Source organism: Spea bombifrons, chromosome 2 (genome assembly GCF_027358695.1).
Source record: "Spea bombifrons isolate aSpeBom1 chromosome 2, aSpeBom1.2.pri, whole genome shotgun sequence".
NCBI lineage: Eukaryota > Metazoa > Chordata > Amphibia > Anura > Pelobatidae > Spea > Spea bombifrons.
The window spans coordinates 102855637-103143994 of NC_071088.1; the positions used below are offsets into that span (position 1 = coordinate 102855637).

Sequence of the window (288358 nt, forward strand, 5' to 3'; positions counted from 1 at the left end):
TGTACCTTATGGAAGCACATTGTTTAAAGGAACAGCCATGTCTTTTTTTGACAGGACGCTTCCTTTAAATGAAACGTATTACCTATTTACCCAGTCTCTTTTCTACAGAGTGTGAGAAATATTCTGGGAAACTGCCTTTTTTAAATAAAACTGCCCGAATTGTCCACTAACCTGTCCTTTCGGGGCCATATTGATGTGTAAGGACTAATAGTGTGACAGTAGGTTAATGTAGTTAGGAATCTGGTGCGTAACTAGAAACCACGGTGTGAAAATTGCCCCCGGAGCGGTCCAGGTCGGATGGGCCCTTTCTAAATAATTTTGATCCGGCACGGGGCGACCTATGTAGTTTGTAGTTACGCCAGTGTTAGGAATGTTTCTGACATGGTTAAAAAATAGTGAATAGAATGGCCATTTTCTTCTGCATTAAACAACAGAATATAAATATTAATCCCAATGTGATCGAAAGAACAATTCCCTGAACTCAGAACGGTTTGGTGTTTTGCATACATTAATTAAATATACACAGACCAAGAGTGAAGGCAGATAAATAAACGAATGACATTGTAGGGTAGTCTCTCTGCATACAAATCATATCTTACATCTGCAAGCAGAATGTCCATAGATCGATTTGCTCTCTCATATCACAAGACAAACAGCGATGCAAGTCAGCAGTTCCTTTGTCAAAGTCACAGAGACAGCCAGTCCTTACAAATGCATCCTTACAGGGCATGGATTCAACCATTTGATGATTAGCATTATTGGCAGCTCTTCAAAGAAGATTCATCAAGTGATTTGCAATAGGACTGGCTACCATTCTTTTTTTATGTTATTCCTTAAAATTGAGCTTAAATGGATTGATATTTGAATTTTGACTTAAAGGACAAAAGCCTGAGAATATTAAAGAAAAGTAATTCTTTAGAAAGGACCTTGCATACTTTTTAAGGGCCACTTAAACTGGATTGATACATTTGACATGGGAATGACCACAAAGTCTATTGGTATTTCCAGGATGCATATGCGGTACATAGTGCAGGACATCGCTTGGCAAATGTTGGTCAACAACACGTAACTTGTATATGTGTTCTGTAAAAAAAAAAAATGGCCTACATGCTAATCTTGTGAAAAGTCCATCTCATACCTTAGTATCCTTTCAAAAGATTAGCGTGCAATTTCCTGTTTTCTACCCATATTTGTATTAAGGTATTCTTCATATGGTTGCAAAATTCTGTCATTTAGGGTACGCTGCTAATTGCACCCCTTTCACACCCTTTATAAGAGTTTTCACATCAGTTGCATTAATTAGTCTGCTCATTGGGTATTCGGCACTACTACATAGATATACCAGAAGCTATATTTTAAATGTGGTTTATCAGTGCTGATTAGAGGAAATACTTAAAGAACACACTGCTGAAGAGCAAGAAGGAACGTAAGTCTAACAAATATGTCAGAGCTGAGTATCAGGGGATGATGGGTCCTATTAGATCTTTTGCTAACATGCATTGTATTAAGGTTTTGGGTCACACGTTCCGTATTTCTATTGGAATATGGAAACTCAATAATAGGATGCTTTTAAAATGGTTTCTACAAAAAAACAACATAAACTAAATACCCTATCAGAAAAAAATGCCTAGCTTGATATAAAAACTAAATATTGGTTAACTGACAATATAAACTTGTAATAATGCATGACTAGTTTCAAAATAACGCAAGTTAATTCAGAGAATGGTATAAATAATGCCCATGAATAACCTAATGTTACTGGAAATAGTTGTTTGTGACTATGTTGTGGACCAAACAAAATTATCACTATTATGCTATCCAATCATCACCGATGGAAGTTGGTCTTAGAGTTTGAATGCATGCCTTAAATTACAAAGAGGCAGCAGGATAAGCCTTGTGCCGCTGCTCAACTCAACTAATAGTTGCTTTTCACTCTCACGGATATTTCACTTTTTTTAAAAAACACTGTTATGGAAAAAACATATTAAGTATTTATTATACTTGGGGTTTTTGACATTCTGTTTTCTTTTTGCATAAACGCTAGGTTCCTAATGCATATTTTCTAGGGTGGAAATACGACTCAAACTTTTGGTGTTTTAACAAGGTAAGCTGGCTGTCGATCAGAACTTTATTAAAGCCACATTAATATATATTGCAAAAAAAACCTTGAGATCCTTCTTTTTGACACTTGATTGACAAGTAAATGGTTATGTCATTTCACTATGTCATGGAATAATATTACAATACTTATACTTAGTTTTGTATTCTTGACTTTATAATTACACATTTCACTAAAGAATTACTTTACAAGGGAATACAATATTCGTTCAGCTGCGATAAAAACTTAAGTAATGCTGCGTCGCTCCTGATCGTGATCTTTTATATTTTCTTTATTATTGTTGTTTTTACAGCTGAATTGTCTGAGCTTTTGACATATCCTGGCCTAGGCCCATAGGCCCAGGGAGGGGGCAGTAGTGCCCTTACTGCAAAAGCAGGGGGCAGATTATCTCTGTGTGCTGCTGCTCAATGGGCCAGTTAAGGGAGGATCTCTGATCACCACAACTGTCCCATTTACACTATTGAAGGCTGTTCTGAGTTGACAAGTTCCTGACGCTACCTAAAACGTGCTGACATTATGGGAAAGTGTAAATGTTATTAAGTAATTGATTCACTTATCTAAATAGAATGCATTATTCTTTTCATTCTCATACCTATCAATTAAAGTGTAGAGATGCTGAGTTTGCCCTAACCAAAGCAAAGCCATTTTATTTACTTTAATACATATGACTGCTGAGTGGTCCCTTTGAATTTCCATGTGGGCACTATTGCAAATGCATGGTGGGAAATATATGTATTTCTCTTTTCCACCTCCTTCCACCAGCTCATAGACTGAACACATCGGGTGAACACATCTCCTGCTGCATGCGCTCAGGTGATATACCCACCATGAGTCAGCCCCAGCACCTGCAGTTCAAACGATAATAATACGATCACTCCCTGACACTGACCGAGTGGGTGCTGCACTGTAGCTCTTATTTTATTATTTGACAAATACAAAATACTAAACGTACTTACAAAGTATTTTGACTGTAATTTACTGTAAGCAGTAATTGAGTGAGAGTGTATGTGAGCGAGATTACATGGGTAGCCGATATAAAGTGGTAGGGTCCCCTTGGTTGAACTTGGCACTAAAGCAAGAGATCCCAAGACCTCTTTTTGTTCATTATATTTACTTAAACTTTAATAATGGATGACGTGCTATGTAATAATGAAATAGGCTTATAGTCAAATGTGAATTATAATCAAATATATAGAAACAAAAAAAGCAGTTTAAAATGTTTGAAGAAGGTGTACAATGTTACAGAACACTTCTTTTAGTTGTATGTATATGAGTGGTTTACTAAGATGACATAGGCCAACATTGCTTGATGTCAAGAGGGACAGTGTTATTTTAAGTTCAGAAGTTACCTACATTCACTCCTTAGAATTAGAGCGCTTCTCAGTTTGTGCTTCTCAGTGATTTGGTTGAAATTTAGATGGACTTTTAAAGTGCCTTGAATTTTCCTAGTTTGGAAGTATACATTTAATGTAATTTGTTTTATCCTTGTATAAAAAATACTCTGGATAGTCTCAGTTTCCTATCTTAATTTCTGTCCTGAGTGATGTCATGACTGCAGTGAAAGATGAGGTACCAAACTAACAATGAGATAAAGGAGTCTATGCACTAAAGCAAGTTGCCATGAAAGTGGCGTTTTTTAACTATTGGCTTCACTATACATTATGAAGGACCAATCCTAGTGAGCTTCTCCTGTAGGAAGAGCTTGGCCCTGTGTAAGGTATAGTTAAATCACTGATATTTCTTCAAATACTCTTTACATATAGAATTATGCATTATGCAGGGCAAGGTCTGCCCTTCATGCTGGAGAAACTTGCTAGTACTGACCCTTCATAAAGAACAGTGAAATTAGAGAATTAAAACTACCTGCAATCTCCATTTGAAGAGGATCTGTACTGAAGTAAACTACAGTCATGGTTGCAGGAATTAAGCGGACGTGGATTCACTTTCCAATTTGTAATGAATAGCAGACACAATTGTATTCTTGTAGATAAAGGAGAGATCTTCCTGCGGCTCATAGCTGCTGCAGGAGCGACTGACATTGACTGCTGGACACAAAATACACAAAAATACTTTGCTTTGCATGGATATCAAACAACTGTAAACACAACACAGGGTTATTCACAAAAAAATGTTAAATATAGTTGTCACCCTTTTAGTCAATACTTTGTGCTACCTCCCTTTGCCAAGATAACAGCTCTGAGTCTTCTCCTATAATGCCTGATGAGGTTGGAGAACACATGGCAAGGGATCTGAGACCATTCCTCCATACAGAATCTCTCCAGATCCTGCAAATTTTGAGGTTGATGCTCCATCCTCTTCATAGTGCATTGAGACACATGTCCTCTTCTAGGTTGATTCATAACATTTCCAGTTGACTGGAACTTGCCCTGATGGTGGAAGTCATGGTTGAACAATTTCCTTTTGCTAGTCACCCAGGTGTACTAAAAAATGGGAAAGATCAAAATGTTAAACAATAAAGACAACTTTTCATAGCCCTCTTTGCTCAATATTTACCAAGGGTGCCAATATTAGCTAGGGCACTGCAGAAGGTTGTAGAGTTTTTATTGGTGGACATCTCAGCTATTCTCAACATAATCTCTGAATTCCTTCTTAAAATATGAATATACGTTATACTACACTTCAGCCTGTTTGGTCAGATAGCAAATAAAGGGTAGACTGCTGTTTAGTCTCACTCTCTATTTTGCTATTGAGGTTCTTGCATGTTTGAATTTTCCATCTTATTGTATTGTTGAGAATACTATCATAACTCTGTATTGATCTCTGTTCAATCATGTTTCTTTTGAATATAAGAGTAAAAAAAAAAAGAAATTTAAGAATATTAGGATATGTTATTTTAATGATATGTTTGAAAGGCATTGGAGGCGTTGTAACATTGCTGATAAAATATATAAACATATGTGAATGCAAAAATATTGTTTTATTATTGATTATTAGATTGCAAAAAAAACAAATAATCTCCGACCAGTTGAATCTAATACAATGCATTGTTTATGTTATCCTCAAGGTGGCGATCTATTGCCACATACTTAATGAAAACACATAAGCAAAGCTGAGTTGAAGGTCATCTTTACTCTGTGTTACTGTTTTCTTAGTTTTCATATCCAATTGGGATTCACAAACAAATTCTATGGTTTACCTTAAGAGCACAATACTATGACTACATTTCCAGTGGACTTTAAAATGATGTAATTTAACTATGACAAATGCAATCTTTTCTACATGGCTTGAACTTAAATAAGTTATGATATTGTATCGATCAGTGAAGGTGGTTCTAATTGTATGCCCATTCCAGTATAAAACCTGACATGATTACTGAAAAGCTTTGAGACTAGCACATCATGTCTATAACATCCTTAGGTCTTTAATAAAAATACATTTTCATTTAGAATCCCCTTCGGAAGACAATACTTGACATAATTATACTGACCATAACCCAGTAGAAGCAGGTAGCATCTAGTTTAAAATTATATCGTTATGCACTTGTTATCATATCAATATCTATTACCTCTTCAAGTCCATTACTGGCTTTAACTAGAACTGCTTAATTGCAATATTAAAGTAAACATTAACTAAAGCTGATAAAATACATCCTCACGCCATATCAGAGTATTCTCAGGATTTGCCACAGACAATAATAATAATTACAACTGACATGTTTTGGTTTTTATAAAAACACTATTACAACCATTTGATTGCAATCTTTAGCAAACCACCATGATTGAATCTTTGTGATGCACTATTAGAGGGTACATTTTTGGTGTTTCACAGGCTGTTTGCGAGTGATTTTCTGTACTGTGACCATGACTATTACCAGATTTCCAAGAAAGCTTGTGCCGAGAGTCACATATTTTTACAGAAGCCACAGGAGACAAAAAAGTAGGTTGAACTTAAAAATAGCTCTGCATGCTATAATCTAAGCTCTGACAATTTTGAAAGTGTATTCTACCTGGTTCCATCCTACTAGTTGTCAGAATTCAGGTCTATTCACCAAAGTGTGAGTGCTTGTGAGTTGGCTAAAAATTGAAATTTTCAGCAGCAAATTGGCAAATTCACTAAAGCCAATGTAATTCTGTTTGTCTGTAATAAGGGCTAGGTAGGGTTATACTTTACATTTTTTTGTAACATAACCTTCTCCATCTCACAGAGCTGGGAGTGATACGGGATGAGGTCCATACCTCCTATAGGGTCTTTTTATTATTGATCCCATCCCCGTAAGCGGAAAAGGGGTATATAGGCTAAAATATCCCTCTTAGGGTTATTTAATTATCCCCCTACCCCACTCTGCATGGGGTGGAAAGAGAGGGGCGATCATTGCCCTTTGGTTAATTGGGAGTCCTGGGGAATCCTGATTTTAAAATGTATACTTGTTTAATGTGGTGAACGGTGTATTTTGCAAGTTTCAAGGAAGGATATGCAATTATCATTTAATTTAACATATTATAATGTTTCATTTTATAATTTTGTTACATAAATTAACTGTAAATATTTAGTTTTTGTTACCATGAGCAAAACAAATGCAACCACACGCTGCAGAAAACATGAGTAGTGATATTTGTTTTTACTTTACGAAAACCTTGAGTTGTTAGTCAAGTAACATACAACCATCCCTAGAGCCCATGTGTAATCCTTAAATATCCCTGCAGCCCAATAATCTGTAAAAGATTGGGTAATGACAGAGTGATCATCCTAGCTAAGTGTGATAGGGAGAAAATGGCGAGAGGAATGTAAGGGAGATGAACTGGACATTCTTAGAGGGTCTCCTCCCTTAATCTCTCAGCAATATAGTTTCCCTGCTTCATTTAATTTTCAGGGCAGATCTTAGCCTTATGCCGGTTTTGTCCTAAATATAGGCAAACTCCAAGGTCTTGTTTAGGTTTATTTTTGGTTTCAGATAACTGACATACCCTACCCATTCTCATGGATTCCATCAATTGTGGCTTTTGGAGAGAAGGCAAGGGAGCAATAGGATAAGATTAGACCTAAATCTCCTAAAACTATTTTGGTCAGTTTATCTTTTTGACAAAACATAGATTGAGTCTTTTGCACGGTTAGATGAAAGACTCAAGGTCATAAGAAATGGTATGGAAAACCAAGGTTTGGAAATCCACAGTAGCCTAAATATTGAATATGAACTCAAATGCTCAAGTTCAGCAGGAGATGGAAATTTTGATATCGTGATAATAGGAAAGTCTGAAGGCATGACTGCCAAGGGTCAAAGAAAGACACAAAAATGCATGCCAATGCATGGAAGAAAACCCTATGATGGAACCCTGGAGTGAAGGAACCAGCAGTCAGCAGTGAGACCCTGATACTACTCGACTGACATGACTCAACTAAAAATTGTATGCACTTGCAAAGCAACCCATATATTAATTGCACATGCAAGCAAGTTTTAATTTTGTGTGGTAAAGTTAACTTCTTATTCCTTGAATACAAAATACAAGAGTGTGAAAAATATATGATTTTAAACCTACACTTGGATGCCATCCAGCATTGTCGCGATATGGCCTTATCTTGAGTGTATAGCCCTATATTTTTATATTGACACAATAATTCTTATGGTTTCTCAGTGTTCAGTGCCCACTTTTATTTGTGCCTACTAAAGCATAAACAATTTTCATGCACCAAATACTTGTACAATATCTTTGCTTACCATGTCACTGTTCCATTTTTTTTTATCTGGACATTTAAATAATCCTGCATATTTTCTGACTCTACCATGCCCTTTGTACACTATCAAAGCATATCATAATTGGCAAGGTTCTCCTACTTTCCATTCAGATAGATTGTGGCAGTGTAACATGAGCGGCATCATGATGTGACATCTCTCTGTGTCTATATTATGCAGCAGTGGAATGTCAAGCTCTACATATACAATGTCTACCGTCCCACCTATTGGAGGCAAAATAGGTACTGCCATGCCCAGTGGCTGAAACATTTTATTTAAAGTAAATTGCCTGTTTCATATGTTTTTACAAAGCTCCAAAAACAAGAGCTATCCCTGATTGCAAAACTGCTGAAATTTCGTTAAATGCATTCATTCATTTGCCTGCTGTAGATGAATGATCTCTCACTCTCACAAATTTTCTGGGACAGTTGTCAGTCATTGTAAGTTGTTGCATTATCTGGGATCAGGCTTAAACAAGCTATGATTAACATTTTGGCAGCATTCCCAGAAAATGTGGTTAAGGTTCAAAGTGGGTACATGTGATAAGCATTCAGAGCCCAATAAATGTAACAGGTGCTGGCTATTAATTATTATCACTTATAATTATTACCATATTATTAAAATTAAACTTTTAATTATATTGTTATGTATATCTCAGACACCAACTTACATTAGAGTTTTGTGATCCTGTGTGGGGCAGGCAAGTGTAGATGCACCAGGTCTGCAGCTTTAGGCTTCTTCCCTGGTGCCATCTACAGGAGCGGGACTGAAAGCAAGCCGGAAAACTAGCAGACCACAGCAGCCCAGGGAACTTGCAGCAGAGTCTGGGGACACTAGCAAAGAAATCTGGGAAAACAGGGTCAGGCAAGCCAAGGTTATACACAAATGGGAACAAGTATACAGTGCCAAAGGATGATCTAAGAGAATAATCTAAGTCCAACTCAAAGGTCAAAATCCAGATAGGTACTCAGGCCAAGGGTCAAAACCAATATTCACAGGTAAAAAACACAGAACTGTAGGTCCAGGAAGTACAATGCTCCAGCAAGGGAGCCTGGGAGCACTCCTGGTTTATAAAAGGATTTTGATTACCTGTTGGACCAGTTAACTAGAAGATGTTACTTTTGTGGGCGTCAGACAGGCCTAAACAAGCTGTGATTGGCATCTTGGCAATGTTCCCAGAAAAATATGGTTACGTGGGTACATGCGTTAAGTATTAATGACTCCAATGAATCTGACAGGTGCTGCTTGTTAAGTTTTAGCAAAGGTAAACTCACCAGGAAACAATCAATGCCAGGATGCAAGAGGTTACATACAGCAAAAGAAAAAAAAACTACAGAGAAACCAGAAACTTTCGGACGACAGGATATCCCCTGCAGGGTCTTTACAGATCTGGTCGCTCTGATGAGGCACAGGCACTGTGATCTCTGTGCAAGTCTGTGGGAAAATGCATAGAGATCACAGTGCAGGGAGGATCGCAGGGAGGAGAGTGAGAAACCATGTTTCTCACCCTCCTCACTTACGGAAACACAAAACGAAAAAAAAAAGGTTAGTGATTTTTAAAAAAAATTACCAAAATAATACAATAAATAATAATAAAAAACCCAATAAAATAAAAAAAAATATATAAAAAAGATAATAATAATAAAAAAATTAAAAACCCTTATATCCCATTGCCCTAACACAACATCTACCCAGCATATCCCTCTTGCCCCCGTTCACCCCGTTAAGCCATAAGCATAAAAATTCTACGAATAATGTACACCTTATAGTATGTTCCATATAAATGCTGAGAAAGTATGGAAAATCTATATAAATTAAGTATTTCTGAAATCAGGACACCTGAATTGATAAACTTGGGGGGAGTTTCCATCACTTTACCTAATTTTGTGAGGACTCAGAGGGAAAATTTATAAAAAAACGGTTTTTTTTTTCGCTAGTTTTTACTAAATTTATCATTCTACATTTTCAGCTAATCATCTAACTATGGTATCAAAAGAACGCTATATCTCTCCTTGAAAAAAACAATATCTAGTGTACATGGGTACACTACTCACAGGAAAAGAGAATAATCGCTGAACCGACATAGCGCAAAAATGGCAAAATTTCTCCGGGACTTGAGGTACCAAAAACCCCTGGGATTTAAGAGGTTAATGAGAAGACTTTCAGTGTTGCTGTTTAGCTGTGATTTTCTTCTTTCTCATTTTGTGCACCCACACATATTATATATTGTTTTTTTCAGGACAAACATATACGGGCTTTGTCGTTATTGCATTGCACTGCAAGCCTGTACATGTACTGATAATAAAGTGGTGCAAAGATTAGGAAATAATCTCATTGTTCTTTGGACATGAAGCTATTTCTGCCCACATTTCCACAACCCACTCAGCAAAGATAATTCTCCTTACATTAAGTAAAACTTTCTTACCTAAAAGTAAAAATCTAAGGGGTTCTGTGGACCTCAAGCTACTAGAATGAACTATTAAATGCAATAGAGAGCTGCAACTCCGCTGTAACATCTCTTAGCTCCTGGATACAGTGGCTCAAGCCATCATACTGACCAAAGAAAACTCACAAAAATCACAGGCTTCAATTATTACCTATACCTATATAAGATGCAGTGAGAAGGACCATTCATAATAATAAAACTCAAAAAACTTAAAAATTCATATTTACTTCATAGCACAGGACAAAAATACAGAAAATCCTCAATAAAATAGTAGTCATTTCTGATGCATTTCATCAAGTTTGTGGGGGCGCTGCTAGGTCCGGGGCTAGAGCAGCAGATTGGATAGCAGTAGAGTCTTCTCTGGGAGAGGTTACTGTGCACACTGTACATATATCCACACAAATATTTATAAATTAACAAAATTCTGGTGTATTCATTTCCAGCAACCACAGTGAAATATGCAACCAAGTCTATCTGCTTTAGACACCAAATTTTAACTCTATAATATGTACATAAGGACTTGCCCCTGCACCCAGATTGTACCCACAGGAATTATCCAGATTACCCCACACTCCCATTGCACCCACAGTGGTCTCCTCTCAGAGTCTCAGGTCTCCTCTTGATCCTGCCCTCTGTCATTATCTCTTCTATTTCTCTTTATCTCACCTCTCCCTTTTGTCTTTAGCTATCCTCTTCTTTTCCTTTATCTCTCAATTTTCTATCTCTCCCATTTCTCCTTATCTTTGTGTGCGAGCAGCTTTTAGCTGTGGGTTCTACGATCTCCCCAATCAGCCCATAGCCCCTAACAGACCCTGGTGCTGAAGTATGTTTTATGCTTTAAAGCACGCAGGGTCTCCACTTGAGGATATGAAGTTGATACTAAAGTTGCTTCAGCCCCAGTAGCCCTCCTAGAGATGCCCCTGATATAATCCTAACGTAACCAACAACAAACAGACAGTAACGTATAATAAGTGTAAACCATTAAGTGCAGCTTTGCCTCATCCTTTAACCTCTGTGGTCAAGTGACGATTCTGTTATATTTTAGGGCACTGAGTGAGGCAACATTAGTTTTCTTTTCAAGTTTATTACTTTTGGGAAATCTCGAGCTACTCCCACAGCAGAAAAAATTAAACTAAAAATTAGACCAAAATTATTTTGGGCCTCGTGCACAAGTCAACTAACCAGTAACATCCCAAGTGCCTCTGCTTTGTTCTGTAATAAAATAGCTATATACAACATAGGCATCTATGATATAGCATGCATCTTTCTAATAAACAGTGTTCACATTGAGTTATGTCACGGTGTCTTCAAGGACAGTATAGGTTTTATCTGGAAATAAAATGGGAATTATTCATATACAAAAGTCAGAAAGACTTGCTCTGATTTTCATTGTGTCAGATGAAAAAAGACAGGTCATTATGAAATTTGATTTATGACATGCTTCAATCTCTAATGGATTAGAGAGTAAAGTATTTTACAGTGATTGTTGCTTGGAGCATGAAGTTAGAGGTTAAATAATGCAAACAACTCAAAGTAGTCAGTGATTGAAAATATCAGGTTTACTCCAACTGTTAGATGCATGTTCAGATCATGAACGTGTCCTGAAGTACATAAGTTGATAATAATTTGCATCATCAGGTATGGATGACAAGTAAATGAAAAATGGAGATTGAAAAGGCATGTTAAAAGCATACTTCTCACTTTAAATGCTAATATTTTACATTTTATATTTGTAAGCATTATGTTGTTTTTTTTTTTTCAAATAAGTTGAACTCATTCCCAACTTTATCTAGTGTCTACAATGGTCACGGGATATATATTGAAGAAACACTAACTTGAAATTGATGACTTAGTTGATCATTAAATTTAGTTATGGTTTAAATCACACTAGTGCTAAATTATTAATGACATGTTTAAAGAGCTGGAGGATAAAGCACATAACAGTATATACATATACCATATTTTTCTGAACATAAGATGTACATTTTAATTGCACAAAATGCAATTTGGTAAGTACCACCAATACATTGTGCCTCCCCCCCTCGAGGAAGCTTCACTGGGGTGACAAAGGGGCTTATAGACCCACCTTATAAATGAATGACCACAGCAAGCATCCATGTATATTAGGCCTCTTCTGTCCACACTGACTGAAACAATGCAACAAATTACAATGAAAAGTATTAAAATGCTTGAACTTCCATTTAAGCACTGCTTCCTGTCATGTCTCTGCTGGTACCGCCTGGGGAATCCCTCATTGTAAAAGAGACCCTGCAGGACCTGTACAGAACTTGTTGGGTCTTTCATGGACCCCTTTCAGCTAATCATTAGAGATCCCTACTTTTCAGATTAGTGTGTGGTAAGCAGGCAGGGAGGTCAGAGTGAGAAACGAGGGAACCAAAGTTCACTCTTTAATAACACAAACCGTGGTAAGAATAATTGAGGTAGAAGAGTAAAAATAAAATAAAATAAAAATAAAATAATAAAAAACAGTGAAAGCATTATCTTGCACCAGGCCCAGCAAAATCTATCTCTGGTCCTAAGAAGAAAATCCTATTTGCCTGCTATGGTATACCCTCTTGATGTTTGTGTGTGACCTGCAAGAAGGGGATTCCTGATGATTTGTGCTGTCATATTCAATATTCAAATACTGTAGCTTTTGAACCGCAGATTGCTATATTTGGATGCATCTATTTTAAATACTGTTTATATTTTTTTGCAATACTATGTAAGAAATACAAAACAAATTTGCAATTATTTTATTCAAGAAGTGTGATGTGTTTTTATTATGTTTAATGAATCTTATATTGTGAAAAACACATTAATGCAAGTTAAAAAAATAATAGTGGGCAATGCAGTAATTCTCTTAATATATTTCCCATGTCCTTTGTTACTGTTTTTTAACAATTATAAGATTGTTACAAAATGATATCATTAGTAATAAAAAAATTCTAATACTATTTCACTGTTTTTGTGTGGTTTTTTTTTGTTGTTGTGTTGTGCCATGCCGCATATAACATACACATGTGTTTATGTCAAATTTATTACAAGAATTAAGCTACTTCCTTGCGTCTTGAAATCATTTCTACTTGAACAACTAAGCCAAGGTCACATTTAACTCACTTCAATTCCAAATGATGCGCAAGCTTATGTCAGTGGGACAGCTTCCATGCCGAGCAGAAGACTAACACTAAGACATATACATTTACACAAGACTGGCTCTTTCATCTTTTCTCAGTTAGTGACATAAGAAAGCATTAAGACTCTTCTTCACCAAAGAGGAGAACTGGCAGATTAGAAAGAATGTTACGCTTCTCGGCTGTCATTGAAAAGGATCTAAAGACCTGTAGAAACATTTTTGCTTCTTGGTCATCTGGGGAGAGCACAAAGTGACTGTGACAAAATTTACTATAACATGTTAGGGTGGATTAAGTGATTTCATGATGGAGATTTTCCATTTACACTTCATTGCAATAAGAAGAAAAAAAAAATCAATATACCCAAGGAGTGAAGTGCATCAAACTGAAAAAGGCAACAAGAGTGTTTTTCTAATGTGCAAAATGTAGCCAATACTTTATATTGAAAAGACAAACATTACATTTTTTATTAAATTTTTAGTTTCAATTTTCGAAATATATATACTAAAAATAACCATATCATGTCAGTTGTAATTTAACTGCTCAGAGTGCCAACTGCATATACAGTACAACCCTAGGGGACCCTCAAAGTATGTGATAGAAGCAACTATTAAACATTTAGTTGGGGCTTTAGCTGCTAAGCTGATCAGCAGCCATCTCTTATTCCAGTGGTGGAAGTCTTGTGTATTTAAATATATGTGTAAGGCTTTTACCTTCTTCAGTACCAAGGGTTTTTAGTATCTTGAATACCATATTTTTCTTTACATTTTTACCATTTGTCTAAACTGACATTCCTTTTGTCAGAACAAATAGGGCTTTCTTTTAAAACAATCGAAACACACAGAAAACATGCAGAAATGTATGGGAAAAAACCATACAAATTTTTTTAAAAAACCCACTTTTTTGCATTTTTAGGATTTGTTCTAAACAGTAGGTGCCACTGCTGAACGATGATCCAAATTATATTTGGCAACATCTCCTTGTTACAGTAATATCCCACATACATAGTTTGTTTAAGGGCCACATTCATCCACTACATATTACCCTATAGTATACTATTTTAATACTACTGACTTAAGGGGTTTAGGGGTATTGAAGGGTTAAGGTATATTTTTCCTCTCTTCCTCCTTAAAAATCTTCTGGCAGGAATTCGCATTGAGACCTAATGGACGGGAAATTCCCTTGTGTGACCTGTTATAATGATGTATCAGCGCTTGCACTGTTACATACAATATGTTAGCAGTGTGATCGCCCATGCAGCAGGAAGGAGTAGTTCCTGCTGCTGGGAAAAACACTGGGCATAGCAGTACATCCATAAGTTAGCAATTTTGCCTCACCTTTTATGAACATACCGGTACGTCCATAGGGTAGCAAAGATGTTAAAGACATATCCCTCACATTTACACTTAAACATGGAGTCTTTGTGGAAAAACTGAGGATGCTGCTGATTGGCAAGTCACTGATCTTCAGCTTCTCTGAAAGTAAAAACAAAATAAAAATAAATATGTTCCCTTTAGGAAGGGATTGGTGCATGGAGCATGTAGCCTAATAGGGCTGTCTGCTACCATGGTAACATTGGATGTTTTGTAAGATCAGCTGGCCAACATACAGAAACATTCTCTGATCAGATTAACCCCCATAAAAACATTTTATGCAATGACATTATATTTCCTAGAAAAACGTATATTATTATAGCACTAATGATAATATTTACGTAATATAAGGTAGAATGAATTTCCTCCATGCAAAAGTTTTTACCAACAAGATTCTTGCAGGCTTTTTCACCAACCAGGAATAATCCATGGAAGGACTGCTATAATACTACTTTATAGATGTCTAATGATTTACATGCATAGCATATCACTTTTACTGTGGTCTTATATTCTGGTTCATACATTTCTAATGTGTGCCATTCAAAGAGAGCTATATGGATATAAAATTAAAAAAAGGCTACCTTCTTTGTTTGAGGATGTGGAAATACAAATTTGTGATGAGTTTCCCAACAAAAGTTTCATAAATGTACTTAATTGAATATTTAGTATATGTTTATTCAGTAGCAAAACAAAATATTGAAGCCCCTGTTGTTTCTTCTTTCAAAAAACACAGTATCTTCCCCTTTTTCCATCCGCTAACATGAATGTAGTTACTGATCTACATTTTGCAATGCTTGATAAATCTACTCGTGTATTGAATATAGTTACATTTGCCTTATAGTGCAGTTGCAGACACTTCTTAGTAAATGTATCATTTTAACAGCTTTGTGTTCTTAATCAATAAAGTTCTGTCTCTTTGAGTCGGCGCTGAAAATCTAATATGGCTAATTAAAATAAAGCTTTACTAGCAAGTACACAAATTAGATCCTGTCACTAAGTTTATTCTAACTATTGGTCTTTTCTAAATGCCATTCTAATCCTCTAATTTTTACATTAAAATGCAAAAGCCTAGCAATCTTAATCACCTTTACATCAAATTCATCACTAAGAATAAGAAGCCAGATGGTAGAATTTTGATTTACCGGACTTCAGTGTGGATTAATATACTGAGTGCCAATAATGAATACATCAAACTTGATAATGCTGAAGCCTCTGAATATGGTATGCAAAATTAATAATATGCCTTAGACAGTGAAGGCATGTAACATATCTCTATATAAAATAAAGCAATGCTGCTTCTTTTATGAGTTGAATAGCATTTATTAACAAATTAATTTTAATCATAAAATAGATTTTTTTAAATTCTACAAAAGTGTCTTTTGCTCCAAATTGTTATAGAAATAAAGAATTTGACAGCAAATAAAAACCCCTGAGCCAGTCAGATCTGCTTATTTTTTCCCTGCTGTAATAAACCTCAAAAGCTATTTGGTTTTTGGCCTTTCCATATATTCAGGATAGCTGTATGCCTCCTTTCTGAAACATACTTCCTTCTATACTGAATCTCTTACATATTTTTTTTTAAAAAAGCAGTATTAGTGTGTTATCCTAAAGAACAAGGTAAAGTAGTAATTTAGATTGAAAAATGTCCCATGTCCACCAAATTCAACCCTGCTGTTAATCCAGAAAATACCCCTTTTGTAAGATATTTTCAATTGTGCCTCAATTCTTCTTGATTTCAAAATGTCTCACCAGAGCTATATATATATGTCCTTAACACACTATCCCTGTATATTTGTATCCAGACCATGATTAAGGGCATCATTTGATTTTTTATAGGGCAACCTTTGTACGTAGTGATTGTATCACCTCATGTTCTTTTTACAGTCATGAGAGAGCTGTTTGTATTGTGCCTGTATATATTTGTACTATAATATCATATTCTCTCTAAGATAGATTTTCACTACATATTCAAGATGAGGACATACTCACATAACACACATACACACTAACACACACTCATTTCCACATACACACTCACTAAAATAATTTTACCCGAACAAAGAAAAGGAATCCCAGCACTCCAAACAGCTTCCAATCTTTAGGATACTTTATTTAGAGAAAGCAAAAAAGGCAACGTTTCGGCCAAAACATTGCTTTTTTTGCTTTCTTTAAATAAAGTATCCTAAAGATTGGAAGTTGGTTGGAGTGCTGGGATTCCTTTTCTTTGTTTGTGTGCTTCAAGAGGGTTTATGCTGTCCCTTTTTCCTGCTAGAGCCCAGCTTCCTGGGAGTTGAGTGCAGAACCATTTTTTCTGTTCCTTTTTTAAAATCATTTTACCATCATACCTATCGCACAATTCAAACACTTCTCTCATGCACCTCTACATAGAGAGATCAGAGGAGACCAGAAAACAGCTGGAGAAGGTGAGAGATGAAGGTGGGAGGCAGATACAAGACAGGGGAGAGGGTAAGGACACAAACAGGAAAAGTAAGGCAGATAAGGCTCTAGGGAATGAATAGAGAGAGATGACTAGTGGGATAGGAGAAGGGGGAACAGAGAAACCTAGAGGGAGTGCAGGGGGCACAGTCAGGACTGTGGGGGGAGCAGAGGGCGCAGGGTGAGAAAGTCTTATTTTTGGACAAAGACTGTTGTTTCTGAATAAAAAAAGACTGAATTTTTCTGAACCTAAAGGGCAGGAAACAAAATTTGTTGTCCAAAAACAAATCACCCAAGGGTCAGGGGTAATTAAATCAACTTGGAGGATGGATAGTATAACCCCTTAACTTGATACCCTGCTGAAGGAGATGGATTATTTAAAATGCATATAAATAATCTATGGGATGGATGTGCCCTGACTCCCACCATTAAATGGGGTAAAATGCTACACCTATACCATGACTTCTTTATTTTTAGGAATACTACCACCTATTCTTTCTCCATCAATGACTGTGATTGTATTGGAACTGCCCACAGATAAGTATCCAGAGTCTCCAGCCTGCTATGTCCTAACATTGGAAGTTGACTGTATGTAATGCAGTCATTCCCTTATGGCAATGTGTTTTTTATGACAATCTTTTGTGTTATTCATTTAAAACAGTTAAGTTAAGAAGTTTTTAGCTTTGAGCATTAATGTATCTTAACTCAAATGAAGGCTGCACAGCCAAATGTCTTAAAAGTAAGAAAATAATTATATTTACAACACATGAAATTTATTGTAATAAAACAAATAGTGCCATTAAACATAACTTAAACTATGATGCATTTCTTTGACTTTTTTACTGAAGCACAGTAAGAAATAACCATGTGTTCTATAGCATTCTCTAGGTTTACAAGTCTAATGGGGAAATAATTATACATAAATTCTGTCATTGTTGTTACCCAAGTATAACATTTCAGTAATAATTGTGAATATTTACAGAAACCAAGACAAATAGTACACATGTGGAAAATGAAACTGTATTGTATAAGTAAACTTTATGAGCAGCAGCACGGTTTGCTATCAATAATATGTAATTTTGTAGTAAATTGCAAATTCCTTGACATGCTTTCATAACACCTCCAATTACCATGCAATGAATGATAGAACTATGTGTTGTCTTCCAAGTTTATGAAATAATCTTTGTTTTTGAATCTTTTTTTGCTGCTTCTCATTAATATAAGAACATCACATATATTTTTACCATTTTGTATATTACAACTATATCATATTTGTTTTCTATGGAGGTTATCTGTATTAATTATTAAATATATATTGTTATTGGTTGGTGTATTCAAATTCCAAAATGTACAGTGGGTGTCATTTAACTCTTTTGTGAAAGGACTTTTTTTGTACCCTTTGTAACAATGGGTAACATTTTTGCAGTGTTTAGCTGTAATTTTCTTCTCTTTCATTTACTGTACCCATACAAATTATTTATTGTTTTTTTTTTTCAGGACAAGGACGGCTTTCTTTTTATACTATATATCATATATAATGTAATTTACTATAACAAATTAGTATAATATGGTGAAAAATTGAGAGGTGGTCTCATTGACGATAATGGCTTTGACTGATGAGTCCAACAACCTGTGGGAGTTTTTCCTTACATTTTTTACTCTGACCAATCAGCATTCAAAAGGGGAAGGGACGAGCATTAGATATATAAGTGTGCTGCCGCCATTATAACCTGTCAGTAGCAGCAGCTACAAACTGATGAAGTTGGAGTGTGATGCATTGACAGTTAACTTAGCAGAGACCGAGATTGATGCTCATTGTTCACCTACCATGCTGCAAGTTAATTAATAAAGTAATTATAGTTTATTTTAGAGCAGAAAATGTACTGGTTTGGGACAGATGGGAGAAGCTGTAGTTTACTACTGCAGTGTATGTACATATTTCATATACCACTTACAGGGACTGCATCAGTCACTTTTTACCAATTTATTTTCGGGGAAAACACAAAATATTTTGTCTCTATCTTAATATATATTACTACATTCTACTGGCCTTGCACATAGCGTGATTGCCATTTAAACCTGTTCCTATGTAGTTTAAGGCAGTTGCCCTTTTATGCTACCAGCCAAACCTAATTTGTGGACAGGTTTTTTTTTTTTTTAATTATCTTTCTATTGTATAATATATTATTTTTTGTTGATGAATAAATACTGTATTGGTGACAAAACCAGGCATTATAGATATGTATAATATTGTGGAAATTCAGTCCTGCTCCAAGGGGCTGCATGAGCCTGCCTGTCCAGGACCAGTTTCTCCTACTACTGCTGCTGCTGCTGCTGCTTCTATTTCACTGCCCTTGCTCTGGGGGGAACTTTTTAAACTTCTATAATATTGGGGAGGTTTAGTCCTACTCCAATGGGCTGTATGTGCCTATAATTTTTATTTTTAATAATTGTGCCAGTGCCTACTTGCTCAAACCCAGTGCCCTACTACTACTACTACTGCTGCTCCTGCTCCTCTCTCACCTTCCTTACTCTAGGAAATTGATTCTTATTTTTGTAATATATTTTTTGTAATTATTTTTTGTAATGTGAAAATTCGGTCGGAATCAATTTTGCTTTCCGTGCCTGAGGCAGAGGTGCAGAAGCCAGATAAGCACTCATTGACAGCTGTTTTGTTCTTAATGGGACTCATCAGTATGAGGTTAGATACTGGACACTGTATGAGTACTGGATGAGTTAACAGGACATAATAAATAGTGTATAACTTAACAATTTGGACTTATAGGAACAAAAGTTAAGGAAAGTACTGCTGAAACAAGCTCACAGAAAATGATAATGGTGCGAGGCAGAGGTGAAAGAAAATATTGGTTTATTCAGTTGTAAATGAACTGGATAATTAAGGGATTTTGTAATAGAACAGGGTTTGGTTACGGCAATGCATACTTACTACCCAAGCTGTTTTTTTTTTTACTAAACATAGGCAAAATAAAAAGTCATTAAAGCCACCTCGCATATTTTTTCCGTCTTAACTGCCACTGCAAAGATTCACAAAAATATATATGAAAGCCCCAAATCATTTAAAATGCACAACAATATGAATTTAATGAAATACGACTTAGTTTTAATATCTGCAAGACACAAAAATAAAACGGATTTATTTGCACATGCCACTTAAATCATCAGATGCATATATTCTTGACTTCTTTTACCAATGTAAAACACCAGAAATAAAAAGCGAAGAAAATGTTTAAACGGTGCTTTTACTCTTCTTGCGTCTATGTGATACATGTGAACTTATTTCCTTTACCTGAAAATATGTTATTATTCACAAACATCTTGTATAGAATCTTACTGTTTTAACGCTTAAAATAATTAAACCCAGCACTGTGCGAAATTGTCCGTTGTCAACATGTTAATGTTAACACAATCTATATGAAAGCAGATTTACGAACAGAGTCTTCAGGAGTTTGCCTTGCAGAGTTAAAGAAAAGAAGGCTTTTTTTTTTTAAGCCTCTTTTTTTTTTTTTTAGAAGTTCAGAAGAGTAGAGAGTAGATATACAATTATCTATGACTTGCTGATGCAAAAGAACAGAGCATTTAGTTTCTTGTCACTGTCTCTGAAATTCCTAAAGGTACAATTAGCATTTCATTTGACATAATGTTGAAAGGTTCATGGATTGATCTTCCCTAAAATGCAGCTAGAATTTTTTGAAATGCAAATTTTGACATTTATTAACTTTTATTCCAGATCTGTTTATAGACTGTAAAACTGTGCATACATTTAACTCAAGGCAGCTAAAAGGACAATGTTTAGGTGGATACTCTGTGTTATAATAAAACTCTATTTTATTGTTTCAACAATGAAATTTTTATTATCGGAGATTTATGACATAGACACAGAAGTTTATACTGCAAGATTCACAGTGTTTTTATAGATCTATTTTCCAACAAAACAAGGAAAGAAATTGTACTTCTCTGTTCTTTCTCTAGGGAGTATATTTCCCTACCGAAATAGTCAGCATTTTTCTACCTTCAAAGCATGGTATTTCAAATCAGTTAACAATTCAAATTGTACCGAAAGAGATGCTCGCTTGGTTCGGCAAATGGGGCAGGAAACATTATTCCCCTTTTTGCATCGAGAAAATAAACTTTTATCTACTAGGTAATATTATATACATAGTTTATTTTCTACAAACATTAACCAGGTAAACTTTGCTGATATTTTTACATTTTTCCCTCAGCAATTGAAAAAAACTAGAAAAAGCCATTTTAGACATTTTTACATGTTCTTATGTTTTTGTAGACATCGCTCACATAAAAATTGTACCAACTATTTTCCTTTTATTGAGAGAAAAAATAATCATTGTGCACAAAAAAAAAAATCTGTGGGGTAAAAAAGACACCAAAACATAAAAATAAATCCTTAGAATAGAATAGACAAATGCTTGTTAAACTTTTGATCTGGATGATTTTGCATCTTCAACAATGACAGTGAAAATTCACATAAACTATCGGTTTATTCTTTTAAAAAGGCTTTGGATAAACATTCCGTTTACAAAAATATATATTGATCAGCATTAATTAATTATGTGCTTCAATGCATACATACAGTTCTGCCCATCTGGTCTGCCCATTTTCCTTCTGTAACGACTCAGATCTTAATTAGTCCTTGGTCTTGTCCTAGATTCTGGATAGCTTTGTGCTTGCCCCATGTTTCAATTTTCTTACTGTATTAGCTTCTATCACTTCTGAGGAGAGGCTGTTCCATTTATATACCACTCTCTCAGTAAAGTAAAACTTCCTTACATTACATTTAAACCCCTGAGCTCAATAACTATTTATTCTAAAAAACATTCTCCGAAATAATCTTCCCTCCTGTACTTTGTTAATATAGTATATTGGTATACCAGGAATTATTTTTAAGTGATAACAATAAAACAATCAATCCAAATATATGCTATGTAGTTAATTTCAACACATATAATTATATACTCACGTTAAACTAGCCACCCCATTTCCTGGTAAAAATGCAAGCCTTTAGTAATACTCATTTCCCTGTATATGTCAATCTACTACTCAAAATACATCTATGTCTCTTTTCCCCTCAAACTATTTTCACACTTTTGTCTTATCTAAAAGATGTATATTGTCATTTTTCAGGTTTACTTCTTAGAAGCTTTACTCTGAAAGATATATCCAATGCCTTTTGAACTTTATAACCTTCTCAGAAACATCAAAAAGCACAAGGATGTTTAGCCTAAGTTACTTCCAGGTCTATCAGCACCTTTTATGCCGTGAATGTGTGTTGTCTTCCATTTTGATTATAGGAAAATCTAAACTACCAAAAAATTTTAAATATTTGTGTGTGGAAGTTGGTCTATTTCTCCATGTACTCAATGTAAGATGATTTTAAATAACGTTGACCAGTAATTTTCAGTTTTCTGGTCCCTGACCATCATTTTGTATTGTGATTGTGTCAAGTACATTGGAACCAAAACAGAGATTGAATAGGAAACCAACTAAGCTTACTGGGAAAAAGTGAAAACTGATATTCCCATTTGTGGGAACAAAGCCCAACACTCATCTAAAGTCAACCATAATAAGTGTTTCCTTTAGTCATTGTATATAGTTAATAAAATATCACTGAATAACAGTTTCCTTTACATAGACTGTTTCTGATTACAAATGAATTGTCTTCCTCTCCTAGTTATCACAATGTGTATGCTGATTAAAGCAATTAAAGCCTCTTTTGTTTGTTCAAAGAAATGCTTTGAGATATTGCTCTTTGTTTACAGATAAGGTAATAATAAACATGAGCATATCTCATTGGGATCTGTCATCAGCTCTGTTTTGCTGATGCAGATCTGGAGATCTGGACTCTCCCATGCATGCATGGTTATCAATCACCCACTTCTGCACACCAGTTAATGAATTTTGATATCAAGTGAAATGTTCTAGTATCAGAAGTTAGACAATTAAAGAAATTATCGATTTTAATAGTGATTTATTTTTTTCTTCAACATAACGTATTCCTAAATATAACTATATACACATCTGCATACATACAGGAAAAATGTAGCCCCATAATGACATATAAACACCTGTATTAAATATGTATATATATATATATATATATATATATTTAAAATGTGGATAAGTCACACAAGGTGGGAATTTCTATAAAAGAGTATATGAAGAGTTAAATGCGTTTGCATTTTACCCTAAAGAGGCTTCTAATAAATGTATACATGGGAATTGTTTTAAAAAACCTAAGTAACTGACCTATATCATTGTTTATATAATACGTATTAAGAGAATGCTTAAGATCCAGAGTAATGTTATCATGTTGACATAAAAATATATCAATATAAAATAAGATTCCTAGAGGTGTCATCAATGCACAAATTCCCTGAAACAATGTCTCACAGAAGAATAAAGGAAATATATTTCACATTTTTATTATCTTTATTCAATTGAATGTCATAAAGACTGTCAGCAGGTTACATTGATGCATAGATATTTTTCATTCTAGCATAAGAAACCCAACTTATATTATTATGATGGTGCTAGATGCAATATGCATCCAGCTAATAGGATAGTTCATGGCAATACAAAAAAATATTAACAAAGATATTAACGGAAATACTTGTTTGTTTTTTATCAAAACCAATGTGACATGTCCTGTATTTCCAAAGACAAAAAATTACTTTAAAATTTGTTTGTTTGTTATACTCAGGCTTTCAGCTTGTGTGACTTAAACATTTTAACGTATGTAATACGGTGGAGGCAAATCAGATCTTTACATGGACATTTTTCAGTTAGAAATGAGGATGTCTTGTGTCTATTGTATAAAACTCCTCACCAGATGTATCTGATGGAACCCTGAGATCAGAGGGATGACCACATCAGACAGAGACAAGAAACAAGTAGTGCTCACTCTACATGAACATTGTGACCACCTTCTGCGCAGACCGCCAGTGAGTAAGAGCGCCCATTCAGATGTGTCTAGAGTTCAGCAGGGAAGTCAGAGACCATGCTCTTCAGCCAGTAGGACCTGATTTCTGACCCACTCATATTTACCATCATGACGGACCTTATAAAGGTCCTTGGGGTCTGGGTTGGAGGAGATGGCGCAGACCTGGAAAGCTGGAAACCTGTGAGACTTGTCAAAGTAAAGTAAATGTTTGGCTTGTGAACCCTCATAGATATTACCATCAAAGGGAAAGTACTGATACTGGTACAAGACCCTTCCCATTCTATAGTATGTGACTCTTAGGCTTGGCCTATAGGCTTGGCCTATAGCGGCTACTATTTTTTTACTTCATCTGGAGCTCCAAAATGGATAGGGTAACATGGACGGTAGGGACACAATATGTATATAGGTTGAACTTGATGGACTTTGGTCTTTTTTCAACCTTATGAACTATGTTACTATGTTACTATGTTACTATGGACAGCAAACGAGTGCCTTATGTCCCTACTATGAACAGAGCCTTCTTTTTATGCATCTTTGTGGACAGTATTTTCATTGTAAAAGGCTGTTTGGGGAAACAAAATTTCTTGCTTTTTTCTACTGCCTCTGTAGAGGCAACTCAAGGTGAAAAGTGGGACAGCTCTACCCCTTGTAATCAGACTATGTCTTGGTTCTTCTTGGACTTGTAAAATTCGTGAGGGGCACCAACTACAAGGAGTTAAACTGGAGCTGTGGACTCCTTATGTGAGCCTCAGGTTCATCGGAGCCAAGAAGATGTTTGAAAGTATTTCAGGTGCTTCCTGTACGGACTAATGTGGCATCAAGCAGGCTGACCAGCTGGCAAAGGAATGTTGCATTGATGGCCATACAGGGAAGCCTCCCTCTAAGGACTTTAATGTATGCTGCAGGATGTGCAGATATAGACACTGCCCCCAGTGCACTGTGGAGGAGAAGACATCCCTTCATTTGTTTTGTCATTGCCCATTTGCACAGGTTTTGTTGGGGGCCCTGGAGCTCATATTGTAGGATAGAGAAAACCACTCTGTACTTTACAGACCTTTTCTAGGAACATGCACAGAAGGTGCAATGTAAAGGATGTTTTATGGTTTGCCAGGAACTGCCTGGTATTGACGAGGGAGCAGGTTTCAGCCCAAGACTGCCACAGTCTCATCCTCAGCCTGCTAAGGAAATGGTATTTTAAGGACTAAAAGGCAGACTATTCCCATTCCATCCTGGCCACTCCATCCTGACCCACTCGTCTCTTCAATCCCCTCATTTACTCCACCTCACCCCAAGCCCACACCCATTAACACCACCTAATTATACCAGGTCTGTTTCTGATATGTGAAACCGCATTTGATGTGCTTTGTCTGGAAATATAATTGTACTGTGCTGTTACTGTAAACTTGACTTTAAAGTAAAGGTTTATACTGAATAATTTATATTAAATTATACGTGAATTGTTTTGTTCTGTGTTGCAGTACTTACTATTGTATATAAGTACTACATTATAATAAAATGTCTTTTTCTGATATTTTTGTTTATTTAACAAAATATTAAATATAAAACATGCATATCCAGAGAAAAAAAAAGTTAAAATATCCTTCCCCATAATATATACAGAAAATGTTTTTTTAACTGGTATATAATTCATATTTTTGAATGTGTTTATATATCTGTCATTGTAGCATATATGTTCAGTTAATATGTTTCTTGATGAGTGCTAGTTTGCATATTCTTTTATTTTCACTCTAAATAGGCTTAAACATTAGAAAAAATGCACACGTAATGTAATATCAATGTAATATTTAAAAAAATGAAACGCAAATATAGTTTTGATTGAATTAACTGACCTAGTCATTGCTGCATTATGTAAACATGCACTTACAAAGGGCACTAAGCCGTAAAAAAAAAGGAAAACTTTATTTTTTTTTCTATTACAATGATTAACACAACATGATTACATATAAATGCAGCATTGCAAAAAGCTGGATTAAAATGCAGAATACTGAAAAGGTCAAAGCAATGTAGTACTTATTTAATTCATGTAGTGTAGGGAACATTAAACGTCTAATTTCCCTTGCTTTGCAATTAAAATAAAGAGTATAATATTTTTATAAAGGAACTTCAACATGTTCCACATCAGCAATTTCACATTTCAATTCACAGTTGTTTTAGGCACATGATTTTAGCAGTATTTGTTAATTAAGGAATGCTACAAGTATACAATGAAGATGTCAGGTTTTGAAAATGAATGCACTGCTTTGCACTCTGACATGTGTGATAAAACTTTTCTTGTACACAAATAGGATGATCTATGAAACTCACAATATTTTAAAAAACCACAATGGTTTTTCATAAGATACCAATTTTGTTAATACCATATAATTAAAACATGTCAGTGCATAGCAAGTTGTAGTCTAAATTAATGACTATGTGAATTATTTTAATTAAATAACCAATTACAGAAAAATCATAAGCATGAGAGCTGACATTTAAATGAATGTCATTTAAATTGCTTCCGAACATTGTCTCATCTGGAACGCTAATGTAGAATGAACTAGCATATCACTATAGATTATCATTGCAAAAATAGGGAAAGGTGATAAAGTGAAAAATAAAACCATAATACACAAGCTAAATAAAAATACAACATTTTCTTATATACAGTGGGGCCAAATAACTACTTTAATAATTTTATTGCAAAAAAATAATTGTTTTGTCAATGTATACATGTTATTGTAGCAGAATTTGAAAACACAAAAAAAGATTAATGCCATATTGGGTATTATTTGGTTCAGGCACAGTCATTAATCAGTACCTCATCTGTGAGAATACAATGTTAGAGTGTAATGCATTATTTTAGCTTAATAAAAGCTATTCACTAATATAAAAATTCAAGTACAGAATCCAGGTATTATGGATTTGTTGTATTTTTCAAGCTTATTTGTTAATCATGTAGTATTATCATTATACAGTTTCCTTTATTTATGGATCACTTCCAATGACTAGGAACTTTTTCAAACTGTGACCTGGAGAAATGGATATATGTTATTATATTGACAGGGACAGGGACTTACTTTCTAATATATTCATACATATTGCACCCAGTGTTGAATTTTGGCCACCCACTCAGATGAATCCAGCCACCCACCCACCCAGTTTCCTGGCCACAAACATTTTTGTGCAGCGCCACCAACAAAACCAGCATGTCTGGAGTTCCCCTGTTCAAGTCATATGGAGGCCTGGAAGGAACAAGCTAAGGCACAGTCAGAGGCAGAGGTAAACAGCAACTCTGAAGTCTTTAGCTGCCAAGCTGTTTGGGACAAAGGTGGAACCCGTTTGGGGAAAATATGGCAAATGCATAGTTTTTAGTTACCATGAAGTTTTTTGGGGACAAAGATGGCAGAGACAAGCAGTTTGAGGGCAAATGTTGCACTGCTAAGCTCTTGGGGGACAAAGTTGGCATTGGAAATCTGTTTGGGGACAACTATGGCACTGATAAACTGTTTGAGTATAAATATGTCACAGATAAGCTATTTGTGGACAAAGATGGCATTGACAAGTGACAGCCTGTTTGGAAGCAAAGCATTTACAGATTACTGGCACCTATGCACAGTGCTATGCCCAAGCTGGATTGAATTTAAACTGTGCATGTACCTGTTACGTGTAATGGGGAGACTGCAGCTAAATCCTTTTGGCTCCACACCTTTTTTTTTAAAGAAAAATGTGGCAACCCTAATGGCTAACTTTGACACTCCAGCAACTGTGGACTATAGTTTCCTTTTTGCTCAGCAAGCCATGTAGTATAAAAGACTGGATGTTTGGATATGAAAGCAGGCACTGTGTTGTATGTATGGTAAATGGAAAACGGTGTGTGAATGTACATTAACGGCGGTTGGAGCCTTGGTGTGGTGTTACTGCTCACATAGACTGATGACGTGCTAATTAAACCAATTTGAGTGTCCGTGATCCTTCTAGTATAGTTGACATGGTTGACCTTGGTGAAAATGGTTGATTTTACACTATTCATTATTTTACTTTACAATAATTACTATTATTGTTTTCTCAGCCAGAATGTAACTTTTTGAAGGTGAATTAGCAATATAGGAGACAGTATCACTTGCTCAATAGTGTCAGAACCGTTCAATATATCTGATTGTCTCATGTGGCTGTCTGTTGTTGAGTGCATCAAATCTAAGGAATGGGTTTGCTTTGTTATTTTCATTGTCGAGGAAACAAAAAATGTATCTGATAAATTTTCTCTTTGATTATGCTGTCTTCAAAGGATTTAACCATATTCAAAGCCTTTGAAATGTTCAGAGCAGAAGAGATGTGATATATTCTTTTCTTGTGGGTGCATTGCAATAACAGATCTCATGGTCTTTCATATTAAGACAGGAAAGAATGAGTACTAATTCCATCACAAACAAAAGGAATCTATTCATTATAAATGAGAAGAGGAATAGGAAATCATATTGTTTACTTCTGTAGTTCTTTAAAATACATCAATAGCTATGACAATGCTTTTAACAAACAAACCAAAATATACAATTGAAAAAATTGCTAACCCATGTTATGTCACTATTTTGACAAGTAAACATGGGAATTGCTATAGTTAGTTCTGTGTAATATCCTTCTTGCACCTAGATCTTTAAGAATATCAATCATAATCTATTCATTGTTGCCATGGTATTTTTATGTATTTTTTAATTTTTTTTCAGAAACCATAATTACATAAATATGAACAGGGTGTTGCATAAATATTTTTAAAAGTTTTTTTATTAATAAAATACTATATAAATACTCACTTTTCACAAAGAGTATAATGGATACATTTTTTGTTTTCATAAAAATGCAATCAACAAATTTAATTTTGTTTCGAAATGTGTTTCTCTCTCTCTCTGCTTCTCAGTCCTGTCTGTGCCCCCTGCCTTATATATGCCCCCCCACCTGCTCACTTTCTTTCTCCAGCCGTTTTCTTAGCTGTTTTCTTATCTCCTCTGATTTCTTGGCAGATGCTGAGCAAGGAGGAGGATGAGTCAGTGTGCAAGACAGTGTCCTGCTGCATAAAAAAACACCACAGGAAAAAGGGGAAGGATGTGTTCTGCACACATAGTGTCTGCAATAGAAGCTTCTATAATGTATAATATAATCCTTGCCTGTCTGTAGAGGTAAATTAATATTTTACTGAGAGTATGGTGGATATGTGGAACAACCTCCCAGCAGAAGAAGCTTTAGGTCCATAGAAACCCTAAGATTTGTGTTTTTATTGAATATACTAGAGTCTTACTTAATGTAAGAAAGATTTACTTTACTGAGGGGGTGGGGGATATGTGAAAAAGCCTCCTAGCAGAATAAGCTTGAGGTCCACAGAACCCCTGAGATCTTTATTTTTCTTTTCTTCCTCTTTGCACCTCTCTCATATATGTTGTTGTTTTGGTTGAGATTTTTAAAGATATTACTAAAGTTTGATTGGAGATTTTTAGCAATACAGATGTGTCTGGCATTGCAATTGTTAACCTTTTTCACTTTGTCTTTGATTGTTTTGTGTGAAGTTTGCATCTGCTAATACTTAATAAATAGCACCTGTTAGATTTATTGGACTCTGAATGCTTAACACATGTACCCACTTTAAACCTTAAACACATTTTCTGAGAATGCTGCCAAAAATGCTAATAGTAGTTTCTTTAAGCCCAGAGACAGCGATATCTTATGAGCACAACATCTTTGTTATGAATACAAAGTCTTAGTAAGGCTGTTACAAATATGTAATATTTGGTAGACTTATGCATTTATTACATTTTTTTTTTTGGTGCATTTGTTTTCGGAAACACATTTTGGTTCCTGCGATTTCGTTTTGGAGGCTGGCAGAAAGACCCATCCAGCCACATGATATGCCGGCACGGGAGATTGTCTACGCGCATCGCGCAGACGTTCGCCGGCTGCAGCGATGCGCGCGTGAACAACCTCCGCTGCCGGCACGGCTCCACGATGTGCTTTAACAATCTCCCTAGCCGGGAATTCCCACGAGGGGAGTCCCGGCAAGGGAGATTGTTAACGCACATCGTGCAGACGGGCCGGCAGCGGAGGCTGTTTACGTGCGCATCGCTGCAGCTGATGAACGTCCGCACGATGCGCTTAGACAATCTCCCGTGCATCGCCGGGTGTCTTGCAGGGCCGGCGGGGGACATCTACGCAATACGCGTATACAACTTCCGGTGCCGGCTGCTCTGGTAAGTCGGGGGGGGGGCAGAGTGGCAGCATATCTCGAGGGGGGAGGACAGAGTGGCAGCATATCTCGGGGGGGACAGAGTGGCAGCATATCTCGGGGGGGGCAGAGCGGCAGCATATCTATTCCAAAACTTTTTCTTTAAAAAGCACCAAACTTTTAGGGTGAGGCCTATATTCGGGTGCGGCCTATATCTGAGCCAATACGGTATATAGTATAGAAACATCGCATATCAACAGTTATGCATAGTTGCAGTAGATTTTACTGTATGTGCCTTTTTACTTTTTGCATTGTGTTTAATTATGTATAAATAGATGTAAAACATTGTAGTATACAGAGTTAAGTTGGAACCCACTCAAGCAAAGTCTAACTCTTTACATGATTTATCTGTGTGATGGGTGTAAGGGAAGCAGAGGGCGTTAGGTGATATACTGTTTCTCACAGTAAAATGATGTAGTGGAAAGAAAAGAAAATGAAATAATCACCTTTTATTCCAGTAATATGATTTTAAAACTACACTTTTTAGGAGATATCTGCTGTCTGGATTGACATTAAACACAAAGTTTACTATGACATTTCTAATGTGGCTTAACATTTTGATGTTATTTTGTAATATAGGAAACAAAAACAAAATTATTTTGGTAAAATTAAAACAATAATTATAGGCACATTTTAGGTGCTCAAACATCAAAAAGTATACCACAAAATTGAGGTCTGCTATCTCAGATACGGGGAAATGAAAGATTTTTCTATAGCAGATAAGAAGGCAGACTGCTTGTGTCTTTGGAGATCATTCTGCGGCTGATATAAAAATAGCTGTAAATTATTTGTAATACCATCTGGGCTTATACAGAGATAGTAACTCAAATAAACACATCGTGCAGTGCCTTGAATAAATCACAGCAATTTTAAAATTAGTTTGGTATTTGAAGGGGAGCCAATCTAGTTCCCTTAACAATTGCATAGATTGCCTAGTCAGCATGGCATGAGTCAAAATCCTGGCAGTTAGCCTCCTGAATGTGTTGGATCCTATGAAGAGTTTTCTCAGGAAGGTAATAAATCCGGGCATCTCCATCATAAAGCTCTAACCAAGTTGTTAAAAACATGACTTACAGTTCAACAGAAGTCGCTGTTACCAGTGGATGAAATTTTGGCAGAGCTCCATAAAATGTTTGAAGAACAAAGCATGACTTCCTGTGACATTGTAAAACTTAACACAATGTAAGATGTAATGGGAATATCCTGATGTGCACACATAAAAGAGGATTCTGCAATTATGTATTCACGGCAAAAATAATCTGCTTTCTCTCTGTTAGCAAAGATGATTGCCATTGCTTGTGTTAAAATGTATCCCAAACATCCCTTGTATCTCTTGAAATCGAGAAGCCGTACAAAGTTTATGAACTGGCAGATATTTCTAAATGCTTAGATCCAAATATACATTTTGTGGAATAATTTAGAATGTGGAGACAAATATGAATTCAGATATGTAGACGCCATGGTTATACAATAAATGTTCCTTTTCAATTTACTGTAAATAAAATGAGCAACATTTTGAGCCAAGAGCAAACAGTGCTAAATAGCTTATCATACATTTAGCCCCACTCAAGAGTGTATAGTATTTTAAATCACTTTTGCCATTACAGAAAAGATATCCATCAGTATATTAGATTAATTTCATCTCTAAGGACAGCCTAGATTTTCTCTCCATATGGGAGCCAATGACCCCATACAAACATTTCAGCCCACATGGGCATTGTCATTGAGGTGGTATCCATTAAGGTACAATAAGCAGGGAATGAAGTACCAGTTAAATCTTAAGAAGAGTTTAAATAAAACACTAAAGTTAGTAACTGATATTTCACTAACTGCCCCGTCAACTCCCATGCTTCTCCTATTGCCTTGCCCCATTTTTTAAATGGGCCACCAGGCCCTAAAGCTTGCAATTGAGGCACTAGGCCCCAATGTAACGAAACATTTTAACTGTCCTCTGGTGGGCATGGCCTCTTAAAGACCCTAGTTTAAGATAAGCTACTATATCAAGTAGCACAGTTGGGGGTAGATGCAACCTATATCTGCAGGAGCAAGTCCTTTCTTGATAATTATATGAACAGGGTGTTGCATTGGCAGATCACAGGGGGCAACTGGGCAATCCCCCCCCCAAGAGATAGACAGAGGCATGCTCTGGGAGTAGGGATAGAGCGGTAAATCCTGACATCTAGACTTATCTCTTTATCTCCCTAACTTCAAGGAGAAGGCATCAAACACTTTGGGGCTTCCTGTGGTAAGTGAGCTGCGTGTATGTTAGTGACTGGGTATGCATGTGTGTCTGGACAGGTGTGTGTCTTTGGGTTTGTTAGTGTGTAAACATGTGACTTTGTCTGGGTATGTTAGTGTGTGTGGGGGGGACTATTTTGGTGTGTGAACCTGTTTTGAGGTATGTTAGTATGTGTATGACTGGTTGTGTTAGTTTGTGCGAGTATCTGGGTGTGTGTTAATGCGAGTTAAAGGCCTTATGTTTGGTCATACAGTATTTCTAGAGACATTAATATCGAGCTTGTTAACTAGCAGGGGGGCAGATTCCAGAAAGGAAATTGCTCTGCACAAATACTTCAGATTTTGTCTTACTTATTTAGTCATGGTGTAAGTGTTGGGTATTTCAGATTTTGTATTTGAGGAGTTGTAAATAAGTATGAAATGAATGCTTTATTTCTTTCTGTAACATGAACACGACTGCACATACACTTTATTACAACAAGCTTTGTGCACTGCCACTACTGGAAATTTATTGCAACTTTATTTGAGATGATAAGCATTGTGTCAAATTAACATAGCACTTCTGAGCTATAAATGAGAACCAGAATTAATATGCTATAATAATTTATTAAATCATTTGCTATAACAGATCAGCCTTTACATACATTTCAGTGGTTTTCACTGCTGTTATAATTCCAGATGATTCAAAAGTGTCCCACAAATCTAACTCCTCTTGTCAAAATCGTGCTTCTGTAGATTTTAGTTTGCCCTTGAATTTACCATCCTGCCAAAGACTTATGGAAAGCTAAGGAAATTAAGTGAATATTAATTAATACTTTAAGTCATCATGTAGATAATATTTTTGAAATCATCTTTAGCTTGCTTAATGGTGTCACTAGATAAGTTAGAAACCTAAAAGTTAATTTTTTTTTTAAAATGTGTAAACCAGTGCAATTAAAAGTTTCCCTGGGCAAGACTTCACATGATTAGCACTTTTTGTTAATATATGTTATTTTGCAATTAAAAATTACCAGCATATCTTTTGTTAGTGTCAATCGGGCACCAGGGGTAAAGTGCCAAAAACAAGGCCATTGCTGTTCGGATAAATCATCAACCACAGAAATAGAACAACCTAGAATGTGGACCACCTGAATAAAGATATTAAATTGTAGACACCAAGTTCCACAATAGTCCTGGCAGGGAAAAGCATGAAATGTGAGTAGTAGCCTTCACTACCACCATATTGTCACAGCAAAACTTGACCTTCATGTTCCTCAATTCCCCCACAATTCAACTGCCACCACGATGAGGAACAATTCCAGAAACACTAGGATTGTCATTTTGTCCCTACCCTTCCAACTGGGAGGCCAGCGATAATGTTGCATTAGTAAACAGCTCCAGCTATCCTCCATCCAAATAGACTGTCCACTTAGGTCGCTAAGCAAAACATCCCACACAGCCTGGTCATCCTTCAGATCCCTGTTTTACCTGACAAAATTACTCAGCGACCACACTCCTGATGTGGTGACTGGGAGCCATCTGCAAAAAAATGCCCCATAGGAATAATGCGGCATAAAAAGTTTAATGCCCTGAGACCATGCACCTTTTCCTTATAAACCTGAAAGGTCATATTGTGGGAATGAATATCTATCCCTTGGAAACTCAACCTCGTAAACTGACCTTCTGTCTTTTTGGATGCCAAGGAGACCCAGACATTGCAAAAACATGCTCCAGTGTGGCCAGTAGCATATGATAAACCGGTTACCCACCAGGACCTACACACAAGAAGTCATGCAGGTAGCGAATGTGGAGACCCAATTTCTTCCTAATCAACCAGTAAGGTAAGCATTTATCTACAAAATAACACCCGTCCTAAAAAGAGTTATCTGGGTACACCAGAAGAAAACGAAAAAGGCCTAACAAGCTTCCCTCTCCCACAATGCCTCACCTTAGGCAAATCAAAAGAGGCATGCAACACCGCATTCATTGTCAATATCATTGTTCACGACTCCCCCTTTGGACAAGACAGGTGATGTGTAAGCCAGACATTTTCCAGTCGTTTCTTTGGGACCACATGCAGCCACAAAACTCTGAGACTGTCCAAAGGGAAGAAGCAAAAGGACACACTATCTGCCCCAAAATAACCTCCTTCATCAGCTTCTTGACAATTTGGAGAAAATCCCTGGCCGACCTTAAATTCTTGATCCCCAATCGTGCTGAACCATACCTGTAAGGTACCCTAAACCCATCCCTCAAACCTTACTCTGAGAAGGCCGCTGTATCTTTGAGCTCATACCTTCTCAGCTAAAGCACCATCTTTTCACACTTCACCAGCGTCATCCCATTTTCCTCCATATCCCAAGGATCCCTTAACCTTTTTGGCATGATTTTAGAGGGGTTAAAAACTTGAGCACTCTGAGCATTCATGCCTCAAATGGCATGGGAAGCTTCACCTACCGACTTAAATTGCCAGCAGAAACCTTTCCTGTTAACAAACACTGACGCTGCCGCATGTGTAATTGCCCAAGACACTCCTGTAACCTTTAACCAGAAGGCAATGTCTTTGTGGTCCCAACATATGGAGGGCTGTACTGCCTTCTGCTGACTGAACTGCTTGCCATATCTTAACCACACCTGTCCTCCTTATACCCTATAGGCCTCGTCTCTGTATCATGCGATATCATCTTTTTTCCCCCGCCCTTCTTTTTCTCGGTCTTGGACACTCTATCCAGGCTAAACCTTTTGAGGGGAAGCATAGAAAAGATCTCTTGCTTCAGGTGGGCGCCCAGCAGCCCCTCAAAGCATACATATAATTCCCTTTTTGTGGAGTCCGATTACTGATCCTGCTCCTTCGCCTGGTCAGTATCCCCAGAGCATTCATCAGGCTTACTCACAGAACATGGAGCAGCTGTTACTTTTGTATTCATCTCCTGTTCTTATCTTTGTGATATCCTTGTATCAGGGGTGCATGTCTTCAGGTGGGCCACCGTGATGCCCAGGAGTGCTGCTCCGATTATCCTCTGCAGCTAGACGAATGAGTGTGGGACCCCTTACATAGTCCAACAACCTGTAGAGAGGTGACTGCCATGTAGCAGGGCCAACACGCTGGGTAGAACCTTTTTCTTTCCTCATTCCGCAATACTTCTGCATCCTGCCACATGAACAAGTGCCATCTTCTTGATAAGAGCTCTGAATCGGATGCCATGCTGCCTCTTTCATCTCTGCAAACTGCTGGATCTTCAACTATCACTCCTGGATGCACCCACCACAGGCATCTTCCATACTCCTCCCTTGCTTCTAGGCTGCCAAACCGCCCAAGCAGGGAGTTAAGGGCTCAAATGTGCCCTCTGCACTTGTGGAATATTTCACTGGACAGGCGAAAACAATTATGCTGCAGCAGTAGTAGTGAGCTCTCCAACTCAATTCCGAAGCCACCAGTTCCCATTCTTTAGAGCAGTGCTCCTCAAGTCCAGGATGTTTTTGCAACACCTTAGACACACCTGTGTAATACCTAAATCCTGGACTGTTAGGTTTGCCTTGAGGGGAGGGTTGAGGAACACTGGTCTAGAGCAGAGGCCCAAAGTTGGGCCAACAAGTTCTCCAAATCAGCAACCGTCAACCACAAAGTTGGAAGCATAGCATTGTCCAAAATGTCTTGGTATGCTGAAGCATTAAGATTTGCCTTCACTGAAAGTAAGGGGTCTAGCCTAAACCCTGATTTCAATACTTTTGTCCATATAGTGGTACACAAAGCATCTCAGTTAGAGACAAAGTACCATTTCTGTAAACCATTCTGTGCCCCTAATGGAATGCAGGTACCAGGGCTGCTGTCGACTTAAAGTCACCCCTGAGTGTGAGCACAGGCAATTGTTAGTCCATGGATTATAGCAAAATAGGCTTCAATACATGTTCAAATGAAAATTAGAGCCATTCTATTAACCCCTTCGCGACCTTTGCCGGTTCAGGACCGTCATGACAAGAAGGTCACTAAATGACCTTTGACGGTCCTGAACCGTCAAAAAGTTAAATAAGCTTAGAAAGTGATCAAGGATCACTTTCTTCGCTTAAACGGCCTTGCTGCAATGCCTCGATGTCGAGGCATTCAGCAAGGCCGAGATCGGCATCGGGGGCCATGTCTGGCCCCTCCCCGGGGCGTCAACAGTCGCCATACATTGTATGGCGGCGGACGCCCGTTTTAAAAGCGTTTAGGAGGCGATCAACGATCGCCTCCTAAACTTAAATGGTGTCGCTGGAATGCCTCGATCAGGAGGCATCCAGCGACACCAAACACTTACCTTTAGGTGGGCTGTGACCGCTCCGGAGAGCGGTCACAGCCGCAGCTGCCGGTGATCTTCGCCATCAAGTAAGATGGCCGCCGCTCTGTAAAAAAAACAAACAAGAAAAAGTTTGCTAGATGGTCTCCAGACCCTCTAGAGAACTGGCTCCACTTGCTGGTTGAATACAGGTACTGCATTCAACCATGCAAGTCAATGGAGCCCAGCTTTCTAATCACTATGTGATTAGTAAAATATTAAAAAAAAAATAATAAAAAAAAAAATGGAAAAAAAAAAAAAAAAAAAATGTGCTAACATTTAAAAATAATTATGCAGTGATGTCACTAGATGAACCATCCAGTACCAGCAAAATGTGTAAAAAAAATATAAAAAAGTATTAAAAAAAACAAATTAAAAAATAAAGTTTATTATTTTGAGCAAGTGCTAAAATTTCTCAAAAATCTCAAAGAGTTAAAATAAAAGCACTTCAAATACCCAAGGGGTGTCTAATATATAAAAAAATGGCTGATGGGGTAAATTGGAGTGGCCTAGCTCACAGATAGGGCATAGGTACAGACTGACCAAAATGGAGAAAAAAAGCGCACTTCCCAAATGTGGCATTTTAAATCTGAAACAACCCGACAAACCCATGCATGTCGGGTATCACTGCACTCAGGAGATGTTCCTGAACACATATTGGGGGGTTGTTTGACAGTGACATATACCAGCACCTGTATATCTATAACTAAAGTACAATTTGTGTGAAAAAAAATTACTATTACAAAGTTTGACAAAGTGTAGTTCTATAATTGGTGCATGGAAAGGGTTAAAATAACAGCATTCGGAATACCCTGGGGTGTCTAGTTTTCCAAAATATATGGTTTGAATGGGTTAAGTTGAGTTAACCGGCTTCAAAGATATTCCAAAGAGGAGATGGAGGCAGAATGACCAAATGACCACCTGAATTACGCATGCCCCAAAAGTAGCCTTTTACCAGCCAAACAATCTGACAAACCCATGCATGTGGGGTATCGCTGTACTCAGGAGATGTTCCTGAACACACATTGGGGTGTTGTTAGACAGTGGCATATACCAGAACCTGTATATCTATAACTAAAGTACAATTTGTGTGGAAAAAAAAATAAAAAAAATTACTATTACAAAGTTTGACAAAGTGTAGTTGTATAATTGGTGCATGGAAAGGGTTAAAATAACAGCATTTGGAATACCCTGGGGTGTCTAGTTTTCAAAAATATATGGTTTGAGGGGGTTTAATTGAGTTAACCGGCTTCAAAGATCTTCCAAAGAGGAGATGTAGGCAGACTGACCAGATTTGTTAAAAAAGATTTGGAAATCATAAAACGCTGCTTGTACTTATTGCCCTATAACTTAAAAAAAACAGCAAAAAAACATAAAAACATTGGGTATCTCTAAACTCAGGACAAGTAGTAGAATCTATTTAGCTAGTTTTTTTACTTGCTTTTTTAGGTGAGTAAAAGATTTTTCAAATAAAAGTCATAAAATGTCTTTTTTTTCAATTTTTCACCATGTTTTTTTTATTTTTTTTATAGTAAATAAGATGATACAATCAAAATAATGGTATCTGAAGAAAGCCCATCTTGTCCTGAAAAAAACAATATATAACTTATGTGGGTACACTAAATGGGTGAGGAGAAAATTACACCTGAACACAAGCACCACAAAAGTGTCAAAACAGCCTCGGTCCCACAGGGTAGAAAACGAAAAATGAGCCCGGTCCTTAAGGGGTTAAATGAAGACAATTGTCCCCAATAATTCCACATTTTAATACAATGGATAATGGATAATGAATTCAATTTTACATTTCAATTACATCTACCAGTTTTTAAAAGCCAACCAAAATAAATGTTCTCAAAATTTGCATTATTAAATTGCTGATTATTGTTGATTGGTTCAGGCAGCCTTGGTTTGGGAAGAGGAAAAGGAAGGAGAGCTTTAGGACAGGAAATTCATTCGACATGGACCTAGTTGCACCACATTTATGTACAAATCTGTTTCCCTTATTTACAGTTTCCAACAAAATATCCCCAATTGCAATTGCACAGATTAACAAAAGAGCCCAAAACACAATCTATAATTACTTTAGTCATGCTAAAATCTTTGATGGTGATATTTTCTATTAAGCGTTTACCTTTTTTAAAACATTTACAGTTCTTTTTACAAGAATACTATAAATTATTGAAAGGTGGTATATCATATAATACAAAATCACTCATTATTTTTTTCCAAGAGAAGTTTCAACATATAGCTGTTGTGTAAGAACATGATGTCAATATTAATAAAGGTTAAATTTCCCCCCAGCTCAGTACTTTAAGATAATATTTTCAATAACCCACTGTTTTCATCAAAGCTCTCACAGGACCGGGAATAGAAAAACATTCATAATAGAACATTGATTTTTTATATCCAATTTCCCATGGGCAACATGAACAGCATTATACAATGTAGCCAGTCATGTTAAACATGCTATTTAACCCCTTAAGGACAATGGGCGGTCCCTAATCCCATTGAAAACAATGCATTTTGAGCCCGTACATGTACGGGCTTTGTCATTAAGGGGTTAATTTACTTAAGACAGCAATGTGAACAAATACAAACGGCCATCTTTATGAAGGCAAAAACTGGAACACTCCTAGTGTAAAATTCCACTTTAGAGGCACTCAACAGAGCATTCCATTGGTCCAATATTGCTCCAAAATGTACTTATCACAGACATAATTAAAATTATGTTATTTACAAATCATCATAATCTCTTTATAAATTCATTTGTAGACTTAACAGTAAAATAAATGATCACTATTCATTAATTTGATAGTACATTAAATTTATTTATATAGTGCTGAGTCAGTTAAATAATTTAAAATCACATACAATAACAAACTGGTACAAAAGGAGAAGAGGGCTCTGCTCATACGAGCTTCAAATCTAATTTAAGGATTGTATGTGTCTAAATAGTGTTTGATGTTGGCCTCTTGTAAAAATATACATTTATAATGCAAAGGCCCATTTCTAAAAATAATTTTGTGGCTTTAAATAGACATAACACACTAATATACTGAATGGATGTATTGAGGACATTGCTTCCCAGAAAGCTTCATTATTGTTATATGTGAAAATCTGGCTATCGTAGTGCAAAGAGAAGTAAAATGATTAGCTGCAATTGAAGAACATTTTTCTCTTTTTGGACCTCCTGCTGTTGAAATATTTTTTATTTATTCAATGGAAAAATTGAAATAGAAAAAAAATCAAATTAAACTGACATTAGTAGAGTAGAAATCACCTGTATGCAGGGCCGGCCCGACAATGGAGCCGAGTGGAGCAACTGCTCCAGGCGGCACTTTTGAAGGGGCGGCACTTTGCCGCCCCAAGCCCTTTTTTTGTTTTTTTAAAGCGGAAGAGAGAGAGGGCGCTGAGTGGTTTTCGCTTACCAAGTTGTCGGTAGCTGCTCGGCGCCCCTCTCTCCTCTGCGAGCCCTCTAGCTCGGTCTCGGTGCTGGCTTGTAATGCTGCGCGCCGGAAGATGATGTCATTTCCGGTGCTCAGCATTACAAGCCGGCACTGAGACCGAGCAGGGAGATTCGCTGCAGGACTGTTGAAAGGTAAGTACAAGGGGGGGTAGATAATGGGGGGGCGGCATTTAAAACTTCGCCCCAGGCGGCATTTTGTCTTGGGCCGACCCTGTCTGCATGCCATAAACACTAATATACATAGTACATTATTAGGCGTATATGCGCAGAGCTTAGCAAATTCATATCATGGCACTCTGAGCTGGTTAATCATAAGCCTTTATAGTGTAAGTGGGCTGGTTACAAGGGAGATTGTTTGATCTCTCAAACTGGTCCACCAGAAACCTTGGTCACTGAATAGGACAAACTGCCCCTGTTAAAAGGAGGACAGGAGTTGCAGTCTCCTCAGACCTGCCAACCAAGGCTAGAACATGCCAGCATCTGAGTGGTTTTATTGAATGGTTTTTGTGTGAATTCAACATTCTTATCTAATGGTATTACATGTTGGTCTTATTATAGATCATGATCTAGATCAAGAGTCTCCTTCCTTTGTCACATTTGACAATGCAAGGAAGGACACCCAAAGTATCAGCATATTTGCTTCTAATTACAAAAAGGTATTATTTTTTTGACTTTGTTTCACCCTGTTTTGCCAATTTTATGTGTGTAATTGGATCCCAGGACTGTGTGATGCACATGCTTGAATATCTAAAAGTATAACTTGTACATAATACAAGTGTACAAATATATCTCAACAGTGCACAGTTGTATGAAAACAAATACGACAATATATAACATCTGAGATTTTTTTGGGCCTCCTTAATTCCTGAAAAGATTTATGTTTTATATAATAATCCATATTGTTATTTTTGGTCCAGAAAACCGTCACATGTAACAATTATCCTACAATATCTCTTATCGTTGCATTTCAGAAATATTTTTATCTGATAATAGTCTGTTGCTTTACACTCAAAGGCATAAACGTATGCCAATTTATTTGCCTTCACACAAGTTTCCTATTATTATTTTATAAATGTTTCACATAAACTTATTCTATACATTTCAATTGTTTTGTTAATTTTTGTGCTCAACTAATTATGCAAACCATTCCCAGCATTTGTATTGTTATTATGTACAGTTTAAATTAATTTATAGTTCGTTGCCAAAACACAAAAACTATCGCTATGATAAGACTTGGGTAACAAGTAAGTGATGCAGTATTTCATCGCATTGGTTTCAAACGAAAGAGCTTAACTTATGGTGAGAGGTGGCATGTGGGAGTTGCTTGGTTGCAGGTGGACAGTCCAGTATCTCTATGCTTTACCACAGAGAGGGTGATAGGAAGGGGGGATAAATGATCATCCCATCAACTGTGTCCACTGTATCGCGGGTTTTGAGGTGGCATGTGGGAGCTGCTTGGTTGCAGGTAGACAATCGCTGCATATCTATGTTTACCACAGAGAGAGTGAGAGGAAGGAGGAATAAATCATCATCCTGTCCACTGTGTCCGCTGTACCGCGGGCTTCATTATTGAGTTTAATTTTATTACAATCATTCAAAACAACATCTGTTGTATGTATACTTCCTGAAAACTCATTTTATATGTTTTGTGGTAGTGCACAGCGTCCTATAAAAAGACTTACATAGTTGTGTAATGTAATTATTACTGTTGGTGCTGATCTTAGCAAAAACAGCACACTAAAAAGAGGAAGACTATAAATGACATTAGAATGTGTGCTCCCATTCCAACAAAAGCTGTCATCATGTATTTGCTCACTCTAAATATCCGGTGAGGGACCCTTATTTAGAATGTATTAATATTATAATAATCATTTTTGACTATCCATTATCTTTCTTGAAATCCTTTAAAACCAATTCTACATTACATTTGTAAAGAATTTGTTTCACACTAGTAAATGAAAACAATAAAAATATTTTATAGAATTAGGTGGCTGTGGATCAATTTATTTATTTTGCCTTACCACATATTCTTTAATATTTGGAGGATATAATGGTGACTCGAAGAATTTATTGATGATCAGGGGTGGGACTCCTCCTAATGATTACTTTTATCATTTGCAGTATGTTACCGACATTTTATGAAGATAGGTTTCCACTAAACTCATACTTTTAATATTTTTGTTAATAAAAGTTAAGATTTACTTTTGACTTATTCTTTTCACTGCTTTGTGTCTGTTCCCAAAGCAATTAGACATTTCTAAATAAAGCTACTTGAAGTTTAGGCTACAGAGACATAACAGGATAAGGACAAAATTAGGTTGAACTTCCGGTTTAGTGATGTCACTTCCCTGATAGAGAAAAAGAGATATCATAGAAAGACAAAAAAGGGGAAAAAGCATAGTGACTTATCTGGCTTACCAAATTTGCTTGGACTACCAAGACCTTAATAAAAGCCACATAGAGATCAAGTGCCCCTCTAATTGTTGTTAGAGTAAACAGACAGACTAAAAAACACTGTTCTCTTCCAAAGACCCAGCAGCTACAGACTCACAGTTAAGAATGCCTGTGGTTTTCCCTTGCTGATGCATGGACAGTCCTAATACAGAAGAGTACTCTTTCTCTTATGGAAATAATCTTGTTCTATTTAATGTTTTATTGATTTTTTAAATATATATATTTTTCATTAATTTATATAGAGTAAGGAACATAGGTCTGGCAGCATTCATGGTGGGTTGTAAGGCAAGATGGGAAAAAGAGAGACCAGCTAAGAGTTTTAGTAGTCATGACAGGAGATGACAAGTGCATGAACAAGAGCTAAAGTTATATCATATGTTAGAAAAGGACAAATGCAAGCATTTTGTAAGATGGTGGTGGCAAAAGTTTGGGATAAACTAAATGTGAGGGGGTGAATACAATGGAGTGAAATGTAACACAGGGGCAGCAAGCTAGTGTAATTGGAATGATGAATGTGTATGAAGGAAGATAAGTAATTCAGTTAAAGAGATTGTCAGTAACTGGGTCCATACAGACGACTGTAATGACCCAGAGTGCCCAATGATCATGGAATGCAGGAATTCAGCATGCAGAAGCGGAGCCACAGGACCAGATGCAGAGTAACCATACTCCCCTGAGTGTTGGACCATCAGGATTGTGCGGTTACATACCAGGACCATGAATAGCAGCGGAAGATATCTTGTACAGACACCCCTCTACCGGGGATTCAGGACAGGACACCCCTCTACCGGGGATTCAGGACAGGACACCCCTCTAACGGGGATTCAGGACAAGACACCTCTCTACCGGGGGATACAGGGCAGGACACCCCTCTACCGGGGATACAGGGCAGGACACCCCTCTACCGGGGATACAGGGCAGGACACCACTCTACCGGGGATACAGGGCAGGGCACAAGACAAGACAACAAAGCACAGGGCTGACAAGACTGACCAGGCTACACATTACAAGAGTACACAGAAACCACAGGACCAAACAGGACTAGCCTAGGAATATAAGATAACAATTGGAGATTCCGTCACATCTAATGGCCATAGTATGCTTAGCCCACCACTAAATGTTAACTAAACATTTCTGTGATTTGGATAACTTTATGTTCTACCAAGTATGTGCACATATGAGCGGCTGTAGATTCAAACCTGCCAAATTAAGTTTACCCCCCTTGATTTATAACAAACTATTAACATACGTTATGCTGGTGTTTGATTATCAGGCCAGCTCTAGCTAACCTCAAGCCATTTTTACATTCTCCAGGGTGTCTGGAAGACCGGATCAGAAGACTGCAGAACGCTTTCGGTAGTGTGGTCCGGCAAAAATGCGGTCCCCCAGCAACGCGAGCAAAGCCTTCGTTCCACCCTGATTCTTGATTCTCAACGTTGTTGTAGATGAGGCAGACTGGTGCAGGAAGTAGAGGTCACGCCTGCCGCACCTACATCAACGTTGCAAAACTAAAGTTTAGGTAAGGAGGGTGGGAGCCTCCAACCATACATTAAATGTAAAAAATAAATAAATATATTTTTTTTTTCTTTAAAATAGCACCAAACTATAAGGGTGCGGCCTATAATTGGGTGCGGGTTATATTCTAGCTAATACTTTTTCTGTAATACTACTACTCACACCCCTGATTAATTTCAGCAAAATCAATACTAATGACCTTACCTCTACCCCTAAAGACAAAACAGCACAGGACATGGGGCACATGGGGCTCAGAGCTGCTGAATTTCTTACTTGTGAATCAATCCCACTAGGGAGACAAACATGGGAAAACAATAGGTCTGGTCAGCAATATGTAAAAAATATATGTGTCCTGGAAAACACGTAGTAACTCTAAATCCCACATGATTCATTTGTGTTTCCATAGCTGAAGCCGCCCAGGAAAGAGAAATGTTTAGTTTGTGAACATGCAAAACAAAAAACTAGCTTGTACAAAATTGCATATTGCAATGTTCCCTAGAATTTCTGATTATTAAAGTTCTTACATTAAAACAATTTTAAGCTATTTTCATTTAAATTTATTGCTTTAAATAGATCCTCTACTGTCAGGAAATTTGATGCACACTATAATGAACAGAGACATTAGAACTTATATAGAAATGAAGCAGTTGAACAAGATGGGAAAATGATGTCAAACATGCATGTGATTTTTCAATGACAATATCAAGAAAGAATGATATTCATTTTCTTATTTAATGGGAAGGAAATAATGTGCACATGATTGAGTAGGTAAATGTGTTAAAACCAAAATTATAGAGAAGAAAGGAGATATATAAGTATTTAACCCTGTTTCACTCAATTACCCAACAATGAACTGAAGACAAAGTCGAGGCTGCAAGTAAAGCCATGTATATGTGGCCATATTTAAGTGATGACTACAGTGATGGTCTCCAAACAAATAGCACCCCAGGCAGGTTGCCTCTCTGTCATTGCCCCCCCCCAACACACACATCTTTACATTTAGAATGCTAGGCAATGTAGGCATAGACTTCTTAAATGTATACCACACCTGCACAGACAGGCCCGGACTGGCCATCGGGCACACCGGGCATTTGCCGCATTGACTTAGGGGCTGATGGAGCTGCAGCTCCAGGCCCCTACCCTACCTACCGGGTCCGCCACTCTAAGGGGCTGGGAAGTCCCCACCAAGGCCGGCCTTACGGGTCTGCGGCCGCACAGGGTATAAATTAAAACATCGTTTTTTTTTTAACTTTATTTAACATCCTCCATGTTAAATAAAGTTTTTTTTAACTTTATTTAACATGGAGGATGTTAAATAAAGTTGAAAAAAAACCCCGATGTTTTAATTTAAACCAGGCCCGGCCTGGCCATCGGGCACACCGGGCATTTGCCCGGTGGGCCGGGCCACGGCAGGGCCGCATTGACTTAGGGGCTGATGGAGCTGCAGCTCCAGGCCCCTACCCTACCTACCGGGTCCGCCACTCTAAGGGGCCGGGAAGTCCCCACCAAGGCCGGCCTTACGGGTCTGCGGCCGCACAGGGTATAAATTAAAACATCGGTTTGTTTTTTTACTTTATTTAACATCCTCCATGTTAAATAAAGTTTTTTTTAACTTTATTTAACATGGAGGATGTTAAATAAAGTTGAAAAAAACCCCCGATGTTTTAATTTAAACCCTGTGCGGCCGCAGACCCCTAAGGCCGGCCCTGGTGGGGGCTCCCCGGCCCCTTAGAGCAGGACCGGCCTTTGGGGTGTGCGACCGCACAGGGCGTCACACTCTAGGGGGCGTCACACTCTAGGGGGCGGGGGGCAGTCTGCACCGGGTGCCGCTCATCAGGGGGTGCCAACTTGCGGCACCCGGCACCCCTCCAGAGACGGACAGTAATGTCCGCCGCTGGAGGAGCAGGTTCGCAAGGGAGCGGTATCGGAGGTCTTTAACAGACTTCCGATACCGCTCCCTTGTGATCTGCACGGCAACAGCTGCTGTGCGCCGGGATCTGACAACAAACCCCGGCGCACAGCAGCTGTTGCCCTCTGAACCGGAAGAAGACAGAGAAGACAGAAGAACTGAAGAAGAGGAGCGAAGAGGAGGAAAAGGAGCTGTAAGGAGAAAAGAGGAAAGGTAGGAAAATATTCAGTGAGAGTGGATTAGTATATATGTGTGGATTGGTATATATGTGTGGATTGGTATATATGTGTGGATTGGTATATATGTATGGATTGGTATATATGTGTGGATTGGTGTATGTGTGGATTGGTATATATGTGTGGATTGGTATATATGTGGGGATTGGTATATATGTGTGGATTGGTATATATGTGTGAATTGGTATACGTGTGGATTGGTATACGTGTGGATTGGTATACGTGTGGATTGGCATACGTGTGGATTGGCATACGTGTGGATTGCCATACGTGTGGATTGGTATACGTGTGGATTGGTATGTGTGTGGATTGGTATATGTGTGTGGATTGGTATACGTGTGGATTGGTATATATGTGTGGATTGGTATAGGTGTGGATTAGTATATATGTGTGGATTGGTATATATGTGTGGATTGGTAAATGTGTGAGAGTGATGGGTGTTATGCTGTACCATTTCCAATGTCTTTTTCATGATCTAATTATGCTCTAAAAGTACATCATAACTCCCATCACTCTATACTGTTCCATACAGTGGCAGAGCTGGGAGGCAGAGGCCTTGCACCCCCACCGCAGGACTCCTGAAAGGTAAGTGAACTTCAAAGAGGGAGAGGGTAGATAGTTAGGAGGGGGTAGATAGGGAAAAGGGCGTGAGACGGGGGAAAGAGGGTAGATAGGGAGAAGGGAGTGAGAAGGGGTAGATAGGGGAGAAGGGAGTGAGAAGGGGTAGATGGGGCAGAAGGGAGTGAGAAGGGGTAGATAGGGCAATCATACTCCTATCATGCCAAGTCTGCGAGTACATCCTGGAATCTGTGTATGCCTGGGCATGATAGGAATGTGATTGCTGTTAACAATCATATATATATACATATAATATTGTTTTTTAATTGTTTTGTCCTATTTTGGTGTGTTACTTACTTTAAATAAAAGTGTTAGATTTTTTTATGGTGTGGGGAGATCATATTCGGTTTCGGACAGGTAAATGCTGCATTTTCGGTTTCAGTCCAGAATTCGTTTCGGTGCATCCCTACTACTAAGCCAGACAATGAAGTGGTAGGCCTACACCACATCAATGTTTGGCGTAGTATATAGTGATTGGTGTTATGCTGCACTATTGTCAATGTCTGGCTCAATTTATAGTGATAGGGATTACGCTGTACCACTGTCAATGTGTGCCTCAGTATATAGTGATAGGTGTTATGCTGTACCACCGTCATTGTCTGCCTCAGTATATAGTGGTAGGTGTTATGCTGTACAACCGTCAATTTCTGCCTCAGTATATAATGATAACAGTGAGAAGAGGCAGAGGTGGTAAATAGTGATACATGGGGATAGATAGTGAGAAAGGGGAGTTTTGTTACAAGTTTTTATTCCTTTCTTTTTTTGGGATGGGGGGGCACCAGAGGAGTAGTCCGCACAGGGCACCAGAACACCTAAGGCCGGCTCTGCCTTAGAGTGGCGGACCCGGTTGCAGTTGCTGCGGGCTTAAGGGGCTCTGCCTTAATGCGGCCATATTTTAAGGTACTAGCCTGGAGCTGCAGCTCCATCAGCCCCTAAGTCAATCCTGCCCTGCCACAGGCGCGGTCGCAGTTGCTGCTTGCTCTGGCAACAAGGTAAGTAGGGTGAGGGAGGGGGCTGCAGTGAGAAGGGGCAGAGGGGGGTTAGGTAGTGAGAAAGGGGGAGAGGGGATAGATAGAGGCGGTACATATTGATAAGTGGGGAAGGGGGTTACATAGTGAAAAGGGGGAACATAGTGAGAAGGGGCAGATAAGATGATGAGAGGGGGTAGTGTGAATGCGTATGAGAATGAATGAATAAATGTCTGGATGAATTGTGTGAATGCGTATGACAATGAATTCATGTGTGGATGAATTGCTTGAATGATTTGTGAGACTGCATTAATGAATGTGTTAATGATTTGTGTGAATGATTAAATGCAAAGATGGTACATGAAGGGTGGGCTTTAACAATAAATAAATAAATAAATAAATAAATATGGGCTGCTCAGGCTTAAATGCCCGGGCCTATTTTTTGTCCCAGTCCGGGCCTGTGCACAGATGTTTCCTTTGTTCCCTTGACTGGTACCAGAACAACTAACACACACACTAGGGACATTTTCTACTCCCTTCAATCTAGGTGCCCCAGGCAGCTGCCAGAGTTGCCTGGCACTAAAGCCTCCCTTTGCTTGATCAGAAAAAAAATCCGAAGTTTAAAAAAATTAGAGGTCTTTGAAATGTCCTGAAAGGCAACCCAGCTAAAAAGATAAAACAAATATATAAGCACATTTTACCCCCCTTGACCAGGCTTTTTTTTATTGTTTTGTATCCTTCATGACTGTTTTAACACTTTTGCGGTGCTTGTGTTTAGCTGTAATTTTCTTCTCTCCCATTTAGTGTACCCACACAAGTTATATATTGTTTTTTTCAGAACATGTTGTTTTCTTCAGATACCCATTTACTGATCATCTAATTTCCTATTAAAGATAATAAAATATGGATAAAAATTGAAACCCCCTCACTTTTACTGATCTACAAAAGCTAATGAAAAACGTGCTAAATAGATTCTTTAGCAAGTTATAGGGCAATAAGTACAAGCGTACATAGTACATAGCGTTTTGCTATTTCAAAACCATTTTTGTACAAATGAAGTACCGTATTTGCTCGATTATAAGACAAGGTTTTTTTCAGAGCAAATGCTCTAAAAAATACCCCTCGTTTTATAATCGGGGTCGTCTTATAATCAGACCTCAAATAGGTCTGACTATGAGACGACTAAGATCCAGATCCCCCGCAGCTGCAGGGGACCTGGATCCTCCTGTCTCCCCGTGTGCCGCACCCGTGCAGGGAACTCTGATCTCTGAAAGTCGGGGAAGGTCTAGCCACGCCTCCTTGCGGGTGCAGCGTAAGTGCGTGGGATCTACACGCTGCCCCGGCTACATGACAGGGAAGTCAGAAGCACCGGTAAGTTTGGGGGGGATGGGGGAGTGTTAAATGGGGGACATAAGGCATTTCTGGAGGCAGAGTGCTCTGTGAAATGCCTTTTAACCCCCTTAATGCCACTCTGCCTCCAGAAATTCCTTTTTAACCCTCTATACGCCACTCTGCCTCCTGAATGCCTTAAACCTCCCTATATGCCAATCTTCCCCATAATATGCCTTTTAACCCTCTAAATGCCAGAGTGGCATATAGGGGTATAAGGCATTTCTGGAGGCAGAGTGGCACATAGGTGGTCAAAAGGCATATCATGGGGCACAGTGACATATAGGGTTAAAAGGCATATCATGGGGCACAGTGGCATTTAGAGGGTTAAAAGGCATATCATGGGGCACAGTGGCATATAGGGGGTATAAGGCATTTCTGGGGCAGATGTGCATAACTGGGGGGCAGGTTGGAAAAGAGAAGGAAATAAAACCAAAATATTTTTCTCAATCATAGCTTTTATTTAAAAAAAATAGTTAAGATGAATTAACATTTACTGGTAAAACGTTTTTCCTATAGGGTAGTCTTACATTCAGGCTTTTTCTTTTTTTCCTAAATTAATATTCAGATTTGGGGGGTCGTCTTATAATCGAGCGAATAGGGTAATTCTTCCCCATGTGCTATTTGGGACATCTTTGAAGCCAGCTAATGCAATTTACCCAACAAACCATTTATTTTTGAAAACTAGACACTCCAAGGAATTTCAGATGCTGGTATTTTAACCCTTTCCATGCACAAATTCTACCACCAGCCTTTGCCAAATTTTGTGGTAGTAAATATTTTTGTATTTTTTGTACTTCAGGTATGAATTTATAGCTCCAGGTATAAGTCACTGTCAAACAACACCCCAATATGTGTTCAGCAACATCTTCTGAGTGGGTGGTATACCCATGCAACCCATAGGTTTATTGGGTTGTTTGGGAGGTAAAACACCACATTTGGGAAGTCCACAGTTTTCAACTTGGAACACTGACATCTGGTCCTTCTGCCACCATGTCCTATTTGGGACATCTCTGAAGCTGGCTAACTCAATTTACCTCATCAAACCATATTTTTTTAAAAAAAACTAGACACCCCAGGGTTTTTCAAATGGTAGTATTTTAACTCTTTTCCCTAATTCTACCACCAGTCTTTGTTTGTGGTAGTCATTTATGTGGGTTCTTTTTCACAAACATTGTACTTTAGATATGATTTTTTTTTCATTTTTATTTATTTTTTTAAATATTTTACTGATCACATTGTGATTAGAAAGCTTGTCTCCATTTACTTGTATGGTTCTCAAGTTCTCAAGAGGGTCTGTTTAGTATTTTAAGGGACGCCGCCATATTGCGAGCGGCAAGATCGCAGTGATGCTTGTGACTGCCCTCCTGAGCGGTCACAGTATGCCCTTGGGTGGGTTTCGCTGAATGCCTGATTTCAGCCTTGGTCGCCTCTTTTAAATCAGGTGTCCGCTGCCATACAGTGTATGGCTGATGTTGACGCCCCAGAGGGGACCTTGCTGCAGATCTTGGTGTTGCTGAAGGCCTCAACATCGAGGCATTACAGCAACAAAGTTTAAGCAAATAAAGCAATCTTAGATCGTTTCTAAGCTTGTTTAATGCCATGATGTGCCTGGCCAAAACAGCATTTATGAGGTCAGACAATGATGTTGGATGAGCAGGTCCAATCTTTGTTCCAGTTCATCCCAAATGTGTTCAATGGGAATATGGTCAGGGTTCTATGGAGACCATTTGTGTTCCTCCACACCAAAAATTCACCAAAGCGTGTTTTTATGAACCTTGCTTTGTACACAGGGGTACAGTTATGCTGGAACAGGAAAATACCTTCCCCAAACTGGTGCCAGTTCCATTGAAGGGTAATGGTAATGCTACAGCATACAAATACATTTTAAACATTTGTATGGTTCCAACTTTGTGGCAACAATTTGAGGAAGACCCTTTCCAGTGTTGCTAGGGGCTTAAAGAGAAGGAAAGGAAGCATTGTAGATATTCGAGAGACGCACTCCATGGTATAAATCAGAATATAAAAGGATGTCAGCATGCAGCCTCGGCCCAGTGAGACTTGCTATTAGGATTGTGAAAATGCAGCATCTTGAGAAATAACTCACGAAATAGCTAGAGGAAATATTTCTGACATTTGTTTTATATTTATCTTTCCTACCTTTGAAAAAAGTAAATCAGAGAGGCATGCATCATTAAATAAGTGTTCATTTTAACTTCACTATAAATTAAACTAATGTTCTTTATATTGCACGTAGTATCCCTTTAAGATGCATTCAGACTCTAATCATAAAATAAGTCTGTATGCTGTGTTAGTAAAAAAGGTTGGCCTTTGTGCCTCTGTTTTCATAGCTTTTACACATTAAGAAGTGCTTAAGCCAAATTTCGACATATTAAGGTGAAACCCATCAAAATACAATACCAACCATTGATATTTAACACTAATTTAATAAAGAACCACAGAGAGTAAGCATAATATAAGAACAATGTACTTAAAACAAAGCTATAACTGTAGCACAGCTACAAGTATTATGCAATTTATTTTAACTACAGCATAAAATCAAAAACATAAAACAATAAGTCATACTTATGCATAGTCACACAGCATCTGGGTGTCTCCTTCCAAAAAATGGATAATTACGTAAATTTACCAAATTTTCCCAAAAGACAACTTTTCTGAACTATATAAAAACATCTCCCCCGTAGGGTTTGGTAAATAAGTTGACCATAATTACATTGTTGCATGCGCTTATGGACAACCATATAAAGGATATATTGGATATAAACTAGACTTGTGCATTCGTCTTCGGGCGAACATGAAAACGAACACGAAGAGTACGTTTTCGTGTTCGTTCCGAAAACACGCTGAAGAGAAGACAGCGGCGGTAAAACGTAGGCGAAGACGAAGACACACACCACGAAGATCTTCGTGATCGTCTTCGTCTTCGTCTACCACCCTCCCCGGTCCCTTACCCTTCTAACTTACCTTGGCATTACGGCATCGCGGCAGTTCACGGAAGTGGAAATCCGCAGGTTCGCCATCACGGGTTACAGGGCAGCGCGAATGAGCCTATTGGTCGCCTACAGGGACCTCCTCTGGCATCAACCAATTGGTTGATGCCAGAGGAAGACCCTGCAAGTGACCAATAGGCTCACTCGCACGGCCTTTGTAACCCCTGACAGCGAACCTATGGATTTGCTGCGTTAGATAACGGGAGCGGAAATACATAGGTTAAAGGGCCGTGCAAGTGACCAATAGGCTCACTCGCACGGCCCCTTAACCCTTTAAGGTTAAGGAGCCTAAAGTTAAAAGTTAACCAATAATGAAAGTTAAAAAGTGAACCCCAATGCTGCAACTTACCCGGCAGATCCCACTGGTCTCCCTGTTCTATCAGTTAAATGTCCGTACGAGCGACTTTATTGGTCGTTCGTACAGACATTTAACTGATAGAACAGGGAGACCAGTGGGATCTGCAGGGTAAGTTGCAGCATTGAGGTTTTAAAAGTCTGTACGAACGACTCTGTTGGTCGCTCGTACAGACTTTTAAAACCCCAATGCTGCAACTTACCCTGCAGATGCCCTGGGACAGCATTGGGGTTTTAAAAGTCTGTACGAGCGACCAACAGAGTCGCTCGTTCGGACATTTAACTGATAGAACAGGGAGGGAGACCAGTGGCATCTGCAGGGTAAGTTGCAGCATTGGGGTTTTAAAAGTCTGTACGAGCGACTCTGTTGGTCGCTCGTACAGACTTTTAAAACCTCAATGCTGCAACTTACCCTGCAGATCCCACTGGTCTCCCTGTTCTAATCAGTTAAATGTCCGTACGAACGACCAATAAAGTCGCTCGTACGGACATTTAACTGATAGAACAGGGAGACCAGTGGGATCTGCCGGGTAAGTTACGGCACCAGGAGTTTAACAGTCTGTAAGAGCGACCCTATTGGTCGCCAGCAGGGGGCTAGTCTGCCATCAACCATTGGCAGACGAGCCCCCTGCTGACGACCAATAGAGTTGCTCATACGGATATTTAACCTCCTGGCGCCAGAGCTGCTGCGGTACGCGTTAAACCCGTATTAATACCTTAACCGGAAAAACGAAGAAAAACCGAACACGAAGAATGCCCACGAATATTCGCCCGAAGAGAAGACAGGAACAGGCGAATATTTGCGGAATATGAAGATTTTTTTTCCCCCGAAGACGAACACGAAGACGAACACGAAGAGCTCCCTGGTGCCCAAGTCTAATATAAACATTTACTTATGCGAAAGTTATTCACTGAAAAGTTAAGTAGTCAGTCAATTTAAGACTAAAGTTGTATGTCCTTGCATGCTACATCTTGGAAAGCAGCTTTAATGCATTTGCTGGCAAGCTGATTATGGGTTGTGATTTATAGATTTCCAATAGAGTCAATAGCACCCCTCGATGCTGCTGGTGTAGTAAAGTGTCTATTTGTCTGGTGCTAAAAGCAGGCATAAAAATGGAAGCATTTTCCTAAAAGTTTCTTTGGTGTTTTTTGGTCATAACATCAATAAAAAGAAACCTGGTGTTCCAAATCTAGCCCCCTTTTCCATGGTTAATGCCTTAACACGGGGTGTTAACTGATTGGTTCGTTAACGGATGGCATTTCCTCCACCTAGTAAATATGCATAGCCCCCCAATATTTCAGGTGTCCAAATTAGGACAACCATTAGGCAGGCTGTGGCAAAAAAGCCAGAAGTGGATGTGGCCATCTGAAGTGCCGCATTGTGGTGCTTAGCTTCAGAGTGTCACAATGCAGGTCTATACTGCAAAAACAATCAGGTCTATACTGCAAAAACAGGACTGTTGAGAGGTGTGTATAAGTTATATTCTCCAACTAGGGACTCAGAGTCAGATGCAATGGCCTCATCCTAAGGAAATGTAGCTGCAGTGGCCTCATCCCAAGTGGACGCTTTCTAAGTGGACAGATACGATTTACACTGGAGGGAAACTGCAACACCATCTCCCTGTGCAATCAGCATTCATCATTCTAATCAAGCCACCTGAACCAGTAGCGTACCTAGCGGGGGGCGGGGGGGTGGTCTGCACCGGGTGCCGTTCATCAGGGGGGTGCCAACTTGCCGGCACCCGGCACCCCTCCAGAGACGGACAGTAATGTCCGCCGCTGGAGGAGCAGGCTCGCAAGAGAGCGGTATTGGAGGTCTTTAACAGACCTCCGGCTCCCTTGAGTGATTTTAAGCTGGTTCCCTTGAACCGGCTTAAAATCACTCAAGGGAGCAGGAGGTCTGTTAAAGACCTCCGATACTGCTCCCTTGCGATCCGCGCGGCAACTGCTGCTGTGCGCCGGGGTTTGTTGTCAGATCCCGGCGGCACTGAAGCCGCGCCCACAGTGCCCTCTGACCCGGAAGAAGACAGAAGAAGAGGAGCGAAGAGGAAGACTGCTGTAAGAAGAAAAGACTGCTGTAAGAAGAAAAAAGGTAGAAAAGAAGGTAGGAAATCATTCAGTAAGACTGAGTGACATTGAGAGTGGATTGGTATATGTGTGGAATCTGTGGATTGGTATATGTGTGGAATCTGTGGATTGGTATATGTGTGGATTGGTATATGTGTGGATTGTTATGTGTGGAATCTGTGGATTGGTATATGTGTGGATTGGTATATGTGTGGAATCTGTGGATTGGTCTATGTGTGGATTGGTATATGTGTGGAATCTGTGGATTGGTATATGTGTGGATTGGTATGTGTGGATTGGTATGTGTGGAATCTGTGGATTGGTATGTGTGGATTGGTATGTGTGGAATCTGTGGATTGCCGGTGGGCCGGACGGACGACCGGCAGACAAGAATTCAATGCCGTCAAGCGTACCTGGCGGGGGGCGGGGGGCGGCCGTTCCGCTCCGGCTGCCGCTCATCTGAGGGCTGCCACCATGCCGGCACGCCTTCAGAAACGGTGCGCGCGGCGGCAACTGTGTCTGTGCGCCGGGACTTGATGTCAAATCCCGGCGCACAACACTGAAGCCACGCCCACCGTCTTCAGCGTTTAGTACACCGGAAGGACAGGAAGAAGAAGAAGAAGAAGAGGACGAAGAGGAAAAGTGAGAGTGAAAGAAGAAAAGGTAGGAGAGAGTGGATTAGTAAGTGTGTGAGAGTGATGGGTGTTATGCTGAATGTAAGTGTGTGAGAGTGATGGGTGTTATGCTAAATGTAAGTGTGTGAGAGTGATGGGTGTTATGCTGAATGTAAGTGTGTGAGAGTGATGGGTGTTATGCTGAATGTAAGTGTGTGAGAGTGATGGGTGTTATGCTGAATGTAAGTGTGTGAGAGTGATGGGTGTTATGCTGAATGTAAGTGTGTGAGAGTGATGGGTGTTATGCTAAATGTAAGTGGGTGAGAGTGATGGGTGTTATGCTGAATTTAAGTGTGTGAGAGTCGTGGGTGTTATGCTGAATGTAAGTGTGTGAGAGTGATGGGTGTTATGCTGAATGTAAGTGTGTGAGAGTGATGGGTGTTATGCTGAATGTAAGTGTGTGAGAGTGATGGGTGTTATGCTGAATGTAAGTGTGTGAGAGTGATGGGTGTTATGCTGAATGTAAGTGTGTGAGAGTGATGGGTGTTATGCTGAATGTTTGTGAATGAGGGTTTCAGATAGCATGGATGTGTAAGTGTTGGGGGATAGCTTGGCATAGGGAGTCCGTAATCACATTCCTTTCATGCCCAGATTCCATCATGTAGTGGCTGCCTAGGCATGATAGGAGTGTGATTGCTGTTATAAATTATTTTTTGGTCCAACTTCGGTGTGTTAACACTTTTATTGGACAGAATAATTCAGTATTAATATATATATATATATATATATATATAATTGCAAACAGCAATCACAATCCTATCATGCTAAGTCAGCCAGCACATGCTAGAACCTGGGCATGATAGGATTGTGATTGTTGTTATATATATATATAGATATATATATATATATATATATATATATATATGTTAATATTGTTGTTGATTTTTTTGTTTTATTTTTTGTGTTACTTTTAATAAAGTATTTTAAAGTTTTTTTTTTTTTTTTTTTTCAGTTTTGGCCAAGTGAATGCTGAATTTTCAGTTTCAGTACAGAATGTTCATTTCGGTGCATCCCTACTATATACTATGCCAGTCACTAAAGTGGTAAGCCTACACCACATCAATGTTTGGCTTAGTATATAGTGATAGGGGTTGTCAGTGTCTGGCTCAATGTATAGGCACGCATTGACGGTGGTACCGCATAATCCCTAAGTATATAATGATAACAGTTATGCTGTACCCCTGTCAATGTTTGCCTAACCATAGAAACTATGCAGTTTTAAAGTGTGTGTGTGTGTGTGGGGGGGGGTGCCACATACAGGGTCTGCCACATACTCTAGGTACGCCCCTGCATCATGCGGCTGTCAGACCCAATGGCCATGCCTCAGCTCCTCTTCCCACGTCTTAAAAGGGGTGTGATGAAGAGCTGAGGCATGCGGTGCGTGCACGCCGGCCACTTTAATTTCATTAGGCGCTGGTGGAGTAACTGCCGCACGAAGGCCGCTTTCAATGTCGCTCGCAGCCGCTTTGATGGTGCAATGGGCCAGTTGACTAGACTTGCCCCCCAGGCCTTAGGCTGCCAGCCCTCCCCTGGTGGATTGGTAAGTGTGGATCGGTAAGTGTGTGAGAGTGATGGGTGTTATGCTGTACGATTTCCAATGTCCTTTTCATTATAATTATGCTCTAAAGTACATCATAACTCCCATCACTCTATACTGTTCCATACAGTGGCAGAGCTGGGAGACAGAGGCCTTGCACCCCCACCGCAGGACTCCTGAAAGGTAAGTGAACTTCAAAGAGGCAGAGGGTAGATAGTTAGGAGGGGTAGATAGGGAGAAGGGAGTGAGACTGGGGGATAGGGGGTAGCTAGGGAGAAGGGAGTGAGACGGGGGATAGGGGGTATATAGGGAGAAGGGAGTGAGAAGGGGTAGATGGGGCAGAAGGGGGTGAGAATGGGTAGGTAAGGAGAAAGGAGGGTAGCAAGAATATTGAAATAAAGAGTCAGAATGAGAGAGAGAAAATGAATGGATTAATATGTGGATGAATTGTGTGAATGAGTGAGAGAATTAATGAATTTGTGAGAATGCATCGATGAATATGTGTAAATTTGTGTGAAAGAATAAATGATTGTGTGAATGAAACTGAATTAGTGAGTGACTGTAAAAGTGTTTGTGTTAATCATAGGTGTATAGTTGATTTGTCAAAAAGGCAAAGATGGTATAAACAGGGTGTTTATGGGACAAAGATGGCACAGGCAGGGTGTTTATGGGACAAAGATGGCACAGGTAGCGTGTTTATGGGACAAAGATGGCGTACACTCGGCTGTTTGGGAACAATGCTGACTCATGCTGGGCTGTTTGGGGGCAAAGATGACACGTCCTATGTGTGTGTAATTTGGGTGCTGGTCAGGTTCTATGTGGGCGCTGTTTTTTTTGGAGGGTTATTAAAGAAAGCACCATTATATGTTCAGTAAATGTTATTTATACGTATTTATTTTACTTATAAGTTATTTATTTTTTCAGATTTCTTGTTGTTTACAGTTGACATAAAGTTTACAAATTGGTGCAATAAATATTCTTGCCAACATAATTTTGTAGATGTCTTTACATTTGGGGGGGGTGCCACTTACAGGATCCGCCCCGGGTGCCAAATACTCTAGGTACGCCCCTGACCTGAACATCCAACAACCTCTACAGCTCATGTAGACCCAATCAATTCATCCCCATCCAAGCAGTCCTCTCCTATTGTTTCACTTCCCCCTCAAGCATCGACTAGATTGTAAGAGGGTGCACACGACTGTGCACCTGCAAGCCTTTCACTTGTTCCACGTTGCTAAGGAAGATGCTCCAACTTCTCAGGAGACATGCAGTTTTAGCTTCTTTACTATTCATTATGAAGGCCTGACACTGGCATGTTTTTCCATCAAAAAGGTTCCACTTTAAAACCTTAAACGTCTCTGTCATGCTCTTGCCTCTAGCCATCTACCTCCTCTCTCAAAAACCTACAAAAGTGTAACTGTTACCCGAATAGTGTATCCTAGCAGGTCCATATCATCAGTGGCAACTGTTCAGTGTAAGGGAGAAAATGGAGGAGGCTAGGCTACATATGATTATTAGCGCAACAGAATCTGATAGCGCTCTATGCATAAAATGTAATGTAATATGATTAATATTGATACAGAAAAGGAATGACTGCTTCAAGTAATGTCCCTTGATGTAAAATATCATGGTAATACAAAGTACCATCATAATTTACAGTTTGACAGGATTGATCATATTAGGCTGGACAAGAACAATTACCTTGAGTGTGATTAACTGAGTGTGTCAATCACACCCCAATTTCTTTCTCTTTAGTCATGGTGACCTAAGTCATGGCCCTCTTGACCACAGGACAGCTGCCCAGGGCCCAGTTGCCATCAGTGGCTCATACATAGAAACTCAATCAATTTCCCATTGATTATCATTTAATTACCAATGAGAGCCCTGTATGTCAATGTGTGATTAGAGGCAGAAGAATTGCAGTGGAAGTTAGATAAAACTGAAGAGATACGATTCCACCTCCCATCATGTGGTTTGTTTTATAGGCATTTCTTCCTTGTTTTGTTAGCAGCTACTGCTCTGCTGTGCCAAGGTGTGTCAGTCTCACAGACTGTCTGCTTTGTGTGATGCCTGCTTTGTGTTTACAAATGCAAGTAAGTGAGGTTGATCTATTTAATGTGCTTGCTTAAACATAAGTCAATTTTAATTTACAAATAACTAAAATATCATTTAATGCAATTAACGCTATACTAGCTGTGTCCTGTGAGAATGCATTAGCGTGATTATAGCTAATTTTTGGCTCTTCATCATGTATAAAAACATAACCCTAAAATTCTGTTCTCCACATTTAACACCCTTTTCCCTCCTCATGGAACCTCCTCCACATTCTAACTTCTCCACCCAAGAGCTTGCCACTTACTTTAAAAATAAAATTGACACCATCAGGAATAACAGCCTCCCTCATGGTGTCAATCATATGGCACCTCAACCTTCTTCCTCACTACAAGCCACCCTTAACCACTTCAGTCCAGTCACCCCCCCCACTGAAGTTTCTGAAGTTCTCTCTTCTCCCACCTCACCACCTGCCCCTTCAACCCTGTATCCATACATCTCCTACCATCCCTTCCCCGGGGTGTAACTAGAAACCACATGAATCAGCCCGAATACCGAACATACAAACATGGCGGCGGCAAAGTGTATACTAATCTCCCTGGTCCCTTCCTCATCTAGCCTACCTTATCTACGCAGCATCGCAAGGGTTAAATGGAGCAGAAATGGAAGCAGGTTCACCGCCAGGAGTTAAAGGGCCGTGCAAGCGACTCTATTGCCCACAACACTTGTACTTCACAATAATAGCACTTACAATGGACAAATCTAGGGCAAATCTAGCAGGGCAGAATTTATGAAGTGTCACGTGGCAGGGGTGGCATCCTATGACAGTGCCACACTTAAAGGCACTGAGCTCTACTTACAAAGGCTTTAATTTTAACATAAATGCTCTCATACATTTAAGTCTTAAATAGAAAGGTTGAGCCATAAAAATATCCAATATAAAAAAAATAAATTAAAATAAATGTATTTGATTTTAGTTGGATTCTTTGTGTATTTAGACTTATTCTATATATGATGAATCCATGCAGAGATCAGGTGCTCTAATGAGTGCTTGAACTTTATTCAGATATGCAGAAAACCTAGCTCACATGACACAAACAAGGGCTTTCTGCCTAATTATTGCAGTATTTTCTCCCATTTAGTCTATGCTTACCTTTTTCTCATATAATCGTGTTTTTCGAAACTAGTTTTTTCACACTTTCATAAAAATCACTTAAATAAATCCCATAGTTAATCAACATATGTCATGAAAAAAAGGACTATTTGTTGGCTTCATGGAATTAGTTAGAATCTCGCCTAGGGTTCTATCACCTTTACTACAAAAAAAAATATTATTAATTTATTATAAACAGAAACGAGAACAAAACATGTTTTCATTAGTGGTTCAATAACAATTACGTCTTTAAAAATGCTTTTATTTACATTTCAGTTGGCTATAATGTGAATGCCATTATTGCAAACTATTGAGAAACACTAACAATTCTCTTTTATACCTTCAGCTTTATTATTATGCAAACCCATAATTGAAATTGTGTATTTCGCAATAGAAAAGAAAAAAAAAAAAGAATAGACACAGTGTTGCTATGGGAAAGTTAAGAATTAATTTCCTCTTTCTTTTGGCTGATTACGTTTTTTTTAAAATGCTCCCGGGCTTGTTTTGATATTTTTCTACTCAGTGGTACTCACACACGTCAACTGTCTTCACATAAAAGTAATGTTGTTTAAATCTGAAACTTTTAGCCTTGTTAATCATTCTAATAAATAGGTGTGTCAGTTAATTTCACATTCCTTAAACCGAGCTGTTCAAACAAACAATGGTCTCTTGTGATTCATTAAAAGAAATCTATTTTCCAGGCGTCTTTACGTTGAGATAGTTAACCTTTTAAGATTACTTGCACAAAAATGGTATGTGAGATTGCAGAGTGCTTAGTGCTATCGCTGTAAACATAGCTAACAGATGTTCAAAATAAAGTTTATCCTTATATTAATTCCCCACCGCAAATATACAGTTTGTGTTCTCCCCCTAAATAATATTTGCACCAAAGCAATTTAATAATCATAAAATGTTATATTAAAATTCAGTTATGATTCACTAACCTCTTCTGATGCTCACATAATGTTTTTTTTTCTTTGAAAAAGAGGTGACACTTTTTGGTTTGAGGTCCTTATTTATAACAGATATTCAGTTGGATCTAAACTCCTAAAAAGTAACCTTTTTATTTATTTTTTTGAACTGCAGAAGGGGTGCCTTGATGTGGCAGGTAAGCTTGTGTGATTAGATATATATTTGCAGGTTTGGATTTGAGTATTGTTAATTTGTTATTCTTTGTATAATAAATATGGCTACATTTCATGTCAATTCTGCTGACTAGTACATTGGGATTGTGCATAAGTATAGGGGGTTTATTCACTAAAGAATGAGTTGGCAGGTGGTTTTAACTCTTTTACTTCACTATTCAGCTTGAGGGGCCCACACTGACAGGTGCCTGCAAGAAGTGCTGCATTGGTCATGTATAATGCATATTTCAATGATTGAGAGGATTTTTGAAAAAAAATCTCATTGATTTAATTATACATCATACAGGGTGATACAAGCTCTTCCTGACACTCTTTCTAGGGTTGCCCCTTCATCATGTATAGCGATGTTAAGGAGATGAAACCACAATTCCATTGCAAACTCTTTCGTATGTTGAACAATATACAAAATAAACAAACCATATTAAAAAGGCACTATAGAACATTAGAGAGTAGCCTTACATAATTTCTTAAGAATTATATTGTGTTGTTTTGTGTGGGATTTTTTTTTTTTTTGTAGAATGGTTGTAGGGATCACTAATTGCTTCCTGGTGAGTTTTCAGGTTTACTGTCCTTTTTTCCTTTTGTGTGTGCCTTTTTTGTTAGCATCACAACTTCAAATGATGGATCCTTGCCAGTAATTGACTGGCAAGCTGGAACATAGGAGTGTGTAAGTGGCATAAAGTGAAACAGAGGCAGAAAAGGGTTAATATGCTTTGGTGGCTTTGCGTCTAAATCGAAGTTCCAAAGGCTCTTTTTTTATAACGGTTGTAAAATAAATTCTGTGGGCTCCACTCTATCAAATATCATGGCTTATTTCATTTCTAGGGTCTGGAGTTATCTCAGTCTGTATGAAGGCCTGGGCTTTTGCACATACCTTTATGCTGGTAAATAGCAAAAGGACACTCCATCTGTCCTCATGTAACTATTGTGGTCACACAACATAATCCATATGCTTGTGAGGTACAGCAACCAACCATAAATGAACTGGGCCGAAGGATGGTCAAACAGATCTGAAGTCAGCGCTGGCAGCAGACAAGATAACTGGATCCCAGGCAAACAGATGAGGGGTGGAAATCAGAATCATAGTCAAATAACAAGCAGGATACATATAGTAGATCAAATATAAGCTAGTCAACACCCTAGACTAGAAACTTGCACAGGCAAGTACGGGGTCAGGAAACTGGTTTATTGCTTGGGATCCATGGTGGAAACAGAGACATCTATCTCAAGCAGCCAGCCTTATAGAGGCATGAGTAAAGGGTAATACCTGCAGGTTGGAAAGCTTGTACCTGTGTTTGTTGCTACTGCCAACCAATTGTTAACACAGCCTATTTGCTTATACCAGAACCAGTTTAAAAACTGTAGCCCCATGGAACATGTACTTGTGGAGCTACCCATAGCATTTTCATAGTAGACTAGACCTTTTAAACCCTAGTCATCCTGCTCTGTTATTGGACAACAGGTTGGTGTGGGCTATTGTGATCTAGATGTTCCTTTTCCAACAAAGACCAATAAATTATACACTCTCTCTGGTTTCTCATATTTGCCGACTGATAAGATACAGATCTAGGTATTTATTAGTATAAATATACATAGTTATGCATATTCATCAGGACTTTTAATTATAATTATATATATATATATATATATATATATATATATATATATATTATATATAAATATCCTCTTAACATTTTTACAATACAATTTTATTGTACTGCATTTACAATATTCTGTTTGAAAAGCATAATTTCCATTTAAATATTGCATGTTTCTCATAAATATACCACCTGTGGAGCTGTCTGAATTTTAACATATAATTAAGGACTTGTTTCTTTTGTTTCTCTTGATGTGTGTCACATAGTTGTTATCTATGGAGAATGATAGAAAACACAACAGATGATTGATATTAATTGGAAGAAAAGAAAATATTTTTTTTAAAAAAAGATGTCAAATGTCATTTGGGAGTTATCTTTGGATTAAACCATATAGTATTTGAAGATATATAATCAAACAAAGGCATGTGTTTAATTATTTGTAACATATTGTAAACAAAGAAAAAAGAAACATTGTTATTGTATTCAGAATGTAAGCTGATCATTTTCAGAACAAAAAATGTGACATTGTATGAAAGAGAGAGATATATTCCAGTAAAATATCTGTAATAAATATATTCATTTGAAAATCATAGTATCTATCCAGGCCATAGTCATCATGATGTTAAGACATCCTTATTCAATTTCGAGGGTCTAAAATTTATTTTTTACAGCTATAGGACAAAACACCTGGAAACTGTTTCATCTGTAACTCTTGTAGACTTTTTAGACATCATAGGAACCTGAATATGAAGACCATCTTGAAAGACAACTCCATCCCATATTTTACAGTAAGCAATTGCGGGGCAAGTAAGAGAGTTATACTTTTATTGTAAGCTCGTTTGGGCAGGGCCCTCCTCACCTGTTGTCTTTGTAAGTCAAATTGTTATGTTACATACTACTTGTTATGTCCTGTCCACCCATTGTACAGCGCTACGGTATTTGATGGCACTATATAAAACAATAAATAAGAATAATAATTGTCACAGACACAGAAGGTAAAAGACTGGTATAGCCTTATATCACACATTTTGAGATTTTGTGGGATACATGTACATGAAAAAATTAAAGGTGGGTTACTCTTTGTAGAAGTTCCTGGTGCCTGGAGCATTGTTATTATAACTATTAGCATATTATGAAATATTTATATTGCTCCAACAAGTTAAGCAGCTCTATAAATTTATTATACACAACAGGTACATGAGAAAGTTGCAATGCCAGACAAACTAGAAACAAAAGATTAAGAGGGTCCCGTTCAATGAGATTGCAATCCAGAAGATATTAAATATTATTGGTGTCAGAAACAGTTGGAAGATAATACCATGGCTTGTAAGTTTGCTAAATGACACACCTGTAAGCCAAGTTGAACCTTTCGGAGTCAAACATTCATACAGATTGATTTGGGTGTAATTGTAGACAACAATACACAAAGCCATTCATCCGGTTCATGGAAAAGCAACACATGGTTGCAGGCTAACTGTTCTTGAATGCATTTACAAATTGTAACATCTTGCAATACATACAGTAAATGTATATTAATGCAAAAAATATAAATATATATAACTATATCTACTACTGATGCTGTCTATTTTATACTGTATGTCCAGCTCAGATATGATTGCAATGGTACATTATGATCCATTGGGCCATTCTTTTATGAGTACTATACAGAAGGAAGCAACATTTAAATCATTAATTTCTTCTTTGTGTTAGAAGGTTAATGGCATTCCTATATTTATAATCTTCACATTGTAATACTAATGAACCTACCGAAGAGAAAAAATCTTCAGACAAGTGTGCCTCTCACAAAGGATCAAAGGAATTGTGCGTTTTCCGCACAATGAATTAAAACTCTGTTAATTTCAATTTACTATTAATATTCTGGATCCATTAATAGGTTAAGATCCGGCATCTAGAGCTTAGTGATGATCTATTACATAGGAGGTTAGATGCTGTTTTGTTTTCGAAAGGCTGGAATCAATTATCACGTTTCCTCTATCTTTCCTTTTGGGATCTTCTTTTAGGAAAAAAGCATTTTTTTACTTGATAAAGGGAGGACTCCCGAAAGCTCATCTATTATTTTAAATACTGTTAGTCCAATAAAAAAGGTATTACAAGATTCTGCAACATTCTGTTTTTTTGCATCATTTTGGTTAAAAGTGTCCAGAGCACAGTTTTGTAAAGTAGGTAAACTATTGGAAAGGCGATATACACCTTTAGAGGATAGTTGAAGACAATTATAATATTGTTTATTAGAATAACGATGTGTATGTTCTAACCTCCATACTGCTTAACATATTATACTGTAATCAATATACTGGCTACATCTTGTTTGCTTGGTTTTGTCCATATAAAATGGGTATGTAATCAAATTCCTGATATTTGATAAACTGATGTTCATCTTAATGTGATGCAGTTGCATAACAATTGTGAAACTGTATGCCACAAATGACAATGGCTGTATTGTCTGATTAATGCTATATGTACTGTAAGAATGAAATACAATGTTCCCTTTATTGTAATGCTCACTCCACTGAAAAATAAATTACAAATGTAAATTACCATGTCTGAAAAAACATGCTAATTGAGATTCAACAAATGGAGAATTCCAACTAACAGCATTGATAATATTTTATAACTAAATATAGCAGTAGAAACGACATTGCTACTACTGTTGATAAATGTCAAAGCCTTGTCAATAAATCATAACTCTATCATGTGAAATGTTGCCCATATCTTCCAAGTGGACAATGCTTTCTGTCTGGAGAGATCACGGATACACTGGAAACACTGCTGTTAGATCAACAGAAAGGGCTCTTTGAAAGTTTACACTGATTTTATTTCATTAAACCTTTTGGGGGCATAATGCAAAGATAATACAATAAGAAATGTTACTTATCGGTGCCTTAATTTCAGACCTTATTTGACAAGAAGGATACCATGCGCAAATAATATGATGTCACGTGACAAAAATATTCTGATGGCAGCCCTTCCAGAAACTCATGGGAGGCAATGTTATATTACTTTTTATGGAAGGTAGGAAGGCATTTAACCTGGATATGGAAAGAGCTAGCCAACATGTGGTCCGAGCTAGCCCCAAATAGACTTGAAAGGACAGTGGGTGGACAGAATCTGGGTGGGCAGAATCTGGGTGGGTCCCACACCCAGAGATTAACCTGATTTAAATCAACTCTGATTTTTTTGAAGCCTTCAGGTGAAATCTAAAATCAGTACACTTAAGAAACCTATCTAATGGCACATTAGGTGTATAAGAGATGCTTTATATTGTCTACTCGTGGAGCCTGTAAGGGTAGATGAAGAGAAGATATTTTTTATATACTGCCAACAATTTACTCAGTTCTTCTTGCTATACATACATTCAAAGGGTATGGCTAAACTAAAAGTGACAGATTAAGACAAATCATACATTAGGTAAATTTGGTCTTGCTTGCAAGCTCACAATTGGTTATATAGTGGTGGCCCTGTCACTTTGAGATATAGATCTCAGCTTCTATACATTTAAATTAAATATCTCCAGGAAATCTGCTCCAGTATGATTGTTTTTGTACTTTTGATCCAAATGTTAAGCTTCCAGGAGGTAAAACTGGCACTTTCTTTTAAATAGAACATCTCCAAGATGATTACCCTGATTGAAAAATCATAAGTTCATATAACGTCATATATCTTCCAACATTTAGTTTTGCTGTATCTTTTTTGTTACTTTACACGTACCTTGTTATTGTATATTCTTTTTTATTGACCTATTACATAATAATTTACGTTAAGAGTTTTACTGACTGTGAACAACTATGATTTTGTGTTCTGGACAGACTGGTTTTAAGTCAATTGTTTGCAAGCTGTGTGGTTTTGGGTTTAGATGCTGTAGAAACAATAAGGCAACTACACTGCAACATAAGAAAGATAAGTATCACAGAGCTCTGTTACTAAGTGAATTAACATGTTGTGAATGTACATTGTGCTCAATTGCACGAGAACAAAGCATAGATTGTTTTGTCTGCTATAACTTGATTTGCGCTGAAGCTCTGGTGTTTCCACCAAACCTCCTATAGAGGGCGCTCTCATCATATAGCAATATAAAGCGATAAGTCATTAATTACAAAACTATATTTTCTATATTATTATTTATGTTATTATTAGGTTTTTATATAGCTCCATAATATTATGCAGTGCAGTACAATGGGTACACGTGACATAACAATTAAATAACATTACAATTCGAGTTACAGAAACAAGAGGTGAAGAGGTTTCTGCTCAAAGGGCTTTACAATCATGGATATAGTAAACTGTTGTAAATATTTGTCTTTCACCCATGCTTCCTCAATCCAAAGAGTTAAAGTTGTGATTTTCCTATTGCTTATTCGAATTTTGTGGACATTCGGGAATGCTTTGGTCTTTGACATGCTCCTACATCTGAATATATTTCGGAATAGTTTAATTAGCTCATTTGAACATGCTAATAAAGAATACAAAATGTCATCAGTATAGTTTGTAAACATGAAAATAAAAGTTAAGGTTTTGTTTTGTGATTATTTAATTTCACTCTATTGCCTACATGTGCCTTACCTTGCAAAAGAATATTGCTTTGTGAAATGTGGTAAATGTGGACTATTAATTGAAATTAAGCCTCATCCTGCCAATAAAACTAAGTGTAAAGCATTTCATTTTTTGCAGAATCAATAGAAAACATTGGGGTCCATAGGGGGTCCCCCATCCTAACTCTGTCTAAATTAAATTGCTATGCATTTAATCAGTTTGATGTATGCTGACAGGCATCAACTACTCCCTCTGCAGCATTCAGTGATGTTAATGGTTAAAAGGATTGGTTGTCAGTTATACATTTACAACACATACCTTGAAAGTGTGCAGTAATGGCCACTGACTTGTTGCATTAAAGAAACTTAGAAAGGTTAGGGGGTGTGGATGCATGGCTTTTCAAGAGTTAACTGAAATCTGCACAACATGGAAAAGAGAATAAAGAGGAGGAGGCTAAAAAAAACCTTTACACTTAATGAATTCTTGGGATTACTGAGGGGCACCAGCTCTCATGAATACATTACACATTTGGTCACATACCATGTCCCTGCTTAGGACTCAGATAAAGCACCAGCGCTTCCGCATTCTGCAGCTTCTTTTCCCAGGGCACAAGAAAATCACTAATGGGAAATAGACAGAAAGAGTGCGAACTTTCTATGTAACAAATTTAGGGAGTCTGACATTAGCATTAGTTTCTGTCTCTTTTTATAATGGATAGACTGAAAGTTTATAGGGTTAATTTGCCAAAAGTAAACGGTTTTCCTTTTAAGGTCAATAGACAACAAATCTGGAAAAAATTACCCATTATTTTATTCTAAATCGGGTACCGTCTGTTTACTTCATTGCATTTGGAAATATTCCCTGGATCTGACAATATGCACACAAGTCATTAGGGGAACATTGTTTCCATTAACCCATTCATGTCCATATGTTATCCCCCAGACCTCTAAAGGAGGAACAGATCCTGATTGCTTTTATAGCAAATGTAATCTGCAGTTAAAGAGTTGCCAATTTGTATCTCCATAGCAGGATTTAATGTAATAAATATTACTATTTTGTTCCTAAAATCTTTATATATATTTTTTAAAAAAAACCTAAAACTCCCTCATCTGCTTTGAAACGCTTTTGGATACACTCTGTTTTCTCCATTTAAATTAATTCACAAATTCATTGCCATGGATGATTTCCAAGCGACAGCTTTTTATCCCATCAAAATATTTATAACCAAAAAGGAAATCTATAGACAGCAGAAGCTAAGCTGCGCATGTACTCAACACCTGCTTGTTTTGTGTTACGCTTCTCAAAACAGATGATCGGAAAGTAAAATAAACTGGTGCTTGGGATAATTCATTCAAATAACGGTTCTAATCAAAACATTCGAAATAAATAAAGCGAGTTTCCAGAGAGAAGCATCCACAAAGCAGTTGAAATTGCTTGCTAATTATATTTTATTTGGTCCCACCAAGGCATTTTTAAACTGCAAGGCAAAATGCATTTGTGTGTAATGTGTTTGTATTCCTATCTGCAGGAGTTGGAAATTAACAGCGTTGCTAGTTCGCGTTTACTGTTAACGCCCGGAGAGCCAGAGATTGCTTTGCAAACATAACAGTAGTTATTATGCCTGCAGTTGGTACTCTGTGTATAAATTATTGATCAACCGGCTTATTGCTCTCTCTCTCTGCTTAATGGATACAAATATCTGTCCGAGCAACTTTTATTACCTGTTGATAGATGTATTAAGACACGTTGCACTGGAAACAAGCAATGATTGCGAAATACAATTAAATAACAGTCTAATGTTTGCCATCGTTTATAACGATAATGCGCTTTATGATCATAGGTTTGCAGCGGTTTCTGTGTATTTAGCATGGTTTTATGGTTCAGGCAGACCAATGCCAACATGCTCTGGGTGTCTTGTGACCATACAGATACATCTGAAGAACTTGCTTCGTTTTAACCATTTCGCTGCTGGATGGCCCGCAGCATCCCCCCCCCCATCAATATAGAGATCAATGAAAATGCAATTAAACTTATCAGCCTATTAATACTGTGACTGTATGGAGCGGCTTTAACAAAGTTTGCTGTGAGTTATTATAGTTTGTTCTGTTATACAGTAGAAAGTGATGTATGGTTAATTTTATTGATACATTTTTATTTAGCCTTTCTTTGTCGTCAGATTTCCAGTGGAGTGGATGAGAGCAGATCAGATATCAAGGGTTCACTGGAGTTAGCTGAGTGAATGACCAGTGACCTCACATAATACTTGATCAATTAACCTGATGGTGCATCAAGCTGTCATCCCATAAGGAAGAATCCAGAAACCATCAGTTTTATTGCTTTTCTAGAACATCTGTGAGGGTTAGGTATTTTTTTCTAGGTTAAAATGCTGGACCTAGAATATTAGGAACAACAATCATGCAAGTTTATAGTAGGTTGTTATTTTGCGTGGAACATTTTTTTTGGGGGGGGGGGGTGAGTAATTAGGTGGAATGTACATTTTCTATTCCAGAGGTCATTTTTCTAGTACCAAATCACACAAGGTTACATGGGTGAATGCACCCTAAAAGGTTTGCATCAACAGCTGTCCAAAAAGATATATTCCACTAATTAAAACTCCTACTTTAATAATTGTTAGTTTACATACAATACATGCTTTCCTCGGTTAACCCTTTGTGAACCACACATTGATTTCAGATTCTACATGAAGCTACTTAATACTGATTATTTGTATTTGATTACAATGAAAAACATTGGTAACACATGACATCACATTCACACTGAACATTTAACATACGTATTCATAGTTCACGATGATCTGATTTAATAAGATCGTATACAAATTGGGTATCAGTGATCGATCCCTAATGAGAAGTTCAAACTTAAATGTGTATTCTTTAAACATCGCACGTTTTATTCTGTGAACAAAATATACTTATATTGTTCGTTTTCCAAGTCATATACAGAAGCCACGATCAAAAATGCCTTTTAAACATTTATTGGCTCCTCTCATTAATCAAACCCTCATTTATCAAGGGAAAACAATCAATATTGTATGTATACAAGATGGCATATTTCCATTATTCTTGGACAATGAGTTCATTCTGAAATATGTTTATTGCACACAGTTTATTATAGCAACACGAAATTCTATGATTCGAATATTTAAACGAAGTTGCTGCAGATAAATATGGAGAGGAAATTAAAGGCTTCTTAATTAGTCCAGCAATTAAGCTTTCTTGGTCGCATTTTAATCAGCACAGGCCCTTATCAAAGGACAAACACAACGATTTGCAAGCCTTTGAATTTTAAACAGTCTTATTGATTTCAGCACAATAAGTCATCTCTTGACACAAGAAGGAAATTCAAACACTTACAATTTGCAGCCACCGCTGCTATAAATTTTACAGAAAAATGGCTTTACTCGAAACAGCGACATCCTTACAAAAATACAATGTTATTAGGTAATAAATTAAAAAAAAATGTTCCTAAATAAACCAAACACGCAAATTATAACACCCCCACATATATCGTGGATTTACTTAAGATATATGTTTTAAACGAATATATTTTGTAAACATGAATAACAGAGTTCCCTGCTACAACTTAAAGGAAACGTATATTAGTGTGAATAATCATAATAATAATAATAATAATAATAATAATAATAATAATATTATAATTATTATTTTTATTATTTCAAAGTCATGGAAACCCGGAAAAAATAATGGATGAAAAAAGGGTAACATTATGTATAAGGATTAATTATCTGCTATGAGGGGTTAACCCTTTGAGTGCCTGAGTGATAACTGACCTTATTTTTTAATTTGTTTTTCCCCTCATCGTCCCTCTATCTGAATTAGTAGATGATTCTGACCTAAGTTAGTGGTTGTCCATTGATAGTTCTTACTAATAAACCTTAGTTTTATAATGCATGTAACTAATTTATTAAGTGACCAATCACTGATATGGTCAGCCCAGTTTGGTAACTCACATTACTTGCATGTAGATATCACTATACAAACATGCTTACAAAACAGTGTGGTATCTGGCTGCTGTCCTGTGAGCAAGTTCTCTGTAGGGGTATTCCCCACTTGATAACAGTATCAATTGTTCCTTTGTAAACCTGAGTGCAGGTTGTTTTAGACACCAGGGGATGCTATGGTGGTTTGATGGAGATGCAGGGGGAGGTGGCCGACTCTGGAGAGTGGGTGGGGGGATCAATAGCCTGCTTATGGTAGACGGGGATGGCATGGCAGAGGTGGCAGAGGGCAAGGTCTGCATGGAGTAGTGGTGTGTGTGTGTATGCTGTGAGTGCTGAATTGTGCTCCCAGTGGTTCCTTATCATCACCCTGGGCTGCTTACGGAGCTGCTTGAAAGGAGACTGCAAGTTGGCTGAGCTCCTCCCCCCCCTCTGCACCGTGTGACAACAACAACCCGTCCACAGAGCAGCCAGCACTTTTCAGCCTCATTTTCTCTCTGTCATTCCTTCTCAGTCTTTGATCAATGTGCTGCCAGAGAGAGCCCGAGTACTGCGAGCCTCCTCCTCCTCCTCCTCTTCACTTCCATCTCCCAACTTTGTACTAGATCTGGAGAAAACACACACACATACATACACCAAGCCCCATCGGAGGGACAAACAAACAACACCGCTACAGCTGCCTGGTGGACTTTCATTTTTTGTTTGTGTGGACAAAGGGGGGGGGGTTCACCGCTCCCCCTTGTTAAATATTTAACTGATTACATAACAGCTTTCGCTCAGAACTTTTTATGATTTTTTTATGTCATTGTTCTTTGAGCCTCCAGTAACTTTTTTTCTCCCCAAGTATTGCAGCATTAAGAAGTATTGCTCTGGGAGGTACTCGCATGTAACCATGGCTGTGCCGGCAGCTTTGATCCCACCGACTCAGCTGGTGACACCTCAGGCAGCGATCTCTACGTCTGCATCCTCCTCATCCTCTTCCAACAACTCGTCCTCCTCCTCCCCTTCTCCTTCTGTCGCTCCTTCGTCGTCTGGGCCAAGTCTCTACCGAGCGGAGCCAATTGCTGCCACCACGGTGACATCCAGCATCAGCACCTCCACCAGTATCACCAACAGCCCAGGGACAGGAGGTGGCAACGGGGTCAGCAACAACTGCAGCAATAACCAGACTCTGGTCACCAACAGCACTAACAACAACATCAGCAGCCACCATCACAACCCTCTACCCAGCACCCCGACCACCTCCACCAACACTACCTCCACCTCAACAAGCAGCAGCAGCAGTGCCCTCAGCACCAACCTACCAGGGAAACCTGTCTACTCCACCCCATCTCCCGTGGAGAACATCCCTCAGAACAATGAGTGCAGGATGGTGGACCTGAGGGGTGCTAAGGTGGCCTCATTCACAGTTGAAGGTTGCGAGCTTATCTGCCTGCCCCAAGCTTTTGACCTTTTCTTGAAGCATTTGGTTGGGGGGCTGCACACAGTCTACACTAAACTTAAGAGGTTGGAGATCACCCCAGTGGTGTGTAATGTGGAACAGGTCCGGATCTTGAGGGGTTTGGGTGCTATCCAGCCCGGGGTCAACCGATGCAAACTTATCTCCAGGAAGGATTTTGAAACCTTGTACAACGACTGCACCAACGCCAGGTGAGTGCTGGTTGTCTTTAGTGGGGCTAGTGGTGGCACCTAGTGCACAGTCTAGACTGGTCCTTACTAACTATACATTATACAGTGAAGTTGGAATGTACCCGCAATGAGTGTCAATGTGTAGGTAAGCTAGGGCTGTGCATGGAGGAAGGAAGCTTTGTATAGTATATGCAAGTATACAACTATCCTACAAGTTACCAAACGAGTTCCAGGTAACATGTTGCAGGTGCCCCTGGCAACAGATGACTTAAACTAACCGTGAAAGCAGTCTAGAACCTGGAGCTTTTATCTTCATTCTCTTTTACCTGGGAGTTAAAATACAGCTTCAAGTTGTGTCTTACATGTTTTATCCTTGCTTAAACAATGCACCTTAAAGGATCCAATTAAAGTGTTCTTCAAAAAATCATTGTTTGGAGTCACACCTTCCCTACAGGTAAAGACCCATATCATGCTCATGTCACTGAGCCCTCTTCTAAGTATGAAAGTGTTGAATGCACAATTTGTAGAGAACATAAATTAATCATTTCTTTATAATGGCTCTACAAATCTCCAGAGAACAATGGAACTTTTTAAAACTGTGTCTTAGTTAACACGTTGAGGGCCCTGTGTGTTTGCATTGATGACACTGCTGGTACTGAAAGGGTTACATCAGAACAATTTCTTATTTCCATTAGTTTAGTTGAAGTGTGTTGCTTTAGAAAATAACCACGCTAAGATATCATCTGTGCTGTTTCTTACCAAATGAATTAACTTTCTCCATTTTCAATGTACCTATCTCATAATTAGATTGTGTGTAATTGAACAGGCTAACCATTGTTAAGCTTTTGTGCTGCTGAAATCATAATGGTGAAAAAGTAGATCAAGTTAAATCACTGAAAGTGGAATACAATAAAATAAAGGTATATATATATATATATATATATATATATATATATATATATATATGACTGAATATTTACCAAAGTCATCTTGAAAGCTAGTCAGAAGTGTCCTCCAGTAAACAATTCAAATAAGGTATACTCAAGGGGAAAGGGGACTTTGTGCACTGTTTTTCCTTTTTTCATCTGTAGCATATGGCAAACCAGGTTTTAGCATAAGGTGGGATTTATTTGGTTGTGATATCAACATTAGTCAGCTAGTGGGATTCACATGGGATTTAGATGTTTGGATAGGAAAAAAAAATAGCAAGTGACCTTGCCAAACACCAGAAAGCTGTCTTTCCCCATGAGGCATGGGTATAGTTATAGTGCCAGTGCCTGATGTAGACCATAAATTAAATGACCCTTTGAAGATTTTATTATGCTGTAATATTACAGTACATGTGAAAAGCAAGTCTAGATAGGTCAGTGAAGCATTCTAATAAGGAAATGGGCTCATTGGATGCATCCGATTGACTTCAAATACAAATTGAAAGCATCAGTTTTGCAACACCTATTAACATTGTCTGTCTATGGGACTTTATGCAACTTAAATACAAGAATCTTAGTATACTTATTACCGCACGGGGAAAGTATTCAAAAGTGGCATAATTGACTGCTCAAAAAAAAAAAAATAACAAAAAGTTGATAATGTGCTATTCTACTAAATATCAAACAAGTATTTTAATACTTAAATGTTAAAGGATCAGTGCAAAACTATGAATTTTTATCCATGCAGAATTGCAGAATGGCAGAATTATTGTTCATATTGGTTAACTAGTCTGAAACCATAGGCCATATTTACAAAGCATAATTATTGGGCAAAGTTCTCAATGTGGACCAATCACCATGGTAACCAGTGGAATGTACTTGTTAATTGTTCAACATTTAGGACTTTGCCCGAGATATGATCTTTATATCATTATTGTAATTATTATTAGTATCATTTATTCATATAGTGTCAATAGTTTATGTAGAGATTTCCACAATGATACGTATGTATAAGATACATTGCTTATTTAAATTAATACTTACTGGTCAGACAAATGTGGTAGTTTGTCCCTAAAACCATTTCATGCTGTATGAGCTTAGGATAAATCATCGGTGATCTTATAACATAATGTATATATTATTATCTCTTATATCTTTATTCATTGATATCCAGATACATCAGAATGTTTCAACTTTAAAGTTCAAAAAAGTTTATCTTTTTTATTTTAAGGGTTAATCACTTATTTAAAGCTGAGAAGGTCTTTGCTATTTTGATTATGCTGATCAAACCTATTGGTTATCCAATCTGGCAATTATTTAATCATTCACATGGATAATGATACTATCAATGCTGGTATTACTGAAATGTAATACCTCCCTAAATATATAACAAAAAAAAATTAAATGGCACTTGAACTTTTGTTCTTGAATTTTGTATAATTTTATACTTTTCTGCTAATTTGTTAGACTATTAGTCATACAAGTGGTATTTAAAGTATGCAAACTAAAAAAACCAATGCTTTCCATTCCATTTACAAATGCATTTATATCTCACAAGTTGCATTTGCAGTTAATTAACAGACATGTTTATCATAACATTACTTGTGGTTTTGACCTTTAACCCCCACCTTTCTCATTTATTATTGTGTCGTACATGTTTTATCAAGGTCACTGAAACCTGACTTGTGGCGAACACAGCAAATTTAGCTGTGCATTTATAAACTCCAGAGAGCAAAAAAAGAAAGTGGTTGAAAATAAATCTGAATATATGTGTTAGAAATAGTATATTTCTTACACATTAACCGTTTTGGTAATATCTTTTATATTTTTTCAATTTTTATTTTCTGGTTTTATTTGGTCACATTGTTTAAAATCATTTTTTAAAAATTACATTTATTTAAACATTTTTATCAAGAATAACCAGCCACAAATAAGTGCCATTTGCTTCAGAGGCTGAAGTTTTGAGTAAAAGCCATTTAAAACCATTAACGTTTGGACTGTTGGGTATTACCAAAGCAGTCCAATCCATGCTGTAGATTACATAATGTGCCGTAGACTTCTCAATAATTTAGTGTGCTCTTTAAAGAGAAAGGAAATTTGGTACACCTAGAAGTACGACTGTTAACGCCATTTATTGTTTTGCACACTCTTTTATATATAGTTTGTAAACTAGAGACTTTCTCTGGCAGTTATTCAATTGCAGGTTCCATATCTTGACATATTATTGTACTTTGAAAAATTGAAGTATTATCGCAAGAAGTCAAACTGACTGATGCAAAATTGTAACAAATATAATAAAAAAAAACATGTATTTTTCAAACTTTTTGTATTAAAAGTACAAAAGACGTGGTTGTACTTTGGAAAATGTAGTGTGCTATCTCAGTTTATTTCTCATATGTAAGAGAATATATGCCCTAAATGGTGTCAACCTTTGTTCTGGTTATTTACTTATTTAAGTATTAATGATGTGTTAAAATACATACCATGTTTATAATATTAATATTATATATTTGCACTTTCATAGAGTGAGCAAGGATCTGTTGATTATTATCTTTAGTTTTAATTTTGGAAACCAAATATCATTTGTATAAAATATTCTAGAATCTGTTATTATTTGTGTTGGTAGATGTTCCTATTATACAAAACAAAGCTAAGCAAAAGGGCATCAAATATATTTTATCACAGTTCACTTATACAAATAATGGTATGGATTATAATGATATATATTAAGTAAGTATATCTGAGAAACCTAAGTAAACAAAGTAAACAAAGTATTTTTCATGTTGAAGTGATCAGTTAGGGTTAAATAAAGTTAATTTCAGGTTTAGTGTTGTTTTATTGCACAGTCCAACCAGAACTGTTAAAAAAGAAGGTTTACAGGGGTATGATAACTTGGTATGATATTGTGCTTGGTGTTTGATTACCCGCACCATGACCAAAATATGTAGCTATGCAAGATATTTATTACAAGTCTTACAATATTTAACTGACATCAGTAACATCCATTGTGAAAAGGGTGCTGAAAGGGTTAAGCTAGGAAGCAGTTGCATTTTATGAGAGCTAGAAGTCACATTTTGTTGATCTATCATCTTTGAAAAAGTATATCTTTGGAAAATCCATATCACCTGTCATAATCAGAATTTAGTATCTATAGATTACCTTTCCAAAGGCCCTCAAACCGATTTACACTTATAGCTGTTCTGTTACTACTCAATTACAGTTGGATAGCCAGAGGCGCAATTAAATGCTGCTTGCCCAAGGTCAAACAAGAAGTCACAAGTGCTGTCATACAGTAACATTCAACGTTTTGCTTCCGACTTTCATATGAATTCTATTTCTTAAATACAGGTTTGCGCAGGAAATGTTAGGCTGTAGCGGTTCAATAAGTTGTGACGTGAATGTTTGATGTCTGCCGCATATGTCTTCTTGAAGTTTTTCACCATAAAGAAGGGTTAAAAAAGCTGAGCCAAAATAAGTGTGAACAGAACAAACAAAATTAATAATAATAATAACATCAATAACTTCTTCTTCTTATTATTATTATCTTTCATATAAAACATAGGCACTCTTATTTTAAACAATATATTGTTTTATTTTTAGTATTAGCTAAATAATATTTAGTGCCTCGTTTTCAGTAAGCGGTGGTATTGATGGAGTTGTTCAATAAAGTAAAATAATGGTTGGACGCAGTCATATTAAAATATTTGCTGTAGAAATGCCTGTCTTGAGCTGGCTCTTTAGAGTGCATTGAGGTGTGAATAAATTACATTTACACCAATAAACAAATATTGTATTTGTTAAAATGTTATTCCAGCATCTACTTGATCAATTACTTTTTTTGTGTTTTTGTGTTGATATTCCAGTAGTTTTTCTAATATCACATATCCTGTATCATCTTTCTGGAGCCAGTGAGGGAATTAGCTTTGGTTACCCTTGGCCTCAGGAAATAAATATTTCACAATTCCATTCATCCTCACATTGCCTTGTAACCTTCTATATTCTGAGAGCTATCTATCTATCTATCTATCTATCTATCTATCTATCTATCTATCTATCTATCTATCTATCTATCTGTCTGTCTATCTATCCATCTACATGCCTATCTATCATCTATCACTTATGTCCATCTGAATTTCCATATATCAAAAGCAAAATTGAAAGGAATTTAACAGAGACAGACTTTAAGCTTAAATAAATTACACAATAACATTTAAAAATCTGCTGTTTTAATCGTTTGACAGAGCTCCTCTTACGCCTGTGATGAATAACATTGTGAAGCAGCTGAAATGGCTTTGTTTAACATCTTTGTTCCTAGAGGCACTGAATGGAATCAGTTAGCTGGTATGACACTTTTGTTGCAAATAGATTTATTAAGCAATCTGAGGCTAAATCTGTCGACCACATTTGAAAGTATTAGCAAGTCAACTGCAATTCTTATTGTGGCTAATATTAAGTAATGAAACAGTATCTAGCATAAGGCTAATGGATTTTCTTTGAAACCATCAGTTCCTCAAGTGAATGCACATCTGAACTTTTAACCAGGGGTAGTTCCGCCATGTTTTATGCTGCCAGAAAACCCCCAGGGAAAGAAACTTGACCTGCTTTTATGAAATCATAGAATTACATTTATACAAGTTATCCCAAGGGGAAGGAGTCAGCAGATTCCAGCCCAGTCCCTGTTATTGAAGTCATACAGGTCACATTTATATATTTTTTACACATATCTGATTAAAAGTGTCAGCTAGTCCTTGTGGGTGCACTTACATAATTATTAATAATAGAAAAATATATTTTATAATTATTTGAATAGTTGATGTATGCCAAGCCATGCGGTTAGTTGTACGATAAGAACATGTTAGATTAGAGTAAACACAGGGAAGTATATCATTTATGTATTCATTTATCAACTAGTGGGATTTTTAGTTGCGTCTTTATTTAATAAAGCTTGATGTAAATTACGAACATTTGTACAATAAACAGAGACAGCAGAATGTGATTGCAGATGCTGTTATCTCAATAAAAATGGAACATTTATTATAAATAATTTTCTTAGGTCTGAATACCACGTAGCACCTTGTCAGTCAGAGTGTTGCAATCTAATAATTGACTCACATTTTTGGCATACAAAGTGTTACATTATGTTTTCTATTTTAGCATTATATTTCTATTTTTACTTCTTACTAGTTTCATTAGAATATATAATGTTGTTTGATGTAAACTTATTCTACGTTGGGTATGTGTGTGTTGTTTGGTGTTTATTTCTATTCTAATAAATTCTTAAATAGCCATTTCACCTTTCAACCTTTTCCGTGACAGGGGGTGATCCAACAACTCCTCAGCTCTAAAGGTTTACTCCTTAGAGACACTCATTGGCTTAAGGCCACCTTTGGCACTCAAAATGTTAAATATCAGCTTAATGTGTTAACTTTTTCATATTATCGGTGCACTGCTTAGTGAATTTTATTTACCAATGGCTGGATGGGCACATGACAGAATACAAGTCGCTAACAATAGGTTAAACTGATATAATATTAATAACCAGTACTCAATAATTAAATTAACAATGCATGATGTACTTGATTTTTATATTGTACTTTTGTAGAAATGTACCGTATATCAGAAATATCAGATGTCATACTCTATTCCATTTGGTATTTTTTTGTGTGTGGGAGGGATTAACACTGCAAAGAATAGTGAAAAGATAATTGAAATGGCATAAAAAAGGCCCTGCCTAGCATCCGAGGGTCTTTGGTGGGTGAACGACAAGAATGCTGTTTGTTTTTTTTATACAAGTTGTTTGTGATTTGAGGCACCCTCGGGAAATCTCTTGATCATATTCACATCTGTTCCTGTCAAAGTGGGTGCTAAGATACCGGTCACCCAGCAACCACTTCCAAAAGGGAATTGGGCCGATAATAACTTCAAAAAGCAATGACAGATGTTAGATTATGATGAAAGACAAAATGCATGAAAAATGAGCTTCTTAGATTCGAAAAAATTTGTTCAAGCACCTTCATGCAAATTAAATGAATGCTGGAAATTTGCATCTAGTAATTTATATGTTTGTTGAATCTGAGGAGGCAAAAAAAAGGAGACATTTGAGTGTTTTTCCTCTCTTGTAATTAACATATGAAACAATGTCTTCCTTTTAAATATGTCTGTGCGTTCAGGTGCCTTATTTCAACCACAATCCTACCTGAGACAAGTGTTTTAAACTAAGTTAACTTTGATAAACAATTAAATTCAAAAAAAAGATTACGTACGTAAGTAATCTTATCACCTCTGTCTTTGGTACTAATGCCATTTGCATTTATATAATATCCATTTAAATAAATTTAGTGACATTTCTTAAGGTTCTGTCTTAATTGGTCAATCAATGTTTTTCTGATGTATCTTGTTGTATTACAGTTGACGCCGGGCACATATGTGGTAGAAAACGGCATTATTAATTGAAATGTTAAAAAATCATTTTGGTTCCCTTAACAACATAATTATTGGGATGTTCGCTCAACAATCAGTATTTGGAAGACGAAATGGAAATGTTCTTTTGGAGAAAGGACTTTGAGCTTTCGTTTAGCAATGTCTAATGTGGTCACGTAGAGAAATTGATTTTCCTCAGAAATTAATTAATTTTTCATATCGCCTTAAGCTGCAGTTAAAAAGAGTGCATAGTTGCCTGTTTTTTTCCAGAAATATTGCCTAATCATATTAATACCGTTGCCCTAAGGATGAAAAGATAATTGTACAAATGCATTTGGAAATATGTATCACTGAGTATTTATGATTAAATTATGCAAATAACCCAGCTCTCATCGTTTCCAGACACAGATTGTCTAATTAGGATTGATATGCTGAATAGATGTTCCAGAATTTGAATACAAGCATGTCCAAAGAGCAGAAAATTGGAAATGACAAGGCTGAAATACTAAATATAAGTGTATTTTTCTTTTTCGCCAAACATTTTTATGTTTTATATGTATCTTTATACACATACAGATATACTAAGCCAATGCTACAAAAAATGTGCAGTTTTTTCCAGGATCTATCAACTCATATTCCCGTGACAATTTTGTGGTCACGGTCAAGAACATAGGGATAACTGCAGTTTTTGTTGTTGCATCTTATAATGTGTATTCAACAATAGCAGACAACAAATTATATGCAATAACATATTTGTGTATTCCGATCAGTGACTCTAGAAAGCTCAGTTGGTTTTAATTCCTTTCTGTTGAATGTCTCCTCCATTCTTCTGTGCACTTCCACCATAGTTAATGCATTGTCTAGAAGCAAGGGTTGGTGATTTAGAACATGCAGTGAAGAGAGCCGAGGTTCGACAGTAGCTGTTACCATTCCAACCATTGTTAGCAGTGGGTAGTCACTGTGTATGAACTCTGCTGGCTCCTGCTTCCCATCTGCAAGATGATGGATTGCTATGTTTAATACATTTCAGCTTTTGTCTAACTGTCACATCTCGGACAGACATCGCTATCAATGACATCAATAGCGATTACAGAACACTGCTCATATTAAATCCATTGGTAAAAAGATTTTTTTTTTCTTCTTGCAAATGGAATTGAACACGCTGCCCTAAATGTTTCTGAATTATTGCAGAAAAACAAAACCTTACGTGGAGCAGGAAGACAGCTTTTCCAACAAGACTATTTGTATGATAAATATCTATACAATACATCTTAGCTTCAGTCTACCGATGTAAAGACAATTGTGAAATCACTAGGGATGCTGACTGATGGAACTATTAAGAATGTTTATGTGACTGTCTTGAAGCTTTTATTCCTATGCATTTCTTAATTTATAGCAAAAGTGAAGAAATATAGTTTTGATAAGAAATATAAACCTAAGCATTTTTGGAGAAAATGTCATTTCAAGGATCAAGGAAAGATTTGTGCACAAAACACACATAGTCGCCGTTAGTAATAACTACCAAAGATGCACAGTGAACATTTTGTATGACAGATAAATTCTTCTTTAAATCATTTACCATCTCCATATAAGAATGGAGCACATTAATGCGTTAAGGCCCAAAACATCTAGTCCATTCACAAATACACAAATCTAGATAACCTTTCAAAAATATCATGCCTTGGGGGTCTAAAATCCACAACTCGAAACAACAATTACGAAATGGCTATTCAAATGGAGTCCTGCAGGCTGCACATGGCCCTCAAGGGCCTTTTTATGGGCCCCCGGTCTGTCTGGAAACTTTATAGTTTTTATTAGATTGCGTCATTGTCTTAATAGGGTTCCTCCCACCAACATTTGAATTTTGAAAGTTTACAGCCCTCATCATGAAAAAGCTAGACAGTACATAATTAGGTAATAAACAATTTCCAATATCTCCAACTAAACAACCAGCTTAATGGGCTGCTACTAAAATAAAGTTGTATAAATTAAATATAAAATATAACTGGAATGAATTTTGCATATGCAGTAAAATTTATATTGGTCATATAGGTATATGCTAAATATTGTATACCTACCCGCAAGGTACAAACCTTAACTGTTTAGTTCTGCAGTGGGTATTTCTGCAGTGGGTATTTCTTACAGATCATTATACAATTCTAAAGATTAAGTGGGGGATGAACTAATAAAATAAAACCCCAAAACATTTTAGTTGTAAGAGTCTTAGCATCTTGTTTCAGTCTTTGTTAATCACCTGGCAAATAAAAAAGGCATTTTTTTGTAACTATTTCCTAAGCTCACAGGTTGGCATCCTTTTCACAATTAGTGTAAAAATGATTTATATATCATTTGCAATGTCTTTCTTATTTACACAAATTATTATTTACAGAATATTGGCATTATAAAACAAAGAATGTCTTATAACCCCCCAAAAAATGAAATTAATAAAAAAAACAGAAAGAAAATCAGAATTTAGGTCATACCCTTAAAGATGTTTTACTTCATGTGTATGATTTTACAGTTTTGTTTATTTTATTTACACGGCGCACATAACGATGCTCATTTATTTCTACTTCACTCTTTAGTAAATATGTATTATTAGATATTACCTGCAGTTCAGAAGCTGATGGGAATATTTATGAATTTTTCAGCCCTGTACCTTACTATATTTCTGTCTCAACGTGCATTTCTCCTTTGATGGTTTTTAAAGTGATAAAATATAAATGTGTAGTACAGGTTGTGAAATTATGACATGCTCTGAATACTTACTTGTTAAGTATGGATTACACATATTCATTATTTGATAAACAGTCTGCTAAATAAAACTCTTTATTTCAATAACATCAAGATACAGATCTATGACTTGCTCTACAGTATGACACAGGTTATGTCTTTCTTTATGTTCTCTCCTCTCTCTTTTGTCTCTCTTTTCTCTATCCTGTCTTTCCTTTTCTCTCACCCTTCTTTCCTCTCTTTCTCTAGTCTTTCCTCTTTATTTTATTTTCTTTCTCTTTCGTGTCTCTTCTCTTTTCTGGACTAAACCAAATATTTTGGCTTTCTAAAAGCCATGACCATAGCAGCACCCTGACCACATCCCAAGTGCACCTCTCAAAGGGTGTCCAGGAATGGTGGCAATTCTAGCTTCACCACTAATTTCAGTTTTTAAGACACCTCTCAGGTACCTCGTAAGCATTCTTTTTTATAAACCATCTCTATGTTAACTTGATGGAAGTTTCACTGACAAGGTGGCTTCTTCTCCCATAAACCTAAAAACTCTCCAGAGAGAGTCTAAAGCTAATCCCTGACTAAACGGAAAGATCAGCCTTGACAGTTGTTATGAAACCTTTCAAGCGCACAATACAATTGAGAGTTGGACTGATCTACCAGCTGATAAGGCTATAATTAAAATAATCAGTAAAATGCTATGAGTTATAACCCTATAATACGGCTGTGTCCATGCGATTATTGCTTAGGTACATAAAAGTGGTAAATTCAAGTCAAACATCAAAAATTAAAACATGCCAACATATGATCTAGTAAAATAGTTGATGATTATTAGTGACAAAATGCTCAGAATCTTAGGCCCAAATCATATTTTGTCATCTGTGCTCCAATATTATAAATCACTTGGACTGATGACTTATGCTCTACACACAGCTAATCTCATACATGCAGATTACAAGGAGCATAGCCATACTCATATGCAATATTCATTCATTTATTTACAGAATATAGACAAGGTTCATTACATTTGGACAAAAGTCTTGAGTGCCACATGTGAGGCAGGAGCTTGTGAGACAGGAACTTGTAAGTGAGGTCATGCTAAGCTTTAAAAGGTAGCACTAGAAAGATGCCAGCCCTCTATAGATAATTTGCCACAAGGAATTGACCCCTTCCCCTACAATTTCACTTTCAGGTTAATCTAAGTGGTTGTGGTGTTGGTTCTTAAGGTCTGACATCAGCTCATGAGTTTGCTACAGCAAACATATGTGGTGCTAGCAAAGTAGCTTAATGCAGGACTCTGCATGAATCTGGGCCATGGTGGGTAGTATTGTGGCTACCGTGCAGGGGAGATTACAGTGGCAGCCACCCAGCAACATCAATATTACTCCTAAGGACCACATATCATAATTTTTAAGGAGGGTTCAGGCTACCAATTTGGTGATAACTTAATATGGTTGTTAAATATCCAATACAATTGTCGCAGTGTATTCATAAACACTGTAGCCATTATATTTCAGCGTGCCTCTGTGTCTTTATTATGGATAGATTAGTGACATTTTGACATTGCACAGTCATGAGGTGTCACCAATTTGGTTCCCTGTATTTGTCATGCACTCGTAGTTTAGCAATGTTAACAGAGCAGTGATGGCAAGTGGTCCAAAACAGACAAAATCGTTCTTATGACACAAAACAGGCAATTGACACAGACTGATTTTGACTTGTTTAACAGAGTAGAAATTACAAGCAAACAAGAAAATTTCTAGTCTGTTTCAAGTGTAGGTGAATGTAATATTTTGAAAATATAACACTTGAGTTAAGAGGATACTGTATATATCTGTACTGTGAAGATTGATTGTTTGGTTAAAGATAATACAGTAAATAGATATAAAGTTTTTATGTATTTGGTCCATTTGGATAAGGATAGACTAATTATAAGTATGAGTATTACCCATATTTGTTCATAATGTTATCCCAAAAACCATTAAACACTTAACAGTGTTTCAAAAGCAGTTCAGTCAAATATTGAATTGCTGGCAAAACATTAAACTGATAGTGTATAGAAGTAAAAAATGTAGAATTTAGGTAGATCTTTTTTATGTGGCTGTTGTGGAAGAAGACTTGTTATCAAGAAAAGAAAATAGTATAGCATTTGGGACATATTTCCAACAAAAATGATCGTTATTTGTGGAATGCCAACAGTAGACTAAACCCTTTACCATGAAAATTGCCAAAGTATTTTATGTAAGCAGAAGTAGAAGTGCATGCATCAATAATATTATAAGATAATGAACCGAGGAATATGTCATAAGAGAAGAAATTTACATCAGACTCCAACTTCATTAATTGAATTGTAATTTTTCTCTATTTGAATTTAGAAATGAGCCTGGACCTCTTGTTTCTGGTGTTTTATCAGCTGTTCTGACATGACAGCTATATTATATTTAATTATAAAAACATACTTGACAGGACAGAAGCAGCTTCAGAAGAACTAACATACGGGAGAGAAAAAGTAAATTGCAAGCAACTGATTTTTCCCATTTTCATATAGGCATGTAGCAGAGCCTCATGATGGTAAGAAGGCAACGATAGCTTTACTAAACTACTGAATTTACAACTACCAGCCAGAAATGTGTTTGTAAAATACAGAGCAAATGAAGTGCATTGTTTGTCTTCTAAATGGCATAGTAACACAAATAGGACACGTTACATAAAATGTCTTGTTTACCCCTGAGCCCTAGCCAGTCCTCTAACCACACCAGCTAACTAAAAAGTACCCCTCTTTGTCCATTTGAAATGATGTGCTGGAACTATTACCCTTTTCACTTTTAAAATGCATGAAAGGGAGAAACTACTGAAGTACTTGCGTGCCTTTTGACTCATACTGAGGCTAATACTAGCTTGGGTGTTCTTGCTGTTACTGCAAGGCCAGAATGAGGATAAGGAGGCAGCCCTAGTACTTTAAGGCCAGCCTAATGATGTCAGCATGGCTGGATGTGACATGGAACATGCTAGGTTTTTAAGCTCATGTAGCGTGTGGCCAGGCATATCCAGCCAGTGTCCGCACATTATACCTTTAGCAGCAGATTGGGTGTGTAAGGAGCGATGCTGTACAGTAGCTTGTTCTGCCAGATGGCTAGTCTGGGCCTGTATTACTACAAATGTAGGGACATCAGTGGCCCAGCCCCTTAGTGATCAGTCCAATCTTGCTTTCCATCAGATTTATAACAAACAGCAGCAGATCCTTTGCTTCCTCATTAGTGCCTTAAAATACCATTTTTGGTAAAGCTGATGATAAACTTTCAACTTAATTCATGCATTATACAGACCCAGACCTAGCATATATTTTTGCTAAAGGAAGGCCGACATAATGCATCAATGATGGGACCCTTGCAAGATGACAGAAACCCCTTAGTATCATGACATGAAACTGACATTTCAGAATAAAAAAACTTATACAAACTTGGCAAATTCTATTTATAGCAAGTACACCCATATTTTTAAAAATATATTTATAAAAATATATTTTTAAAAATATCATATTTACAAATATTGGTTTAGCTTCAGCTCATTTAAGGTGAATATCCAATGAATTAGAATAGATTATCTGATATATTATTGCTTTTTTATTATAGTCTATTGAAACGCTGCCTTTTTAAATACTGCTTTCTTTTTTTGGCTTTGTTATCTTTAGAAAAAAAAAGACTGTTCTAAATTACAGTAAGTTGGCACTTGCATGTCAATAAGCTTTGTTTTACTTTCAGTGCAGAATTCATTTATGGAGCTTAGCATTTATTATATGATTTGCAATTATGAGCAATTATCAGCTACTTCTCCATTTCAGAACACAAATTATCTGAACGTTTTTAACATTTCTGAGACGTACACTTTTGAAAAGTTGTCAAATAACCCATATTTTCTTTATATACTCACTCTATAATTAAATAAGTTAGCTAAAGTGTTGAATATTTTATCTCCGCTTCGTGATAAGGCAAAAGTCAAACATGATTAAAGGAAAAAATAGGATGGAGAAACCAAGGGGATGATACATTCATTGCAATTATTTGTCTTGTTGGGATGTTCTACTGTGTATATAAATTATACTGCTAAAAGTTTGATATTGTTATGTGTAAAACTAGTTATCTAACCATATGAATTGTGTTTTCTGTTTGGCTTTTAGTGGTGGATTAAGTAAAGATGGAAAGGAAGAGAAATGAATGAATATGATTGAATGAATGAGAACACGCTAGGATTGTTATTTTAAATGTGTCATGACAGTTCTACATTTTTTGTGTAAAATGCTGAATTCCAGTTTGAGACATATTCATTTTAGCGATTCATCCCGTAAAATTTGAGATGAAATATGCTGCCCAATGTCCAAGGCTGGACATCACACTAGATATGAACAGATAAGATTATTTGAGTACAAATGAAAATGATAAATTACTAAGAGACAGTATGTTTAGAGTGAAAACAAGCTGGCTTTCAAGGACTAGCTATGAGGTCCCAATCTTAAAGCCTCATTGTCTCTAAGCTTAATCAAGTATTCAACTGACTGAGTAGCCTAGGAAAATCATTCTTTCTTACAGTTTTTATTTCTATACTATCAAGCTGCAGTGCTACACTAAGCTTAAACACACATAGCTATGAGTTTTACATTTGGTTGTGCTACTAAATAGAGTTTATCAAAAAATATACTACCTTATTTTCTCACTCTATTAGGCATGTTTGCCTTTGCAATGCTGTCTATTAGATTGAAAATGCTAAAGGTGAAATGATGTATTATTTTATTATCAAACTTATCTGTGATGCAAAGTATGGTATTGAGAGGAATTATTAAAAGAATAAACCTAAATATTTTTTGAATTACAAGTCGAAACTGGTATGCCCTATCCACTGTTGAGTGATGACAGTAATATGTTAAGGTGACACATGCCAGCAGATGGGTAGGGCAATGTTAGAATTGTAGTCCTGTCACAGTGATCTGAATACAGTATATGGTATGAGAATGTAAGAGGGTAGATGGCATCAAGCAGTAGTTCACTTCACTGCATTTAGGAGCTCAAACAAATATGGAGCAGGGGCCAAAAGTTATTATCAGAAAAGTCATGTAATAAATAAAAATCGCAGGTTGGGAGTCATGTACTGGACCCCCATAGATTTGTAATGTTACAGTGTCAGTTTTCAGCTTTAGGCAGGGATTGCTGCATGAAGCAGGTAGTATATTATGGCTTCCTGCAACCCTGAAAACGAGTCAGCCAGCTGATATATTGTAAGAATGGATGGACATCATACAGAAAAAATGTCTGATCTCTGCAGGGATTATTAACTAATGTCAGAGGTTATGGAATGTAACTACGGTAATTCTTAAGTGTGTATGATGATCAGAGATCAGAGTTCCCCACACCGGTGCGGCACCGGCACCGGTGCGGTGAATTCTCTCTGACAGTCGGGGAAGGTCTGCGCGATGGACGCAGACAACCCCCGCTGCTAGCCGCACCTCCTTCCGGCTGCAGCGTAAGTTGTCTACGCGAATCGCGTAGAGCTGTACACGCTGCCCCTGCTACATGCCAGGGGACTCAGAAGCTCCGGTAAGTTTGGGGGGGAGGGGCGGGGGAAGGGACTGTTAAATGGGTGGCATAAGGCATTTCTGTAGGCAGAGTGCTCTGTGAAATGCCTTTTAACCCCCTTAATGCCGCTCTGCCTCCAGAAATGCCTTTTTAACCCTCTATACGCCACTCTGCCTCCTGAAATGCCTTAAACATCCCTATATGCCACTCTGCCTCCTGAATGCCTTAAACCTCCCTATATGCCACTCTTCCCCATAATATGCCTTTTAACCCCCTTAATGCCAGAGTGGCATATAGGGGTATAAGGCATTTCTGGAGGCAGAGTGGCACATAGGGGGTCAAAAGGCATATAATGGGGCACAGTGGCATATAGGGTTAAAAGGCATATCATGAGGCACAGTGGCATTTAAAGGGTTAAATGGCATATCATGGGGCACAGTGGCATATAGGGGGGTATAAAGCATTTCTGGGGCAGATGTGCATAACTGGGGGGGGGGCAGGTTGGAAAATAGAATGAAATAAAACCAAAATATTTTTCTCAATCATAGCTTTTATTAAAAAAATAGTTTATATGAATTAACATTTTCTGGTAAAACGTTTTTCCAATAGGGTCGTCTTATATTCAGGCTTTTTCTTTTTTCCTAAATTAATATTCAGATTTGGGTCGTCTTATAATCAGGGTCGTCTTATACGAGCAAATACGGTATTTAATTTTATACGAGCAAATACGGTATTTAATGAAATGCATGCAGCCATAGCCAACCATAAGGTTCCTAGCTTTATGAACGACATCTTTAATGCCTCCTTCTTGGCTGTATTTGTTTGCAAACATAGCAGAGAACCTGGCAATAGAAATTCCTTCAGCTTTTTGGTCTCAGTAGAAACCTCACATATATAACAGTCAGCTAAATGGACTGTTATTAGTGGGTTGATCAGGGTAAACATGTGAGTCTTTTAATTAAACAAGCGTTACATAAGCAAAAGTGGCCGACTTCTAGTGTAAAACGTCAAAGCTGCAAAAAACATGTAAACAATATATCAGTTTTTATACATTTTTTTTATACAGTTTTTATGTTTCTGTACCTGTCAGCCCCCATACTAATTCTCCAGTCTTGTTGAAAGACTTTTCTTGTCAAGAAACCCCAAGAAAACACACACAGCTGGCTGGCACACACACACATACACACAAACACAGTTGCTTTTGAAACTAACCTGTGGCTTTTTAACAACAGTAAACGAGCAGCCTTTACTACAGTGATTAATGCACACATCTCATAAATCTGTTGCAAAACAAAGGATTTCCGGTTCCAAAGCTGTTACATTATATTGAAATGCATGCAATGGATCAGGAGTATTTGCACTCATCATATTGTAATGACAGTTTTATTAGATTGTGACATATCGGCCTTCTCTAGAATTTTGGATGTATGGTTTCCTCTATCTTATGGACAACCTTTATGTCCTAATATCAGAGAATACATCATCGTTTCAAAATAGTTGAAAGGAAATTTGCATGGACGTATACATGATGTAATGTTACGTAAAGGGGTTTTTATTAACATTGTGGATTGTAGATTTTAGTTAAGTTAAGTAATACATTATGAAGAATTGTGCTTTAGAACTTTAAGGCATTTTTAAAGATTAAAAAAACTGCTTTTTTTGATTTCTCTAGAAATGTAATTCATTAGGTTAGACCTATCAAACCATCGATACAGAAAATACTAAAAGGAATTTAACCAATCAAAATTTTTAAATAAAAGAAAAACATTAATATTAGTTCAGAACACAGTTCAATCTCAGCATATTTTAATGGATTTTAGATGCCGTGGATTTTAACGCAAGTTAATGGACTGGTGTGCGTTATGTCTATGTAATGTGTTGAATGGGTTGTACAAATTTCAGATTTTACTAATGTAAAGTAGTCATTTGCTCAGATCCGTAAAGGCAAGAAGTATTCTATCATCTCATACAATGAAATGCATTTCATTCTTTTCCTATTTGGACGTCTTCATTTTGTCAGGCTTACAGACTAATGAGAAAGCCTCAGAATAGCTGTTTACTGTCTACACACTAAGCACGTAAGTGCCTTTCAATAGAAGTAACAAAAAAATGCGTGCAAAGATAATGCGTAGCCTGAGAAATACTTGTGCGCTGACAGCTATCCAACAGCGTTGTCACAGCAGGAAGACATCAGTTGAAGAAACAGATAGCGACCTCAAAAAAAGTTTGGTCAGCAGCCTGGACAGGGTTTCAGTAGATTATAAATCACCCCAGGGTCGCTGTGTTCCCACCATATAGAGAGCATGGTTGTTTTATTATTGTAATCTAATAAGAGTTGGGAGCAAAGGACATCATTAATGTGCATTTCGAAAAAAGAAAAAAATATTGTCGGTTACAATTTCAAAACTATACAATTTCATTTGCCATTGAAGTTTAAGTTGCAGGGTTAAATCTTTACTAGGATTCGGTTTCACTTTATTGCTAGATCTAATCCCTTGTTTATGAATTAGAACATACTTAGAGAATTTCATGACTGTGTTTTTAGGAATAGCCTTATTAAGCGTGCAACATAGAGGCAAGATATTACACACTAGATAAATAGCTAGTCAATTTACTCTCTTTGATTTTAATATCTGTGCACCAATAGTCAAATGGCCAGTGAATAATACCAATAATAATACCTTTTTTCACTTTTCAGACACCGGTTAAACAAGTTTAATTTACACGTTTCAACATTAAGCAGTTCACTTTGCTCTTATCTGTATCCTTTCAAATGTTATATCTCTGAAAGGGGGTAATTTATGTCATTTGTATTAATGACACGCAGCGCTTTGTTGAACGCAACAGGAGGGTGTTCACAACTGTGTTGTGATTAGTACTGGCGCCCAATGAATAAAATGTAAAACCTATTTCAAAATATTTCATGGATTCATTTTGCACTCGGATTTCACTCTGTGTTTTGTTACAGAGTAATATGATATATATATATATATACCTTGATAGATATTATAACATTCTGTTTACTTAATTATGATGCAATACCTGATAATAACTCTCTCTCTCTATATATATATATTACCTGTGTTTTGTTGATTGATCCATATTTACAAATTTCCAACAGAAAAATCCCAAGTTTTAAGCATTATATTAAATGTTTTAAATCAGTAGAATTATATATATAAACACTATGGGATTTCATATTGTCTGCTGAACAAAATCTAGAGCTAAAATAGATACCCTAAAGTCTAAAGTTTAGGGGTACTTTTTACAAAACAGATGTGATTACATAGACAACTTGTCCAACAAAGGTGATGAGTAAATAAGCAACCAGCTTTCAGAAGATCTTAATAAAAGGAAAAGTTAAATGTATATAAGTATTAAATTATTACCATTGAAGATCTCCATTGAAATAGAAGCCAAAGGACCACAAGTGACCTTTCTTTTTGGCTATGAATTTGGTCTTGTTCTTTTAGGTAAAGGGGTTTAAAACTTGATTGGCTCGTCAATTTTGCCAGCTTTCCACTGAGTGTCTAGTCTGCTAGGTATTGTTTTGGGGCTGCATTTCACTGGGTCATATTAAGGGACGTCCCCTATACGCTGAACTTTACATTACATTTTTCTTCTTTCTTACCCATTTGAAATGTTTTTCCATTTCCATTTATTCATATATTTTGACTAGTGTAATAAATTCAGATGTGTTAATTACTAGGCGAGGATCTCAATTAACAATGATTGTCAATCACTTAACAGATGATGGACAGCAAGGTGATTGGAATACCCCTTTGGGCCCTTAGCTGTATATATCTTACTATACACGGTATTTCTTCTATCGTCAACTACGATGTTTATTAAATCTCAGTGAGCCCAAGGCAGTGTTTAAAATGTAGTAGCCATTTTTTTTTATTCTGTAGTTTTACATGTGTAATAGTGCAGCTGCTTGAGATGTCTCAACCAGATGTTAGATTGAAGGATGCCAGCAAGCTCTACTTCTCACCAGCTGCTGCAAGTGAAAGAATTACAAAGTTGAAATAAAATTATAGCAATAGTTTTGAAACTCTTTGTACTTTTGTGGCTTGTGGTTAAGGTAAATATATAAGGGAATGCTTGCTTTAGATTAGCAAGTAGTTAACAGTGATGAATATTTTTTTATGCGATGAATAGCAAAAATTTGCCAAAATGACTTCTTAGAAGAAAAAGTTCTTTTAAACTCAAGCACAAAAAAAGTTGTAACGGCACACAAAATATAGCACTGTGATAATTGTTACAGAATACAAAAACATTCCCATTGAGATAATGTAAATGTTGCATTTATACTTATATAGCAGGATAGAGCCCCCCCCAAAATATTATGGGAAAAGTTAAATCAGTTACTTATTTGACTTTATTGACAGAATGAATATGCCGGTGCTACCTACGTTACCATTAAACAATAATGTATAATGGATATTTATCCTATTATCAGTGCATGGAAGGACCGTGTATAATGTTTGGTGGTTCCTGTTTTGTGTGACTGTCCTATGCTGTAGTTCTGTATTAATTCAAATGTTACACTGCATGTTCGCCAGACTTCTGACATTTACTTTGTCCGCATGTTTAAATGTTTAAAAATAACCTGATCAGTGTGAGCTGTCTTGTTGCCCTATGAGCTTTTTGTTGATGTGAGGCAGCTTGAAAGTCATGCTTGGCCTAACAGGTCAATAAGCAAATGATCTTTCAGGGACAGTTTTATTTGTTGATATGATCAACATTGTAAAGATATTTCTGGTAAAAGAAAAGATACTGGTAAGTCCACCCTTTTAACGTGTTTTATTAGAGGTTGCTCACAAGTCTATTAAACAGTTCTAATAAAACCAATGATATAATTCCAACCCTGAAACTATGGCTTCCACATCTTTTAATTAAATTAGGCATAATACCTCCTTCAGAGAAGGTATAATAATGAAAATCAGGTTAAGATAGGTGCCACCTTGCTATATTCAAAATACGTTATGGTGGGGAGAAGAAAGGTGATGAAAATTCCCTCCACGTAAACTTAAGAAATAAGGAAACATCGCCAAACATTAACTTATATCCACAAGGCAAGCCTAAAGACGCGTGGACATTTTCACATGGAAATTCTATAGTGCAAAGGATTCTGGGTACATGCAAATCAGGTTAACAGCAATCATTTGTTACATATATATATATATATATATATATATATATATATATATATATATATATATATATAGTATCTATATTTGAAGTATAATGTGTAGAAGAGAATGTGTCAGAACAACTTAATGAAACTATTTATACATGTGCCTGTGTGTGTGTGTGTGTGTGTGTGTGTGTGTGTGTGTGTGTGTGTGTGTGTGTGTGTGTGTGTGTGTGTGTGTGTGTGTATATATATATATATATATATATATATATATATATATATATATATATATATATATATATATATATATATATATATATATATATATATATATATGGACCTGATGAAGGGAGGATAACTCTCGAAAGCTTGTCTTTTAAATATTATGTTAGTCCAATAAAAAAGATTTCACCGCATACTCTGCAATACATATATATATATATATATATATATATATATATATACACACAATTAGTCCTCCAAATCCCCTTGTTAAATGTGTTAAATATTTAAATGATGTAGAATAATTCTAAATAGCTAAATGCCTAAAAAGCCCTTCTTCCTATTAAAGCCCTTCCACCTACCCACTTCTGTAATACTCCCCAAACATTTTTTGTGGTTATTTCAGAAGCTAGGAGGTACATTTTTTACTACCTATTATAGTAATTTCGATTTAAGAGGAGCTCTAATATTATTTCTTGTCAAATCATAATAAAATCATAAAATGCCATTTTACCAATAACATGTCCTTCAAGGAATTTTCAGTTAAATATATAAGTAGTACCGTATTAGTGAATAAAAATACTTTAATCAGACAGAAATAAAAAATACTTTGGCCACTTGATTAGGGCTGATTTCCACCATCTGCTCATACTTACTAAGGATCTAGCCCTGACTGAACACTAATTTGTGCACTTCCTAGAAATTGAAATCTCTCAGCAAGCAAATTAACAAGAGAAGGGATTCAGCAATAATGGAGCTCCTCAGCTTTTGTTTCCTCTGACAGATGGACAGGGTGCGCTCAAATTGAATTCAGCTTAATTGCATTGTGCCATTTAAAATTTTTATCTGCTCCACAGATTTTGTTTACAGGTTTCAGGATTCCAAACCTTTGGAAGTTTTTTTTTTGGCCTGTAAACCATTGCTGGTAAAACTAAATGTTCTAAAAAAGTGAAAAAACGTGGAATTCAGTATATGAAAAAAAATAATGATTTGGGGGAATTATTTTAGAATTAATTAAAGGCAGTGGGAAGAGGATGACCTACACCATCATTGCACAATGGCACATATTATAATAAAAAAAAATCATTGAGATTATATTTCTTGTTTCTTTGGGCGTTTGATCGAAATGTCTGAGTAAAATATAATGACTGGGTAAACGACATGATTTGTATGACTTCATAAGACCACATGAGTTTCTTTGTATCTCGTGAAAGACTGCATTACCTTTGAAAGATTCCATGTTTGTAGGGCTGAATTAAGACTTGGATACCTAACTTGTTTGGCCTTCCTAGGTCTTGAGGGAAAATTGGCACTTTAAGGCACTTGCCTGGGGTAGACAAGAGTGCTATACCAAAGTTAATTGACTAAACCATAAAGCTTGCAGCATACTGTGCCCAAAATGCAGCATACTGAACCCGAGTATTCACTATGGACTGTTTTGATGGATTGCATGGAATGAGGCGTAGTGCTATGAGGAGGCAGTTCTGTAAAAGTCGCCATGTTTTATTGAGTGCATTGCCAGTTGTCTCGTGATAACCCTGTCACTTTATTGTAGTGGACAACCCAGTTGTGCTCCTTATGCACTTCCCTTTTCGCGCTCAAATGATATCATTATGAGCTGCTATAAGTCTCTGACAAAGCTCTGTGGGAGGTGAGCGGGAAAAGGGTAATGGTTTAACATGGCATGAAGGTAAGGGAAGAGGAAGTGGTGGAATTACTGAGTAGAGATGAGTGGGTGTGTGTGAAATAAACATTTATAAAGAATGCTGGAATGATTGAGTGGAATTTGGGGAGTGAGGAGAGATAATTAATGGAAATGACCCTCTTGCACAAATATTTGCGTTTTGAAAAAAGTATTAGGATTTTGAGGGTAAATGAGCTGTTATTGAGCACAACTTCTCCAGGGAAAAATGTTGTTCAGTGGCAAGCAACTAAGAACACACAACCTGAGTGCTTTGTTATGATAAATTATGAAAATCTCTTTCATAGTGCAAATTGAAGCTAAGTTCTAACTGATCACCAGTTTTATACTGTTATACACATAAATATGATACATAATACATATACATAATACACAGTAATGTATATCCTACAACCAACCTTTGGAGAGCTGCTTAATAAGGGTGGATTTATCATTTGACATAGGGTACCTGGGTCACATCTCGGCCTGGACTAACCACCTGACACACAGGGCAAATGACCATAGGGCTGCTGACTGACAGCTCCCCACTTTTTACACGTAATGCCGCTCCAGTGGCTGTAGGGTTAATGTGCCAAGGGGCACTTTTCATCTCCCATACAGCCCTGGACACAGCTACCTGTTACATGTCAAAATTTTCCTTACAAAATTGTGGTAATCCTGCACAAAAGCCATGTACACATACTGTGCACACGTAGCTATAGCTTTCTTTTAGGATAGTTTCTAGTTTACTGGAACATTATCAAGACCTCGCATGTAATATACCCATGTGTAAAATGGTACATTGTTGAAAAATATTTGTCTTTGCTATTCAGATATCACATCAGCCTGCTGCAGAATTCAATTACGAGCATAATTTAATTAAAATAGAAAAAAAAAACACCCTGATCTCTATAATAGAAATTCTTGTCACAGAAATTCTTGTCATGATAGTAGATGAACGGTGAAAACTTAAGCCCTTAGTCTTCTTGATTTTTTTTTTATTGTTCCATGTCGTTTAATTTTTCTCTGCAAAAAAAAAAAAACAAAAAGAAATCTCATCGCTACATCAAAATAATTATTTACTTTGCATTTATAATAGTCCCTAATGTGTACAAATGTAAAAAAAAAAAAAAAAATGAACTCTTTAGAATTTGTATCATTTATCTTTTAGCAACACGATACAGATAGTGCTGAGTCTTCAACTTTTAAATTAAAACTGATAACCTTGGGCAATCAGGAGCTTTTATAAAAAGGGATAAACTTTAGCTTGCCCGAGAACAGGTTGTGTCTCTGCAATGCTTCTGGGACTAAAGAGATCAATTAAGTGTGTATAAACAAACAGTTGGAAAAACGCTACTAAAACAACAGTGAAGAAGGCTCTCTATTGGGCTCCAGGGGCCTGGGGGAGAGAAGTTTCATTAACTGGATTTGAAGTCCTATGGCCTTCTATAAACAGGCATTAATTAAAGAATGTAAAAAAAATAAAGTTTCAGACCTTGCAATATGTTAATGATCATATGATTCAGGGCCTGGGATGAGGTGGTGCAACAGAGGTCATAAAATAAGCATGAAGCATTTAATATGAGTGCTTGGCAGGGATTTCTGCAAATTAGTTGGTTATTTGCTGGTCCAAAGCAAATTAAGGTGATTTTGCTTCACTTGCTAATTTTTTATATGCATGCTTGGCAAAATGTTTTTCACAAATGGATGAAGGTTATTGTTAATGGCTTAATGAGAAATATTAACATATTTAAATACAACAGCGAATCCTGACATGCCGTACAAGCAATAGCGATTTTCGACGCGGTTTTTTTTTTGACAGATATATAAAATGCACAACTAATTGTGGAACGTTTGCTTTTGTAAACGTTTGGCGAGGTGCATATTTTGTAATGCAAAACTCAAAGATTTTTATATGGGAAATTTGTCATTTTTATGTAATGTTTGCTACTGTGCATTTAGTCACACATTTTGGGGTTTACTATTTATTAAGATAATCCAGTAATCCTGTGATTGATTTTCTTATTACTTTATACGCATGATATTCCGGATTTGGATTTTGGATTTTTTTGAAAATAACATTTAAATTACAATTACAAGCAAATCCAAAATCCTCTGTCCAGAATGACTAAGCTCGTCCTTTGTTATGCATAGATAATACACTAAATTACAAATAATAAAACACCCTAAAACACCATTTTATTCTTTTTGTTGCTGCCCGCTAAAAAAGGCCTAGAAGTGACATTTTCTGATTACTAACAAAAGAGCTCAGTCGTGACCACTTCATTGGAATAGTCTTGACTTATTTATTATTGTTTATTTTATTATTGTAAGTTATCTTTTTCAAGCAATACAAAAATCTATTGACTCTATAATGAAAATGTCTGGAAGTAGACAGAAGGTATTACAGACAGTCTCCCCATAAGTGCAGACCCCTATAGGAGCCCCATTACCTTATGTTATATGAACTGCTTAGAATGGAACCATACCCTTTGCAGGGGCTGCTCCTGTAGCTTACACATAAGGTGAGTTTCTATACATAGTACTTATTTTTAAAGAAGTACTTTTATTTTAAAATAGTGTGGTCCTCTTTATTGTAATTAACAGCGAACTGCAGGATTTGTGAAAATTGACAGTTTCCCCTATATAAGGTAGGCTATTCTTTTTTCTGCCACTGTATACCATATTTTACAAGTCGAGAAGATGCTTTTTCTGAAGGCTAAACCCCAAAAAAGACTTAGACCTGTGATGTCTGTACATAACATACTGTATATATGTACCATTTCTATACCATATATGGGAAAGTATCTAAATACCGGTCCAAATTCACTTTTGTTGTACAATGTATTTGAAATCACTTTGTTGTTCTTACGGATGCCCTAGGTTATGGTTATACATAATAGGGTGTGTATTTTTTAATGCAGACTGTAGCTAATATTTTGTTGTAATAAATATTGAATAACTGTTTTGTAGAGTAATAAAAAGATTTTAACATATTCAATACAATCTGTAGATTGTAACCTTGCAAGATGGGCACATACTGCACATAGCAGTTTGCTTAGTCAAATTGAGTTCATACCCTGCAGGATATATTATGTGCTGAAAAAATTGTGCAATAAATAAGGACTATATTATTGTGCATATTAATGTTAACTATATGCTCAAACACACAAACTCCTTAAGTGTCAAGAAACAAAATCTTGCAAAGTATGAGTTGTATCAAAAATACGATGAAGAACGGAAGCGTGTGTGGCATTGCTCTATAACAGCAATTTTAGATGGAGAAATTACAGTTGAGAAAATTTCATGACTCGGTAAAATGAGCAATGATGACATCTGTGGATGCAGGTCTGTTCATATCTTTGTACAGCCTTTAGGGAAATAAATATCTCTGAACATTCGGTGAAGTGAAGCTCATTCAATAAATCAACCTGACACAGTAACACTTCTGGCACATGATCCTCACTTCGATTTCAGCAGTACCTTTCCCTATGTGTGCCTGGGCTACCAAATGGTGTCTCTCTCCCCACAGGCCACGGGCTTGTATATCAAATGTGCCATATACAGAGAAACTTGACTTATTGAGCGCTCTCATGAGGGAAGGTGAAATATGAGGTCACAGGTTGCATGCTAAAGTCATTTAATGGAACAATTCATTTTTTCTCATGATTATTGTCTAATTTTTGAATATATTTTTTACAGCAAAATTTAAACAATAATTTAGCATCTGTTTGTTAAGCAGATTTTGGGCATGCAAGAACACTCTGATGTTAACCCTGCTTTTAGGATTTCAGCCTCAACAGGTTGCTTACAGGTAGTTGCTTTGGATGGTATCTATTACAACATTGTTGTATATTGTTTTCACATAGGTTCTTGGGGGGTCAAACACATCAACCTTAATAAGGTTGTTTTTTTTATTTAAAACCTTAAGATTGAATCTCTACAATAGTTGGTGCACGTTGTTTTTTACATTGGTGCTTGGTGGCCAAACACATCTCCTACAAGCCAAAAAGCTGAGGTGTGCAGACCTGGGAACTCTCCGGGTTTGACCCGGAGATTGCCGGGTGAAGCACCGCTTCTCCGGTTCTCCAGGTCAAGACCCGAATCCTCCGAGTCGCGGGAGTGGGGTCTTGACATGCCCCGCTCCCTGCCCATTTTACATTTAAATGGGGGAACTCCCCCGACATCAGCTGGAATGCCCCCAACATCAGCGAGATCTCCCACTGATGTCAGCTGGACCGCCCACCGACATCAGCGGGACCGCCCACCGATGTCAGTGGCAGTCCTGGCCGTGTCCCTTAAGGGAAGGCTCCGGGTAGCCGGAGCCTAGAAGTTCCCAGGTATGGAGGTGTGTGAAAAGGGTAAATGCATATAGGGGGTACTGCCGAATCACCCCATGAATTTGCAGCAGAGAATGAAATTGTGTTGCAAATGACAACAGAAAATGCTCCATTCATATTGCCATTAACAATGCATGTGGTTCAATAATACCACATACTTTTGCAGTGGAAAAAAATGATTCAGTTTGCTTATTTCAGATTCTGGGGCTTATCATTTAGGGATAGAATTTCTGAGATTTAAATTAGTTTAGCTGGCATTGATTTTTATCCCCTCATACAGTTAAGTGGCTCGGAATGGGTTAACATCATAAGTTATTTCTGCCTTAGAATTAAATAAACTGAGCTAAGACAGAGCTGCATACGGTATTCCCTATTTTTAACAATTACATAACAAATATCAAGTGATCTAACAGCTCAGTGAATTTGGACTCTGTGTTAAACGTCACCTAATCTTGTTTTCAACTGCAGCATAAATAAGAAAATAAATGTTTCTGCAGGCAAAAGGCAGAACGTTAAGTTTATTTAATGTTTAACAATTGAAAAGCTGGCATAAGTCCCTAAATGATTTTTTTTTACCTCCCTAAGTTAAAAGGAAGCATGGCAAGCAGAAAAAATACAAGCTGTTAAGTAAAAGCAATAAAAAATGGTCGTATTTCAGGAACAATTTCTCAATAGTGTTGTTTTTTAATTTAAAGGTTAAGATTAAATCTCTAAGATAATAAATATGTGAATACATATTTTATAAGTTATAAAGAGACTGGTGGATTTGCCTTTTATATATTTTTTTCCCTATACATATGGTTATAGGGGCTGCAGTTCAAGAATTGCAAGACTTCAGTTTTCCTATAGTCTTCTGAGATCTACAGTACTGTGCAAAAGTTTTAGGCAGGTATGAAAGAATGCTGTAAAGTAAGAATGCTTTGAAAACTAGACATATTAATAGTTTATTTTTATCATTTAGCAAAATACAAAGTGAGCGAACAGAGGAAAAATCTAAAAAACAGCATCGATTTTTCTAGGTACACTTGCACTCAGTAGGTAGGTTCTTTCAAACATCTCTGAGAACTAACCACAGCTCTGAGGATTTAGGCAGTTTCCCTCTCTTCATGTAATAACAGATAGACTTGCTGATGCTGAGATCAGGGGGCCATACTACCAATACCAGGACTCCTTGTTCTTCTTTATGCTGAAGAATATGGCTGCGTCTTTGGGGTCGTTGGCATGCAGCAGAATAAATCTAAGGCCTCCTTGATGGTATTTCATGATGGATAAGTATCATCCAGTACTTCTCAGCATTGATGAGAATGTTAATTCTGACCAAATTCCCAACTCCATTTGCAGAAATGCAGCTCCAAACCTGCAAGACACCTCCACCATGCTCCACTGTTGATTGCAAACACTAATTTTTGGACTGTTCTCCAGCCTTTCAATGAACAAACTGCCTTCAGTCCTCATTAGTCCAGTGCCATTACTCAGCACCCCAGTTCCTGTGTTTTAATAAGTCGCTTGGCCTTGTTTCCATTTCAGTGGTAAGGCTTTTTGGCTGCGAGCCTTCCATGAAGACTACTTGTGGCCAGAAACTTCCAGACAGTTTATGGGTGTACCAGGGTCCCATGTTTTTTCCCACTGATAAGCTGATGGCACTGCTGGACATCCTCGGATAGGGAATGGACATGATATGTCTTTCATCTGTTGCACTAAGTTTCCTTGACCAACCACTACGCCTATGGTCCTCAGCATTACCTGTAACATTGTGCTTTTTTTTTTTTTAAAAAAAAAAGAAGGTCTGAAAAAACCCTTGTTTGCCTTGCCAATGCAGTATAGCTACCTTTTGTCTTGTTGCTGTGCTCGGTCAACATCATCTTGTTAGTGAGTTTGGTTGTTCCTCGACCAGTTTTATTCCTTCTACACAGCTGTTTCTGTTTCAGTTAATGATTGTGTTTCAACCAACACATTAAATTGATGATCATTAGCACCTGTTTGGTATAATTGTTTAATCATACACCTAACTATATGCCTAAAAATCCCTGACTTAATACAAGTGTACCTAAATTTTTTTATACTGTTTTGAGTGCAAAGGGTGACCACACCAAGTATTATTTGATTTAGATTTTTCTTCTGTTCACTCACTTTGTGTTTTGTTAAATGATAAAAATAAACTTGTCTATTTTGAAAGCATTCTTTGTTTACAGCATTCTTTCAGTCCTGCCTAAAACTTTTGCACAGTACTGTATTTAGCTATCCTGCACATCTGATCCATGCATTGAGTATTAGGTTGATGCCAAATTCCTACCCGGGTTCAAGGTGGAAATGTCTTAACTGGACCCACGCCACATTTGAATAGTAAAGGTGTCGTCTTTCCAGCCACAATTAAATGTTGTTAAAATAAATGCTGTTATATTTTGGATTTATTAATACATCTGCTTTGCTTAGAATGTGTTTTTACTTGCTAGGGTAACCAAGCACAGATATCACACTAAACGGGTTACTGCCTGTTTTAACAAAGTGGTCCACAAGGCTTTTGTGGCTCTAATAACATAATCTGCTAATGAAAGCTCCTAGTGCAGAACTAAGTGAAGGGGCAGCATTACCAGGCCTCGCTAGGGATATCAGGGCTGACAGGGTCCGGTGGAGGCAGTTGCAAGGCGGGGTGTAGGGAAAGGAAGCAAGTGGAAGCGATCAGAAAGAGGCTGTCCTGGGAGATCATTGATAAGCAGGTGATGTCCCTGAGATGGCATTTCCCAGCCCTGCATGTAGGAGTCATTTAATAAAAGGCACTAGGAACTGGTGTGGTTGCATGAAGCTGGTGGAGGGGTCCACATGTGAGGCGATGTGAAACAGAATATATTTAGGGTGGGTTGACAGTGGGATAGTGCCATAGTTAGTGTATGTTTTGCAGGTTTTGGTGTTCCAAATACCCATAGGAAGGCATACTTCTTATTATGTGGCGATTTACCTTCTATTGTAGTTTGTACTGCTTGTGGGCAATGTTTTTTGCCCTGCTTTAAAGAGAGAGACCCCTAATCTTTGTCCAAGAAAAATTTTTATGAGCTTAGGAAAGATAAAAAAAATTGGTTTGTCTGTTGTTTACAGGGTTAATAATATCATTTTTGTATGCTTTTATTAAAATCATTTTCAACTTACTCTTCCATGGATGTGGGTTTACACATTTCCCGAAAATACTGTGAAACCTTAATAAGTTAATTTCTGCCTGGATGAATGATGGGAAACATTCCCATAGAGGATGCATTTTCTTGTTACACAAAATGTATGTGATCCCCATATGATATATGATTTTTCCTTTAGATGTCAGAACGTACCCTTTTTATTTGTGTAAAAAGTTATCTTTATTTCTTTAGTCAGATGTAATCTTCCAACAAAAATAATTTTAATAACTGTATTTTATGAAAATACATATATCTCTGAAATTCCTAAAAAAAGATCCATTTGGGAAAACCAAATCAATAATGGATGTTTGTGTATTTTAAATAAAATGTAAATAATACAAAAAGTCCATTTTATAGCCAAGCACCTGTATAAGAATGGTAGGAGCACAGTTAAGGGAGCAGGCATGCCACATATAGCTCAGATATACATTACTTGCTCCTTTGTATTTCAAAGTCCTAAGTGTCACAATATAATGTCATATTTTGGGGTCCTGCAGCCGCTAGAGACCTCAAGAGACAGACATATGTACCAGCTGAGGGACACATTCCACGTTTAATCTGTAGGCCAATATCAAAGTACAAAGAGGCTTAGAATGGAAGCAGTCTCGCGATTAAATCATTTTCTGGTGATGGGACTGGTGGGTGCTGCCCTTGGTCAAGCTTTGTTGACCAATGTCTACATACTTTGCTACTATTGATATGTAAATGAGAAGAAAGAAGTTAAATTCCTGTTCCAGTAATAACTGAAAATATGGCCACAGCTATTACTTAAGTGTTGCTACAGATTGTGTGCTTTAAAATAAACTTGCATTCAGTACTATTCAGCCCTTATCTCTATTTGTTCAGTTGTTTTTAATATCACATTATGAAAGAATTTCAAAAGCATTTTGCCATGAAGTCATTTGTTATCCTCCAGCAGCTCTTTGCCTGTTGAATTATAAAATGTCTTACTCCATTTGCATGCCCCAGATGGAGTACATTATAAACTCTGCAAGAAATTCCTGGTTTGTGTAACAAGTATTCTATTTGTCCTTTCTAGGAAAAAATAAAATGTCAAAATGTATTGACTAATATATTTATCTGTGTACAACACGATTGAATCTCTCATAGAAGTCAATCTTGAGGAAAGAAACATTGTTCTTAAAATCTGCCTCTCAAAAATCATTACTTTAAGTTGTTACTTATTATATATTTTAGTATGGACAGAAACCTAAAACTGTTATTAGCTTAGATTTTATTGGTTTATATAACTAAACTAATCCCGCCCACGTGAAACTGGAAAGATAATGCTTGCTAAATGAGATGTATGTGCTTTACTATCGAATGGTGGAAGACTTCACTATGAAGGGCCAAGACATGAAGGTTATTCTGTGGCTTTTGGAGAAATTTCTCCACATTTTATGGGCCATCTCGTTCCTTCCTGTAGGAGAAACAAATTAGAGTGGTCCTTCTTACTGGTTTGTAACATTAGGGAGTTGAAATGTTCAAGTCACCTGCAAACATGGTTTGGTGAACATGGCTCATTATGTTAACTAGATTTACAAAAGAACCGTTGGATGGCCTTGTATCACATAACCCACAGGTCCATTATTGACTACACTACATGCATGTTTTCTTTGTTCAGTGGTATAGTTAATTAGATGGTGTAGTTAATAAAAAACAGGTTGGTTTAACAATAATGAAATTCTATGTGGATACGTTTATCTACTCAATCTTTTACAAGTAGGCTAAAGTCAACCTGAACATCTAAAACCAGTTCTAAATTCTTAAACAGTTTGTTTTCAAAATTGTGACCCCTAAACTGAAAAATAGTCTAAAATCAGAGAACGTACAATTATCGTAACAGATCACTAATGTACATATTGTGAAATATAGGGGCTGACCTTCTCATTCCCCTTCAGTCCTCGTATAGTATATCTTAATGCTTATTGTCAATTTTGTATGCTGAAACTTTTAATGGGCTGTGCATCCCATCTTCTCCTGACTTGGATGCATGTACCCACAGATATGTTTTCCACATGCTTTTATTTACGCAAAAGAGACTTGTGATAAGTAATCCAGAATATTAATACCCGTTTACTTTAGCAATTAAACATGGTACTAACACCATTTGTATATAGCCTCAGAATTGATTCTGCTGAAAATGAATTTTACTGAGTAGCTCATAGTAAATAACTAAATGACTAAAGTGAAGTATCTGAGTCATAAATATATCTAATCGATACCTGAGATATTTTCTGGAACATTGGTTTGCACCAATTACATCTTAGCAATGATTTTTTTTATTTCTGAGTAAATTATATCAGGGATAAACATTGTATATCATTTTTGTTACCAGAATATGTTGATTAAAGCAAAGTGTCGTACGTTTTTACTTGTGCATGAATTAGTTTGCAATAGCTCATCAAGTTTTATTTATCTTATCGAGATGCGCATGGAAGCTCTTTAAAAATAATAACAAAATTGGTACTGATTATGCTTTGCACGTAACCTCCTTAAACGTACAGTAGATATATTTGAAAGCAACATGGATGTTCACAATGGTTAGTCTTATCTCATAAAATCCTACCATCAGGCCCTATGGAAATAGTGAAAAAATAAAACTGAGAAACTGTAACACATTGGAAACTTAACATAAATTGAATAGCAAATGATATCATGCATTCCATGGCAGAAGGCCACACTGGGCACCCTAACACTGCACTCCAGTATGGTAGTGTTTCAGAAGTACAAGGTTGTGATGAAAATGTCAGATGGAATGGTTATGGGTGTAGACATCAAGGAATGAGTAGAGCTGAGACCCATTTGCTTAATTGCATAGCCTACAAGATTTGTCAGGGTTAAACTATGTATGGGGCAAGAGCAGAAGGTGTATATAAGTAACTGACAATGTTTATCATGGTAGGACCACTTTGTCTATCATAGTGACCAGCAGATGCATGTAGTCTGATTCCCCTTCAGGTTTTTTATTAAATGTATTATTGACAGTCTATTTTAAGTCACATTGGATGACAAAGCTGAGTAGCAGGGGAAGGGGCAAAATGGGCCAAGGATAAAATGCTAAATACATACTTATCAACAGATTATAATTCTAAAAAAATAACATTGTAAATATAATAGGAAGGTATATGCTTTTCTACACAGGTAAAGTAGATTTAGCTTTACTCTAGATTACATAAATGGTGAACCACAAAATGTTTACTTGTATGACAAAGCAACACAGAATCATCAAGGGCCAGTGTGTGAGGAGCCAGCTACAATATGTTGTAGAGTCAACTTTAATAAGCTTGTTGATGTCAGGGTACATAGCTCTGAGCTTCGAGAAAACGTGTCTTTATTAATGAGGGTGTTGGTAAATGAAGAATGTGTACAATTCCTGTTAGGGATAGAAGCAAATACAAAGTGAACTTTCACTTCCTGGTTTAAGGCACAGAAAATGTGTTCAGTGTGGTGTATTTTATTTGACAATGCTATGTGTATAATAGTAAGCCAATCCGATTTTGATTTTTTGCTCTCCACCTGATCGAACACCTTTGGTGCCTGTCATCGCTGGTTAGCTGTTAGTTCTGGTGGACTTCTGCCTCCTGTTGTAGCGTATCTTCTTGTTTAGGTTTCTCAAAGTATCGTCTGTTCACTCAATCACTTTCTAAGTCTTCTGTAATCTCTTCTAGTGCAAGCTCTCTGGACTAGTTCCTTTTGTTTCCCCTCTCTTGCATTATTTACTTTAATCCACTGTGAGAAAACGTGAAAGTGTGTTGTCCTAAATACTAACATCATAGCATCAAGACTGTAAGCTCCATACTCTATATTATAGAAGAGAGAGAGAGAGAAATAGCCTCTTGTGCGAAGACGCTGTTTTTTGTTTAGGTCTCTCTGTCCCTGGTGGGAGCCTTAATTGCATTTTCCGTTTCTCACTGAGAATGGTTGAAGAGCGTCTGTCTTCCCTGCTGATGTTGTAGTTTCAAGTTGTATGACTCGATCTCAGACAAAACTCATTAATCCAGAAACATACTGTAAATGTGTTTAAAGTTTTGTTAGTTAACTATGCACAGTGAACACAATAGTCTGCAATACTATTTCAGTGCTTTCCCGTATTGAATGTTTGCTATTATCTACAGGCTATAAGATTTTGCTCCGTTGGTGTTTTGATGAATTAGATTAATATACCATTATTACTGCTTTAAACTAAGTTTGTCTTCTTACATATTATATAGTGTCAGCTTGTATTGTTTGTTTTGGTGATTGTTTAAGTAAATTAAAAAATACCATTTAAAGTGCAAATAATTACAGAATGTTTAAATTACCATGGCATCTTAATCATCAATTTAAAATGGATAATTAACCAGAAGGTATTCACATACCGTTATATATTTCACTTACCTATTTAGTGTGCTGCCAGAAGCAAGTTATGCTGAGCAGAACCCATATATCACTTGTAGAAAAACACATTTAAAAGGACTGTAGAAACAAAAAAAATCAAATTGTGGTGAAAAGGCCACCTAAAAAGGTTGGCCTGGTTCATGTGTGGCATTTTGGAGTACAGCAAGTATTTTAGTAGCTGTTTTTTTTTCAAAATAGGATAGCACATAGGCCATGTAGCTCCCATCCCCCAGTTGCCAACAATTAAATGTAAAAAAGATGAATGAAATTACATTAATAATGATTATGATGTATTTTATATCTTCTAAAAAAGCCCTTGTAATTTATGACATCACATCATTCTTCTAGAGAATGGCATTATCCTTGATTTGTGTTTCTTCATGAATGTATTCATAAGTTGCATAGGTAATGTGAAAGATCTGTAAATAACATGTTATAGGCTATAGAGGTAGTCATGTCTTAATATGTCCTTTGACCGTGGTGTCTCATGTCCTTATACTGTGTATGGCTCTGGTGTTTCCTTTCTGTATGTACTTGATAGCTACCATAGCGTTGAACCCCGTAGTAGTGCATCCTGTCTGGTCAGCACCTTAGGCAATAACCTAGTTGTCAATATGGTAAGACAACCATTCAAGAGTATCAAACTCAGGCTAAAAACAAAAAATCCTGAGAACTCCTGAAATGTATATAACAGTTCATTAAAAAAGCATAACATAGTTAAGCATAAATGATCATACCCTTTCTCACAAAATCATGATTCCCTTGAATGTAAAGCATGGGTTTTCTGAATCCGTCTGATATTGTGAAACCTATATCCTAAGTAAAGTGCTTTGTTACCCGCACCACCCTTGGTGCGTCTTGAGCAACATGCCATGTTTTAGCGCTAACAAATATTGATCACTAAACAACCTAAGGTTTCGTCTTGGCTATTCTATGTAGTGAAATCTGGACCTCTGGGCACAGACATAATGACTGCCAATTAGCCCTTGAACTTGTATTTTTTATATACACTTATTTTCACCTTGTTAACCAGTTTTTATAAAACTTATGTTTCTTTGATGCGGTTTATATAAAAGTAAACCAGACTAAACACATGCTCGCTTTATTGTTCATTTCTACTAAATGTTAACTACTAAAAAAAGAGAATATTAACTTACCGAGACATTCATACATTCATAACACAGACTTGGAGACATTGCGTAGATGTGTAAAATTTTCTTTACTGTTAACTTTTTTTTTTTTAATTAAAAAGCCACATGAACAACTTAAGTGAAGGAAGAAACCTCAACTAACTCAGATGTTATGTGTCTATTAGAGACTTTGAAGTTGTGCTGCTATTGAGAAAGATATCTCTCTCTCCTTTAAACTAGTCTTAAAGCAAACCTCAGCTTTAGGGCTATTACTATTAATACTAATGCAAAGCAACCTCTATGCGTTTTGTACTTGCGGTTCATAAAAAAACAGTATGAGTGTGACATTTGAAATATATTTGATTTTCATTTTTACAAAATAAAATCTTACGACCATTTAAAAATACTTTTTACAAAAGCAATCAATCAAAGTGAAGGGAACGTGAATATTATTATTTTTTCAATATTTTTTTAGATGTATAGTATATGCATCACTAAGAAAAACTCTCTTTATATACAGTCTTTAACATATCGGAAGTAATCTATACACTAAAGTCCTATGTGGAAATTCCCTGCAGGTTACAAATCATTTCATTTCTACAATATTGCATTCCTCCTACATGGTTTAATTGCAGACATTAAAAAACAGTCCTGTAGATATTCATTGTTTGTACAAGTTCTGCTGGTTTATTCTAACAATGCTAGCTAAATGATAATATAGTCCGAAATAAAGGAATGTTTTCACAGCTGTTTGTCTTTGATTATATACGGGCTTCTTTGAAGTTGCGCAATAAGACACTTTGAACCTGGAGAGAGATCAAATAATGAATTGTTCTGCTTTGTGAAGCTTAAGAAGGGATTTTATTGTTGAAATATATAGCACAACATATTTTTTTTTCTTTTACATTTAATACAATAGTTAAAGGTGGGATGAGATCATTGCAGATGGATTAAATTAAATGCTTAAGGCAAATCACACATACTTTTTAAAACATTTTAACCAACTTTCTTTTACGTAGAACAATCAAACGTAAAATACATGTACAATTGTTACTTCAGCATTTTCATGGCTTATAATAATAAAACTACAGATAAACTAACCGTAAAGAGCGTCTTTAAATATTCTATAGTGTCTTTAAAACATAAAGAACTACTCTAGAACATTTGGCTAGGAGCTTCTATGCATCCTGGATAGTCTTATCTAGAATTCTCTGGTATTCTCCAAAGCTTTTGTACATAAGCCTAGGAACTAAATGTTTCATGAAATGGAAAGTAAAACCTACCGGATTATTTAGTGTCCCTAGGCATTAAAACAAATAGGTATACCGATAATTAAATAATAATTTTTATTAAAATAAAAGTTGAGCAAGAAATGCTTTCCATATTTCTCATACAGTAATGCTTGACATATATTTAAAGTATATATGGCTAAAATTGATTTGCACGTGTCATAGAAAACCCAGCCTTGAAAGCAGATGTGATTTAACAAACTCCATATTCACAAATTCATACATTTCACTGATTCCGTGGTTTGATTGGTATAGGGTTGGGCAACAATGGCAAGAGAACAGGGGTGTTTAAAAAACAAGGGAAAAAACTTTAACATGAAACTTTCACATCTTTCAAATGCTAATTTCAATGGGATTTCTAGACAAAGGAATATCGTAACTTTCGAGATTTTTTTATGATGAAGGTGTGTTTAAGAGATGTCACTTTGATATTTTTACATTATGTCCTACATTTGTCAGCTAAAACCAGGATATTGCCTCAATGAGAAAAAGCATGTTCTGCACTTGTCAAAAGGCAGTAAGTAATGATTAAAATAGCAGTGTGAAACGCTGGAAGATTAAAGTGATGCTAATGATAAGTGAGAGAAGAAAAGGCCAAGCTATATTTTAATCCCTGGGAGAATGGTTAATGACTTCTATTGCCTGAGATTAAACTAAACCTGTCTCATCAGCTTTTTCTGCCTGGTGAAAAAAAAAGCTCTCTGCACTTTAATTTATTAAAGTCTTTTAAGGAAGCACATTGATCCACAGAGGTTAAACTTGAAAAAATGGGAAAAATACACAGTAAAATGCTTTAAGTAAATTGGGACTTCTTTTGCTTTAGGTTACTCTCCGTTTTGCTTAAGAATTGTTGGTCTACTGCTTCCGTTGCTTTAATTAGGCAATATTAATTGCTCAAACTGCAGTGTTTGTTTCTTCAAAACAACAGATCATTCCCATGCTTCCAGTAAAAGAAGAAGTTAAAGTGAACTTTAGGTAACGTTGATTACATTCGAAGAAGAAAACAAACCATAACTAAGATCATGAAAATAGTGTTGAGCGTTACAATTGTACTGCCCCCTTTTTTTGTAGAGTGGTAACTGTAAGAAAAAAACTAATTTTGAAATATTTGAAAATGTGGAAAAGTACATGTTCCACAAAAGAGCTGACAATCTAAAATAAGTTAAGCAGCATCTTCCTGGTGTGGTGTTACATCTCCTATGATTTCTGTTTTGCTGGCAATACCTGATGTGGTAAAACGTGTGTGATTTTGATGAAGGGCAGCTTGAGATCGAGGATGACATTTCCTACAATTTCTTCTTGAAATATACGTAAAAAAAGAGAATAGAAAATATTTGCTTTCGGTTAAATATAAACTTTCGTATGTATGTTAACCTATAGAAGCTCTTTCCAATAATAGTTTCTCAGTTGATACATTATACTCTCTTGTGCATTGCACTGGTCTTGGTCTGGTAATGCAATGCTAACAGTGTCTTCTACCAAGTGAGACGTGAAGTTTTCTTTCAGTTTACCCAAACACTTTTTACTGAATTTCAAGTTCGTTTTTTAAAACCAGTTTTTTTGATAATCAACATATATAATTATAACAATGACCAGTCATTTACTTTTAAGTAGTCAGCATGCTAATGTTTCGTAGATTGTAGCAAATACCCATTGCCAATATCAATCTAGAAAGCTTCCACATGATCACCACCAAAACTGTCTTCCTTTGTACAAACCAAGCATGTTTGATAAACAGACAGACCCCACTATCCTTTCTGCAATTGGTATATCTTTCTTAAGAATGGCATAGCCGCCGATTAATGGGTTGTAGGTGTAATTTCTCAAAGCTAAAAAAAAGTCTCTTCCATGCTAGGGTTCCTTGTTCTCACTTGATTGTTCAGCCTTTAGTGGTAGTTTTCGTCTCAGTTTTGTGGGGTATAATGATCTTTGTGTTCCCCAAAAAGCTCCATTCCAATACAATCTTCTCTCGGCGTAAGTGAAAGAAGCAGAGACCTGTCTTGAAGAAGATGCAATGTCACCAAAAGGGTTTGCAATGCATCTTGGTTTCCATCACAAACCATGTCCCAACAGACACCCTAATATTATAGAACCATTCACGGTTTATCTATGATGCAGCATAGTTAGGTTAAGTAATATTATTATTACTCGTTACACTTTCTGATAAACTTATTAAAAACAACAGTTGTACCTTGTCTATGGGTGGGATAACACGTATCTGTCATATTTTAGTTTGGTAACTAAACCTGCTTGGGGAATTCTAATGTACCAACAGTTATTTACTCACTGGGGAGACATAGCAGATATGCATTGTTTATTTATTTCTGATAGGAACCCTTAAGCGTGTTTTCCTAATCACACGTGTAAAAGCAGAACATCATTTTGCCTCACTGGTTAAACCTCTGTCCTAGTTAATTTGTAAAGACAAGAGATAGAAATTCAACTGTGACCTGATTCTGGGAAAAACTTGAATTAGTCTATGTGAATTTAAAATTGTTGTTGTTCATTCCAATTAGGTAATTTACGTAATTATAACTGTTTTTCCATGTAAGATGCTAAAGTTAATTCAGCATCCCTTCCCCTGTCACTGTCACACGGGAGACCCCATTTTGCATGTTGCCACAACATATTTGTTGCCAAGTCATTTCAGTGTTCACTACAATTAAAGTATAATGAAGGGAGCTGCAAAATATGCAAGATGTCTGTTTATAGGCAGCTTGGTATGAATACATCTGTAAAACCTCTTTTTCTTCATTTCTTGATGTTACACTGTGAGTGTACTTATCATGTTGTTGTTGCACAAGGTACCATGAAATCAGCTAAAACGGATGTATGCCCTAAAATGTTGGCTGTAAACTAATAATTAAATTATAGATATCACCTGTACATTGTCGTCATTTATACTCTGGGTTGCTTAGTATTAAGTTGGAGTAATAAGATCGAGGTTTCCTGAACCAAACATGCTTTGAACATACAAACATACACTAAATGACCAAAAGTATGTGGACGCCTGGCCATCAAGCCTATATATGAGCTTGTTGAGCATCCCATTTCAAGACCATGGGCATTAATATGGAGTTGCCCCCACTTTGTAACTTTCTGGGAAAGCTTTCCACAGTATTACGGAATGGGAATTTGTACCCATTCAACCAAGCATTTGTAGGCCATTCGGGTTCCTCCTCACCAAACTCATCAAACCATGTCTTTGTGGGCCTTGCTTTGTGCGCATTTGCAGTCATGTTGGAATAGAAAAGGGCCTTCCCCAAACTGGTGCTATAAAGTTGGAAGCATACAATTGTCTAAATTGTCTTTTTATGCTATAGCATTAACATTACCCTAGCCTAAACCCTGAAAAATAGACCCTTATCCACCAAACCCATAGAAACTCATTTACGCACAATGCTTGTAGTTATATTGCTTCCAGGGCTAGTTTGGAACTCTGTATTGCGTTATGATACAGAGGATAGGTGATTTTTAGGTGTTATGAGCTTCAGCACTCCACTGTGCTGATCTTTGCATGTGCGTGGTCTACCAGTTTGTGGCTGAGCTGTTGTTAGACTCCTCCACTTAAAATAATAGCACAATGGACAGGGGCAGATCTACCAGCACACAAATTTCACAAACTGTCAAAGGCGGCATCCTATGATAATGCCACATTTAAAGTCACAGCTGTTCAGTACAACCCACTCTATTGTCAATGCTTGTCTATGGAGCTGTCTATAGAGATGGCCGCCTATGTGCTTGTTAGTGATAGGTTTTGCTGAAACACCAAAACTCAAAAATTTGGAGGGTTGTCCACTTGTCATATAGTGTATGTCATACTTAACATAACACAACATTCAGTGTTGGGTATCTGTATGGCTCTAAAAGAATACATCACATGTCCTCACTGCAAATATAACAAGTGACAGGGTCATATTTATATGTGGAGCTATTATCAGGAACACTACATTGGTGTCTGGGGAGATTGCTCCGGATTAAGGGTTTTGTCACATCCTTAATCCAGTCGTGCCTTTATATATGGTCCTCAGTCTCTCATTCCATTCTTTACCCTTGAGAAATATAAAGATAAATAATGCAATCACAGACACCGCAACTGTTCAAATTTATTTTTAATACCCAATTTTGTTGGGTACAGTTATCCTCAATTTCCTAAAAAGTCTAACTTATGTTATTGGCATTTTGTAATTAATATCTGTAATTCCAAGCATTATTACTTAAAACATAAACTGAACATTAACCTGATATTCTAATTAACTTCTTTCTTCCAGCTTTGAGCATCTTTTAAGCATATGCTTCTCTCCACCATCATTCCTAATTTATTTTTTACCTTTGCGTTGTTCTTTCATTTTTCCTCCTGTCTATTTTATTGAAAATGTATCAACATCAATAACAGTTTAATAACATTAGGAATGTGGGGTCTTGCATGTATAAAAGCATTTTTTGTTGCAAAGTGGAATGCATTCCTCATTTTGCTTTAATATTCCAAAGTGCACCTGTCTGTACCTGTCAACCTTCAGATGAATGTCAGTGTCAAGGTTCATTCTCCAGTCAGGTGGAGATCAAAGACGGTCTTTTTACAGTATTGTCAATAGCTACACCATGTGCTATTTCTGATCGGCAGACAGGTCTACCTTATACAAAATAAAGATACCTAAACACAATGGCTCTGTAGAAACACACAGTCATATGTATCACCCTACAAGGGCCATCCCCCTACAGTAAGGCTGATGGCCTCCAACTGACACAAGTGATAAACATTTGTATATACTAGAGCACTTAATTGTCATGTAAAACAAAAGCAGCCACTGATTGACATGTGCTCCCATATAGATTGCAAATGCTTCTTCAAAGGTTTTTGCGTTTTTTTTAATATGCTTAAACCTTAAGACAGATCAGCTACATATAAACTTGCTTAAACTTGATCTTAGAAAATGCAGTTAATGTTTTGCAATTAGTATCTAGCCATATATATTTCAAGCTAAACTTTTCAAATGATGAAATAGTTCTGTAAAGAAGGAAGCTTTGCAACATCCACAGTTTACATCAAAATGCAAAGTTGGGAAATATGGTTTTATGTTTTTAAGCGCTTTTACCATCTGACTAGACCACTGTGTTATATTTGTTCATAACAATGATAAAATGTTTTGCACAGTTACAGGAAAGACATAGTTGCTGTGGGTATACGATATGCTTTCCACCTCTGTATTTACAGAAACCAATCTTAGCGCCTAGAGGTATGGCTTCCGGCCTTGACATGAACCAAGCCAAGGACAAGGTAGACACTGTCCGCTTGGAAGACCAGCTGGATTTGACCATACACAGAGTCCATGCAAACGTATTTTTGGCAGACACAAAGATGGATAATGAAGGAAGGCTTTTGTGTGCTCTTGGCTGAAGCCCACACTGGCTGTTACAGCTCTTCTAATGAGAAATATTTAGGATACTAACTTTGGTTGTTGTCCGTACAATGTCGTGACCATACTAGGGAACATTTCTGTAGCTCTCCTTTTCTGTGGGAGTGGCTTGGCAAAGAGGTGGAGTAGGCACATAGAGGAGAGGGTCTAGCCAGCCTTTAGTGGGAGGGAACTAAGCGGAATTTGGGCAGCAGGTGGGTCTGGCCAAACCCTGCTCCCCTGCACAGTGATAGAAGAAACTGACCCAGAGCTTCACTCAGAGACTACTGGCCATACTAGGAGAGTTCCCAGTATTGGTCATAAAATGTATGATAGCAAAAAAGGCAGGACTGTGTATCATGTAGGAGTGAACTGTAGCCGCAGGCATATCTATTGTTTTTTTTGCATGATACCTACTTAGCCCCTGTTACTGTTACAGTACTGTTACAGTATCTTGTAATACTCAGGTACTAACTCAAGGACTAAAATGAAACTTTGTAACATTCTTCATTAATCTAAAGATCCTCTTGGTGGTGAAAACTAAAGCATTTTCTTTACAATACAGTTTTGGCATTATCTGTTTAATACAATGATAGAAGGTCCAATCATAATGAATTGCATATCTATTCAAGGGTGGGTCTGAGAAGACACATATAAATATATAAAACTAAGTATCCCTACAATGTCCTCATACTGATGACCAGAACATTGTTTCTGCTGTGGTTACATTTTTTTACATCCAGAATCTTAGGTGCAATGAATAGTAGTGCCAGTAGCCCATTACATATACCGTATTGGCTCGGATATAGGCCGCCCCCGTATATAGGCCGCACCCTAAAAGTTTGGTGCTTTTTTAAAGAAAAAAATTTTTTCTTTAAAAAAGCACCAAAAAACATGCTGCCACTCTGTCCTCTCCCCCACCAGATATGCTGCCACTCTGTCCTCCCCCCCGAGATATGCTGCCACTCTGTCCTCCCCCCCCCGAGATATGCTGCCACTCTGTCCCCCCCGAGATATGCTGCCACTCTGCCCCCCCCGAGATATGCTGCCACTCTGTCCTCTCCCCCCCCCGAGATATGCTGCCACTCTGCCCCCCCCCCGAGATATGCTGCCACTCTGTCCTCCCCCCCAACTTACCAGAGTAGACTCCCGGGTGTCTTACGGGGCTGGAGGGGGACATCTCTGCACATCGTGTATACAACTCCCAGTGCCGGCACTCAGCGGAAGTACCGGCACCGGAAGTTGTATACGCGTATTGCGTAGGTGTCTTCCGCCGGCCCTGCAAGACACCCGGGAGTCTGCCATGGTAAGTCGGGGGGGTTAAAATGCATTTTGCGGACATTCACCGGCAACGGCGCATCGCCGCTGCCGGTGAACGTCCGTGCGATGCGCTTAGACAACCTCCCGTGCCGGCGCTCCCCCCGTGGGAAGTGCTGGCACGGGAGGCTGTCTGAGCGTATCAGACAGTAGGATGCAGATCCCCTGCACCGCTGCGGGGGATCTGTATCCTAACCCCGCTGCCTGCCCGGCGCCCGGGACTGCATGTCCCGGGCGTCGGGCGCTAGACCCCGAATATAGGCCGCACCCCCACTTTAAAGTCTTAAAGTGGGGGAAAAAAGTGCGGCCTATATGCGGGCCAATACGGTATTTCCTGTTTGAGGCTGTGATATGTAGCATGGCTAACAAAGTGTTAAAAAGCAAAAAATATATTTTTTTAATTCCTCCTTTTCCATTAGAATTCACCTGGGTGGCTGAGAAAATGGTTTATGGATTAGAAAGAAAAGAACAAGCTAAAACATTTCATACCTTCATCTCTGATAAATTCCCCAAACTCATTCTTCTCATCTGAGCCATAAATAACAACCAAGCGGTTTTGCTAAAAAGAGGCTTTTTTCTTATACCAGGCCTTTTGTCTTTCAGATGAATGCTATAATAAATTTGAGGACTTCAGGGGGATACTGTTTGAACTATAACATTATGGTTTACAACTGCTGATTCTATTATAAGGAGGATATAACACGTTTATGACAAGTGATCTCTATATAATTGCACAAACCTAGGTCCTAAATTCATCAGGCTGCTAGATGATAGAATATCAGATCCCACATTTGCATAAATCCTAGAGGTTACTCTTTCATAATGTGTGCAGTAATTCCATATGATTTAAAGGAAATTATGTTTCTGGCGCTTTATCTAAAACCCAGAAGATTTCCTCCTCCCTATATGGGAACTGGAAGGGATGAAGTGGGACCTAGGGATTGGGGCAAGTGACACCAAGAGGCTACCAGCAAGGTATGGACAGAGCACCTCAAGCGCCAGAAAATATGCCCTAGCTGACAACCGGGGTGTAGTTGAATTGTAGGTGGCCTCCATACCTTCTGTGCATCTCCAAGTCTGTGGAAACTTGAATAGGGCTTTTTAAATGTTGTAGTATTGCAGAAAAAATACCTATCAATATATGTCATCAGTGGTCCCATGGTAGAAACATAGAATTTGACATCAGATAAAAACTATTCGGCCCATTTAGACTACCCATTTTTTTCTGATTTACAGACTCAGACTTTAATCGGTCCTTAACCTTGCATTAAACCGGACAGCACTATAATAACCTACTTAAAATACATATTTTCTAACATATTTCTAGCTTATTGATACGAAATGCTTAATATGTGAAAACATCAGACACATATCACATCAACATTACAATAAAACATTATTTCAAACCTTTTTCATGAGCATTTCTGTGGTAACTTTACCTGGCTAATGTTTTTTTGTTTTTTTTTTTACAATTTAGGTCTAAAATTGAATGGAAGGGGAAAAAAAAACAAATTCCATTCAAAATCCTGGTGAAATATTTATATAGAGTTACTAGTATCATTTTTTATAAAACAAGCACCAATAACAAGTATTATTTTTGTTAGATAGAAGTGTTGCATTTGGAAAAAAAAAAAAAAGGATAGTATATTTAAACAGCATGTTTTGCGTTACATTTTAAGTTAAAGAAACAATGCATTTGCCTGTGCTTGCTTTCGATTGGTATCACGTTAATATTGCCTAATTTAAATTAAAGTGATTGAAGATGCATAATGTATATCGAGAACCGATGAGTGCGTTTTGCTGGCTGATTTTACAAAAAAAAAAAACGCACAAAAGAAAGTTATAAAATTATGGTATCTGTCAGAGCTGGGACATCCACAGGATTTATTTCCAGAAACACAAACACTGCATTATCTCATTAAACCATATAGAACAAAAAAGTGAAACTAAACAAACATAATTATAAATATATCATGTCGTAATGTATCGACGTGTTATGACTGCTGGTTTTACTTTTTATTAAATGAACTAAATACAGCCGTCAAATCATTCCTGATCGCCATGTTCGGAACAATTAACACATGTTGGGCCGTTATAGCCTAGACATTTATAGAATGAATTAGACTTGATGGGAGATGATTGTCCCTTGTGGTAGCCGCTTTCTGCAGAATGTTGCACTGTAAAGTCCTTTTCTGCTTAATCAAGGAGTTCTGTGACACTACCAGCGTGCGAGTCCTTGCTTCATTAGACTCAGTGACTGTTTATTTGAAATTGTAATGAAATATTTACTTTATAAAGCTATAAGGATTAGCTGTGATAATTGAGTGTAGCTGATGTGGAGCTTTCTTAGCGGGACAGGGCCCCGTGTTTGACTACACAACTCAGTGAGAACAAACGAGCAAGCGAGTGTATGTCTGCCTGTCACTTTCTCTCTACATGTTGCTTTTTTCTTTTGGAGATAAGTGGGCCTAATGCTGAACAAATACTGGAAATCAGAAGCCACTGAGAATCATTCTCTTCTCGCTTTCCCATGGCAGTGAGATAGACGCTCAGTCAAAGGACCCCCTCCTCTCAGCAGAGCAACAATTTTGTCACCAAGAGCAAATCCAATTGAAAAGTCCCTTAGACTGTGAGGGAAACTCCACTTGTCAGAATCCGCAAACAGAATGAAAGGAGTTCGCGAGTAAATTGGCATCTGCTGCAGCCGAGGATTCCTGTTATAGTCCCTTGTATTGTTTCGAGAGACATTCAGCCATTTTCATTTATAATGGGAGAAATTAATGCAAATGAGTCAATGGAATGAAATGCATTTTAATGCAGATTTGAGGGATTCTAGCATACTGCTTGATAACAAGTCCCTGCAGGAGAACGCTAGCATTGTGAAAACGTATTTCCCCCATTTCTTCTTACTAGTGGTTTATAACGGGCCCTTTGTCAGTAAAGTAAACTTTTTTTTTTCTAAACTGTTGCCATTGCTCATTTATGTGAATCTTCGAATTTTCTTTTTCTTTCAAGACTCATTGTATCCATGAGTGATCTGGGGAATGTTAATGGTTAATGGCTGAAACAAGCAAGGCAATCATTATGTGCAGTGTTGCAGTTGTCTGTGTCTGATTATGGCTTGCGCATAAGGCAATGAAATGCATGTTTCACAAACAATCCTTTTAACAAGTATCGTTCAAGAGCCTCCAGCTGTCCAGTTCTCTAGTTTCTTTTAACTCTGAAAATTAAAAAATGTGCTTTAAGTTTTATCCTAAGAAACGTGGAGTGAATTATCACACTTTTCAAATCTGATGACAGTGTTGGTAACTGAAAGGGCCAATTAGAAAAAAAAAACAATACAAAATGGCTGAAAAAAAAAGTTACTTCTTGAGGCAAGGTAATCTAAATATTCTCAGAACCTTGATTTTCCCATGACTATGGTCATTTAGCTTCTGTAGATCTATGCATGTTTTTTTATGAGTATACCTTGAAACCTGTAATCAGGGCTTTTGAATTCCTGGTGGCAGGAGTGATGTTATCTCCACTTACTCCCTATCATCCCTTTCCATATCCATTACTTTTCTGCAGTCATCTCATACAGATTCAATGGTGCTTGGCTCCCCTTCCATCTCTAATATGGCAAAAGATGGTAGACCTTTATGGCTGCATCCCAGGAGTTCCCAGCTGGGGTACTGAGCATTATGTAAGAAGTATTTGTGTTAAACTCACATTGTCGTATTGAGTAAACTCAGAGTTGACTGAAAATATTAGTATATATAATATTATTATAAATAAAATATCACAATGTGGTTGACCTAGGAATATAGTTGATCAAGGTTGCCTTGCCATTCCCATTTAGAAAATAAAAGATTTAATTGAACAAAGTTTTTTTTTATTGACATTGTTAATATGTAACTAAATAATATGTTATGCTTATTGTACTTCTTATTAAAATTATTATAAACATAGAAAAAAAGTTAATTGTCTAATGAAGAAAAGGTCATGAGGTGTACAATGACCTGAGACTGTTAAACTGGCAAGCGAGAGAATAAAGCAGCCAGGAACAAAAAAAAAAAATAGTAACAGAATCCGCATTGTCCAAAAGTTCCAGACCAGTGATTAATGTGTAAGATAATGGACTTGGGAAATAAGTAAACACTCCCGTGCTCCCTGCTTTGTGCTTCAATGACTTGATGACAAGGGCAGATCAAGGTGAGAATTTAAGCTGAACAGCAGAAAGAGACAACACTATCAAGAGCACAATAAGTGGGCGACTCGAAGGTCCTGTTCCAGGAAAAATATTAACTTTTTTTCAAACACTATTTTACTTGTTTATTTTCTTTCACATATTATTTTTATTTAATGTTTTATCGTTTTTTATTTATATATCAATGGTATAGTATGGGGAGTTATAATTGTAACTTACTGAAAGGAACAGAGACAAGTGTCTAGAGCCATGTTTATTACAGCTTGCAATCTAAAGGGGAGGTGGGGCCTTATGCAAAATAGTTGAATTAACCGCAATTACCAACTACACAACCAATAAATAGCCACTGAATCTTGGTTGCCATAAGAGCCAGTCACCAAGCAACCAATCTGTAGCACTATTACACTAGGGGAGAATACACAATTACCAATGACATCAACACACATAATTCATACTGGTAGACAGGAAGAAGATGGCTCCGTGCTTGTGAGCATACAGTCTATTTCATATTGTTGGAAAGCATCGAAAAGCCTGATCAGTGGTCTGCAGTACTGTGAATTAGTGACACTTTTGCTTCATTTAATGTTTCCAAGATGTCTAATGAACAAACTGACAATTCAACTGCACAAGTGATAAACTACACCTTAAACAGAATCTAATGATCCTTGGGCATTCACCATAAATTGGTCCTATTACCAATGACAGCTATGGGCCCCGAACAATTCTCAGGTGTCTTTTTTTTTTTTTAAATCAAGCTTAGTAGCTGTTTCGGGATCATTGGCATGTGTTTAGGCAATTTAATCATTTATTTCTAGTTATCTTGCCTTAACTAAACCACTTGCCGATGATACCACAACCAAGATGTGAAATATTTCCAGTTTTGCTCCTAGAGGCTGTAAGTTTCGTTTCTGTGCTCTTAACCAGTTCAGAAGAATGTTAAAGGAATACTAATACCGTTTTTCTTCAGCTTTTATGATTAATCATATTTAGAGTAGTTCCAATGCATATATATATATATATATATATATATATATATTTATTTATTTTTTTGCAGTTTTAGGTTTTTTATCTGCTGACCTTCTAGTATTCTCAGATATGGGGGCCTAGAGGTCTCTCCTTTCACTCCCTATAGAAACCAGAATTGAGAAGAGCTATGAGAGGAGGTCCTAGGTATGAAGGGATTTGGCTAGCCACATGGTGACATGGTGAAAGAGGTTTGATGACCGGAAGTGTGCAGAATTAAAGCTCCCCTGGAAATTTACCAGTTCCTAGATATATTTTATTTTCAAGCAAAACAATATACTGAGCTAATATTATCATATAAAACATGTCTCCTCTGGTAGTCTCAGACCTAATTAGAACTGTAACGTTCCGTCATGTAATATTGTATTCAATTTAATTTAGAGAACATGCCCATGTGTGTGATACTGACACAACACAAGGACATTGAAAAACATAGAACACAGGAAGGTAAAAGGTTTCAACAGAGGACACATGAGACAACATGACTGACAAGCCCATTGTTTACATGGATTTGATTGCTTCTTTTATTCACACAGCTTGTGTGTTACTTGTCATTTGCACATCTTCAGCGAAGCCGAAGGATATTTTTAGCAGGCATCATTGTATTGCAATATGACAAACGGCAATGCACACAGATAATGGAAACTCTCTTTAGGGCTATGATAAGCATTCTTATAGATAAATGGCCGAGCAGGTATCACTGCGGTAATTACACGGGTTCTGGGTAGCGATGACATTTACAGTCTTTAAAATTGCAGACTGCAGATATTACACCTCTCAATTTATTGTAACATTCCAAAAGCTCTTTACATACATTCAAAATATTGATTAAACCAAAAAGGTGTCAGGACCCAGAAACACTCCATTTGTTTCCTGTTGTTATTTTTTTTTTTTTCGTCATACAAAGCGGCTGTTACAGTGGTTTCATATTAATAGAACTTGGTATCAATATTTTATCATCTGGATGGACCTAAAGCCTTCGGCTGCAGTTTACAGAAGCCATTTATACTGTTTTGTGATTCTATGTTAAAGTGCATTTATAGTTCTATTTAACCCCGATGTCTTATTCTGGCCCAGGCATTTCTATTTAATTCTTTTGTATATTGCTAAAATGTATAGTAACTTGCAAATCTCAGCACACACACACACACACATTTAGTTTCTTAACCCCTTAATGACAAAGCCCATACATGTATGGGCTCACGATGGATTGTTTTTAATGGGTTTAAGGACAACCCATTGTCCTTAAGGGGCCGGAGATTAAATAATTTTAACTAATCAGTTGTTAGGAGCTTACACTATGGGTTTTGGTTTGGGTTGTGAGTTACATCACAATGGATAGTGAAGGAAAGCATTGATTGTTAACAATTATAGGGAGTTTAATCAGAATATATATATATATATATATATATATATATATATATATATATATATATATATATATATATATATACATATATATATATATATTTACTCTGTATACAAATACATATGTGTTTAATATACTTTGCATGTGTCTGGGTGCAGTCTTTTAAAAGCAGCTATGAATTATTACTTTGGTTCAGCCCGAGTGCTGTAAAAAGAAATGTGCCTTGTCTGTAATACACTGTGTAGACTAATATCAGCTTCTTTTTTCCTATATTGCAGTCAGATATTGATCTCGTAAATGGTACCATATTGGAGCTGTCTGTTGTGGTATTCATCATGCTGTCATATCCCCAGTGCCTTGGAGTTATTAGAAAGTAGGACTGAGGGAGTCCTGTCATTGAGGATGGCAAACAATTTATATAAAACTCAGATGTAGCATACGTGAAAGGTGTTCTTTTGAGTTATAGTAACACTCAATTCTTCAATTGCTATTTTCAGAATCTTGGATATCTTTAACTTTGCTGTGGCACAGATCTGGAAACCGCAAGGGATAATTGAGATCTACTAAAACACGTTTGGAACACTTGATGTTAGGTGTGAATTGTAAAAATTATAGACTCAGTTTGCATTATTTTCAAGTACTTATTTTGTCCTTTTTCAATTACACTAGTATAATGTTTCATTTAACTTCTCTATGAACAACAGTGCTTATTTCTCCTTATCCCTCAAGATTGTAAGCTTGCGAGCAGGGTTCCCTCCACCTAATATATCGGTTTGTCTTAGTCTGTCAATTCTCGTCTTGTCATTCCCCTTGAATATGTGTATTGTAAGAAGCGCTGCGTAAATTGTTGGCATTATATAAATAACAGATAGTTATAATAATATTTTTAATATCATTTAAACCCTTATCAATATTTTAGACCCATATCAATCATACATCCCTAGTGTCATACTTTATAACAGATTAAAACAGGTTACTTGGCATAGCTAGGGATCTGGGTAGGCAAACAGTTAGCCTTGCTGTCTTCAGTAAGATCTCCAAATAGGAGATAGATTAGTTTTGTTTTTTTGTTTTGCTTATTTTCTTTTGTTTGGTGCTGGGTTAAAGGTCTAGAGGACCTACAACACAAAGAAATGGAAAACTCCACTCTGGAACCTGCATTTCTGAAATAAACACAGCTATCGTCATAAGGGGTACCACCCAGTTCCAAGATAGATGACAGAGGCCATAAAAAGTAAAAAAAAAATCTCCTACTACAATTATACATTAAAAAACACCCTGCCTGGCCAAATCCAAAGTTCATATAAAATAAGGGGAAATAGTGTAATATGTAAGGCAGCATTTTGCTCCATGGGGTATTATTCTACTCAGTGTTAAACATAAAAATGGCTTATTCTTAATCATCCAGCCAGGCCATCTGACTAACGAAAGTCTACAGGGAATACACTTATTAGAATTGCCATAAAGAATCAGCTCAGTGTGGCATTTAAGCTGGGAAAGTCACCCAAAATATCCCATGACCGACAACAATGGCAGCCTCCATGTCTGCAGATAAAGGATGCTTATCGGAAGAAAATAAGATAATACCAGGTTTTCGACAATGCTCAACCCCATTAATGTATTTCATGTTCAAGGAGAATTTTTTTTGCCATGGGACATCTCCTTGAAAACATCTGGCAGAACTGGTCAAGGCTGTGCCCGGGCAAACTTCAACAGATGAAACAGGACACACAATAAGCTCGTATGCATTCGACTGTTACAAAGAGACCTCTGGGGAGCGTGGAACCTTTGTTTTTTAATGCGAACATTGGTCTAAATTTATAATGTCTTTTGCAGCACAAATTATTCTTATGTAAACATCTGCCTGTTACTCATAGAGTTAGTTGAAATGTTAAACTAAAGTCTCAGTGCTATTTACATTTCATTAATTATTAAAGAGAAGAAAAAAAACAAACACAAGATAAGTTTTCTTTGATGGCTTACTTAGGATTTTTTGATGACTAAATGTTCGTTTCAATTAATGTTAATCATCAAGGACTTCCTGTTTAAATGGTTCATAAATACATGTTTGCCTTTGCCAGATTTTGTTTTGTTTTCGTTATTTTGCACGGAGAGAAAAAGCTAATTATGTGACTTCAAATCGCTGTCATTTTTGTTGCATTAGATTGGATTGCTATTAACATAAAGCAGATGCATGCAGAGACTCTTAGAAACCGAGGAATATAAGGCAAAACATTTAGTATAGTCATATTCTCATGCAGATTTCATATCTCCTAACTGTCCCTGTTTCAGAGGGACAGTCCCTCTATGGGAGCCAGATACCTGTATATGAGGATGTTTGGTAGATATAAGTGCATCAAAATACATCTACAGCCGGAGGTGGTAGTGAGCCGGGGCAGAGACATGACCACCTACTCATCTTACCCTAAGAACCTCTTTTTAAAGAGTTCATTTGTAGAGTGTCTCAAGGTGGCCAAATGGGAGCTGCAGTGGAGGTCTGTTCAGCTACACAGGGCTGTGATAGAAGATCAGGGACTGTCCTGCATATACCCAGGCACTTAGGAGGTATACCATAAGGGCAGGGTATGTCCCTAGCATTTGTTGTGAAGTCTTCTTTTGTTTTTCCTTGCCATAGAATGAATAATTAATAATGCAAATTGGGCCATACATACTTTATTTGATATGTGTTTGCTTCTGTAGTACATGACAGTATAGAGCCAGAGCTTGCCCAGCCAAAAGCTTGACTTGGCCTGGCTTTTTAAAAGGGGTAGAAGTGGAGGCTGGGGTTATATCATCAGCTGGATTTTCCTCATTATTACAATTTTTGATTTTTTTTTTAGGAAGAAAAAAAAAGAAAAGAAATGATAAGCTTGCTGATTGACTTTCCATACACATTCACTGAAAAGCAATCCACCATGAGCTTGAGTTTAAAGCGTACTTCACTCTCATTTACACACAAGTTAAATACACTTATTAAACATTCAGAACTTTTATAGTTTATTATCCGGGAGGTCAGGTAATGAAATATGACAGTTTGAAGCCTAACTTTGTAATAATACTAATCTCTTCCGGTAGCTAAGATCCTTGTGCATATTAGATTTGCCAACTTTATCATTCTGTCTTTTATTGAAGAATCTAGGATGACATTATATACACCATTTGCTGTCAGATGATCTTCTAAAACGGTAGGCTTTTTTTTCCAATGCATGCAGACGAATAATACTAGAACTGAATATATTAAGTCTGGCACACCATTCAGGTTTAGTTTTCGCAAATATAATAGTCTCATATTATGTGTCAAAATCAGTAACAAGAATACTAGACTTTAGTCTGGCAAAAAGTAAGGAAACAGTCTAGTTGTGTATGATAAGAAGGACATAAGGGTATAATAATATTGTAATATAAACAAAAGGCAAAGTGTGATACAAAACAAGCGATTCTGGTACAAAATGTAAAAAAGTGATTCAAATGGTCATTGTTTTCAAGGATGATAAGACATTTTTTTAAACTTTACGCCAGACTACAAAACCTTCGCTATATGAACTATTGAGACACTAGGATATTTTATAAGGTCATAAAATAGCTGTTTCCAATCAAACACACAAACATGTTTTAATACCAACAGAGGTAACACATTCAAACACAGACGATACTATGGAGAATGAAGGCTGACAGGTATTTGGAACACACTTTACAAACACACATTTCTCTGAAGCAATTGAGGCTTCTACAATGTGAAGTTTGTGTCCTTTTGTATCAATAGTATCAAAAGGGATGTAATAATATACATTTGAAGATACATCTCTGTTTCGAGTGTCACAATGTTGCTCATGAACTGCTAAAAGTACAAAAATGGTTTATAAAACTGAAAATATTGTTTTTTTCAGTTCTGGATCCATAATAACCAGTGCAAGTCTTCAAAGTTCTTTCCACACGTTTACAACATCCCATTTAACATTATGCATGCCTATAATACCTCTATCTGTGTATTTTCATTTCATCAACTCACGCATCATCTCCTATTATACTCATTAATGTACTTTAGCAGCCTTTTTATGTCCGTGGTACTATGCTATGGCATTTCATTTCATATCAGATATGATATGAGTATTCATAGAAAAACACACCCCTTTGTAAATGTATCTTATATACGTACGTATATATATATATATATATATATATATATATATATATATATATATATATTGTAAATAAAGCCTGTATAGTTAAAAGTACACAAGAGATGACAGAGTTACTTTATTATATATTTTAGATAAAAATAAGGGTGATGGAAGTGCTAACCCACCCTCATGTATATGCCCTTTAAAAAAGAAATACAATTCAATATGCTTATGCATTATTTATTTTGTTATTTATTGTTTATGGGGGGGCTGTTACATCAGAAGGTTCAGGCATTTTTCTTCCATTTTTGCCATCTGATCTCACAATAGATCAACTGGCAGCATTGCCATTGTAGCAAGCAGCCATAGAATGCTGCCTGCTCCATGAACCAATCCCTGTCTTAAAGCAGAGATCTGCTTTTTCTTTTAGTGTTTTTTAAGACCCCAATCGGCAGCATTCTATTCACAGCAGATTAAGTCTTCATGTTCAAACATAAACGTGATTCCTCTTAAGTGGAAGTCTTGCGTGTACAGTCAAACACATGATACCGTAATTGTCACGGCAGAAGGTGACTGCTGATCCGCTCAGGTGCCTCACTGCATATTTTTTTAGTGAATAGGATGGCTCAACTTTGTACTAAGAGTCATGAATAAGTGCATAAAACAGTACTCAAAAGAAGAAAGCAGCTGAATAGTTTATACATTGTAAATCCAATAATTTTATACAATGGAATTCAATTTACAAAGCAGAATACTCTAACAAAAACTTTGATGACAAAATATTAAAAAAATAAAGCTGACGTATTCACTGCATAGTCTTCCAATTACTAAAATACTGGAATTATTTGCATTTCCCCTTATGTTTTTACATTGTTTGTGCTCAACTGGAGTCATACGCGCTCACCGTTTTAATTACCCGCTTAATCCGTTAATATAAATGTATATATAAATTTAAATGCACCTAGAAGACTCCATATCAAATTTAACAGCTGATCACATGCACATTGGAAAGTATCCAGTTCGTTCTGTGTATGGCCTGCTATTTCCTAGCAATGCTGCTGAAATTAAGATCCTCCCTTGAGAAGACAATTAAATTAAGACAGCATGCTACATGTGCAACAAAGGATCTGTTTTTTTTTTCTGTTTTAATAATTGCGCTGGGAATAAGAAATACTTTATTAACAATGTAGCTGGGTTATATATACCTGATATTCTATATCTATCTATCTATCGATCCTCTATCTTTCTTTCTGTCTGTCTATCTGACTAGCTATTACGTATGTATTTTTGTACACTCATCTGGCAGCCCATGCACCCTAAGGATTTTTATATTATTCAATTATTGTTTTTTTTACTATTAATTATTCAATTATTAAGGCTTTCTGCTCTTATGTGTCGGTGTATATTTAGATTTTTAGTATATTCTGATCTAAATTCTACCTTTAACAGTTTAACTTGCAGATGACCATGTATTCACCATGCATTCACTGTTATAGGCTTTAAAAAAGCTTGTAAGATTCATGAAGGGTGAGCATTAGCCCCTATAAAAAAACAGCAACAAAGTTAATTTACTGTATAGTCTCCACCATGAATAATAAGTTATTTTCTGATGAATTAAATTAAACTGTGTTGTAAAAATCTGACATCAACCAAACATTGCTATTTCACAACAAGCTTATTATTGCCATTATCATTACTAATAACATATAATTTCTTGTATACAATTGTAGAAAAAAAATATCCATTTGTATCCATCTTTTCTTATGTCCTAAATACTGCGGTTTAATAAAGTTGCAATATAAAAAATATAACGCCATACTTTATTATATATATAAATAAAGCTCACATAGAAAATGTACAGCAAATAATATATATATATATATATATATATTTTAAAAAATAATTGAATAGTAGAAACAGAATGAAATATTGCAAATATTTATTTTGATGTCTATCTATGCATACACATACTGAATATATAACATATAGGATATACTGGTCTTTTGAAAAAAAAAATGTAAATGTATCATTACCAAACAAATAATAATCACGCAGACATGGGAGAGCATTAAAAGACATGAACAGTTTGCAATGAAGACAGGAAAAATAATTGAAAGTTGCAGAAAGGCTGTTGTTGGATCTTGTAAGAAATTGGTAGAAAATTAGATTAATCAAGAAGCAGACATTAAGAAGAAAGTTTCTGCGAATGGCTGACAGTCTTGCTCTTTTCCTCATTTCAAATGTTGGCAGAGTAGCAGGCAGCTCCAAGGGAAATGTGCTCCTTTCATACTTGAGTAATTGATGAATTGTATGCAATATGCAAATGAGAATCCATAAATCTTATGAATGACAGCTTAATTTATGTGAGCCTTAATGAATGCAGGATTAGATTTTAATTAAATATCCTCAAAGGCACCCTGAGTAGTAGTTTTTTTTTTTAGGCCTTGTTTTTTGAAGACTTGTTTCACATGCAATGCATTTTATAGAAGTGGAAAATCAGCCAAAACAGCTAATGGAAATGGTCTTGTGTTCTGATGAAAAAGTATTGTTCCGTTTTGTAAAGCAAACAGTACTTGAATTGATAATAAGCCTGGGCAGATTTAAAGATTTCGGGTAATTTGAAAGGGATTTTTCTTCTAGTTTATAAGATTTACTGTGTGTGTTTTACACGGTGTTAAAGATATAGATGTGTTTCAGGATGTTTCTCTGTACCTTTTTCTTAGAAAAATAGCCACTATTTAGTACCTACGGGTTGATCAGATTGTACAACATAGTAGTATATTTATTAGGATGTCATAATATCAGCAAGTAAAGTTTACATTTGAGGCTAATTGATATTGATTGCTTTAATGCTGAAAATAGAACATGTGAAAGGCGCGGCTGCGTGTTATTTGTAATACTTATGTACAATATTGTTGCAAATATATAGACATAATGTTTGTTTTTCACAAGTTTATGTGATAACCATTACTAGGCCTTTATTCACCAAATCTTGAGTTTGCAGGTGAGATACGATGAGTTTAATGCACAAACTTATCTATGCGTTATGATGGATAACCCTTGTGAGCTTCACCTGAAGGAAGGGTGCAGCTAACCCTACATAATGCATAGTGAATGTTCTGAGGTTTCTTGAATATAATCATACAGATATAACTATTCTTCATGATGGTCCAACAATGCCCTAAAATGTAGCAAGATGCTTCTGAATGTACGCTTAGGGTGAAATGTATCTGTGTTCCTTTCCGTCAATCCATATAACCCCTTAACGTCCATTGACAGGTCAGGCACGTCACACAAAAAACGGTCAGACGACGACCAATGACGTGCTAGGCTTCAAGTGTTAAAACAGCCTCCGTCCCAAAGGGTACAAAAAGTAAAAAAAAACAGCCTGGTCCTTAAGGGGTTAAACATACTGGAAGAGAGTCAATTAGGGATTGTAATGTCATGAAAACATCATGTAAAATGTAGTGCATTTCAAATACCACAGTGATCATCAGTGTCCAAACTGCAGTTAGTCAGTGGTTTACATGTAATTTACCTTCCAGGTGAAGGGAAAAAGAACATAGATTTTAGAAGCATAATATTTATTGAGTCACTGTTCATACTAAACTGCAGGCATGGCATGTTTATGATGGCCCCTGCCCTAGGCCTGACCCAGGGCAGAGCTCCCATCTGTCCCCTCTAAGTCCTGCATCTTCATTGCTGAGCAGCGGGATATGACGTACAGTCATTTCCCAGTCCTCCATCTTTATAAAGCAATGTGGTGGTTGTGCTGAAGACACAGACCTCCACAGTGTGAATGGGCCAAGGAGAAGCTGCCTAAGGGCTACCATCCCCCTGCTGAGCTAGGCCAGAATACATCACTGCCTTCAGCTTAGTTTTCTTTTCACCAACCCTTCCCACAGTACCGTTTCAGCCATCACACTCAACATATTGCTAGTCTCCTTTTCCCTTAGAGTTAAGCCTCCTACAAAAATTCAGTTAAGATCTGTTCCCGACATGTACCCATGATGGTGACATTTTACTGTGTGTACAGGAGCCTTATAGTGTATGAGTTGTATCAGCATTAATTTACAGAGTTTATGTGAGATGCATCGTTACGATGAGTAAGTCTATTAAAGCACTTATTTAAAAAGAAATAGTAATTGGCAATCATGTATTTAATATTTAATTTACTAGTGACATGTTGTTTTTACTGGTAACAAACTGAAGCCCGTACTTATAGTTTGTCCTGGAAAAAAGATAAAAAAGAAACTAAGAAATTATGATCATTTGCAATTTATAGGAATTATGTAAACTATATTTCAACTCCATGAGTGGCTATGGGAGTGGTGCTGTCATTTAGATTCTGAAAGGTTAAGTAGCGTAAAAAAATAGCAACAAAGAAAATAAAAGTGCATTATGATAGATCGAGCATATTTTTATTGCACTGCAAGCGGTGGAACTGGTTCTGTGTTAAAAGATAATGCTTAAGCTATCAAAGATTCACTAGAGTTTTTTTCTATTTTTTATCTGAGGCAAATAGCTCAAGTAGGTGAGGGCAAAGGCTTTTTATAGTATATTGTTTATTCAATAAACACAATCATTTACATGAATTATTAATGTCTTTTTATAAGCAGATCAGTACAAAGTGCTGCAGATTAGGAGGCATTCCGTTTTATGCTTCTCACAGCCGTTTAAAATATATGCACGGCACGATTATTTTTAGGTCTTGGCTAAATGATGCATCTGATGAAGAGCTGAGTACAGTATTTCAAGGTATTCAAACCAGTGCTTGCTTTGTAAATTAATAACGCGTACAGAACAGGCTGCATGACATATATACGAAAAAATATGCACGTATGGAAAATAGTCAAATATGTATGTTATAACACAAAAACATACAAAAGGTGTCTGGACAGAGCAGTATCAACCATAAATTACATCAGAGACAAATTTACACATGTGAACATGTTACAGAATTAATATCTACCATGCTGTCCTTCATTTAATGATTTTTCTTGTAAAGGTGGATCTATATCTTTATCAAACTATTAATATTTAACCACAGGTCTGTGTCCCTATTCTTTAGAAATACATATGATCACATCTTCTGGCTATACTTGAAAAGGAAAATGATATTGGGTCATTTATCAATGCTCAACTGAAACTATAATGTCATCAGCGCTCAATTTAAATTATGATGTCATATTAGAAGCAAAAAACTACACGTCGGTTGCTGATTTTAGTAAATGACATATAGCAAGCTAAAGCATTAACTACGAATCTATAAAGTCTGAACAACGTCCAAAGAAGATGTAAAAGGGAACTTGACCTCCTATATGTAAGAAGAGCCCCTTATTATTAAAATTATTTATCTAGTTATTGATATTGTTGAATATATCCTCATTTTCTCCCTTTTTTCACTTCTATGTTTTGAACTATTTGTACACCTGTTATACTTTATTTTACTTTGATATTTTATTTAACATTATGAAACACCCATATAGGCCTGGTTTTCAATTGTCACAGAATATTTATACAAATGAAGGATTATGACAGAGCTCTGTACCAGCAAGTCATGTGCAGGCCTTAGGAGAGAAGAGCAGGCTTGGACTGGGTATGATGAGGGGGGACCTGGCACTTTAACCCTGGTAGCTGCCAATGGCATAAGTATGGCCAACGGCTAGATATGAGAGCCCTCACGCTATGTTTATTTTGCCCACAAATATCCAGCTGGTGGCTGCATGCTGTTGTACCAGATCTGCCGTTGGAGTGGCAGATCAGGTGAGTATGGAGTGCCGTACAGATGTCTACATGCAGGCTGTGACATTGAAGTGTCCAAAGAACAGCTGACATGCGCCCCTAATGTAAGCCTGGGCCAATGGCAGAAGTCACTTTTGCCCTGCTTGTAAGAAAGTACAGTTTAAGGAAGCCTTAAGTTGCTTTTTAGAGAGAAGGCAAAACTTTTTGTAGAACAGCATGTGGAGATATATCACCTTCTATAAGTGAACCTTAGAAACTGTTAAATTTAGAGAGGAAGAGTAGATCTGTTTGGAGAGGAGTGGAACATATTAGGTGCTGAATACTTGGTGGACATTTATTAAAAAAAACGAGTAGAGGAAAGCAAAGGAGTTAAGCAGCCTTTATAATAATAATAATAATAAACAGATTACAATACTAATAGTTTAAAATGAACCAAAATCACTGCCAGGTGTCGAGAGAGTAAAGGACACTGGGTCCTGATTATCTTTGAATGTGCACATGTGCATGGACTCATATAATGTTGTATTACATTTCATAGAACCAAATGCCCATCATTTCCCACAATCATATGTGGGGTATTCTTGATGACACATGAATGTGGTTGGACGCACGGCCTATTCATTGCAAAAATAGTAATGTATCTGTAAATTCCAGGTGAAAAGGCTGGAGAAACCTATAATTTGATTTTATTTTATTTAATTTGCTAACAATTTAGCAAGAACAATGTATAGAACTTAATTTTTTTTTTTTGTATAGAACTTAATTTAACATGTATTTGTATTATTATTTATTATAAGCATAAATATGCATACTTTACATATCAATCATGTGCCTGGAAAGTATAGGATTTAGTGAACAATTTCCTGTAACATTAATAAAGGTTATACAGGTGTCTGTTGGTCCATTTAGCGAGAACAACAAAATGTGGAAAGTCGCTGACATAATTATGCAGTAATCTATAGCATACACATTACCCTTTCCTTAATGGAATAAACATTTTGCGGTTGACTTTGATTATGTTTCATGTATAAAAATGTAAAAAATGAATTAAAATAAAAAGCCGTGCACTTACATGTTAATAAATTAACCAATAAATCATTGGCTAAATATTTACAAATATATGCATGGGGCAATTGCACTGCTATGTTTTATTCTTTTCATTTACTTGAACTGCTTTAGGAAAAATTTCAAAACGTTGAAAAAATGTTATTGGGGGAAAAAAACTGCCTATATTTACAGAATTAAGTTAGCACATAATGTGTTAAGATTATTTTTTTAAGGAATGCAACAAAAGGGTAAGCTTAAAAAATACTATACTATAGATGTAAAGGAGTGTTGGTAGCCATTCTGGAAGTTGAAGGAACCTATAAACACCTTAATACTAATTATTTACAGCTTAGAGGTGTGAAAGGTAGCCCAGGTGAGGTGCAGGCTGAACCAAAGCAGAGCTAAACCACAGGGAAGACTTGGTACGACTGGTTTGTACTCCACGCTGGCTCACCAAGCTATAATTGCAGAGCCTCTATTTGGATCAAAAACCTGTTATCAAGATGTTGGCCACCTTTTTGTCATTGTAATGTTTTGGTTATTGCTATGCAGTATTTTTATGTGTCAATGAGTCGAAAATGAGTCTACCCCCTTCTTGTGATCTGGGCAGTAGACTTCTTATAACTGTGGAATGTATGGCTAGGTATGGCATGTTTAGCACTATATGGCATCATATAACCAAGAAAGGGAATATTACTGAAGGTGACAACCAAAAAATGACTCTAGGACCAGCCATCCTTGTCCTCTTCTCACAATGCATGCAAACAATGTATGTGTTGAAGAAATAAGTTGTTGTTGCTAAAGCCATTTATGAAATAACAAAAAATGTCTTCAAATTAGTAGACTGAATCATCATGCCCCATGAAGGTAGACAGGAAATTGGCAGATTAATGGTTCGTTGGTTGTTATCTGCTTTAATAATACGAGCTCCCGTATGAGCTCTTGTGATTTTAACCTCTTTTTCCCTTCCCATTTCTTTTGTATTTATTGTAGTGTTCTTCTTTTTCATTTGTGCAGTTGCTACTTTGCAACTAAGACTGTACTATGTAAATAAAATAAAATAATAGAAAGGTAGAAAAATAAATCTATTGTGATGTAGTTATATATTGATTATAAAACATGACTTCATTTAAGCCGTGATGCAAAATTCTGACTGCTTTCATCACCGTATAGGAGTATTGCAGGGAATTATGGGAGTTAGGCCCTTTGGCACTATCTGAAAATGCAAGACTATGGAGAGTAAATATGAAACAAATCAAACAGATGACCCTACAGTGTGGTACATTGGAATTGCTTCCCGGCACATACTGACTGAAATAAATGAACCTTTTGCGACCCTTGACTCGCAGGTTCTTGAAAACTACATTTTGAATACATAACTTGTAGAAGCCTGGTGCGTTTTTTCCTGCACTTTATTTTTTTTCTCTTGATTTTTATGGGTCCTAGCAATTTCATAGAGACCTTGTTTTCATTTCTGGTCACCACCTCTGCAAACTAATCAATGAGGCATGAACTGCTATCTGCAGTGAAAGAAATGAAAAATAAACCAGAGATAATCCCTCAGTTAAAAGGTTATTCTGTGCGATAAAAGCTATTTTGTTAATTTATTTACTTACTGGTACAGGGAGATAAAGTGAAGGAACAATTAGAAAATTCTACTTGAAAGGATTTTAAAGGGCAATGACGACTTAATATTTTATGCCTTTTGATTGACAGTTTTGTGCACAAACCTACATGGAATAAACCAATTCACTGCACTAGTTTGATTTGTATGTTTGTGAATAAATGTAACTCCAGTTATTTTCAGTTATATTATTTTTCAGCTTTGTCAATGTTGCCTAAAAGCATGTATTTTTTAAAGGTGATGTACCGCCATCATTAATGAATTTAACACTTTTGTAGTGTAATTCCCAGAAATATTATTAATATTATTATTTATTTATATATCACAACAGACTCTGCAGCACTTCACTTGTATATTTGTGTGAACTCTGTGCATATATATATTTATGGGCTAATGCATTGCCAGAGTATCTAAGCCAATTACAGTTTTGACTTTTATATTCTGAGCAATTGCCATTGGAACCTTTTCTTGATTAAGTTGTGTAAAAAAAGTGTACTGTTCCAGATTTTACCTGGAGCCTCCGGGTGACGCTGCTCTTTCTCCAGGTATGGGAGCAGTGTCTAGCAATGCCCACTCCCCTTCCCAATTCCCCTCCAACTCCCCAATAAATATCTAAGCTGTCTTGGGTCAGCCCTGCCCTTCCTATTGCATGACTAACTAGGCTCACTTATGGCTAGCCCCACCCCATTGCCAAAACACTTCCTATGAAGAGGGAAAGCTCCAGGTTGCTGGGAAGGTTCCCAGGTATGATTATATTGCACAAGAAAAAATGTGGTCTAGTTGAAGGCGATATGTTCAATTCAAGACAATTTATAGAGGAAGCATGTAGGTGTATATAAACAGCTTGTGAGTGCCTTTGCCCCAAGGAGCTTCTCAGTGCCATCCTAACCGCCAAACAGCCTGTCTGTGCCATCTTTGCTCCAGCTTGTCAGTGCCCCTAAACACCTTATCTGTGCCACCATTGCTTCAAACAGCTTGTCTATGTCTTCTTTGCCCCTTGCTCTCCGTCCCCTTCCAACATACACCCTGGGACACATAAGTAAACGCACTTGCACAAATTATACACACTCAGGGCCGGCCTTTGGGGTGTGCGACCTGTGCGACCGCACAGGGCGCCACACTCCAGGGGGCGCCGCCGCCGCCGGGTCCTCCCCCGCCGGCGCTGCTGGCGCCGCCGCCGCGGGGTCCTCCTCCGTAGCCGCCACGGGGTCCTCCGCCGCTGCCGCCGCCGCCGCGGGGTCCTCCGCCGCCGCCGCAGGGTCCTCCGCCGCTGCTGCTGCTGCTGCTGCTGCCGCCGCCCCCCCTCTGCACCTAAATGAAAACATTGTTGTTTTTTTTTGTTGTTGGTTTTTTTAACTTTATTTAACAACCTCCATGTTAAATAAAGTTTTTTTTAACTTTATTTAACATGGAGGATGCTAAATAAAGTTAAAAAAACCAACAACAAAAAAAAACCAACAATGTTTTCATTGTTGGCCGGCCCTCCTAAAGGATAGGCCCTGTTGCAACCACCATGATCCCTGTAGTTATGCCACTGTGTGACAATGAGGGTCACATAATATTTGCTTGAGAATTACATTTACTGCCCACCCCCCAACATCCAAAATGGCCAAAGATGGACAGATGGAATGTAGAAGTGAAACTAAGAAAGCTTCTTAAAAGTATACAAACCCAGTTTCTAAACTAATTATTGTACTTCTAGAGACTTGTATGGCTCGAGAACACTGTGCTACACTAATACCCACAAACATTCTGAGTAAATCTGGGGAGCAAAGATGGAAGAATCTGAGTCCAAAAGACTATCGTAAAGACTGGTGATATGTTACTGTTGTTGTCTAAGTGGGTCAGATGTAGCCATATATAGCCTAGTTGGGCTTATTATGTTCCCTGAGCCTGACTAAAAACCCATATATTCTGTTTTATTACATAATGTAATTGAGTCTACATTCCTATGTTACAATAACTGAACATTAAATAGTTGAACAAAATTGATATACCGTATAATTTAATGTGCTTACTCAAAATCCAAAGCACGTATAAATGTATAATTTGTAAATCTGATACAATACTAATAATACCTAGATAAATCATTCATATCAGATATTATTGTACATTTGTAAGTTCATAAGGTTTCTCTGTGAACCACAACCCCTTAGGTGTGTGAGCTAATTCTTTATGTAATGTATTTCTAGCCTTAGGCAACAAAGCATATAAATACCCTGACTTTGTAATAAACTCAATTATGGATCCCATGATAATGCATTGTTATCCTTTCTCCTAATATTGTACCTTGGCAGTGATTAACTGTAATTTCTATTTATTAAAATGTGTGATATACCTTTTAGATTATAATAATAATTATTATTATTAATAATATTATATACAGGGTCATACCATATATGAACACATTGGATGCATTGTTAAATTTTGTTACATTGGTTTGCAGGAGTGGGCAAAGTGAAGAACGTGTCTGTAACAAGGCTTGGGTGTCAGTGTGGATGGACTAGCCATAGGGCACAACAGACATATGCCTGGCGGGCCAGTGCCTGATGGCACTTTCCATGTACCTTTATTGATATTCCATTTTTTAGAGTGCAGCCGTCTACTGGATTCATGCATCCACATGCTACAGTACATGTAAAAGAGAAGCATGTGGTTGTGTGTATCCTGCAGGCACATTTTTTATCAGCTGATGTTCATTAGTCTGTTTTTGAACAAGAATGCCATATGCCATTTGAGACACTATGGTGTCAAACATCCATTAGAAAGACTACGTACTTCAATGATATATTCTAGAATCCCTATAGGAGTAGTAGGGGATGTATCTGTCCCAGCAGTTGTTGAACTCCCTATAAACCCTTTTTGTTAGTATCTAAGAGGGGGGGGCAGGGAAATCTGTTCCCCATTGACACAAGTCTCTGTTGTGTTCTTGGCCATATAAGTGGAGACCTAGAACCTTGCGTTATGACATCAACAAGCACCACTGCACAGCTAAGATACTAGGAAGTAGGAACCGTGGACTCCAGCCCACCCAGTTATAAATAGGGGTGTTTGTGATAGCCGCTATACATTTAACCTTATGTCCTATATATATTAATATTTTGTGATTTTGACAAATGAAAGACGTTTTAAACTCTTCCTTCAAAATTACCAAAGAAAACAGAATTACAATACAAAATATAACTTGAAAGTAACGTAACTGTTTTTGTAACTTGTATATGTAAACACAATTATGAACACAGGATGTGCATATGATATCAGTAGGTACGCGGGATACAGTTATTAAGTAACCACATGTGTTAAGCTTGCTCTTTAAGGAGCCGATACAGTTTCAGAAAAAATTGATTGCATTAGCAGCAGTTGGTGTGATAACATCAGCTTCTAACTTGGTCGACATAGGACCTAGGCCATTAAAGGAGAAAGGGTCAGGGAAAGTTCAATTCTATTGTTTTACCATGGCTACAAACATAAAATAGGAGAAATCCTGCATTAAGAACATATTGTTGCCCTGGGCTCTGGAGGTTTTATGGTTTTCCCCTTTAAATTGAATACAGAAATACAAACCTTGTGATTATCCTTAGTGTAAACAAAGGAGTATCCTCTGATCACTTCTAAAGGAAAACACAGATGTTCTTAGTTGACTGTTGATGTCATTAGGCTAAATGTTTATCTTTGATGTATTTGATCCCATAAGCCATTGAGTTTTCTATTTGTTACTAAGTCAATAAAAAAAGTTAAAACTTAATAGATTAATCATGCCTTTAAATTAAGTATGTCTGAACATGAATTTCTGTACATGTAAAGAACACAGTAATGTAAAGTTAGATTATATTATATGAGGCGTAAAGAAATAACTTTTTTTACAATTTTTTTTTTTTTTTTTTTTTAGTAATAACAGCTTCACCTGTCCAGAATTTGTAATTCTTCAGTGAGGCTGCAACCTGTTTTTATTATATGTAACCGGTGCTCAGGTGCTTAGCCTATAAGTTGTAAGGACGATTTATTTGCCTGGTGGATACAGCCTCCCGGCAGAACTGGTAGAGGTACAGTCAGGGAATTTAAACATGCATGGAATAGGCAAATGGTTATCCTGAAAATAACACAAGAAACAAGGGCCAGGTAACGTTTAAGTATTTACAGCAAGAAAATTGGGGCAGACAAGATAGGCTGAATGGTTTTTATCTGCTGTCAAACTGAGCATATGAAATGGACTGTTGAGGCACTTACAGTTTATTCTTTCTCATATACGTTGTTACAAAATTATTAATACCATATACACCAGAAAAGAACAGATGGGCCGAAAAGTGCTTATCTGCCGTCAAATTCTATGTTTTTACATAACTCATAAGTGTACGCTCAGTCAATCAACAGCGATTGTGCAATTTGTGGATAGTGAACAGATCCAAAAATAGACATCTAAACAAGAAATAATTTGTCATTATTGCAAAAAGATGCTAAAAAACAACTAGAGGAAACAAGATTGAAGTAAGAAATAAATATTCCGAATAAATAGTCTGGTATAATGACATCCAGTGCGTATGTGTCTGATAATATCCATGTGTGCAGTGATTGCGTAATGTCATCTTTTTTGGCTTACATTAAGCTAAATATTTTAATGATGGGGTACAATAACTACAGGAATAAAATAATATCCGTTTCAGCTAGATCCACTTGCTCCTTATAAAGCCATTTAGACCTCTTTGTTTGCATTAACCCATTATGGTGTCTGTCCATATCACTAAACTTTAGAAAGGCTACAACTGTGTTATTACATTAATACATAATCTGATATTTAATTTTAGTACATTCATTTAGATTTACCATCTACTATCTTTACTATGTGTGACTATTTTTTTTTAAACTCACACAATATTATCAATAATCCGTTGAAAGTTCTGCACAGTTTTGTTAACAATCCAGTGTTAAATTTAATGTGTTAGATAGCCATAAATGTTTATATTTGTGTACTTGTCTGTTAGAATGATAATATATTAATTAGTGGATATGTAAGTATAGTTTGGTACAGCTATAAAATGCTTTTATTATTAATTTTATTATTAATTAATCTCACAGGAGTGGAATCCTATTGCAGCCTTTACGTTTCTGTAGATATATTCTCCCTATAGCTCAACACCTTCAAATGTTCCATAGGTTGAACAATTGCTTTCTTTGTTATTGTACTCTCATTTCTTTTCACAAAGAAAACATAATGGCATTTATTGATGAAATATTACTCTTTGTCAGCTGGACAGTTTTAGGATACGGCTTCAATCAAGTACGCATACAACATTCCTACTGTGTGTTGCTTGAATAAAAATAGCCATTGGAATCAAAGGATAGAACAGAAGGAAAAGATAATCTCTAAACATTCCATGTAATAACCCTCCTATGACAGGCAGCTCTATATTTGCAACTTAAAGCTGTTCTTTGTTTTTGTAATATTTAGAATTTCATCTGTATCACCCATTAACATTCTTTGGTAAAGCGAAGATTATTTTTTTAGACTGTCTTTTTCAAGTTATATAAAGTGAAAATATATACTGTTAGAAAACACTATTCTTAATCTATATGCACTTAAAATAAACGATATACTCCCATTTTGCTTCAGTTCCTGGCTGAAGGACATTCACATATCTGTTTATACATCACAAAAAAAAGACAATTCATAAGAAATATTAATGATTTGTTTTGGACCTCATATATGCATACTTTCTGGTTTTTATTGGGTAGTCTTTTGGGCTACTATATCTATATCTAATAAGATATAGGAATATAAAAGCTGCCTCATGGCCCTGCTTTTGTGAACATTAGGGGATAATGGGTTGGTTGGGTGATCTTCTGATGTGAAATCAGTAGAGCTCCCATGTGGTCACCTCACAGTGTATTGAAGATGTGCACCCCAAGGTGGCCAGGAGGGTTAGATATGTAGATATTTCAGCAATGCTCAAAAAACAATGAGTCTGATTTGGACACCTGAAATGTTGGTAGGGGCATATGCAGGTATTTATCTATGCTTAGAGAGTTGAAGGGATAGTTAATGTGTATGAAACAGGCATGACAGAGGAAGGGATACAGAAGATTAAGAAAAGGCTTAGATAGAAAACAATAAATAATAATGATAACAATAAAAATAATAATAATAATAAGAGATAATGATGCAGTAGGAGCAGTAACATAAGAAACATTTTGAGCAATAGATAAATGAAAATTGATGCACTTATTGATGATAGTTAACAAAATTATTTCTGGCTATCCATAAATTTGAGTTGCCATTTATTAATTGACACTTCTTTATACTATTCAGACCTATTATGTTTGCACATATACCTACACTCGTGCACCTGGGTAGGTGCTACATCAAAATGATTTCATTAATTGATGGTTGAGGGTCTTTTAGTGTATACAACGTTATTTCTTGCTGAATTTATACTGGAGGTTTCTTCCATTGTGTGATATATTGAAGATCACAAATAAAAAAAAAGGTCTGCACACCCAAAAAAAAAAATGTACGTGAACCAATACATCAATCAAGTGGTAAAAAACATATAAATACCCATCTGGATAGAGAATACACAATACGTATCCAAAGGGTCATAAAAATAAAACAAAAAAGAACGATATATAGTGTAATACGTACCTTTTTGCAGCACTATTTCACTGTAAGGTGTTGGTTAATATTGGTTATAATATACTGCGCTTCACTTATTGTGATTTTGTATTGTGATATTTTTAAAAGGTTTGAAAAGAGTAACAAAAAAATCTGGTATTATTAACCTGATGTTATGTTTTAGTGATACTTGTGTTTACAACTTAAGTCTTACAAGTCGCCTATGGTTATATCACTAGCTGAAAGCTATTAAAGATCTATGGTTCTTTTGCGATGTTCCATTTCTGACAGATTAAAAGATTGCTTGCATGAACCTGTTTTGTTCCTGTAACAGTCTAAGCATTTAGCTACTGCCTAGTGATATTTGTTTTTAGTGGAGCTTGTAGTACGCTTTCTCATAGCCAAAGACACATAGAACAAAGTATTCTCCTCTCTCGTGAGATATATAAGTGTGTGTGAAGAATTGTAATCCAAGAGTTCAAACACCACAAACACTGAACAGTTTATAAATCAGCATGTTAACCACCATTTTTTTAAAACATGCTTGCCATTTGGTATATCAGTTCACAATTGTAGATTTACAATTGAATCTGATATCTGTATATAATGTATGTGAACTGAGAAATTGGCTGATCCTGAAACTCTTGAAATACTAACACTTTACAGAATGGGTTGTATTTCTACTTTACAGAGAGGATTATAAATAAATGTAACATCCTCGCATCAGAAGTGGTAGAGGCTTATACAGCAAGGGTATTTAAACATGCATGTGATAGGCATATGGTTATCCTGAATCTTAACCAAGACTAAGGGCTGATTAAGGTCTAAGTAAGGAAAAATGGGCAGACTAGATGGACCAAATGGCTCTCATCTGCCATCACTGTCTATGTTTCCATGTTACCATATGTTTCCAATGTACTATAGTCCAATAGATTTTATTGTAGTAATTTACTATTGGCGGCAATGGTTCTAATAGTCCTTATGGAAAGCATAACTTTCTCAAGAGGTAAATATATTTTGAATGAAGTCACCTTTATTGAAGACTTAGTAGTAATATCAGCAAATCAGCTCTATAGTGTCTGCTAATGTTTGTGAGATCCCGAAACTCGGATAAATACCATGACACACTGGTGAAAACTCTGAAGGATCACCAGTATGGATATGCGTGTGCACATTTTTTACGTGAATTCCAATACATCTATCATATGAACGCTTGCTGGCATTTTGTTTTCCATTTCAAGAGAATATGATGTATATATTTGTAGCATTTTTTTTCTTGTATTTCTATAAAACTGCAAAAGGATGAAATGAGCACTGCTAGAATGCTACCCATGATATTCTGTATAAAAATATACATAAACATATATGTTCTTCTTATAAACTGTGTTATGTATATGCTTGCGGAAATGAGAATCATCAGAAATAGTTCATGTATCAGATATTTTCTTTGAACTATAATATATTGCAGTTGTTCCGCTACTGCCCTGAAATACAATCTTGGTTTAAAACTACGGCTTTGGCTATACATGAGCAGGACGGCATAAAAGAAGAAGGGGTTAAGTGATAACTTGACTAATCTTTAAATGACAAAGAATAAAGAAATACTAAGACCTTTTCACACGTTAGATATGTATTGTCATCTATCATCTAGATATCAGGCTAGCAGTGCAAAGTAATAAAACATATCATCGAAAAATGTGCTATAGGTTTGAATCACTCTTTCATTCCACCTCCCAGCTAACTGTAGTATTAAATCAAACAAGCAGAACATTTCCTTAGGCAGCCATTGCCTTTTAATTTCCTGAAGAACCTTAAAATATCATTCATTACAAGTACTACACATATTTGGTTTTTAAAAGTCTCATAAATCAATAGCAGGCTGACTGTAATAATTATTACAAGTTAGTGCATAATTTTCACGCTGAAGGCTGCATGCAGAACTTTAGCATATGCAAACGAGGCAATTCAAACTGTGTATAGATATTAATATGAAGAAGCAGGTAACGAGGTACAGGCTATGAATTATGCATCAAGAGCGGCTGATCTTCAATGAGGAAAATGAATTCAGCAAGTAATCTAATTAGTGATGGAAGTCTATTACATCTAACTGCAAAAGCAACCGTCCTTGAAACAAATTTATTTACAGTCCATGTTACTACTTGAAACAACTTCCAAACGATGTTTAAGTCAGCGGCTTCTGTTTAATGTATGTTTCTCTTCTTTCAGCTCCAGACCGGGCAGGCCCCCTAAAAGAACGCAGAGCGTGACTTCTCCAGATAATCCACATATCATGCCACACACTGTGCCGGGCCTAATGTCTCCTGGGATGATACCACCAACAGGTACAACTATAAGCCAAAGAATTATTGGCAGGACTGGATGTTATATATAATCCTAATAATCCCCAGAAAAAGCTGATATTACTTTAGCATACATAATAAATGTCCCTCTTTAAACTTACCGAGACTCTTTAAATATTAACCTTTTAATAGGCCATAATGAAAATTTGCCAAATGACTCTAGTCCTGGTCCTCATGGAAAACCTGACTTGTCATTATTTAAAGATGCCCTTAATTGAGTCACCTAGAATCAAGTAGGGATATCAACCATGACACAATGGTAATAAAAGCACTAATTGGGAGGCTCAGGTGCCATGAGATGCATATAGAGCATCAATGAGTCAACGCCAAACTGTATGGCCCTGAGATTCTGGCTCTTCAGCCCTGGTAGGCTCATTGGACACCAAATGCCATAGGCATCCTTCTTCTTTTCCCTGATGTCTCTTGCTACTGTGAGATCCGAGGTTTTGCTGGGTATGAGTGTATCACAGTATCATGCAGCCGTAAAAGACACAATAATATGTATATCAACAAGAGAAAATGATAATATGTAATAGATTTCAATAAAGCCCTGCCTCGTTGGCCATTACATTAACTCTTAGGTGTAATGGTAGAGACGAGACTAAATGAATAAAAGTTAAAAACGCCTTTGAAACACATTTCATGCAGTTAATGTAGTCTGTAACCAAAGTGAAACCAGTATATATTTTTCAATGAACTGATTACTACTTAATTCTTCAATATGCGTTCTATTTAGTAGCAGGGCCGGCCCTACAATGGAGCCGAATGGGGCAATTGCCCCAGGCGGCACTTTTGAAGGGGCGGCACTTTGCCGCCCCAAGCGCTCTTTTTTTTTTTTTCAAAGCGGAGGAGAGAGAGGGGCGCCGAGTGGTTTTCGCTTACCCGCTCGGCGCCCCCCTCTCTCTCTCTCCTCTGCAGCGAGTCTCCCTGTTCAGTGCTGGCTTGTAATGCAGAGCGCCGGAAGTGACGTCAATTTCCGGCGCTCAGCATTACAAGCCGGCACCGTTCCAGACGTTGCAGAGCAGGGAGACTCGCCGCAGGACTGTTTAAAGGTAAGTACCTTTAAACGGGGGGGGGGCGATGCCGGGGGGGCGAAGTTTAAAATGCTGCCCCCCCCGGCATCGGGGGGGGGGGCGGCGGCATTTTAAACTTTGCCCCAGGCGGCATTAAGTCTTGGGCCGGCCCTGTTTAGTAGACTGTTCTTCCTTTATATTATGGGCATTCTTTGGGCATTTTAAAGAATTCCTGGTTTAAATAATATTAAAGTTTTCTATAATGTTGGGGAAAGCATATTTCCTTTGCTCTCCACTTCCTGTTTTATTTTTCAGCAGCGTGTTTCTCATTTAAAGTTCAGGAAATTATTTTGAAAACAAGTACAATGTGAACCTGTTTCCTCATCTTTCTGACAATTACAACTGAAATATCTAATCTGAACTTTTCTTAACATTTCAAAAGTATGCAATATATACTGCACATTCAAATAATACTTTGAGTTCATATTTTTTTTTATAATATGACCAGACATTTTTATACACAATATGCAGTTTGAAAATAAAATAAAAATTACTGTACCACCACGTACTTTCCAAATGATTTTTTCTATATGCATAGGGCAGCTTAATCCTATTAAGTGCACCCCTTTTTTAATATATATATTAAATATTTTATATATTATATATATATTTATAATTTTACAATCAAAATACTAATTTTAATTGATACAGTAGAAATCTGTATAGGAGATATATATACGTATTTTAGAAACTTTTGGCCTAAATATAAACGGCAACATATGTCCTGAAAGGTGGTATAGAACTACAAGTTTCTCCCAGGTGCCAAAGGACTTTGCTCCAAATTGTAATTCAAGAAAATCTGGAGAACTACATGAAATCTATCTCTGGTGAAGATATGTCAGCAATGAGAAAATATCTCATTTCAAAACCAAATGTAAATCATATATACATTTTTTTTTTCTATTGTGTAAATAGATATATTTTAGACATACTTCGATTTGAGTCAGAGATTAGATTTTTTTTCTCATCAGGCAGGTTATCAGTCCCACTGTGCGATCCATGTGACCTTTAAGACTAATTCAGCAATTCAAAATCTTATGGGCCATTGATTTTTTATTTTTTATCGTTAAGGTGATTTCTTTGAAAAATATTCCAAATGGCTAATTTGATGAGAAAATGATGTAATCAATAATGTGCTAGGTATATGAGATATGGCAGATTTGTACATTTGAGTTCAATAACATTTCAGTAATGTAGTTCAATAATGGATATTTGTAACAGATTTGTAAATGAGCTGACGCTGAGACACTGCTAAAGTCTAAACCTTTAATGGCGAATCATGTTTCAACCCGCCAATTCTTGTAATCAAATGACTCGTTGTGCCTCTTAAAGACCCCAGAACCCCTGGTGTTAATGGACACCTAAAGTAACTACGTGTATAGTGGCCCCATAACTAATTACAATATGCTACTAGTGAAAACTTGACATCCTTAGAGAAACCACCTCTAATTTTATTACTAGTATCAGATAAAAATAAGTTTTCAAAGGTATTGTGCTTCCCCCCCCAAAATGTTCTAGTTTTTGCATCCTAGAATAGTTCTAGTCGGCGACATATTAGTCATTTTATGTGTTCTTGCTATGTTATCTTAACACAATCTACAAGACAAATGTCCGTACGCCTTACTGCTGTGATAAACAAACGAATGGCTGTGTCTCAATCACCCAGTCGGTAACTCTGACTAATGAAAGTCTATGATAGAAAAGATTTCATTGTACAAACAAAACTTCATTAGCATAATAATAAAGAACCAGCTCATTGCGGCATTTGAGCTGTGAAAGTCACCCAAAATATCACATGACTGACAAGGGTAGCCTCCAGGTCCAGGAAGTTTTTTTGGAATAAAATGAAATAAAACTCAACTTTTTGTCAACTTTTTTTTATGTTGGTAATTTTACAAATAATTCAGAGATAAATACATGAAGGCTCAGTATATCTCATTATAATCCCTATTCTTGTAGTTCAAAAATAATGTGTCTGAAAGTGTACAAAAATAATCACCTTTCCATCCAAACGCACATTTATGTTTGCAGTATAACGTCTGAAATGTCGTGTACGTGTTAAGCAGGAATGGTGATACTTGGCATACGTTTCCCTACATTTAATAAATTCTACAAAGGGCTCAAGATGGTTTCCTTTTGGACGAACTTGCATTATTTGTCAGGGGATTGTATTTCATGCCTATTGTTTTATTTCTTTCCACTGATGAGAAATACATTTGCCATTGTTTACTACTAGATGCAGAAAATAACTTCATTGTGGTCAAATTGCTTTGTGTGTAACAGAATTACACCACAACTAACGACAAGTCCATCTCTCGTTGCATGATTTAGATAAGTACGGTCATTTGTAATGGGGATATGTTCTAAAAATATGACATATGTAAGCCACATTTCAAAAGCATGCTGTGGCTTCCTTCCTGGATACTAATCAAAAGGAAAACTGTTGTGCTACTGAAACATCAAACATTAATAAATAATATTCCAAATGGGTCTCGGTTATGTTTTATAAACCACCGAAGAAGAAGAAAAAAAAAAAAGATTAAAAAATTTATTATTTTCTGCAACATCAATTACATTTGTTATCATTGTATATTTTTACTGTTTTTATTACAGTTCGGTAAGAGAACATTATTTAGCTCTAAAATTCTATTAACACTTAAAGCAGGAAAAAAGTACAACTTAGTGTTCTTAAATTTATTTAGGATTGTAATAGTATTTTTAACATTAATGTGTAGATACACATGACATAAAGATGAATTATCTTGTCTGAAAAAAAGAGTAATGTGTGTCAGAATTTGATTTTTTTTAAATATATTTAAGAGGGTTTAACTGACAAAGAAAAAAATACAAATCAATGTGTAAAGGGACCAGGAAAAATGAATTTCAAGACTGTCCTGGCAAATTTGGGACTTTTGTCTTCTATTAATTATATCCTACAGCACAAAATGCAGATGTAAATATTATTGCATAATCTACCAAGTCTAGTACTTTTCTGTACTCAATTTGTAAGTTAGCAGTGTGTTCTAGGAGGTTTATGTATTATGATTTTAGTTTATAGGAGAGTATATCCAGGGCTGGCTACCCAGAGCTCTCTCTCTTCGGGGGGCAGCTGCTTCTTGTGGGGGGAAGATAGCCAGCAGTATAGGAGGAGCTGGTAAGCTGCATAGGTAAGCCTAGCCATACATAAGGGGCAAGTCTAGACCCACTCTTGAGTAGGAGAGAAAGTGAGTGAGAGTGGGCATGACTAAACATCGCCCTCCCTCCACCACCCCACCAGGACAAGGAGAAAAGTGACCCTGACACTCCGGGTCTATCCCTGAGAGTTCCGAGCTTTGGCTATAAGGTGCTTGCCATGTTCCATAATGTTCCTGTAAAGCATACGATAGAAAACAAACAACAATGTAAACCAAATCAGGATGCTATCTTTTGTTTTACATTAATAGTTTGGCACAATAGTTTGTTGCACTGAAAGCAATATAGATTTTATAGAATATCTTTTAATTACATTTAAGCCCATATATTGTTTCACTGTTATGGTCCTTTGTGATATTTGGAATCCTAAAATAAACAATAACAAGCATTTTATGGGGGGAAGAGCATGTATTCAGATTTCACTAGCAGTGTAAAATAGCAATTATTCCAGCTGCACATCGGTTGAGGACAATTACTCATGTCACCGTTAGATATTTGTGCAGACTTGTCCTTTGATTAGAAACATTTTTGTATTCCAGCTCCAATGGGTGACATTTAATGTTCCAGAAAAAAATACATTTGGACAGCTCATGTTGCCGTGAATGCTGATGCCTATCAATCCTAAAACAGCAATCGCTCAGAGCTCGGCTTTACTTATTTACATCGCTGTTAATGCACCTATTATAAACAGCCCTTTAGCTTTCATGAAAGCACATGAAGAGATATTGCATATATATATATATATATATATATATATATATATATATATACTAGGAAGACCAGTGTTAGCAGTAATTTGCTCTCATCCTAACCATTTCAGTACTAGAAGAGAAATAAAGGGCATTGGAAAATGAAAAAAAAAGAATATTGCAGAATCATCATCAGTACACATTATATTGTAAGCTTACCAGCTTGTCTTAGTCTGTCATACCCTTTCAATGCATGTATTATTGACTTTTATATAAAATATATTAGGACGTGCATAGAACACAAGTAATAACACAATAGCTAGGCTATGCTTAGTAATGCTTTATAAACATTTAGGTCTGGTTTGCAATACCTCCAAGTGGGAATTGACATTATAAAACCACATTATAAATCACCCATATCCCGTGTTATCTCGGGTAGGAATCACATCACCCATCTAGTCTGCCCAATCCACTTCTGCACCTTGTTTGGTCTTTGGTCATATTTGTGATGCCTAGCCTTATGTCTTTCCCACACATGCATCATGTTTGAGAGGATGGTAGATAAGTGGAGCATTCTTCCAGCAGAAGTGGTGCAGAGAAAGCAATTAACTATCACGGGACAGACATAAGGCAATCCAGAATATAAGACAAAGTCCAATAACCAAAAAAAGGGGTTAAAGGTTTTTTACTTGTTTTTGTGTTCCTGTGCTTTAATTTTATTGCCACTCTATCCTCTACCACTCCTTCTGGATGGCTAATTCACTTCACAGTAGAGAAATAGCTTATTAATTTACATGCGAACCTTTTCAGCAGCACAAAGAAAAAATAATATCCAGACGGAACGAGTTGTACGCTTTAAGATCGCCACCAATCTATAGCCCTGTGACCCTCCTTAACATTAAGCAGGTGACTCGATTAACTATAAATCAGGCATAAAATGCCCCACATGAGGCAGTGCACTGAATCAAGGAAATTTTAAAATGGCAAAACTCATTCAGTGCTTTTGGCAGTGTAAGCTGCCAACATGTATACATCAAAACTTCACTCACTGTAACATTGATTTTATTTTATTTTGTTTGTTTGAATTCCCCTGCAGCGGTCTATGTGAGTCTTGTAAATTCTGTCTGCGTCATTTGACTTTAGTTTTTTTTTTTTTTTTTTCAATACGCTTTCATCTTTTTTTGGGAGGACATGCTTAAAAAAAATATAAACCTTTTCTTTTAACAATGTGTTTGAATAATGGGTTTTCTTTCTAAATGATGCTGATTTATATGAATATAAGAAGCAAAGCATTATTAGAGTGGTACATCTATGAGACATGAAATCTATAAAGCTCTGCAAACGCACATTTGAAATGCTAAATAAAAATGTAAACGAGACAGAATTCTCACATTCGAGAGAAATATATGAAAATCCTACAATCCACACTAAATGCCGCATATCAAATGTTAATTTTGTCAAACCTTGTTTAAATGGGAAACGAACACCGTTTTATTCTATTATTAGTACTGTAATAAAACAACGTTTCAAGAATATTGTGCTGATCTTGTTTTCGAATAATATAATGCTTTCAAACAGCTGCATGTTCACCATTTATATATGTTCTAGCTCTGTTATCTTAGCCCAAACTTCTAGACAACAGGCAAACAATAGAATAGCTCAGTACTAATCACCCAGATGGATACACAGAGTAATACAAGTCAATGGAGGAATGGACTTTGCCATAAAGCATCAGCTCAGTGTGGTGTTTCAGCAGGTAAAGTCACCCAAAAATATCACATGACTGACAACAATGGCAGCCTCCAGACCTGCAAATAAAGGAAATTTATTGGAACAAAAAGAATAAAACCAGGATTTTGTCAATTACTGTATACTGTATTATTCCCAAGAAGAAAATAAAAATAGGTTCAAGAAACCAAAAATATAAAATAAAAAAATAAAAATATGTTCAAGAAAAAAAATATAAAATAAACAATATCATCTTGAAATGGATTGAAGATCATCAACAAAGTTGAGCCAATATTGCTATATCACCTAGGCCTATGACTATATAAGAAATATAAAGGTGGGTAAGCTGTTTAATTATTACAGATGAGTAAAAATATTACTGGTTTGGGCATCTGTCATTTGGCATATATGTTCCTGTAAGTTAGTTTGATTTTAAACTGGATAAGTGGATGCCCAGGTGTAAAAAAAAGGCTTACAGTCTAATAGCGTCATGATACTTTACAAATCCAGTATGAATAACAAAGCTGCAGTGCCGCTTATTAAAAAACGGAATGTAGTCACTGAATGCTAATCTGCTGAAATGCAATCCAAATTGGGAAATTGGTTTATGAGCTAAATCCCTCATCTATCTTTTCTAAAAACTTTATGTTGCCATAAAATGTTTCCAAAAACCTCAGCAAAGAAGCCTAATGCCTGCTTTGTGGTTATTTAAATTGAACATAATGCTTTACAGCAGGTTTAATATTTTTATAACTCAAAAGTTGTTAACAGCCAGCTGGTTTGTGTCTGCTTTTTATGGTTATTCTTGTCATATGCAGCCTCCACAATTTTTAATTATATTTTATAGTGTATGTTTTTTTCTTCCTTTTGGATTCCCACAGCCACTTTTTTTGCTTCATAAGATTTCTTTCCATGGGGGGAAAAAACAAGTATGGGTTAGGGACTGAACCATTAGAATTTGTGTGCTATGTAATTACTTCAGCAGTGACTGGGGGAATTTCGAAACGTGTTAAAATTCTAGATAAAATAGATAAAATAAGATAAATATCTCTACATACAGTATACTGTATATAAAAAAATACTAAATAAAATAAATTAGCTGTTTTGAGGTTAATGGGTCTAATTTAACGACCTTTTTAAGCCTTATTTGAATTTAATGGAGATGTAAAATGTATGGCTAGTCATTCGATCACCATCTAAACAGGTTTAACACTTGTTAAAATAAGACCACCAGGGCTAAAGAAGGGTACAATTAAAATATTCTCACCTATACAATACAAATGGAAGAAGGGTACATTTAAGTAAGTCTTAACTTGATACTTTTTCCACCTAGCCTAAAATGTAAAAACACACAGCACACGTGCAATGGAGTCTGAATGCAGTTTAACTCTTTCATTGACAGATGCAATATAATGTGCCGGCATACAATACAAAATAGTATAAGTGCAGGGCTAGCTTGGACTTAATTAATATGACAAATTAAATAGGTAAAAAATGAAACCACCATTTTACCGTGCCAGCATTTCAAGAGTTATTCTTAACCCCGTAATGACAAAATGCATTGTTTTCAATGGGTTTAGGGACCGCCCATTGTCCTTAAGGGGTTAAACCCCTTTTTTTTTTTACTGTTTTAGTTTTTGCATCCCCCCCTACCCTATGATTGATTTCTAGGATGTTTGCCAGCAACTTGCTACAATGTATTCCTGTACAGTACAAGATAGTTTCACCAATAAAGACTGACAGAATTCTGGCATGAAGCCCTGACAAGTGAATTTTCATAAGACCTCCTGTACTTTTCATGGATACATTCTAGCAAGTTGCTGGCAAACTTCACAGAATTCAATTACTGAAGGAAAATGTTAAAAAAAACATTGTAACAAAACACAAAGGAGTTTTAAGATTAACCCTTGCAACGCTGGCACACAGAAAAAAAGGGTTTCAGAAATAACCCCTTCAGTCCTGGCACCGCTAAACTATTGTTTTCGCTTTCCCCTAATGCTTCCTTTCCTACTTTTACAGACAGCCGTATATGTATTCAAAACCGTCGATACGTATGATGATGTGGGGTTTTTAAATGAAAAAGTTGTATTTCAGTTTTTGTTTGTATCAAGGGGATCTAGACACATTTACACTAGTTTTGCTTAGTCGAACCTAATAGTTCTCAGTTGGCTGCCCAGAGATTTACTTTGATCTACTTAGACAAGTGTTGATTTAAAATTAAAGATGGTAACATTCTGATTTGTCCTTGTTATACGAGTACACAAAGTTGGGCGTGTAAGCACTTGTCACTTGAGTACATGACCTGAGAGTTGGATCACTTATTATTATTTTTATTACTATTTTAACTTGTCTTGATTTCAAACAAGCCCAATATGACTTTCAAAACATATTTGAAGCCCGGTAGATACCAAAGAATATTTCTCAAATCCACAACATTATTTAACTCTCTGGTTTAACGTGCACTTTAAGCAAAAAAGTGTATTTTATAGAAACACAAACACATTTAAATGAAATGTTACCATGTTTCAAGGTGACAGAGGACAATCTGATAATAATCTATCTCAGAAATATAATAAGCCATGAGTAAAATATGAAGACTTGTGCTTTTGGAGCAGTAAAATATACCTGATTATTATTTGAAAACATTTGTCATAATTGAGCTTGAAGTTGACATATTGTGACATATAATTACAGTCACAGTACACCCTTCCCCTGAAAAAAAACAAATAAAAAAGTTAAGCTATATGATATACTTGTTTTAGTACAATTTTTTAGTGAAATAGGCAAATGATTATTCTCGTTCCTTATTTGTTTTATAGTTTCTTACTTGGCCATTTACCAGTCATGTATAAAGATATCTTAAATATGTCATTATTGTAGTAAGAAAATATTTTTTTCAATACTCCTCCAAGTTCTGTATTTACAGCTCTGCTCTCTTCTCCCAAAAGAATTGTTAAAGCGTCTCCTAAACCATTATTCATGTATAAGAAGAAAAACAGTAATCACCTTAACCACTCGGCAAATGTTTTTTTTTGTCGATTGAGAAGATAAAAACACATCTAGTAGCTGTATGTGCTAAAATCAACCCGTAGATGCTCCTAATGCTTACATTTAACAATGTTCCATTCTCCAAGTAACATTGTTAAAAGGTAGCTTTTCACAACTATGTTTGGGAGTTATTTTGCTGTAATATTAAAGCTTACCAAGCATTTAAAGTCTTTTCTGTATGTGAAATATTTATATTGTCCGTTCGGTATCTAGAAATGTGTGCTCAGTTCTTATTTGAAGCAGAATAGCAGGAGAAACCTACATAAAGTTCCTTTGTTTCTGTTGTTCCCAGTGTGATTTACAGGCAGATTGAGCTGACATCAGAAGTGCTGTACATATTGTAAATACTTTGCTTTCAATGTGTTGAAGAATATTTAATGCCATTAGTCCAGCCTTTACGTCATAAGGATAACTCTTGTGAAACAGAAATTAATAATAGTTTCTATATATGTGACTTTTTGCAACAAATATTACATGAATATTCCTTACAGTCATAGTTTTTTTTTATAATTTTATATTTTGTTATATATATATATATATATATATATATATATATATTTTATATAAATATAGAAAAGTATAGTTTGTACGGTCATCTTAGTCATCAGACCCAGACTGAAATGCAGACCATATACGTTAAAGCAAAGTGGAAAGGGACTCTGATTGACTTAGCCTTAGAAATATAAACTGAAAGGTTTTGCAAGGGTTGCATATAAAGGAAGTCAAGGGAATATTTTCAGAGCCTCGTCAGGAGTAGGCCAAGCAAGAAACAAAACATACCATTCTCCTTCACTACTTGCCACCTCTAGAATAGTTTTGGCAGGTGCCAAATCAGTTTTATGGGAAATACAATCATAGGCATGACTATGAAATTGTTCTGCGGATAAACAACTTCTAATTTAACCATTACTAATTGCAAAGGCCATGTTCTGAAGAATGTATTGTCACGTCCTTACAGCTCTTGCTGGATGCCGACTTCCATTATCAGCTGAGGATAATGTGAGCTGTATTCCAGAATCAGATCCATGGAGCTACGTATTGGTCAAACATGAGCCAGATTATCATATGAATGGATGAATGGTAGTTTTTGTTAGAATATTATAATGCAGGCTTATGTGTAGCAACTCAACAGCAGGCTCTTAATGTCAAGCACATCTTTTTATTATTTCAATGCAAATTGCGCTCGTTCTCTCTTTTCAGTACATGTTTATATTTAGAAGGCCTGATTGCATCATATGCCCAGGTTCACAAATTGTTTTGCATCTCAGTTCCCAGAAATTTCAATATGTCCATTATCTTGTAATACAATGAGTAGAACAGTGCAACTGGATAAGATCAAATTGTTTCCATTCCCAGCAATGTAATTTTAAGATCTGGCATTATTTCCGCACGAAGATAGCTTTACATAAGTAACAAATAATATTTTACAAATTGCAAACTGATGATTAGCTTGAAATTGGAAAATGGGTAACCTACGATGACTTTGCAGAGGGTCAAAACATTTGGAAAGCAAAGGCTGATTTTGCGTGTGAATTATGTGTTATTAAATTATGCCTTTACTCCTTGCAACATAATGAAACCATATACTCTCTAGAGAGAAAACATACTTACTCTATAAGTGCATTGCAGTCATACTGTATGTAAGTATAACTAGTCTATTTTTGCTAATTTCCTGTGATAAGGTTTGAGGTACACCAATTAATTAATTACGTAGACTATTTTTTTGTTGTTGCCATTTTAATGGTATTAAACCATCATACACCTATGTATACAACCAGCTCACAAGCAATCTGTATTCGCACAGAAAGGATATACCGTATTGGCTCGGATATAGGCCGCCCCCGTATATAGGCCGCACCCTAAAAGTTTGGTGCTTTTTTAAAGAAAAAGTTTTTTTCTTCAAAAAAGCACCAAGAAAACATGCTGCCACTCTGTCTCCCCCCCCGAGATATGCTGCCACTCCCCCCCCGAGATATGCTGCCACTGTCCTCCCCCCCGAGATATGCTGCCACTGTCCCCCCCGAGATATGCTGCCACTGTCCCCTATCCCCCCCCCCGAGATATGCTGCCACTCTGCCCCCCCGACTTACCAGAGCAGACTCCCGGGTGTCTTGCGGGGCCGGCGGGGGACATCTACGCAATACGCGTATACAACTTCCGGTGCCAGCACTCAGCCGGCCCGTGGGAATTCCCGGCAAGGGAGATTGTTAAAGCACATCGTGCAGACGTGCCAGCAGCGGAGGCTGTTTACCCGCATCGCCGCGGCTGGTGACCGTCCGCACGATGCGCTTAGACAACCTCCCGTGCCGGCACCCCCCCGTGGAAAGTGCTGGCAGGGGAGGCTGTCTGAGCGTATCGGAGAGCAGGATACAGGTCCCCTGCACCACTGTGGGGGATCTGTATCCTAACCCCGCTGCCTGCCCGGCACCCGGGACTGCATGTCCCGGGCGTCGGGCGCTAGACCCCGAATATAGGCCGCACCCCCACTTTAAAGACACTTTAAACTTCAAATGTAACACTTTAATGTTACATTTGAAGTAGTCAAACCTCCATTTTCCTTGAATTAGTAACTTTTTAAAAGCTGATTATTACATGTTCTAGAAGTACGGCCATTTGCACTCTAGAATCCTTTAATGTGAATATCCCAGTAAGACAGGGCAAAAGGGGTAGCTGCACTGGGTAAGAGCTTAGCTCAGGTATATACAGCTCCTGTTTTGTATATTGCATCCAGCACCTCAAAACCAGACACAATGGGTCCAAAGTGGCACAGTAGTGTACACTTTACTCGGTAAAAAGCTCAATTGAAGGTAAAGTGCTATTATTCTTGGTACTCTATGTGGGCCATTGGGTGGGCTCACAATGGAATGCTTGCCTAAGGCCCCATTATAACTACATAGGACAATGTTTGGCCGACCGGATCTCCCTCTCTCCGTCTCCTTTTGGGAGGCATTAAGGAGTGTGGCTCTGATAAGGGCAGGGGCAGTATCCACACATGATGAGTCGGGCTGGCAACAGTTAGACTGTGTACGGCGGGACGTGGATGGAGAATAGGCTTGAAAAGTACAGGCAGTAGAGGGGAATGGCCAGAACCTGGGTGGAGAGTGGGCCTAATTAAATTCTGGAGATTGACAACTTCATTCTGGAGTCCAAGGGAACCAGCCTGGAAATTCTGGATAAAACATGGCAAGTTCCCATGGATGTCTAGGCAAACAACCATACAATGTGATACAATATAATAACGATATAATTCACAGGATACCACGGACATGGTAAAATGTATATTACCTATCCACAAATATTATACATATGTAGTAATTTTCTAATAATTCTTAGACACGTACATAATTGCAATAAGTACCTACTGTATACTAATTATGCAAATATGAAGTGGATCTATCTAATAGCAATCAATGCATACATTACAATGGAAATTTCATAGGCTATAATTTTGGGTGCCTGTTGTGGACCAGATGTGAATCTGTAGCTGAGCTGCAGAGAAAGTAGATGGAGGAGTTAAATGAGACTTAATGAGAATTTGCATGTAAGTAATAGCATTGAGGTCCATGCAAATTGAACTCCAGTATACAAGCAGTAGGGAAATAGGGCTAGCCTAGATCCTTAAACTGAAGAACTCTACCAGGTTTCCCTAAAATAGATACTTTGAGCCATGATATTGACAATACAGTGTCCTTAAGTGACGTTGCATCTCTTGCCTTGGCCGGAATGTGTTTTTGGTTCTGCAGTAACATTCCTCTGCTTGACAAAGGTTACTGCATCATGTCAAGTTAAGCACTTCTTTTCAGATCAATCTTTGCCATGTTGAAATAGCATTCTACATGACCCACAATATAAAGGTCCGTTGATTGAAACAAGTCAGGTACAGCAATAAAGTCCACTTAGTATTTTTTTTTGCAATTCTTACATGCTGTGGCCTACAGAATGGGTCTCAGAACTGGACCATGTTTTGAGGAGAATAGCGGTACTGATGTCATCAAACATGGGCTATATGATTTTTTTAGCAATGAAGAATATTCAAGAAATTGGTTTTCTATTTTGGATTCAGGAAGGAATGTTTCCCCTTTTTGAGGCAAAATTGGAAATCGCCTCAATATGGTTTTTTGCGTTCTGCAGGATCAAAAGCAAGGTTGAACTTGTTAGACTTGTGTCTCTTTTGAACCTAAATTACTATGTAGCTATGATAAGCTGGTAGGGGAGCTCGCAATCAAAAGAAACTCCTGGGAATAAAGACTGGCAACTGACTTCTAAAGTGTTTTATATATGTGCAGGGATATGCATATTCTGATCTTTCGATTGATATTAACCACAGACTGAGCTTCTGCAGTAGAGCATTATGGGAGTAGTTGGGTCCCCAGCATGCAGCCATGCAAGGGTGTCTGACAGTATTGCTGCAATATAATTATTTACAAGGTTTCCATGAACAAATATCAAATGACTGCACTTTATTTATTTGTGCTCGGAGGATTGTATCTGAATTTACTATGTATGATATCTACATAGACAGATGGCGCGGATAAATTATTGTTCACTTGGATTTCTTTAGACAAAACTTTTCAGTTTGGAGAAACAATTACAAAGATAAATTACATTTATCTTTTTTTTTTTTTTGCTTTGTAAACAGCGGACTTGGAGATAAAAGGAACTCGTGCTTTAAAACTCACACATGGCTGTAATTTAAGATTTTTTTTTTCTACTTCATTGTCCAGAACAGTTGAAAGAAACCTTCAATGAAAGTTTATTAACTAGGCCAGTGCCTGGGGCCATAAAAGATCATTTATTACCAGTTTCTTGCCTTTTTTTTTTCTCCTTGTAGTTTTTGACTAAACCCAGTGTAAAATAATACTTCACAAAATTAAACCTTTGACCTTCTGCATTATTAAGTCGGCTTTGATTAGATAAAGTAACAATTTATGATCCTGCACAAGGTTGCACATAAAATGAATAATGCAATAGACAGAGTGTTCCTTAGAAATCTACTGATGTTGTATGCTGTAAAAATGTTAATTCAAGTTGTATATATAGCGTTCAGGTATATCTCATCTCATTCACTAGAATGGGAAATGTCACCCAGTGTCAAAACTTTCCGAAAAGTTTTTGAGTGATTTGGTCAATGCAGAGTCTTGCCAAAAACAAAAGTGGTTTCTCTAAAATACCGGTAATAATGAAGTATTTTCTTTATGTATTATATTACTGCTTTTGATTTCTTAAATAAGGCAGCAGCAAGCTTTAGAAACAAAAATCTATGTTTGCATCGTTTTCCTCTTTTCTTATTTTTGGTGTCACCAAATTTTCCGAAGTTAACATATAAAAATGAAAAATGAAGTTTCTCTTCTGGGGTAATTTCTTGAGTAAATTTTGGTATTAAATTCCTTCTCAAATTAATACTGTGGCACATGGCACTTATTAGCAAACCCAGTGTTATGTATTTACGCCGAAAGGTTAAGTCACATCTTAACCATTTGTAATACTGCAGTGTTCTAGTGTGTCCCAAGAGAAGTGGCCCAAATGACCCTTCGGAGATAATAATATATGATAAGTATTTTATACCAGCAGGGGCGTTTCTCCCACCTGTACACAAAAAGATAATGCTATCACTCTTCTCTGGTGGATAAAGTGTAACAGGTCTTCACTACACTTTAGTACTGGTGATCAAGAGTTGTCTTCTTGCAGTGCCAATGCTGACGGAACCAAAAACTCTGAAAAAGTTATTTCTAGATATGCTGGGATCTCTGATGGCACATCTCGCTGGCTATCGCAGTAACAATGATCACCAAGGCAGGGCTATAGAGCACTGCCTGTTGATCATTCTGTAGGGTCAAAGTGAGAAGAAGAAGAAACAGAATGACTATAGTAATGATTAGGTACCTTGTTTTTCTGCATGATTATTCCTCCCCATTGTTAACTCTCACCGATTCTTATGTTGCCAATTGTTGCTGATTGGTTCAGACAGTAGGTGAAAGGAAAGGAGATTTTTTTAGGACACAAAATTGGTTCTATGAAATTATCTCCAAAAAACAATTCCACACAGAACACCAAACAAACACTACAAGATATGATGGCGCCAGTTCCTCTTATTCTTGTGAACTCTAGAAGTAATGTTACCATCAGTGGCATGTTTATCCATTTCAAATACTGTATAAGGTATATTTATTATCAAATTGTAACATTAGGGAATAACCATATTTGCCAGCTCAAATAATTTTACTTTACTTTGGGAAGATGTATTTAACCATCCTAAACATGTATGCATATATTACTTTATCTGACTGCATAATGCATGATTTGAAATGGCAGAAAGACACAGATTTTACAAAGCATGGAACCATATTCTCAGACATTAAAACAAACATTTATGATTGAGACTAAGTAGAGTGCTCAAATAATGCCATGATGTATTGTGTATGTCAATATGGCTCTGTTAACAGTTAGAATGCAAACAAGATTTTAAATGAGGCACCCCTTTCATTTCAGATGGAGAATCGGTTTTATGCCATCTGCCTATCAGATGGTTAGGAACCAAGCCTGCGTATTAATGCCACATGTTTGATTTTCTTTCACTTTGTAATGGTTCGTTTTAAATTGCTAACACCGTTCTTTGGGAACTGTCAATAAAATGCCTATGATGGTAGACCGATGAGATATTTATAAAGCTGTCTGTCTCAGTGAAGAAGGCCAGCTGGAAATATCCTAACCGATCTTTAATATTAATGCAATGAAATTATCCTTCTGGAAATATCTCACCTCTATCAATATTACTTTCATGTTTATGCTAGAAGGCCATGCTTAGCTCCATCTCAACCAAATCTTGTGGACAGGGTTGGACTTTTTAACATTCATGCCCACATTTTACTGTATGCACTGTTCTTAACTTTAAATATATTATCAGCCAGTAGTTAGTATCAGGCTGTGATGGATCTTAACCAACAGTTTCTGGGTTAAAAGAAAACTTTAGCATGTCTCACAATAGCGCCACATAAGCACACTCATAGTATCCCTTGTTTCACCGGGTCTGTTGTCTGAAACATGCCGTTCTGCATGATAATATATTCCAAACATTCTTATTAAAACGTATCATGAAATATATAAAGCAGAAAATGTCACTACACATTTAAGGCAAAAGCAAATAATGTACATTTAACTTTTTCACTGTGGCTACTTTTGATCATTTAAAAATAATAATAAAAAAAATTAGCTTTTGCAGAATTCATCTGCGTGCTACATAAAGCTTTTTAATGACTGAAAACATTACTTAACCATTTAAACCATTATTATGATCTTTTATTTTTATAGCACCAAAAATGTACGCAGCACTTTTTACATTTTACTTTCAATACATATATTGAAGGGGAATGAGAAGACTAGAATAGACAAACTAAGACAAACTGATACATTAGGTAAAGAGGGCTCTGCTTGCAAGCTTACAATCTATAACTAAAGGGTCAATTTACAGCATTATTAAATATAAAAGAGAATTGTATTACTTTATTGTTATAATGTCAATTTTCAACTGTCCCACTGTAGTTTATTTTAGAGTAGCGAAAGTTCTCCTTTAAGTATATTTAGTCCTTCTAAGGTATGTCTTGTGTTAGTAAGTGTGTATGCATGCACGTGGAAGAGTATGGTATGTGCTTTTTTTTGTTATGGGAGGGGTGCACCCATGGTTTACTAACCCTAGGCTTACCCTTACTTGTAATATTTGGCAGATATGTAGGAAAAATTAATAAAAAGAAGCAAATTTTTGTAATTGTGAATTGTAATTTATGTAGGAAGTATTTAGAATTAGTAGTTAGTAGTTAATTTATATGTCATAATTCCTGTCCTTTTCAGGTTTGACAGCTGCAGCTGCAGCGGCAGCAGCTGCCACTAATGCAGCAATCGCTGAAGCAATGAAGGTGAAGAAAATCAAGTTAGAAGCTATGTCCAACTACCATGGCAGCAATAACCAGCATGGAGGAGATTCAGACAATGGAGATCTTAATTCAAGTGTCGGTAAGTTTTTAACTCACGCTTAAGGAGTGTTATTATTTCCAGCCAGAGATTTTTCATATTTATACTTACATACAGTCATTTTAGGATTTGCTTATTCTCTACTGCCAGTTTTTTTATCAAGGTGAGTAGTCAACTTACAACTCAGTGAAAACTAAAATTTGTTATTCTCAAACTTTGCCCAAAATTAGAAACATGAGGACTGAATATTATCAGATATATTGTGACATAATTCAACAATAAATATTTTATTAAACCTAATTCCAAGAAAAACACATTTTAACACCTGACTGGCAAGCACTTTGCATAATTTGGTAAGCAACCTAATGCCTAGCATTGACACAGAATTATGTTTGCTACATTGACAACAATAAGTATTTCTAAGTTACTAAGCGGTGAAGTCTTCTCAATTCTGCTAAATTGATAGTCCCTATTTATGTAGCCAAATTAACTTAAGAAAATGTATCTCTTTGGATTTCATTAGATTTAAAAATACCCTTTGTCCATATGCTTTTAGCCTAAATAGTATTTTCTGACTCGTGTCATTTTAAACTGCACAATGCATCACCTTTACCAGAATCCAGATGTTAAAGTTGCTGTTCCATTTAGACGAAATATTAATTACACCCTCTAGCATGTAAAGTGTACTGATCACCAATGACATTAATCACATGGAATTACATTGTAGCAGAACAACTGATCGTTAGGGACAAAAGTATAATCAGTAATGAAAGGGTTAATATAAAAATGTGCTCGCTTTAGAGCAGGAGCCAGTAACATACAAAAAACATTTTCGGCTCTTCACTTTTCTAGGTTTGCTTTTTTTGCTGAGTAATAATTAAATAAATAAATAAAGCCGCTTCAAAATTGGAACATTAATTAAAAAATAACACAAGTGATATATGGTTTTCACTGTTCAGGGCTGGAATTACTTGTGGGTTTGTTTAAGCTGTGACAATATCAATTTTAACCGTATTCTTTACGCGTACCGTTTAGAGGGCAATGAAAGATGGTGTTTCTCTTTTGAAGTGGGGACAGGATTGGCTTCATATCCTGTACCTTCATAATAGAGGCTCTTTGATCAAGCCTACCATCAGAAAGTCATCAGTTATCTAGGCTGTCCAGTATAAATAGAGCTATGACTTAATTTCCTCGCCTCCAAGACTGACGTGGCATAGAAACACAATATTCCCTGGATCTTCCAAACGATGTGGAGCTACCTCAGCTGACCCCTGGTAAAATAATAATATTTCTTCATCCTACTGTCCTGCAAAGTTGATCAGGTGTTTGTTGCTAAACAACTGTGTATTTCAAGAAATGTACCTCTTTGAACTATAAATATATACAGTATACTACTTAATATATAGCAGTCAATGGAGTGATTCTGTAACAGTCCCTTATGGAGCTGTATAAACATAAAGGGGGCATGACCGAGCCTGTGGGCTGCAAAATTCAAATAAGGAGGGCTTGTTTGTTGGTCTCAGCCAACAAGGGGCTGGATTGCAATGGAAAGTCTAGGAACTGCTAGACAGGACCTACTTCCTTTTTATTCATTATTTATTCATTATTCACAAAGTGAGTTATCCCACACACCCGCCTTAGACTTGTTTCAATTAGGATCAAGCGTTGGCTCCTGCCTTTTCAAGATGGAGTTTCCGGGGTCAGGTTAGCCCGCTAGAGTGGGTGCAACCTAGACCTGTGGTTGGTTTAAGCACTAGAGAGGGACTGGAGAGGGACCCTTTGTAGTGGAATTTTGGTGGGTAAAGCTCCACCCACCGGTTGGGGTTTAGTTACTGCCGGTGGTGTTTGGTGGATTACTACTAAAGAGGAGGCTCAAGGCAGAGGTTGATTCCTCGTGTGGGTTCTTAAAAATTTGTGTTTATATCGGCGGAAACAAATTGTTAGCTTTGAGTTTAATAAAATCCCGCTGCCTTTAAAATCCAACTCCTCTTTCTGTTTTTATCTCACAGCTATTTTGTCAGTAAACAATGCAGAGGTTTTGGTTGGTTTGGTGACAAGACCACATGTCAAAATGTGTACCTGCAGTACTATTTCTATAAACCAGTGTTTTGTGTTATGGTAAATATACAACAAGGCACAATATACAAGTGCGTGGCATCATTTTTAAAACATCATAGAATGAATAACATAACTATGTCTTTTGCTCAACTGCATCCATAGCCAGCCGTTCCTTTTCGGATTTTATGTGTATATTTACAATGAATGTAGGATTTCTTTTTATTCTTTTTATTAGATACAGTTCTCTTTAATAAGTAGTTTGTTAAAAAAAAGTTTCTACATTTCAATTATATGACCTTTTGACTCAGTGGGGGAGTACATTTAATAAATATAATAATAATCTAAATAAATAGTGCAGATTTTTTTTTAATATGCAACTCCTGAAATATAAAGGTCACAAAGCAAAGGGAGTCAGGGGCAGCCAAAGATGCTAATAGGTAATTATTTTATCTCCCACGTTTAATTTGAAATGATAACCTTCGGTTCACAATCCACCCACTGTACTAATCATTGTAAAGGAAAATGATTTTTTTCTTTCTCTCTCTCTTTCTTTCTCTCTCTCTCTTTATATATATATATATATATATATATATATATATATATATATATATATATTTTCATTATATCTATATATATATATATTTACACATGTATCAGAAATACAGTATAGAGGTTGTAATGACCTTTAACAGAATACCTTCATAGGTGTATAGAGGCCCTTTATTAGTAACCATCAGCCCTGTTCTAATTACTAAAAAAAACATTTTGCAATTACGTAAAAGCTACAAATTTCCTTGTTTTCCATTAAAAGTAATCCCAAACATTTGAACGGTTGTGTATATATTGTATTTAGTAATATAACCAGGACGGTTGTTTCTATTCAGGATCAAATTGATTCTTTTCAGTTTAATATTTACTTGTTAAGATGAGATATTAGCCTGCTTGGTGATAAACAGCAGACTGCTGGCATCTGAAGGTGACCTGTCAGTTCATATGGACAAATCTCCTGCTTACTGAAATGTACAAAATAAATCATTAAAGCAGGCAGGTGCTCATTCCTAGATTTAAATCACCATAGATTTATGATTTGAATTAATGCTTCATTTGGTCATAGAAATAGATGCTGACAAAATGATATGCAGGAGCTGAATCTTCCATACTGTAGCAGTCCTCATATTGATTACTGGGATGCCTGCAATCTCTTCTTTATATCAAGTACTTTCTTGTGACAGGCTGGTTGATATGGGCTATATTGTTGATAAGACAATGCCGTTTGTGGCATTTACACAATTCTCTTTAGCATTAATATAAATAGCTGCAGAAATATTTGTATAAAAAATGCTAGTTATTTTCACCAACCTTTTGTTCTGGTATTGAATTTTATTTTTTTGTGGATTTATGAGGTACATGTGTATGGAGATGGCATCTTAATGATAGGCTTGAGTCGAAGTTATATTCATAATCCCACTAATGTAATATTATGAAAATTCCCTTGTTCACGCTGAAATTTGGGAGCAGGGTATCATTTTTTTGAGAGTTCCAAAATTCTTTGTTTTATTAGCTTTTTTTTTTTTACTTAAGTACAAAGTTCACCAATAATTTAAGCGCTGCATAGATTGTTGCCGCTATATAAATAAAATATAATAATAATAATAATAATAAGCTTGATGCATTAGGTTGTTTTAAGTTAAGATTCAATATGTAACTCTTGAAAGGTCTAACCATTTTGCAAGCTCCAGCCTTGAACTGTGGAAGAGGGGAGCCCGTGACTCTATCTGGACAGATTTCTATTCTTTTGATAGAATTGTAAATGACAGGTTACTGGGTGGTGATGCCATATACTGGATTGCTGAGTCTCTTAGCTATTAACTGAGAGAAGATGAGGGAGGCTCATATCGCCTTGCTTTCATGCTGGTTCACCTTGCATTTGTCAGATCACCCGAGCCAATAAGAAACCTTCATGAGAGAACCCCCCAAAAATTGCCCTCTTGCCCCTTGCCAGCCTGCACCTGGCATTTGTACTGCATTCTAAAAACGGCAGAAATCATACCAGGTCACCTTTCAATCAAAGAAAGGTAGTGCATATAAATGTACAAGTGCTCAAGGAGAGGCTTTGCCAGTTGTTCTTTTACAAAATAACAAATCAAGTAAACAGATACCAACAATAGTAAATGGCTCCCTTGGAAGGAAATGAGTTCATATTTATTCAAACCGTGAGCTCAAAACAGATGTGTCCAAAGATTCTCATTGTTTAGCCCACATATGCCGCAGAAAAAATGTTACTATTTCTTAAAGGAAGTGAATCAATCAGGAGCATAGTTAGTTTAGTTTTTGTCTTAGCACACAGGAAACACAGGGCATCAGGAGTTGCTGGAATAATGGGATCATAAAACTCCCCAAACTGTATTGAAATTTTATAGGAAAGAAGTACACGGTTATTACGGATTTGCTGTTTTTTCCATAAAACATCTTTTGTTGTAAATTTACAACTTCCCTCTAATTCTACAATGTGAGAAAAAAATCATCAGTTCCCTCCTTTGTATGTTTCATTATGAATGGAATTTTAGATTTGTATCTAACCTTATATTAAGAAGATATAGAATTAAATGTAGTTAAATATACTTTATCACTCCCACCGAACCTTCAGCTTTCACCCTCCCTCCCAACATTCAAGAAAAATCTCAAAACTCACTTCTTCAGGAGCATACCACCTTAGCTACTAGAATGTCCCTGTCGCTGATACAACCTTCACACTACCGCTCACCCTTTCTCTGTGCCTTATGTTTGTCCTCACATAAATAGTAAGCTTGCGAGCTGGGCTCTCTCCACCTAATGTATCGGTTTGTCTGATATTCAAGGGGTATGACAAGACTAGAATTGAAGACTATGTATTGTAAGAAGCGCTGCGTAAAATTGCTGGTGTTATATAAATAAAAGATAATAATAATAAAAATACTACTAATAATAATCACTTTATAACAGCTCACTGTCAATCTAGCCAAAAAATAAGCATGTGTAGCCATAGTTGCCAATGCCAAAGAATAATTTTACTTCCCTCATTGACAAGACACAACATTGTTACTATTGTGCTCAATGTGATACAATTAGAATGTACTAACTTGATATGTGTTATTAATCCTCCCTCATCATTCATTATATAATTGTAATAAAAGCTGATATGTTCAGAAGGTGGAGGTACAAAGAAAGTAGGGTTGCTTGGGGTAAATAGGGAAATCATTATTAAGCCAGGTAGCACAAGGCACAAAGTAGAGTTCTGCATAGCTAATCCTGTGCCTAAGAGCTGCGATATTGTGAAATATATATTCGTATCTGAGGGTAAACCTATTGAGACACAAAATCAAAGGTAAAAAAATTCTACTTGCATTGCTAAAGTGCTTAAACGTAGATACCTCTTTTTGAGAGTATGATAAATGAACCAAACCACGAGAAATGGCACAACCATTTGAAATTTAACATCTGAAAGTTAATAGTTGCAATCAATTTTAGATCCTGATAAATTCATGTTCATATTCAAAGTAAACCAGTCATAAAATATGTCTACTTTTAAATATGACATTTGTTAATATAGTATAATGAATCTAAAAATGATGTTCAAGAAGAAACACCTGCACAATCTTGTATCAGTATCCTCAATATAACATAATCTTTGTGTATTGTGCTTGTGACAATATTAAACTGGTTTTCTGTGTGCCCTTGAGAATGCTAGGTCATTTCCCATAAGAAAAAAATCTTTCCATTTCCAGATTTCCATATGTGCTGTGGAATATCTGGAATTTTCCATAAATTTTGCCCTGGAAATTCCATACCATACTTCTTACTTTACAAAGATAGTGGTAGAGATTAATACAGTAAGGGCATTCAAACATGCATGGGGTAGGCATGAACCAAGGATCGATTAAGGTCTGAGGCTCTACATCAGGGATAAAATGGCAGACTAGATGGGCCGAATAATTCGTATATGCTGTTTCTTTGTTTCTACATTTTGTGTGGGAAAAAGCCACGTCTTTAGGGAAGGAGCTAGCCTGTTGGAAGCTAATACTTGCCATTGGTAAGGAAACAGTCAGAAAGTGGAAACAACTAGGGGAGCAAGGGGCAGAACTCAATACATCCCAATCATGTAGATATAAAATACTGTGCCAGAGGCCTGGGAATCTTCTTCAATATTTGAATGTATTTTAATGTACAGTAGGGAATATAATTTTAAAGGAGGAGACTGGTAACACAGGAGACCTTAGTCTGAAGGCGAAAATAATGGTTTCTGTGGTTGGTTTAAATTGTAACCATTCTTTAGAATTGGGAAAAAAGTAAACTCTTATGTTAAGGTAAATGATTTCTGAGTTAAACAGAATAATCATTATTTGTGTGTGTTTTTTGGCATTGACTGCAGTAGAGCTCGATATCTTGGTGCCTTCCACTTCCCTGTGCTTGCCTTGCTAAATACAAGTGGCTGCATGCTGCAGTAGTCTAGCCAGGTGACCGTACCATAAAGTGCGAGGCTACATCTTCATCCTCGTCGGCAGCTAAAACAGAAAAGTGTTTTGCGGTAGCTCTGGTACTTACGAGGTTAAGTGCAATTTTTGTTGTTGTGCTTCCAGGGAAAAAGTCTTCGAGACCTTGAGAAATCAAATAAAAGGAAACAGAGATTTCAGGCCACTGAGCACAGCTCTGCAGTTGCACATCTGATTCTCTGCCTTGGCAATGTTAATGAAGCTAAAATCCTCCCAATAATTAGATGAGGGAATTGCTTATATTTTCAAACAGATGATGCTGCTATAATGAAACAATTGACAGGGAATTTAGGAATGTCTGCTGTACTAATTTAGTTTATGTTAAAACAAAAATTGTAAAAACTCTTAACTCCGGGCATAGACTTAGAATAATGCGGTATTTTAAGCAGATTCTTTAGACAGGTGAATATGCAAACAAAGATAATTACTGGTGTAACGCATACAAAATATTGTTAGTCGACAGAGTCTTTGCTTAGTTATTTTTAGCTCATGACACTTTTTTTGTTCTTTTTCACTTATTCTGCTTGGGTCCCTTAAAAAGTACTAAGACTCAAGAGATGGAGTTGGATTGAGTGCACAGCTGTAACTGCTGATGAGCTAATTGCTTCTTATCGCTCAGCCCCATTCATCTTCATTTTTTACCAATTACAGAGAATTATCTGTGTTCTCAGTTGGATATGAGAGTTAATCCTTTTTGGTTAAGCTGGCAGTGCTGTGAGCAGATTCTAAATAGGCGGGTGAAAAAGCCATCAGAAGCTTGCTCTGCAACAGTCTACAGTTCAATGACAATATTTCCAATTCTTACCCCATTTGGGTTTGCGAAATCCATTGAGGAAAAAAAAATCCCCTTATAATTAGGCTATAAAATATTATATACAGCAAACACACATGCAAAAAAGTAAGCTGTTGTATAGGAGTAGTGTGACATGTTGGCAATCAGCGAAGGTGTACTGCATTTTACTTATGTACTAAGTAGCGATATGATTATGTTGGGAGTTGTCCTAGGCCGGATCAGTGGTTCAAAAGAGCATACGGAGCTGGGTACATAATGTGTATTACTTTTTGTGTATCTGTGTGTGTTTATCTACACTTCCTCCCTATAAATTAAATATGCAATATGTAAGCATATGATGATTAATGTAGTAAATGTGGAAATGTAGAAAACATGTATATGCACTGTTCCAAGATCAGGGCCTTCTTCTCCTTCTGTACCAATATATCTTAACACATGTAAAGTTATTGTCAATTCAATTGTCTTTTCAATTTTCCTTTTTGTAACAGCACTACAGAATCTGCTGGTGCTCCAGAAACACACAGAACATAATGCATATGTAATGAGTAGAAAAATATACTCTATGTATTTAAATCTATTGACTATTTTGTTTAAGTTGCCCCTTAAAAAATAGTCTTGCTTATTCCTAACATAAGCAGGAAAAAAAAAAAAACACCACAGTGGAATTTTAAAGCCAAATCATGAATGTGTTACAACAAAAAAAAAACAACCTTGTTTCACAAACCACAGGCCTTGATAACAGCCCAGACACGTGTATTTATACAATGCTGTGAAAATGACTAGTTTAATAACAATTTAGAAAGGTTTTATTAAAACAGTACGATCGGTGCATTTTCAAGAGTTTCGAATTAGGCCCAATGCTAATGAAATAGATACGGTTTCTTTCACAAAGGACTGATCTCTTAGTTAATATAGCAGCCTCATCGCCTTGCCGACCACGCCGATAGCTCTATTTGTGTTTCTCAGCGGGATAAGCAAAGAGTGTTGATTTTCAAGAATCCTGCTGATGAAAGGTAATGGAATTATTACATCTTTATCACAAAAAAAAACCCCTGAACGGTTAGGTAATGTTTTTTTTTTTATTGCCTTTTCACAGGAGCTCAGTGGTTGTAAAGCCTTTCTATTCTTTCTTGAAATCATTTCATCCTTGGAAATGATATGCTATTATTTAATGTCTGCACAGCAAGTCTGAGAGTCCCTAATAGTAAATGGATTGGAAGTGAAGTGTCTCCTGCTCACAGATATGGATCGGCTCAGTCACAGGCTGTACCAGCTGTCATCTCAGCCATACTGCTGTGATTTAATTAGTCTGTTTATGTCCTTTCTAATAATATTTCCCTCTCTATGAAAGGGCAAATGCAACAGGGACTTTTTCCCTCTGTGGTTCTACAGACTGCGGAATGTGGCCTACATTTAATATTCTGAGATGTGGGATTGAATCGCCATATCTGTCACTTCAAGCTGTTGATTAATTGTTCTGCCAAGAAGTGTTTTTTTGCTTCCTTAGGGTCATGCTTATGCTTGAGGGACTTTGATTAAATAGAAAAATAGAAAAAGATATTTTCTGCAATGTTGTGACCAAGCCCTTTAGCACAAATAAATGTGTTGTTTGGCCTCAATTAGAATGTCCTCCCTTTCAAGTAAAATCTACTTGAAGCTTTCTGACATTGTTGCCATCAATATATTGAGACCCAGGTGGTCTTGTAATGTGTTACAAAGTTATCTAGAGCATAGTTTAAGTTGTTATAATGAGCATATTCAATGTGACTGTAGATGACTGTGAAGAGGCCGTAACCAAAAGTTTACTTCTTTGAAGGTCAGTAAAGCAAACTTGATTTGCTGCACTTTCCCAAAACTACTTTGTGCCTCATTACCCCCTGGGATAAAAAGCAACATGCTTTGTGGCGGTGCTTCTGGGTCACCAGGCTTTGTCACATTGATCTGTGTCTACGGACACTCTAATTACACCGTCAACCTTTTTTTTTATGGTCAACATTTTTTAGTTTTTTTTTTAGTTTTTAGAATAAATATGATTTCATTACAATGTCATATTTTGATTTGCAATAGATGTAATATGTTGGAATGTTTTCATTCCAATGCTAAAATAGTCTCAGGGATCTTACCCAGTATATAAAATGGCCCTTGTAGTCACGTAAAACACTGATGCAGTAGGAAAGATGGCGTACAACTCCATTCCAGTAACGGAACATTGAAGCCTTATAATAATGCAAGTCTAGATGTATTTCTTCTAATAAATATGATACACATATACTATGCCCTTTCACATAATGAAAAATAACCCCTTAAACTTCAGTGGCTGAGCTAATCCCGGAATGGGTTAAAGTGGTCATCCAGAAACATTAACACAACTTGAAATCATTCTTGCTTAAGGAATGCATTGATGTTTTTAAGTGCCTGTGATATTTTGGTTACTTTATCACTAAACTGAAGCACAGTTCTTAAAATTCTTTGTCTCTGCTTTTTGAAAAGTAAATGTAAACCCCTTACGATTGTGACCTGTACAAGTGGGAGCCTCTGTATCGTCTGTGTTTGTTTAAACCCATCATTTTTATTACATTTTTATTGTCAGGCGTTACAGAATCTGTTGGTGTAAATAACATAAAAAATAAATGAGATGATGACGGAATAAAACAAGTAAAACTATTTGGGCTGCAAATGAGACAGCAATATAGTTAAAGTGTAGAGGAAAATATGACCTATATGATTGGTGGAGTGAAAAGATTTGGACATTATCATATGCAGAAAACATGAGAAAGGTGGTAAAATACCTTTTAGTATCCCCTTGTCTTTTCTGACATCTCTCCTCCTTAGCTATTCAACTCCTTTTCCATTTCTCTATTTAAGGATCCCCAATTCCTTTGTGTTTCACAAGCAGATAATGTGGCAAAAATAGTTCCCTTGACACATCAGTGAACCTCCTGTCTACTGCTATTCTCCAGTACATGTAGATAGATTAATTTGCAAAAAAATAGAAGTATGGAGAGTATAGGCATTCATCATAGAGAGGGAATAGGGGAAACAGACATGTGAAATAATAAAGGACCTTCAGTTCCTGTATAGTTTGTATGATGTGCAGGAAGATTAATAGGTTTGATAAATAATCCATCATTTTAAAGTTAAAGTCTGCTTCTTAAACTCCCCAACAAACTCCATTTTTTGGTCTTTTTTAATGTCGGTGCTATAAGCACGTCTGACAGATGCAATAAAAGGAATTTGGTTTTGAGTGTTAAAAATATTGCTCTTAATGCAGCATAGCTACGTATTCCCATGGAATTTATTAACCAGGAGAATACAGAGGGTGATATGAGTTTTATAGCCTCTTGGACATAATATCCATGGAGCAGTGTTGGTACATTCCTTAATTAAGGCCATCACATTTAATGCTACTATTGCATCAGTAAAGTGAAATATCATAAAATGTGAGCGGCCTTACTTGTTAGAAGTCTTTAAAGTCTCATGGCATGTGCGTTACTATATCTATGGTATCATACCCTAATCTTGAGGACTGTCAGCATGATACATAAAAAGTGGCTTAGTGAAGTACTATATTCACTGTTTGATAACATGTTTGAGGTTGAGGTTCCTCCCCTGGGGGTATTTAAACATGCATTGGATAGGTGCATGGTTATCCTGAATCTAAGACAATACCAAGGACTGATTAAGGTCTGAGTCTTCAAGAAAAATGGGCAGTCTAGCTTGGCCAGATGATGTTCATCTACCATCAAATTTTCTATTTCTAGAATGTCTCTACATCTGAGAAATCCAATAGTTTAAACCTAAAACAGCAAGGAAATGTGAAAATATATTTGTGGAATAGAAAGACTGAATCCATTTTGGCTATTGCCTAGGACCCTTGGGTAGATTAGGAACCTTCAAGGGGTCACAACAAACGGTAAAGAGGCCCTAGTACTGGGATGAGTTGGTCTCTACATAAGGTCATGTGAAATTTGAACTTGTCATAAAATGAAATAGATCACCTCTTTACACAATTTTACAACCATAGGACAATATAGAAACTAATTAAAGAAAAAAAACTATTTTGTGCTGAAGAACAATATTACTACTTTTTAATTACACAGTAATTAGGATGGATCACTTTGATGTAGAGGAAAAGGTTCTCCAAGCAAGCAATGATGTTAAAAGTATTGTTTGTCCATTAAAGTCACATCGCTGATTAAGCCATTGTGAATGAATGACTTTTGATGGCCGCAAACAAACTTACTAATCGGGATGTGACAGTGTTTAGTAATTAGATAAATGAATTATGAGAGCAGCGATTGTATAGTGATATGCTTGTTTAGCTAGGCTTTTTTTTTCCTGCAATGACTGTCATGTTAAATTTACAACTGAAACTGAATGACCTTTGAAAAAGTGATGGAAATGAAAAGATAAATAGGACTCGAAAGGACAAACCAATTAATACAAATGTGTTGCACATGAACATACAAATCTGATTTTGTTTCTCAATGAGCCTTGTAAATGTGTTGATCTTCCATTAGGCAAACAAGTGTTTGTGAAAGAGCTGGATACAAAAATAATTTGGCATTTTTCTCTGAAGGAATCCATTGTGAAAAAAATAGGTCAACTATCACATTAAACTGTGGTTCACTAGTTTTGCTTTTCTCTGAAAGAAAAACTAGATTCATATGTAGACATTACCATATACAGTATAAGTATAGCAGAGGTTCCACATTTTGTCACACTCTTCCTCTGCCTTCTAGCAGATAAAACTACCCCATATGATAAAGGCAAATTCAATAAACTTACCTCTTCATATTTAATTATTTTGCTTTTATTTAGATTAAATGAATTCATGGAATATGTACCTAAATAATTTTTCATCATAAGGCATATTTTCTTAAAGTTTAGTTCAATAACTGGTACATTTAACAGGGTACCCGTAGTTGGTTAGAGACACTTGCTTATGGATGCTTAATTGAAAAATGTATCAAGGGGTATATTCCGATTTGGATTTTGACTACTTTTGGTACAGTTGAGCGTGTAGCTGCCAGACTGCCTACCTGGCTGAGGCATCCTACAGCCATTGGAATATTAGACCTCAGGGTTTCTTTTAGGCTTATGTAGCTAACAACCATTATTCCAGCAGTAAGCTCATCATCATTACTGTGTTGTACCCAGTAATCAACACTCGTGAACTGATACACGCCCAGCCGCGAACACTTATTTCATTCTGGCATGCTTGCTTAAATACTCGTACATTCTCAATGATATTCATACCCATACACGCACATCCACACACTGACACTCACATCCATAGACATTCTGACATGTTCTGCACAGCCTTACATGGTCTACTCGCTTGTTGTTTTTTTTGGATTTGTTATTCTTTGACACCCATCTATTATATTGAATATGTGATACTTCCCAGCAGTCTCAGTTACTTGTAAGATAGTACGTGGTCTATATACCTTACCAGATAATAACTTGGGAAGCATGACAATACTACGCTCATTTATTGAAGAGCAGAAACAAAATAAAAAGTAGCAACTGTGGTGAGGCAGCGACTGTCAAACTCCATCATCGGCAAATAATGAAGTACATTGAAAATGATTGCCATGGGCGACATTAAGTACTCAATTTTATATACCAAAGTCTTTTATATATTTTCTTTTTGTTATGTTTCATTGATATATATATATATATATATATATATATATATATTTTTTTACTAAAGATTTAAAGAATTGAGCAGCGTTTTACCCCAAGTATCACGCAAGTCCATGCTGTGGGTATACTCTGTTATCCAAAAACGTACTTCTTTCAAGAACATAATTATACATGGTTTACTATTTAACTAGCTTCTGGTGCCATATGCTATAATATTACCTTTTTAGATACATTACAAGTAGTGTAATAGTTTAATGGTAGTTTCATCACTTACACTGTAATGGAACAAATGGGTAAAATAAAGAGATATACTGACCTGAGATAAATCATTGTTTTCTAATCATTTTTGTATCCCATGAGAGGATTGTTATTCATTTACTTTTGATAGATTTATCTCTGGCATTGAATCCAGCCCAAGGACACCTCAATCAAACAGATATATACTGCAGACAAGTTAGCAGAAAATAAAATAAAATATGTGAAATAAAAAAAAAATAAACAATTCAGCGCTTCTCAGTGGCTTACAACCCTCAAGAACATAAATCCACTCTACATACTGTATAGTCTAAAACTGGGGGTCAGGTGAGTAGATGTTATGTAAGGAAGTTTTACTTTACTGAGAAGGTGGTAGATAAATGGAACAGCCTCTCATCAGAAGCTTTTCTGTTTCCATGTTTCTACAAATATAATTCTACAGTATAAAAGAAGAGATAAAACTAGAGACATCCGAAGCCATTCTTTCATCAGATATCTGCAAAAGTTTTAATGAGTAAAGGATAAGCAATACAATATTATTTTTACTGTATTTTAACAGCCTGGCATGTATGGGTTAAAACCAAAAAAAATAAAACAAGACCGAACATTCACTTGATGCACAACTAGAAATAAAATGGCAGCACAGATTTGACATTTTTAAATACTGGCATGGAATACATTCACTACTAATTGATTTTTAAAAGAGTTTCTGCAATAACGAATGTTTGGAAGGGATTTGGAAGCTCGCCAACACATTTACTACAAAGCATAAATAGGTCATATTTTTTTAAATGCTGCTACTGTATTGCCGAAAATAATATATCCAGTTCCTAGCACTTTTATTTTCATATACCAGCTGCACATTTTCGTATAAATATTTTCTCTAGATATTTAGGTATTTATTTGGTGCCAATGTACACATTTCCTGCTGTCGCAGGCAGTAAAAAGTGGACATAAATATAAAACCATCATAATGAAACCTTTTTTTTGTTTTTCCTTTCCATTCCAGCTGCTTTAATTAAAAAAAAAAATCATAATCCATTTTTTTTATGCCACCGTAAGGCTGTATATTCATTTAATATTATCTAATACTTGAGAGTGAGTATAACACAAGCTTTTGATGTGCCATATGCGCTTCGGTATTTCAGCTGAATTGAGTTAAAATAAAATTTAAAAAAAAGAAAGAAAAAGAAAGACAAATTTTGGAGTGTACGTATTGCTATTCTCAAAGGGCAGCTGAAATATTAATGGGAACGACATATATTCTATTTTTGTAAAAGAGCACAACCAAAATGATGATAACAAGTAGCCTTTACTGAAAGCAATCACTTAAAAGGATGCTGCTGACTAGATGAGAAAAATGATACCTGTACCTTGGACTTTCTATGGTCTGTATGTCTTTTATTGATTGCACTCTAATATATAGTAGCTATGACTGAAAATGCTATCAGTAATATCTTCCGCTTAAAAGCACTAGCTCTTGTTTCTGTAACACATTACAGTGGCAGTGTTTTTTCTTCTAACTAAACAGCACTGCTCACATAGATAGATAGATAGATAGATAGATAGATAGATAGATAGATCGATCGATAGATAGATAGATAGATAGATCGATAGATAGATCGATAGATAGATAGATAGATAGATAGATAGACGGATAGATAGATACTTGTTCTACATTACTTTTGGTATACTCTCTCCATTTTCTGTTTAGATTATTCCTTGTTTATTATTGGTAAGGTGTCATAAAAATATCGAGGAGTTCTGCCGCACTAAGCAGCTGTTGGTTGCAATTACAGCAGGAATAAGGTGCGGCCCAGATGGTTCTTGACAGCTGCTGGACATTCTTAGATTATTTATTTGTTTATTTATTTGTTTATTTATTTATTTTTCAAAATGAGAAAAAAACAATGTTCACAGAAAGATTTACACTTAAATGAAAGGGTTACATCAATAAGTGAACCCTCAACATTTTAGGTGTCAAAATCCGTATACCTCGTTTGGAAGGCAAGATTATGGACATGGCTACAGATGGGGTCAGGGGCTGGACCACCTGCCTGCCTTATCTGGCCTTGGGAACTGTGATTGACCCTGTACCCTCATGTCTCCTATCACTCCTTTCTGACTCCTAACCTATATCTTAATCAATCTGTTTTATCTGGTATATTCCCATCCCCATTTAAACATGCCATCATTTCATCCACCCTACAGAAACCCACATCCCCAACAAAATATCGTCCAGTTCCTTTCTGCCTCTGGCATCCAAACTGCGGGAATGATTGACTTATAAAGTAACTACACTTCTCTTCACAAACTCTCTGCGTGACCCTCTACAATCTGGTTTCCAGATCTTCAAACCACTAAAGCCAAAGGTCGTTTCTCACTACTTATGCTCTTGGACCTCTATCTATTCATCATCATCATCACTGATCATCTAAGATAACTTCGAACAATCTTTGTGCTTAATGGGGTAACGTAGTTTGCATCTGGAGTTTATTTTATTGTTATAACAAGCAATATCTAGGGACCTCCTATTCCTAGTAGACTAGCATGGGGATTAGTAAAATGTGTGATTTTGTAAGTACCAATCTCTCTTCACCCGCTCCCAGCTGGTTTACATACTGATTTGGGGCTATGACAGCAAAAAATGCCCAACTGAACCAAATATCTTCCTGGCGCCTTCCGCTCACCAATGGGTCCTGATAGAAATATATTTGAAGTCTAGTAAATGTTACCTGGCAAAATGACTGTGGCTTATTATAAAGTAACATGGAAGTCATCAGTGCCTGCTCGAGCATGTTTCCAATGCCCCTTAATTTTGCATTGTCTCTGGTGCAGATGCTACTAGTGGACTATAAAGTCATAATCTTTATACAGAGCTCTATTTCCTAATAACAGTTTTCAGTTTAGTCTCCCAACTCCATAGTGTTAATGGCTGAAGGGTAAGGGACACAAACACATAGAATTCCCCTATCTCAATGTATTTACTTACCTTGAAGACCTATCAGACCTATCATCCCTCCATCCATCGGTGAAATAAAGCCCAACAAGAGCAGACTTCTTTGTGAAATGGTACAATGCATACAAGCCCAGCCTTGTTGTACTTTTCACTGATCACATAAACCTCCTTAAATAGGTGGTTAATAAGCTTGGTTTAACTGGGATTTAAATTAAGAGCAGTGGTCATTAACAATTATCCAGATTAGAATTCTGTTAATTACCATTGAAAGATAAAAAAAAATATCCTCAACTGGTTCAAAAGAACCTGACAAATCCACGCTGTCTATAATGAATACATTAATGTGAAAATACTATAAAATGAACTGTATTACCAATTTCCCTAGCAAAACAATTATTCTTTGCAGAAATACTCCCTTGAAATTAATTTTGCTATTTTATTTTTATTAAATGCACATGATTAGGATTTTTTTTATGGTATGACTCTACTGAATAGTTTCTTTCCTGTTCCTGAGGGACCATTTCCTTAAAAAGTCCCCTCACAATACAACTGCTTATTTATTCTATTAATCATTATTATTCTTGATCTTCACAACTTTTTTACTTCACAAAACTTCAAGGAAACTATAATGACTGAACCCAGTAGTATATACATCAGGTAACTTTCCATTACCTCCTAACTGTGATAACATTGGATGAAAATGTGTATGAATTATGACACTATAACAATATCATAATATCATCATACCAAAAAGAAGAATATGTTCGGCAAAAACTATATACCTGATTTGAAATACCACCTGTGTGTGTTCAAAACACCAGTTGCATGTGTGCAAGCCATAAAAATATCCCTTTTACCCAATATTTTGGGAGGGGGTGGTTAAGGGGCAGACAGGTGTGATTTGCGGTGGGCTGGGGCAGGACCATGCACTTCACCTAACCATCTCAAGATGCATTGAAGCAGAACACCAGGATATGATCCCAAATCCCAGCATGTAACTTCAAAGCATCAGAAGGAGGACATGTGGGAGTTTTGATTGAGGTCTGTGCTGTAAAGGAGATCCCCAAACCTGCCCATGATTTCCACTGCCTACAAAAGCAGGACAGTGAGGCAGCTGAATATTAGGACTGTCTCACATAAACTCTAACAGTTGGGAGGTATGCATGGATTTACAGTTACAGGCGTCTCATGCTTTTCGGGTTCCTACCTGCCACTAGGTGGAGCAATGTAACATGCTGTCTTCACTATGCACTGGGGGGTATATTCTTAGCAGACAGCCTTTAGAGCAGGGGTTCTCAAACTGCGGCCCTCCAGCTGCTGCAGGACTACATCTCCCATACTCCTCAGCCAGCCCCTTAGCTGAAGGAGCATTATGGGAGATGTAGTCCTGCAGCAGCTGGAGGGCCGCAGTTTGAGAACCCCTGCTTTAGAGCATGAAGTTTCACCTTCATCTGCTCTTATTTGTGTCTGCGACTGGTTATGTTTTAAGAGCATTATTATAACAAAATGTGTTTTTAGTGCACTATTAGCATGTTTGGAGTTATGTAAGTGCTTTATTAGCACGCGTGATGCGTTTTCCCACAGTGTTGGACTATCGATTTTTTCATTTACCGTATGTACTTTGCACAGTGGTGAGAATTCACGTGTTTAAATACAACAGAGGGACTAAAGGGAAGCACACATAATTTATTTTAGGCACCCTCACGTAAGCTTAATGTTACAGATCGATAAAAGGTAATGAAGATGCACTGGTAGTAAATACAATATATTAGATGCATATAGGTTAAAAATTGCACAAGATAAAAGAGAAAAATAGGTTCTCAGCAAGAACACAGGTAGTTTCTGTGCAATACCGGCCAGACGTTACATAGTTTTTGTCGATGACAGTTGTAGACATACTTTGTTCCTCTATTTCTCAGACTTCCTTACATAGCCTTTATCAGAGAGTAATAAAGAGACGATGGGAAGAGAGTCACTGGTAGAGACTGACAATCACAAAGTGAACAGCAGCTTTTTAAGGTGTAGGTGGTTGAAAGGTAAAAATGTTCACAAAAGTACTTTCCTGGGTGTAAGTATGCTCTATACGCTTATTTTATTGTTTATATCCCAGTATACTTGACCAGCATCCAATTAAATACGGTATTTTCTACTCATGATATACAGAAACCTATAAAAGGAAATTCAAATACAGTTACACAATGCAATGTTCTGCCCTATACCAAAAAGTTTCATCACCGTCATGCACCATTAACTATTTGCATACAAGACAAAAGTACATCCTGCTGAAGCATAAAACCAACTTGGGGCCAATTTTCCACTACATAAATTCTACATGAATTCCATTTACTGATATGCACACAATCAAACAAACACTCTCAATGAGATGTCTGCTTTCTCTAATGATATTCCCAAAGCATGCATTTCAAGTACTCATGTTTATAGTGTCTCTTGTATCATGCAACCTAAATTTTGTAAAATAACCTCCAAATTGTGTACTTTAAATAAATATGCAACCGAACTGAAAAATGCTAATAGTGCCATAAGGATTTTGACTTGGTGAAATATAAAATATAAAATGTTGAGTTTTCCTATTTTGACTCTCTAAGTCCTCCTCCTATTTTGACTCTCTAAACTTTTATGCTTAGGGTTAAGTGGAAGGGTGGAGATTATAGCAACCCGTAACATGTCCAGATTTTTTCAACAATTGTCAGCCTCAAAATCCAGCTACTGCCTCTTTGTTGGGACTGCCAGGTGCTCTTCAGAATAAGGAATTTGAAGCACATATCTGAAAGACACCCCAAACCATTGCAAATTATTAATACTCCTGCATCATCATTGCTACATCTTTTTGTTGTTCCTAAATCTCCTCACCATCAAACCGTGCAATGTTCTGACAAACTGTACAAACTGGTTTGATTCTGCATAAATGAATTGCATCATACTTGGTAATGTCCCAGATGTCCTTTGATGGTGTTAAGCTCCATCTACTCTCCAACCAGGTTTGGTCTGGTGAAGGTACATTTCCCACCAACTGGTGGCTAACCATGTCCCTGACCAATGTCCACCCTCTACCAGCTCCCACTGTGTTCCCAGTTAGTAGTGCACACAAATGCAATTAAAGACAATCTGTTCACATCTTGCCTTAGCTACTATAAAGCATTGATTCCTAAATTAATAAAGCAGTCTTCGCATACATTGGTATGTTTTCACCATATGTAATAAGGTAATATGTAGTTTTCCCCCCCAAAAGGAGTATGTCTTGAGTGCCATTTTCTTTAGAGGCAACCGAGGTAAGGTTACCCAGCCCATGCCTAGTTTTCTAGCATGTTCCACTCAATTCCTGTCAGTATTCTGTTTATGAAACTCTTATTTTTTGTATTAGCTTATCAATAAATGTGGAAAGACCATAAACCGTGTGTGAATTTGAGAAGCATTGTGATTGTAAAAGATCCGAGTACTGAACTTACAATAGAAAAAATAAATTACATATACTCTTCACTATCCCTTTAGTAATCAGGTCAGGATAATTTTTTGATCACACATATTCTCAGGTGTTGCCAAATCTATCTAAAATATACTATTTAAACAGATGGATTAAATAACCCTACATGGTTATCCTGTGCATTTCTGTTGTAGAACTGCGCACCTTTTTACCGTTGTGCTGCATTAATTGGGGTGTCGGGGCATTTTACATATTAACAAATCAAATGTAAAACAAGCAGTGAAAGCACATTCAGTGATGAACAGCTGAACCAAATATATGTATATTAGTATGTTGTTTCTCTTTAAATATGTGCATTTTACTGTGCATGCATTAAGCATAGGGACTGTTAGCGAGTCTAAAGTAACATCTGCTCTGTCTTTTTGTTGTTGGGTTCATTGTATAATTAGCTCTATATTTCACCAAATACAATTTTACTCCCAAGGCAGACAGAACAGCATGAACAAAACATAAATAATTGCAGATTAGAGAAACAGAAGGGCAAACTAGGTCTAGAAATCTCTGTTGAAAATGGGGTTAAGGAGAAACGAAGGTCATAAGGGAAAAAATGATGTGCAAATGAAATACAAATATGAGCCCAAAAGCAGATTGGAATTATTAAGATAATTGTATGTGTCTGTAGTTTTTTTTAGAACACATAGATAGATACACACAGTCTAAGAACAAATAATATCCACTAATTATAGGAGGAAATGCATGCAAAATGTCAAAACATCACAGTTTATTTATCATTATTATTATTTTTAACTTATTATTACTATTAACAGTGTTGCTATCTGTTTTAAGTACTCATGTTTATATAGTATGGGGTAGCAGTGGACATATGTGAGGCCGTAACTTACATAGGATGAGAAGTGCATCCACCCCAAGCGCTTCAAGCTGAGGGACTCACTTTAGACACCCAGGAGCAATGCCCAGTTGGAGACCTCCAAACCTGCCCTAGATGCCAAAAGCCCTGTTTATAGCTCTGGACGTATGTAAGCCAGTTCTCAGTTCAAGTCCACCCATCTTATGTGTTTCAATTAACTAATGTCACTGTTCATAACAAAACAGTAGATAGACAGAGACAGAAAGAGAGACAGAGACAAACTACTTCTGATAAAGAATGGTTTGATTTTAGGATGACAACATTTTTCCTACAATAATCAGTTATAATAGATTTTCACCGCTTATTTTTAAATTTCAATAATCTTTTCAAAAGGGTTTGTAAATACAAATAAATAAATAAAATAAAATCCAAAAATATATTTTACTGTTTAATTTCAATTCCCAGATTTCTAAGAAAAACGGCTATTTAAAGACCACACATGATCAGCGAGATGTAGTGGACAGGAGAATGCACCCGAAAGTATTACTATTCTGTTTTATATGAGCATGTCCGCTGCAAGGTAAATACCTAGATCAGACAGCTTCATTAGAGGGTACGAGACATCTGGGAGGCATTTTGTCGTTTTAATAGAAGCTTTTTTCCTGGACGCTTTGCCAACAACTCCAGATCAATTACAAGTGACAGCAATGCTGTGAGCGCCTTCACTATCCTGGTCCAATGATGGGGTTAACGGTAGTGGCATGGAGAATTTAATTTTCCTTCTCTTTTAGTTTCAGACAACAAACAATAAATCATATTCCCTAAGAGATAGCAAAATAGTGATGCCGTGCTGCATCCTTTGATATCTGGGGAGATCTTCTAGTAGTTTTCCAAAGCAATGTAATTAAAGAAGCCGTTCGGCTCTTGAAAAATTACTAAATGCATTATTTCTGTATAGCTCTAGTGTTTTTACAGGTGTTGTTCAAAAGAGGTGGCAGAGGTTAAGTGCTAAGAAGACCATTTATAATCTAGCTTTACTTTAAACCAGAAACGGAAGACATATAAAGCGAATCTCTAAAACCCATAAAGAACCACGAAGGCAGACTTGAAATAATAATCCCATTTCATAAACAGTATCTGTTTGTAGAGTAATGGTATTAACCAGAGTCGGCCTTAGGTGTTCTGGCGCCCTGTGCGGACTACTCCTCTCGCACCCCCTTCTCACTACCCCCCCTCTGCCCCTTCTCACTACCCCCCCTTCCCCGTTCTAACTATCTACTCCCTCTCCCTACTTCTGATTATCCTCACTTACCTTGTTGCCGGAGTCTTGCGGTGGGAGCGCGAGGCATCTATCTTCACGCTCTGCCGTGGTGCCGGCATTTCATGTTGAGCGCCGGAATATGATGTCATATTCCGGCGCTCAACATGAAATGCCGGCACCGCGACATAGTCACGGAGAGTTGCTGAAAACTTCACGAGCAACGGCTCGGCGCCCCTGCCCGGGACTTAAATTAAAGCATCGTTTTTTGGTTTTTTTTTGTAACTTTATTTAACATGAAGGATGTTAAATAAAGTTTAAAGGCAAAACAAAACAAAAAAAACAATGTTTTAATGTAAGTCCCGGGCAGGCACACACCCCTAAGGCCGGCCCTGGTATTAACAATGAAAAAGGGAAATAAGGATTCTCATTAACCTCTTCTCTGAGTCATGAAAGAGTTAGATCATTGTGCTTACATAGGGTGTAAGTATACTGGATGCTGAATGGGAGAGAGAGCATTTTGGGTATGGAGCTTAAAGGTCCTCTCTAGCCCTTCTACCATGTTAAATGCATACTGGAGCTCATTTTGCATGGCCACGATTCATTTGACTACATGCAAATCGCAACAGCACAGTCCTGCATTGAGGGTAACGCTGCCTGGGTCAGTCAGAGGAGATCAGAATCTCTCCCCATCTCACCTCTGATCCCCACTGCCTACAAAAGCATTGAGGTGAGCCTCACAGAACAGCATCTGAAAATCGAGACTGACTCACGAAAACCAGAACACTTGGGAGTTATGTTACTTCTCCCCCAGTCCCTCCTGAAAACAGTTGCACGTGTTCAGTAGTTAATAGTCAATAAGAACTAAGATTCAATTGAAATAAAAGGGAGTAGCATCAGCCAATCACATGTAGGCTATCTGAACTTATATGTTGCGATATAAATTGAAATTGGCTGCTACTTCTCCTATTTGCTTCAATTGAAGTCCTACTGTGCCTGCGTAGGAAGTGTGTTTAAATAAATACATATGTCTGCTAATCTTTTGTGTTACATTTTTGTTATTGGATGAAGCTGTTTTTTATTTTGCAAGCAACATTACAGTATATAAACTTTGTTCATGTATAGAACTATATATTACAATGTGGCATTAGGGAAACATGGCAGATCCACTTCTAAACAAAAGCAACAACAGGACTACAACTACAAGACTGCAACAGCAAAAAATAATTGCGTGCAAACACAGACTCACAAAGATCCCCATAAGCTAGGCTGTGTAATATAAAAACTAGAATTATAAAACTTCGATTTTAAGTTGTTTTTCCAACTTTAACTTTTGTTACAGATGTAGCCAGACTTAACTTTTTGTTGGACAAAGATTCCAATAAAAGTAAAATGAAATTGTATATCTGATTGGGATAACTCCACATTTAAAATGTTAAGTCTGGCTATATCAGTTGAAACGTTTTAAATATATTTTATTTTATTTTTTGATGATACTAGCCTTCCAAAAACTGTTGTTATTACAATCTTTGATGTTCGTGAGCCAGTTCTTCGTTGAATTATTTGATGCAGAATTGTGTCCATATAATCATTTTGCATGGTTTAATTATTCGATTTTAGCAGGAAAATACTTCATGTAAATGTCAAGATATATAAAGTGCACACTCTAAATGTAAAAGATGGGAAATTATCAATATTTTATAATTAATATTTGTTCCCTTCCTGAGCAGTTACGAGGATACTTATTATATAAGCAAAGATTAGAGTTGACAATTGCAAACATAAGCCAACCAACATAGAAACAAAATCAATACCTACATTTCCCTTGAGGCTACTATTTACTGTTTCCAGCACAATTTCCTTAATGGAATGGCAGTTATGTTTGCAGAAACCTTGTAACTAGCGTTTTTATGTTTTAACTAAAAGCTGCTTTCTCTAAGAATAACAAAAATAACCATGCCTTAAGTTAATGACAGAAATATTTTAAGCTGTCACGCATCAATAAGTTATATGCTGTGGAATAAGACAGCAAAGCAACATTTCTAGAAGAAAGCACTTCACTTGGCCTGCTTTGTTAACCTATTTTCTTAATTTCAGAAGGAAGAAGTACTCATCCATAATTATCCATGAAATAACTTCAACTATAAGAGCACTTTCCTCCCATACCACTGCGTTTTGTTTGTGGTTTTCAAAGATGTATTTTAGTAGGACAGTGACAGTAGGAATATATTCCAATGGCCGCATAATATGTAATCTATCCTTAAATCAGTATCAAACACTGGAAATGTTGCTGGTGGCTCAAAGAATAAATAAAAAAATCTACTTATTAAATAATCACATGAAGCTTTTGGATGTATTCTGTTGACCCAGATTTTCCATGGAGTATCCTGTGTTGACTTGTATCAAAACATGTCACAATGAATGGTTTCAATCACTCTAGCATCTTCAGGGTATCACCATAGCTGAAGACTTTGCTATGTTGGCTACTCTTAACCCCTTAAGGACAATGGGCGGTCCCTAAACCCATTGAAAACAATGCATTTTGAGCCCGTGCATGTACGGGCTTTGTCATTACTGTAGTGGTGGCATGGCTTAGTTCAGGGAGTTGTTGGGAATGTCCCCAGTTAGATTTTAGTAGGAAAGAAAAGAGAGGTAGTGGAAGGAACTTGGGCATGGTAAACGTCCTTGTCCTAAGATTGAATAAACCGACCCAGAATCCAGAGGAAGCAGCCTTTCATCTAGAGACTCCAGGCCAAACCCGACAATGTCTCAGCTATGGGTATCATGTACTGATGATGACCACAATAGTAGTCTATTCGTGTAGGGTTTATATTGTCTCAATGGTGTTTTGGCAGATTGTCAACCATGATATGATGTACAGTGTTCCATCCCTCATATATAACATATGTTTTAAATATCTGAAATTAATCAAATTAACACATTTTCGCAGAAAACAGAACTTTTTTTCGCCATGAAGTCATTATGAGTATTTCCATAATTCCCAACTGTATGTCACTATGGCATGGGTGTGCTAATGATTTCCAGCTGTAATTGATTGCAAAAAGCCATGAAAACAAGGTGCAAATTTGCTTGGCCTTTAATCTCTACTGCTTTCTACTGGTTAATTCTGTTTCAGAATTTATTCTTTTGTAGATCTTTCAGCTTTCTTATGGAAATTAAGCTTTTTAGAAGATTTGTACTCTCATTTTCAAACACAGTTACATTCATTCAAGTATGCTATTATACAGAGGCAGATGGCTTTTATTTAGTGATATTTACTTCAAAAAGCCAAGTTAAATGGTATCATAGATTAATTCTTAGGGCACCGGAAGCCCCTTTTCAAGAGAAGAAAGAGATTTAGTAATTACTTAGACTACAGCAATAAAATCACGGAACATGTGTATTGTAGGATACATCATATAATGTGTCACAATAGAAAACCCTAATAAAATTACATTATAAAAAAATCCAACATGAGGACATGGCATCACTGTCACAAATATGCATTATGGTGTTCCTCTAATTTACAACGATATATAACATGCTTTCGTGAGTAGTATTTTTTTCATTCAGGAAGCAATGAAACTTCAAAAAGGGCATTATCCTCCGCAATTTCTTACATAAATCAAACTGGAAATAAGACACATTTTACAATTCAATTTAAGATCCCACTGAGACAATAATGTTGCAAGCTGTGCATTTTGCAAAGTAATATAGTAATGTCTAGTTTGCATTTTTGAAAAACCAAATTAATCACACTTTATTGAATATGTTTTGAGCAAACCTGAAATCATTTATTATTAAAAAAAAAAAAAAACCATTGCAACAAATCTAAACTATATTTTATATATAAAGGACAAGCTCATTTATTCATTAGAAGAAAATCCTGTGAGGTTGCATTTCAGAAGAATAACAAAAAATGACACATTGGGATTTTGTTGTCCGTATTGGATTTTATGTTCAAGAGTGAAAAACGGTGAGAAAAAAACAAAACATTTTTGTTGAAACAATGTAATATGAATGCAAACCTACATTGTTATTACCTTCCAAAATAAGATCTATGTCTACGACTTAAGGTCTACAGGAAAAATCATTTCAGTAAGATTGCTTTATGTCCTAAATGGCCCTTTTTTGCATGTTTGAATGATTGTTGTTCATTGAGCCCCACAAGAATCACATAATATAAATGTTTAGAATGTGTTGGCTTATGCGAACGTTACAAATGATTTCATTTAGAGCAGTGTATGTGTTTCTGCTGGGGGGGGTACATTTCACTAGACGCACCTTAGGTACCAATGATGTCTAGAAGTCTAGTTATACTTATAGGTGTACTTGTAAAGAAACTTTTCCTACCCTGCTTCCCGGTGATATTGTTGAGTGTCTTTGTTGTGTCATAAAACAAATATGCTTTATATTGGTGTTATTTTACAATATAATATTGGCACTTTGGGTATTGTGAACTAAAATAACATCAGCTAGATCAGGATGGTGGTAAAAGCAGTTTCAGATCCGAAAAGTAGTTAATTCTCACAAAAGGTACGGTAAGGTATCTTTAATCTAAGACGCGACCAAGTACTGATTAAGGCGTGAGTCTAACCAGGAGGATAAACGGCAAACTAGATGGGATGAATAGTTCTCATCCACCTTTACATTCCATGTTTCTATATAGGAAATATGATATGATGATAAACCAATGTCTTTTTATATGATCCATTCCAAACTTTACAGGAAAAAAACTGTTTTGAAGACTGCTATGTATGACCATATACATATTTTTTGTGGTATACATTAGTTTGCATGGACAAAACCATCTGTTGGGGACAGAGGGGGGAGGACACAGCAACAGACAGTAGGGAGAGAGGAAATAATGATATGAAGGTCTGACTCTAGCACTATTGGTTTTCAATATAAATTATCGCCAGACCACCTATGTTAGAATTAACCACATATCCTATCTCTTTATCTTCACCCCACCAGCTCCAATATAGATCTCTGTATACTTAGGTATGATGATATGCAGACCTCACAGGGTTCTTCCAGATTGGACATCTATACTTTGTCAGTGCTGCGTAGTTGGATATCCTGTAGCTGCTAGTAGGTTGAGTTTCTGGGTTGGAAAAAGCTCTTTTACTACCCTTACTTTGATGGGAAGGATTATCCCAATCAAATATATTTGCTGGTAATATTTGCTCAATTTTAGCCTGAACAATGTTTAATTGTGCCTTATTGCACTTACTTAAGTTATATTTTCACAAATCTCTTGTACTGTGAGAAAATCTCACAAATTCACTTGTGTTTCTTTTCCATATTTGTTTCCTATTTTAAACCTCATATAAATCTTCTTTCAGTCCTAGGATATTAGGTGGATTTCATTCATTATCTCACATAATTATATTTACTTAAAACCTATAGTTATTTCTTAATTATATATAATGCAACATTTATAGAAAATGTTTGCATGTGTCTGGGCAGTGAAATTTTTCTTTCACAGAATTCACATTTCTTTGCCGCTAAATTTGGCGAACGTTCTGAAAAACGGGGTTAACTGCATAGTCTAGCTTGAAATCTCAGACACTTCAAACTCCCTAAATTGGAACCATTTATATTCATTCCCACAGGGAGCAGTGAAGGTTCTTGGGATAAAGAAAAACTTCAGTCCCTCCCTACCCAAGGATCTCAAACCTCTGTTAATCATCCCAATTTGCCTGGGCAGCATAACCTTCCAGTTACTCATCCTCTCAACTCTCTTCAACAGAATCACCTTCTACCAAATGGTACGAGAGCCCGACATTCATCACTCTCAAGAATCATTGTCATTAAACTATATTTTGCATTGAATCAAATGAGCAGTGGTATTTGGGATCCATAGCATGGTAAAAATAGGCAATTCCGCTCCAGACTTGGGCTAACATGTGCATGGACATTGAACCAGTGGCCCACTGAATAGTTTCCTTGTGGTCAAGTGGCCAATTTTGGTTGTGCTTTTAATTAAAATTAAGACATTTAATGGATTTTCACAATCATTTTGAGGTACTAAATGTAGTTTTATGGCTAAACTGTATCATTGCAAGAATGAGACCTTGTCTTTTGGCAAGATATACACATCCTCTCTGGACCTAGTTAAGATAAATGTTAAGATTATGATACACATCAGATTTTCTTAATAAATTTAAATATGCTGAACGTGCTATTGTAACACATTAAACATAAATATACTGCATACAATAAATAGTGCAGCATATTTGTTCAGCAGTTTTACGTGACTGGTATGGATATGCGGTATTTTCCCCCCACATTTTTTTTCCCTAGAATTTTCCATTTATATGTATTCCAGTAAGATGAATACAGAATTATGACTAAATTGGGTATCTTTTGGGTACAGTAATGAAAAATACTTGATGAAAACTACAGTTCTATAATGTCTGGCTTTGCTTTACTCAATATGGAATAATAACACATGGAAACAGTGGTACTATATTTGATAATTAGCTGAATAATATGATTTGACTCTTTCTATTCTTTATATATTGTAGGTCTGGAACTCCCATTTATGATGATGCCCCATCCATTAATCCCTGTAAGCCTACCTCCAGCTTCTGTTACAATGGCAATGAGCCAGATGAACCATCTCAACACCATTGCCAATATGGCTGCAGCAGCACAAGTACAAAGTCCACCATCAAGAGTGGAAACATCTGTAATCAAGGTAAATCATTCCGCAAATAGATAGTTTGCAGACTATTGCTTGTATAGAATTAAAATGGAAGGAAAATGTTCACCATTTCAGTAGCTCAATCCAAGATCTTCAAAACAGTTTGTTTTATGGCATTTGTTTTCCAAGATTGTTTTCTAAGATTTGAAGATTTAATATATATATATTACTTACATTGCATTTATTTTGATGCCTCCTTACAAAAGCATGTTGGGTTTATTGAGTGAATTAATGAGCCTGCCCAGTTGTCTCGAGGCATCAACATCATGTTAGGCATTTACTAAAACGTAACCCTACTTTTCTTAATTCCAACCATGGATTATTTTGAAGGAGTGAGCTTCCTCCAACTCATTTCTTGTAGCCAGTAGGTGCCCGTGAAGACTCAGGAATCCATTTATATCCTAGTGTAGTCTGAGGTAGCTTGTACACATAACTTGATAGCTCAATGCCATTTTTTATGTTAAAAAATAGCCTAGGGATCCTTTGAATACACCAAGAACACATTGAATGGTATAGTTTCAGGACACAATAACTAAGAATGACTAAAACAATGATATGATACGAACAGGAACTAATAATTGGATTGTGGCTGTTCCATTTAGCTTTGAAATAAAGAAATGGGTACTTTAGGTCAGTAAGTCTCAGATTAAATTTTGAGGGCTATACCTGATTTTATGAGATGTATTATGTAGCTGTCTTGGCCTTATACTGAGAGATTTTGTGAATTTGCCCTTACAGAAATGAGATGAGCATTAGATGTCCGTTTGTAATAGGATGTTTAGATATATGACATGGGTGAATAGTAAAAGTGCCATAACAAGCGGGGATAACAGAGACTGACAATCATGAATCAATGTATGCCTAACTGCCATGACCTGTGAGGAAGAGCTTTTTTGCTTGACAATGTGGACTGTTTTTATAGCTATACCTATTACGCTTTTATGTTTATTTTGATACATAATATTCATTGTTTAACTCTTTCATTAGGAAACGGTTGAGAAATGCATTGCTTACATTAATAATTAAATGAACACCCCTTTTGTGCTTAGGAGATAAAGCTAAACATATTAAAGGGTTGCTTGGATTCAATATATTTTATTATGCATACTTTCTGATGTAGGAGCGAGTTCCAGACAGTCCATCACCTGCACCATCTCTTGAAGATGGCCGAAGACCAGGCAGTCATCCTTCATCACACAGAAGCAGCAGTGTGTCTAGTTCTCCAGCTAGGACTGAAAGTTCTTCGGACAGAATTCGTATGTGATATATATATATATATATTTTTTTGTTGTTGTTTTTTTTAATATAAATTAAAAGAGTGCAACACTTCTATACCAACAGAAAATAAAAATAATTAAACTATAAAATATATTTTATTCCTTAATATGTGAAATCTGTTTTTTATTCTTCAAAATTGTAAAAGGAGTAGCATCAATAGAAGAACATGCAATAACATTTTTAAATAATATATACAGGCTTACCTCGCTATCCAAAAGTAGAGTGTTCTGATGAAACATTTCATAAGCTGAAATGGTGTAAAGTGAATAAGCAATAAACGCTATTTTCGTACTTCATCGTATTTCATAAAAGCGAAAATCCTCATCGGATTTCTTTCAGTTACCAAAAACAGGTACTAATGTAGGTCTTTTGTAAAAGAGGCGTAAATCGACTTTCAAAAAATATAAACATATATTTTAAATTAATTTTTGAATCCTTTCACATATTTCGAAGTACTTCTTCTTGTAAATTTATAATTTAATTAATGTATTTAAGAAAATATGTAAAATATCAAGTTTTTTTCTAACTTGTAATTTCCGCTGTTACATTATGGAAACAATACAAACATTTGTACATCTACGGCCATTTCTTTGTGATCAGCCCAACTGCAACATCTTAACAAATTTGTTTTTCTAATTTATTTAGTTGACAACTGAAGCATATTGAATCATTGAGCAGTAAAGTACATTAAAGCAGATGCAAAAAAAATCTTGTTTATTTTGTATTAAATATAGGACAGAGACAATGAAGTGAACATAGATTTATCCTTGTGATGTTTTTCTTCCAAGAAGTCACAAATATGATTTAACGGCTAGACTGTAAATTACTCTGTGAAAGGGAATGCAGAGAACATGACATGCTTCTATTTACAATGCCTTTTTGCAACATTTGTTAGGCTTTTTAACAGAGATTTAAAGCATGCCTTTTTGTGCAAGATAGTTTATGATTTATTCTTCAGAACCAATCATTTGCTATATGTAAAACGATCTGCTGGACTGATGGTTTGAGTTATATGCATTCATTGTTCTTATAGCTGTCCATCAAAATGGCCTCTCAATGAACCAGATGCTGATGGGCTTGTCACCTAACATCATTCCTGGGCCAAAAGAAGGTGATCTTGCTGGGCATGACGTTGGACATGAGGCTAAGAGAATACATATGGAAAAAGGTGATTACAATTTTTTATCAAATATTTTATCAACACAAGTCTTTAGCTTGAGAAAGAAGGCACACATTTGTAAACAAGACCTTTTCTTGACAAGATTATGGTGTTTTGGGTGTCTTATTTGCAGGGCCCTCCAATGCTGCAAGAGGTGTGAAAGGTGGGTGATTCTGGGATCAAGACATGCTTTCTTTCTTAGTAAATTGTTTAGGTGAAAAGGCAATGTTCAGCAATCTCTTTTTCATGCATTGTCTTAAGGCAGACAGGGATTAAACGTAGAGCTTTGTAAGTTTGTTAAAAATGTATTATTAAACTGAAGACCATTATGCCCACCTCTACCTCTGTCGAGTGTTTCTAAAAGTGTGTAGAGAGCCTGAGCCCTCCCCATTTGATAGCATTGATCCATGGACAGAGTATCACCGGATAACAAAGTTCTCAACTGGAGAGTTTCTAAACTTCCTAGAAGCACTTTCACATGAAGATATGCAAGAGTTAGCTCTGATGAATTACTCATTGAAGAATCACTTGGTGTTGTCTTAGACAGGTCAGGGGAAAAAACATGGTTCAAAAAAACAAAAAAAACAAAAAATGGTCATGTCTATCCCTAATGACTGTGGGTTCTCTGTCTAGTACTACATTGGTATATAGAATAATAAATATATGTATTATATTTTTATTTTTAAATGCAACTTGCTCATACATGTAGGACGGGGCAGCAACAACTTTTTGATCTGTGTATGATACGTGTAGGTCACCATTTCCTCAACTGATGATTTGATTTAGCTAAATTGTACTTAAAAGAATATCTGTAATACATCATCTTCTTAGATTACTAACATATCATCAAAAAGCCTTTTCCATGGAGGCGGCGGAGCAGGTGGGTTCTAATTATAAACACTCTTATCCAAAGTGAATTTGCTCACCCCAATAACTGAAAGAAAGCCATGAGATATATAACCATGCTGGCTTAGCCTCCATAATATCTAACACATGCCCTCGTTTTCTCTCTTGGCAAACGCTCCTCAGCAAATAGTATCTTGCATATGTCATTCTACATGTTTTCATTAGTGCCTTTTGGACTGTACTGTTATTGAGATAACTCATTCAGCCTGAATATCGCTTTTGTGCTGCGTGCCATCCATTACCGTTCTAGAATATTAAACATGTACAATTGTTTTAACTATTGTGAAATTGACAGATGAAGCTGAAACCAAAAACTACCTTTCATGGGATTTTAAACACTATTCTCCTCCATATGCCATCCCAATTATTATTTCGATATTATATTCCTAATGTACTGCTAAGGTTGATTAGAATTCAAGCCTCTCAAAAGCATGTACCAAAGGTCTTGGGCTGTGGAAAACATTTTTATAAAATAATCCATTAATGCAGAGGAGTGCAACTAAATTAGTTAGCAATTTGCTGAGCATGAATTAATGAACAGAGCTTCTCCCAGCTCCCAGAGTTGTAATTTTCATAATAACCTCAGACCTTTATTTGGCAGGTTGTTTAGTTTTTTCGTTTGAAGGTTTTCATTAGTCTAATGAGGACGGTGCAAGGGCGAGCAGTCAGCACAATTTACATGGGGAAGCTATCATAATAAATGAAGCAATTTGAATAACATGCAATGGTTTATGCAACAAGATAAGAAGAGATTGCAAAGCGAGATTTCGAGGTAACCAATACATTAGACCAACTAATAACCGAAGTAATCCCAATAAAAGGCTTAAATGAAAGGAATAAAATTAATGATATATACAAAACTGTAATGATATTATACATGATGCATTAGATTAATAAAATAAAAATGTTCACTTGTTTTAGTGCCTTTAGCCCCTAGCTTTTTGTACACAGGAATTTTAATTAGGATTCTACACTGATCACTGATCACTTTGCTTAGTTACATCTTAGCTATGGAAAAAAAAAAACAATTAAGGATACTGTTCCTTTACTATTTAATCTTTCCGGCCTTAATAGTTCAAAGAATACATTTTTATTTTAACGATACTTCTTGTGCCCGTATAATTTTGGAAGTAATTGCTTACGGTCCTGGAAATTATTAATATAATTTAATTGCCATGCAGTTAAAAATCTACAAAAAATATGTATTGTGCCATAAACATCATATTGGACCTTTTTCGTTTTACAGTTCATAATTCTATAATGGCTTTGTTTGCATAAAACTTGGTTTAGTGAATAGTAATTGGCATTAGCGTGTTGATATTATGAGTATTTTTATAATTGTGTAAAGCAAAAAACAAACAATAATAAAAATACAATTTAATTTAAAAAGGAAAATGGGATTTTTTAAATGAAATTAAATGTACATTTGGGTCTTTCTTCTGTTCAGTAAAAGTTAACTGATTTTCATGATTAGGTTTACTTTCTACTGTAACTCTTGCTCTGCATTATGAAACACAACACGATCAAGAGAAACTCGCCAAATGTTTTGATTTTGGTATTATTTTTTTTTTTTTATCCAGAAAAACATATCAGCTTTTTTTTGAGTTATCCAAAGTCAAATAAGAAAACGATATTTTAAATAATGTCAAAAATAGATGAAAACACATAGCAGCACATTTAATTTTGCATCTACAATATATTATGCAGCTCTGGATTTTTAACTTCCAAACCCTATTTCCTTTAGTAATAGAAAAGAATCGAGATTTTTTTTAGACATTGGGCAAATGGACTAAAAATTATTCTTCGTTTTTGGCCAATTCATTTTCGGGCAATAGATTTTCTTCCTTGCCTATTGTGAGGCATTTTTGATTCGGGAACAAAATTCATTGCCCGGTTCCCACGTTCACTCATCTCATTCTCATTCACTCTCTCTAAAACTCTTGAGATATTTCCCTACCTTCTCTGCCGACAACTTCCGAAGACCACTTACGCATCCTCTTCCACTTTTTCTTCATCCTCTATCTTTTCAATTATGACTTCTCTTCTCTTTTCTATCTCTTAATCTTCAACCTGCTATTTTCTTTCTTCTTCCGCATCTCTGTGGACATAACCCGGTGGAAACTTCCTCCAAAATGGCAGCACATGCAGTGACATTGTTTTGCCCTCACGTGAAGTGAGGGAAATATGGTGGCGCATGCAGTGACGTCATATCATGATCCTCCAATCATGGGAGAGGACGCCACTACAAACGCTGTCGTTTTACGTCCTTTCCCCTGATCGGAGGATTGGGAGAGGACGTCACCGCAAGAGCAGCCGTATTGCAGTGAGTTTTTGCTTTCAGTGACGTCCTCTTCCTTGTTTGGATTCAATTTTGGATGAAAATTCTGGGCTTTTTTGCTTTGTTTTTGTCTGATTTGTGGGGTGTCTGTTCTCGTTTTCGGGGCTTTGTACAAATTGCTAAATTTACCAAAATTCGGTAAATTTGAATCCGAATGCACAAATCTAATGTTTAATAATAGTGCTTAAATAGAGGGAAAATGTATTATATATATCAGATTACATTTGCTGTTGATAAACCTATGTTATGGCATATATATATATATATATATATATATATATATATATATATATATATATATATATATATATATATATATATATATGTTATACATACACACACAATGTTATGATTATATTATGTATTAATATTATTATTATTATTATTATTATTATTTTGCTCCAGTGTCACCGGATATAATATATATTTTGCAAAAACAGAGATTATCATAAATATATACATTATTATTATTACTATTAGAGGAGCAGGAGAATCCATTTGTTTATTAATGTTGGAATGAGATGCCCTTACAGATAAAAAGTATTGAAGTCTGGCTATTTCTGTAATGCTTTGTTTGGTATCACTTCTCCTTTATTGACATTTGAGCTCCTGCTGATATCTGCTACAATAATATTCCCTGCATAATATATTTCTGAAGAAGTACGTGACAAAAGGCATTTGTAATTATATTTACTTGTGAAAGATTATGGTTTATAGTTGAGCCAAGAGAGGCATCCTGTCATTTTCAGAGCCCACTAAATGTGACAGAATCTATTTTTCTGCCAACTTGTGAAGACCAGGCAGAAAGCAAATTTGCTGTGGTCAGCTAAGTGTATCCACTGAGCAGGAAAGTGAATTTAATAATGCATTATTGTTCTTCGCTGAAGGTGAACGGTAACAGTGTCTGTGTTACAGACATTTTTTCCTATGCTTTGATTTCCATATAGTGTAAGAAGTACCCGATTGCAAACACCTAAAGTCTGTCAACAAGCTGTTTATGCCTAGCATGACATGATCATAAAAAGTGTATGTTTTTGGTGTGTATTATTCAAAGTAAGCATTAAAACAGATCATTGCTATTAATGTCCTGTCAAAATAAGGAAAGACAGAAGACTGTCATCTTATTCTTAAAGCCAATAATATTACTGTTTTGTTATTTGTATGAGAATATTTGTAGTAAGGTCGTCTTCTTGATGTTTACATTTAGCTATACGTGGGGTTAGATATTAGGAATCCAGAGATCCGTTTACCTTTAACACTACACAGGGCAGCGTTCACGGATCCTACCTCCACATCCAGTATTCTTACTACTTAGTAGCCAGATATGATGTCATACCCCACTGCATTCTATGGCGACTGGGCTCAGGCATCCATGGTGTAAATGGGCCGGTGGGAGAGATCAGGGAGCTCCCCCTGTAGTAAATATTTGTTATGGTGGCTTATAGCAAAAAGTTACCCCTTACCTGGGGTGTTTGTCAGAAAATATTCATGGCTAGGCCAGATTACATATAACACTCTTATAGCTGCATTAGACCTGTCAACGGTAAAAAATATCTACGGTGTGCACATATTTGCATATTTGATTAGACACATTTACATATTAAATAACACTAATTTGCATATTTGGTGACATTACTAGATGTCACAGAAATCTTTAAAACATTGTAACTTGGAACCATCAAGATTTCAGAGTTTACTAAATAAAACAACTACATTAAAATAATACATTTTGTGCATGACTGTTTTAGATACATTTTGGAATTAGCCAGAAGCACACTGAGAACTACATTTCCTGGTATGCTCTTGAAGCACTTGGATTGAGTACGTTGAGTTTTCTAGTTAGCATCTGGGGCACAGAAATTGAAATAAAGAGAAGGAAGGATGATGCTTAAAATATGATATATATATATATACACATATAGCTGGAGAATTGTAAAACTGTCAATGGCAAAGTGATATTGTACCTTTCGAAAGACATAACATGGGGATAATACTGAGAGTATATGTATGGGTATTAAAATACTTGATTTGCCTTAAAATGATCCTATAAAAACATTCTAAAACAAAAGACCCAAACTAAAATAACTAAGAAATGATAAACTTCTGTGCAATACCTTCACATTCCTCGGTGCATTCGATAACATGGCATCATGGACGCATACACAGACATGCATACAATCAGGCTCCCGCACACTGGCGCACAATTAATTGGCCCTTGAGAGGATAGTTTCCATATTGTGTGTCACATATCTTCACAGGCTTGAGACCTCATCTTAATTTTTTGAAGATTTAAAGTGGGGAAGCATGGGAAAATTCAGCAGCTGTGGGTGGAACTACTGTTAGATGACGCTCTTGGATTACCAAGCGCCAAACCATTCAAGCTTCTCCTCAAGCGAGAAGAACCAATGTGAGCCTTCTTAATAAATAGTCAAATCAATTAAATGTCTGTGAATTTTTATGTTAGCACTTTACATCACACAGGCCAAATTTGTCCTATCTTTTAGATGACATTTGAATGGATTAACCCATGTGAATGAATTTCAAAATCAGCTCAATGACATGTTTCGTTTTAATTCAACTCACCTAAAAACCCAGGGTTCAGTGTTTAAACACAATTACTGTTTTAGTAATATACTGTAGATTTGGTTTCTTAATATTTTCCTATTCCAATAACATTGACGATGAACATTTTAAAAGAGAGCAATGTTCGTTGAGATAGGGTTTTGTTTAAAAAGACGGTGCTCCTGTTGTGCCATATTAACAATAACAAGCTATTTGGGAAATAGCTGCACTTGCAATAAACCACATAGTATAATTATCAAAATTTACTTTAAATGTGCTGTATGAAACCTAGAGATGAAAATGGTTCTAATAAAAAGTACATTAAATTCAAGTGATCATTGTTTTAATTGCATAAATAATTTGTAGTTTAAATTATAATAATAATGGTTCAGTATCAGAACAACCTGAATTAAAAAGGAGCGAATACTTTTGTTTAAACATAGAAAATGAAAATGCTGTGAATACCGTATGATTGTCCCAGAGAGTTATAGAAAGCCAGTTCTGCAAGGTGGTGCTTGTTCCAAACTATAGCAATAGGGAACAACGGCTTATGGTGCCTGGGGCAGGGCCAGATCATTTGCCCCATGCTGACATCACATCTACCTCTGGAAAGGGGAAGAGGACACAAGGTCAATGCCACCAGTTGTCTCCAGTGTGCTGCTCATCTTTGCAGTGCCTGGGGCAGCTGCCCCTCTTGCCTTATGGAAGTTACTGCCCTCAAAAGACTTTGTCCACCAACAGATTTTTGGGTTTGTAACCACTGAATAAATGTACATTGCCATATATGGCATAAACATGTCTATATGTTTTTAATTTTCAGCATTTTTAATAAATTATTTTGAATTGTAAATTACAAACTACCTGCCAGGGAAATCATTGTGTTACCCAGAATGGCAATAACATTAGGGAGAATTATTGAAAAAAAGTAAAAAAAATGCCTTTTTGTTTTTAATTATAAAAATACTTTTAGCTGCCGTTTTATAAAACGTTAAGTTCTTCCTAAATGTTGCTCCATGATATTCTACATTTTTAATTGTGCTTTTGTATATATCAATCCATGTTTTATGCATTCTAAAATACTTAAGATGAATAATATGTTCTACATGCTTTTACATGTCTTAGAACGATTACAAAATGATTAATGCTTTCTTTTTCATCCGGATTGTTGCCTAAATATCCAGCAACAAACACTTAAAGGAGACAAATAAGGACAGCGCTGAAAATCGTATTAGGGAAGTAATTTTCTTTCAAAATGTATATCATATTATCAAGACATTGTATCAGCTCCAACAAGCTTGCTGTGGCTGGTGACATCTTGAAGATGAATGTTAAACTGACTTGGCAGAATGTTTTACAGTGAAAACATTTCAAATGTCCTTTTATCACCTGTCCGTGTCCTGTCAGATTTCCTTGATTTGCCATCATATTATACAGACTTCAAGTTGTTTTGATAATTCTAGCCTGCTACACTATGGAAATATTGTAAAAAAAAGTTAATTTTGTTAAAGGATTCATTATACTTAGTGTGCAAATCTAAGTGATTGGACCTTATTTGACTCGCTGAAAGATAAGATTTATAATTTCCTGCCCAATGCATATGTGGTTTCACGGAAAAGTTTAATACTCTCCTGACTGATAGATATCAAGGGAAAAATATTTTCATATTGCAACATGATCATTTATTTCAAATAGGCCATTGGTCTATGTTTCTAAACTTTGCCATTGGCATAAATTCTTCTAAAAACCAAATACTAAATATAAGCATGAAATTAAAGCGTTGATTTTTATTTGGTGTGGGGACCATGCATTTTATAGCTTCTTTACTGAAAAATATGGTGAGTATATCAGAGTATAAGAGACAATTTAGAACAAGAATCCTTGAATAAACTGCTATTTGGGATGATTTTTTGGATCACAGGTGTTAAATTGCAGTCTCTGTTTCTATGGGAGTATTGGACTCAATTCAATCAGTCATCCAATATCCCGACTAATAAAAAAAGAACGAATATTAAAACCATACTCTCTATTAATCAATTCAACTCACAGGGCATGTAGTCAAGTGATAAAAGCTCAAGCATGTTTAACGCATGTAACATCGCACAATTAACACTATTTTAAATTACTGCTCGATTCAGCAAATCAAAGCAACGCTCTGGGGCAGCCAACTGAGACCAAGGTAATTGAACAATCAAGCTATGATTGTTTATGATTACAAATAGCTGTGAATATGTCCAAATCTCCTTGATACCAACTGAAAGTGATACAACATAAGTGAAACCTTGACATATATGATGTTATCATCATATTTCTATTAAACATATGTACAGTATCTCACAAAAGTGAGTACACCCCTCACATTTTTGTAACTATTTCATTATATCTTTTCATGTGACAGCACTGAAGAAATGACACTCTGCTACAATGTAAAGTAGGGAGCGTACAGCCTGTATAACAGTGTAAATTTGCTGTCCCCTCAAAATAACTCAACACACAGCAATTAATGTCTAAACCTTGGCAACAAAAGTGAGTACACCCCTATATGGAAATATCCAAATTGGGCCCAAAGTGTCAATATTTTGTGTGGCCATTATTTAATGCCTTAACCCTCTTGGGCATGGAGTTCACCGGAGCTTCACATGTTGCCACTGGAGTCCTCTTCCACCCCTCCATGACAACATCACAGAGCTGGTGGATGTTAGAGACTTTGTGCTCCCCCACCTTCCCTTTGAGGATGCCCCACAGATGCTCAATAGGGTTTAGGTCTGGAGACATGCTTGGCCAGTCCATCACCTTTACCCCTTCTTTAGCAAGGCAGTGGTCATCTTGGAGGTGTGTTTGGGGTCATGATCATGTTGGAATACTGCCACTGACAGGCTGACCCCCCCACCCCTTCAACCTCTGCAGCAATGCTGGCAGCACTCATATATCTATGTCCCAAAGACAACCTCTGGATATGACACTGAGCACGTGCACTCAACTTCTTTGGTTGACCATGGCGAGGCCTGTTCTGAGTGGAACCTGTGCTCTGAAACCACTGTATGCCCTTGCCCACCATGCTGCAGCTCAGTTTCAGCGTCTTGGCAATCTTCTTATATCCTAGGCCATCTTTATATAATTCCCTTTAAAGAAGAATGCACATAAAGTTTTTAAAAATATACATGCAGTTAGCAATAATTTCTTGGATCTGTGCCCAGGGAGTTGAATTGCCAGCTTTTGTGTATGGTTTGTGTGCAATTTCAGATTTTAGACAGATCATTGAATTGAGCCTTGTGTCTACATTGGCCATGTAAATAAAGACGATCTCCTTCTGAACATTCATTACAATTATTATTCCATAAGCATAATCATTTAATGTCCCCTAATATGGTATTTTTTTTACATAAGTAGCACAGGCGACCTACTTATTATATTACCGACCTGAATATTATAATTTAATAAGAAACTTAAAGGTTGGGTATGTTGATGTATATCCTGTAATTTGTGTTTATAACAGTAGTAGTTAAAACCCTTTGGGAGAAAATGTTACACATAAATCATGGACATGATTAATTGCTTTTTTAATATCACTTCTGAAATATTTATTGGAATATTTAAGACAATTTCTATCATTATTAACTTGCAACCAAAAATGTAAAAATGCATTATTCATGTTAGTTCATATAATTGATGATGCAGTCATCAATGAAAAGGATGATGCAAACATCTGTCTTCCCAATATACATACATAATTTTGCTTTTACATTTATAGTAAGTCATTGTGAGGCATGCCATCAATTACAATGACTTTCTGCATACTATCTTAAATGAAAAAAATCAAAATGCCCTTCATCTGTGTATCTGCTACATTTTTATCAGAAAACAATATCTACAAACGCACTTACTTTAGTAAAATATCACATGTTATGTATAGCTATGGCCGAGTCACATACTATGTCATCTTACATTTTTTAAAGTAAGTGGTAAAGGGACAATTATTTGGCAAGAAAAATGTGTTTATGACACAAATATATTGCTTTGTAAATGAAAAGTAGCATTTTTAAAAATGTTAAATTATTTCATTCAAAAATGTTAAATATTTTCACCATAAAAGAGCTGAGAAGAAAGTGTGACAAGGCCAGTATGGACATGTTTCTGTTACTTCAATCTCATAATGAAAATGGTAGTTTATTCAAATATTCTGTGAGCCAAATGAAAGACAATGGAATCTCAGTGGCTTTTTTCACACTTCTAGTTTGAGCCAATTTATGTGCAAGAGAAGGCAGTGACATGTTGAGGAAGCATTTGCAGCAGGTGAAGAATTAGGAGTGGTTAAGGCATTAACTAGATCAAATTGATTAGACTATATTAGGCTATATTAGAAATATTATATTAGAACATATATTAGAAAATAAAATCATATTTCTAATAGTTTTCACAGACAATATTATAAGTGGAATTTCTAATTTATTATGCAATACTATTTGTTATAAATAATTTATATTATATAAATAATTATTTATATTTATATTTATAATTTTAAATATATTCTCTATTGTCTATTATTTGTATGAGGGTAACAGATCTAGGATACCTTCATATTCAGTAATGGATCGTAAGTGGACATGCTAAGATTCATAACCAACCAAAATGAAAATACTCTGTTGCTTTGAAATATAAAATGTAAACTGGAACACACTATCCTATCGTACAAGAAGGTGAAACATATCATGTTCAAATGTTTCAAACCATAAAAAAAATATAAATTAGGATTATGCTAGAGTTAATTAACAGCAAGATGTCAGGAATACATTGGTTTGGACATACTCCAACCTTTATATACTTAATTTTATGATACTATCTTATTATATTATGAATATACTTACATTTTCATGTATTTTTGTTGGAGAGTGTATTTAAGTAGAACTTAGTTTAAAATGTAGCCAAATTGTCCAGTTTACTATCCCATTGTACAGAGCTGCAGACTTTGAAGGTGCTATATAAATCAATAAATAATAATGATTATGATGATGATGATGATAATAATACTGGTATAAAATTACATTTAAGACAGGAGTTAATTTATAATCTATATTTCTTTGGGATATTCTGTTCTCCTACGTCTCCTAACTTTGGTTTTGTTAATAACTGAGAATGGAAGAAAATGAAACGTACTGTGACTATGTTAGATATGTAAATTAATAACAATATAATACAATTATGAACTCATTCTTAATATCCATAACTAATTATCATCTTCTTTACAATGCCATATCCAAGTATTTAATAAAACGGTCTTTTCATTAATTCCCAATAAGCAAACTTCTCAAATAAGTCAAATGCTAAAAGAATTGATTTCTGGCATGCCTTTTGCTGGCAAAAGAATAAATTTGAGATTCAAAATGTGCTTTTGAAAGGCAAATTTCATCATACCAATCCACCCACCAGTTCTAGTTATCATAGTAAATAGTCAATGTTTGTTAATGACACTTCAGTCATACAGCTGGGATTGTTTAATATTTTATGAGTGTTACTTTGTTTTTCTCACAACAATCTGAGGCAGTTAAGGATTTATGAATAGTAGTTTTTTTGCAGCCCATCTGCAGCTTGCTATCTCCGCTAGCCTTGAGAATATGTTTAAATTTATTAAAGCGAGGCAAAAGCTCATTATTTCAAAGGAGAACCAAAGTGACACAGTGAATTGGTTATTAATGGAAAGGCACCGCCATAGGGCGATTGAAATTTAATGATATCCTACAAGAAAAAAATGAGGGTGTCACTTTCCAAAAAGTCACGCTAAATGCCAGCCTTTTTAAGGTCCTGTCGCTAATTTTATGCCTACACACAGTAATGTTTTCAGAAACGTTAAGGAAACACGGACCAGTGACTGTACTGATTATCCTTTTCACCTTCTCGCCTGTTCCAAATGGATTTGTGCAGTGAGCGATTTAATCTCTAAATATAGGAAATGTTAAAAAAAAAAAAAACATTGCTATTTTTCACAAGCTAAGGGCATTTTGAAATCCTCTAGAGATGGACTTGCAAATATTCTGTCTCCATGTGCCATTACAGAGCTTTACAAGTGACTTATTACCAGAATAAGAACATGTTTCAAGTTTTGATATAGGTAACAGTTGTGAAATTTAAGAAATTTAAACTAAGAAAAGGGAATTTTTTCAGGTACAAATGGATTACATAGAATCTTGTTATCAGTCAACTCTTTCATGTTGAGGGACAAGGCATAAGAAAGCAATATGGATAAGTGAAATGTACAATATTACTTAAAAGAAAAATCTCATGTCCTATGAAATATTATTTTTTTTATTTTTTAACCCAGATTTATTTTACTTTTTTATGTGAGTCCTGGCAGGTCCTAAACGTATTGACTGCTTTATGGCAGAGCTAAGTCAGGTGATCCACCTGGAGGTTATGATCAAAGGAGTCTGTTCTACATGTTGTGGTGTAACAAGGACATTCAAGTTTTATCTATCTACTTTAATATTATTTATAAGAAAGCAGCAGAACAAAGCTTTTTATGAAGAGTTAGGTTATTTTAAATTGAGTATGGAAACCTATTACTTTTCTAATTGTATTTCTATTACACTTTATTTTGATTCTTAAATCATACTGTGCATTTACATTATAGCTCACAAAAGTTATGTGTTGGAATGAAACTTCTGGAATTTTTTTTTTTTTTTTTTTTTTTTTACTTTGCATCCAGGTTGCTTGTAGTTCTTCAATTTCAACCGCCTTACCAGGTGCAACAAAATATATCATGAGCTTCCAAACAGTTCTGATCAAAGTTATAGCATAACAGGAGGCCAATGGGATCATGATACACATCATGCCTGCTTCCAATTGGTCTATTTATTCTTCCATTGTAAATAACAATAATTAACTATTTGTTGTGTTAGATAATATTACCATGACATACCATAGCGACATTTAATAATGTGCAAATAATATATTTTATCTCTTAATAGAATTACACAGATTTATTTAGTGTATCGAACAACAATGTCTACGTGTATACATTTTAGATGCAACAAATGTGCACAGTTTAGTCCCCAATAAAGTACAGTTTGATTAAAAAATATTCAGTTTGTATGATTAAATAGCACAAAAAGACTGAGAAATTGACAAATAATAAAATCAGTTTAATAAACTCAATTTATATGTGGAAGTATTTTTGTATCTTTTTGCAACTAAAGAGGTTTTATGTGAGTTTTGTTAGAAACTCTGTAATTACTTTTTATCACAAATTCCCAGATTTGCATATTATAAAAAAGAATAAAATGCTCCATAAAATCCCAGTATACACAGCGATATCATTACTAATTTTATAACCTTCCAAATTGATAGCTGAGTAAATACTGTATGATCACATACCCTTAAGCCAGATATGGTAACCAGAAAGATAATGATTATGTTACAAAATGCAGGATCCAGTATGTTAGTGTTAAAATGTGTTAAAAATGTCCGCAGTTTCTCACTGTGTGTCACTGTTTCTTTTTTTTTTTTACTGAAACTTGGTGTTTATTCAATAAAGACAGAGTTGAAAGAAGAGCTCTTTAACTTCACTATATATATTACCAAGAGCCAATCAAAGTGAGCTTCTGCTGCAGGTAGTGCACGGGTAGCCCTGTGTGATGTCTCGTTAAATTAGTAAGATGTCTTCAAAGTTTCCTTACACATTGAAGCATGCATTATATAGGCTAGCTCAGCCCTGCTCATTGTGAATAATGAAGTGAAAGAATTATGGCCATAACCCTCACAAAAACTCTGAGAACTTTGGTGAATAAACTCCAAAATGTATCAACAGCTACAAATAGTCTCTTAATTCTTCTGTTCTTCATTAATAATGCCCATACAATGGCACAACATCTCAACCTGAGAATTTCAGACTTGTATGTTTCTTTCAGCAAGAATTCAGGATTTTTTTTTAAGAAACACCAAATGTACTTATTTTGGAGCACCTAAAAATTGGCAGCTTCTTTTATCACATATAACATAAATGGAAACATTTCCTTTAAAAAAAGTTTGGTGCATCGTAATAATATTTTTATCAAATTGACATAGCAATAATAATAATAATACTGTTATAACTTTATATCGCTACAATAATGTTGTCAAAAGTATAACATTAATTATTGTTTATATATATTTATATATATCTAGATATATATAGATATATATATAGATATATCTATCTATCTATCTATCTATCTATCTATCTATCTATCTATCTATCTATCTATCTATCTATATATAGATAGATATATCTATATATATCTAGATATATATATATATATATATATATATATATATATATATTGTCTTTTAATGCAATGATGACTTGTTACCAATTGTTACCTTTCCATCAGGAGATAGCAAATGAGCAGGGAATTAATGTTTAAAAATAGTCAGATCTCTAAGTCTTTCCACTGAAGTGCACTGGGAAATTCCATCTTTTTCCCATACCCATCTCTCTCCTGATACTCCGCACAAAGGCAGGTCTCCTAACAACGTCACACATACCCATGGGTAAAAAGTATTTACATTCCTGATAACTAAACATTTAAACTTTAGTAGTATTTTTAGGATAGTGCATCCAACAATCTATAAGTCATTTCCAAAACACACCAAATAAAATCTAGGGAGAATGAACATAAAATCATGTTTCTGTTATTTGATTCTGATTTTAAACCAAAAGTGGAAGTGGAAGTTCCATGGAAACCAAAATGTGTTTTTTTGCATATTAAATACAGTGTTCTATGCAGTAAGTAGTAGTAAGGCATTGGAGAAAACCTGTTTTTACCTTATTTTGTTCAAGTAATTTTGCTTTATCTGCAGGTCTGAAGGCTGCTATTGTTGTTAGTCATGGGATATTTTGGGTGTCTTTCGCTACTTAAACACCACACTGAGCTGATTCTTTATGGCAATGCTAATGAAGTCCTGATTATTCGCTCTATTGTTTACCACAAGGCAATTTGAAAAGTACTTTGTTGCTAGGAGATAAAGGGACATCTAAAACCCATACAGAACACGAACTAGCGTTATTTTTAAAAATGCGCTTTAATGTGATAACGATAAATACTTTTGGGCGTTCCCTATGTAGAGGATATTATTTTTGCGTTGACATATTTGATGTTGATAAAAATTCACTAAAACATCATGAACTATGGAAAGCATAATATGAAAAAAAAAAAACTATTTCTTCAAGCAACTTAGGCAAAGGAGTATTGTACTATACTCGCTTCCATTGTACAAGTCAGATTTTTTTTTTATTACACAAAATAGAGAAATCAAAATACTTTACTTGATATCTTTTTTACATGAAAAATGGCATCCTCACTTTATTAACTTTTCACCTTTTTTTATTTTGCGACAATTTTTTTTTTCTCCAAGAATTATTTGTTGATAGCCACCTTTATAGTGGCTCACCTTCCAATGAGAAAGGAGACAATTAACGGGAAGGTGATTTATCACTGCCAGGAACTGTCAAGGACTTTTGTCGTAGTCAGAGAAAAAGCAATTTCACATTATGGCATTTCATTCGTAATACAATGTATTTACAGCTCACTGTTTTATTTTCAGCGCCTATTATCAGGTGAAACAGTTGCATCTGAAATGTTGTTTGTGACATAGGTGACCTGTTAGGATTTGATAAGTATTTACGCTGGAGCGCAAGGGGCTCACACATCTGCTGCTGGCAGAAGCAACGGAAAAAAAAGAACCTGGAAATGAGGCATTTGATTTTTCTGGTTCCTACACTCGAGCATCTGTTGCTATAATTAAGTGGCGTTCAATAATTGTAGAGCAGTGGTGAAATAAACATATGCATTCTTGCCAGCTTTTAGGATTTGGTGTCCTTATAGAGTGAAACAAAGTGACTGCCACAAGAAAAATGTCTTGGAACTATCCAGTGTTCAAACATGCAAAATAAAGTTCATAGGTGTAAACAAAACCTACATTTAATATCTCATTTAATAAATAGAAGAACATAATAATAATAATAAATAATAATAATGATCACTTTCACATATGTACAAAGATTTATTACATTTTTCCCAAAATGATATATTCCTTGTTTTATGCTCGATTCAAACAAGACTTTATCCAACGTTATAGGAAAAGTATTAATTAGTCCAGTAATGAGGACAAAAATACATACTGGTATGTTTATCAGTGTTAGCGAGTGATTTGTAAAGTCTTCAAAATTAGTCTATACATTATCAGCTCTCTTAAAGTTTCTACCTAGACTTTTCCCCAACATTACAAAATACTTATATTATTATGTACTAACAGCAACATATTGTGGCCTCGGAAATTCTAGGGGATAGGATTCCCATGCTGCAAAACCGTGAGACTGAGATGACTTCCACATTGGCTCATTTACACTATAGAGGCTGTGCCAAGCTCCGTCCACCTTTAAGACATGGAGTTTTTATGTGGTTTATTTTTCCAAACTTTTCAGCAGCGCTTCTTAATTTGTTTCCTCTTCATTGCTCTACAGAAAGGGCATTTGCTTGAAGGTCTTCTCATTTAACAGATACTGGGAGTAGTTGTAGGAGGTCTGACCGCTGTGATGAAATACATAGAGGAGAGCTTTGGAGGAATACAGGACAGTTTCTGAGTAACCTTACTTTGGTTCTATAAGTATGATATACAGGTTCTATTTCTATCCCTACGGTACAAATATACACAACAATGACTTCATATGTTACATTTTCTGGTTAGTGCCAGAGGGGGTGTCGGTAGTTTTCTCATCTCTTTATATGTTTAATCAGCAGTGCTTTATGTCCCATCCTATAATAATCTTCCCACATATAATAACAGCCAAATGGCTTGGAACATGTGCATAGTTCTGCTGAATAAACCATTATAATTAAAAAGTGTTTGTGGGCATGAGTTTATTTGTAATATGCAAATGAATACTTAGTTGTAAAGATTATGTACTCAGAACAGAATTAGATGCAAATTCTAAAAGGCTACATTTCTTAGGGTTATTAGGAAAACTATAAGTCTTGTAGTTTATGAGAAAACTGATTAATCCATGTATCAGTACTAACACATCATTGGTAGGTAACATATTGATGGCAATACAGGGCCGACTGTACCATAGAGACACATTAGGCAACTGCCTAGACCATTGAGCTGGTAGGGGTGCTTCTCATAAGGTTCTTTCCCATGTTAGTAAGCAAGTGTATGCAGGACAGAAGACCATGGACTTGCCTAGGTTACTAAAAACCCTAGGGCCAACCCTGATCCAATTCTCAAACTCTTATGATTATGGGTACTGGGGTCTACCTTTAACTCTTAGTTGTAATAAATGTACCCTTCTGTCTGCCTCTCTATCTATCTATCTATCTATCTATCTATCTATCTATCTATCTATCTATCTAATCCATGGATTGAGTTTACTGTGTATTATTAATAATTTTAATCCATCAGTTATCCTAACTAGAGCTGAAACAACGAATCGATAAAATCGATAATAATCGATAACGGAAATCATCGATAACGATTTCCGTTATCGATTAATCGAGTGATCAATTCGTTGTTGGAGCACTCGGCTCCTTTTACTTACCTCCGCGAGCGTTCCCCGCTTCTGCTACACGCTCTGCAGTCTCCGCCTTCTTTTAGCTACGTGACGGATGTGACGCGTTCCGGAGGTAAGTATTCTTCATGTCTATGTGCACGGATCGCACAGAGCCACTCGCACAGAGCGAATCGCTCTGTGCGAATGGAGCCACTCGCACAGAGCGGTTCGCTCTGTGCGAGTGGCTCCACTCGCACAGAGCGGTTCGCTCTGTGCGAGTGGCTCCACTCGCACAGAGCGGTTCGCTCTGTGCGAGTGGCTCCATTCGCACAGAGCGGTTCGCTCTGTGCGAGTGGCTCCATTCGCACAGAGCGGTTCGCTCTGTGCGAGTGGCTCCATTCGCACAGAGCGGTTCGCTCTGTGCGAGTGGCTCCATTCGCACAGAGCGGTTCGCTCTGTGCGAGTGGCTCCATTCGCACAGAGCGGTTCGTGAGTGTGGGTGCAGGGCAGAGTGGGGGTGGGGGTGCAGGGCAGAGTGGGGGTGGGGGTGCAGGGCAGAGTGGGGGTGGGGGGTGCAGGGCAGGAGACTGGGTGCAGGGCAGAGTGGGGGTGGGGATGCAGGGTGTGAGTGTGGGTGCAGAGCAGAGTGGGAGACTGGGTGCAGGGCAGAGTGGGGGTGGGGATGCAGGGCAGGGTGTGAGTGTGGGTGCAGGGCAGAGTGGGTGCAGGGCAGAGTGTGAGTGTGGGGGCAGGGCAGAATGTGGGGGCAGGGCTGGGTGCAGGGCAGAGTTAGAGACTGGGTGCAGGGGCACAGTGCAAAGTGCTGGGTGCAAAGTGCCAGTGCTGGGTGCAAAGTGCCAGGGCTGGGTGCAAAGTGCTGGGTGCAAAGTGCCAGGGCTGGGTGCAAAGTGCAAAGTGCTGGTGCAAAGTGCTGAATGCTGGGTGCAAAGTGCTGGATGCAAAATGCCAGGGCTGGGGCAAAGTGCTGGGTGCAAAGTGCTGGGTGCAAAGTGCCAGGGCTGGGTGCAAAGTGCTGGGTGCAAAGTGCTGGGTGCAAAGTGCTGGGTGCAAAGTGCAAAGTGCTGGGGCAAAGTTTCTTGAACAGTAATAGTCCACCTCTTTTCAGAATGTTTGGGGTTATTTTGTTTCATAAATATTGTGTTTGGGTTCTTGTACTTTGAAAATATTGTTTTTTATTACATCATAACAAAATAAGAATGTTAATGTAAATTTTAAGTTGTTTTTTAACATCCAGTTCATTAAATTCTTTTAAATAAACGAAAAATTTGCATATTGTTTTTTTTTATCCGATTAATCGATTAATCGAAAAAATAATCGGCCGATTAATCGATTATTAAAATAATCGTTAGTTGCAGCCCTAATCCTAACTCCAAAAACTATGCTCATTAAAAAAAAACTTCAAAACACTTAGAGAACATGCTTTAGGGATGTATCATTTTGAATGCTGTAAGCAAGAGATAGCTAAAACATCTGTTTTATAGGTTGTTATTTTATTAACAAAAATGGTTAATTGAATGTACCTAAATTGAACTAACATATCGTTAAATGTATTAGGATACTTTAAGAAAAACGCAAGGCAAGAGGATATGGATATAAGGATTGTAATTCAATTTATATTTATATATATATCTCAGTACATCAAAGTAATTTTAATTGAGATTGTTACAACCACTACATAACAGTGGTTTGATCATCGTTGTCAGGGTTTCATTCCGGTTAATAAACATAAAATTCTTGACTAATACTCTGAGTCATCTAGTAGTTGACATACATGGTTTAATGAGCCATTCTGCTAAGAATTACTAGCATTTTTTAATTATGTTTTGTAAGATTTTTTTTGGAACTCTGAAGACCAATTTGCATTTCTTGCCACACTCTCAGAGATGGCTCAGATCAGTGAATCATTGTGTTTTATAGTCCAAAGAACAGTCTCCAGCTTTAAATCAGTTGTATTAGTTAACAACTAATACTCTAACTTTTTTTTTTTTTTTTTCCATCAAATGCATACTTACAGATGCTAGAATAATCTCTAATGTTTTTGCTCAATCTGCTCTGGAGATGGATGAAATAAATAGTTTAAACTAATTAATGTAACACCAGCTGTTACAAGAACTTGGCAGACCGTCTGTGAGGTTTGATGGGCAGAGAGCGGCTGCTGCACTTGACTTTATTTTAGTACAATGTTGATCACAGCTGAAATAAAATATGTGCCAAAGAAAAATGCCAATATTTTGTTTTCTATGAATCTAAATAATGAAAAATATTTATTCATTTTGTGGACTTTTAGGGTAAGGATTATCGTGATGTCTGAGTAAACAAAGCCAGTGCTATACTTAAAAGTATACTGAGTACATGCAAAATATTTTTGTTTAGATAGAAAGATAGATAGATAGATAAATAGATAGATAGATAGATAGATGGATGGATAGATAGATAGATAGATAGATAGATAGATAGATAGATAGATAGATAGATAGAAAAAATACTTATGTATATAAATATGTAACTAACACACTCACATAGATTGAACAGGTATATATGCATTTATGGAATGTCATTGTAGTAATCCTTTGCACTTATTATTATTATTATTATTATTATTATTATTATTATTGTTTTATATAGCACCAAATTCCATAGCGCTGTACACTTATCCACATGCATTACATGTGTTAAATGCATGCCACAAAGCCTGATATTGGGTAAATGTACCCAATATCAGGCTTTGTGACATGCATTTAACATTAATGGCTTACACAGCATCTGTGTGGTGTTGCACAAGTCATGTATATAGTCATGATTCAGTTTTAGACACACGGTACTGTGCAAGTGTTTTAGGTAGGTGAGAAAAAAAATGCTCCAAAGCAGGAATTCTTTCAAAAATAGACATTAATATTAACAAATAATAATATTAGTAGTTCATTTCTATCATTCAACAAAATGCAAAGCAAGTAAACAGAAGTAAAAACTAAGTCAACTCAGTATGTGGTGTGACCCTTTGCCATCAAAACAGCATCATTTCTTCTAGGTACGCTAGCACAAAGTCAGGGATTTTGTTGGCATATAGTTAGGCGCTAATAATTCGGTTGAAACACAATCATTAACTGATGTAGAATGAGCTGTGTAGGAGGAAATAAACAGGCGAGAAACAACCAAGCTTACTAACAAGGTGAGGTTGCTGAAGTTTAATGTCAAAGATCGTACACAATGGCAAGACTGAGCACAACACAACAGTAAAACCATTGAACAGTACTGCATATATATATATATATATATATATATATATATATATATATATATATATATATATATAGATAGATAGATAGATAGATAGATATAGATATTAGAATTAAAAAAAAAAGATGAAAAAGTGATATATATTTTATCAGGTAATGAATCTGGGTCAGTATATCTATTTTTATCTCATTTTGCCATTTAATGTTAGCATTTTACCTTTTGGTAAATCTATTTTTGGAACTGAATATAGACTCCATCATAAGTATGCATATGTTTAGTTATTACAGTACGCCGTACAGAATTGATTATCATGCAGTGTAAATCTACTGTCATTTGTCAGTTATGGTATTATTCTTTAACTTATGAGACGAACCAACAAAGAGTGCCGATCAGATCACAAGGGTGCTGAAGAAAGACTTGATGGATGGAACATGATGTCATTAGAAACATGGCACAGCTCTTGATGGATCTGACCTCTTAGAATTCAGTCACACATTCTAGGAATATATATACTGTGAACTGTGTGACATAAGCTAAATGAAAAATAGGTGCAATTTGTATTACTTTATAGTAATATTCAAAATGCATACTTGTGACCTCTATTGAATTTCTTTAAAATGGATTTAGCTTGATGCCTTAGATTTACTTTATATTATTATTGTTTCATACCATGTGCAAATATAAGACCAAAAAAAATATTATAATTATTAGCAGCATTGCAAACTCAAAGAAGAACCACTGCTTTTGTTTAAACACGCCTTGCTAACAGGCTGACATCATTCACATGATGCGTAACACTTTAAATATAATTGACCTATGGGTGCACGAATATATATTTGTGCACAATAGCAGGTGTGCCTATACACTTTATACCATAGTGTAGTGTTTTATTCCATAAGAAATATACAGCTACAGTCTCTTCCATTATCCAGTTACTCATAATATTTTACCAAAATACATTAACCCTACTGTTTATCTCACTTCCTCCTCAGCCACCCAATAGATGGTAAGCTTGCAAGGCCAGGGGCCTCATCTACTTTTGTACAATGATGTTGTAATGTATGTTAATTGTCATTTAAATGATACGTTAAATATTTTCACTGTAACATTGCAATGGAATCTGCTGGCGTTATATAAAAATATATAAAGTAATAAAGTTAAACCAAACTGGGAGAATTAGTTTAATAACTAACTAATCATACCCTAGCAACAGATTAAATACCGAACTGGTGACTACATTTTAGTCTGGACTGGGACTAGTATCTAGTATCGATTCCTGTAAATTTTGAAAATTTGGACACAGTGGGCCAGATAATTTATTCCTCCTTCCTCTCACCCTCTCTGTGATAAAGCATAGAGGAACGGCCAACGTCCACCTGCCGTTAGGTTTATTATATGAAAATAAAGGAGTTTTATGTACGTTTTATCGGTCAGATGGCGGACAGAATATATACTTTTTTTGTCCTTTACTTTTCAGCTTGCTTAACAAATGAACATAAATACATAAATAAAACATTAGCTGAAAAGCTTAAAAAAAAGATCAATTGTTTTGATTTAATAGGAGGCTTTCAAGCAGTGACCAGAACAAAATAAATAATCAGAGTGTATTTTGAAATGGAAAGAAATTCATCAATCATTTACAAGAGACAGTTTTATACTGCATTAAACATCTGTTGGATCATTGTAACCTGAAGTAGTACATTCACCAAAGAGAAACAGATTTATAATGTTTCGATTCCTAGTGATTCATACAAGCCAAAATTAAAAATAAATTTTTGGCAAGTTACTTAGTTACTTATAAAAGATTACAAACACATCTTTCTTCATCACTCTAGATGTATTTGTGATTTAATCAGAAACAATATTGCATTATCATTGACCTATATATTTAGATTAGCTGTAGTGTTATTACTATACTAAGGAAAAGTACATACCCCCAGAATGTCAAACTGAGACACCTGGGTTGGGAGTGTGACACAAGACATGGAGGGGTGGCATCTAAAGTGGGCATGCTTGGGGCATGGCCACCCGCCTCACAGGAAGAGCCATGTCATGGTGCTCAGCTTCACAGCATAACAAGGTGCTCTCTACTATAGTGGAAGTCAGATAATAAAGACAGAACTGAGGAGAAAGAGAAGTGTTTCTGCAACTCTTTTTTGTTCACTAACCTGCATTACTCCAAAGCCTCTTGGAGTACTTTTGCAAGAGGGCAGAGCGGCAGGGACAGCCTCCCTCTGTTCCTCCAATCAGGGGAGAGGGTGTGTGGGCCCCTCCCTCTGGGAGGCCTGTTTCATGGAGAAGTGGACGAAGAAAGAAGACACAGGGGAGAAGCAGACAAAGAAAGAAGACAGAAGAAAAGAAGACAAGAAGAGGCAAAAGAAGAGGAGGATCTGCAAGAAAGGAGACAGGAACTCAGAAGTGATCGGCGGAGAAGGTAGGGAGACACAGAGTGAGTGTAAGAGAGTACAAGAGAGCATGAGTAAGTGTGAGTAAAAAAAAAAACCTAAAAACCTAAAAACCTTAGGTAAAATACATATATCATGAACATACACAACAATCTGAGTTAAGATCCACTTGATTTATGTGTTTCTCTTCTGAATTTGTGATAGCTCTATGTCAATCTATGATATGCTGAATCAACTGCTAATGGATTAATCTGAAAAAAGATCATAGCTGGCAGGGAAAACAATTGAATATTGTTGCCTAGATCTGTATGATGTTTCCTTGAGAATGTTAAAAAAAAATCTGGAAAAAATGGTTCTGAACAATTGTAGGGGTTTGTGAGCATCCTCGCAATTTCAGCCCTACAGACTGTAATAAATAGCCTAGCCAGTGTTTGCCATGCAAATAATCATCTGAAGCTGTAACAGTTGAAGTAGTTACTATGAAGGAAACAGCGGATGACAGCTTCAACCATACACTAGGAATTTCCCCCCCCCCCGAGCAATGTATTTTATTTTACTAAGCACTTTTTATTGTATTGCATCTTGTCTATTGCCTTTTATCTGTCCAAGTGGCACATTTATTAAGGTTTACCACCCATTTTACCAATATATGTTAAAACCGGACATATTAAAGTCTAAAGTTATAATGAACTGAGTTAATGCCTATTGAAATAATCTTACTGAAAAGAGGCTTTGCATTAAATGTTTTGTGGGTGTTATGCAAGGCATAGGCTATTTCACTCCACAGACACTTAAAGGGTTATAGGATGTTTTTGTAGGACGTAATGTGATTCATTATATTTACATGAGTCATATTAGAAACATTGTAAGCAAATTAAGACATTAGGAGACATTTTGAGAATCCTTCTGTAGTAGAGCGATGTTTTTCTCCATTGAACAGACTGGATTGTAAAAGCTGAGCCCAAATTATCTACACAACCTATTTTAGGTTATTATTAAAAAACACTACTTTCAACATGTTTATTTAGCAGAATTTTGGTGTTTTGAATGGCAGGGTGTAAGCATATATGTGGGATTGGTTCAGATTACTTACGCCATCAAAATTACCAGTGGCATATTCTAGGCCTAGTAGGCACGTCCAGGGGACGACTAGGTTTCGTGTACCACCACTGCTGTATGGGGCAGTTAAAAAGGATATCACTGATATCCTATTCTGGTATCCAATAATCATTGCAGCACGAAGGGAGGGATATCTTCAAATTGATACTTTGGTATGTCTATCTTACAGTGAACACCGATTAGCACATGACCATAGATTGTGTCACCTAGGAAAGCCCTAATATGTTGTTCCTTAAAAGCCCATTGCAGGTGGTGTCTTCCTCACAGATGAGTTTTCTATACAGAACATTATTGAGGTCAAGAGAGACCCCACAGAATTAGAAAAACTTGGCCTTTTTAGTTTTGTAGTGGTTCATCTGTAAAGTTTAGTAGCAGATAAGTTCTAAAAATATAATTTCAAATCACCAGCAACTTTTTTTTTTTTTTTTTCTTTTAAATTTATTTATTTGGTTTTTCAAAATTTATACATGAAAAGAAAAAAGGAATAAGAACAGACTTCGCCTGTATCCACCAGGCGAACTGCAACATTACAGCAAAAAAAGACAGAGAAAAAAACATTAACCACAAGAAAAAGGAGAGCAAAAAAAAAAAAAAAAAAAGAAAAAAAAAAAAAAAAAAAAAAAAAAAAGAAAGGTAAACGCATACATAAATACTAAACAATAAACATAGGCAGATAGGGCAGCAAGTACCACATTAAAATATATATTCATTCACATCTTAACATGCATATATTGTCATCCCCGCATCACCAGGGTAGATTGTAACTATTCATCAAGTTACAAAAATTTGAGCTAACTTAAGTATTGATATTAATCAAGTTTGCCCATTTGTAATTGGTCCATCCATCTATTCCAGAAATTATATTTTTCTTTATAGAAAATTGGGTAGGTTGCAATTCCTCTCTCCATCTGACATTGATATATAACTTGTGCCTTAACTTTTTCCCAAATAATCCCTTCTGTCTTTTTCCAATTCCTAGCAATTTCTATTTTTACAGCTGTTAATAAGTGAAGAAGGAATCTCAGATCGTTATTATTTGTATTGGGAAGATTTAGATGCAACAAAGCTTGATCAGGAGTCAGATTCCATTTTTTTCCAAAAATCATTTGCAGACGGGAGGATATAGAACTCCAAAAATTTTTTATTGCTATACAACTCCACCAAATATGTATTTCATCTCCCTTTGGTTCTCCGCATCTCCAGCAATTAGGTATAGCATTGCGATACATTTTTGCTAATAGCGCTGGAACTCTATACCATCTATTCATTAATTTAAACTGTAATTCATTTAAGTTTAAACAGTGAACATGTTTCATAGTAAGTTTCAAAGCATAATTCCATTCCTCTAAATTTATTTCGCAATTTAAATCTTTTCCCCAATTTTTTAGCGCTGGAGGGAACGGGATTTTTTTATAAGAAAGGATTATGGCCAAAGATTTAGTAGTCATTTTATTATGTTCCTTAGATTTTAATATTTTTGTAAACAAGGAGATAGAGCTATTTTTATTATCAAAACAAATATTTTTGTTCAGGAATGACTTAATTCTTAGATATTTAAAACAATCACCCGGGGAAAGATTATATTGTATTTGTAAAGTCGTAAAGCTTTTAAGGATCTGATCTTCATATAGATCTGAGATCTTTGATATACCCGCGTGTTTCCATGTGGTCAGGGTTATATCCTGTATTAAATTTTCTATGGTACTCAATGGTAAGGACACAATAATTTTATTTTCAAGTCCTATTTTTTTCCTTATTTGAATCCAAACCTTTAATAAGTCTATCAAAATTAACTTGTTACATGTCTTAACATATTCCATAGTTTCCTTTTTAGGTAGCCAAAAAAGTGTTTGGAGATCTTTAAAGGGAGTATTATTTAACAGTTCTAAGTCATACCAAGATTCATATTGTGCATTATCCAATAAGGTCATTAATATATTAGTAAATTGCGCAGCCAAAGCATAATGCTTAATGATTGGAAAACCCAGGCCTCCTTCATATAACTTTTTTGCTAATAATTGGGAGTTCAATCTAGGTTTTTTTTTTGCCCATATAAATTGTGTAAATGCTTGTTGTATTAGTTCTAGCCAAGGATCGGGAACAGAAAATGGTATTAATCTAAAAATATATATAAATTTTGGTAGTAAATATGATTTAACCGCATTTATCCTTCCCATCCATGAAATATATAATTTTTGCCAATTTTTAAGTGATTGATTCATTTCTTTTATAGCTGGCAATAGATTTATTTCTAACCAATCTGCGGGATTAACTGAGATTTTTATTCCTAAATATTCTATTGAATCTTTAGCCCAAAAAAACCCGAATTTTTCTATCTGTGATTTCTGACTTTTATTAATAAATAAAGGTAGAGCCACTGTTTTTGAAACGTTTAATTTGTAATTCGATAATAAGCTATATTGATTAATCACTGTCATGAGACTCTCTGTTGATCTTATCGGATCTTCAATTGTTATTAGGATATCGTCCGCATATAATTTTATTTTATGGGTCTCGTCTTTCCCACATCCTTTGATTCCTGGACTAGATCTAATCTCTATTGCAAGAGGTTCTAATGAAATAATATAAAGAAGGGGAGAAAGTGGGCAACCCTGTCGGGTGCCGTTCGTTAATGAAAACCAAAGGGACTCAATTCCTGGTCCGACTACTCTCCCCATAGGGGTTGTATATAGGGCCATAATAGCTCGGTGAAAATCACCATCCATACCGAATGAAAGCAAGGCCTCTGACATATATACCCAGCTGACCCTGTCAAAGGCCTTTTCCGCGTCCAATGACAGGGTCAGTTGGGGAACTCCCCTCCTGCTTGAGTGTTCCAATAGATCTGCAAGAAACCTTACATGGCTTGCAGACGATCTACCTATAATAAATCCTGCCTGGTCCTTATGGATCAGACAGGGAAGAACTTTTTTTAGTCTTTGGGCCAGGATACCCGTATAGATTTTGAGATCCAAATTCAATAGAGTTATTGGCCTATAGCTGACCAAGTCCTCTGGGTTTTTTCCTGCTTTCAGAATAGGTATTATATTACCTCTTAAAAGTTCCCTGGGGATATTCCCTGTTTTCATAACCTCATTAAAAAAGGTGGTCAAATTAGCAGAAACTCGGTCTATAAATATTTTATAAAAATTGGCATTAAATCCGTCCGGACCAGGGGATTTTTTTAGTTTTAATGTTCTAATTCTGTTTTGAACTTCCTCAATTGTTATCGTTTTATTGAGCTCTTTAAGCATTTCTCTTGTAGGTTTAGGGAAAACTCTACTGCTAAAATATTTTTTAATTTCCGATACCGAACATTTCTGCGGAGTATTATATAACATACTATAAAACTCATTAAAAGCTTCCCCAATTGCTCTGGGATTCAACAGGGTTTTACCTTTATAAACTAATCTTGTAATTCGCTTTTTTGCCCTTTTTTTCTTAAGTAAGTTAGTGAGCAGTTTATCCGCTCTGTTCCCTTTATAGTATCTATTCATTTTTAGGGAATTTAGGGTTTTATTCACTTTCTCTAATAGAAGATTATTAATCTTATTTTTTATTTCTTCAATCTTCTCGGTCCCATGAGCTGATGGAGATTTTTTATTTTCTGTTGTTACTAAATAAAGATTAATATATAATTCTGACAGGGAGGATTCAAAAACTCTTTTCTTTTGAGCTTCTAGTTTTATAAAATGGCCTCTAATTACCGCCTTATATGCACACCATAGGCTACCTGCTGATATTCCTTCTACATCATTCTCTTTAAAATATAATTTAGTGGTCTCATCTATATATGCAATGTCTTGGTCTTTCTTCATTAAATTATCATTTAATATCCATTCAGGGCGATGTTTAAAGATTAACCCTTCTACCAGTACTGTCAGTAAGTTATGATCAGACCAGGTAATTTCGTGTATTTTTGAACTTGAAACTCTAGACATCAAACCTAAGTCCCCTACCGCCAGATCTATCCTTGAATAAGATTTATATGATTTGGAGAAACAAGTATAGTCTCTCTCATTAGGATACATGGTTCTCCAAATATCAAATAGGAAATGATTGTGTAACAGCGTTTGAAATCTTTTAGCTTGTGCAATCACTTTTTTGTCTTTCGTCGTACCTTTTTGAGTCATTTTGTCTAGATCTGGATTCAATATACAATTAAAATCCCCTAAGATCATCAAGAAACCCTGTTTAATTTTCATTATCTTTTTAAAAAGAGCTGTGAGAAAATAAACTTGTGAACTGTTTGGTGCATATACATTAACCAATGTCATTAATTTTTTATTTATTTCAATAATCATTATTATGTATCTCCCGTCTGGGTCTAATTCTATTAACTTTATGTCAACATCTATATCTTTACTAAACAAAATTGCTACTCCTCTCTTTTTTTTCTCTTTCAGTGAGGCCTCAAATATAATGGGGAATCTCTGAGTTTTCATATTTATTTTATCATTTAATCTCCAATGTGTCTCTTGAATACAACAAATATGTATTTTTTCAGACCATAATCTATCCAAAAGTAATGTTCGTTTTAAGGGAGAATTTAGACCTTGGGCGTTTATCGTAGCAAACTTAAGCATTGTTTTCAACTTGATCAATATATTTTACTACCCTGGTGATGCTTACTAATCTGTCATAAACTAAAAAAAATGTATACATATATAACACAATAAGACAACATTTAAGACTTTGTACAGTATACAGCTCAATTTTAAAATGAGAAATATACATCCGCATGAGTCTCTCCCTAAATCCCTCAGTTGCGAGAGATACAAGCGGAATATTTACCATCCTACCGATGGTTGTCGGAATTAATGGGGTATTCCTAATAAGGCAGGAGAAAAAAAAAAAAAAAAAAAAAAAAAAAAAAAGTAAATAGGTTCGAATAATTCCAGAAAATTCCAAATAAAATAGTGATTCACAACCTTATATAATAGTGAATATTATTGTGTTTAAATTTAAAATATTTTAAAATATTTTATCTTCGCCCTAAAAAGTTGCTATACCAAAAATTTCAAAAATACGATTAAACCATATCCATTAAATATTTAAATTCATAATGCTTCTCTTATACGTTCTGAAAACCAATATTAGTGATAAATTTAGTTATATCCTTTGTGATAAATCAAATAATATGTGGAACTCAATATTTAATGAATCATGTGAAATATTTCACAAAAAAAAAAAAAAAAAAAAAAAAAAAAAAAAAAGAAAGTCCCAAATTGGGTTACCAAATCACAACTATATAGTATAGTAAATATTGTTGTGTATAAGTTTGCATTTTATATCTTAAACCTAAAGGGTTACTGTAGCAGACTACATGGGTACCAAAACCCTATGTATTAATAGTTTAAGTTGATATTTGGTATCCTGATATATCCCTCATGATTATTTCAAAATAGGAAAAATACCCTTTATGTCGTATCAAATCATATTTGTGACTCACTAGAGAGAAAGAAAAAAAAAAAAAAAAAAAAAAAAAAAAAAAAAAAAAAAAAAATAATAAATAAATAAACGTAAGTAAATAATAAATTCAGATAATTCCAACATAAAACAGTGTTTCACAACTTTGTAAGATAATAAGTATTATTCTGTTTAAATCAAACATATTTTATCATCATCCTAGAGGATTACTATGCCAAAGGCTCCGTGGATACCTTTAGTTAAGCCATATTCATTAAAAAATTTAAGTGCATTAAATTCATAGTGCTTCCCTTATATTTATTCCAGAGAACCAGTATTAGTGATAATTTAGGTTATGTCCTTTGTGTTAAATCAAATAATATGTGAAAATCAATAATTAATAGATCATATGGGGTATTGTAAAAAAAAAAAAAAAAAAAAAAAAAAAAAAAAAAAAAAAAAAAAAAAAAAAACTTATACCTAATCAAAAAACCTGCCTCAAAAAAACATTAATTGGGCATCAATAAATCTTATTCAATTGCATCCAAGTTTCTAATTTTTCAGGAGAGTCAAAGCTAAAGTTTTTGTAATCAAACATTACTGTGATCTTCCCTGGGAAAGTCCATCTATAACGAATGTTTTTTTGTTTCAAAATCCCCGTTGCTCCTGCATATCTTCTCCTTTGCGTTCTTGTAAAATAGGATATATCCGGTAATATTCTAAGAGTATCATAGGGGATACGTAGGGGTGTATTCCTTATCTTAGTTAGAATATTATCTTTTAATGTAGTTGAGGTGAAGGATATCAGGACATCTCTGGGAGATTCCGATGGTATATTGGTAGGTTTAGAAATTCTATAACATTTATTCCAGATCTTTATGTTATCCTGCTTTTTAATACCAAGCATATCAATAAATGTTTCGAAATATTCTTGAAGGTTATCATTCAGGATGGTTTCTGGAATTCCTCTAAATCTAAGATTATTTTGTCTGGACCGATCTTCCTGATCTGCTATTTTTTGCTCCAAGAAGTTCATTTTGTTGTCACTCTGCTTAATAGTGTCCTGATAAGTTTCAAGTTGAGTTTCTAAGTACTCCAATTTTTCTTCATTTTGTTTTACTCTCATTGTAATTGCTAATAAATCAGTTTTTAACTCCTGAATAGCATTCTGCAGTAATTGTTTAATCTGATCAAGCTGAGCATCTAACTGGTCTTGTATAAACTGTTTCATATCCATTGTTGTTGATGAGGGACTTATGTGGGAAATATCTGCATCAGTTTGATTGAGTCCAATAATACTTTCCTCCACATTTAATCCTCTTTGATCGTGCTTAATGGGCGGAGTAAAAAAGGAGAGTCTTTTTTCTGTTTTCTGATCTTTTCTGTCTTTTCTCATAGTTTTTTCTTGAGTCTTTTTGGAAGCCATTATTTAAACCGTGTTCTCTCAAGGGTATCGAGTTGTCAGATTGTCAAATTCACTTCGAAGGTATTACTACATAGATGTGCCTCCAAAACAGAAATTTTTTTTTTTTTTTTTTTTTTTTTTTTTTTTTTGTTTTTTTCTTTTTTTTTTGTTTTTTTAATTTTTTTATTCTTTTTTTTTTTTTTTTTTTTTCCTTCCTCTCTCTCTTTTTCTTTTCTTTTCCCTTTTCTTTTAATTAACTTTACTCTTTCTCTTCTATCCTCATCTCCTCTTTATCTCCTCTTCCTTCCCTCTTAAAGTAGTGTACCAATGAGGGGTTTATTGGCCCAAACACTTTAAAGATGCTCAGCTGTTCATATATTTCAATATTTCCTTCACTTCAGAAGCAATATAAATAGCTTAACTGATGTTATTTATATTCATAAAACATAAAAATACAAAATTATAAATGGAAATTAATAGAGGTACTTATCCCACGGAATCAGCTCTTTTTTAGTTTTCCACTGAGCTCCGCTTGCTTTGCTTAGAAGTCTTTAGCGTCCTCCATTCTTTAAGATCTTTAAGATTGATAGCTTTCCTCAGTGCAGATCTCTATTTAAAACTTCAGACCACATGGTCCGTGTGCAAAGTAGGCCAAAAACAAGCCTGGATCCAACTCCACTCCACCACCTCCGGCGAAGACAGGGCCAGCGGTTCTCTCTCACAAAGCCGCACATGAACAAGGCCCACGCTGTCCCCGCACGGTCTAACGGGTCGGCATGAGAGAGTGTACCGAATCTCGGCACAACCTCCACCACCGCCTCAGGACCGCCAAATTAGCAGAGCAGCAGGACCACAAGGAGGATCAAACCGGGCAGCGAGGTCACCTCAAAAGCACTGCAGCTGAGAAAATCGGACGCCTTTAATAAAGCTTGGCAGCTCGGACATCTCGGGCATCTCGGGCAGCTCGGGCGCTCGAACACCCGTACTCAGACGCTTGGATGTGATTCCTCCTCGGCCTCATTTCATCTCGCTGCCCCCATTCCGACAAACCGCACGCACAGCACGTCTAGCGTGCTACGTCATTGCTCCACCCCCCCACCAGCAACTTTTAATGATTTGTTTATTATGGTACTTACAAATAACATCTAGATGAATTAACTGTTTTACCATTAAACTCAACTGACATTTTGTGACTTGACTGCCTGACTCATTTTGCCATTTGCTAAGCCAACTGTATATTGTTTAGAAGGTCTAAGTTTAGCACCTAGATAGGCTAGATCATTAGTTATTTTGCAGACTTGATTTATATTAAGGTGTATTAACATTCTGAAATGTAAAAGTATGGGTTCCTCAACTACATGAATATATACTGTACAATTTAAAGGAAACATATAAAGCATTAATCCTGGTTGCGTATTTTGTGCCAGGAATCACAGATGTGCCTTGCTTCTGTGTAATAACAAACTACAAAACTCTACATTGTAAATGGCTGGAGTTTGTAAGCGGTGTAAGTACAGTGATATTGTTGATTTTTTTATACAGAAACCATATTATGACTATGCAAATTCTACATGTTTCAACTGTAAAACACCATCCTCTATTTGTCGAGCCATGCTCAGTACAACATCAACTAAAATTAGATAATTGAGAGGTAGTCATAAAGTCAGCCTGAATATATTATCACAAGTATATGTGGGATAATATTTGTTTTTAGAAAGGTTCTCTTGCATTGTAAACTCAGTCTCATTAGAGACCGCATTTAAAAGGCTTATAAAGTTACTCATTAATGTTATCTTGTTGTATCTCCACAGCTTTTTCATTAAAGAAAATTCAGCAGAAAGCATTTTCTCTTGATAGCAAGAACCAATTTGCAATAAATGTTCTGGAAACCACTAGGGAAACCATTACTGAAGTCTAATAAAAACAGACAAGCGTAACTTGTTCTATATTTTTGTTTCAATCACATACAGATGAGACCCCGCTCTCCACACCAACTGCTAGAGACAGCTATGAAAAACTCTCCCTTTCTGGACATGGACAACCCCTGCCTCCTGGCTTTCCATCACCTTTCCTATTTCCTGATGGTCTGTCTTCCATAGAGACGCTTCTCACCAACATTCAGGTAGGGCTATTAACATTGGAAACAAGAACAATTAAGATCGTATACAGCAAACAATGAAGAATCGAATTATTGTGATTCTTTGCATAGTTGTCCCTATTCAAGAATTTGCTGTCTAAGTTGGGAATATTTCTTGAAAATGTTCTATAATTTATTGCACCTTTTACTATCCAGTATATATAAATGATAAGGGAACATCCACATACATGATTTTTACGGTGCCAGGTGGTTTACCATTGTATATTGTGTGTGTTGTTATGAGAAGAATATAGCTAAAGTAATATGCATTTAACTGCATTAGTGTAACAACAACACTAAGAGGAAGTTCAACTGGGCCCTTATCCTCTTCGTGACTTAGCATGAGGGTGCAGTAAGCATTCAGGGACAGGCTGGTGGGGGGAGCAGGGGGACAATTGACCCCATGAGCTAGTCTAAAATTCTTCAAAAAAGACTAGTCCAGCTTGAATTAGCTTACTCATGGAGGCGGGAAGACAGTGGAATCAAGTAACTGATGTTACAAGACTCTACGGTAAAAGTGATTCTAAGGGCAAGGTAAAGGGGTTGGGGGGGAGTAAGTGAGACAGAGGGTAAGGGAGTTAGGGAGTGAGTATGTATATATGTATGCAATTTAGAGTGAATATGCATTTGCAAGTGTGTGTGTTAGCATGAGTGTGTATGTATAATTGCATATGTGTGAACATGATTGTGTATGTGTAATTGTGTGTGAGTGTGTATATGTGTTAGTGTGAATATGTGTGTACATTTGTGTAAGTGTGTGTTAGTGAGAGAGTGTGTATGTAAATATGTGTGCCAGTGCATATGTTAGCTACTAGTGGAGGAGAGAGAGCCAATGGGTCCACCTGGCTTTTTCTGCCTCATCGGCCAGAAGGTACCAGCCTTCTCTATATCTTCTTTCCCACCTACTCCCAGTTGATTTAATGTGTCTGATAGCCCTATTAACACATAAAGCTACTGCCCCACAGGATGAAGAGCTATTATTGCCTAACATGGAAGGTTCCCAGGAATTGGAACCACCAAGTTTTTTATGCTGTAAAATATCACACCACCCAACATACCACCATTACAAATGACACTTTTGTTTTTAAGTGGTTACAGATGTAGCTAATGGGCAAGGCTTCACCAAGACTTTTTGGGTGACTTTGCAAAATACTTACTATTAGTGTAAAAGAGTAAGTAATTTCAACGAAAAATAGCAGACTTCATTAAGAGATTTCATTGCGACAGACATTTCTGCTTTTTCTATGCACACGGAGTCACTTTTAAGGCTGTTTAAAATGTGGGGACATAAAAGGGGGACTGCTACATCTAAAATGTGAAGATCTGGAGGATGGCAGATATGGTATTAAAGTATACTCTATTTCAAATAACCAGCAGGCTTTGTAATATAGATCCAGCACAAAAAAATATATTTATTTTGAGAAATGAAACAATATCTAATTAGTCACATGTGTGCATCTATCTAAACAACAACAAATACCGTCTTCAACATATTGCATTATTCGCTGTGTTTTATCTGCTATTAATTTATGTGCTTTATTCAGCTTCTGATAATACAACCAATCAACACATTAAGTGCTGCCAGCATTGGCATCCTGCTTAAATAATCTCTATAGACATTGCACTGAGTACATCTTTCAAAGAAAAGTCAACAAGATCAATCAGAGCAGAAAATTAGAATTTAGTATCTTAGAATTAAAATAAAGCTAAACCAAAATTTTAATTGGGGTGATCTAAAGGGGCACTAGATGTAATGATCTCTTTCATTTGTTGCTAATTGTTTGTTGCTGATGAAGTAAAACAAAGCGAAGCATTGCTGAATAATGTAAATCAGCTTAAACATAAAGACATGCAATGTATGCTTTTGTATTTGAAAAGAGAAGCAGACATTTCTATGAATGCAATTTTTAAAATCTCTCCAACCCTTGACTAATTATTAGGCTATTTGATGTTACTGTAGAATGATTGAATTCATTATTTTGTTTTTAGCCTGAATATAAATATACGCAATTTTGGTATTTACAAATATAGAGCAATTTTGGAGTAAAGAAGTGCAAGTGGTGCAGCAGATAAAATGACTTTCAATATTTTGTCCCAGTAATTTCATAGCACTCTATACATTGCAATAGAACAATTAGGTAAAATCAATGAAACATTTACATCAGTCCATCATTTAGATCTGTGCCAATATATGGCTGTTTTTGACTATGTTTCCCACTGTTTTTGACTATATTTCCACTATATTTGTGGTTGCTATTGAATGACTCCACAATATATTTAAAGATTTGTTACTGAAATAGCTGCAGTATTGCATTTAGCTCATGGTCTTTATATGTTCTCCCTAATGCTCTGTTTAACCTGTTGATTCCTAATCACAGGTAGATGAGTCTGTCCCAGCCCGTGCCCTGGTTCTTTATTATTAACTTGGCAAATCACTATTATAAAATGAACTCATGTTTAATTGTAGCAGTTTATAACTCTTAGTCTTCTGATTAATAGAATCTGTTCACCTAAATCAGGGGCTTCTATCAGGGGAGAGAAGGCACCTCTTTGTCCCAAGAGGAAGTACGGCCAAGTGGCCCAGGCCCCCACCACTCTATATCACTCCTTCCCCTTATATTCTGCATACTGACTTTGGTTGTAGATTGTGGACCAGCCCATGGTGGCAATTGCCTCCTTGTTCCATGGGCCACCCACCCTAACCCTAACTGTCAAGAGAGAAAATGTATGTCCACTCTATGCTAAATTATGCCTTCTTAACTTAAATAAAGCCTAGATAAAGTCATCTCCTGTTCATTATCCAGGAAACATATTTATGCTTAGACCCTTTTAGAAATAGAATAATCTTGAAGCATCTCTGGGTCCCAGACAAATATTTTAACAACAGGCATGTTCCTCACTATTTTCAACAAGTAAAGCAGGCAAAATAACATAATAACAATAATAATGTTAACTAAATATTGCGAACTCATTTAACTGGCACCTGCCGGTCTATCATTTCTAGCAATGACTAGATGGTGTGGCTCCCTTCTGAAGGCGAGTACATAACAAATCACTAAACTAAATAAAATGTCCCTTGTAGTGTGTGTGGAAAATACACTATGATCTGACAAGTGATATGAATTGCTATGTATCTTTACTAATAATATTCATTTGGCTTCCTTTGTAGGGTTTATTAAAGGTTGCCATCGATAATGCAAGAGCTCAAGAGAAACAGGTGCAAATGGAGAAGACTGAGCTAAAGATGGAACTGTTCAGGGAACGAGAACTGAGGGAAACCCTAGAAAAACAATTTGCAGTAGAACAAAAGAACAGAGGTATTACAACAACATCATCGATACCCAAGCATGCTTGACGTGTTTGTTGTATTGGTTGTGATATAGGTGTTTCCTACTGTATAGTAGAATTGTCCACTCTTCATGATCACAAACACACTATACTTTCAAGGCAAGTTGTTCGGTTCATCCAAACAGTTAATGTTATACTGACAATACTAAACAGGTTATCTTATACTTACAAGGTTCATTTTTTTTAAGCTTTACGTGTACCTATCATATGCTCTAATTTAAGAGAACCATCTCTCATGGTCCAAAAACTGTATAACATAAACTGTATTCCACAAGTGGAAAATTGGGAATCTGTGTTGTTATCACCGTAAAGACTTTTTCAAGGATACAGATTGCTTTTTCTGTGTTTGTGATTTTTTATATTTCTCATAGCATTATCCCGTAACTTTAATATAGTTAGTTATGAAACCCTATTTATAGATTTAATAACCTTATATTATTATCTTGTATATGTAGGAGTATGTATTTTGCTTTAATGAAATCCCTACTCCTCTTATTTGATAACCAATTTGACTTTAGCATTACAAATGTTGTGAACATCTGGTCCTTCTGACTGCAATAAGTATGATCTGTAGATGTTCAATGATGCTAAAAATACACTTGGCACTTTTTGGAACTGTGAAGCACTTTGCTTTACGAATCAAAAGAAATATTTTCATGTGTTATTAAGTACAGGTCAAAGATTTGCTTTTGCAACTAGTGTATTCTGAGAAACAACAAATCATAACAACAAAACTGGAATTTCCTGTTTTAGCAATAATTCAGAAACGACTTAAGAAAGAGAAGAAAGCTAAGAGGAAATTACAGGAAGCCCTAGAATTTGAAACCAAGAGAAGAGAGCAAGCTGAACAAGCACTGAAGCAAGCGGCATCCTCAGAAGGCATCAGAGTCCTGAATGGTATGGCTTTGAATTACTGAATCCACAGATAAAGGGTTTATATAAGGTCTACTTTATACAAATTACTACTGACATCACCTTCAGTTGGTGAGCTGTAGGAACCTCCCGCCAACTTTTAAACATTCAACATTTGTTTATTAAAACTACATTAGAGGGATTTTTTGGAGATATGTAGCATAAAAAATTAACCTGATATAAGGTAAAGTTTGGAGCTTAATGTGGCAGATTTAGCATATCTAGTCGGTTTCCCTTGCCAATTTTCACCAACCATTACTAAGGCTGCCTGAACCATCAGCAACAATCAGCATCTTAGCAACAGGAGACAGATAACTCAATTGGAAAGAATAATTAGGTCCAAAGAATATGAAGTTAACATGGTTGGTGTTTAACCCAAATACTGTATATTGCTTATTTTAATCAGCAAAGGTCATTAAAATACCATTTTATTTAGTTTACTGAACTGTAAAATGTGGGATCTGGGAAAAGACAGAAATAACAGTAACAGGGGAGACAGACCCAAGGAACAACACAAATGCTTTTCACAGTGGGAGAATGCCATTATCCAGACAGATCTCCAAGGCTCATAATCAGAACAGATTGTATGTAAAAATATGATGCTACTAGGAATAAGCTAAATAAGTACACGTACGTATATTTTATACATTAACAATATCCAAAATGAGAAATCAAAATAAAGTTTACGAATGCCACTATGGACATGTATAAAACTAAGACCTCAGGACAGCGATGTGCTAATAAACAAGCAAAATAAAATGTACTTATGCCTAAAAGTAGCACACGCACATCCCTTCCATTGTCATATGTGTTTGAATATTTGAATATCTGTTATGATTCTATAAAGGGTTTTATTGTTAAATAGAATTGAGCTTCTATCAGCATGGTCTATACTAAGCAATTAGTTCCAGAGGAATTGGCCCTTTTCTTCCTAATTGTATCTCCCAAATACTGCTTCTCCCAGAAAAGTGAAAATAAGTTAATAGCTAGAGCTAGAAGTCAAGTATATTTAGCTTTCTTTTTTACTTTGTTTACTTTTAGAATCTTTGACCCCAGAGATGGAATCAGAACGCAACGGGGGCAGAACAGATGCTGAAAGGACAATACAAGGTAGGATATGCAAAGCCTATAAATCTAGATGTTTGCATGTAAGTGTTCTCTTGTTATAGCATGCTATTCAACCATGCAGCTTGCCATCTGGCTGAAATGAATACAAGTGCAAGCAAGGTCAGGATCGTACTGTTGTTAATTACTAGAGTAAATTAAATTTAGCCAGTTTAAAATAATAGGTTATTGATCCGTTTGCATTTTTAATGATATTCAATATTTAACTTAAAATCTGTTACAATGTATGTTGTACAGTTAGTGAATTTCTTTTCACAATATATTTAGATTAAGTTTAGACAAACTTTCTATGAATAATATAGCTCTAAATTAGAATGTTATAACCATCACATTGGTTTTTTTTCCCCTATAATATATTGGAATTTTAGTAATTAGTGTGGGTCATGGAAAAAAAGAAATAAAACTACCCAATTTTTATTTACATTGGGAAAAAATGATTTGGCCTATTGACAAAACTCTGAATACATCAATAGTGATATTTACCAAGAGTTGTGCATCACATAACATTACAAATGGCCAAAGCAGGACACCTTCATTGGTAGACTTGGTTTAGAAGCGGGCTGTGGCCAGGACCATTCACCTACCTTATCATCACACCAATTCACAATGTATTGAAAGAGAACATAGCATATGGTGTCTTGCGTCAATACTTGTAGGGTGTGCATGTAGAAGCTTGATCGATTTCACACCGCAGTGGGCCAATCAGGGTTGGTCCTTGATCCCTTACTGACTAATCGGTGGCTAAGTAAATGCAGGCCAGTGGGGTGGCTAAGCTAATATACCTGTAGTGAAAGTAATTACTAACTCTAACTCTGCTTCCACGGTATTAAAAATGCACTTGTATGATAGCAGTGAAGCTTGAATCAAGTTTCCATTATTATCCTAAAGGGTCCCTATGGCATTTTCATGTCATGGTGCATTTATGTATGGCACAAAGTAGAAGATGTTGAATTCCTTGCATTATTTGCTTGGATACTGTATATAACGTCAATATATGTTCTAAAAACATAAATTGGATTTAATATTTTTTAATTTAATGATGAATAATGACAGTCATGCAATGCTTTACTAATATAGGGCATTTTGTCCTGTTGCAATCCATAGTTTAATTGAAACCAATTATGTGCTGAAATGATTTTATTAATTTTATAATTAATAGTAAAAGTAATTACAATTAATCTTATTTTCATAAATATTTATTTTGCTTATATTAGCAAATTGATAGTGTCTCAAACTGACTTTAACAAGATAACGTTTGCTGGCAAGGGTTTTTTTCTGTGGATTCTCACTTCAAAATAAATGCAAAAAAAAGGACATTTTGACTTTTGTAAGATCGATCTATGGAATAGGGCATTAATAACTTCCTTCGAAAGGTCTTTCTCTCTTACTATATAATTATTTAACTATATAACCTTTCCTCATGCATTTTAATGTGATAGCCAAGAATACATTATGTTTAAATCTTTATTTCAGATAATGTAAGGTACTAGTCATAACATTTCGCTTGAGTTCAAAAAAGGAACCATATTTTCCTTAATCAGACTGCCCCTCCTAAATATATCTCTAGCCGGGGGAAGAGACCTTAAGCTTATTTCTTAAGGATATGCTAAATCCCATAAAGAGTGTCACTTTGGATATGTTTGAATATAAGGGTACACTTAGGGCCAACACATATTATATATGTACTATATACCATACTAATAGTATACCAATAAGTTAGATGACATTCTCATCTTCAAAAGCCATTCATTTCAAAAAGCCCCCATATAAGGTGAGAAGCTAATGAAACGTCCTGGCACATTAATGCCAGCGGTCAATAAATACAGTATGTGTGCCTGCTTTCGGGATAAACGTGGCTGCGTATTACACTCTTAAACTTGGGCGGCCCACGGTAGTGGATCTGATCCAATCCACTGTGTATGTAAACCCTGGCTAAAACAATAGTACTTAGGGAGTACTTAGTGAGTAAAACATCATGAAGAACACTTGCTAAAACTGGAAAGTGTACTATTCAATAGACCAGTAAAGCTGCTTTTCTATCACGCTCACCTATTGCCTTTATGGGCATAGCTTCTGAAATACAGTCTTCTACGAGATTACCTAAAATAACATAAAATATACATTGCGTGGAATACCTTTGTTAGGTCCAGGATTCAGATATAATAGAACCAAGTTTTTTTTTTTCTTCTTCTTCAGATGTTCAAACTATATTAATGAGAACATCATTTTAGAGAACTAATTATTTCTATTTGTCTTGTGTCACACTTTCTAATTCCCCTATATTAGAACAGCCAAAGCAAATTAATTGCTTTTGCAACAGTTGAATCTCTGCCAAGAATGAGCTCACGTTCCTCACTAGTTTACTTCCGTCTAGGACTTCATTGTGTTAAACATTTCTCTTGGTACAGAACGTAGTCCTGAGAATACCTTTTTACAGTTTTTTTTTTTTGCTTGCTGCTCACTTGATGAAATTTATACGTTTAAGTGACCCACTAGGAAAGCTAAAGTTCTTAGCAGCAAGATTATACATCAAAACAGTTAAAGTGAAATTAAAATTAAATGAATGAATCTCACTGAAGCAAAAAAAGCAGTAATTAATGGTTCCCTTAATTGTCTTCATAAAATATTTGCATGGGTCTAATTTGCATAATTTGCATGTATTAATTAATCTTTCAAAGGAATTTTGTGCTGAGAGAAGCCAAAAAATCTCTTTGTTTTATTTAACATCTAATGAAATATTTATCTTCTTTAATGAACTTCTCATCTTCATTAAAATAAAAATTGTGCAACTTTGTGTGTTTTAAATGTTTTTATAATTGAAGCCTTCAAAAATGCTCTTTAGGCTTGGAATGTCTACAGAATAAACATATTATCTCGCTTTCTGCATCATTTCATTCCAACTTACAATATCAACAACTGAAAATATATAACTGTGAAAGAGGCCTTTTTTGTTCTTTATGTAATTTAATATTTCAGATGGTCTTGCGCGTTCCAGATGTTTTGTAGAGAGTAAATAGCGTGTTCAAGCTCAAGTTGAACGGATAATTTTGTTTATCCAACAAGTACATATTTTTTCTATTTTAAAATGGCTTAATTTGGGGTTTATTATACAATGGAATGACTCTAGTTATTTGTTTCTTTATGTTTTAAGATTATGGATGTTAGAATATTGTGTACGAGTCAGCGATGCAGTTTTTTCCTTGCTTTCTTAGAAAATTAATCTCTAATTGATTAACTAGAGTATGAAGCAGTACAAAACATAAAAGGATTATTTCGTGTACAAAATGGCATAGTTCCTACCTCACTCCTAGCCCTTAAAACGTCTTTTCTTATTTTTATGCATTTGAAACATATTTAATTGTGTGTTACATTATTTCAGCAGGTTACGATACAAACCCACATGCAACACACTGGGCTAGATTGAATGCCACAGATAAATCTGTCACTTGTAACTTAGTACCAACTTGCTCATAGATTGCGATGGATGAAAATGAGATAAAACAGTGATAATGTTTTTTTAGTCACACTATATCTGGCCCAGTGTATCTTTGATGTTTCATTTACAATTCAAATTGCAATACTAATCAATAATGTCTTAAAAACCCATCCCAGCCTTTTCTCATTGTTTTACAGTATACAGAGGGAATAAAGTAAGCCATTTAAAATAAAATAGTAAACACTATCATCTTGTATTTGGGTGTATGGCCTGAGCTTTAGCATTGTAGCTTCCCCCTACACTGGCTTCTAATACACAAACACTTGTAGCTCTGGAAGTTGCCTAGGGGTGCACAGCGCGACAATGGTGTTCTCATTTTTGGTGTCACAAATCCAGGTTAGCCACCAAGGCAAGCCAGCATATCTGACGACTTTCCAAGTTTGACCCAGAGTCTCCAGGTGAAGGCCTGCTCCCCTAGGTCTTCATTCAGTTTCTTTATTTCCACCAGACAGGGACCATAGCCCACCCCCACCCACTAAAAGCTTTCTAGGACTTACTGAAAGTTGGTCCTACATGCAAATAACCCTACTGATGCTACTGCCAGAGTGAGAACTCTGGGTAGCCTACAATGGGAATTTCCCAGGGATGCAGACCATCAATCAGGCTAAAGTTTTACCTATTTTGCCTTGGATTTACCAGAGTTACACTAAGGTTGTAGACGGGGCCTAACTGTTGCAAAGGGCTTAGCTAATTGTATCCTTTTGCTCCTGGCTGATTGCTACTCTTTACAGAACTCCACAGTGCTTGGTAGAGTAGACAGGCTGGAAATATATGTCTTCACACACTGTTAATCTGCAGAATATTACAATTACCGAATGTCACAAGTGACAATGAACATCAAAGTTGATTTGTAACTGATATAAAGCAGTCTTTATGCAGTGCATGAAGATCTATTATTAGCATTCCCAAATGTATATTTATGTAAAAGTTGATTTAGTTTGCACCTACAGCTACAACGTTTAACCTGTCTAAACATCCAGTGGACTTTTCATTCTTTTTTTGTGAAGAGAATATAATAATAATAATAATAATAATAATAATAATAATAAATCAGCAAAATAAATAATAAAACAAAGGCATCCTAGTTATTAAATGAACAGGGTATTTCTTAAACTTATTTCTTAAACTTATTTTCTCATATGATCACTCTGCTGCCACCTGCTGGCGAGCATGCGTCAATATACTCTGTTCATTAAAACACACCACATGGAATGTTTAAATGCAGGCAAATTGTTCTTTGTTGAAATAAAGTAATTATTTATTTTGAACTAAATTAACAAGGTGGCTCCCCTAATTCATGTATCACTGATCACTTCCTATAAAGGTTTTTAAACAATATTCAATAACAATATATGTTCATAACATAGCCTCAATTACATGTTTCAGGTGCAATATAAAGAAGATTGTCAGCAATGACAATGTGCAGAAACATCAAAATTGGTGCCTCCCTTTATCCGCTGAAAATTATTACAGTTTAACAGGGCACTAGAATTAGAAAAAATTAAATAAAATAATTATAATATTGATAGGAACAATGTAAAGTACAAATGTAGAGTACATTTGGATGGGTATTTCCTTGTTGCATAAGACAATGAAAAAAAACTGTTACTTAAACTGTTGTTCCTTTTTTCCAGATGGAAGACTTTATTTAAAAACTAGTGTTATGTATTGAAGATAAACAGAAGACACGGATTCATTGGGAAAAAATGGAGGTTTTATAAGATACATTATTTTGAGCACCAGTGTTCTTTAAGTATATCGCATTGTTAACCTGGTCAATCTTCAACTATTATGAAAGAGACTTTGAGACGTTTTCCAACTCAGTTAGTAGCAAATCTTGTATATTATTTGAGATGCTACTGAAAACTTGTATAAACACTCCTTGACAAACAAGGGCCACAGTACTTTTTTTAAAGAAAGACTTTCTCGTCAAAATCTCTCAGTCTGAGCACATCCAAACCTCCCAGCTGTGGTCACTTCAGCATTTGAACTGTTTTATTACACCTAAACCAGCAGAGGAACTTAGAAAGGAAGCCGACACAAAAAGGACCTAAGAATTCCTTAAAAGACACTGCAACGAAAATGAAAATCACCACAATTTGGGGGAAGCGGTTTTTAAATGTGAACAATATTTTCTTTTTAAGATAACAATTTTAAGCAACTATGGAAAACATGTACCTGCTCTTGGATATTGAACTACTGTATTCTCAAGAAATACTGAATACTCTGCTGAATGTAAAAGCAACTACTTTTTTGTTTGTTTTAATCTTGAACACCTCCTCTAACAGCCAGATAATTAAATATGATTTTCATGGAGTACTGTGGAGTTCAGGAATAATAAAAAAAAAAATGCTTAGTTTATGGGAAAAGTGTTAGCCACATGTACATAGACACAGTCACCCAAGGAAGGTATTATGTACGCTGTAGATTATTAGAGTTTAGGAAGACAATTTTAGACAATGTTTTGTCATTTTATTGGTTCTGAAAAGCCTTTATAGTTTTAACGCATGCAGGCATGTAAATATTTGTCCAAGTCACAGTATTAATTAATACGATTTTAAGAACCTGGTGGCAAGAATGAGTCATGTCAGCCACTTTTATTTGTATATGACGTCTTTTATGCCCTGAATTGTCACGAGTAGGAATAGTGTGTGGCTGATCAGATGAGGCACCAGAAATATTTTTATAAAATCTTGTCAATTTTAAGCGAAAATTCTTTAAAAAAACAAATGAAAACGAAACCTAAAATACATGTAATGTACCCCTCCAGTGATACAGCGTATTGAATTTAAAAAAAATCCTACTTGTTTCACCACTGTATTGTATGATCACTGCCCGTCCTCTAATTGTAACTGTATGTTGTAGAGTGAAAGGGGATTGAATTTCTGTTTTGATCTCATCATGGAAACAACAATATATGTTTAACCTTCAGTAACTGGAAATAAAACATAAGGTTCAGAAACAAGGTTTTCAATTCATTTTGTACTTCCGGTATACCCCCTCTAAAGACTGAATTCATAAATTAGTTCTAGAACGTGTAAAAAATTGGTTTCTACGCATATCTAGTTTTATGCACATAAAATGTAATTTATTTTGTTATAACACATCAAAGGTTGTTTTTACTGTCAAATTTAAAATGTTATTCCTGTAAAGTTTCATTTCTATGTGATTAGGGTAGTATTGTTTGTCTCTTATTAAACCACTGTAACTTGTTAAGTCTTCCTTATTCTACTGGGACATAAATTTTCTGTGCAAAAACCTGGACTATACATTTCGATCAACCATTGTAATTTTTCAATAAAATGATGTATATACAATTTCACATTCTTTTTTTATGATACCAAGCAATATTTTTTTTTTCAATAAAATATTGTTAATACTTTGTGATATTTTTTTTAAAAGCTTCAAAATTCTTGAAATTTGGATTTTTGTGCCAGATCACAAGGAATGCTTTGTACTTTTTTGTCACGTGCAATCTTGATGGGATAAAACAAACAATCCTAAACCACTAACCTTGATTCATAGGTAATCTAACAAAATGTTCCGATATATCAGTTTAATGATTTTTGCCACATTATATTCAGCATTCTCCGAAAACATTTTATATTAGGGTGTTCAGTCAATGACACCATGTGTGCTTGCCAAGCATTAAAAATAAAAAAAAAAACTTAAGAGGAATTAGTGATAGAGAGAGGGGTTTAAGGAAAAATATTAAGGTAAAATAATCCAGAATGAAGTGTTTAGTGACAGCGAAAGGGGTAAAGGATTAAGGTACAGAGGGAGGATAGAGGGTTAATGAGTAAAGATAGGTATATAAGGAATATTGGTCCACTATACAGATTTCTCTTTGGAGTTGATATAGGTAAAGATTGAAAATAATGCCATTGAAACAATAAAGGAAGATAAGGAGGGGGAACTAATAAAAGGAAGTTGCAGAACTTGAATTTTATATTGACTGGTGTTAAGCCAAGCTATTAAAACTAACATTAATAGCTGCCAGGAACTGTACGGATGTGCAAATCTTGTAATTGAACTTGTACCTGCTAAAAGTTCATCCAGAAGATGGTCTGTCCACCTTAAAAAACAAAACAATGTAACTTCTTTAAAAAGTGTCAATATTTTGGGGGTTAAGGGGAAGTCTGTCGTAAATCTGTTGCTAAACAATGCCTTGCATGATCCTCAACCGGCCTATGTCTTGCTTAAGGCTACCCGAGGATCATAGCAGTTGAAGTTGAAAAACTGGAATTTATTTATTGACAACCTCCCTGAAAAAAAAAATGTTGTTGAAATGATGTACAGATGAAATTTGTGTGCTATCATTTGTGCGCTACCACAGCAGTAAAATATTATATAATAAAAAAAATGGTTTAACAATGTAAAAGTGTTGAATTTATGTCTTCTGATCTCTTTTCACAGTTCCCTTTTTTTAATTATGCACAGCAGTAAGGTTGAAAAAATAGCATGTTTTTCTCGAACTGTACATAGTATATCTATTTTTATGAAAGCTGGTCTGTTATTTAAAAAATGAAAAATATTTACTGACAAATAGTAATAGAGGAAGGTGCTGAATGAAATAATTAGCATGACTTTTTTTATCTATTATAATTAAAATTAGTAAATACTTAAACAAAAAAAGAAGGTTTTTTCTATTTTCCTTAAAGTATGTACAACAGTTTAATATATATATATATATATATATATATATATATATATATATATATATATATATATATATACATACAGTACTGGTGCAAAAACTTTAGGCATTAAACAAAATACAAAGTGAATAAACAGAATACAAATCTTAATCACATCAATATTTGGTGTGAGCATCAATTCTTCTGGGTACACTTGAAGAGGGATTTTGTAGGAATATAGTTAGGTGAATGATTAAAGAATTATATCAAACAGGTGCTAATGCTCATCAATTTAATATGTAGGTAGAAACAAAATCATTAACTGAAACAGAGACAGCTGTTTATGAGGAATAAACCTGGGTGAGGACCAGCCAATCTCACTAACAAGGTGAAGTTGCTCAAGACATAATCATACACCACAGCGAGAATTTGCCAACTTTGTTAATTTGTACAAATGTCCAAAAATGAGGAAGGGTTCGGAACAAAACAATGAAAACAAAGCTATAAACTTCTGTTTAATTTTGTTTTGTTTGCCGCACTCACTCTCTGTCATCTTCTTTAACGGTCTCTCACTTTCTCACACTCTCCGTCATGCTCTCTGTTAAACCCTGTCTCAATGTCTCCCTAACATCTCTGTTTCCTTCTCTAGAGCTCTGCTTCTTGTTCTCCACTTCTTCTCCTTTTTCAAGTTCTCTGCATTTTTATTCTTCTTTTATCTCTGATGATCCTCCTCTCCTGGTGATCAGCCTCATTACCTCGGCCTCATGGGCCACTTTCACATTAGGGGAAGCCTCTGCCAGCACCATGGGGACAACCTCTGCTTGAATTGAAGGAATGAGGGAGGAGTTGCCCATGTGGTGTGTGCCCTTATGCGGAAGTGCTCCAGGAGAACAGAATAATGCAGTGTGGTGAATAATGCTGATTCTTCATGGCAATGCTAACGAAGTCTGTTCTTCCATAGACTTTCAATAGTCAGGGTGTCTGGGTCTGCGTTTACACTGCAAGATAAATTATGTAACTTAAATTATTTAAGAAATGAAGCTAATTACTAATTTGCAATATTTTTATTTGCATTATTTTCTTTGTAGTTCATAGAGTTTTATTGTTTTAATAAAGAAAAGAGGAACAAAACATTATTAATGATGAATGATATATATATATATATATATATATATAAATGTAATAATCATGTTTGACTTAAAATGCTAAACATTTAAAATGCATACAATTTTTTTTAAAAAAATGATGTATAAATTGGTAACATTTCTTTTGTAGTCTGGCAGGCTAGTTAGAGATAGCAACGTTTGCTTGTGTTTAATTTGCTTTTTTTTCTTTTCAACAATCTTCTAATAAAACTGTCTGAAATCTCCATGTAACCTTATTTATAGCATTTTCTCATTACCTCCCTGGAAATGTATAACATTACAGGAATATTTACTTTCTAATGGGAGGCATCTAAAAAAACATATGTCAGCTTTTTGTGATACCAGGAGAACAATGCTGAGTGATTTTGTTTAACATGCAACTGCGTCTATCTCTAATATGAATTACAAGGGTAGGAAAAAACATCATAAAATCACACTCTGGTTATTGTTTAACAAGCACATTTCCCATGTTTTGTTTAATGCTAGCTAAGCAAAGTGACCCTATCTACATGATTTATTTAAGTACATTTCTTAGTTTATGAAGTTGTTATTTGAATATTTCCCCTGTACAACTTTACAATGAAATATTCCCAGGATTCCTATTTCACAAAGCTTTTGTGCTGAATAATGTAGAGGGAGGGGATATATTAAAAAACAATTCTCATTATCATTGGAGAACATGTGTGGCAGCTGTAGATCTTTCAACTCGAGCTAAGTATAGTCATACAGAGATTATGGGAGATATGTACAGCAAACTCCTATCTCAAACCACACTGTCAAATAAACCGGCAGAGAAAGAAAATGGTACCTAGTATGTACAATGGATTTGGTTGGGTCCTTTATATGAAGGCCTGAACTGGCAATCTGACAGTATAGCGAAGGGCCAGCCCCTGGAAATGCCCGGCCGCACTCTACTTTAGCATAACAAATGTAATGTGTACCACACATATCCAGTCATGAAGGGGCATCTGGCCTTAAAGTGCCCTCATCCCCAGCCCAGCTTTGTCTATATGTATATGGTGTGTACCTGTGCTTACAGGAATGATGTTTTTCAATAACTTAAAAAAATATGTTGTTTTTTTAAAATCAGCATTGTTGGATGAGACAGATGAATAGCTTCCATACTAAGGCCAGTAGGAAAACTAATGTCCCAAAGATTATTAAAAGATGCTTATATCTGAACCACATTATTTTAATGATTCTGTAAACCATGACATATTTTACTACCCTCCTTCATACTTTGTCCAAAACATTTTTATCTCAGTATCAGACCTCTGGCAATCCAGGTGGTGCAATGGCCCAGTCAAAGTCCATACCTCAACTGGATTGAAATGCTGTTACAGGACCTTAAGAGAGCTGTGCATCAACCTCAAAATGCCTGAAAACCTCAATGAGTTGAAGCAACGTTGTAAAGAAGAGTGAGCCAAAATTCCTCCACAATGATGTGAGAGACTGATAAAGTTATACAGAAAATGATTACTTCAGGTAATTGTTGTTAAAGGTTCTACCAGCTATTGAATCATAAGGTGTACTTAGTTTTCGCACATGGCTTCTCCATTTTGGCTTGATTTTTGTTGAATAGATCTTGACATGATGTAATATGTGTTGTGCATCTGAGGTTTTATTTACCTAATTTATAGACCTGCTAAGGAACAGATGATTGTTATCCTGTCTTAATATGTGAAACCATGGAATTCAAAGTAGGTGTACATTCTTTTTCACAATATATATAAAGAACTTCACACTGCATTTACACATTGACAATATCCTTTCTGTGCTCTCTTTATGACCTTTCTATGCAGCCACATTTGTTTTGTGTGATTTGGACAGGACAATGTGCACAGAGTTTGTTTTGGGTCACCATATTAATGGTCTATTTTGTTATGCTTGCTCACAAACATAATTTGAAGCACTCTCTTGCCACCATGTCCTTTGGTGATCAACAATCTGAGCACCAAGCTTTACTGACCATTATTTGAAACAATATTGGGGAATTAACTGTGCAACTATTGTTACATGTGAAATTATATAATCTCTTCATTTTTTCACCTCATTTCTTTTAGTCAGAGAGGATAACTAATGCAAACAAAAATGTGTTTGACATTTTCAACACTGAGATTTTAAGAGATCAGAGTTATTTCTTGCATAGTGGTGAAGAAATATGACATATTTCTGAATGTCAAAATGTATTCTTGTAGTAAATAAAAATAAATTATGTATACATTACACATCATTGTGAAATGTCATCTCTGTTCTTCATTCTCGGTAAACATATACATAGATTACAAAAAGCTGATGCAGTTAAAATAATATAGCTTAGTACAAATAATGAGTCCATTTCCAATATATAAAAACAAAATTTATTTGAGACTGCTACATTCCTTTCTTCCCTTTCATTAGGTATCAATATACAGTATATATAAGGTGCTACTACCGCCGACTATATAGAAATCCATATGTCTTTTTTTTCTTAAAAAATTTAAAAAAAAACTTTTTATTGTTATAAATTTAAATATTTCTTCGATGTTTCGAGTCACATCCAGACCCTTGGTCAAGAATATATATATATATTTATCTGTTATCCCGCATCATTCACAGTATTCATTTTGCAAACTACCCTATATGTTATTTATTTATTTGTTTTGGAAAATGTGTACCGAAAAGATGAAACAGATTCTTAAGATAAAATATGTTCTGTTTGTTGCAGCCTACAGCCTCTGTTAACATTATTATATGTCATGAGCATTATGTCAAAAATGTAATTATAGGTTTCTCCTAACTTTCCATTAAGTTTGATTAGATATAGGATGGGGAATTTCACCTGAGCCAGTAACTATGCATATAACTAACCTCTCACAGAAAAATAACTTTCCCTGGGTTGACACATCATAATGTGTAGCTAATGTTGAAAGCTTTTATATATGTAATTGCAACCCATCAACAAATAACCTACTCCCATACTTAACAACTCTCTTGGTTTGCCCTGTAAACATGACAGCCAATGTATCTTTTGGGCAATTGTCTCCCAGGCCAGTCCAATATCCTTCAAACAGGGCCAGTCGAACTTGCAGAGGAAGGAATTTTGTGAGATCATGTAACGCCATGTTACGTGACATTGCAGTAAAAGAGTTGCTGTTTGCAAAGTGTGTTATTAAAAGAAAACTATTAAACAAGGGGTAGTGAGGAGGTAACAGAGTGAATGAATGAGTGAGTGAGTGAGTGAGTGAGTATGTGAGTATATAGGGATGTACGATAAAGTGTGTATGTAAAAGTGTGTGTTAGCATGAGTATATATGTTTAAGTGAGTGTTCGCATGTATGTATTATTGTGACAGTGTGCATGTGTATGTTAGCGGGAGTGTGTATGAGTGTGTGTGTTAGTGTGTTACCAAGAGTAATTGTGTGTTGGTATGGGTGTGTAACTGAGTGTTTTGTGTGTCTGTGTGAGACTGTGTGTAAATATCTTTGTCGGTGCACATGACAGTCACTTGGGGGCCAGTAGGACAATTTGGCTTTACCTACTACCTGTATCAGAAGGTGCCAACCCTCCCCTGTGTTTAGTGCTGTTCACTCCCTGCCTAGTTCTGGGCCCTTTAACTGTTGGCCTGCCCATGAAACTTGACACGTCACTTGACATTGCTTGTGGTAACATGATGACTTGCTGAAGTTCGAGGTGTTACAGGAAAATAGTGTGTGCATTTTGAAGTAAAGGTTAGGAGTTACACCTCCAAGTGATCAGAGGGAAAAAGGGGATCAGGAGGAAAGGAAAACAACTTTTGACAAAAAAGAAACAATGTCCAAAACAATGTATACAGTAAAAGATGCATATTAAGACAACAGATTAATGAATACATTAATATTTTTTTTTCTTGCAGGTCTGGTAAAATAGTCCAAATGTAATTGAATACATTTTCTATCTTACAAGGAGTATGTGGCATGCAATAGTTTGAGATGTTATCGGAAAAGCTTTACTATCTTGCAAGAAACTTGTGACATGATGGTGGAAGCTTGAGATATTTGCAGATCTTTTGCACACGCATGTAACAAAAACACCTGGGGAACTGTCACTATATAAAGACTGACGTAAGAATGTGTGGGTAATCTTCCCTTTAAAAAGTTATTGGTTTCATAGTTCCTAAAACAGAAATGGCGTCATTGCTGAAATCCAAAACAGAAACCACTTACACTGACAGAGAGGTCCATCAGACTACTCTACTTTGTGTTTTTTGCTTGAAACGTACGTTACACTTTTCCACTTCATTGTTAGAATAAAACAGCTGTATCAAAAGTAGAATGAGCTATAGATAGCTTAAGTACGTAAACTGAAATTGATTTGAAATGTGTACCTTATTAGAGCAAAAAATCAAGAGAAGTAGAATCAATGTTGAAACAAAAATTTGTCTTGTAAGCAATCTTGAGTGAAATGTGTTGACACAGCTTCACATTCTGTAGCCCCATTTTGCATGCTTTTTAAAGTGCAGTCATCTCGATCCCGGAGAAATGAATAATTGACTGATCACTGCATAATTCAACATACTCTTGTAAAAATTCAAGGTCTGGCAAATTTGAAGCTTTTCTTCTTTATTGAGACTGAGGTTAAAGTTTCAATCAACCTTGAAGAAACACATTTAAATAACACAAGGGTGCATGATTTATTAAGAGGAATATTCTCATATTTTTTTTGCTTCTTCGCTATTAATCGTTTTGGATTTTTTTTTTTTTGGTGTTTATGGGATAGTTGTTTGCATATTATACACAAAGGTAATGTATACAAAAAAGACATATTTACATAGATTAAACAAAACATTTGCATTGTTATTTTGATAAATTTGATGTTGTTCTCATTAGTGTAAACCCAATCTTATTGCTACACAAATCTTTCAATTCATTAGCTTAACAAGCTTGCTGAGAAGCAGTTTTTTGTAAGTAGTTACTGGAGGAGCAAAGATAAAATGATACTTTTCATGTAAGTTTGAAAAATAGATTTCTGCATGGTTCAAATTAGGAAATCAGTATTGTTTTTAAAATTACCGTTTAACCACATAAAACCAGTATTTACAGAAGTTTTCTCAATTTCTATAGTAAAATATCTATTAATGCCTAATTTGGTATGACCTGACAAAGTTATAACTGAGACAAAATCTTTTTGGTGATTAAAGAATTATTTTTAGGAAGTTAGTGTACAATTAGTAGTACTAAAAGTGATGCCTTATAATGCTGTATTTAGCAACAATCTGTTTAGTAAGATCTGGCATCTGGGCTATACCCAATAAGAGATTAGCCTTATATTGACATTATTTGTGCATTGATTTAACTTAAAAGTTATGAGACATGAAAAAGAAGACTATGGTAGCTAATCAGTCTTGTCTATTTAGGAACTACATCAGATCTTTAGTGAGTCTACCTGAACTGAAGCTTTGCCACTAAGCACAATCATTCAATGGCCAGTGCACCAGTAAGATGCCTGGTGGACTGCCTTAAAATAATGTATGTAAGGCCTTTATATATAATTCTTTACTCCCTCTCTATAATGAGAACCCATTACCAAGATAACCTACAAACTAGGTTATTTAATATATATATATTAAATAAAGCATTTCAGCTGGAATGCACAGAATATTGGGATCAACAAGTGTTTAATACCTAAATGTGTCCAAATTAGCATTTGGTATAAGACCAATTAGAGAGTTACAGCATTATAATTTAATAAATATGTCATTAAAGGGTTAGTATTTAAATTGTCTCAGGGTCAGCACGGCCATGAAGTTCCCAGGCATGTAGATTAATATTTATTTCCACAACATTTTCAGAAGGCACATGGACCATACATATATTATTTGAAAGTTTAATAAGAAAAAATACTATAACTTTATGAGCCCAAGAGAAACGAGTTTTGATGCCTTTTATTGGGCCAACATGGAAAAATAAATAAGTTATAACCTTTGTTCTTCACATCTTCTTCCACCTAAAGTAGAAACCTATGAGGTCCCAAAATCTTAAATAATTTTACACCTTTTTTGTGTGTCAGCCCAATAAAAAAATCAACTTCAATTTTAATAAATTGCTAACCATTTTGTTAAAATAAACAACTGTACAAGTGTGGCCTTATTTATGTTATTGTTGTTGCACATAATAAATAATACCTGTGTTTATTTTCTCTCATATATCAAAAGCTAATACAGAAGACATAACTTTTGAAGTATATTTGAAGATTCATTTTAAGAATGTGTTAGTTACTTTTTTGACATTTGACTCACATTTATATATGGAAAAGCTTTTTGTGTGTATCCCATTTCTCAAGTAATGGCTAATAAAACTCATATATCTACACTACAATAAATAGTTTCAACCTAACATAAATAAAGCTTGTAGAATTATCCCAACTCTTTTGCATATCTTTTTGATTTATTATTTCTAAACATATATTATTTGGGAAACGAAGTTAAAATACATATTCTGTAGATAAATTACACTATATAAAAGTTGTTAAAGATCAAACTAGTGTCTTAAAGTTCTTGTATACTTAACAATCATTCACAAAGCAATATATGTAGCAAACTCTGCACACATGTGCCCTATTTGTGTTAGATATCTTTGACTTGCTGTGTAAAAATATTATAACAAAGAAGCAATTTTAAGTGATGTACCACCCAGTGGTCTGCTCCTACATTTAGGACAAGCACTAACAGTGCTAAAATATATAGTATCTCTTAAATGAAAAGAAATACGATTTTAAATGTTGTAAGGTGTAACAAATAGGATCAGATACAACCTGGAAATACTGTATATTAATAAAAAGATGAGCATTCCTGGGAACTCTCCGGATATGGCCCAGAGTCTCTGGGTCTCTCTCCTCATTATCTGGGGCAGGGGAGCAGCACTTTGTATACATGAGATTCTCCATATTTCCCCCCAGAGACTCATCACAACTCTGGGTCACTACAGACAATCTCTGGGTCACAGAAGTAGGCATTGCAGCATGCCAACTCCCTGCCTACTTCCCCTCCAACAATTCTGTGTGTCCCAAAACATCCGCCGGAGTGCCCACTTATGTCAGGGGTACCGCCCACTGATGTCAGCGGTACCCCACACTGACATCAGTGGAACCACCCAAACACAATTTTGTTTGCATTCACTCACTCTCTCTCACACGAAGAAAGAAGACACAAAGAGAAGCTGGCAAAGAAAGAAGACAGAAGAACAATAAGAAGCAAGAAAAGAAGCAGAGCTGTAGGAAAGGAGACAGGGTCACGGATGTTGCCACTTGAGAAGGTAGGGACACATTGAAAGAGAGCGTGAATGAGAGTGTGAGCGAACATGAGAGAGAGCATGAGTGAGAGTGTAAGAGAGCAGGGCAGAGTGAATCTGGGAGAGTGTTAACAAATGTAATTTTCGAATGGAAAAAGCCCTCCGAATATACTCAGGTATATAGAAAGATAGATAGATAGATAGATAGATATACATTAAGGCAGAGGTGTATAGGAGGTGTATACACTGTTGTTGTGGCGTGGAAAAGACTTTTCATCATATTATTAGTTGCATTATTTAAAAAAATAAATCCTAGTTTTAAGAATTTTAAGCAAACAAAATGTGTAGAAAGCATTACTAAGCCTGTCCATTGATACATTTGATTCCTTACTTCTTATTATAATTCGCTAGATTTAATGCTGGTGGTAACTCTATCCCAAATCATTGAAGTGAAATTCTCCCATAGACTGCAAAAGTAGAAACAAGTTAAACATTTATCTTGGTTAATAAAGCAGGACAACTACAGCTAGAATTATCTAAAGCACTGACTGCAGTCCATTGTCCTATTTCAAGTAGAAATAAATGGTCTTGTCCCAAACATAATGAAAAGATTTTGAAGCTTATAATAATAATCTAATGCAAACTACATAATTGTTGATATACATAGCCAAATGGCTGATGCTTGTCAGCCTAACAATAAGCAAAGTAGTAACATTAGTTCTGGCTGTTTCTTATGTCAACTCATCATATGAGTCAATGAGTAAACAAGGAGAGGGACAGCTATTGGTTTTCTAATCAATAATGAAACAAACGCATTTAATAGAAAAATTCATATAGGACTTTGTAAAGAATCATTACAATATGTCTTAAGGTCAATAGCATACATATATTAAGATGCCATTTTATTTGAGCTTTCTGTTCATTTTTAACATTTAAGCACAAAACTATTTCAAACAATACAGCATTGCCTATGGTCTAGGAAGATATCTGTGGGACATAGTTTCAGGGATATTAGTCCTTTACTGTATTTAAATTCATAATGATCATTAAAATGAGTTACCTCTCCTTCTTTTGTGTCATGCATAAACACAGAATGCAAGCAGTGTGGAAATAAATGGTTAGAGATGAAACATGCATTGTCAATTGCTGTGTCAGTTAAGATGTACTTTTCAGACATGTACCATATAAATAAGGTAAATCAATGAGGACCTATAACTTGTTTTAATATTGGAGTCATAAAACTCATGTGTGGAGGGCATTGAATATAGAGCGGAATAAATGTGTATTATATTGATCTTGCACTGAGCTACATCTTTAGTACTTGTAGATAAAACAAGAATATAGTAGGGAATGTAAGAGGGATTGCAGGGACTTAGGATAGTAGGTCAGTGCTCATATCTTCTCATGAATACTTAGAGTATTAAAGTGTGGAATCAGTGTTCCATTAGACAAAAATGAGTAATCCAGTCAAGTATCTCACTGGTGGATGGAAGTTGTTGACATTTCTACTTTATGACAAAGAACATTTCAGCTGCACTAAAGATGAAACTATGAAGTCGATGAATTGGTTTGGATGGGTATCCAGAGTCACCCTTAATAATGGCATTTCAGGTTATAGTGTTAGAAACTAGTTGTTCAGCCGAATCCCAAACATACAAACATGGCGGTGGCAAAGCGTATATACGAAGACGAAGACACACAACACGAAGAATCTTCATGTTCGTCTTCGTTTACTAATCTTCCTGGTCCCTTCCCCATCTAGCCTACCTTATCTACGCAGCATCGCAGGGGTTGGTTGATGCCAGAGGAGGCCCCTGCAGGCGAATAGAGTCGCTCGCACAGCCCTTAACCTCCTGAAGGTTTGCCGCCAGGAGTTAAAGGCAACTGCACTTAATTGGTTGATGGCAGAGGAGCTCCCTGCCTGCGACCAATAGAGTTGCTCGTACAGACCTTTAACTCTTGGAGTTGGGAGACCAATGGTCACGTTCCGCGTCATGAGTTAAAGGGCCGTGCGAGCAACTGTATTGGTCGCCTGCAGCCGCGACCAATAAAGTCGTTCTTACAGCCCTTTAACTCCTGACGGCAAACCTACGGATTTCCGCTCCCGTAACCCCTACGATGCTGCGTAGATAACAGGGAGACAGGCCATGTTGCCCGTCAGGAGTTAAAGGTCCGTGAAAGCGACCAATTGGTTGATGCCAGAGGCGGCCCCTGCAGGCAACCAATACAGTCGCTTGCATGTCCCTTTAACTCCTGGTGGCGGAACTTGACCTGAGGAGACCATGGTCTCCCCCCTCCAAGAGTTAAAGGTCCGTATGAGCGACTCTATTGGTCGTCCGTCTGGACCTTTAACCAGTAGTCTCCCCCAGCCAAGTTGCGGAAAATTTGTATTTCAATTTGGTCTCCCCGCTCCAGGAGATAAAGGTCTGTACGACCGACCAATAGGAGGTTAAAGGTCCGTGCGAGTGACTCTATTATTAATCAGCAGGGGCCTCCTTTGACAGCGGCACTTTATTGGTTGATGCCAGAATCACATCGCACCGACCTTTATCCATAAGAGCCCCAATATTGGTCGCCGGCAGGGGCCTCCTCTATTGGTTGATGACAGAGCAGGCCCCTGCCGGCGACCAATAGAGACGCTGGCACGGACCTTTAACTCCTTGCGATATCCTATGAATTCCCGCTCCTGTTAACCCCTGCGATTTTGCGTAGACAAGGTAGGCTAGAGGGGGAAGGAACCAGGAAGATTAGTTAGGCGATATTAACCAAGACGAACACGAAGATCCTTCGTGTTGTGTGTCTTCGTCTTTGTGTATGTTTTGCCACCTCTATGTTCGTTTCTTTGGTATTCGGGATGAAAAATGAAAACGAAAGTCTAGTAAATACCACGTGCATGCACATGGATTAGATGCTGAATGCCCAGTAATCAGTTCTGACTTGTGGAGCGCCCGAGCAAAATCCAATGAGTTCCCAGATATGCTAGTTTTAGAAGTAGTAACAATACAGAGTACAAATTACAATAAAATGCCTCACATAAATACACAGCTAAGATTTACATTTATATTTATGTATTAAACAGAAAGGTTTCTACGGGAAAAAAAGTTCTGAAATATGTTTAACTAGTCATTCAACTAGTATTCATTGCATACTATTATATATCCATGCATTTTTAATATATATTTTCGAAAATACAACTCAGACTAACACTAGACAACACTAGACAATCTACATCTTTTCACAGATATAACAGAAGCATTAAATGTGCGAACTTCAGTGGAGCACTGGCTGGTGTCTTGCAACAATCAATTAACAGTCATATAACTGAACGTTGTAATATATTTTTTATTTTTATAAATTATTACAACTATATAACTTTCTTACAATAGATGTTATAGCTTAAAAGATACGTTTATATTTACACATGATTTTTATGATTTTTTTATTATTATTTGAGTACTAATATATTTCCTGTATAGATGTACTAGATTGGCTTGATGTGCTGTCTTTTTAATTAATTTATTTATTTATTATGGCCCTTTATTATGGGTGAAATATATATATTTTCATGGATACCTTGATATGGGGGTTTGTTGAGGATGAACTTTGTTATATAACAAATGAATATTGTATATGTCTATCAACGTTGGACTTAAATATCAGCTGCACAAAAAGAAATTCCATCTGATGGAGTTAATGCAGCTGAGTATATAAAGACAGTGAAGAGGAGGTACGGGTATGCATCTGAGGAAGCCTGATTTGGCGAAACGCGTCATGCAGATTGGTGATATGCCCACCTGGAAGTAGCAAGGAACTTTGATAGTTTGATGAGCAGATTGTTTTTTACCATTAAAAAATGTCATTCTTGCTTTTAAATATAATACTTTCCTCTTCATGTTACCGTCATGTATTTCGAGCGGATGCTCACGGAGGATTTATTATAAAACGAACAACAATATCGTGTGGAACATCTACATTACAAGTTGCTGATCCTCAAAAACAGACACCTTATGGGATTTCATGATATTCCTACGCAAACACCTTATAGCTTTAGCAAATTGGGTTGCTCAACCGATTGTGAGTGCATACCACATAGGGGGCTTGATATATTCCTTATATATACAGAATCACACTATTGTGTATATTTTTATATTTTTTCTTTATATGTGAACCTGCTGAGGGTCCTACAGAAGATAACATTTGTGATTTAAATTTAAGTATACATTTTTTTTATATATACACTTTATTTATCTATTTTTTTATTTGAAGCGCCGTAACTCACTTTGTTTTCTAATGTTATAGTTTAACCTAGTTTCAAATCTAAGATAATATAGATTAAATGTTACAATTACTTCAAAAACGAAATATATTATATATTACATGGGTGATTTTCTGTGCCAGAATTTTATGTACATTCCTCTCAATGGGTTTGTTTCAATGATTTAAAAAGTAAAATGAGATAAATGACAGTGATAAACTTTAAATCACCTACTTAATTTAGGCCATTATATCTCTGTTTTTGATCTGATTTTTCCATTGCAATCTACGTACAGATTGCTATTAATCATTTGTTGTAGAATGAATTCTGGCATAGAATCCTGCGGAATGTATTTAGTACAAGGATAAACAACAAAATGCCTGAAAGGCTTGCAATCACATGTAGAAATATTGTCAAAAACACAGGAGACTGCTGTGCATGAAGAAGAGCACATTAGCTATTAACCTCCCCCCAACCCATCAACTTTATTTTGCAATCTTTCCTCAGAACCATTAGAATACCCTGAAGAAATGACTTTCCAATTAAAAGGGATCTCTGAGAACATAGCCTTTTTATCTCTGACTCCTGGTGTTCTTTATTCCAATAATTTAAATTGGAATTGATTTTTCAATTTAGCCGTTGACTTGCTATGGACACACAGTCAAAAAGGCTGAATGGAATTGCATGGCTGAAATGTTTGTCTTTGTAATGTACTTCTCATAAATTCACAGGAGTCTGATTTTTAATGTCTTTCCTTCTACTGCTGCTGCTGAAGACAGCAGCTTTCCATACAATGGCAAACTGCAGATATATGGGCAATCTGACCTTAAAGGGAAAATGTTGTTTCTGTGCAACACAAATAAATATGTCTGTTTATGTTTAGCTGTTAAACGCTGTTCCAATGCTATAAACAAACATTTATTGCATGTATACATATAGTAATCTACATAATCTGATACAAATTAATAATATCATATTGCATTCTAATTGTATCCATGTATACTGTTATATCTGTGTTAATAGGCCTTTTATTGGGGATTCATACATGCCTTAATTGTAATGTATAGTGGATACAAAAAATCTACACACCCCTGTTAAAATGCCAGGTTCTTGTGATATTAAAGAATAAGACAAGGATAAATCATGTCAGAACCGTTTCCACCTTTAATGTGACCTATAATGTGAACATTGCAGGGGGCAGAGAAAGGTGTTAAATGTAAATAACAGACTTTAGGGTTATGCCAAAGGGAAAAGATTATTGAAATAAAATACCGTATTGGCTCGGTTATAGGCCGCACCCTAAAAGTTAGGTGCTTTTCTAAGGAAACATTTTTCTTAGAATAGAATAGATATGCTGCCACTCTGCCCTCCCCCGAGATATGCTGCAACTCTGCCCCCCCAGGATATACTGCCACTCTGCCCTCCACCCAATATATACTGCCACTCTGCCCTTCACCCGGTATATACTGTCACTCTCCCCTCCCCCGAGACATGCTGCCACTCTGCCCCCCCCCGAGATACGCTGCCACTCTGCCCCCAAGATGTGCCCCCACCCCACGACTTACCAAAGCAGACTCCAGTGTGTCTTGCGGGGCCGGCAGGGGACACCTACGCAATACGCGTAGACAACTTCCGGTGCCGGGAACGAATTGGCGAAATCTGCAAATTCCTATGAAATGCTCAAGTCTAATAGGAGCAAAGCATACCATTGTAATGTGTAAAGTCTTCAGGTAGACAAAAGTTCCTCCTCAGGCTCTCAGTGGTATGTCAGACTAATGTATGGTTATACTGAGCTGTGACAACATCAGGATAGGAAGAGGTGGAGATATTTGAGAGAGGAAGCAGAAGTGTATTTGTAAGCCTTTGGGTGTTAAGATTTGTGGTGTTTTTTTTAGATAGAGAAGTTGTGCGATGTATGACAAGGTTAAATGTTAACAGGCTGTGGTCAGACAGAAACAAGGGAGATTTGTAGAAATGAGATAATGAACAAAGGTAGGAGAACACTAGGTCAACTTGGTTTCAATCTTTCAGGGTCCCTGCCAGAGACCCCAATGGAGCCACTCACCAGAGTACCCGCTAACCAAGGTGCCGCTTTCTCTTCTCCCTCCTCCGCTGCCTCCTACATGACTGCTCATGTGTGATGCGCCCGCCCTCAAACAAGTTTATTTGCCCCATGGGGAAGGGGCTCCCACGGGCGGCAAATTGAAAACCCAGGCAGCCAGAGATGGTGTTGCAGTTTCTGCAGTTTCCCTCCTATGTAACTCTTATCTGCCCAATTATGAAGAGTCCACAAGGAATGAGGCCACTGCAAGTACATTGCCAAGCAAGCTTGTTTTTAAGCGAGGCCTACAAATTTACAGGACTACTTCACAAGTGGTCAGATTAGTTAATCTTTTAAATGGAGATAGATGTTGCACGCCTGGTCTTGACAATTACAATTAGCTAGACAGGAGGTCACCAAAAGTTAACCATTTGAAGTCAGAAAGGTATGGAAACAGGCAGGATAGAGACATACCAGGAGAAACATCAGAGGTTAAAGCAGGAAATGATGGCTTCAGGGTGGACCAGATGCAAGGATATTATATAAATACAGGCTAAAAAATAGAGGGGCCTCCCGCAAGGGTAGGCTCCGGGTTGTCAAAGCCCACTAGTTCATGGGCTCATGGGAATGCTTTCTTCACTGCACCCCATGATACACCGAAACCCAAATAATTACGGAGCTCACTGAGACCAAAACTTCAGCTTTAAAATAATTAAGCCCCATTCATGACAAGGTGTGTGTGTTTGTTCCCCTTTTGGGATATCTCTTGAGATCTCTCTTGGAACATGACCCTTATGATGTAACATGACATCACTGGGGTCTGTTGATATATTAATATATTATATTCATATGTATTTTGGAAGAGTTTCTCCCTCCTTTAAATGTGACCTCCCATGCCCATGATAACAGCTATGCTGGCAACCACTACCCTAATCACATACCCTAGCAAGGTTTAGGGCCTGGGAATATCCATCCCTACAATGCATGCTTCATTTTCTATGATATATTACACTTTTTGTGCACTTTATACTGTGCCTTTAGAAAACCTCAAAATATTGAATGCTAAATAGTGGATTGCTTCTTCATGTGTTTCAGATTGAAACAATACAATTCACTTTTCAACAAAACATTTGAATGGCAGAAAACCATTTTCTTATTTTTTAGTGGCTGTATTGCTGTCTTGTAAGATGGAGTTTAACACCAAGTTTTTGCAATGTGACACTATTTGTACTTTACAATATGGGTTCTGTGCATTCTACAATCTATGTAGCATGTGAAAGTGAATATTATATACCAGAAAGTAAATTAATATTTAAATTGAGTCTCAAAAACATACTTTATTAAATTGCTTAGTTTCTCTTATTGAAACAGAAGAAAATTATTATGTTATACTCCACTTAAATAGAATTGCTTGACTTGAGTCTACATAGATGCAATATTTGAAACAGGGGGTTAATTGCCTCTCCAGTTGATCGATTTGGGTAAAGTACATTTTGAGTGGATTGATTTATATAAATAAAGGTATTTTGCCAGATGAGTAAACATTTCCATTTCAGGACCAATTTGTATCATTTTGCTTTTAGTGCAATAGACCCTATACACGGTGACACTGTTCTATTTTCTTCATCCCAGTTTGTATTTTTCATAAGTTACTGGTCATTGATTCTGTTTGAGATGGCCATATTAAAAGCAACACTGTTGTAAAATGGTAAAATGCACATATAACATACGTATATATGATAATTTTGATTGCATTACACACATAGAAACTAGATTTGTGCAAATGGACCACAAATGATTAAAATGTTTCCTTTCATTTTTTGTTCATTTGTTTTCACACAATGCAATTTGTTTCATGCCGTTCTAGTTCAACAAAATTAAGAGTGTGGCAGAGATGGTAGAGAGACATTGAGAGAGACCATGAGAGAGTACCAAAGAGAAAGTAAGAGATAGTGAGAGTGTGAGAAAGCATGAAGTGAGTGCAAAATAAGCAACAAATAAAAACTAATTTTGAAGCTCTTTACTTTGTTTCCATTAGTTTTGTTGGGGGTCCCTCAACTTGCCAAATTTAGTTAAACTTAAAATGTGTACAAATCCAAGTGCTCAAGTCTAATGCAAACTGTTTTATATGAGACATCCAAAGGTCATGTTGTGTTTCATTTAGTTACTTACAGTCCCTATCAAACTTTCTTAATTTCACTTTCATTATTAAAAATTTGCATCAAGCTTTACAATTAAACATCTTTTTATGGGTTTGTTCTATCGAGTTTTTGTTCTGGTAGAAATCTATTAAAGGGACGCTCCAGCCATCATATGCACTTAATGCATATAATGGCTATGTGGTCCCTTTACATTTTAGTGTTGCCCCTTTTGCAAAATAAATGCTTACATAAACATAGTCTGTTTAGTTTGGTCTCTAACATTTTAAGTTTGTTTTCATCTAATTTGCCCTCATTATGTTTTAATTTTAAAACTATTTCAAAATTTTCTTCAACAATACGTTTACTTACACTTTGCTTCTGCACTCTTACTCTGCACATCAGCCTTCTTGAGCACTTCTGTATCCGGGGCGGAGCACATACCACGGGGACAACCTCCAATCAGAGGAGCAGAAGTGCTCCAGGAGGCCAGAGTAATGCAGCAGATCACTGGGAGAAGTAAGTCTCTGGAAAGAAAGAAGAATGAAGAAAACAAAGAAGGAAAAGAACTCGAGGATAAAAAAAACTTTGTAAAAGGAGAGGGAGAAGGTAGGGAGACATTAAGAGATAATGAGAGAGAGTATAAGAGTGGGACAGTGTGACATTCATGATTCTTCTCTTGTAAATGTTTAGGTAAAATAATTATTTCAGATTGTTGATAAAACATTTAAGATTTTTCTTTCCCACTCTTGTAAGATTTCAATGAGTCTCAATGGGCTCATCTTAGATTCAGGATAGCTTTATGCATATCCAAGTAAGTCCGTGTAAAGAAACCCTAAACATTAAATTAAACGAGATACATTTACTGATATGCATAAAGGACATGTGATGTTATGTAATCTATAAAAACAACAAAAAGACTGGAGATATGTGCTTAATACAACAAATCTTTGACACATTTAATTCATTAACCATTTTCACTTATTAAGTTTGTTTTAGGGGTTGTTTTGAATATATATATATATATATATATATATATATATATATATATATATATATATATATATAAACTTTAGTTGCGCATCTAAATAATTCCTCTTAATGAATTTAGTATTTTGTTCTATCTCACAATAATTATTATAAATAAACTCAGGCTGCAATCACAGATGAAAATTCTCCCATATTTAATAGATATAACAGCAATAATTTGGAAAGCATAAGTGGCATGATTATTTAAATAGGGTGTAATTAGCTCTACGTAATAGCAAATATTTAAATCCTGTTTGTATGTTTGATAAATGTGGCATTTGTAATCAGAGTGAAACAAAATCAAATGTCTCAAATCTGGCTTGGTATTAAAGTGGTTATCTCTTATTTCTCATGCTAAAAATGTATGAGATGATCAGTCTGATGCTAAATGATACTTCAGTTTAATCAGAACACCAGTATACAGTATTTTAATTTTTAACTGTTTATGACTGTTTGAAACAAAAAAATATATTTTTTGTACTTTTTAATACCGTATTGGCTCGATTATAGGCCGCACCAGATTATAGGCCGCACCCTAAAAGTTTGTTGCTATTTTAAAGAAGAACATTGTTTTAAAGAAAAAATACACATTAGTGGAATGGTAAAACAGTATTTTATCTAATAAACAGGAATACATGTATTTTAACATTTTTGGTATCTATTATGCAGTTAGTCAGCATATGTTATTTATAAACTGTATGTCCCGTGCGTCGTGCAATACGAATTGCGCATTCCTACACTAAATCCCGTTTTTTTTAACAGATGCTAATTTTCAGTTACACGATTCTAATTACTTTTCACTTATAATGGTAGTAGTCAAACGGTACCAATATAAGTTTGCACAGAAGGTTACAAAGCCTCACATTCTTATGTCCTCTGAACACATATTGCTAATTCACATTAAGCGAGAGCATGAGAGTATGAATGAGAGAGTGAAACAGCGTGAATTAGCATGAGAGTGTGAATGACAACACATTTTGTTTCCAAATGTAAAAATTATTTTCGTCCAGAGCAAACGGGGAGGAAATGGAACTTGTTGTCCAAAAATGAATGGACCAAAAACTTGTCCAAATACTTTTTAGTCCACTTGCACAAGTCTAGATAATAACTTGGGTATCTGAAGTATAATAGATTACAAGCTTTTGAGACTATCTAGGTTTCTGCTTCAGTGATATCACTGATGCCGAGACATAGATGGCCTTGAAAGCTTGCAATCTGTTATACTAATGTTATCCAATAAAGATTTTATTAAGAGTTTATTAAATTTGCTCTTTTTTATATGGTACAATTCTATACCTAACACAGTGCTACTCTACTGTATACCTTGATCAACTTGGTTGTATTTCGGGAGCTCTTTCTGAGCTCTTTCTAACTTTATCAATGGCCATATCTCTTTCAAGGAGGAATTAAGTTTCTCTTTTGGGCTTGTATTGTTTTGTGGTTGTCAAAATCATCTATGCATACATAAGTAATGAAAAATTCCATCCTGAGGCAACAAGACGTCTTATTCTTCCATAGTGTAGTGTTACGTTTTATCTTAATCTTTTACATCTCTGTGAAGTATAATATTAAAAGTACTATGACTTTAACAATGACCATGTAATTCATATGAATCTGTAAAGGTACTTGATATGTAAATAACATACAGTTTAACTTTGTTGTCATGCAGCACATATTTTAGTAATTAAAAAGATTGTTGAGATTAGAAATTACAAATGCTTCACAAAAATAGATGCAATTAAAAGATAGCACCAAATACAAATTTAATGCCCTAAATTCCTTTGAAAAATGGTAATCTGGTTACTAACCACAATTTTCCAATAAAATGTTAAAACATGCTTTTGTCAGAAAAGATAAACAAAGGAACTTTTATTTATATATTTAGCAAAGTTTCTAATTTATTTGTTTCAAACAATGTATACTATGCATCAAATAACAATAAATAATAAGAAAAACTGTGTTAAGATTCCTACTAGCAAATATAATTTTTAAGTGGCAACATGTAGACTTCATAAGGGTTACCTATGAAACTGGATGTTTATAAAAAGTATCCATGCCTTTTTACAGTGTTATTTTGACACATGTATTAAAGGATAAAAAAAACAACTGGATAGATTAATAGTTGAGTAAATAGTCAATCAATTTAAGTACATTTTTGAAATAGTAAAATCAAAGCACATCTATGACATAATTGAGGTGAATTTGCTTCTGATCTCACTGATCTCATAGAGCTTACAAAGTCCACTGGGTCTATTCACTAAGCTAAGCGTGCAGCTCTTGGACCTGACCTAGGGTCATAGTTATTTATGAGAATATGCTTAATTTCAGTTATTCACTCAAAGACATTTCAGAAAAAGTAAAGGTACTGTAGGTATAATTTCCCCTTTACTATTTATTATACCCTGTTTATTAGCAATGGTAAAGATATTTTAGCATAACATGTCCCAATTTTCTGTGACTAGATTAGAAGCTTGTAGAAATCAACGACAGATTCAGTTGTAGCCTGGCAGTGGAATTGGCCTCAATAAGTATAATTTAGTTGCTGTGCTACTGGAAAACTGGAGAAGATTAATGAACAGTAGATCTCTGTGTCAGTTGTGAAGAGATACAGGATACAGCAAACTAGCTACCATCTGTTCACCATGCCTCTTATAGCTCTTTTAAGAAAAACATTTAGCAGCAGGAGATAAGCAGATGGGTAGCTTTTAAATATTAATATTGTTTGGTTGTTAGAAGACACAGAAATATTCTGCAAAAATGAACATTTACATATATTAATATATGTAAATACTGAAAAAACAAAAGATACGATTTTTAAATAAATTGATAATGATCAAATAATCATATCCTTAAATTCCTTGATATGGAAATTGCTTGGCAGCTATGTGATTATGGTGATGATCTAGCAATATTGAATTTAAGGGCTTTCCATTGTGGTGGATATTTATGTGCATGCACACTAAATTAAATAAGGAATAACTATTACATTTAACATGAACACATACAATCTAGGTGATTTAAAATAAAAAAAAGTTTGTATATCCATGAAAAATAATTATAAACATGACCGTTTCCAACAGTTATAATATATAGATATATATATATATCTATATCTATATAGATATATATCTATATATCTATATATCTATATATATAGCTCTATAGATATATATCTATATATATACCGCTGACATAACCTGGCAACTTCTGCCAAAATGGCCGTACTGGGGTGACGTCCCACTCAATTGGAGGATTGGGGGGATGCCGTCACAGCAGCACTGCCATATTGTCCTCAGTTCACCTTGCAGCGATGTCCTCTCCTGATCCTCCAATCTGGGCAGAGGACATCACTGCAAGCGCTGCCATATTGCCCTCAGTTCACGTGAGGGGAAATTATGGTGCTTGCAGTGACGCATTCTCCTCCAATTGCAGGATCGGGGAGATGACATCACTGCAGCGCTGCCACAATGGTCTCAGTTCACCATTTTGGAGGAAGTTTCCAGGTTATGTAAACGTATATGTGGACGAAGAAAGAAGGTTAAGGATTGAAGAGAGAAGAAAGGGGAGAAGATAGAAGATACAGATGCAGAAGAAGATGCGGAAGAAGATGTGAAAGTGGTCGGCAGAAGCGAAGAGGTTGCCGGAGAAGGAAGGAAACATTTAGAAAGCATGAGAGAGAGAGGGTGAATGAGAGTGAGTGAGTGAGAGTAAATGTGGGCACAGAGCAATTAATTTAATTCCCGAATTAAAAATGCCCCCAAATTTTCAGCCAAACCGAATGGGGAGGGAAAGAAAATCATTGCCCGAAAACTGAAAAATGTCTAAAAGTACTTAAAAGCTAAACATTTCGAGATAGTTGTATCTCTCCACTATCAAGACACTCTTGTAAATATCCAATATTTGATAACATCATTACTACAGTATATCTTCTTTCTTTAAATTTCAGTAAATGACAGTTCATTTATGTCTATTGTTCAGCAAAATAAACCTTAGTGTATGTAAATAAATCATAGGTAATACTTGCAATACAATACAAAACAATACACAAAAATCAATCAGCATTCCTTCTAAATTGCAATGGTAGTGTTATTGATCCTTTCTGTGGTTATGTTATTGAAGGGCTGCATTTGTTTCAGAAAATATACCTTTGTCTCATTAGTAAATATATTCCTGAAATGTTTCTGCAGAAAGTTCTACATCTTTAAGACCAGGTGCTATATCATGGTTTTGGGTCTTATGGGCAAATAACTATAATATTACCTAATTAGAGAATTATAATTTACTTTCTGAACACTTTGTATTCAATGAAGATCTGATCTCCGTAACCAAGCCATTTAGAATTTGGAGAGCCGCACTTGGCCTCTGCTGCCTTCATAGCATGCTGTTCTCAGTCGCTACACATCCATAATAGGTAGAGAAGAACAATGACCAGTGTTCAAATCCAAACTAGGAAATTCATGATTTCTATAAACATGAGGCTTTAGTACTGTATTTTGGCCAACGTACATAAGCTTACCTCTACATCAAGACACTCCATGTGGGTCCTAACTGAAACACAGTATTATTAAAATGGTTGGAATTCCAAACCAAGTATCTATGACAACAAAGAAAGCTTTTATAAACCTAACCAATCTAACCCTAAACAGGCTCAGTGTCTGTGCATCTTTTTTCTAAAAGGATAAATGGAGCCACATATGATGTCATATCCTGCTGCCTAGCAGTAATTATGGCAGCCACAGAAGGGGATAGCCAATGGGACTGCCCTGGGTCAGGCCAAGGATGTGATAAAGACAAATAGCTTATCATATTTATTTATTATACATACCTAGTCACATTCCAAGTGTGGGGGGTGCAACCTGTAAAAAAGAAGATGGTTAAAACTTACATTTTAGGGAAAGTGTCACCAAATGTTCAGTGTCACCAAAGTAACAAAAACACTGTTTTTAAAATCCCCACTATTTGCACAGAAGCATGCTTATTTACCAAGGTGCACCAGTAATACATCTAGAAGACAAATGGAGGTCAATATTTCACCGTGAATGGGTTAGAATTTACTCAATATAAAAAATACAGACAGTATCATATACAATAAAAATCACTAATAAATAGTAAGACGTATATCTAATAAAAAGTAAAATATATGGGGCTTTTTTCCATAATCATATTTTTATTAGGTGCATTTCTTAAGAAGATTTAATCCAATAATTATAGTTTCTAAAACATGGTTATTGTTCGTTGTTATATCAAAGGACATGAGATTTCCAAGTAAATATTTTGACATTCTGTATCATTGGCTCTGTTGCTAAAGAATTATTGACTTTTTATTCTAATGCACAATACATATGCCAGGAGGTCATGACCACAGAGGTGCGGACAAAGAAAGAAGAGAAAAGAAAGAAAAGAGAAAAACAGGAAGATAAAGAAGAAAATGAGAGATGCAGAAGCGGTTGGCAGAGAAGAGTGTGAGAGAGTCGGAGTGAAAGAGCCTGCTTTCGAATCTTTCCCCACAAAAGTAAAGCCTATATCTTAATATGCGCAGCACAGATGTTTGAAACTTTTTAAGGATAACTTAAAAACAATTATTTCAGCTAATTTTTTTACATACTTCAATTAAATATGCTTTTCTCCAAACTACAATATTTGCACACTACAGCAAATATAATAAATGATCCCACAATTAAATCCTAAAATTAGTCGTGAATTAAAACTGCATAGCAGTATCAACACATGTGCTAAACAATACAGTGTACTTTGATGGAAACAGATTACAGAAATGTTCAAAATGAATATCAGGCTATTATGACAAGGACAAGCATTTTTTCTCTCTCATTGTCACAGAATACTGAGAGGTTTACTCTTCTGTAACAGATGCCTGTTTCATAATGAATACAATTCAGGTGCATTGTCCTGTGTTTGAGGAGAGAAAAGCCTGCTATATATGGATATTCTTCCATGTCTTGACTTGGCATTTCTCCACCAGAATGTGTTTGTGTTATTTCAAAAGAACCTTTTTCAAATAAAAATAATAATATAAAATATTTCAGCATAAATATAAGTATACAGTGGTACCATGTTAGCCATAGAAAGACAGAAAGCAAATTTGGTAAATATGATACTTTTATAGGTTAATTGACATAAATTGGATTGCAAGCTTTCAAGACAATCTCGGTCTCTTCTTCAGACATATTAAAAGATAATATAAGATAATATGCCTGAAGAAAGGACCTAGGTTGGCTTGAAAGCTTGCAATCTATTAGACTTTAGTTAGCCAATAAAACATCTTTACCAAAGAGCATGTGTGCAAGAATCGATTTCTGAGGTACCCCACTGGTAACAAGACCTTGCTCCAAATATACTTCACCAACTTGATCTATTTTAGTCACCCAATAAAAAAATAAGATTAGTTTGACATGATCTTCCTGAAGTAAACCCATGTTGTTTCTGATCTTGAAATCCATGTGATTTTAGATGTTTAACAATCTTATCCTTTAACATTGCTTCCATTAATTCCCCACTACAGATGTAAGACTTACTGCCCTGTAATTACTCGACTCATCCCTACTGCCTTTCTTTCATTCCCTGATTTTCAATCTTCTGGGACTACTCCCGTTACCAATGATTGGTTAAATAAATCCGCTCTTTTAATAACTTGGGGTGTATCCCATCAGGCCTATCGATGTGTCTTTAATTTAGACAGCTGAACCTCTTTCTCAGTAAACTTATATGTATATAATTACTCTTTTTTCCGGAGGTCCTTTTTCTTCAACTGAACAAAAATTGAGGCAGTCAGCTAGGCCTTTATCCTTTTCTACTAACTTTTTTTATTTTAAATCTTAACTACTCCTAGTTTTACTTTACTGTCACAGAAGCCTTTGTGCCATGGGCTGCTGAGTGCCAGCCCCCTCCCTACAGACCTACAGACTATGGGGAATTATCTCTTCTGTGTGTGATTTGGCATCTCTTAACTTGTTTTGTCTCTTTCTGCTGAATCTTATAGATCTGTCTAACTTTATCACTTTGGGTTTTTTTGTACGAACTAAATGCTAACTTTTAGTTGTTTACTATTTTGGCCACTTCTGCAGAGCACCACAGTGGTTTCTTCAATTTCAGACAATTTTCTGTTACCATCATTAATTCAACTTTTAAAATAATCTGAGCAGGGAATCCATAGGATCACGCCCAGATTTAAAGGTCTGTAAGAGTGACTATTGGTTGCTGAAAGGAGGCTCGTCTGGCATCAACCAATAAAAAGTAGCTGCCCTTCATTGGTTAATGCCAGACGAGTCCCCTTCTGGCGACCAATAGAGTCACTTTTAAGTACCTTTAAATCCTGGCTCAATCCTACGAATTACCGTTACTCTCTGCTATACTACGGAAGATTTAGGCTAGAAAACCGGGAGAAAAAAAAACAAAGAACGTATACTAATATTTGCCCAAAATGAACTCGGGAACTGGAGAATATTCATAGAATACTAAGATTTAAGGCTTACGTGACAGAAGCGAAGAATTATAAGTAAAACATGATGCAAAAGTGTATATTTATGTTAATGCATTAAGTTACACAAATATTTTCCTCTTTTAATTGGCAATTAATTCTTGCTGATATTTTAGCATAGTAGCCTTTGATGTAAGTCATTTTCCTTTTCACCTATAACCACAAAAAAAAGACATCTAAGCTACAAAGCATTTATATGATTATAAGGTAATTGCTGCCATGTAGTTTTTTCAGATATAAGAAAAAAAAAGGATTAAACGTGAAATGGTAAAGCCACAAAAAAGAAATGTTGTGTTATTAGATTTGTAAAACAGATCTTTTTCAGTATAAAAAAAAAATAAGAAAAATGAAGCAGTTTTTCTGTCTAAAAAGTAACAAATGTTTTTAATTGTAGGCCAAAAATTATAATAGACCATGCGTACATGCAATTAAATTACCCAAGTGTTAATGCTTGCTTTAATATACAGCACAGGATTAATCACTAATCCTATATATTTTTCCTTCAACTTCATATTAGATTGCCCCCTGTGCTTTAGAAATAATATGGAGCTGATTAACTTAATTACTATATGAATATATTCCTACATGTTTCCTTTATGTAAAAATAAATAAATAAATATATATATATATATATATATATATATATATATATATATATATACACATTTACATATATACATATATATATAGTTTTCAGTACCAATTGTATTTACAAATTAATTAATTTAGAGCATAGTACCCTTGACTAAAACTAGAATAACCAAACTGTCAAATTAGACAATACAATGTATAGGGACTGCACATTTTATAGGGATAAAACACAATATTGATTTTTAAATGTCTCATTTTCTTAAGACTGATGCAAACTTAAGCAGTTATCAATATTATTTGACTTATTTCATATTTCCTATCATTGATTATTTAAACAATGACTGCCATAACTGATTAATGGCCACTTAAGTTTGTTAAATATTTAAAACTGTAATTCTGGAATGTAAATTTAAATAGACAAGATTTCCACATGTCAGCAAACAATTTACAACAGAGTAGGAACTCCAATAAGTAATTATCAATTTTGCAATTTTAACTGTGCTGTAATTTTAATCTAAGATATTGACCCTTAGCAGGCAGAGTACATTGTAAACATTTTCATTTTGATTCCTGCCTTAAATAACATTTGTAAACAGTAATTTTATATAATTATATATTATAAGATATTCAACTAATACCAAAACCATTTCCAGCTGCATGTTACAAGCGATGTCTCCCAATTCCTCAAAAATAGTTAATATGATTTTTCCGACTATTTAGTTGCAGGCAACTGCAACCAGTATGTCCAGCCGCAGACCAATTAGGGTGCCCATGCTGACCCCTGTCCACTGCCGAAAGTGCCTACAATGGGCACATCAGCATAAGAACTGGACCACAGAGCAATGGAAGAAGGTGCCCTGGTCTGATGAATCACGTTTTCTTTTACATCAAATGTCGCTTACCTGGACAATACATGAAACCAGGAGGCAACTTACAGGACTTAAAATATTGATTTTTAAATGTCTCATTTTCTTAAGACTGATGCAAAGCTAAGCAGTTATCAATATTGCTAACATCTTGGCGACAGATACCACAGCACGCCTTCAGAGGTCTAGTGTAGTCTATGCCTTGACGTGTTAGGGCTGTTTTGGCGGCAGAACGGGAGACCTACACAATATTAGGCAGGTTGTCAGGGTCCACTCTCTGCCGCCTGAACCATGGCTGAATTATACTTCAGGCTAATACATCTGCTTCCATTAGTGGCCACCCTCCACCCTCTGGAGTGATCTGAACCTGATTATCAGGAACAGCTGCGCCTCATGAACTGAGTGTAGCCCTGCCTTTAAAAGACCTGCCCTGCCCTTCAGTCAGGGCCTTGGCATTGACGTAAGGACTGCTTTGCTCTGAGCTGCTACCGAACCCGTGCCTGTGCCTGAACCCGTGCCTGTGCCTGAACCCGTGCCTGTGCCTGAACCTGTGCCCGAACCCGTGCCTGTGCCCGAACCCGTGCCTGTGCCTGGATCCGTGCCGTGCCCGAACCCGTGCCTGAGCCGTTCCCATCCACCCTGCCAGTGGGCCTCCGTTCCCGTCCGCCCTGCCAGTGGGCCTCCGTTCCCGTCCGCCCTGCCAGTGGGCCTCCGTTCCCGTCCGCCCTGCCAGTGGGCCTCTGTTCCCGTCCGCCCTGCCAGTGGGCCTCCGTTCCCGTCCGCCCTGCCAGTGGGCCTCCGTTCCCATCCGCCCTGCCAGTGGGCCTCCGTTCCCATCCGCCCTGCCAGTGGGCCTTGCCTGTGCCTGAACCTGTACCTGGACCCGTACCTGAACCTGCCTGTGGGCTTACCTGCCAGTGGGCCCGCACCCGAGCCTGGACCCGTACCTGAACTTGCCTGTGGGCTTACCTGCCAGTGGGCCCGCACCCAAGCCTGTACCTGTGCCTGAACCTGCCTGTGGGCTTACCTGCCAGTGGGCCCGCACCCGAGCCTGTACTTGTACCTGCACCCGAACCTGTACCTGCACCCGAGCCTGTACCTGCACCCGAGCCTGTACCTGCACCCGAGCCTGTACCTGCCTCAGCTCCCGTCTCTCTGCCTCAACTCCCGAGCCTGTACCTGCCTCAGCTCCCGTCTCTCTGCCTCAGCTCCCGAGCCTGTACCTGCCTCAGCTCCTGTCTCTCTGCCCCAGCTCCCGAGCCTGTACCTGCCTCAGCTCCTGTCTCTCGTCCTTTCCAGTCCTGCTACTCTGTCTGTACCTATCTCAGTGTCACTATGCATAAAGGGGTACAGACAGAGTTCCCCGTATCCCCTGCACATGGACTCCTCCCCGACCTGCTCGCCCGGGTCCTGACACAGGTGGTCATAATGTGATGGCTGATCGATGTACTATCTAAACTTAGTTCGCAAGTGAGAGGACTTAGAGGGTCTCTGGAGGGTTGTTTACAAGACCTATCCATGGTACAGTTAATCAGCTATGCAGTTTCCTTGAGTTTGTTTGCTGGTTTGTTTTACCTCTCCTCACCACACATAATTTCCGCTTCTGTTCATAGGGAGGACTTGACGAAACCTTTCAAAAATATATTTTGTGCTGAAGGATCTCTTTATCTCTTAAAGCCTCTTGGTTGAAAAATGAATACAGTCTTCTTTGGTTAAGCTCAGGTTGCAACCACATCCGAATGTGTCTGTAACTCACTATTTGTTCAGTTCACCACAACTCAATTCAACATGAGTTAAACTCAGCTGTTACTGAGGGTCTCCTCGGAAGCTTGACTTGATAATTACTACTTCAAAGCCTAAGTTTCTCTTATATTTCAATGTTATTTCCCTCTGCAGTTATCCTGTTCCATATAAATGCCTAGAAACATCGTATTTATCTTTTCCTACAAATCTGGGTTCTTTAATTTTAACTTTCTTAGTAAATTTACATACAATTTCAAGACACACATTTGATATATAACTATGCTATACAATATGATAAATGATGCTTCATAGCTAAACAATAATACATTTTGATTTCTTATTCCAAGCAGAACAATTTCAATTTTCTCACGAGAGGGAAAATAAGTAATAAAAGTCATTAATAAAAAATAACAACGCTTCAAAAGCCCAGTGGTATTTATCATAAGCAGGTGCATGTAATTTGATATATTGTTTTTTCAATCAATAATATTACAAACAGTATATTACTTAAGCTGGACCACATTTTAATATACCTACATTTAGGTCAGTTATGAAAAAAATAGCGTCTACTTAATCAATCTATTTCAATATAACCTAAAAAAGTTGTATATCGTATGGACAGTTAAAAACAAATTCAGCATAAGGACATTTTCATACTAATAATTGTAGGATATTTAAGCTTGGATAACTATTTTTATACCAATTTAGCATTAATTGTTTAATAATCAATACATGTATTATGTATGTTAAATGTGCTATTTGCCATACAAAATACTGTTTTATTGTTATGAAAATATTAAGTATTTAGCGGTCAGGAATACTATTTTGTAGGCCAAAATAACAATAAAAAATGTCAATGCCAATGATAAATGCTTCCAATTTTGTGTTTGTGGAAGGCCCTTTTCTAATCTAGCATGAGTGTGCCCCAATATACAAAGCAAGGTCCATAAAGACATGGTTGGATCATTTTGGAGCAGCCCACACAGAGCATTGACCTCAAGCCCATTGAACACCTTTGGGATAAAATGGAACGGAGATTGAGAGCCAGGCCTTCTTCATATTCTACTGGATAAATGGGGAAACATGTAAATAACACATGGAAGCACAGCATTGCAGGTATTAACTGAATATGAGATACAAACCCTATTTTTGCAGGTATTAATAAATAACACATGGAAACATATCATTGCAGCTATAGAGGAATTAAAAAACATACTAATTCAACCTTGGAGGTATAGGTCAACTGAAAATCAAATGCAAACTCAGCATTAGAGTTATATATCAACTATGTAATACATGGAGACCCTAAATTGCAGACATATATATCACAGGTCACCCATCCCAAAGGCCATCCTTGGCACACAGATTGCACACACAGAACTCATTTATACTCCCTCACGCACCCTCTTGCCTTACCTGCAGATTTCTCTGGGGTGATCCTACATTGTGCAAGCAACTTCACTTTTTTACCACCCAGGGGAAGCAGGAATACAGCAGGGTCCCGTAATGCAATGGGCTGTGGCCCGGGTGGAAGTGGTCTCACTTTCCCAAGAGTGGTGAACCGGTACGCAGTTGGGACCTCTGCAACTGCAGTTGTTGTGGGATCATGGGGCAACTGCTATGGGCCCCCAGGAATGACCGGGCCCGGGATAACTGTGGGGGGGGTAGCACACGGTCAAAAAAGAAGCATCATCTAGGGCAGAGGCTTGTGTGTGGCAAAATCAGGGTAGGACAAGGTGAAGATGTTTTAAAGGAGAGGCAAAAGTGTAGATGGTTAAGATTCACAGATGTTTGGTTGGTTTGTGGTAGTGTTTTAGGAAAGAGAGGTCTGAAATGTATGGCAAAAGTAAATGGTAGGAGTTTGTGGTCAGATAAAGAGAAGGTCGATTTCTTGGCCATGACCATCATCTGGTCCCGTACCACAAATACTCCCTATTACTTTATTTATATGGATTTGTCTATTGTATCTCTTAAAAGAGAGAGCAGAGTATGACCAGACTGTATGTCTTTATTTTCTCAAAATAAGGACAACAGCTCACTTGACAGTTACATTTACAAGTAAAATGTTAAAGCCACTTAGCCAAACTTGTAACGGCAATACTCCCATACACTGAAAGTGTACAAAAAAAAAAAAAGTATTTCACCATTCTTTATAAACTATAATAGTATCCCGGTTTTGTTCCTATGCATGGATTAAGCTGTGAAGTATAAGCTGCGAAGTTTCAAAGCATTTGTTATTAAATTTATGGACCACGGAGATAAAATATGTTAATGATAATGAAAAAAAATAGAGTAAATGCACTTTGCTGTATGACTTTGAAAATATAATGTTTTTACTGCAGTTTAGTTTTTAATATGGGTGACTTTCACAACAGGAACACAAGCCAATTTAAAGTCCAGGCATCAAGTAATTTGAGATCCACCAGCTCCATGCAGTAATATAATTATTCCCTCGGAGGCTCTTAATTGTCTTCATCACACCATGATTTCTGCACAAATTAAACATGCATTTATAGCTATATGTAACTTGCTTTGCAGTTAACATCCTGGAAACAAATTTCAAGGAGAACCAATTTGGGATTATTTTAATAAATCCCACATGCATCCTTGTTGTATACATTTTTATTTACAATACTTTTGTTATCACAAATGATGATGGGAAAACATTAAAATGCACTTGTTGATTTCTTCAGGTAGGTATAAATTAATTTTGGATCTTGAGATGAACTTTATATGTTGTTTCTTTTCAGCATTTTTGGAGTGTATTTTCTATATAGATATATGAATACTGTACATATAGCTGCCAATCATGATCTATATCCATGAGTTTCTAGTTTATTACATGTCCTACTTTCTATTAAAAAGATCACTATAATAAATAGATTATCCTCTGTCTAGGCTCTATAAAATGCAATGTACTTTTAGGGTTTAAGTCAGCTTGAGACTCAGCAAGAATACCTGAAGTGGCTGTTAAAGTATTGGTAGCAGCCCAACTAAACATGTTCGAGGCATTTATCCTTTTGGTCTCACAGACCCAACATCTATATTATATTGAGAAAGAATACAATACAGTTATATGTGTACATCTACTAAACAAATAAATAAAATACTGTAAACACACTTACAAAATTGAAAGGACCACTAAAGTTAGGGTTAAACTCAGGTTATGCTAACTGTATACAGTATACTAAGTATTGTAACATGCCACATTGCAGATATATATAAAACACTACTATAAATAAATCTCTAAAAAAATGTTCTATGCTCCAAAAAAATATTCATAATAATAATAAATAAAAATTATTGCAAGGCCAACTACAAACGAATTGGGGAGGCCAGCAAGGATCAGAGGAGTGATGATGATCTTCTATAGACTTGAACATTGTCCATAAACTTGACAGTTCCAAATCACATTTGTTCCAAATTGCTTAATTAATGGATCTGGAAGTTGCTTTCTTCAACACACTTCAACTTAAATCCACCCGACTCTCCTGCTGGTTACAGTGGACAGTAACTAGCCCCTTTGTGCAGTGGCGCACCAGGGAGCCTGATTGGCAAACAGAGTGATATTTACCCAGTTTTGTGGCCTAAGTCTACATAGACTACATGCCTTTTAATTTTATTTGGGATCACACCTAAAGACTTTCAGAGACGACTGTACCTGTAATACCTTTAAGATTTTATGAGACAGCCAGGAGCTCCCTTTTCATGTCATGTGATTTTTTATATCTCTATCATGAACGCTTTCCCTTTTTACGAAACACTTAAGCAATTAGACTTTAACCCACAGGCTGATGTGTTGGTAGGGATTCCCAGGAAAAGGTCATTTTTTGACATGTTTTACTCTATTATCAAGTGCTCTCATTTATAATACGAACATGAATTCAATTAAAAACCCAATATTAATTTTCCACATATTTGATATTCTTGTAGAAATTCCCACTAAACGTGAGTATTGTCGGTTATGCATGTTCCATGTATTTGGAGCTACATTTTGTCAATCCCTAGTGTAGATTAGGAATTACTTACCAAATTACAAATATGAGTTTTAATTTCTTCTGTTCCAACTGTCTTAATATCAGTGATTCCTTTCTTGAGTAAGAAATCTAAACAACGAGCATATATTGTGTATGCTATATAATTTATTAAAACCATTTTTATCCTGCAATAAACATCAAAGATCATCAAAGTAAAATCTACAATATTTTCTATTTGATATGCTGCATGGTCATACACAATACAAATTATCTCTCATTCTTTTTTTTTTTTTTTACATCCCCTAGGAAAATTATTTTATCTTACTAATATGCATTATTTTCATATTGTTAAATTATTAAGTTCCAGTAAAGACCATTAAATTTACCTTAATTTGCAAATTAAAATTGAAAATACTCAAAAGACATAAAGTATCACAAGGAAGAGTGTCAAACAATTTTCCACAGTACAGCTGAAGTGCCTTTGAAGTATAAACCATGCAGTATAATAATTTTGTGTATTAAATTAATTTTCTTTGGTGATAGGTGAACCACTACAAAAACGATTATGCTTCATTAAAAAAAATAAAAAAATTAAACATTCAGAATTCATGGTTAACAAGAACTTTGGTTAATTTTTATGGAGTATATGTAAAATCTCAGTTTTGCTCTATACAACCTGTACAACTTTGGTAGGTAAAGTGTAGGGAATAGTTAATAATCCCATCTATTGATAGCTATTAATGTTATTGAGTACATCAGTTAAAAGAAGAACCTTAATTTATAAACACATTTTCATTATTGTGGCATTGAGGGCTGAACAACAGTATGGGTCTGTACACTTTATATTTACAAGATACATTAGTAATCCTGGGAACAGGGAGGTTTCCAATTTTGTGTTGAAAGCGTCTATACTTGATAAGGATAGGGACAGCTTCTGTATACTTAGATTTAAATGTAGCCTTCCCAACCTACAAATGTAGCTGCATATGTAAGCTTTTACAAGGGTTTATTTGCATATTGAAACATTACTCATGCCACGTGGAATAAATGGCACTTGATTTTATACATTGTGGCAGGTTTCCTATATCGTCATATTGGTTCCTTTGGAGCAATGCAAATATTTGACCTTTAAATACCTGCAAACATACATTAAATATTAACAATGACAAGGTACATCAAAGTACATTATGTGTGCTCTCATAACGAAAGATATTACTAGACTTGTGCATTCGGGTTCCAAGAAATAGAAATTTTAACGATATTCGCAAATTTCCTCAATTTGTATGAATCACTGAAAACAAGGAGGGATCCCCAGTGAACCAAATGAAAATGAAGCAAAGAGCCCAGAATTTTCATTTAAATTTCACTCTCTTATGCTCTTACACACTCTCGTACACTCTCAAGTTCTCTCACACTCTCATTCACTTATTCTCACGCTCACTTCCGTGTCCATGTCTCATTTGTTGTGCAGTTCCGCTACTTCTCTTGCATCTTCTTGTTCTTCTTTCTTCGTCTGTTACTCTGTGGACAGATGGACATGGCCTCCCGGTGAACTGCCGCATAAGTCAGGAGCCTTTGGGCACACCCTCTCCCCCAATTGGTGGAACTGAGGAGAGGCTGTCCTCATGACCCCGCCATTTTGCAGAAGCCCACAGAGAGACCAGAATACTGCAAATAGGTTCATAGACAATGAGAGGTGCAGAAATGCTTCTCTTTCTTAACAAATATGTCTTAATTATTTTAGCCTTTGGTGAACTTTGAAAAAATGACAGAGCCTCTGGTGCGAAATCACACTGTAATGTTTATTTGACCTCAATGCCTTCTGGCAGTAGGGGTGAGTCTAGGGTCAGTATTTTTCCAGCTTCCTCCCTAGAATAAAACACATACATATACTAACATGCAAACTCACTAAAACACCCACTCACTCATCATTATATACTTACATATATATCTCCCTTTTTCTCTCGCACCACTAATTATAGGCTCACCCCGGAACGTCTAACACCATATGATAGAAGTTAACAGGCCCCTTGTCTGGGCTGGTTCTCTTCCTTCTTGGATCCCCTGGGAGGCATATGTGGTCGCTGAGACCAAGAACCGGTGGCCAGAGGCTGCAGAGGGTGAGTGAGCGGGGAGGGGACAAAGATTTTTGGAAACAAATTTAGTTTTCAAATGAAAAACCCTGCTAATTTCATCCAGACTGTTTCATGAAATGAAAAATGAATCCGAAAAGTTTTTAGTCCTAGTAAACATGTCTAATGATTGATAATTGGTGAGATTTCTTCAAAGTCTTCACATCCATTGAATCACACATTATTTAAGGCCATGTATGCCCTTGTTGGAGAAATCCGCTTTTCATAATGAATCGTGAAGTAAGGGTGTTAAAACTACAACTATCCTGCCAGCTTTCTTTTAGTGCACAAACCCTAAAGCCCAAATACAATTTGAGGTTTATACAGTAGTAAAAAATGGGCTGACTAGATTGGTTGAATGTTTCTAGTTTCTTTTTGTATATATAAACATCACTTTATTGTATTATCTTTATTAATAAAGATACTGTATATAAAACAGTCATCGGTTTACATGAGCAGATAATAAACATTAGTTATATATAAGTAGTATTCCTTTTGTTTATTTGTTCACTCTTTCTTTTTACATTGACATGTGCAGAACATCTTCGATTCTATTCAATATTTCATTGTTGTCAGCCTTAGTCTCTTTATTATTGGTCAGTGGTGGAAATTCATCTAAAACTGTACCCTTGTAGAACCTTAAAAAGGGTGCTACATATAAAAAAAATAATCTAAAGTAGGTCATTCATTTTATGATGTATCCCCAGACTTATGGAACCTGGTGAATGGATACAATTATTATTGACACATTTCTGGGCTGTAAAATCATAAGCTTCAGTGATGAATAGTTTAGACACTGCCGGTTCAATGAATAATACTGGAATTCATGGGCCATACAAAAAGGAAATATTAATGCATTATTTCAAAGTAAGGTTTAATGTATTTGTGAAATTGTAAAGAATTGACCTTCACATCAAATATAGATGCTCTAAAAACTATAGTTATAGAACACTGCTGCTGTTAAATTATTTTTGCCTAAATAATTTAAAGCTGGTTTCCATATAATAAAGAACTATTAATAGCTTAACTTAATTTGTTTAATTTACAAGTTAATAAAGATGTAACATAACTTTAATAAAATCTTTGAATTAAACATAAGCAAATAATAATAATATTGCAATAACGTAGATTATATGATTTGATATTCTCAATTCAGTTATTTTATTATTATGCTACATTTCCCTCCTTCTCTTCATTCTCTCATTAAAACGCAGCACCCCATCAGAAAGATTTATTTATTTTAACTGCAAAAGATTTACTCCGTTTTCATGAAATGCATTTTACATTTTTTCATTAATCATATTTTAAACCTTTTCGCCAGGTTAAATCTTAGGATCAATATTGATGTGAATATATATTCCTGGTATCTGTGCATTGTAAATTTTTAACAGGAAGTAAAGAAGCCTATATATCATCCACTCTTACAAGACAGGCTTGACAGTATTAAGATGCACATTCAGGATAACCACTCTTTCTGCTTTGAACACTGTCAAGAACAAAGTGCTTTACAGACTTAAAATAAATCTTGATACTAATCCATTGAATATCTGACAACAAGTGCCCAAGGTTTCTATGCACTTAGCTGAGTAGTGTAGAAGGGCTTGTGCATTATTTATGCTCACTAATGGTGTTGCTGTGCTCTTTGTGTACGGCGGTGACAGTGCAATCTTCTACTTTGGACAAAGCTGTGTATGTTATTGGAACTGAATTCCTAATGCAATGGTTTATTAATATTAATTTAACTAAAAGACTGGACAGTGTTTTGAGTTTTTTTTAATCATATCAAAGTAAAATACTATAAACTTTTTATTTTGCTGTATTGTTTTGATTTTCGACTGATGCGTCCATTTCAGAGCAGATAAATCAGAAGCTGATCGGTTTTTTTGGCACATTAGATTTTTGACATTTCAGTATGTAAACCTGCGTAGAATGCACTGAATCATGATATACATAATTAGCATATTGACTCAAGGAAAAAGTGAAATGCATTATTAGCAAGGAGAAAAAAAGCTTTTTTTTAAAGCGTTGTCCCTATCATAATTCATAAATTCCATCAACTGAAGTATAATAAAATGACTACCTGTAGTATTGTTCTCACATTGCTGAAAGACATTCTAGGGAATTTAGATCAAAGGAGAATTAGGTTGACTAAAAAGCTATGTTATGCTCCTACAATTCGGATGTCCAAAATAACACAAGACTCTAATTTTATAAGGTACCTTAAAACCTTGGAGACATTTCTTTTAACATGTAGCTCCTTTTTTTGTCCCACTACACCCAATTTGGTTGACATTATTAGAATTCTTTGTGCCGTCCAGTACTTAGTGATGGGTTTGCTCTGGAAGGCAGGCACTCAGCAGAGTAAGGTTATGTGTTGCCTGTTGCCTCCAGTCCTTTTGTCTCCTATAAATGCCCTTCTCACCTGGTGTATCTCCTGAACAATCCTGCTATTCCTATGAAGCTACCCCAAAGTAGCTATCTGATTATTTTGCCCCTAAACCAGCTGTTATTATTTCACATCTTACCTTTCTATTCTGACCATCCAAATTCTTAGTGAATAAACCCAAAAGTGATTGCATATAAAGTGCATAAAATGAGGAAGAAATAAATTCATGGTGTATGTGAATTCTCCTGTCCTGGTCACTACTGACACTCCTATACATTTTGCAACACGGAAGGCAAAAAAGTAATGTTCCGCTGTCCAGACAGCTCTTCATCTTGGAAAGCCAAATGGGGTTCAATCCATATTGTACTAAGAAAAATAAACACTTATTCCACTTTTTTTTTTATAAGAAGGCACTTAGTAGCTGAATGATAACAACAATACACCTGAAAACAATATATTAATGCTTTTGCTTGTGGATGTTTTCTGTAAAAATGGAATTTATTTTCAAAACCACTGATTGATTTTTTTCACCGTTCCTCTAATGAAATAACCTTTGATATACAAAATATCAAGGAGGCCTCTTCTGTGGTCAGTGAGGCTGGTTTATGGCAACTAACTAAATAGACTATTAAAACCTCTTAGATGTTGACTTACTTCCACTAATAGAATTTAATAATAGATTAAATTAATAGCGTTAATGAATACAGTTAATCACCCACATAATTGAGAATAGAAATTGGTAATATGGTGATGCTAAGTATATATATATATATATATATATATATATATATATATATATATATATATATATTTCTTTTATTTATATAGTGCCAGTAATTTTTACAAGACATATACTGTATTCAACAGGTATGATAAGACTAGAATTGACGGACTAAGACAAGCTTACAATCTTGAGTATATATTTATTAGCTTTATTTAGTATTCTAAAACCTTAAAAACAATGCAGGGGGTAAGACAATATTGGAGGGGTGTGTAGCCTGATAATGAAAAGGTCCCAATGAAGTCCAAATGAAAAAACATAGAACCATTTGTCTTGCATCATTACAATTAAGTTGAGATTGGAAAAAAATCAATAATATCATCCAGCAATAAAGAAAGTTTGTAGTAGGAGCTAAACGTTAACCCTAGGCAACTATTACAGATTAAAGCGATCTTTCCAGTATGGACAATGGTCAGTTTGGTTTTCTACAGAGGTCACTCAGGGGTGTATTCACACACAGAGTTTGCTAAGTAGATGAACACTACTTTTACTATGCATCATGAAGGGTCAATTCAAAGAAGTTTTTATTGCAAGGAAGGCTGTTTTGGTGTTGCATAATGCATGCATGTTTAAATCGGTAACATGACTCAAGAAATCTGCCCACATTGCCAATGCCTTATGCCGGACAAGCCAAAAACACAAGCTTGATTGCCATATGCACCAGGTTACACATTTTTGAGCCATCGCATAGTGTTACTTGTATGAATTAACCATGTTTGTGTACAGTGAAGATCAGTTGTGTTTAAATCAGTCAATTAGAATTTCAAAGAATTAACAATAGGAAACACTAAGCAATGTGCTATATATCATCCCAGAAAAGCTTGTTGTGTCCTTTGACAAAAATGACATAAATCACTTGATTAATGTAATGTCACAACCACCTTTTATTTTTCTGTGGTGGATTGTAAACATTTTATCATATCAATAGTAATTAACAAGGGCGGTCAAATAAGACCAATAAGACAAAGGTTTAGGTTGAGAATATGACCTTTCATGCTGCAGGCCGATACTAGACAAATGTTGCATGGTCATTCCCTTTGCAATCAGTGGGGTTATTTGTAAAGCTCAATTCAGCAGCAGAATTTTAAAAGTGATCTTCTTAAAATAGAAACCAACAGACTGGTACAATACATACAAATAATACTATAAATAAGGTATGATAATTACAAATGAAAGGAATAAGCAAAGGAAGCCACATACTAATTAAACATTGATTAATAATTGATTAAATCATCTGTGAAACTTTGCATCCAACTAGAGGTTCCTCAAGCCTTGATAGAAAATAATATTTTATTCTTTTCAGTAAGTCAAAGTTCATGAAAGTAAACATTATTGTAAACATAAATGTCTGAATGCTCCCTACTCATAATTTATACCTTTTACTTTGTTTCCCTTTCAATGGCGTTCAAAGCCAGTTTTCCACTCCAAGGTTAGGGAAAAGGTAATGGTGAGAGCTAATCCTGGGATAAGTATTGAAGGGCAAACTAATGACTGATGGAACTCCCTTTACAGCCACTATGGTAGTAGATTGGGTCTTTCAGTGTGGGAGTACTGACTGGATACACATGGCTGTACAGTAGCAGCAGACAGTGTATAAATGTCATTTAGCATCCATAGGCTTTGAAGTGCCAGGGCTGCTTTTCATCCCCAGTCCAACTGTGTAATAAACAGTGAAATTTAGGATCTAGGATTGACAGGTCTGTACCTTGCTTTCAGTGTAGCAGATAGTGAAAACTCAAATCTATGCTTCAAATGGAATATTACCTTTCAGAAACTTTCAACTACAATGGTCACACATCATCACCAAAACAAAACTAGTAAACTGAAGGACTTAAACATGGCTTTTTCTTGGATAACTCATGGATCAACACAATGCTAACTTTTTTTTTTACATTTCAGAACAAATATTAGATTTAGCTAGCGCCTTTACCAAAGACCAAAACTGTTTAAATGGTCCAATTTAAGATAAAAAAAATAATTAATGTTTGAAATTATAAGATCACAATTAAACTGATAGGGGTCCTAAGGTATAAAGATAATTACATTTTTCTAATCTTACTAAACAAGACAAATTACCTGCAGGCCCTCTTATAAAAGATGAAATCTTCATAATAAGTGAATTAATCAAGCAGCAGCTTGCTACTGCACATGCATTTAGAACAGAAATGATTCAAAGACTTATTTTATGGGGAAATTAATGGAAACAGGCTTTTCATTCTTTTGCATCAATTGAAAACCTCAGCAACCAGCTGCCCACTTGTCAAGAAAACAGAAAGAAGCTGGAAACAAAGATAAATAAAAACACCTTTTTCATGGCACTTTTGAAGAGAAAAAGCAGCTCCCATTTAGAACAGCCATCTGTTTGTTATTTAATATGGTTGAATTACATGCTGTAATGAGTTTGTTTCTGCATCACTCATTGCAATGGAACACAAGTTCACTCTCATAATGTGCTGCAGTTTTTAAAAGCTAATCATTTAATTGGACACAATAGTCAGTGACAAATGGAGATGTAAAAACTCAGCCAGCTGTAGAGTGAATATGTAATCATTGTGAAATCATATTATTTTACACGCTTGAAGACTCCTTAATATAGTATCTGATGTATATTAACATGGTGCACTTTAAACAAGCATTCGAACACACTATCATATTGCATATTAATTTAGTTAATTGAAAGGACTTGGGATTCTCAAGGTTGTAAATATTGATAATTATATTGTGCTTTTTAAAATAATGCTAATCACATGTGTGTGCTAAGTAATTCATGATTGTTTCATTTTAGAGTAAGTTTATCATACACTAGGAATTAAATGGTATCTTATATTAATGTTTGAAAGAGGTCTAAACACCTGCAAAACCAATGAAATGTCATGAATGGTTGGACAATCCCATTAGTTGTTCTGATGGTTCAACCATTTTTCAGACATCTATCTACATTTTGTTGTTTGGAACAGATATTGTAAAAACAAAAAACAAACGCTTAAGAATTCTATCTTTATGTTCTTTGATATCACATTTATATTATTTAACTGGCAGTGTTTATTACATCAGTCTAGCAGCATGCATACAAAGAAATAAGAAATACCCTTTTAAGAAATGTGCATAATAATTAATATGTTACAAATTGCAAAATTTCACTTGAAGATCAAAACCAGATGTACTTGAATTTGAGTAGTCTATAAATGAGGTTCAACCAGACATTGATACATATAAAATTCAACCTATAGGGTTGGTCTGAGATGTTATTTGTTGATCATATTCTCATGGCTTGCATTTGTTTTGTTTTTACTATTTTGAAGAACAGTAACATTCTTTTGAAACTTAAATAGACATACATATTTTTTTTTCAATTCAGAAAGCACTACAAACTATAGTTGGACCTTAGAAAACATAAATAATAATTTTACACATACTTTAACTTTTAAAGTGGTAAACTGTCTCCTTTCAGGTGTAGCTTTATTGACAACCAGTATACCCCCTCTCAAGAGGCTAGTGTTTTTCCTGTCCTACAGAGGTAAGTGGGTGAGCATTTCCTTTTCTGGGCTTATATTATAATTATTTTCTTATTATTTATTGTGTTATTTATTAAGAATATGCCCTAGGTGGACCAAGCAGTAGCCACATGTTCTAAACGCAATTCCAATTGAATAATCAGAATTAAAGGACATGATGGAACATACATGGTACTTTGAAGAAATCATACATGTCATTGGGGACTGATCGGGGACTGATATTTTTTTCTCTTAAATATCTAAACTTTTCCAGTGACCAAACAGCAATCAAGACCACAGCAAGACCAAAGTCTTATTAAGTAGGTTTATTTGGTAACAAAGTAATATACATACAGTTCTGATTGATGAATAGATGGTGGTCGTAGGTACTGTGGCTCAGTATTTTTGGTGAGATGGAGGAGAAAGAGACCTTGCCCTTGTAACCATGAGTATTTATACCCTTTACCTTCAGTTAGGGTATAAGTTCTTACTATATATGGGCAATATGTGAATGTAAGGAATTCTATTGGAGCAGTCATAGGATAAATCGGCATTCCACATAAGACCCTCTAAGATATGTCACATGATTGATAACATATGTTCCTAGCATTCAAGTTGCATTGGATAGCACCTACCAAAAAACACCCTCTGATCCATGCCCTTGAATAAGGGGTTACTGTTTGGGTCCCATGTGGAAAAACCTCTGGACCATATCTACAAGGTAATAAAAAAAAAAGATAACTCCACAATAAAAAGGGCCCATAATAAATGGAAAATATTTTGGGGTGCCTAGAAGAAGCTATGGTTGCAATATGGAAAAGAACCCTGTGATGGGAATGACCTGTACCCCGACTGGGTACACCCAGCAGACGATCCTTAATTCTCCCCATAGCCACCAGGAACACAAAGATTCTACCGCCAGGCAGGACTACCATCGAAGACAGCAGGAAACATAGCTCTTTGGGAACCTCGGCGGCACTGTAGTATACAGAAGTATAGCTGTATGAGCCCCGAGAAACGAGGCTTACCCCAATAACAAGACAGGACTCGTATTGAGGTAAAACAGGAACTAACTTTATTGAGGAAACAATCACCACCTCTTTCGGGAAGGGCAGAGTGAAAGCAGTACATCAAGGAAGAAAGCAATTCTGACGCCAGAGGTATGGGATGCAAGAATTTGAGGAAGACTGACTCAATTAATTTCAGGATCAATGGGTCAGACAAATCATTCTACATGACTCTTCATGAATTCACTCAAAGACCACCAGACCCACTGATAGTATCAAGGACTTACAGAAGAAAAGAACAATTTTTTCAGCAAATCATCTTGAACCTTTTTGAGGAAAAATATAATAGAGCCTAATATCGCTGATTGCAGTACAATTCCAGGGAAAAGGGTATACGGTTAATATCCCATTAGGATTTGGTTAGTTCTAGCAAATCAGGCAACTAACTTACTCAGAATCCAAAATTGTCTACCATAGAGTCTATAGGCCTCCTGGGACTTCTCAAGGCATCCATTCCAGTTGCTCCTTGGGCCAAAGCCAGGATAAGACTGCTTCAATAAGAAATTGAGATATTGGGACAAAATTCCTGGGCTACAGAGTTGCTGTAGATGCAATAGTAGTTTCTTGAACAGAATCATTTTTGGGGAGCACACATGGAAGACATTGGGTCCAAGGTACATAGAACAGTATGGTACAGACACTATCCTGCAATTTCAGAGAGATAAAAGCAGTTTTTTTCTCCACAATCATCCGGAGATGATTGGGTCCTGGCCCTTTTGTTAGGATATATGGCATCATGGACTCTTAAAATATGAACAGATATTAAATAAACACCTGACTTGCCTCTGCCACACTGACTGCAGATTAGGGGAAGACTGTGAGAGTCAGTGCAGTCTTCCCCGCACTGTGACATTGACATTGAGAGGTCCTACCGTGACATTGAGAGGTCCTCTCCCCCGTACTCATCCCCAGGGTCCCTTTGTCCCCTCATTCTCTAAGCCACATCGCTCTTTTACTTACTCCCTGTAGTTCAGGTATAGCTCAAATAAACAACACATGCAAACAGTACTTGCATGTATAGATCAACTAAATAAGACATACAAACCCAATATTTGCAGGTATACATACTTAATGTACGGAAACATTGCATAGCAGGCATAGATTAACACATTAACACACAAATCCAGCTTTGCGTGTGTAGATCAATTGAAATTCACATGTAAACTCAGTACTGAAGGTATAGATCAAAAAAACAGAATCAGACATACAAATCCTGTATTTGCAGGTATACAATAATAATGTATGGAAAAATAGCATTGCAGGTATAGATCAACTGGAAATCACATGTAAACTCAGTACGGAAGGTATAGATCAAATTAACAACACATGGAAATAACATTGAAGTTTTTGATCACCTGAATAAGACATACAAACCCTGTAATTACAGGTATACATAAATAATGTATGGAAACAGATATGGATCAACAGAATAACACCCAAACCTAGCTTTGCAGGTATAGATCAATTGTAATTTACATAAAAACGCAGCATTAAAGGTATAGATAAAACCCTAAATTACAGGCAGCACCCAGATAACACACATAGGACTTGCTATCTTTGTCCCTAAACAGCCCAGCATTAGTCAACTTTGTCCCCAAACAGCCCGGCCTGTGCCATAAACACCCTGACTGTGCCATCTTTGTCCCCAAGGCTCAAACACCCTGCTTGTGCCATCTTTGCCTTTCTACAAATCAACTATACATCTATGATACACACACTTTTACAGTCACTCACTAATTCACACTTTCATTCACATAATTCATTCACACAATCATTTACACATATTCAGGAATGCATTCTCACAAATTAATTCTCTCACTCATTCACACAATTCATCCACACATTAATTCATATTCTCACTCATTCAGACAGTTCACCCACACATTAATTAATTCATTCTCTCACACATTCTCACTCTTTATTTCAATATTCTTACTACCCCCTTCCTCACAAGCTACCTCTCCTCCCTTTTCTCACTATCTACCCCCTCTCCCCCTTTTCTCGCTATCTACCCCCTCTGCCTCCCTTCTCACTATCTACCCCCTCTGCCTCCCTTCTCACTATCTACCCCCTCTGCCTCCCTTCTCACTATCCACCCCTTCTCACTATCTACCCCCTCTCCTCCCCTTCTTACAATCTACCCCCTCTCCCTCCTTTCTTACTATATACCCCCTCTCCCCCATCTCACTATCTACCCTCCACCTTTATAGTTCACTTACCTTGCAGAGGCCTTGCGCATCAAAAAAGAAAAAAAAGGACGCCGTTTCAATTGGGGAGGCCACTGATTGACTTAAAGTCCCATTGCGGGACTGTCCCGGGCAATCCGGGACATGTGGTTACCCTAGATGTTATATGTGCCTCTCTTAATATTTACTTGTAAATTTAACCCCCCACAACTTTTTACATAACTTTTAACACCCACATCCCAACAGATACAGGCCATGGTGTAGGGGGTCTGTGCCTCTCATAGGGTCTTTTATCATAATTAACCCACATTATCTGACTGGGCTGGGGATGAGGGTATGGAGATATGGTTGTGCCATATACCCTTTTTTTTATCCCACAATGCATACAGAAGGGATCTTCTTACTTATGTATTTTTCATTTTTATTTATTTCTTTTTTTTAATATAGAGCCAGGGAGAGGTGATAATTTTATTAAGGTTCACAAAATTCGAGGATGCATACACTAGCAAATAACTTGATGCCTACGGGGGCCAGAATGGGCCGGAATGGACCTTTACTGGGAATGCCGAGTCGGGGCCTGACTGCATTGTTTGAGTTTTGGGGGTGGAGTCTTTTTGGAGGTTATTTAAGGGCAGGTCTAACTAGGCTAGGGGCCATTTTGTGGACAACACTACAGGTATACTTAGCAGAATCAAATCATGTTATTTGATTCAGCGTGCATAAAATTCATGGTTTTCATTCTAATAACAAATTTATGATATACATATTTTTTTACGATTACTTTCCAATCAGTAATATTTTATTTGCCTGGTTCAAGGAGAGAGAAACAGAGAGAAAACATGCAAAACAGTAAACTATATTACCATTTTCCTTAGCCCAATACAACAGTGGTTAAAATACCAAATTATTTAACTAGAAAATAACTAACAATTGTTGACCAGAAAAAATACATACTTTAGCAGTTTCCATATATTTTAACATAAGAAACAAAAATGTTTTATTATTATATTATGAACCTGCTGGACGCCTTGTATCATGAAGAAAAATTAGGTGAGTTTCTCCCTTGAGTCCTGCAATTGTAGGAGTTGGGTTCCATTTTAGGCACAAACAGATGGCTCTATAACAAATAAGCAATTTAAATAAACATTAATGCACAAAGGGATAACATTTTATTAGAAATGCAGTTTTAATCCTGTTAACTGCTGTTGACATTGCTGCTACATAGATTCTGATAAATATAAAATTATAATTAAAGCCGAATATGATAAATGTGCTACATTAGCCGTATTTTTTTTAGCCTCTAAGACTAAATGTTTATGCTCTTTTGCAGTTGTATTGTATTTCATTTCATATTTGATAATGTTGTTGATCTATTTAACATGAAACACTATGTGTGGTTGACCAGAAAATGTCAGAAATTAATAATAATACTGATGCATACATTGTGAAAACTGATACTTTCTGTCTATTACCATGTATAGATTTCATTTATGAGGTGCAGGCAGATTCTGTAGGGGAGAGTGAAATAAGTGTTCCCTCAAACATTCTCTGACGCTCCTTGATGTGTGACCAACATTTTTGGCATTCAATTATTCAGTCTTACAGTTTATATAGGACTGAATATTATGTGTATTGAAATTAAATGAATGTATAAATGTGGGGCATTTAACGAATGAAAAGCTACCGCATGCATACATTACTGTATGTTCTAACCATGTTCCTGTTTTTGCGCCTCTATACAAAAAACTAGGGAACATGTTACGTAAGCGTTGTATATTTCGGGCTATGCACTTGCCTTGACTGCAAATATCCCTGTATGAGGGATCCATGAACAGCACAAGTTATTAATCTGCTTGATGTTATAAAACTACTTGCTAAACTGTATTACAAACCTTGATGCTTGTTTAAATTGTCTACATTATTATTTGTTTTTATACCATATGAGAAGTGTTTTGAGTGCTTTTGCAGCACTAACATTGTACATTTATAGTATAGCATAGGACATTCTATACTCCCCCATATACTCCCAAATATACCATATTTGCTCGATTATAAGACGAGGTTTTTTCCAGAGCAAATGCTCTGAAAAATCCCCCTCGTCTTATAATCGAGGTCGTCTTCTAATCAGACCTCATTCTGCTGGGGCCAGGCTGCTTACCGGGCTTTGGTTGCGAGCAGCGCCCAGGAGAACAGGAAGCTAGCACAGTCCTCACAAAACTCTGCCTCCCCCTCCTTCCTCTGGGGGCGGGGCCAGAGAAGTTGCTCGCACAGCCGGGCCCCTGCAGAAGTCTGCAAGTGGGAGATCTGCAGTTCAGGTAAGGGGGTGGGGGGGTCGGGGGTTTGAGCAAGTATGTGTGATTAATGGAATGAATGGGTATTTAAATGTTTGTAAATGAGTGTGTGTGTGATAGCATGTATGTGTAAGGGGGGTGGGGGTGGTAGCATGGCATAGGGAGGCTGTAATCACACTACTATCATCCACAGGTTCCAGCATGTACTGGCTGCCTTGGCTTGATAGGAGTGTGATTGCTGTTAGCAGTATATATCTATATATATATATATATATATATATATATATATATATATATATATATACCTCCAGAAATGCATTTTAACCCCCTATATGCCACTCAGCCCCATGATATGCCTTTTAACCCCCTATATGCCAGAGTGGCATATAGGGGTATAAGGCATATCATGGGGCAGAGTGGCATATAGAGGGTTAAAAGGCACATCATGGGGCAGAGTGGCAAATAGGGGGTATAAGGCATTTCTGGGGGCAGAGTGGCAAGCCTGGGGGCAGATGTGCATAAATGGGGGGGCAGGTTGGCAAATAAAAGGAAATAAAAAATATATATTTTTCTCAATCATAGCTTTTATTAAATATGAAAATTAGTTTACATGAATTAATATTTACTAGTAAAACTTTTTTCCTATAGGGTAGTGTTATATTCAGGCTTTTTGTTTTTTTCCTAAATTAATATTTTGATTTTGGGGGGGTCGTCTTATAATCAGGGTCGTCTTATAATCGAGCAAATACGGTACATACTGTATAGTAGACTTGTGCATTCGTATTCAGGCGAACATGAAAACAAACATGAAGGTGCGTTTTCATTGTTCAGCCCGAATACCGAAGAAACGAACATGGCGGTGGCAAAATGTACACGAAGACACTCAACACAAAGGATTTAAAGGATTTTCATGTTCATCTTCGTCTTTGGCAATATCTCCAACTAATCTCCCTGGTCCCGGAAATCCATAGGATCGTGCAAGGAGTTAAAGGTCCATGCAAGCGACTCTATTGGTCGACTGCAGGTATCAACCAATGAAGGCGCTCCCTGCCGGCGACCAATAGAGTCGTTCCTATGGACCTTTAAGTCCTGTTCCCTCCCCAGGCCATGTTTTGGCTTCAGGAGTTAACGGTCGGTGTGAGCGAATATATTGGTCGCTGGCAGGGAGCTCCTCAAGCATCAACCAATGAAGGAGCTCCCT

General features: G+C 36.1%; 1 protein-coding gene across 4 annotated transcripts; it reads left to right on the plus strand.

Annotated features, from left to right (window-relative positions):
• The first annotated feature begins 72125 nt into the window (after window positions 1-72125).
• Window positions 72126-238369, plus strand: DACH1 (dachshund family transcription factor 1). Of its 4 annotated transcripts, XM_053455411.1 has the most exons (12): window positions 72127-73297; window positions 144930-145045; window positions 162639-162800; window positions 190188-190343; window positions 191103-191275; window positions 192402-192537; window positions 193593-193727; window positions 226609-226760; window positions 229945-230092; window positions 230877-231020; window positions 232077-232145; window positions 237291-238369. In XM_053455411.1, exons 1-12 carry the CDS (start codon window positions 72447-72449, stop codon window positions 237326-237328), a joined length of 2280 nt encoding a protein of 759 aa, XP_053311386.1. In that variant the 5' UTR covers window positions 72127-72446; the 3' UTR covers window positions 237329-238369. The 4 variants fall into 4 exon arrangements, with proteins under 4 accessions (XP_053311385.1, XP_053311386.1, XP_053311387.1 ...); XM_053455410.1 differs by lacking the exon at window positions 237291-238369 and having other exon boundaries at window positions 72126-73297; window positions 232077-232557; XM_053455413.1 differs by lacking the exon at window positions 190188-190343 and having other exon boundaries at window positions 72129-73297.
• The last annotated feature ends 49989 nt before the right edge of the window (window positions 238370-288358 follow it).

Coding starts and splice junctions, on each gene's coding strand:
- DACH1 (XM_053455410.1), top strand. CDS start 72,447: ATGTCATTGTTCTTTGAGCCTCCAGTAACTTTTTTTCTCCCCAAGTAT. Junction 226,761..229,944: donor CGCTTCTCACCAACATTCAG/GTAGGGCTATTA, acceptor CTTCCTTTGTAG/GGTTTATTAAAGGTTGCCAT. Junction 231,021..232,076: donor AGGCATCAGAGTCCTGAATG/GTATGGCTTTGA, acceptor GTTTACTTTTAG/AATCTTTGACCCCAGAGATG.